Source organism: Chanodichthys erythropterus, chromosome 12 (genome assembly GCF_024489055.1).
Source record: "Chanodichthys erythropterus isolate Z2021 chromosome 12, ASM2448905v1, whole genome shotgun sequence".
Taxonomy (NCBI): domain Eukaryota; kingdom Metazoa; phylum Chordata; class Actinopteri; order Cypriniformes; family Xenocyprididae; genus Chanodichthys; species Chanodichthys erythropterus.
Window position 1 is genome coordinate 41610665 of NC_090232.1, and position 252849 is coordinate 41863513.

The window sequence follows — 252849 nt, forward strand, 5'->3', positions numbered from 1 at the left end:
GTCTGCATACAGCGTTTTTAGTCATTTTCGCGCATCCGTGTGAACGGGGAAAGTTTTGATAACGTTGTCATCTGTACAAAGAAAAAACTTTTCCGTTTTTAGTACATAGTTGTCGTGTAACGTACCCTCAAACATTTCAGAGAACAACTAAACAATGTATAAATGTTTTTTGCTAATGTTTGAGAACCTTATTAAAGACCAAATAACTTTGAATGAACTCTATTAACATTACTGGAAGAACATGTATGTTCAAAACTTTGAGAAAACCTTGCCAGAACATTAGCTAAAGTTTTCACAACATTCCCTGTTAGCTAGGTATTAGCTATTAGCTAACTATTGAAAATATAGATATTAAATATTTGGACACTTGGGTTGAGGGTCAAATATAAGTGGAAAATGGTTATAGTTTGAGGCTGCTGATTGGAAACCTGTGTGAACTGACTTCATACGTTCACTAAAATGTAAAATAAGTTCTGAGAAAAGCTTTAGCAGAAGTTATGTGCAAATGTAATGAAATTCGGCCATTTTTAAGTGTGGCTAAGTGTCCAAATACTTCTTGGGCCCATTCTGGTTTGCATAATGTTTTAGTGTATGCCATAACCATTCTATAAAAGCAAAATTATATTTTAATAAACTGATATTTTAATATGACATTTCACAAGCTTTACCACAGACTTTTTGTCTTAAAATGGATCTATGAATAGAAGAGTAAACACAGAGCAGGACTCCACACGGACATTCAAAAAGAACATTTTGTGTTCAAGCCGACCATAACTACTGTAGACGGGCAAACAATGGCCATTTCCTGGGTTTAAAAACCGCCAAATAGCTTTTAAACGGCCTAGAATAGGCCTGAAAGATACAAATCAATGTCCAGACAATAAAAGTGCTGCTTGTTTATGGACCCCTTCCATTAGGTCGGTGCCTGCCGGTGTCTAACTGAGAGACCCGTTACCCACCATCCCCCACGGCCGAGGCTTCTATAGTGTAATTAGTAAATCATTACGTAAAGCCTTTGCATCAGTGCAACAAGGGCAACATCGCATTCCTGTGACTGTTTTTGCTGTTAAGCTCCAGTCAAGCTGCTTTTCAGGGTCAATGTTCAGTCAGAGGTTTGCTGGCCGTGGGATTCCAGTGATGCATCTGAATATTTGTTATTTTATCACTATTAAGAGAGATTCTTTGCAGTCTGTGAATATCGCACACTGACCTCTATGTTTAAGGTTGCAGATAGATGTCTGTGTGTAAGGTGCAAAAATCCAATGCCGTTTTGCAATGCATGTTTTGTAAATGATGGCAAGATTCAAACTTGCAAGGCTATTTGCAACTGTACTTCAAAAACATTATTAGATAGTCTTGCCAATTATTTTTGAGCTAATATTCTTGTGTTAGAATTATCCATTAATTCCCTTGATATGGCTGGCAAACTGAAAAATCTGCGATACACTGTCCTCCAAAAGTTTGGAAACGCCCTAGAAAAATGGGAGTTTGGACAATATTGGCATGAATCCTTTTTAATTTGTGGTAATTTTGCACTGATAAGGGACAACGCAAACTAAGAAAACATATTTTATTACATAAACAGTTTATACATAGACAAAACTTAAATTTTCGATTCACCAAAATATCCACCATTAGCAACTATCTGACATAATCTGGGTTCTAATTGGTTCATTGTATTCTAAACTTAAATGGCAATTAATTGTTGAAGCTATTAAGATGCGCTGACCCAAAAATCTTTACAAACCTGGGCCAAGTTTAAACCAGTAACCTGGCATCACAGCTGGCAAAGGGGCATGTCTGACTTTGACATGTATATAATGCCATTATTATGTATTCAAAATGAAAATTATTATTGCTGGTCTTCAATAATAATGTCAAGTTACTGTAATGTATTTGCACCAAAAAATGATTTATGGTGATATCGTCCAAAACCACAGTTTGCCAGGGGTGTTTCCAATTTTTTTTTTTTTGGAAATTGCCTCAATAATTTGCTATTTTACTCAAAATAAAATATACTATTCTATAATTTATTTTTCAGAGTTTTAGCTTATATTTATATTTATAATATAATATAATATAATATAATATAATATAATATAATATAATATAATATAATATAATATACACAAATTATATTATGATATTATAATATTATGACAAATAATAGAAAATAACATAATATACTAATAACACAAAAAATACAATAAATTAAAAAAAAACATGTATATGTCAATTTGGCTCGGGACAGACGTCATTACAACGATTTAAAAAAGGTTACCAAATATTCTAAATCTTTGCATCGAGCGCCACCTGCTGGTCTTTATTCGCTCTGTCAGCATCAATAAAAAATATATGCCTACATAAAAATAAATATTTTTTTTTTGTTTAATTTTTTCTTTGCCATTAAGTAAAAAAATTGGCAGCGATTTTGCTTACAATATTGTTTGCAATGACCACCTTATCACATCAAGGCACAGCTGTATTCAATTTATTCTGTGTTTGCCCTCAACACCAGTTTTTAGGCTCTAAATGTTAACACATCCCAAATAAAATATTTTAGTAATTCTTGAGCGGGCAAAAATGAATCGCAATAGTATATAATTGATTAAATGTATAAATATAATAAAGGATGAAAAGTTAGTAGTACATACAGCTAGCTGCGAGTAGTATTTTCTTCTTCTTTCTTCTTCTTAATAATAAAAATAAATAAATAAATAATAATAATATTAATAATAATATATTTGGGGGGAAAAAAATGCTTGTTTGAATGGCGCATGCGCACTGCGCAATCCGTCAGGCGGATCCTCCGATCATGGAGGATGTTGATGTGTAAACCAGCTGCAAACTTTCCTCACTCTCTCACTAAACGTGCACCATTAATCAGCCTCTGGTAATTACGACTATTGAGTTGTTATGGGATAATGAGCGCAAGCATATCGTGATGATGTTTTAGTTTGATGTTTAGGGTTTTTTTAAGGTTTATGAGTCCGGTGGCTGTTTTTGTTTATTTCCTGTTGCTTGCATCTAAATTCAGATCAGCATCTGTTATTACTGATATCAAAGGATTTACGAAATGCATGTGCTTCTGGATCATTCAAACGCTCATTTAACAATATTTGTTGCTGTTCTGTGAATATATTGATGATTTTCGCATATTTAGCTGTGGATGCTAACTATGTTTATGCGAGTCCAGCAATGAATGTGAATTAACTTCGCTTCGTATGTGAACTGCTTCGGTTTATTAAACGAGTTTAAGACTGCATGGATGAGAAAAAATCAAATAAAATAGACTGTAATGACAGTTATGAGATCATGACAGTGAAATTGTTTTATAAAAGATTGACAATATCATAGCCTATACATCCATGTTATTAATAAGATAAGTAGATATATAATGATAATTTCAAGCATTTATATTCAAATGTTATGTTAAAAATGCTTTTTGTGTGATTTAGATTATCTGGAGTGCCTTTTGTCTTTTTTTCCTCAATCTTTCCAGTTTCTCAGGTTGCCAGATCCTCTACCATGAAATCCTCCTGATTAATTGAGTGTTGGTAAAATGGCCGCTGAGCTGTTTCCTGCCAAAAAACTGCCCACTGTCACAGCCACCGCTGTCCAGCAGTACCAACAGCAGAACGTCAGCAACAACAACACCATTCAGGGATGTAACTGGCAAGGCTTGTATCCCACGATCAGAGAGAGGTAATTCTCTGTTCCACATGCCTACCTAGACAGCATGTGATGTTGCACTGATGGCACTGGATGTAAAGGGTCTTTTCATTATTCATTTGTCCTCTGCAGAAACTCAGTCATGTTCAACAACGAGCTGATGGCCGATATTCATTTTGTGGTGGGGCCCCCTGGAGGAACCCAGAGAGTCCCGGGACACAAGGTACAGAATTATCACCGTTCAGCCGTGCAAAAACAAAATATGGGCATCGAGTCACTCCAGTTTGTTGCAGAATGGTGAATCTCATGAAAACATGTCCATACATTTACATATATGCATTTGGCATATGCTTTTATCCAAAGCAACTTAAATTGCATTCAAGCTATACATTTTTTTCCCCCTTGGGAATCGAACCATGACCTTTGCTCCACTGTTTGAGCTAATATGTATACATCTAATATATACACACACATAAGAAATTATATTTATACTTGTTCAATTTTCTTAATGCAAAATATATTTTTTTCTGACTGGACTGGGACATGTTCTTGATAGATTTCACGAGATTCACTGTTAGCAAATGCAGGAATAAATAAAACAGAAAATGAATGCTGCTCATAATCTCTGTTTGAATTCATTTTCTTTCAGTATGTCCTGGCTGTGGGCAGTTCTGTATTTCATGCCATGTTCTACGGAGAACTGGCTGAAGATAAGGATGAGATCCGGATCCCTGATGTGGAGCCTCCTTCTTTCCTTGCCATGCTAAAGTATGACATTCAGACTCTAGCATAAACATAGCCACAAAGCTAATAATCATGAATTAAAAGATGCAAATGTCACATTTTCATGTCTTGGGGTCTTAAAGAATGAATATATAATGTGGGGTCCAAAGGTCTGAGAGCATTAGAGAATTTATTTTCCTAATAAAGTAGTTATATTTTTAATATTATATAATTTTAATTTTTTTTTTTAAATATTATATGAAATTATATCATTTTTATTATATATTTAATAAAATAAATGTATTTTAAAGTCTTTAAAGAGGAAAATGTAATGTGGAGTCCAAAAGTCTGAGACCACTAGTGGAATATGTATAAATTCATATTTTATAAAATTATATACTTTTTTATATATATATATATATTATTTATATATATATATATATAATATATATACACTACCGCTCAAAAGTTTGGGATCGGTAAGATTTTTAATGTTTTTAAAAGAAGTTTCGTCTGCTCACCAAGGGTGCATTTACTTAATTAAAAATACAGAAAAAAAACGTAATATTGTGAAATATTATTACAATTAAAATGACTGTTTTCTATTTGAAAATATTTGAAAATATGTTTATTCTTGTGTTGACAAAGCTGAATTTTCAGCATCATTACTCCAGTCTTCAGTGTCACATGATCCTTCAGAAATCATTCAAATACGCTGATCTGCTGTTCAGTAAACATTTATTGTTTACAATTGTACAAAATATTTGTGTACAATATTTTTTTTCAGGATTATTTGATGAATAGAAAGTTCAAAAGAACAGTGTTTATCTGAAATCTAATCTTTTGTAACATTATAAATGTCTTTACTGCCACTTTTGATTGATTTAATGCATCCTTGCTGAATAAAAGTATTCATTTCTTTAATTTCTTTTCAAAAAAATAAAAATAAAAATTCTTACTGACCCCAAACTTCTGAACGGTAGTGTATAATGCTACAGAAGCTTTGTATTTCAGATAAATGCTGTTCTTTTGAACTTTCTATTCATCAAGGAATCCTGATGAAATATTTAAATAAATAAATGTAAATGTATTTAATGTAAAATTATATTATAAAAATAAATATATATATATATATATATATTTATTTTTATAATTTATTTTTATAATATAATTTTACATTAAATACATTTACATTTATTTATTTATTTATAAATCTAATACTGCATTTCAAATTATATTGTTATTAGCATTATATTTAGTTGAATAAATGAATTTAATTTGGTATGTTTCTCACTTGCTTCAATGACAGCAGCGTTCAGTTGAATGTAATATTATTTTTTTGCACTCTGTTGTCAGATATATCTACTGCGATGAGATCGACCTGTGTGCAGACACCGTCCTCGCCACACTGTACGCCGCCAAAAAATACATTGTTCCCCACTTGGCCCGCGCTTGCGTCAACTTCCTGGAGACCAGCCTGAGCGCTCGAAACGCCTGTGTCCTGCTCTCTCAGAGCTGCCTGTTCGAGGAGCCCGACCTCACTCAGCGCTGCTGGGAGGTCATCGACGCACAGGCCGAACTCGCCCTCCGCTCGGAGGGATTCTGCGACATCGACACTCAGACTTTGGAGAGCATCCTGCGCCGTGAGACGCTCAACGCCAAGGAGATGGTGGTGTTCGAAGCGGCTTTGAGCTGGGCAGAGGCAGAGTGTCACCGACAGGAGCTCCAGCCAACCATCGAGAATAAACGGCTTGTTTTGGGAAAGGCCATCTATCTGATACGGATCCCAGCGATGGCGCTTGACGATTTCGCTAATGGTGTTGCTCAGTCCGGCGTGTTGACGCTCACCGAGACCAACGATATTTTCCTGTGGTACACGGCGGCCAAGAAACCGGAGCTGAAGTTTGTCTGCAAACCACGGAAAGGATTGACGCCGCAGAAGTGCCACCGCTTTCAGTCGTGCGCGTACCGCAGCAATCAGTGGCGGTACCGCGGGCGCTGCGACAGCATCCAGTTCGCCGTGGACAAGCGCGTCTTCATCGCCGGGTTTGGGTTGTACGGCTCCAGCTGCGGTTCGGCGGAGTACCAGGCCAAGATCGAGCTGAAGCGCCAAGGAGTGACGCTCGGCGTCGCCATCATCAAATACTTCTCCGACGGCTCCAGCAACACCTTCCCTGTGTTCTTCGAGTACCCGGTGCAGATCGAACCGGATACCTTCTACACGGCCAGCGTGGTTCTGGACGGGAACGAGCTGAGTTATTTTGGCCAGGAGGGCATGACCGAGGTCCAGTGTGGGAAGGTGACCTTCCAGTTCCAGTGTTCGTCGGACAGCACCAACGGGACGGGTGTGCAAGGGGGGCAGATACCTGAACTCATATTTTATGCTTGAGAGAGCGTCCTGCTCACAACTGATTAATCAGAAACCAACGGTTTTGTTCCTTAATGAAGTGCTGCTCAGATTTTGCACAAAAGCTGCAAATATTATATTAGAGATTACTGACAATCCTTATAGACTATATTATAACTGTTAGTGCACCTAAAAAGGAAAATTAAGTCATTTACTCATCCTCATGTCTTTCCAAAATGTGTTCAACTTTATTTCTTTTGTAGAACATAAAAGTTCATGCTACTCTTAAACCAAGTCAATGAAGATTGGGGCTGTCAGGTAGGGAAGCCTGTTTCCACCATGAAATAAAAATGGTAATTGTGACTTTTTATCTGACGCAGTTCTGACTTTATCTCACAATTCTCACTTCATAACTCACAATTCTGACTTTAGAACTCACAATTGTGAGTTTATATCTCACAATTTTGTGAAAAAAGACGAGTTATAAAGTCAGAATTGTGAGTTATGAAGTGAGAATTGTGAGATAAAGTCAGAACTGCGTCTTATAATGTCCAATTGTTAGGAAAAAATAAATTTTTTGTCTCGGAATTGCGAGTTTATATTATATCTCGCAGTTGCATGTTATAAAGTCTGGATTGCGAGATATAAACTCACAATTCTGGGGGAAAAAAGTCAGAATTGTAAGATATAAAGTCAGAATTGCGTGATAAAAATGCAATTGCGAGAAAAAAGTCAGAATTGCGACTTTATATCACAATTCTGACTTTGTAACTCGCAATTGTGAAAAGAAAAGTCAGTATTGTAAGATGATAAGTTGCAAAATTACCAATTTTATTTTTTTTAGTTGCGGAAACAAGCTTCCATAGTCAGGCTTCAGAAAGAACAAAAAAACCCCACACCTTTAAAACATCTCAAAAGTGGTTCATATAACTTATGCGCTATAATATACACTGTGAAATATACACTGCAATATAAAATCTTGGGGTCAGTAAGTTTGTTTTTAAAAGAAATTAATACTTTTATTCAGCAAGGAAGCATTAAATTGATCAGAAGTGACCGTAAAACATTTATAATGTAATAAATGCGATTCATTTGAACTTTCTATACATCAAAGAATTCTGAAAGAAAAAAAATCCATGGTTCCCATAACGATATTAAGTAGCACAACTTTTTTCATCATTGATAATAATAAATGTTTCTTGGGCATCATATCATCATATTACAATGATTTCTGAAGGATCATGTGACACTGAAGACTGGAGTAATGATGCTGAAAATTCAGCTTTGATCACAGGAATAAATTGCACTTTGAAATATATTCACATAAAAAGCTAATTTTAAATTGCAATAATATTTCACAACATTGACTGTTTTTACTGTATTTTTGATCAAATAAATGCAGCCTTGGTGAGCAGAAGAGACTTCTTTCAAACTTTGGAACAGTTTTGAACGACTCCAAACTTTACTAAAACAGTAGTGCAAAGTTATTTGTTCATAAGTTTGTTGATCAGTTGAGGCCCTCAAGCTGTTGAAACTAATTTCCAGTCTCGCAAATGTGGTGTCAAGACGTGTCTTGCAATTTTTGACATTGTTGAAGCCGAAGGCAATTGGTTATTGCAAGGTTTGCAACTAAATGCATAAATATGCATATGCAAATGAGATTGGAAGGAATGGCTCTTAATTAAAGATGACTTGAATTTCCTCACATAAAGCTATTATACAACTTCAGATCACATGGGGAAAAATGGTGCACAAGTCAAATAGATGACATGAGCGTGAGCAAATGACCTAATTTTCATTTTTGTGTGACATTTTGTTAAGAGCAGAGATTGAGATCCTCAGATTTAGCTGGACACATCTTTGTCTCAAAGCATTCATGAAAATGACTTTAGTAGGAACAAGTCTGCTAAAAATACATAGAAATCTTAACACTTAATAACATCTTGATCACATAAATGCTAATAAATCCACATAAACACTAACCCCCGGTTTCACAGACAAGGCTTAAGTCTAGTCCCAGACTACAATGCATGTTTGAGAGAAACTTGCTCTGATACATCTTAAAATATTTCACTGCCATTGTTTTGTCTCAAGATGCACACCAGCAATGTTTTTTTTCTAGGGTACGTATAAAAGCTGATTGAACTAAGGCCTAATCCTGCCTTAGTCGAAGCCCTGTCTGTGAAACCGGGCCTAAAACCTTCTAGACACACAGGGTCTCTTTCTGTTTTACAGGTCACATGATTGATTATCTCGTGACTGACAACGTTTAAGCTGAATTGTCATTCCGTTGATGTTTACCGTCTGCTCTGACTAACAGCAGACTTGTTGTGTTTCTTGTGAGAAAGATAATAATTAGTGAAGTCACACGCTTGATTTATTCTACAGAATCATATTTGTATCACCTTGTGCATCGTATCGTAATGAAACTGTATTTTACTGAACACTAAAGTATTTGTATAATTTTTTTACACGTGAAGCACAATTTGTCCTGAAGCGTTTCGCTAAGAACTTATTTTCTCTACTTAATATTCATGTAATCCTATATTTTATAGCATTTTGGTGCAACACAACATTGTATGTTAGTGGCGTGAAGTTAAAAGGGGTTTTACAAAGACAAAGAGAGAAGACTAGGAGAGAGATAACTAGTGGTGCTGGTTAAGACAAAAATCACTATTACTATTGCTCAAACGTAGGGTTATTGGTTTTATTTTGAAGTATTAAACTTTGGTGCACAACTCAAGGTGTTTTGACACTTTTCCAAACAATCAGACTTAGAAATGGCAAACATAGACATTGCAGGAAAGTTCTGAGCCATATCTAAAGACCAGAATGTCATAGTTGGTGGGATCTTTGACTTAAGCCAGTAAGAAATCACCCTGAACACCTTAGCAACCACAGAAATGGCATGTCAGTCATTTGTAACATCATGGCAGTGAGGTGGAGCACCACTCGCATTTTCTTCAGAAACTGTAAAAATGATATTGTGGTGATAAAATATTTGTGGGAAAACAACCTGAAACATGACACTCCACTCGAGCTCTTTCAGATGGCGTACATGTCGATGTCAAACTTTAATTGCACTATTTTTTTTTAACACTGTGGCACAATCTAGATTAATTTCATTCTGTTGGTTTCACTCTTGAAATGCTCCATTGTGATCTAGACTGGAGCTCCATGTAATTTGGTCAAATCAAACTTAAAATCTGCAATTTGTGCCTTTTCTGGATTGGGTTTGATGGTGTGAACTACCCAAGTGGTTCTTACATGTACACTTTATATTCCTGGACCGTGAATTGAGGTGTTTTTACATGCTCTGAGCACTGGTCGTATTCACTGGAATTGTAAGTGTGATGAGAGGTTTTCATTCATTCATTCACAGCTGTATTTTGATATATGGCACATGTGAGCAAGCCTGTTTCTTCTGTTATGTAGAACATGAGGTGCCCGTGAAAGTGCCAACAGACTTTTTTGAATGTGTGAGCAGCGTTTGTGTCATTATGAATAAAGCTAACTTTAACTCCAGCTTTTACATGTCTTGTTTTTCAGTAAAAGTGTCACTCTGAAAAAAAGGCTCTTTGGCTTTGTTTAAAGGTGCTAAATAGGATGTTTTGTTTTAGACATTTTTTCAATATTACTTGAAACTGTCTTTACTAACTGATAAAAGACTATTTATTAGGTGCACTGAAAGGAATAATATTAATATACATCATCTGTGCATGAGGTAAGGCCTTAAAAACATCAGCCAATCGTTTACGCGATCATCGTGTAAACTATTGGCCCTCTGGCTTGTCAATCACTGCCATGACATTCCTTGTGAGAGACAAACGCGGCTGCGTGCTCCAGTAACTTTCCACACTCCACAGGCGCCGCATGCAATGTTTTTGTCAGGAGACAGGAGTAACAACTGCAGATTATGAGTTACCTGCGGTGAGTCCGACATAATGAATCCACTAACACGACACAGCGAATGCCGGTGGTAAACACTCGTGTACGAGTTTTGGGAGGCGTTCCCTCGAAATGAGCTGTGAAGGTGGAGGGTTGTTCCAAAGTCCCTTTAAGACAAGTCATTTCACTCGGCGGCCATCTTTGAAACGCCTCTTGGGCATCCTGGGCATCATGCCCTATCTCTTTGAATGGGGAAACATCAAATTCTCAAACTGTTCGCCAACCTTATGATTACATTTCATATTTGAAATCACCAATGAAATCTGACAACAGCTGTCTTATAAATGTTTTATCCAAACGCTCGAATCATGACAAAAAAACGATTTTTTAGGCTGGACCAAACTAATGCGCATGCGCAGACCTAAATGCGCGTCTCTTCTGCCATGTTTCAGAGGCGCGCGTCTGACTGTTTCTATAGAAACCGGTGATTCTAACGGCTGCTGCAGTGACGCGATGACTTTACCAGTCGGCGATTGGCTCTAATTTAGAAGGCGGGACTTATTCTGCCATATTGCGCGTTGCACTTTCTCCCATTCCAAACAATACGAGTGACACGTCTTGTGTTATTCTATAAAATTGGTTGTTCTTACGCATGCGCTCATTTCAAAAACTTAGTAACAGTCTTTGGTTTCTCATCATCAGTCGACGAAAAGATCCTCTCTATCACCTTTAAACATGCAGCAAAAATCTTTTTTATGGGGGGCGCACATCAGGTATGGTTCACACAAAAATGAAAGTTCTGTCATCATTTGGAATATATAAGATATTTGTAAAAAAAAAATATATATATATATTTCAAAACATATATACAGACACTGGCAGTCACAAGTTTGGAATAATTAAAATGTATTTTTTTTATTATTTTATTTTTTGCTCACCAAAGCTGCATTTATTTAATGAAAAGCACAGTACAAACAGTAATATTGCTAAATATTTTTAAGACATATATCATGTTGTATATTATATTAATACGTAATGTATTATGTATTGAAAATTCAGCTTTGCAATCACAGGAATAAATTAGATGAACAAACTTTGATGTTGACTTGAGAAAGCCTAACCTGAAAGTTTGAAGTAATTGTAAAGGCTTGAATTGTGAAATAGTTTAAATTAAAAAAAGAGAGTTTAAAAAGCTTGAAGCAGTTTTAAAATCTTGAAGTTTAAAGGATTTAAATTTGAAGGTTTTAGGTGTCTCAGACAAATCGTGACTTATAATAGAGACATTAAACATCGTGATTATCTCAAACATTAGACTGCCATATATATATTTAGAATTCAAAATAATAATACTGAATACCAAAAATTGTGTTCTGCAGCATAAAAATATCTCTAAAAGAAAAGATAACAATGGGAAATCTGACTTGTGTGTAATGTGAACAAACCCATGATGTTTTTGTCCAAAAATGGCAGGTCAAGCATGAATACGTCTAAATAGATGTTTTAATGATTTTGATCAAGGAGATGATTTTATAGCAGCACTAATCATACTGCATACAAAATATGAAGTTTACTATCAAACAGCTTTTCGTTTCGTCTTCTATCACAGATGAGGCAATGCAAAAAGACATCCAGAAAAGTTGCACAATCCAGCAAATAATCCACTCCACAGTCTCTCGTTCTCAGTCTACTTTGTCTTTTGTTTCTTGCGCGCTTGAAACTGTTGAGTTTTGTTCTTGATGGATTTGATAAGCAGGGATAAATTAGAGTCCATGACTTTAGTGGTGGATGAAGTCTCTGGTTCGAGCTTCTCCTGTGTGGCTTTGCTCTTCAGCGTCTCGTCCTGACTGTGGTGCTCCTCTCTGCGCCGTAGTTTCTCCTCAAAGATGATCTGCGTTGCTTTGGTCTTCTTGTAGGCCGGATCGGACGGGTCCAGGTTGTAAAGATGGGACGTGAACATAGCCTGGAAGCGTGGGTCCTGAACATCCACCTGGAGATGAATGACAGAAATTGAGTTAGAGTTGGTGAGTTATATTTATTTCACAGAATCAGTTCAGAGAATCAATCAAAACTGATTCAGTGAGTCACACACATACAAAAAACACATTTTTGCTCTCCCAAAAGTCACAAGTGAGAGTGAGAGTAAGAGTGACGGTGATGTTTCTGACCTGGAAGTCGTCGTCGTCCTCCAGTGGTGTGTTGCTCTTCAGGAGCTTCTTCCTCTTCTGCTTGCTCAGGTTCTGGTGCTCTACGATCTTGTCGTAGTTGAAATGTTTGTGCTTCCCGTCTTCATCGTCATCCATCAGCAGCTCCATCTCAGCCTAGAGATCATGACACAGTTGGTAACCATGATACATTACCCATAAACACACGTTGTCACAGAAACGTACCCTCTGTCTCTCCCGCTCTTCCTGTTCTTCTGGTGTCTTCTCCTCATCCTTCTTCCTGTTCTTCTTGTTCTTTTTGTTTTTCAGGGGTGCTACAGTAGAATTGAGACCACACAGACCTCAATGCTTAATCTCTCTCATGTTGAATTTAATAAAGCGTGAGGGGAATAATGCACCGACTAACCTGCCGCACCAAGTTCTTCTGCGAAGAAGGGGTCGTTAAGGTCAACATCAGCAGGAAGTTCATCATCACTGATCACAGGCTCCGCCTCCATCGCTTCCTGCACCAGACAAGACAGTGTTTAAGTGAGACAGAAATACAGAAATGAAGGGCAAATTGAATAATTATTCCTCAGTGACACGTTTACCTTCTTTCCTTTCCTTTTCTCTTTCTTTTTCTCCTTTTTCTTCTGCAGGTACTCCTGCCATGGAGTCAGTACATCTGTGCCCATCATTTTCTTCTTCACAAGCTTCTCGGTTGATTCCTTTAGTCCTAAAAACAATGAAGTAACAAAACAAATAATTATTAACATATATATATAATATATATATATATATATATATATACACACATACACACACACACAATTAAAAAAAAATCTAAAATTTCTGTAGTTCTGTAGTTATACATTTACATTATATATTTTATATACATGTACAGATTTATTATATTTACTTTTATATATATTGAATAAAGAATGAAATATATATTATAATATTAATAATATAATTTTTTATATATATATATATATATATATATATATATATATATATATATATATAAACAAAATAAATATGAATAAAATAAATATAAAACAAATATAATATAAAACAATATAATAAAATAAATATAAAACGAAAATTTAACAATTATAAATGTTATATATATATATATATATATATATATATATATATATAGTATATAAACACACAATGCTTATATATATATAACTAAACAATATATACAATTTTTCTGCAATCATTAAAACACACACACATATATAATATGTATTATTTTATATATTCTACATTATATTTAATTTTTTTATTATATTAATAGGTGTAATGTAAAAAAATAATATATATAATATATAATTGTTAATTTTTTGTTCTATATTTATTATGTTATTTTATTAATTATATATATATATATATATATATATACACACACACACACACACACACATATGTTCTTATAAAAATACAAATTTTTAAAAATAAAATAAGACATAATAAAAAAACTTTTTAGACGAGGAGGAGATGATCAGTACTGATACCTGGAACCCATGTGATCTCCATGTCCATGTTGTCCTCCTTCTCCTTTTCTTTGTCCTGAATGCTCTTCAGTAGATCTCTGTATTTAGCGATCTGCTCTGCGCTTTTCTTCCCTTTACTGCCCTTCTCCTCAGGAAGAGGCTGAGCCGGCTTCTCAGCTGAGAGAACATTCAAGACAACAAAACATTTCAAGGACAGCAAGACTTTCAAGTTCACCTACACAAAGACATGTTTAACAGGATGTTGATGCTGCTGCTCTTTTCCATACAATAGATGAGATTTAGTCATTACTAACCTTCTGTCTGTTTCTCTGCCTCTTCCTCCTCCTCCTCTTCTTCCTCACTGGAGGAGGCCAGGTAAGCCTTGAAGTCCATATCCAACAGCTCGTCCTTATTGAACTTCCGGCAGAGAGCCGTGACCCGGTCGTGATCCGTTTCATCCCACGTCAGGTCAACCTGATGACAGACAGCAGACAGACGTTACTGTACATCGAGTTCAGCCGCTCAGATCTTGTGTCGTGTTCAGTGTGACAGACCTTGGCTGTGGTGGTGCCCGTCGATGTGAAGAGTTTGGGCTTGTAGGAACCATAATCCACATCTGTCGCCCTGTCCTTCGGCTCATCGTCAAACGTCACGTCATCAGGGATGAACCTGCAAAACACCCACAGCCAACAACATGAACCAATGACAACTGAGATATTTTTAAACAAATATCCAAGTGCTAAGAAATGTAATCAGATTATATTGATGGTTTCAGTTTTTCAAGTGAAGTTTTGATCGAATGTCTCCGGAGATGGGAGGGACTCACCGCAGGTCGATGGTGGAGCAGCTGCTCTCGTACTCGAAGCCGTCACACTCCTCGTAAATCTTTGCAGCTGTTTCAACAGAGTCACACTCCAACACGGCATAGTAATACCTCAGACGCTTGAACTGATAGTCACGCACTTTCTCTCGGTAGATCCTGAAAGCACATGGAAAACACTGGCCTTTAATTACTGGTTAAAATGACGGTTCCTCTGATCCACTCTAAATCCAGAGTAAATATAAAAATAAAATATTATTTTATTTTTTATACTATTTTTAACTCACATTTTAATTAGACTGATTATTTTTATAGACTGGTTTTAATTATTGAATGAATTAGAAGTATGCATTAAATCAGTATCAATTTTTTTTGTCACCAAGTTTGTTTGCAATGCATTCTGGTGTTGCCCTCAGTAGAGTACTGCAAATCTTGTCCAGACAAACCCCAATAAGAGCCACTGAAAGGTCATGTAAAACCTCCAGATGATGATTGTGTCCAGTACCTCTGCTCTTCTGTGTCTGCTTCGGGGTCCTCCGGGAGGCTGGCGAGCTCCAGCGGACCCTGGGTCTGTTCTGCGCTCATCCTCTCCTTCCCGAACTCAGACGGATAGATCTGACAAATGCATGCCAACAATTCAGACTCACAGCTGCAGCAGAACGGAAATGATAATGCGATTGCGTGAGGAGTCAGAGCAGGAAGAGAAGGGATAGTTACCGTTACAGACAGCACTACTCCTCCTTTGGGCTTAAATGAATTGAAGAGAGCCAGCAGATCTTTAGCTTTCAGTCTGTCCCAGTTCATGTTACAAACTGCCAACCGCCGTGAAGTCTAAACACAGAAAATAACACACTAAAACACACCAGTCACAAACACCAATATAATATATATAAATACTTTTTAAAAGCAAATCGTTTAAACGGAGTGTCTATTTACAATAAGTGTAAATAGCATGTCTTGTTGGCAAAGGCTATTTACACTAACTCCGCCCACCAATGTCTGGTTGGTCCACACAAGATTACAAAAGATGCGTGTCTTTCAATGTCTGCAGTGGCGTATGCCGTAGGGAGTATGGCATGTGGAACAGGGTTCCCACTCTAAGCCAAATGTCAAATTCCCTGACTTTCACTGACCAAAAAGCTGAATTTCCATGACCTATAATGAACGGAAAAACTGTTGTGCTGAGCACTGAGCAGATGAAAATCAGCCTCAGGCAGTATTTTAAATCCATCCCTTTACAAGCTTTATTTACTTGTTCACAGACATTTTTAGTACAAAACTTAGTTAAACACTCATACTTTTTTTTGCACTTTTACCCATTAAATGCACTTTGATATTTTTCTGTAATTTTCTACAGAAATTAATTTATAGTTTTTATGCTTTCAGGGGTTAAACGCTTTAGAGGATTTTCTGTTTTTCATCAAGTTCATCATTCAGTCTTTTGATTTCTTCACATTTAGTTTTTGCAGACCGTCTTAGACTGTTTGACTCTAGGCTATTTCTGTAAATTGGTGGTATGATTAATTAGGGCTGCACGATTAATCGCATGAGATTGTAATGCGACAAGCTACGCAATATCGCGTTCATAATCGCAGATGAATCGCCTTCAATTATGAACGATATTTGCATAGCTTGTCCGCGAACTACGGCTCTGTATATTAAGTGCCGCTCCATTTGAAAGCAGGTGATGGACATTTACCGCTAATCACAGAACCGGCTTTACTGATGAGACACGCATGACAATCTCATGCGATTAATCGTGCAGCCCTATAATTAATTAAGTCTGAAATAAATAATTAATAATTATTAAATAATTAAGTGCCATAATATTTTTCCTTCAGAAGTAATGTTGGTAGTTTATCCAATGTACATTTATTAATTTATTCATATTTATTCATTCTACCACGGTGAATAAGCGAAGGTAAAAGCTACGCATGACCAATTTGAAAATTCTGTGCGACTGCCACTAGGAAGTGAAATGCAGCAAAGTGCAGTGAAAAGGCAGCTTACTGTGTCTTAACCAGACTTGACAAAGCTACAAGACGATAAAATCAATCATAAATCACAGCCAAATATAACCAAACGAAATTAAACTAAACAAAATTAAACCATAAAACACTATTCAAAATACATACTCAATGACTGACAATCTTTGTCATGAAATACACTTGTTTGAGCTTTGCTTAGTATTAAAATGTTTTGAACTTTGATTATCATTTTGCATAACTTTAATAGCCACTATAAGAGCAAAGGAATAAAAGGAAACAAGAACATTCAAACTGTAAGTAATAAATACTTTTCTTTGTGCATTTAAGTCCTTGTTCCCTCTGTATGACCTGAACTATTAGCTGCAAAAACCCAGAAATATAGAAACCATTTAAAACATAGAATCCTTTTTCGTGTCGCGGCTGGTTAGGACAGTCTTTGAATTGGTCATTTTGTAGCCAAAGCTCTTGAAATTTACATTTTCCCGCATGCTTGCCTTAGTTAACATGCACTGAAAAATAGCCTAACCATAACAATATGCAAAACACGTGAAACAACGCAATAAAAAAAATGCGGTACAGGAAATTTCAATTTGAAAAATGGAAACTAAAATTTAAAGTGACAAACAAAAATCCCTGATATTCCATGACTTGGACAAAGAAATATAGAATTCCCCGACTTTCAATGTCTGGAATAAACCTTTGAAATTCCATGATATTCCAGAAATTCGATGACTCGTGGGAACCCTGGTGGAAGTAGCTTTAGACGCAATTGACCCAAGTTCAAATATACCTTTTGCTGAACTCGCTCTTCTCCATTTTCCCATCAAATATCATATCAGAAAGGCCATTTATTAAAAAAATAAATAAATAAAAAATATTTGAAAAGTAGAAATAAAGTGTGTGGCAAGTGTTTAATAATTAAGTATTTATCGGGTAGGGTTAGGGGTAAGTGTAGTTGCTGAGATAAGACATCTGTCGGATGCTTAGGCTCTGTTGTGCAATGAATCCTTCACTATCGTCTTGTCAATCATCTCGTCACTCGATGTATCTGTGAACTCTTGATTCCCGCTGCACTACGTACGAAGCTGGATGGGATTGAAGCGACCATTATCCAACTGAATTAAATGTTTTGTCTTTCTATAAAAAGCAAAACGACAGTGGAGGCGTCATGTAAATGTAGCGGTGGCAAATTCTACCCTAATTTAACCCTCACATTCCGTCATAGCAATATCGCGAGACAGCTTTAAAGGATTAGTCCACTTTCAAATAAAATTTTCCTGATAATTTACTTATGTCCATGTCCTTCTTTCTTCAGTCAAAAAGAAATTAAGGTTTTTGAGGAAAATATTCCAGGATTATGATCGGACACAAATGATCGCCTTCCAAGTAGGGCTGGGCGATATATCGAATGCTTTTGTCACGCGCATGCCGTAGTTCACTGACAAGCCACGCAATATCACGTTCAATATCGATATGAATCGCCGTCGATATTGAGTGCCTTGTCAGTGATCTACGGCTCTGTCTACTATATGCCGGTCCATTTGAAAGCAGGTGATGGCGATTTAGTGGTAGTCAGGGAACCGGCTTTACTGACGAAATGCGCATGACAAAAGCATTCGATATATCGCCCAGCCCTACTTCCAAGTGGTTCCGTCATTCCGCCTTCCGTATTCCTCAAAAAGCTTACGCTTTGTGTCCTACACATTCCCTATTCAACTTACGGAACGAACGATGAGTAAAATAGGGAAGGCATAGGACATACAGCGTAAACCTTTTGAAGAATACAGAAAGCGGAATGACGGAACCACTTGCAAGGAGATCATTTGTGTTTATAAAGCATAAACGGTTGTATTTTTTTCAAAAATGGCCGATCGTTTCTCTAGATAAGACTCTTATTCCTCGTCTGGTTTCGTTTAAAGTCCTTTGAAACTGCACTGAAACTGTAATTTTGACCTTTAACCATTTGGAGTCCATTGAAGTCCACTATAAGCAGAATAATCCTGGAATGAATCAAAAACCTTAGTTTCTTTTCGACTGAAGAAAGAAAGACATGGGGGTGAGTAAATTATCAGGAAATTTTATTTGAAAGTGAACTAATTCTTTAACCTCAATGAGAAATCTCGTCACACCCCTAGTGTAAATAGAATAGAATATATCGCTATTTTCACTTAGGGCTTCTTTTAATTGCAATATGCTAAAACAAAAATTTGGTAGGGAAAAGTTTTTTTTTATTATTATTAGTTTCAATTTTAAATTGTTAAAAATATTTTATATAACACAAATAATATAAAATATATTTTGAATTTAACAAATACACTATTGTTCAAAAGTATTAGGTTAGTGTGATTTTTTTTATTTTTGAAAGAAATGAATACTATTATTTAGCAATGATGCATAAATTGATCAAAAGTGACAGTAAAGACTTTTATAATGTTACAAAAATTTCTAGTTCAAAAAGTGTTGTTCTTTTGAACTTTCTATTCACCAAAGAATCCTGAAAAAATTTATCACGTTTTCAAAAAAAAAAAAATTTAATTGTTTCTTGAGCATCAAATCATCATATTAGAATGATTTCTGAAGGATCATGTGACACTGAAGACTGGAGTAATGATGCTGACATATTAAAATAGAAACCAGTTCTTTCAAATTGTAATAATATTTCACAATATTGCCGTTTTTACTGTATTTTTGATCAAATAAATGCAGCCTTGGTGAGCAGAACAGACTAAAACATTAAAAAAATCTTACTCCAAACTTTCGAACAGTAGCGTATATGATTAATAAAGGATGAAATCTCACATTGTCACTGCGTGGAGCATCTTTCCACATCTCTCCCCAGTCATGCTCAATCTCCTCTTCCTCCAACTTAACATCATCATCATCATCTTCATCTTCATCTTCATCAGAGCTGGTCTCAATGTTACCCTTCCCTCTGGCCAGATCCGGTCCATTGTCGCTGTCTTCATCTAACTCACTATCATTTTCTTCATCATCCTCCTCCTCCTCATCATCTTCATCATCATCACCTTCAGCAGAACCATCTTCATCATCCTCTTCAACATCAGATTTCTCATCTTCATCTGATAAAACCAATAAAAATGGTATCAAGTCATCAATAACATAAACGGACACAACTCATATCATCTTCAGAAGAATATAAACACTTTAAGATGATTGATCCATAACATAAGTTATATAAATCGGATCAACAATGAAAATGAACCCAGTAAGAAAGGTTTCTGCAACAGTACCTTCTTCAAACACTCTCACTCCCTTTATCGGCAGCTCTTTAGTTTTCTTAGCTTCTTCCTCCTCTTCAGATTCATCACTCTCATCTTGAGGTTCCTCATCAGCCTCTTTCTTCTTCCTCTCAGTCTCTTCTGTCTTCTCGTCCTCCTCTTCTTCGTCTGACTGTTCGGAGTCAGAGAGCTTGTAGAAGCGTTTGAGGTCCTCTCTGGACGAGTGGTTGATGGGTCGGCCGCGTTTGTCCACGGTGTACTTCAGCTGAAAGCGTTCGTCGTGGAACATGGACTGGAAACGCTTGTCGATCTTGACTTTGCGCTCTCTGTTGGGCATCTCCCAGAAGCGAGGGTCCTTTTTAACCTTGGAGAAGCGGTCATCACCGCTCACAGTGTTTTTGGAAGTCATGGTGATTATTGAGGAGAAGCAGATGAAAGCATTAACCTGTGGAAAACACAAAAGAGCTTCACTTCTGGTTCATGTGAAACCAACTGGCTATTGTTATATGAAATACCTGTCAATGTATATCCATTTAAAGACATGTCAGAAAATATTACAGACAACCCCAAATAATGTGGTTCTTGTGTGTCAACTAATGATTTTAACAAGTGATGTTAAACCAAAACAAACTGACAAATAAGGGAAAATAGGGTAGAGCGGGGCTAGTTGTCACAGTTTTTACTGCAGTACTTCTTAGGGTAGATTTATCTTATATTTTCTATAACGGAGCATTATATTTTATAATGTATGCTTGCCATTAGGCTATATGGATATATGGTTTCTTTTTTGGTTGTGCAATTATTTGTTTACAGTGTATTTTCTTTTACATTTTGTACAGTTGTATAGCTGTATTATATGAAGAAAATAACAAGTAACTAAAACACAAGAATTCAGTACAAAACAGACTACACGATAAAAACACTTATTTAAAGGCCAATACTGACCTACTGTGTTTTCGTGCGATGTTGCACAGCTCCACACGTGTTTTCCCGTGATGCTTCTCTACTTCCGCCGTGACCTCTTTGAAACCCCGCCTTCTTTTTCCTACGGCGCGACGAAAAGCTCAAAACACATTTTCGAAACCATAAAAAAAAAAAATGCTTTTTCGTTTTTTGAAATAAAATATAAACAACTTAAACGTATTTTATTTCAGCGAATTGCCAAGGCAACATTTCTCATTTTCATTTAGTTTAAATTGATGTATTAAAATAACTAGCCTAAAAACTATGACTGAAATAAAAAAAAAAAATGAATAAAAACTTTATAGACATATTTAGAAAAAAAAACTAACTCACAAAAACACACAACAAAATTGCTAAAACTTTAAATTAAAATTTAAATAAAAACCGAAAATAAAAACTATAACTAAAAAATAAATGAAAACAAAATATAAAATACTAATAAAAACTATATTAGATAGGCTACTAAAATAACATTTTTTTTTTTAAATCGAGATTGTAGCTAAGCTGGAAATATATAAATAAATAAATGTACAAATAAGAAAATCTTCGCTCACTTCCATTATTCATCATCAGTTTAAATCAGAAAAATATGACCTCCTAAATATCACTATTTTAAATATTAATATTAATATAGTAATATAATGTTACATAATATAATATAATAGTATAATATAGTATAATATAATAATATATTAATTGTAATATTTGCAGTTTTACTATTATAATTTATTTCCATTATTATTATTATTATTATTATTATTATTTTTAACCGTTAAAGAATAAAAATTAAGTTCGAAATAAAGTCACATTTTTTTTATTTTTGTCAGTTGTTCGGTATATTTAGACGTTTTCACTCTCCTACTTAATCTATATTGCTTTTCATTTTAGAATAGAATAGTAATTTTTGGTTGAACAGTCGCTTTAAACTGACTCCAGTCCGTGTTCCAGTCCAGTGTACGGGTTTGATCCGTTCCACATTTTCCCTCATATCTCGCTGTTGTTTGACGCAAAGCTGCGCTCTGTTTAGAGGCACACGGGTGAAATGTGTTTGAAAATGTGTGTTTAAAATGAGAATCAATAAGGAAGCATGAATATCAGTGTGAGAAGCCTCCGGTGTCTGTCTCGAGGATGGAGGTGTTTCTCGTCCCGGCAGGGAGGCGCGATGAACGTGTTTGACAGGAGCATGAAGCGCAGACAGAAGGAATGGGCTTCATCTTTACTGGACAGCGACAAGTACGATTACCTTCGAGACGAGGTGAGATGACTTCCTGATATTTGTTTTTACGAGAAGTCAGAGTGTGTGCATGAACTTCTGCTGTCGTTGTGTGTGCAGGTCGGGAGCAGAGTGGCAGACAGAGTCTATGATGTCTCAAGGTCACTGTCCACATAATACATGCATGTTCAATATTATGTCATTAGTTCTTAAAGGAACAGTTCAGCACATTAAAAATTAAAAATTCAGTGTTTTTTTTTGTTTTGTTTTTTTTTTACTAAATGTCATGTCGTTCTAGCCTCGTTTGACTTTATTCTGTTTTGTGGGATAGAAAAGGACCCGGGAATAGACTTTTGTCCTCTGTAGTGGACATTATATTTTAGTGATTTTCTCTGACATCATTCATATCCTGTAAAGAGCAAATTCAGGGCCAAATTTCAGAGACACCAAATGTTTGGAGGTTTCACCGTGAGCACTCCCTCTCCTTGGTCTTTAAATATGACACATTGATTTAATGATCAAATTTAACACCCTTATGGAAATATGATCATATTTTCTTATTAACTTTTACATCTGAATAATTTTCAAACAGTTTGTCATAAATCAACATCTCAGGAAAATGTTATGGGGTTTCTAATCAGAATATGACTTTCTGTTTCAAAACAGGACATTGATTTTTCATACATGACCACTGTAGAGGACACCGGGACTTAAATCATGTTTATCAGGCATTTTGGGAGACACATCAAGTGAATAGGGAAAGAAATTATATATCAATATTCCTATTAATTATTAGATATTATTATGAAAATGTTGCCAAAAGTTGCCCTAGAATATATTAATATGCAAATTAGATACAGTTTATAGATGCATTGTATTGAATGGGAAAATCCATGGCTATTTTACCCACATATTGCATAAAATAAAATGGTATATCAATTAATTCCATTACATCTTTTATAACATAGTTGAGAATCATCTTTAGACAAAGTTTGGTTAAAAAAAATCCCGAAGCCTAAAAATTGATTGAATAAAAAACAAAAATCCCATTGTATTTGCCTATACATGTAATTTCATGTCATTTTATTTTATTAAACAACTTAGTCCTGGTGTCCACTACAGAGGACATAACATATGAATAAAATATAATTTTTCAAAAATGTTATTTTTTTCATTTTTTTCTTGTGCTCTAAACAATATAATAACGTGAAAAAATACTAAATTCAAAAAACTTTCTTTTTCTGGTCCCCAGGAGGATAAGATAGCTCTGGGCAGGTGTTGCCAGGTTTACACAACAAAACCCGTCAAATACTAGAGTTCGGGGGGGTAAAATCTGCATATTTGGTGGGGCTTCCAGGGTAAAAGTCGCAATCCAGGGGCTAAATATCATGTTATTTGGGGTCGCTTCAACCCGCGGACATGAAAAACAACCCACAGCAACAGTGTAAAAGTAGCCCACTTGGCAACACTGGCCCTGGGTAATGAACAGACAAATTAATTTTTTTATTGCATTTTGAGAGCTCTTGAACTGCAGTCCACATCCACTTTCATTGTAACGGCAGTTTTGACATTTTAAATAATATCTCATTTTGTGTTAACCAAAACAAATATAGTCATGTGGGTTTTGAATAACACGAGGTTGAGGAAAATAATAACAAAATTTAATTGCAGGACTTTCCCTCTGGCTTTGGATGTAGGATGTGGGAAGAGTCACATCGCAGAGCACTTAAGTAAGGTAGAACTGTTCTTATACAGTGAATGACATTGGAAAATTAAAATTTGCAATACCTTCATGTTTTTGTTTTTCTGAATACATAAGATAATTTGACAGATGTTCACATTACTCTTTTTCATACAAAGTTCTGTCATGAAACTCTAGATGATAGATTCCTGCTGTATCAGTAGCCAATGAGCTCCTGTGCTCAACCTTCAAATACTTAGTCGGCATTTACTGTAGCAGTGCAAACCCTCCACCTTCCCCAGCTCCACCTGTATGGATCTGCTACGGGTAATTCATGTACGCTATATTGTACAGCAGCAGCAGCATGTCTTATTTGCTCACAGCAGTGTGTTGTGTGTGTATTGGCAGTAGCAAGTAGCAGATCTATTCCAAGACCAAACATATCATCATTGTCATATCCATTACCATGCCAAACACTGAGAGTTGTCATGACCGAAATATAATGAAAGTGAATGGAAACTAGGGCTTTTTTTGAGACACTAAAGCTTGACATTCCCTCATCACTATGTATTTTTATTGTATGGAAAAGAGCAGCATGAACATTCTTTACAACATCTCCTTTTGTGTTCTTCAAAAGCAAGAAAGTCATACAGGTTTGGAACGACATGAAGGCAAGTAAATTATTCCTTTCTGTGTTTGCATCCAGTTGTGACACTGATTCTCTCTCTTCTCAGGAGGTTGTTGAACGTCTCTTCTTAACAGACATCTCTGACTCTTCCCTGGTAAGAGATTGCACATGTCTTCTTTATTTTATTGATGTGCAGTTGGGACTTACCCATGATTGTATCGTTAAAACATTTTGGGTCAGTACGATTTTTTTAAAGAAATCAATACTTTTATTCAGCAAAGACATACTAAATTAATCAAAAGTGACAGTAAATACATTTGTAATGATACAAAAGATTTCTATTTCAAATTATTTTGAACTTTCTATTCATCATATTAAGCAGCACAGCTGTTTTCAACATTGATAATAATCAGAAATGTTTCTTAAACATCAAATCAGCAGATTACAATGATTTCTGAAGGGTCACGTGACACTGAAGACTGGAGTAATGATGCTGAAAATTTAGTTACATTTTAAAATATATATAATTATTATTTTAAATTGTAAAAATATTTCACAATATTACTGTATTTTTGATCAAATAAATGAAGCCTTGATGAGCAGAAGAGACCCCAAACTTTTAAACAAACACTCACATTTACTCGAACCCTCTTTCTCCTCCTCGTTTTTCAGAGGAACAGGAGGGAATGTGAGATTCCTACTCACTGTGTTTTGGCAGATGAGGAGTTCCTGCCCTTTAAAGAAAACACATTCGACCTAGTCCTCAGCAGCCTGAGGTACTGAACCACCCCAGTGCATGATGGGAAATTTAAGGATGAGCTCTCATTTATAAACCTGTATTTCTCTCCTCAGTCTGCACTGGATCAACGACCTTCCTGGAGCTTTGAGACAGGTATGAGGATCTAAGCAAGTGTGCCGTCCTGTGGTGCATAACTAATAAATAAACCACAATACCCTCTTTTTGTCGTTCAGATCCAGCAGGTGTTGAAGCCAGATGGCGTGTTCATTGGAGCAATGGTCGGCGGTGAGACGCTCTACGAGCTGCGATGTTCTCTGCAGTTAGCTGAGCTGGAGAGGGAGGGCGGGTTTGCGCCCCATATCTCACCCTACACAGCCGTCACTGACCTGGGCAACCTGCTGGGCCAGGCCGGCTTCAACATGCTCACTGTGGTATGACAGTCAAATATATAAATGTGTTTGATTTGAAGTATGAGTGATCATATTGAGGCTCATTATTGTGTTGTAATCCAGGACATTGATGAAGTTCAGGTCCATTACCCTGCTATGCTGGAGGTCATGAGAGATTTACAAGGTAAACTCTTGAGTCTTATAAATTTGGTGATTTGTTGTAAAGTTGAAGGAGAATGTGTTTACGGTTTATTTATCCACCTTAGGTATGGGTGAGAGCAACTGTGCGTGGAACAGGAAGTCACTCCTGCAAAGAGACACTATACTGGCGGCAGCTGCCATTTATAAAGGTGAGACCGCAAACCGAGAACTGCACTCAAATGTAACTGTAGCTATGTTTACAACCACCTATTTTTATGTGAGTTTTGGGATATTGCATAAAAATGCTGGATGGAAATGGCAAGTTTTTGCATAATTTTTAAAAATGCGCATAATAAACGTATGTGCTCAATTGAGGCGGATACATTTTTTAATTCTGATGAGAAGACATGCGCATGAATTACAATGGAAATGTGTTTAGCGAATAAATCCCTCGATGCGCAACAAAAAACTCACTTGACTTTGCCTCAACAGTGAATGTGATTAAAATAATTGGACTAACCAGTGGACCAATCACATTGCACACTGCACAGCATCTCAGATGTTGGTTTGGTTGTTCTGAAATGATAACATGACAGCGTTTACTGCATTTTGTCTGTGCATTCAAAGTAAGTCATTTATGATGTATAAAAAAGAAGTAATTTTTTATATATAAGAATAAAGAGCCACAGTGGCTTCCTCGATTGCAGCAACATACAGTACAGTCCAAAAGTTTGGAACCACTAAGATTTTTAATGTTTCAAAGCTGAATTTTCAGCATCGTTTCTCCAGTCTTCAGTGTCACATGATCCTTCAGAAATCATTCTAATATGCTGATTTGCTGCTCAATAAACATTTTGATAATAAACATAATAAACATTGTAAAATGTTAAATAAACATGATAATAAACTCAATAAACATTCTGTAATCAAAGCTAAAAATTCAGCTTTGATTACAGGAATAAATTACTTTGTCAGATATATTCAAATAGTACACAGTTATTTTAAATTGTAATAATATTTCACAATATTACTGTTTTTACTGTATTTTTAATTAAATAAATGTAGCCTTGGTGAGCAGACGAAACTTCTTTTAAAAACATTAAAAATCTTAGTGGTTCCAAACTTTTGGTCTGTACTGTACATTTTTATTATAGATATTTTTCACCAATTTCCCAGTAAGTGACGATTTTGTTCTCTTGAACACATGGGATGGAAACGTTGCTTTATTCACAAATGTTTTATGCAATATTCCAATTTAATTCCAAGTTAAATTCGCAGCTTTTGATGGAAAAATAACTAATGTGCTGATATATATTTAAATATTGTTTATTTTAAATTAACATTTTAATAACAATTTAAATTTCTTAGTATTTTTTTATTATATATTTATTATTTCAACAATAATAATATTACGTGGAACTGTGGTTCTCAACACTTCCAATGTGGCAGAAAGATAGCTAACAATGTAAAACAATGTAAAAAAACAAAACCAAATAGTTAAAAATCAAGATGTAATCATGTAATTCTCATGATTTTGGACAACCTGGATATGCTATAGTATATGAGGACATTTTATTGACGTTTTTCAGCCGTTGAACAAGATATTATACATTTTGTTTCAGTAAGCTGTACTGTATCTTTCAACATACCTTCAGATGTTCATTCCTAGCTAACTAGTATTAAAGAGGAAGAGATGATCGCGTTCACTCGCCCTCCAGCCTGAAATGAGACGTGATCTGTCACATCACATTAAAGAGCGTCAAAGCGGCTTTTTTTGTAATTTCGTGATAAAAATGAACAGAATTTGAAAGATGTTTCTTATCGAAAGTAACAAAACGCGGAGCTTATTGCGATTATTAGTGGTTAGGCTACGCCGCTGTATCCATCGTGTGGATCAGGGTTGCCAAGTTTTCACATCAAAACCCGCCAAATTGCTCCTCAAAACTAGCCCAATCGTGTTTCAAGGGGATCCCCTGGTAAAAATCGCATTCCAGGGGCTAAATATCATGTTATTTGGGGTCGCTTCAACCCGCGGATATAAAAAAAACCCAGCAGCAGCAGTGTTAAAGTAGCCCAATTCTGCAGAAAAAACGCTGACTTGGCAACACTGGTGTAGATCAAATGGGGCGGGGCGCGTTCGGAACGCCATGAGTTTTTCGGTTCGGTTACACTAGTATAGTTTATATACAGCTATGGAAAAAATTAAGAGACCTTAATATATAAAGACCTATATTAAGACCTTAAATAATGATCTTAATTTTTTCCATAGCTGTATGTATGTTTATATAAATTTAGTTAAGCCCTAAACCTTTTATTTGGTAGGAAAATGCTATTTAAACAAAAGTCATGTAAATTCATTGGTAATAAAAAGTGTATGAAGAACATTAGTTATTGGAATTATGGAATTCCAAAAGGTTTATAATTAGGTTTAGTTAATTTTTTATTTATTTTTTGAAAATTTGCATTTTTGTCATTATAGCAGAAGTATCTTGGACCTTCAAATATTGTCTTTGTCTCAAGGTTGGGAACCACTGATGTGAAACGTTAAATTGTGTTTAGTTTACCTAAATGATCCTAAATATAGTGCAATTGTATTAACGTCATTTCTTTTAGAGATGTACGGCAGTGAAGACGGCTCAGTTCCAGCCACGTTTCAGATCCTCTACATGATTGGCTGGAAGCCTCATGACTCTCAGGTCTGTTACATTTTCATTGGTCAGAATGGATCAAACCACAGCCAATCGCATTCCTCCAAAAGTGGAACAGTATTCAGATACTGACTTTGCCATCTTGTGATGAATTTACAGGCGAAACCAGCAAAACGGGGTTCGGCGAACGTCTCGTTTGCCGATTTGACAAAAATAGGCAAACTTACGACCGACCACCAGAAAACCAATGACAAGTCCTAGGACAGAAAGAATAAGTTTTATCCCTCAAATCAACTTCTGTGCTTTGAAGGATCTGCTTTACTTGTACGAACATGATTACACTGAAATGTTGCATCAACAAACTGTATTTTTGCAAAAGCTTGTTTGACAAATGTACTCAAACATAAATAAACCATGAATTTAATATGGTGCTAAACAGTTACCAAATCATGTTACTCACAATTACATTCAGTTTCAGAAATAAAAAAAAAAATCAAATGAAAATATTGTTTTAAAAATGTATACATCTTTCTCTCAGTACAAGTCCAGTTCTACAGTCCAACTACCTCAAGAAAATCCTAGCGGCTAATATAGCAGTACTATCCCTTTCCACCAAACATCACGAAAACAAGCTCCTCTGTACAGATCAAGTGTACAATACATTTACATATACATTCTGCATATACATATGGCTTTTTAGTGCTGAACATTAATCTTCTTTAGAGTTCAAATGACAGCATATTTTCTACATTTAAAGCCCTTTAACTCCGTCCAGGGCAGTGAGCAGGACGATCATTCTGATTCACATGCATTAGTTTTCTTTTCTGGAAGACATTGGCTCACAGTACATGTGCCATTTTGTGAGCTTTGACTTCTTAGTAGTTATTAAAAAACATATCTGCTAAATGTTAGCATGAGTATAATGGATAATAATGAGTATATATGGATTAGAGCCAATCACAGGCCTAATTAATGGCAGTTACAAACTCTTACGTACAGAGTAAAGCAGTGACAATTCATTATATGCAGCAACTTAAACATGAACATGATTTAAAGTGAATCACAAACCTATGTAGCAGCTACAGGACATCCTGTTTATCCACAGAAACAGGCTTCATGGTCCTCGATGTAAACACAAGATGTTTGAAGCAGGTTATGATGACCATCTGTTGTCAGATTAACTCCATATTTCTGTATAGCTCTACATAGCTCAATTACTGCCAACAAGGCACTAACAAAACTATTTACATCTACTTTGGATCTTTTTTCATTCCTGCTTCACCTGATTTCCAACGTTCCTGAGTGTGTTCATGAGTACACGAGTGAAACCAGGTCATATTTCACTTCAAAACCTTGTACTGTTAGGATTGTTTCCATTATGGTATTATTTTCATGACAATACGCAAAAAAACAAAATGACAGTTTTTAAACTGATTGTAAAGTATGGTAGTGGTTTTATAATAATTTTTGGGGTAATTTTTAACTTTAATACAGAACACAAATTCTGAATCACCCCAGACGACAAAAAAAAAAAAAAAATCTCACAAATAAAAACAATGTAATTTGAAGGTAAAATGTGCTTAATTGTCATGCAAATAATGTCACAATGTTTTTTTTAAATGCAGAATATAATTTCTTATTTTAGGGTGAAATGTCTTTGTCTGTGAGTGAAAAGTTTGTATATGTGTGTGTATCAGAGAGCTGCATAAAGTGCATGTCAATGAGTGTTTATGTGGAGTGTGTGTGTGTCAGCCCGTCCCGTGACTGCTGTAGTCAAACACTCCCTTCTTAAAGAAAGGAGAGAGGTCGCACACGGCGTGTTTTGAGAGATTTAATCCAAACTCGTCCATTCTCAGTGGAGAAGAGGAGGATGATGTCATCATCACATGGAAGAAGTTCCGCAGGTATTGCTGGGAAAACACAATGGCATCATCAGCATCTTAGATTAGGAGAAACTCCTGTAAATTTCAGAAGTTTCTCATTCAAAGGTGAATGACAGTCAACATCTGATTACCTCCAACTGACTCCGGCGTTCCGCAATCATTCTTTCGTCTCTGTTTCCAAAAATCTTTTTGGGAGGGAAGTCTAAAGCTGCGAGCTAGAACAAGACATTCAGGAATTAAAATATGCCATAGTTGGGTGAATCTCACAAAAACATGTCTAGATCATATTTTACCACAAAATCAAGTGGGGAAATTTTTTTTATAAATTGATGGTCCTAAAAATTTCCTAAAATATAGAATTATTTTGGTGTGGAATATATTTAAGAGAAAATAATGATAATTTGTTTAAAAAAAAAAAAATGACAGGTTACATGAATAAATTTGATCTAAAATGAATTTAATCTTTTGCATTTATCCAGAACAGCAAGCTTACTGCATGAAAATAATGAAAAAAAATAATAATTATAATAATAATTTATGGTCCTAAAAATGTGCTTAAATTTTTGTTAAGCAAAATATTGATTTTTTTTGATGAAATATATATATATATATATATATATATATTTTATATATATTTTTATTAACAGGTTACACAAATTTGATCTAAAGTGAATTTAATATTTTGCATTTATGCATTTATCCAGAACTTATTGCATGAAAATAATGCAAAAAATAAATAAATAAATAAATTTGATGGTCCTAAAAATGATTATTAATAATTATTTTGGATTGAAATACATTTATAAAAAATAATAAAAATCATTAAAAATTGAAAAGGTACATACATGAATTTGATCTGAAATTATTTTAATCTTTTATATTTATGCATTTATCCAAAGCAACTTGCGATGCATTCCAGGTATACATTTCATCAGTATGTGCATCCTCTCGGAATCGAACCTTGCCATTGCTAGCGTCATGCTCTGCTTGTTGTGTCACATATGTTTCCATTATGTACATGTAAGTCATACCTCTGGATATTTCAGCTTCAGAGATTTGTGCATCTCCCGAAAACGACTGTATCTCCTAAACACCGACCACGTTTCGTCTAAAACAGTGATCTGAAAACAAATGCAAAACCCCATATCTTAAACATCAAGGATTTTCAGAGATTTTTCATTTACTGGAGGTCACCAGATGGTCAATTCAACTGTTCTAATGCACTGATTGAGACTGTATAAAACGCAGACAAACCTTGACTTCAAACTCGAAGTGTTCGTCTTTGCCCTGTCCGCACCGGACGTAACGCGGAATGCTGATCTTCACCGGATCCTTAAGACTCTCTGGACTCGGATCCAGAGGAATGGACACCATTCGCTGTGGAAAGACGGCAACTGATGGTCAGAAAACATGCTAATGAAATAACATTTCCTAAACCCATACCGTAAGATCATACCTCGTATTTCAGTTTGCGCAGATCGATGCGTTTTTTATCGTTGTCCTGAGAGATTGAAAGTTTATTAGGGTCACAAAATTACTAACACAACTTAAAGAAGCTGATTTCAGGGGTCAAGCAAGCACTTTTTTGTCATTTCCCATCAATAGCTAGGTTTCCATCCAAAGTTGTGAATTTAACTGGAATATTGCATGAGCTTCCATCCCATGTGTTCAAGAGAATAAATTAGTCACTTCCTGAAATTGCCGTGAAATATCTGTAATAAAAATGGAAGTTGCTGCAATCAAGGAAGCTGTGGCTCTTTATTATATATCGTAAATGACTAGCATCTCAGAGTGTGCAGAAAAAACTCTCCTGAAACAACATACCAATCAACCAATCAGATTTGAGGGACAAGTTTAGAGTTTATGTCACTGTTAAGCTTACAGCCAGGGTTAGGTGCTTCTACATCTGCGTCTTATTCATCATTTCCCTCTGATTTTAGGGAGAAGTTATGGATAGGGTTAGGACTATGTTTTTGGACAGGAATGTTATTCCAGGATCAACAAAAGATGTTGATCCAAGAGCATGTCTTACTTGGCAAAATCGCGGCGAGCGGATGGAAACATAGCTAGAGAGCAAAAACAGGTGAAAATGCATCTGTGCAAGATATCGGTGGGCAGGCTGCATGCTCCCAAAGTGGAAAACCTCAGAGGAAAGACCCAATCTACTGACATCAGAGATTGTGAGCGAGCGATATGCAAATTATTAAGGCTGGATCATGCAAATCACGGTCCACTCAGCTGGCATAGAGTCCTGTGCTTACCTCATCCGTCAATCTAACAGAGCTACCGTCACTATCCTGCTCCTCCTCCTGTAGAGTCAAACAACTGAGTTGGTGCCAAAAACAATCCTGTAGGTTTTAATCATAGACTGCATAAAACAATGGACGTAGTGTCCATGACGTCACCCGTAGGTTTCTGAAGAGCATTTTTAAAGCCCAAAGTGGGCGGAGCCGGCCATCGCCATCTTGACAGCGCATCACTCCAGGATAACCGAAAATGGGCAAAGAGGTGGGACGTGGGTGGAGCTAATAGACAGCAGACAAACGGCTAGTAGTGACAGCAGCGGCAATCCACCTGTCACTCAAGTGGCCACACCCTTAATCATGCAAAACTGTAAGGCTTAATATAATTTAAACGGATGAGTTATGAAAAAATTCAACCCCTCAAATTAGCTATATAGCCCAAAAACACTTTTTGTACCAGCCAGTAAACATTTTTTTCTGCTGTAAAGTTTGAATAATTTTATGTGCTTTTGTCATTTTTGTCTATTTATCTATTTTTATCATATCTTTTTAGCTTTATTTTTTTTTCAGTTTTAGGTTTAGTAATTTTAGTACTTCAACTTATTTCATTTCAGTTAGTTACATTTCATTTCTAATTTAAGTTGTTCATGTGATTTTATCTTATTTCATACATATATTTATTTAAATATATATTTATATTCTGATCCTCTTTATTTCCAAGCAAATTTTACCAATTCCAAACACATCAATCTTAATAATTACTATATACTATTTTGTATATAATCATCTAGAAGTGATATAAAATTGTTAATGAGGGCTGGAAATGAAAAAACACCTTATATTCAGATGTGCATAATTATTAAGCAGGTTTTTTAAACCTGGGCCAAAAAAAAAAAGAGTTTCAAATGACACTGAGAAGTCAAAAATTATTAAATGCCCATGAGAAGGATGCAATACTATAGAAATTGCAGAATTAAGGGCAAGAAATTGGAAATTGACCACTGGGGAAAAATTGCTCATTGGAGCAGCAGGGTCACCCCAAAAAAAAAAAAAAAAAAGCATGTTAACTGCAAAAGACTTTAAAGAGTTTGGACTTAATTCTTCACGTGATGAAACACGGGGCAACTTTTTGAGCAATGTTGCTGGGCTATGCCACCAAGTGATGATGCTTGGGCACGTTCCCATTGAGAATGGGAAACCAATTTCGATATAAAGTAACCAGATAGAAATTTGCTGCCCATTCTCAATGGGAAAGTGCCTAAGCATCATCGCTTGGTGACATTGCTTGGCAAAAGTTGCCCCGTGTCTCATTACCTTTAGTCTCGACTATGGTTGTTTCAGTTTAAAGGGAGCTGTAGTCACATACCTGCAGTGAGTCTGAGGACAGTGAGAGTGTGTTGTTATTCTCTCTGTTCAGCAGGTTCAGTTTCTGCAGTCTCCGCTGCACCTCTTCTTCAATATACGCATTTATCCTGAGGGATACATGAGCGATTAGGAAGGAACAGTTCAATCAAAAATCAAAGTTCTGACCAAATCACAAGCAAGCAGTGTGTGCACCTCTCATCTCCTATCGACAGTACAGAAGGGAGGGTCTGCATGGGGCTGACAGGCGACTGGTTCACATTGTTCTTATCCTCCCCGTTCACACTTAGACTCCGCACGCTTCCTTCACTCTCACTGATCCTCTGCTTCAGCTGGGCAATCTCTCGCTCCATCCTGAGAAAACTCCACAACAAAATCATATGGATAAGAGCTCTAGATTTATCACATTCATGTCTGAGACACCTAGGAGTCGCAAAGGGGTCCTAGGTTTAGAATGTTCTTAAAGGTGATAGAGAGGATTTTTTCGTCGACTGAGAATCCAAAGACTGTTACTGAGTTTTTTTTCAAAGGAACGCCTCCCAAATCCCATGCACGAGTATTGGAACACGAGTGTTTAAAACCGGCATTTGCTGTGTCATTTTTTTTGGATTCATTATGTCGGACCCACCGCAGGTAACTCATAATCTGCAGTTGTTACTCCTGTCTCCTGACAAAAACATTGCATGCGGCGCCTGTGGAGTGTGGAAAGTTACTGGAGAGCGCAGCCGCGCTTGTCTCTCACAAGGAATGTCATGGCAGTGATTGACAAGCCAGAGGGCCAATCGTTTACACGATGATCGCTGATGTTTTTAAGGCCCTACCTCGTGCACAGATGATGTATATTAATATTATTCCTTTCAGTGCACCTAATAAATAGTCTTTTATCAGTTAGTAAAGACAGTTTCAAGTAATATTGCAAAAATGTATAAAACAAAACATCCTCTTTAGCACCTTTAATGGGATTAATAAAGTTGATCATTTTCTAACAGTATAAATGGATTTTTATACATAAAAATATACAGCTCAGCTACCTTTATATTTATGAACAGGGTCCCAAAAGAGGATATTCATATTTGAGGGTCCTTAGCATCAAAAGGTTTGAAAACCCCTGTGTTAGTGTGCTCCTAAAAAAACAACTCCTCACCTCTCCTGGTCCAGGTCTTGTGTTCCTGTAAACCTGGAAGTGCTCTGTCCTAGTGCGGACTGTGACCTCCTGCGGGGCCCTTCGGTGTCCGGCTCCAGGCTGAGGCTCCTGCGGTAGGCCGTGTGTTTCCTCTCCAAACGCGCAACCGCCTGCTCCAGAGCCTCCCGCTGCTGTTTCTCCCTCCACTCCAGGATCTCCTTCTCCTTCCTGCGAACCTTCTCCTCCTGACGGGCCACGTTTGCCGTGAACTCGTACGACTGCTGCAGCTGCTGCAACTGCTCGGCGCTCGCGCTGTACTGAGACAAGCGCTCTTCCTTCTCCTCTAGCTCCTTCTCAACCTGCACACAGCAAAGAAAGATAAAGGAAAGTTTGAGATGCGACTACTAAAACAAGTTCTTAGGGTGAAAATCTTGGGTTTAAACAAGTTAAACAAGTTGTTTTTCCCATTTTATCATCCCATTTAACCAGAGTGTTACCTGATACAGAGTCTCGTCCAGCTCTTTGTCCATTTCTTCTGAACTTCTGTCCAAACTAGGAGACCCTCTTCCCCCTCTCACTCTTTCCAGGAGCTCGCTGGCTCTCTGTCGCTCCTCTGAGACGGCGGGGAGTTGTTTCTCACGGAGAGATAGGAGCTGTTTCTCTTTAAACTGCAGCCTGTGTTCGGCCTGCTGGATCAGAACCTCCTCCTGACTCAGAGAGGACACGTCCTGAACGCCACGCTCCATCATGTCACGGACCTGCAGAGAGGAGAAGAGGACGAGACACAGTGAATCACCAGATTCCATTCAATTAGATTTTAATATTAATATTTTTTATATTCATTTACTTTTGGTTATTTTTATTTTTTGGTTATTTGGTTATAAAGTTCTTTTTACTCACATTTGAAAGAAATTCTTTCTGCTAATGCTTTCAATTATTCACTTTTTTGGACTGATTTAAACTGTTGACTTTTCTTATTGAACTATTTATTATGACTCATATTAGTCAGTTGTTTCAGGATTCACAAAAAAGAACCAGCTCAAAAGAGTCATTTGTTCGTGAATTGACCTACACAGGTCGCGCTGCATCACAAGATTAAATATATATTTGAAAATAAAAATGAACAACATTACCATATTCAACAGTATGTAAGTGCATGTAAGTCTTATCACAATAGTTAAAGATAACACTGTAGAAAATACCCAAATAATAGGCCTGTTCACAAAGTTATATATCTTGGTTCAGTGTGCTTTTGAAATACGTCCAGCTTTACCGGTCTCCGTTTGTCCTTGTACGTGTGCAGCAGCAGGCCGAGAGACGTGCGTTCATTGGCCACCTCCCGTTCCAGCCGGTCCTTCTGCTGGATCAGTGTCTCCTCCAGCAAACCCAGCTCCTCCACCTGCATCTGCTTGAAATGTTCATAGCGTGCCTGTGCGCTCCTCCGGGCCTCCTCCCCGCTCTCCTCCTCTCCATCAATGCGCGCCTCCTTTGCTCGGAGCAGCTCCTCCCTGAGCTCGGTGAGCGTCCGTCTCTCCTCCTCCAGTCGACGAGCTTCATCCGGAGTGAGCAGGGAGGCCGCCTCCTCGCTGCGCTCCCTCAGCTGCTCCTCCAGACGCCCGACCAGACTCAGCTGCTCCTTCTCTCGCTCCTCCAGACGCCTGGAAGACATTAATTCCGACATGGTTTCAAAAGTAGGCACTCCATACAAATATATCAATATTAAAAGAATTGAAATGTAAATAACATAACACTTCTAATATAACTTTATAATGATTATAACTTTAACAAAAAAAAAAAAATAAATTTATATATTATATATTATATATTATATATTAAATATATATATATATATATATATATTTTTTTTTTAATGAGTAACTATTACTAATTTAATTATTTTAATTATTTGATACTAATATTATTATGTATATACATTTTAAAATAATGATTATACCTTTAACTGATAAAACTGTTACATTTACTTTTACACAAAACTACATTTAACTATATGTAATTAATTAAATTATAATATATATATAGTCATAGTAATTATTATTTTTAAATAACTACTATTGTTATTTTAATCATTTTAATTATTTAATTATATTATATTATAATTATTAAATAATTAGATATACTAATATTATGTGATACTAATATTATGTATATAAATTTTGTTAAATTAAATATGATTATACAATTTATGTTTTACATAGCACTACATTTAACAATGTATGAATACTTAGTGTATATATATATATATAGTTATTATTGTTATTAATTATTATTATTATAATTAATAATAATAATAATAATAATAATTATTATTATTATTATTATTATTATTATTATTATTATTATAACTATGTAGTTGTGATAATAATAATAATAATAATAATTAAAAATAATAATTTAATTCAATTCACTACTATTATTAATTTTATTATTCAATAATTATATTAAATAAATTAAATAATTTATACTACTAATAATAATTAATTTTATTTTTGTAGTTAAGTCACAAAAGAAAAAAATAAATGATTTGCATTTTTAAATTTGCTTTCACGCTAATATGTAATACTGAGACATATAAATACATAGATATAGATAGATAGAATATTTTCCAAATCAGGCATTAGCAACAGGTAAATGTTTTTGACTTTTTCACCTGCGTTCTAGCTGGAGTTTGACGGCCTGCACCTCCCGCTCTCTTTTGAGCCGCTCCAGCTCACGGAAGAGCTCGGTCTGTTCTGCTCGCTCTCGCTGGGCCTGAGCCTTTTCATCCTCCTCCAGATCTTCCTCCTGCACCACCTCCTCCTTCTCCTCCAGCTTCTGCTTTGGTTGAAGTCTCCTCTGCTTCTGCTGTTCCTGCTCCTTCTGATCTCTGTGTCTCTCCTCCTGAACAAAAAACAGACATGCCTTGACATTCAAAGATGGTTTATAAGAAAGCATTATTTCGATGAGATGAATTTTGCCTCTTGGTGTGGAAATTGCTGGAGATTAGACAACCCAAGTACAAACTAATGCGTTTATATAAATAACTGTTATGATTTTATCAGTGGGAAGAACAGAACAATTCCTGCATTATGGCAATGAAATATATTATCATCTTGTTAAAATTGACAACCATAAAAATGCAGTCTGACCTGGAATCGCTCTTTCTCAGCGATCAAGTCCCTTAGACGGCTCTCGATGTCCTGACTGCGTCTGCGCAGGCTCTCCTCCTGTCTGAGTATGCGCAGCTGCACCTGCTCAGACTCCTTCCTCTGAGACTCCACCTCCTGCTGCATGCGCTCAAGCTCCGCCTTCTCACACTTCTGCTTCTCCTCCATCTCTTTTATCAGCCGCCTGGACCAACAACAAAACAAAGGGAAAGATGGTGATTGGACAGGCCAGGGCCCAAAATCAACCAGTGGAGGGTGAAACTGAAAATGTAGTTAATTTCATGTTAACTAATGTAGTTAACTAATGTTAACAAAATGATCAGTAACACTTTACAATAATGTTTTTGTATATTTGCATAAGGTAATTTGGATAAAATGTTAAATGTAAATTAGTGGGCAGGACTGCTTTATGTCAATTACATGTTTCACTGAAGTGTTTTGCATATATTAATTGCTGATAAGTCACAAGACACACCTTTTAGTTTCCAGTTTTTCCAGTTCTTCTCTTTGCTGCCTCTCAAACTCCAGTCTGGGACATATAAGACATAATTAGTTTCCATCCTTTAGAACACACACACACACACACACACACACATACACACACGGCAAACTCACACCAGCACATGGGATGAGGGTCTGCATTATTATGAGCATCCAGCAGTCACATGGCATGCGCTGCAACTATAAGCACATGCTGCAGAACACACAACTAAAAAAAAAAAGAAAAAAAAAAAAAAGAGATGGACACACACGTTCAACTAAAGTGTTATGAGGATGGTGATGTGCTCCTCATAAGCATGATGAATGAGAAGTGTAGAGACTAAACCAACAAATACTGATGATTAATATACATATAAATCATGACAGTTAACATGAGAACACTAGTCGTGCTTTGGTTCTACCTGAGAAAGATGGGACCCTTTTCAGTGAAGAGACTGCCATGAAGAAGTTCAGAAAGAGCAAATGTTACCAAAAACTGCTGCACAAATCCTAACCATTAGTCTGAATTCTGAAGTCAATTCAAAAGAATAAATGATGACAGATTTTTTGGGTGAACAACAAATAATAAAATAAAATAAACACTTAGGTGTGAAAAAATGAAAGTGGTTGGCTTTCATTCATGACATGAAGTTGGTGTAGTGGGTCATCGCCCAGGTTCATGATCCGTCGTGACAACACAACTGTTAAGGGTTATCATCATGCGTGATCGCAGATCAGAACCTCACCAACAAAACCATCATAAAACTCATTTTTATATTATATACAATGCAAAAAGCCAACATGCATTTTGTTGTTTATTAGGGATGCATCAATATAAAAAAAAAAGTTTATAGCCAATAAATCTGTGGTTTAGCTTGTTTTTATTTTTATAAACGTGTTCTCACTAGAACAACCTAGTCTAACCTATAATTATACATGCTTGAAATATTAAAATATGTACAGCAAAATTGTTGCATGTGTTTAGTACTTTTTACTAATGTTTACTAATTTTTATTTTCATCCATTACTGACCAAATCAAACTACACTGGGGATTATTTAGATGAAACTCAATCATTATGGAGTAACATTTGGGACGATTCTCAAAAAATTGAAAACGTGTAAACACAATCCTTCAGAAATCATTCTAATATGATGATTTGCTGCTCAAGAAACATTTCTGATTGTCATCAATGTTGATGCTTTATTTTTTTGATCAAAAGAACTGCACTTATTTGAAATAAAAATCTTTTGTAAAATTATAAATGTCACTTAACTGTCACTTTTGATCAATTTAATGTGTTCTTGCGGAATAAAAGTATTAATTTCAATAAATAAAATCTTAATGATATCAAACTCTTATGTATAAACTACATTTTACTGGCTGTTGGTGGTCATCATTGTATACTTGTCCCAATTCATACTTCTACATATGTGCATTATCCTTCATTGGTAAATACCAATCTGGTATATATCTGGTAATATCATGCATCCCTATTGGCTGTTTTGGGGTAGGATCTCTGGTGATCTGGCAAGCGGGGTTTGAATTAGTGTTTTTTGTCAGTTGTTTTAATGAACTGGGCATCAGCAGTACCAGCAATGGCGCCGAAGAGCATGAAGAGAGAGGAGGATGGAGAGAGGAGGGAAGAGAAGGCTCCTGGGAAGGAAGAGAGGGATGAGGGCTGAGGAAGAGGAGGCGGCGTGGGGAGGAAGATACCACTCGCTCTAAGGCACATGTATATGCACACAGGCGATGGCTTACCCCGGGTTATAGAGCATGACCGTGGAGAGGTTTTCACAGGATTTGGAAAGATCAGACATGGATAAGCTCAGGGTGGTTAGGAGGCCGCTCTGGAGAACAGGGAAAAAGTCACCATGAAATCAAAATGGACAATCCTTATTTTTTTTTATGGAATATTACAGTGTTTATTATAAATGATTCATCCGTGCACGTCATCATTTTAAATTAATTTGCCCTTGTAATCTTTAACCAAAATTAAACCCTGCGGCTCGTGACGACACATTAATGTCCTAAGACACGAAACGATCGGTTTGTGCGAGAAACCGAACATTATTTATATAATTTTTACCTCTAATACACCACTATGTCCAACTTCGTTCAGCTTCCTGTTAGTGAGGTCAAAAAACGCGTTCTGGTGACGGAAGTGATGTCTCGCCCATATACTTCAATGAGCGCGAGACATCACTTCCGTTGTCAGAGCGCGATCAGACCTCACTAGCCGGAAGCTGAACGAAGTTGGACATAGTGGTGTATTAGAGGTAAAAAATTATATAAATACTGTTCGGTTTCTCGCACAAACCGATCGTTTCGTGTCTTAGGACATCAATGTGCCGTCACGAGCCGCAGGGTTTCATTTGGATTTGTCTAAGCAAGTTTTATTTACTGTTATAGTTGAAGTTCCCATCCACTGCTATTATTTGACTGACAGACGGCAGCGGTTGCAGTTAAAAATCATAATTTGCGTTCAACTGAAGAAACAAAGTCACCTACATCTTGGATGCACTGGGGGTAAGCAGATAAACATCAAATTTTCATTTTTGTGTGAACTATCCCTTTAAAGATTTTAAAATATTAAAGCTCTTGCAGCTCTTCTCTGATGATGCATTTAATGCCGAGAGGGCGGGGCAACCTGTCACTCACCCACTATTCGCAAATCACAAGCATCCAATCAATTCCCAATGGACAAAAGTCGCGCCCAACATTTGTTCTTGTTAAGTCGCCAATTCACTCAGATATACATCAAAATAGGGAAAGAAATACTATCGCACCTTTCGTTTCATGCCGACTTCAACACACGTGTGTCTGACGTTGAAGTTTCATGTGTGAATTTCTCTCACCTTTCTCTTTTCTCGTAGTTTAGCTGCCTCTTTAGGATGATTAAATCTGAACATATTGGTTCTGCCGAGGAGAATGACAGCACCTGAGAAACACAAATGCACAAATTAAACGGCTGTTTAAGGAAAGACACTAAAGCAAAACTATTGCTTTTTCATGCACTGGTCATTTTTGATATTTTGGGCTATTTTGCGTTCATAACATTTCTTTCACACTAGTGAGGGGAAAAAACATAATATACATTTAAGAGTTTATTACTCTAATATGTCACCAAATTTAACCAATAATTCTGAGCCTAGCTTTATCCAATGTTCAGAATTCTGTACTGGAAATGTATGCAAATTCGTGCATATCTAATTGGATAATGCTTCATTTGCATATTTAAACTTAATACAAAACAATTGTCTTGTACTGTGATTAAAAAAATATGCAAAGTCAGTCCCACCAGGATTTCAAGATGTGTGTCTGTGTGTGTGATTTTTGCAATCAAAATTACCAAAATGATTTTGTGGTGGTAACTTCCAGAAATTTGGGGAAAAAATTGCGATAATATATTTTATAATTAGAATGGTATATTATGTATTATGTTAGATGCACAATAGTCATACATGATACAAAGAACAAACAAAATCCATAAAGCTTGTTTATTTTGGTCTCTTACCAAATTCTGACAGCCTATGTTTGAAAACAATCTATGGAAACTTCCCAATCGTCCCAATTTTCCCACTTTTACAGTGAAATTAATTATGCAGGATCACAAAAAAAGTTACATTTTGTTGATTTTGCGTTGTACTGAGTGGTCACGGATGCAAAAAACTGGAGGGACTGTATAGAGATGCCGATTATATTCACTTGTAGTGTCTTGCCTTAATAAATGATAATCCTTATTTTATAAGATTCTAGTTTTCAATGTCAGATAGGGGTATATATATGTGACCTTGGTTGAGCTGGCAGGGCTCAGTGATCTGAACTCCATTGACCGAACACTGAGCGTCATTCAGAGGAATGAGAGTGACCGTCCCGTTCCGATTCTCAATCAGACAGTGCTCACTCTCCAGACCCAGACCATGAAGAACTGCACAGAGAGAGAGAGAGAGAGAGAGAGAGAGAGAGAGAGAAAACATTTACACAGGCTAAATTACATGATATGATCCATACGACGTTGAATTGGAATGACAGGAAAAATCATTTTCTTTTTATTTTAAATGCGAAGTAACAAGTATTGACAAAACAGTTGCATGGGTAATTTGTGAATTTATGCAATTCTGAATACTGAAAATTAAATATATTATTAAAACCTTCACAGTTTAAAAGGATAGTTCACTCTAAAATGAAAATCAAGACATCATTTACTCAACAGTAACTGAACTGAAGCAGAGAGCTCAGTCAATGAAAACACTCACTGATGTCCGGTTCATTAGTGGCATCATCACGGCCAACGTACGTCCTTCCCTCCTGTAAACAAACACAAACCAATCACATTCACTCAATGCACACTCTACTGTAAACTATAGACTGATGAATACTTTTATCTGTATTGGCAGGTAAAAATTAAGACTGACTGCACAATCTCTGTGACGTCCATTACCTTTAAATGATAGAGAATGATGCCGGTGCTGAGCAGATCGTCATCAATCCCGATAAGATGAGGCAGCTCTGAGTCCAGGATCACTCCGATTCCCTCCTTCCTCAGAGCAAGAGTTTCTTCCTGTTCAACACACACGTCACAAACACTCAGTGGATGAGGTGACAAAAACAAGACGCTCGTTTGGCAGCTGTGTGTGTTCACTGCGACAAACCTTGAGGATGTTCTGAGTTTCGTTCCATTTGTTTGTCCATTCCTTGGTCAGCTCCAACACCTGCGACAGAAAAACATCCACAAGACTGCGTGGGTTGTTTCATATCCCAAAACCTACATTTGATTTCATCATGAGGTGTACTGGGCTTCATTTTAGAATTTCACACAGCATTTACTACAGTGCTTGACAGTGCAAGAATTTCACTCATATTTAAAATAGATGTGTGTAAACTATATATTTGATTATTTAGGACTACTTGTGCGAATAAAAAGTAGGTCCCCGCGGGTCTTTAAAAAGTCTCTTTTTTTTTATTTAGAGTCATAAAAAGTCTTAAATGGTATGACAAAAGCATTAATTATCATTTTAAGAGGTCTTGCAATCTAATAAAGGAGCCAATGGGAGTGGAGAGTTGTGCGGCTGATCTACGGTTAGGACATTTTTTGGCCGGTAAATAATGGCGCAAACACCAGTAAATTGACTACCGCAATCTTAAGTAAATCACATTGCATGATTCAACTAAAATGCATATTTTATCTCCATCATATGTTTGAATGAGCAGCTAAAGACATTTCAAAATAAGAGTCCCAGCGCATTTCGGACTTGTTTATAATTAAAAGTCCCACATTATGCAGAACATATTTTTTTCTGATTATTATTGGTATTTCAATTACAAAATAAACTAACTGGAATTAATTTGATATTTAGAATATACATAATTCTATAATTATCAAATAAATACAGTTTGAAGCAGAATTATTTAAAAACCTAGTGTACTTAGTTTGTATTTAATAAATTAAATAATTTTGCTTGTAAATATCCCTTTACTAAGGAAAAGCAACCCTAAAATCCTTTATGCACTACAAAATTATTCAAATTAGGAGCACATGTTCTTCTTGGAAAGAAAGTAAGCATCAAGCCCTGTATTAGTGAAAATGTAGCCTGCTGTCCAGCACATTATGGGCTTGAGTGCATGACAATGAGTAGATTTAGAAACTGCTTATTCAGTGTGACTGCATCAGCTGAGAGGAGCTTGTACAGGAGCTGTTGCTATGTGATTATGAAGGGGCGTATGTTACCCTGGCTTCATTATGATGCAGTTCCTCCTCCATACTTAACGCTGTGGGGGAATCGAGCAGCGCTATCTGAAAATGACAAAATATAATAGCAAATGAAAAGAATTATTAAAGCTGATACTGAGGTAAGAAATTACGATTACTAGGCAGTTACAATTTAAAAGGCTCATAATCATTTAGGGTAAATAATAATTGGCAAGTTCATGTTCAGACCTGATTTCCCTGTGCGAGCAGTGCTTTCAGCCGAGCGATCTCTGCCCGGAGTTCACGGATAAGTCTCACATTGGAATCTTCATTAATCGTGGGTTTGTTGATGATGTTTTTGGCACGGTTAGCATAGCGCAGCGTGCTCAGTGTCTCGCCGTAGTTGACGTCCGCAGGCGATATAGCTGTAGAAAAATATTTGCAAATAAGGTAAGATCTCACAGTAGTGATATTCCTCAGAAATACTCTTTGTAGTCATGATATTTTTTCAAAAGTTTGGGGTCAGTAGGATTCTTTTAAAAAAATTGATCATTTTATTCACCAAAGATGCATTAAATTTATCAAAAGAGACAGTAAATACATTTATAATGTTACAAAAATCACGGTTTACACAAAACATTAATCAGCACAACTGCTTTCAACATTGATAATAATCAGAAATGTTTCTTGAGCATCAAATCATCATATTAGAATGATTTCTGAAGGATCATGTGACACTGAAGACTGGAGTAATGATGCTAAAAATTCAGCTTTGCTATTACAGGAATAAATTACTTCTTACAATATATTCAAGTAGAAAACAGTTGTTTTAATTTGTTATAATGTTTTACAATGTTACCGTTTTTGATCAAATAAATGCAGCCTTGGTTAGCAGAAGAGACTTCTTTCAAAAACAATTAAAAATCTTACTGACCCCAAACTTTTGAACAGTAGTGTATCTAAAAAGGCCAAGTAAAAAGAACTAAAACATTTTTACAAAAGATTTAGAAATGTCCATAAGAATGCATGTCACATTATTGCTCACTTACTAGCAATCATGATGGTTTTTGAGTTTCCTCCCAGACTGTCCTTCAGCAGCCATGTGAGCACTGAGTCTCTGTAAGGAACAAACACCTGCTTCTTCTTCAAATGACTGTTCCCTCCTTCCTGTGACAGATCAGCTATAAAGACAGAAGGAGCCATCAGAATACCAATTAAAAGAGACTACATTTGTGTTCAAGAAAGTTCTGGCATTTGCACCTAAATGTTCATACATAAGAAGAGCGATAGGGCACAATAGTTCCTCTCACCTAAGGCGGAGATGACATTTCCCAGAGTGACCAGTGATTTGTTGATGTTGCCGCCCTCTTTGAGTCGCACACCAGTGGCCCCGGTGGCATCGGCCCTCTCGCTTCCTGCCAGGTCCACCAGATGAATCTTACTGACCGTCTCACTCGGCATCTCAGCATCAAACTTAGCCTGAGAAGAAGAGAATAAAAACAAAAAGTATGCAAATGAACATTCTGTGGCAACAACACAAGACAGTCCAGGTGCAGTTCCATGTGTAATGCGCTACAGTCACCTGTGTGAAGTTGATGGTGAAGATGGCATGCGAGCGGCTACTGGCGTCGTTCATGCCGGTGCTGGCTGTCGTGCGGTTGATGTTTCCTGCCTCCATCAGCTCCTCCACATCACTGTAGTTCTGCACCAGGTGCTTTGACAGGTCTGAAATCAATGAGGAAGCGTCTGTATGAACTCACAGCGGCAAGAAATGTTTACTCAATGTTTACATAATATTGCAATATTTACACAGTATTTACATTTACATGTACATGATATTGCAATATTTACTCAGTATTTACTTAATGTTTACATGATATTACAGCATTTACTTGATGTTTACTTCATATTGCAATATTTACTCAGTATTTATGTTTACATAATATTGCAGCATTTACTCAATGTTTACTCAATATTGCAATATTTACTCTATATTTACATGTTTACATAATATTACATGATACTGCAATATTTACTTTACTCACTATTTACTAAATATTGCAATATTTATTCAATGTTTACTTAATATTGCAATATTTAATAAATACTTAATATTTACATGATAATGCAAAATTTACTCAATGTTTACTTAATATTGCAATATTTACTCAATGTTTACATGATAATGCAACATTTACTAAATGTTTACTTAATATTGCAATATTTACATGTTTATATAATATTGCAGTATTCACTCAGATTACTTGATTACATGATACTGCAATATTTACTTTACTCACTATTTACTAAATATTGCAATGTTTACTCAATGTTTACTTAATATTGCAATATTTCATAAATACTTACTCAATATTTACATGATAATGCAACATTTACTCAGTGTTTACTCAATATTAGTCAATGTTTACTCAATGTTTACATGATAATGCAACATTTACTCAATGTTTACTTAATATTGCAATATTTACTCAGTATTTATGTTTACGTAATATTGAAATATTCACTCAGATTACTTGATTACATAATACTGCAATATTTACTTTACTCACTATTTACTAAATATTGCAATGTTTACTCAATATTGCAATATTTAATAAATATTTACTCAGTATTTACATGATATTGTAACATTGACTCAATATTTACTCAGTGTTTACTTAATATTGCAATATTTACACATTTACATGGCACTGCAATATTTACTATTGACTTAATTTCGCACTATTTACTCAATATTTATTTAATATTTACTTAATTTTACTTAAAATGTTTTTAAAATGTTCTTAAAATTCACTTAAAATGTCAATATGTACTCATGTAATTTATATTTCAATATTTTCTCCATTTTTATTTCATATTTACTTAAACTAGTACTTGAAAAATAATTAAACAATACTAGAAGGCTACATGCCATTGTTTTGATTGTTTATATTAATGTTTAATTTTTTCTTATTAGAGGACTGTTAAATCAATGAAATCAGTATGAGAATCGTAAAACTAATACAATGTTTATGATTATGCATTGATTTGCAGAGATCTGGATAAGGTTGAAGTCATGGTCTTACCTTCTACATAGGGTCCCTCTTTAGGATGCTCTCGGACTCTGAGGTTATACGTCTTTGCCATTTTTCGTCTTAACAAGTCCCGCACCCGTTCATTGTAAATCTCCAAATAGCTGCCAACATAACCAAAACATAAGAGTAAGAACAGGTTTTCTTTTTTCAGGAACTAAACAGAGCGTTACTGACAGACTGGGAAGAGAGGTGTTGCAACAATCAGTGCGTTGACATGGACTCAAATATGTCAAATAGGTGAAAAATAATGTGTTTTTTGAACATTCAAGCATGAAAACCTATTTTAGTAGAGCCCAAAAACAAAATCAAGACTTTGTAAAAGGGCATAATATCTCCTCTTTAATCTGTGTCTGTAAAGAGTGGTTATCATTTGACTGTCATGCTTTAGCTATCGCACAGTGCAGGATTTTCACATATGACTTACCTGACTTCTGTACGGAAAGAGGCTTCATCTCTCCGAGTCATTCCTGAAATGCGGCTGAATAATCCTTCACAGATCCGTGGGATGAGCCCGACATCACCCTACGGCACAGCAAGTCATGATTCAGAGCCAACATTCAACATTCCACAAGCAGTCGAGGGTAGAAATCAACTGCCTGAGAGATTTACTAAAGCAAATTTGAAATGACAAAACCTAAAAAGAAAAACACTTGTATTATTGAAAGAGCTTAAAGGATTAGTCTACTTTCAAATAAAATTTTCCTGATAATTTACTCACCCCCATGTCATCCAAAATGTTCATGTCTTTCTTTCTTCAGTCGAAAAGAAATTAAGGTTTTTGATGAAAACATTCCAAGATTATTCTCCATATAGTGGACTTCAATGGACTCCAAACGATTGAAGGTCAAAATTACAGTTTCAGTGCAGCTTCAAAAGGCTTTAAACGATACCAGACGAGGAATAAGGGTCTTATCTAGCTAAACGATCAGTCATTTTTGAAAAAAATACAATTGTATATGCTTTATAAACACAAAATATCGCCTTGCACGTGCTTCCGCTTTCCGTATTCTTCAAAACGCTTCCGCTGTATGTCCTACGCCTTCCCTATTCAACTTACGGAACGAACGCAGCACCAGTTTAGTCCTTTTGCAAGTAGAATAGGGAAGGCGTAGGACATACAGCATAAGTGTATGCACTGAAACTGTAATTTTCACCTTCAACCGTTTGGAGTCCATTGAAGTCCACTATAAGGAGAAAAATTCTGGAATGTTTTCATCAAAAACCTTAATTTCTTTTCGACTGAAGAAAGAAGGACATGAACATCTTGGATGACATGGGTGTGAGTAAATTATCAGGAAAATTTTATTTGAAAGTGGACTAATCCTTTAAACAGGAAGAGCTTACAGGGATGCCCATCATGGTGTGTGACTTCCCCGATCCGGTCTGGCCGTAGGCAAAGATGCAGGCATTATATCCTTCAAATGCTGCCTTCAGCACATCAGTGCCTAGATCCTTAAACACCTGAAAACACACACATAACATGCCTGTGACATTACTGTATTTTTATAAGCAACAACACAAAGCTAAACCAAAAAAACACTCAAATCTAATCATAAAGTCAAGCTATGTACTGTTAAGCTCAACTATACGGTTAATAATAGCTGGGCATTTACAGTTTATTTAAGATCAGGATTTGTTTTCATCTGCCTCTGGGAAACCATACCAATATTTTAGTTTTTCCTCTACAATACAACACCCAAGACTGTGGTTACATCTCAGTGCAAGTTACAAACCTTTCTAAACACAAATGCTAAGAGGATTAATTCCTAATCGGATCTGATTCTTTTATTATGCATAAACAGGGTCAGAAAAAAAAGAAGAATATGAAGGAGAGAATGGTTGCTTGCTGATGCTCTGTTGCAGGTCTATGACTCCTCCCCCTGAACTTTCTCCTGCTTTCTCATTGGCTGTAGGTCATTGCAAACACGTCCAAATATTTAGCATTGGGCATCAGTGATGCATCAGCATTTCTCTCAGATCATGTCTTCGATAATACAGCAACAGCACCGATTTGCTTCCTAATTATGGGCATTTGTCAGCAATTTCCACAAAACTGGCGAGTGAAAATCAAGGCTAAAATCAGTTTCTTTCCTGGTTTCTGTTTTATTTATCTAATTAATTTTATTTATTAATGAACACATAAATACCTAAGCCTCGGTCATCCCTGCCTGAGCACTAACTGCTAACAGCTAATGAACAAATTACTGCAATCTTCATATAATTATACAATCTTCAGCAGACAGTCTGTTCATATTTCCTCTGACCTTCTCCTGTGAGACAAAGCTGGCGTTTTTACAGTCGGATGAGTCGTAAGAGAAATCATATGTGAACGTCTTTGCTCTCTCTCTCACAGAGTCTCCAGTCACTCCGTCTGGTATCTGATGTAAAAAACAACACAATAATGAGCCTAATAATGACAGTTTCATCTGTGGAACTCAATCATTTAGAGTCGCTGAACATACTTTTAAGTTGGTGATGGTGGTCTTGTTGCCTTCCATTTCGATGATGCATTTGGCAGACAGGTCTTTCTCCCTGTGCCAAAAATCAATAATACATTAATAAAACATATATTTATGCACTTCATTTATTATTGACGCACAGTGTATATCTGTGTAAGTCCTAAGGCATTTACTCTCTCCAGAGACGATTTAATTTAGAGCAACTGACAGATCAAACCAGGAATCTATCGTCAACTTGATGCTTTAGATGGAAAGCAGAATATATAGAGTTAAAAAATTGATTTTACTGATTAAAAATGTGTTTCATTACAAATAATCAGCATAATGATTAAGAGAAAAAACATTTGAAATGAAAAATTCACAGTATTAGTATTTTTTAGTAAATCTTTTGGACACTACTGTATAATATCTGAATGAAACACAGGAACAAAATACTAAATAAAATAAAACACATATTTCTGCTCTTCTATAATACAGTTTGCATATAGTGCCATAAATTCTCAGTCTTACTTTACAGATTATTTATAATTCTCATTAATGATTGCTTGACGTTCACATTACTTTAATACTTTAATTAATATCTATACACTGTAAATGTCAATTAAAGGCAAAACCAATAATTATAAAATAATTATAATAAGTATTATTATAATATATTATTATCATTACTATTAGACAAATATTATATTTGGTTGCAAGGCCAGGGACAGTATAAAATCAAAGAGAAATAAGAGCATTTTCCATTCAGTTCACTTTTGATCTGATGAATTTAAATAGACTTTAAATAGACTAGTAAATTACACCTAGCTAACCAGAAATTAGACAACTAAATTACATATTATAATATTTCTAAATACTTTAAAGTTTAATATTGAGACGCTTAAGTGAATTAGATATTTTTTACATCATAATAATGGACCATTATTTTTATTATTATTATGAAGAAGAAGAAGAAGAAGAAGAAGAAAAACACAAAATAATTATAACAAAATATTAGAAAATTATTATGATAATGTATATTAGATCCAGGATCCAAAAAAACAAGTCTCCCGGCAAAGTTGGTGAACCGAGACCCCATTAATGGACTAAAAAGAGATCAGAGTTCACTTTCAAGGCCAGACAGTATGAAATCAAAGAAGTGTGTCATTTTATCTGGTTCACACTCCAGTATCAAATCACACTTATCTGCATAATATTAAGGACATGCTGACTCTGAAAGTGCCTATGACGCACACAGATTTGGTCAGAGTCATGGCGCAGCGGGTAACCGTCGTGTCAGGGACAGTCGGGTTCGAATCTGCCCTGCGTCATGTCAACTTTCCAATGGATAAAAATAATCATAATAAAACAGAAATAATTCAAAGGAATACTAATAATGTATTTAATGTTAATAATGATAATAAATACAGCCCACTAGTTTTAAGATGGGTTTAATAATATTTTGCTTTACTAGTGTCATTGTGTTTCCCTCCGCAGCTGTTTCGACATTCACGCGACCATGTTTATGTGTATGTTTACTGGTGTATTTGTGTGTTTAACACGCACTCACCGTCTGTTCATGGGCCGGACCCGCACTGCCACCCGAACCGATGCCATGACACATCCCTGAGGATCAGAACCACACACTCACTTCACTCACTTCTCATGGGTGACTGACACAACTGAACCGGCTCCGGGTGATGTGACTGTATTCGCGTGAAACAGACCAATGTGTCGGTGAAAGGAGCCGATAACGCTCGTCTAGTGTTCACTCAACAGTCATCATGTAAGAAGACCAATTTGTCCGGGATGCTGATGTTCAGTTCGTATTATTTATTTTCCCGGAGTGATTCGCAACGTCCTGCTCTTTGCTGGCTGTAGGGCGGCATACAGAACACAGAGCAGGCGCGATACTGCCACCTGCCGGCCTGGAATTATCATGGATTATGCCGGGAACAACAACAGATGGGCTGAGTCCGAGAAAAATAGGCAGCTGACTTGATGCCTCGCATTGACTTAGTGGGCAGCGTTTCTGTACAAAGGTATCTCACATACTTGTGAGCCAGTGTAATGATCTACATCAAAATAAAGAGAGCTTTGGTGATAACTAAGCGAATATTTAATTACTACAATAGTAATTTCTGGCTATTAAAGTGGAAAACGTTGATCAAAAACGTACGTTTACACACAAACCGACCACCAACCGCAACTTTCGGACGCCATCTTTATTTTTTAGCTCAACTGTCACAGAAAGGAAGCACACGATTGTGGGATATCAAAGGATACATCTTATGCTGCCTTCTAAAATAGATCAGATGAGGGTATCCCAGGAGCTAACAGTGGATTAGGAAGTGCCTTGATGCCTTCCTACCTTGTTTTATTAAAGGTGCAATATGTTTTGCAGTAAAATATCCAACTAGGCCAGTGTTATATATTTTGTTCACTTGAGTACTTACAATATCCCAAATGTTTGCAACTGTAAGTCGTGAGAAAATTGCGATTTTAAACAAGGCTCCGGGACGTGTGAGGAGTCGCCTGTTAATTGCGTCATACCTGCGTTACCCTCGGTTTCCGGTTTTATTTTGTAGAAACCATGGAAACACCAAAGACGCTTTAATATATTCCATGTTTTAATAGATAAGGGAACAACTGTTTTTATGTATTTATAGACAGAAAACTAATTATTGTTATATAGCTCAATTGTTTAGTCTTATTGTTTAAATGTAATTTTTTTGCGAGTACCATGCTTTACCATGCCCCAGAGAAAAACACTATTGTGAAGTAGCTAACATAGCATAATCAGATGCAGCTTTATTTTTAGTAACAGTAATACAGCATTTTCTCCATCATACAATACATTTTAAAATGAATTACATGCCATTTATCAACACAAACCATCCAGCATTTAATGTGATAATCTAAAATGGATCTATCTTACTGCAGTGTGCAACAGTGTCTCACAGCAGCCGCCGAGCAAACACACAGAGTAACATTATTACATCATTTTCAACACACTCAAATGTATCTAATATGATAAACAGAGCTGCGTTACCTCATACTCATGACCGGAAAAGCGGAAGCGGCGCAGGCGATTGTGGCATAATAAAAGTCCCGCTGCTCATGAGGCGTGTGTTGTGTATCGCTCCAGCGAACTCGTTCTGCTCCCACAACACTCGGTGCTGCTCTGCTTCATACTATAGTGACATTAATAATCGCATCCATGAACATGATTTCTTCCCGAGTCCTATCCCTATTATTTCCATCGGCTGACCACATGTCCCAATATTCCGCTTTTAAACTTGGCGTCATCAAGCTACGCCTTTGTTTTGAATAGGCTTCTAGCGACCTCTAGCGGACAGAAAATATTACATATTGCACCTTTAATTAATATTTGTATGATGGTGAAGATCTGCTTTTGTCTATATGGTCATATGCTATTTTAATCTTCTCTGTTCTATTCTATTCTACTTTAGTCTTTACAGGTTTACATTTAATCCAATAATAACAGTGTGTTCTCTTAGTTAGGTTGTGGACCTTTCATATAATTAGACTATAATCAACCTTAACCTGCATTTCCATTCATTTGCTCTAATCTATGATTTATGCCAAGTCAGGTCACATCTTCAAGTTCAATTCTATTCTAAAACCTCTGTTAAATAAGATTAAACAGGCAGGTTTTCTTTTATCTAACTTTATTCATTGAGCGCACAATGTGAGGCATTAAATTATAGCACCTCATGATGAATAAGATATTTTAGACATTTTAAACACACAATCACTGATTAATTACATATGTATCAATGATGTTATTGTTACCTAATAGGCCTATACATTTTTTTTCTTTATTAAAACAAAGCTGAAATAAAATAAAACATAAATATTAGAAGAAAAACTTAAATAAAACTGAACATTTTGTCTTTGCAACTAACTGAAATAAAATAAGTTAAAGTTGAACTACTTAAAATACTAAAACTGTTATAAAAATAAAGGTAAATATTAAAATAAAGATGTTAAAAGAACATTAAATGACTAAAACGTAAACTAAAATTAAAATGAAAACTGAAAATATTAATAAATACAATAGTATTATTAATAAGGACAGACAAAAAATAATGACATTATTAAATGTCTTTATTATCTAACTTGCAAATTAAACATTAAATCTACAAATTGATTCTACAGTAATGGATCTCTCTAGATGTTGCATTCAGAAGAAAAATAAATTGTGACATTATTGTTGTATTATCAGCTCCCCGCTGAGCGTCCACAGGAATGATGGTTCCTCAGATGCCATCCTGAATCCATTCATGCTGTCCCGTCAACATGATGGTAATATCAGCTCTGTTCATTGTTGAGTCTTTCAGCAGCACTGACGGAGCCAGCGGACACTCTTAACATCAGCTCACGCACATGAACTGAGTTTACAGAGTTATAAGGCAATTCCATATAAGCCATAGTCCTGAAGAACTGTTCTTGCTTCAGTTTTTTAAAGTGCCCATTCGCTGATCCTGGATTTTTTTCCCACAGTTCATAGCCAGTGTCGCTACAGCGTAAGAGGAGAGGATGACAATGGTGGAGCCCACGAAATGTGAGGAGGCCCCACGAGCCGGGACCTTTAGGGCTCTCCGTGGTACGGATCCCTCTGTGCGAGGTAACATATGCGACACGGATTCCATGATTCCCGTCAGTGGAAAATTTCAGTTCACTTGGCTCTTCTTCGGGAGAGTTGAAGGTACAGAAGTTGAAGTAGCTTCACAGGATTGAGCTGAAGATAGCAGGTATTATATCAGTCAAGGTTCAGGCTCCACTGAAACACACGTCCATTCATGAAGACTGTGTCCCTTCAGTCTGTTCCTTCCTTTATAATCCTTGCCCCATCCCACCCTCATGACACGCATTAAATCCCTAAATTAGCCCAGTGTCTGTGTGCGTCAATAGGATGTGGCACAGATAGCCCAACAGAGGTCAGCTAAACCGGGATCACACAGTCAGACACGTCTGAGTTTAATTCTTTTAGAGGAGTCCAAGGGAGACTCCGTAGAAGGGATTTGAGCGACGGGAAGTCTCACACTAACAATATTAGTCTAAAAAGAATGTGACAGGAACCACCGACCAAATCTATGTTAAACAAATCCAAACTATTTTACTATTTTGTCAAGATCACAGCTCTGCACACCCTGGACATTCTCTAAGATGATTTCATGAGGTGTATTTTAAACCTTATTGAAGAATTTTGAATGTATCTGGATGCCTTTCTTTCTCTGTCTGGTCCAACTGTTTCATTTAAAAAGAAATGTAAATATTAAATGACATTTTTAACAATTAAAGTAGTATGAAGTAGTAAAAGTAAAATAAAGAAACAAATAAGGCAAAATGTATTTATTTTTAAAAAAATTTATTATGTTTTTCTGATGTGCATCACATTTTCAACAGCACTGAAGGACTTAAAAAAATAAAATAAAATTAAAAATAAATAAAAAGTATACAGTTAAAAACCAAAAGTTATTCAGACATTTTTTATATTTTCAATATATTTTTACTAGTGGGAGCAGGACACTATAGTTCATTTATGTAAGTGAGGATAGCAAAATAAAGTAAACTGTGACATATTATACCCAAAAATTATTCATACAGTGAACTACCAGTAAAATGATAAACATTTGGGACCAAAAATTATTCAGACACTTTGACCTGACCATGTTTTGTTTAAGTGTTATCTGACATAATTAAGATTATTTTTTTCTGACACAGTTGAACTCAGATCATGATCTGAGATCTTGTCATATTTTATTACAATTTTTTTAAACTATAGTGAATAAACTGTATTAAATTAATGAAACGTTCAAGGTGTCTGAATAATTTTTGTATATGTATATATATATAAATATATATATACACACAGTGGGTAAAATAGCAGAGGGCCTAAAACAGACCCTTGCAGCACTCCATAATTTACTGATGTTAACTTAGAATTTTCCGTTTAAATAAACAAAAAGTTAACGGTCTGATAGGTACAATCTAAACATATGTGTGTGTGTATACCGTGGGTACAGAAAGTATTCAGACCCCCTTAAATTTTTCACTCTTTGTTATATTGCAGCCATTTGCTAAAATCATTTAAGTTCATTTTTTTTCCTCATTAATGTACACACAGCACCCCATATTGACAGAAAAACAAAATTGTTGACATTTTTGCAGATTTAAAAAAAAAGAAAAACTGAAATATAACATTGTCCTAAGTATTCAGACCCTTTGCTCAGTTTTTAGTAGAAGCACCCTTTTGATCTAATACAGCCATGAGTCTTTTTGGGAAAGATGCAACAAGTTTTTCACACCTGGATTTGGGAATCCTCTGCCATTCCTCCTTGCAGATCCTCTCCAGTTCTGTCAGGTTGGATGGTAAACGTTGGTGGACAGCTATTTTTAGGTCTCTCCAGAGATGCTCAATTGGGTTTAAGTCAGGGTTCTGGCTGGGCCATTCAAGAAGGCCAAAAAGTTATATCTTGATCTCATCAGACCAAAGAATCTTATTTCTCACCATCTTGTTTTTTAGCAAACTCCATGCAGGCTTTCATGTGTCTTGCACTGAGGAGAGGCTTCCGTCGGGCCACTCTGCCATAAAGCCCCGACTGGTGGAGGGCTACAGTGATGGTTGACTTTCTACAACTTTCTCCCATCTCCCGACTGCATCTCTGGAGCTCAGCCACAGTGATCTTTGGGTTCTTCTTTACCTCTCTCACCAAGGCTCTTCTCCCCCGATAGCTCAGTTTGGCCGGACGGCCAGCTCTAGGAAGGGTTCTGGTCGTCCCAAACGTCTTCCATTTAAGGATTATGGAGGCCACTGTGCTCTTAGGAACCTTAAGTGCAGCAGAAATGTTTTTGTAACCTTGGCCAGATCTGTGCCTTGCCACAATTCTGTCTCTGAGCTCTTCAGGCAGTTCCTTTGACCTCATGATTCTCATTTGCTCTGACATGCACTGTGAGCTGTAAGGTCTTATATAGACAGGTGTGTGGCTTTCCTAATCATGTCCAATCAGTATAATCAAACACAGCTGGACTCAAATGAAGGTGTAGAACCATCTCAAGGATGATCAGAAGAAATGGACAGCACCTGAGTTAAATATATGAGTGTCACAGCAAAGGGTCTGAATACTTAGGATCGTGTGATATTTCAGTTTTTCTTTTTAATAAATCTGCAAAAATGTCAACAATTCTGTGTTTTTTCTGTCAATATGGGGTGCTGTGTGTACATTAATGAGGAAAAAAATGAACAAATGATTTTAGCAAATTGCTGCAATATAACAAAGAGTGAAAAATTTAAGGGGGTCTGAATACTTTCCGTACCCACTGTATACACACACATATGTTTAGATTGAACCTATCAGACGGTTAACATTTTGTTTATTTAAACGGAAAATTCTAAGTTAACATCAGTAAATTATGGAGTGCTGCAAGGGTCTGTTTTAGGCCCTCTGCTATTTTAAATATACATGCTGCCACTTGAGAAAACATTGAGTTAGTTGATATACCGATGATATTCAGTTATATATTTCATCACGACCGTATGAAATCTCTACAATATCCAAGTTGACAGAGTGTGATAAAACATTGGATGACCAGTAATTTTTTTCTATTAAATTCAGATAAGACTGAAGTATTACTTATTGGACCAAAAACTTGTACACAGAATCTCTTAGACTACAATTTACATTTAGAAGGATGTACTGTTACTTCATCCTCCATAGTTAAAGTCCTCAGGGTGTTATACTAGACAGAAACTTGTCCTTCGAAAATCATATTTCATATTTCATATTTCAAATGTTACAAAAACAACCTTCTTCCACCTCAGAAACATCACTAAGCTGTGGAACATGTTATCTGTTTCTGATGCAGAAAAGTTAATTCATGCATTCATGACATCTAGACTTCATTACTATAATGCATTACTAGCTGGTTGTCCTGCATCCTCAATGAACAAACTACAAGCTACAAAGTCCAAAATGCGTTCTTACTAGGTCAAGAAATTATGATCATATAACACCAATTTTATCATCTCTACAGGTTACCTATAAAGTTCCATATCAGTTATAAAGACTGCTACTGACCTAAAAGGCCCTAAATGGTTTAGCTCCTGTGTATTTATCCAATCTTCAATCGCCCTACAATCCAATCCTGGTTGTACCTAGGATATCTAAGTCCACTAAAGGAGGGAGAGTGTTTCGCATTTGGCTCCTAAACTCTGGAATAGCCTTCCTGTTAATGTTCGGGGTTCAGACTCAATCTCCCAGTTTAAATCTAGATTAAAAACGCATCTCTTTAGCCAAGCGTCCCCGTAATGCATCTCATATCCTTGTACTCCAGTCAAAGTATCAGTTCATTTGATAATCTTTGGTTAATGTTATGAACAGCAGCTATGCTAATTATTTTCCATTTGCATTTTATCTCGGGATGCCCAACATGAATGTTTATAAAAGAAACATTCATCAATCAATACTTTTTACTTAATTAAAAATCAAGTACTTTTGTATTTCCAATAAAGTAAAATTGAAAAGGAGTACTAAATACTTTTACTGGAGTTATATTTCTTATATGTACTTGTACTCAAGTACTTGATTTGTGTACTTCGTCCACCACTGTTGATGTGTCAAATAAATAAATAAATGTGATGTGAAATAGTGTCAAATAATACAATACTTATTAAAAATAAATAAATACATTCATGCATAGGGAAAAAAATCATGCGCAAGTAAACTATTTGCATGCATTCAATCAAGTTAATCTTTTGATTTAGTGTAGGATTAAGAATGTTAAATGTACAGTATATAAAGAATCTGACTCATCAATAGATTCTTTAAATACGTCATGTCTGATTGATCTGATTGAGGACATTAACAGGTGATGTCAGTCAAGGCCACGCTGCTGTAAATAATCAGGTGATCCTTCAGGAAACACACGAGTCCCCATTAAACCCTTAATCTTGTTTGCCGTTGATTCACTGAGACCCACTTCTCACAATCAATAGGAATAATTGGATAACTGTTTTTTCCATCGTTCTCAGCTGTGCATTATGAAAAAATAGTTTTTATTGTAGTAAATGAGAATGGGAATGTTATGGATGGATGGCTCTCTCCAGGGGTATTACTAGAGCTGCATACAATTCATGTGCATCAATTAATTTTTCTTTTACTAAACTAATTAGGTTTCATGTTGACTCCCATTGTTTATAAAGTCTTAATGAAGCAAAAACATTGTTTTAATTTAGCTATAAATTTACCTGGGACAAATCTAATGATCTATCTCAGTAAATCACACCAGCCGAGGCTGATGAGAGCAGTCTGTCCTTGGCACTGTCGGCTTTAGGCATTTTTGTACCGCCAACTCACTTCAAGAACAATTTGTCACATGACACATTAGTGATAGAAAGACACTTCTTTGCAGTCATTAGGATGACTTGTCAATTTGATAATCAGTAATTTATGGCTTTTAGTTTAGGAAGAAACAAACATACTCCAAACATTTTTTTTTTTAATTCCAACAAGTTCAATTTCATCCATAAATGCCTCTCAAAGTGCTCTCGGCTTTGTTGGGAATAGAGTACTACCATTCTACTCATTTCCTTTGTTGTCATTTGTTATATTTTGCTTTTGTTGTATTTTGTTTCGTCTTTTAAAGGGGTTTCAAGTGTCAAAACATCTTGGATATTTAATGAGACCAGAGACAGTGTCATTCCCACTGTCTACCAACAGATGTCAATGTTAATTCTTTCACCTGATGGTAAGCCAGACTTGCATGCTTGTGAAGACTCTGAAATATGTGTGCTCTTATGTTGAAGTGTCCTGTCAGTATCTTTAAAAAATAATAAAATGAATAATAATTTGATAATGATCATTTTGCTGTAAAGGTACAGTAACTTTTGGCCCTTTAGTGGTTAGAAAACAAAACTGCATGCACTTTGTGGAAGAACATTGTTTTGGTTGTGCTTCGGCTCAGCAGACTGTGCGGATGAATATGGTTATCCTACTGCTCATAAAACATTAACTAGACTTATGAGATATAACCAGTGTAGATGGAAAGATCTCAAGCTAACTAGCTGAAGACTTTACTGTATTTATACCCATTAATAGAATGCTTTTTTTTCTCCACATAAAGATGACAATTCTGCAAATATCTGCAATTGCAGGTTTCGAACAGAGATGGCGACAAAAAGGCAAAACTTCATCTTCGGAACACAAATTAAAATATTTTGGTTAAAGGTGCTAAAGAGGATGTTTTGTTTTATACATTTTTGCAATATTACTTGAAACTGTGCACGAGGTAGGGCCTTAAAAACATCAGCCAATCGTTTACGCGATCATCACGTAAACGATTGGCCCTCTGGCTTGTCAATCACTGCTGTGACATTTTTTGTGAGAGACGTGCGCAGCTGCGTGCTCCAGTAACTTTCCACACTCCACAGGTGCCGCATGCAATGTTTTTGTCAGGAGACAGGAGTAACAACTGCAGATTATGAGTTACCTGCGGTGAGTCCGAGAAAATGAATCCACGAACATGACACAGCGAATGCCGGTGCTAAACACTTGTGTTCCAATACTTGTGCACGAGTTTTGGGAGCCGTTCCCTCGAAAGGAGGGGGCGTTGTTCTTACGCATGCGCTCATTTCAAAAACTCAGTAACAGTCTTTGGTTTCTCAGTCGACGAAAAAATCCTCTTTAGCACCTTTAAATCTGATGGCTCAGTGAGGCCTGCATTCAAAGCATTGACATTTCCTCTCTCAAGATCCATAAAGGTTAGCCTGACGTGGTCATACTCAATTCTAGTCAGAATATGAGTCTGATACTGCTCCATTGGGCTTTGATTATTGGGGGCGTATTTCAACCGATCCAGGAAAGACCTCAATTGGATAGACCTACAACCAATCAGAGCTACAGAGTAAGTGACGTATGTTGAGCGACGCATAGTTGTCAACAGAACTCTTCTTAGCGACCATCGGGGCCAGCTGATAAATCAAACTTTTGCCGAATCCCGTAGGAAGGACGGCAAAGACATCTTTCCCATCGACAAATGCCTTGATTGCGGTCCTCTGTTCCTCTTTTAAAATTAATACGCTGTCGATATCTTCTATAACGGACGCGATGGCGGAATCTACACATCTCAGTTCTTCAACAGCCATCATTGTTGTAAACTAATTGACCTTTTGCAAAGACTCGTCCCCCTTAGTTACTGTTGCTTTGTCCGACAAGCCGTGGCGCTGTCACGCCACACAGAGTGGAAAATACATCGCGGAGCAAAGAAGAAACTGACAACACATCGACAGACGAGACAGAGCAGGTTACTTATGATATTAAACAAAGTCCCAGCTTTCAAACTGTGTAGTTATTAAAAAAAATCAAACAATAAAAACCATTTTGTGGCTCTTTAATGTGTTGTGACCATGATCGTGACAGATTGCTGTAGCGCCTCAGCTCAAGAGGCTCGTGAACCGATCATCTCTTCCTACTAGTCCTTTTATAGCATCAAATAAACATGAATGAACATGAGAATGAATGTTGTTTCAAACGCGGAAAGACGTCAATATGCACAATTTTTCAAGTTTAACTCCACCAATCTTCTAACTCCTGACTGCTTTGTTGGACAAAATGGCGGATGCGGCGTTCTGATTGGTTAGATCGCTTGTCAATCAAACTCCCCAAGCGCTCTTTGATGACGTGGGTGGTTACGTAACCGCAGATAGCCTGTCCATCATCGATTAAAGCCCGCCCTGGCAATTTGATTGGTTCGGCCTTCTGGGAGCCGAGCATAATTACTCCACAATGGATCGAGTCCAGACCGAACTTCCCGTCCAAAAAATGTTGTGGGCGGGGTTCGGGCTGGCACCCAGGCTACATAAAGGTACTAAAAACATATTTAAATCAGTTCATGTGAGTTCAAGTGGTTCTATCTTAATATTATAAAGCCACGAGAATACTTTTTGTGCACCAAAAAACCCCAAAATAACAACTTTTCAACAATATAGTGATGGGCCGATTTCAAAACACTGCTTCAGAGCTTTACGAATCAAATCAGTGATTCGGATCTCCTATCAAACGGCTAAACTGCTGAAATCATGTGACTTTGGCACTCCGAGTCACTGATTTGATTCGTAAAGCTCTGAAGCAGTGTTTTGAAATCGGCCCATCACTATATTGTTGAAAAGTCATTATTTTGTTTTTTCTGGCGCACCAAAAAAATTCTCGTTGCTTTATAATATTAATATTGAACCACTGTACTCACATGAACTGATTTAAATATGTTTTTAGTACCTTAATGGATCTTGAGAGAGAAAATGTCATTGCTGTGAATGCAGGCCTCACTGAGTCATCGAATTTCATCAAAAATATCTTAATTTGTGTTCTGAAGATGAATGAAGGTCTTACGGGTGTAGAACAACATGAGGGTGAGTAATTAATTACATTATTTTCATTTTTGGCTGAACTAACCCTTTAAGTATTATTTTATTATTTTCATTTAGCTTTGCTTTTCCTCCACTGTCCTTGATCAGAACAGATCTGTGGCCCATTTTTGGGTTGCAGTCCACCAGTTGAGAAGCACAGAACCGGGTGGGTTCATAAGAACTCTTTGATACTTCACTCTCCTCCTTATTTTATATAGAAAGCAGTGGCTCTGATTTAAAATCTTGAGAAAAGCATTATACTGTAAGCTGATTACTGGTGTGTTTCTCAGTGTTTGTGGAGGATTTGATGTAGTTTTCTGTGGTGTTTGTCTTTCTGTCATGTAATGGTTTCTACGGCAGCAGAGCTTTTGATTACAGATTCCTTGTGGGTGCATCTTTTCTTGTATATGGTTGATTGCATTCTGTTTGCCTACAGCTTTTGAATGTGTGTGTGTGTGCAAGTGAAAGAATATGTGTGAGAGAGTCATTGTGCCATTTAATGTTAAAAGAAACATGCAAATTAACACACTGGTTTGACACATCATTTTCAGTTAAGAATTTACATAGTCTGAGCCTGTATAGAGAGTATACACACACATACTTGTATATGTGGTTTATGGGGACTCTCCATAGACGTAATGATTTTTTTATACTGTACAAACTGTATATTCTATCCCCCTACACTAACCCTACCCCTAAACCTACCCATCACACAAAACTGTCTGCATTTTTTGAATTTCAAAAAACAATTTAGTTTTTTAAGCCATTTGATGTATGAGGACACAGGAAGTGTCCTCATAAACCATGTTTACGTTGTAATACCCATGTTATTATACACATTTGTGTCCTCATAAACCATATATACAAGAACACACACACATGTTATATATTATATCAATATAAATGTCACATTTCATAATTGTCTTAAAATGTGCATCATTTACTTTCAGCATAATGTCATTTTTTTAAATTTTGGGGTGAAATATGATGCATTCTTGACAGATTTTGTGATATTCCCACCATGATCCAGCAAAGTGCTTGTATGAAGATGCAATGTGACGTCATAATGGACTTTGCTCAGAGAGAGAATAGCAGCTGTTTTGGCTCATTTCTATGTCTGACATGTTTCTAGGATACGGCACGTTCTGCCGTCTAGTTTGACACTGTTGTCATTGTCAGGTGAACAATCCCCCCTCAACACTTAAACTGTTCAAAGGAACATATTGTCTTTCAATGAAATAGGTAACAGATTTCATCTAAACTAAACAAGGAACCCACGCTTTAGCTTGGGGGAAGTCTAATATTTCCACTCGCACACATCCACATGGACACACACAGACACAGTTGATGTCTAAAATACAGCTGATCCACACTCTTTTATCAATCACTCATATATAACTATAGGGTAGTTTACATTTGATTATTTTGCATTATTATTATATATATATCTTGATATTTAATTTATAACCTCAAACACACTACAGCCCTTTCTTGGTAAGAAAGAATCTCCTGATTACAGTTTAGCTGCATCTCTTTTGGCCACTATAGGGAAATAGATCTCTATACATGTTTGTTTCGTTGTTGTGTTTGTGGTTTTGCTGTAAAATGTGTATTGGTAATGTTTACTCAACAGCTGTATATGAAAGGGATCTGTAGAGCCAGTGAAGGGATGAATAATGCAAGATGGAATGTAACATGCTCTGTAATGTGCTTGTCCAGTTTTATTTATTAATATTATTGTATTATTGTAAAAAAAAACTATTCATAAAGCTGCTGAGACCAACTTTTACTGAGGAATATAGAGAAGTCTTAAAGGTACACTCCACTTTTTTTGAAAATAGGCTCATTTTCCAACTCCCCTAGAGTTAAACAGTTGAGTTTTACCGTTTTCGAATCCATTCAGCCGATCTCCGGTTCTGGCGGTACCACTTTTAGCATAGCTTAGCATAGTTCATTGAATCTGATTAGACCGTTAGCATCGCGCTTAAAAATGACCAAAGAGTTTTGATATTTTTCCTATTTAAAACTTGACTCTTCTGTAGTTAAATCGTGTACTAAGACCGACAGAAAATGAAAAGTTGTGATTTTCTAGGCTGATATGGCTAGGAACTATACTCTCATTCAGGCGTAATAATCAAGGAACGTTGCTGCCGTATCATGGCTGCAGCAGTGCAATGATATTACGCAGCGTCTCTCACAAACGTCTCCATGGTTGCAAGACACGCTCCCTGTGCAAGCAGGGGCTCACGGGCGCTGCGTAATATCATTGCACTGCTGCAGCCATGATACGGCAGCAAAGTTCCTTGATTATTACGCCTGAATGAGTCGGAACGTGAACTCGTGTCACTTGAGCTGCCCACAAGGCTATCGGTGCTGACTATGCTTTATTCTCCATCATTAATTACATATTATTGCCTGTACATAAATTAACCTTTATGTTATCATTACAGATTAAAATGTATAAATCAAAATATTTATTGCATTTATGAAGAAAAGGTTCAGCACCCAAGTCTCTATCACCTATTGCCTCAAAGGTGTACTGCGTCTTTGGGCGGATTGCCGAAAGCAGTTTTAGGATTGTTCGTGATTTGGTCTGAGTGACTTAAGAGTCCTCTTGACTACTTATAACTTTTCACAAATTTAGGAGCTAGTTTTAACGCTAAAATGCTTTGTGACATACTCTTAGAGCAAAAATTTAGGACTGATATGCCCATTATTTTTAAGAGTTTCTCTATCGGCAAGTTAGGAGCTACTTAAGATGTTAATGTCATGACAGAATACAGGAAGCAATAGTAAGTTAACACGTTTATTGATATATAAAAGAGCAAAGTCCCTGAACAAAGGAAGCTGGGTGGCGGAGGGACTGAGATGGTCAGCGTAGAACAAAGTGAGTTGAAGTGCCAAGTGTGCTGGTGATGATGATGGCTGAATCCAGACATAGAACGAAGTCCACGAAGACACCGAACAGGAAGCACAAGACTGGAACGCCAACAGGAACGGGATGGAGCACAGAGACATCAAACAACGATCTGACAAAGGAGATGAGAAATGAGTGAGCATATAAAGGGTGAGTGAATGAGCTGCAGCTGGTGCTGTGATGAGTGTCAGCTGGAAGCACTGATCATCCACGTGGCTTGGGCACGCACGCACGCCCACTCACACACACACACAAAACAGTGACACGAGACAAGCAGGAAACAATGCATTCAAATGCCGTGACAGTTAAAGGGTTAGTTCACCCAAAAATGAAATTTCTGTCATTTATTACTCACCCTCATGTCGTTCAACACCCGTAAGACCTTCATTAATCTTCGGAACACAAATTAAGATTTTTTAGTTGAAATCCGATGGCTTCGTGAGGCCTCCATAGGGAGCAATGACATTTCCTCTCTCAAGATCCATTAATCTACTAAAAACATATTTAAATCAGTTCATGTGAGTACAGTGGTTCTATCTTAATATTATAAGCCTGTTTGTAAATATGGCCCCTGGTCTGCAACAATGTTTAGGTAAGTGGCACGTATCGAATTTACATCCACATGAATGGCCGCACCCAGGGTTTTCTCAGCATAACATTGCCCAGAGCATCACACTTCCTCCAGCGGCTTGTCGTCGTCCCACAGTGATCCTGGTGCCATCACTTCCTCAGGTAAACGATGCTTCACAGACACTCCCATCCACGTGATGTAAAAGAAAATGGGACTCATCGGAGCAAGTGACCTTCCACTTCCACTGCAGGCGCTTTTGACGGTGGACAGAAGTCTTATATATGTATTATATATATGTATATATTAATGGATTAGTTCACTTTCAAATTAAAATTTCCTGATAATTTATTCACCCTCATGTCATCCAAGATGTTTGTTTTTCTTCAGTCAAAAAGAAATGAATTCCAGGATTATTCTCCTTATAGTGGACTTCAATGGACTCCAAACGGTTGAAGGTCAAAATTACAGTTTCAGTGCAGCTTTAAAGAGCTTTAAACAATCCCAGATGAGAAATAAGGGTCTTATCTAGCTAAACGATCTGTGATTTTCTAAAAAACAATTTTTTTAAATGATAAAATTTTAACCATAAATGCTCATCTTGAACTAGCTCTCTTCTTCTTCTCTATTAGAATTCCTGCAGTGTAGACACTGCTAAGCGTATTACTGCCCTCCACAGTTCAAAGTTTGAACTACATTGTCATATATAATATGCTAGTGCAAGTATCTAACAATTAATTCAAACTTTGACCTGTGGAGGGCAGTAATACACTTAGCAGTGTCTACACTGCAGGAATTCTAATAGAGAAGAAGAACAGAGCTAGTTCAAGATGAGCCTTTATGTTTAAAAGTATATAATTTTTTATTTTTTAGAAAATGACTGATCGTTTCGCTAGATAAGACCCTTTTTCCTCGTCTGGGATCGTTTGAAACCATTGAAGCTGCACTGAAACTGTCATTTTGACCTTCAACCGTTTGGGCTCCATTGAAGTCCACTATATGGAGAAAAATCCTGGAATGTTTTCATCAAAAAACCTTAATTTCTGAAGAAAGAAAGACATAAACATCTTTGATGACATGATGGTGAGTAAATTATCATGAAATTTTAATTTGAAAGTGAACTAATCCTTGAAGTGTCCCAAAATAGCTCTGCACTAATTTCCTGAGATTGACTTATGACGGGCGCCACCTACATGTTTACTTCAGCTCAGAGCTCAAAGGGTTAACGTGCTTCTCCTTGAGAGTGAGCAGATTCATTACACGCGCATTCTCCAGGGTAGCAGTGTGTGTATTTGGATATATCAGCAGAGGCGGCAGCTAGTGCAGATTTCACGTGCACTCATCAGTGTACCACAGGAAGGAATGATTACTGTACTTCATTCATTCAGAAGCTCAAGGCAACAATCAGAGCAGGATGCATTTCACATAAATGAAGCCATTACTGATCCAGCTGCCAGCCAGCGAATATGATATGATGGCGATGTCCTCTGGGGGACAGACCGTGGTCCATTAGTGCGGCTGGATGCCTCGTTAGTGCTCCAGATGTCCAAAAAGACCTCTCTCCGAAAGGACGCGCCTCGGTCGTGCCCGCGCGGACAGAAAAAGTGAAGATCGAGATCACTCAAGATGAATGTTTTACTCGTTTCTGACCGTAAAAACCAGGCACTTTGACCCTGGTCGCTGAGACCGGAGCGTTTAAATCATTATTATACGATATTCCGGTTTATTTTTTAACGGTTACTTTCCATCAGCGGTGTGTTTGTTGTTGATGTGTCTCGCGCATCTCTTTGCAACGCCCATGATCTTCTCTACCTGAGGGGGAAAACAAACGGAGTAAAACTTCTGAACATCAGCCTGTAGGCGTCTGTCACCACGTGGACTCAGATGTGACCGGTGGAGGGTTTTAATCAAGACAGACACGATGAGCGATGCAATGGATGACTCCGGTATTATCCGCCGGCGGAGGATGCAGGTGAGGCGTTTTTTATAAAATCGATTTATTTTTATCACCCCATATATAATGTATCTACTACATGACATGACTGAAATCGACGACGTCCTGACTGAGAAATCACAGCTGTCACTTTTGAGCCAATCAGAAGCTCCCTCTGTCAATTATTTAACGCGTTCGGGTTTGCGGACATCGGGTTGGCTGGCTTGACTTCGGAGGGCGGGGTTCTGGGGAGGGCGTGTCATTTAAATTAGCAAAACGGTTGAAAATTTGTTTTCAATGAATGGGGACTGGAGCTTTCAAGCGCCAAAATATAAGAAAACAAACAAAAACACATTAAAAGTATCATATACTTGGTCCATATGAGTTATATTCCAAGGAGTAAAATGACAGTGTGAATGTGAAGGGCGCCTAAAATACCCGAATCCATTTTCATGGCCAGGGACAGTGTGAATGCTAATAGAGTACCTCAGGGATCACGTGTTTTTGTAGGCAAAACCCGGGAGCGAGTTAGCATTTTAGGACTTCTGGTTCCAACGCCTTAAAGTCTAGGTGCGTCCCAATTCGCGTACTTATGCACTATTCTGTGACGCTTTTAAGTACAAATAGTGCGAGTAGTGCGTTCACACTGAAAATTCCAAAAAGAAAAAACTTTAATGCTGCGTCCCAATTCGCCTACTTATACTACGTCCTAAAAGTATGTACTGTTTTTGTAAAGAAAAAGTACATACTTTTGAGTGTGTAGCAGAAGAGTATGCAAGCTTTGAGACATACTACCTCGTCATAATTGCGTCATTAACGGACGTTCTGTCGCTTAGTTACGCAACCTGTAACTGTTTAAACTACACTGTCAATCATCTTGTCACAGTTAAAATCCTCCACATTTATTTAAATTTTATTTCCTACCGTTTCGGAGATAAATGTAGTCGCACGTTGATCTGCCAGTCATGGGTCTTTCATGCAATAACTCTCCTCGTCTTTGCATAATGATGCATTTAAAAATTAATGAACAAACGCATCGTTATAAAAGTTCACAATGCTGTTGCAAATGAAATATAATTTGGATAACATTTAATAAACATATTTTCGTCAGGTTAGATACTGATTATTAATCATTCAAGCCCCTTTATCTTTACCGCTCTGCTTAACCGGCGGACTCGCACATCCGTCATGTTTGTAGTTTTTTACCCCTTTTTACTCGTATTTGTAGTTCTAATCGAATCCTCGTCCACAGCGCAATGTGTTATGGGCAATATGGTGCGTTCAAGTCATGTCGGAAAGATCGTATTTACGAGCAGAACCGACATGAACGCCACCATAATGTCGTAAATACCAGTGGGAAGCTCGTAATTTTCTTTAAGCTCCGATCTGTACGAGTTGGGGGCGTGTCAGTCAGAAACATAGCGAAATACCACAATACCTGCAGGTATTTAGCAGTGACATTGTCAGGCTTTTCTATTTACAACGAAGTAAGCTGATTCCCAGCAAAAAATATGATAGCATCACAGTATAAAAATGTATTATGTAACAATAAAGTTTACAATGGCTTCATAAATGAATTAAAAAACATAAAAAAGCAACATACAACTAATGCACACAAGTGTTATTTTGTGTAATTCATTTAGAGAAGGCACACCGCCATTATACTCCGAGGAAAGTGACTTGAACGCACCTACCGTCGTACACACGACTTCCCACCTCGTAAATACGAACTTCTCTAGAGGACTTTGAACGCACCAATATTACCGGTTAGAAGTGTGCACGGATCTGCACTTCGAATTCTAACCGGAAAAAGTAGACCATCCGGGTATCTTTGGAATACTCATTTCAACATACTACGATTTGGGACATACTAATTCTTTTTTCGAATACTATTTAGGACGGATAGTATGCGAATTGGGACGCAGCAAAAGTGTGGAATGTTGGACACTTCACGCGCTCAACTGTCGCAGCTTTAATTACGTAGTGGAGGCGCAGAGGGTATCAGACTCCGATGTTAAATGACAAAATATAGACCCATTAATTGCCTACGTCACCTTGACGTCACCGCTCTAGCTGGAGGCAAAACATAAATAAGATCTCATAGTAGGCGCGCTAAAAGTTTTGACTTTAAAATGTCTTGTTGTGTTATTGGCTGCCAGAATAGAAGGAACAGGACTTTTGGTTCAAAACTAAAGTTTTACCAGATCCCGGCAGACATTCCTTCACAGAAATCAAAAAGATAATTGTGGTTGAAAGCAATACGGCGTACAGACTGGACGGAGATGATCATAAATAATACTTGTGTTTGCAGTGCACACTTCATATCAGGTAAAATAATCGATGCATGTAATGGTGTGTTGGTTTTATCTAGTACAAATCAGCAAGTTTCTGTTTTATAGGTGAAAAGTCGCCAACTTTCAGCGCACTAGCTAGCTTAAATGTTAACCAAACATACAGCGATAGATGTGTGTGCCATCCTTTGAATGGTCTCTTAAAATAATCCACATTGTTAGCCATAATCATAGTTAGCCCAGCGTTAGGTTACATTAGACAATAAGCCTTGACAAAATTCCCCGAACCACCTGAAAGTAATTCATATGTTGTCTAGGAAATATTTTTGTAGTTAATTTACAAAAATAGCTGTCACGGTCCCGCAGAGTCAGTGACTGAACATATTCGGACAGTTCTGAACCTTCTTCTGCATCTATGTTTAATAAATCCCTCCTAAAACATGCTAGAGTCCAGCGCCTCTATTTGCCTCCAGCTAAGCCCCGCCCACCAGGAAACGTTGCAATGTTTACAAACTTTTAAGGGGTCTATACAATTCACGCACTTCATGGATGAGTACATAGTGCATAAGCACATAGTGTATAAGTGCATAGTGTATAGTGCGTCATTTGGGACGCAACTTATAAATATTTTCACGTTTTGATCTATGAAATAAAACACCAGTTATAACCCGCTTTAACCCATGTCTTAAAAACAGCGGTTGCTAACAAGTTGCTAAAAGGGACTACTTCCTTTGGCGGGGATATTAGACATCATCATGACAAAAAGTGGACAAATATTCATACACAGTGCAGATCATAATCAGCATGTTTTTAAATAAAGTAGTTTTTTTAATAAAGTTTGAGGAAGCTTGGTGGTGGTGATGTTGATCCGCGACCATGGTGTGCTGTAGTCCGTTTATAGCCTACTGTTAGCTTTTTATATCTGACGACTTTATTTAGGCTTCAAAATATATGAATGTTGTGTTAACTTGAAAAGATTATCTTGATAGACCAAACATGTAAGTGTCATAACCCTTTGTTAAACACAGAGCTTATTTTTTGCGATTTTCCAAAAGTCTATGGGAAAAATGCATAGGCTTTCGATTGAGGGAACCCGTGCACCGCCGGGTTGGCCTACAAAAACACATCATCCCTGAGGTACTCTATGAAAGTAGATTTTTTTCTTTTTTTGCTTCATTTTTTTGCACTTAAAGTTGGCTAAGATTGTTCATTTATCGTAAAGAGAACTCCTGTGTGAAAACTTTGATTTTAAATGTAGTTTGCACAATGCGATCAACACTTAAACACTTTACTTAACACTAATTCTTTGCCCAACAAAAAGTAAATGTGATGTGTTATCTAAACCATAACAGGATTAGATTTGTTTTCATTGTCAGTTACTCACTAGGTTCCAGCGTACTCACAGGAGTTCATATTTGCTTTGTGGTTTGGGAGTTATTGTTTTCATGTCTCCGGTTCTTGCCCAAAGCAACTTAAATGGAAAAAAAGCATAAAAGAAGTTTTGAGCTGTCGTATTATTGTTGGTACAGCACGGAAACCATCTGCTGTTCTATGAAGTCAAAACAAAATGTGTGCGTATTAGTTTCACTTCCCCTCTTTCACTGCTGAAAATAAACAAGCCATTTTCAAGCTCCAGCTGATCTGGGTTTCAGAGGCACTCCACCCCAGACAGCTAGAGATTTCGCAAAAAGGTCACCACTTTTCAGCTCGTTAACTGGAAAATAAGAGAATTGAGTGTTTATACTTTAGCTTAAAGTGCTGGACAACAATATTAGCGGCTCAGTTTGACAGCAATTTCAGTAACTTTTTCATCACATTCTATACATATCAATTTACGTTGCACTGTTTTACTGTACATATTTGCACTGGTTACATTTGTTTAAATTGTAAATTTTCATATGTGTGTGCACTTGAATGAGACTAAATTTCATTGTACAGCTGTACAACAATATTATAAAATGAAATGAGTCATTTCAACGAGGAATAAAGCATTCCTTGATATATATATATATATATATATATATATATATATATATATATATATATTTTTTTTTGCAATAAACGAGTTCATTGTATCATTAAAAAGCGGTATTAATTCTGTACCTTTCAGTTTCAGAACTCAAAACTTCCTCCTTAGAGAAAAGTGTATATATTGAAACAAAAATGGTTTGTTCCATTGCATTCTTCTGCAAATTTTTGCCATTTGAACACAATGAACACCTATTATGTGTTCAGTAACCTGGCCTGTTTAGTCACCGTAAGGTCATATGAATAGAATCTAAACACCAAAGGTAAAATAAGGAAAACAGTATAACATTTTTTTTTGGCTTTGAGTAGCACCAGACACTCTGCAGATCCTTCTAATGTAAACCAAATTTAGGTATAAGTGGCTTTAAGTTTATGTGCAAAAATATATATAGGTTTCTTATTTCAGGCATATTTTAGTGTGGATTGTTTATAAATATGTAACAGTGTAAAAAGGTTGTTACTGAAGGACTGGGCAGTTAAAACCTGCAGCTCATGTTTAAATGCAGCATCTCATTTCACAAGAGGACATTTACATAGTGTCACTGGCAATCCTCATTTTGACTGCGTGAGATTCTCCAGCTTTGTTGTTGTTGAGCATCCAAATTGTGAGCTGTTAAAGCTCTGCCCTCTTTTGGAAAAGGGGCAGGAGCAGCAGCTTATTTGCATTTAAAGGGACACACACAAAAAAACTGCTTATGTTTTTGCTCACACCCAAATTTGACAAGCTATAATAAATGATCTGTGGGGTGTTTTGAGCTGAAATTTTACAGACACATTCTGGGGACATCAGAGACTTATATTACATCTTGTAAAAGGGGCATTATAGGTCCCCTTTAAAGGGTTAGTTCCCCAAAAAATTAAAATGATGTCATTAATGACACACCCTCATGTCATTCCAAACCCGTAAGACCTTGTTTCATCTTCAGAACACAGTTTAAGATATTTTAGATTTAGTCCGAGAGATTTCCGTCCCTCCATTGAAAATGTATGTACGGTAGACTGTCCATGTCCAGAAAGGTAATAAAAACATCATCAAAGTAGTCCATGTGACATCAGAGGGTTAGTTAGAATATGTTGAAGCATCGAAAATACATTTTGGTCCAAAAATAACAAAAACTACGACTTTATTCAGCATTGTCTTCTCTTCTGGAATCCTTTCCATTGAATTGATTCCATTGAATTGATTCCATTGAATCCTTTCAACTGTCGTCGTTGGTAATGCACTTTTGCGTCGTTGTTTTTGGCGATTAGGACATCCGTGTCATGCACACTTTCGCACCATTTTAAAAAAATATAGCAATACCAAAATACAAACAATGTAGAATAGCTTGAATACAGCGTGCGTCTCCCTCAGGCTGTAAACGAAGCTCGGGCGCACCGGATAACACGTCAGCAGCGTCTTACATCAGCAGCGTCACTGCGGAGTCGTGAACCACACTCCGGAGCAGAAGGGGGCGGTAATGCACCAATAAGCTGGATGCCAACTCAGGGATGGAAATTAACTTTTTTGTCTACTGGCCACTGTGGCTGGTGGATTTCAAAATCTACCAGCCACTCAATGTTTTTACCAGCCACTTTCTTGTTTTTAACCGACAATGTGTAACTGCATGTGAAAATTAATACTACAAGATCTACAATACTTAACCAGTTTATTTAATCTCAAGTCTCAATGAAATACTGACATTTTCTCTTTCTCTCTTATACACACACAAACCATGAACTGATATACATTTCAGTACTGTTCGTTCAAACCGCCGCCGGCAGGAGGGTCAAAGTGAATGACAAGTTGCGGCAAACAATCGGAATCCTCTCAAGCGAGGACCTGTACATTCCGATTGGTTGCCGGCGAACCGCGTCATAGCTCATTACCATAAAGTTGACCTGATTTCAACTCCCCTCGATGCTCTCAACGTCCAGGACGTGCTGCGCCGCGCCGCACCGCACTGCACTCGCCGGCTCACATTGAAAATGAATGACTTCACTTTGACGCTCTCGCCGCCGGCGGTGTGAACACAACTATGGGAAGCCAAACACACCGCGTGCGATGTAACGCCACATTTTGTTTGAAGGTGTGCCTCCTCTAAAAGTGTCCGCCGTCCAGGTGAAACCAAGCGGCAACCTCCCCCTTTCTCTCGTGAAGCCAATACGGAAGTAACTTAAACTGCGATTCATCGACTGGCCGCTAGGGACAGGCCTCAAAAGAGAGCAGAATCTCATAGAGTCCCATTTTAAATTGGCCAAGTTTATAGCAGAAAAAAACATGTTTACAAGTTGGTTCAAATTGTGGTTTTGGTCTATACTGCTATTTTTGCCCTTCATGACAACTCTGAGGGGAGTGAATTTTTTTTTATCCGTTTAAATTATATTAAGCCTTAAAGTTCTGCATAATTAAGGGCGTGGTCACTTGAGTGACAGGTAGATTGCGCTGCTGTCTGTGAGCCGTCATGTTACCTCAGCTGCCGCTGAATTTGGCATCTCAGCCATTTTTTTTCTCGATTATTTTATACAATTATAAAATATGGCTTGCTGCATAATATTCGAGACTGATGTGTGTCTGTGTAGATGTGCATGCATGCGGAAGAAACAGAACACACGTTGTTGGATCAGGGAATTGGCTGAAAGTTTTGGTTGTGAGATTTACTACAATGACAATGGCGGGAGGATATCAAAATCCGACAGCACTGCTTGGATATTATAACTAAAACTTTTGCACTATTTTGAAAAATATACTTTGGACACAGGCTCATTTGTTTGTTAGATACAGTTTTACAACATAAAGGCTGTTCAGATTGCATCCTTTCTTGAAGAACGATGACAGAGAGCAGATCATTCAGAAGAAATGTGACATATTTTTTTTGTTTTGCAATGGACACTCATATTTTACCCAAGTGCCACAGTTTGGATTCATCTCGCGATCTCTATTTCATTATAAAGGTATGAAGTCCCATTTGATTTTCCATGTTGTTATTTGCACACCCAACACTACTGGTGTTGGAGTATCTATATCTTAAAAACACCGTAGATTGACAGTAAACCTTTAGAACGTTCTGATGATAAAACTTGTCTTCATTATTATTTTAGATAGTATCTAAAATAGATAGATAGCTCCTTTGCCTGCTAACATGGTCACGCCAAGCTAGGCGGGCGTGGTTTCAGCAACCAATCACATCAGCTCAAACCATCTCCCCGCCTCTTTGCCCATTTTCAGTTATCCGGGAGTGACGTGCGGTGACGCGCAGCTAAGATGGCCGCGGCCTCATTTAGGCGTCAAAACTGCTGTTCAGAACTCTATGGGTGACGTCACGGACACTACGTCCATATTTTTTTACAGTCTATGGGTGAAACAGTATGCTATTTTTATTTACCCGCCATGGTGGCCGGTAGGTGAAGCGAGTTTACCCACCACAACACAAAATCACCCGCATTTGGCTGGTGGCGGGTGCTAATTTCCATCTCTGTGACAACCGCCGTAAAACAGGAAAGAAGAAGAAGAAGCGGAGACGTGAACGCGGATTGACAACAGACCCGGAAGAGAATACAATGCTGAATAAAGTCGTAGTTTTTGTTATTTTTGGACCAAAATGTACTTTTGATTCTTCAAAATGTCACGGATGTCCTAATCGCCAAAAACAACCATGGCGACATAAAAGTGCATTACCAACGCAGACAGATGAAAGGATTCAATGGAATCAATTCAATGGAAAGGATTCCGGAAGAGAAGACAATGCTGAATAAAGCATTTTTTGACCAAAAATTTATTTTCGATGCTTCAACATATTCTAACTGATCCTCTGATGTCACATGGACTACTTTGATGATGTTTTTATTACCTTTCTGGACATGGACAGTCTACCGTACATACATTTTCAATGGAGGGACAGAAAGCTCTCGGACTAAATCTAAAATATCTTAATTTGTGTTCCGAAGATGAACGGAGGTCATTAATGGCATAATTTTCATTTTTGGGTGAACTAACCCTTTAATAACGCTCGTAACTTGGATCATAGATCATATACAGACTGAAGTAAGCGTGTTTCAAGTTTTTATAGACATTTTTCATATAATCTATTGCTTTGAACATTAACCAGCATGGTGTATGTGCACATTTTATCATGTCTTCTTCAAATGAAATATATATTCAAATAATGACACTGATTGAGCCTTACGTCTGTTACGTAACGATGCCTTTATTGTTTCTGTGTTAAACTGACGTGTCCGTTCAGATACTGTAGTGCTCGTGTACGTGATGAAAATATTAAACCTTTTAAATGTCCTTCCGTGTTTGTCCCTCGTTTGTTGTCATTGGATTATATTTTTCAAGGTGCCCTCAACTCTGTTTATGTTAATAACCCCACCCCCCGCACTCCAACCTTTCCACAGTTTTACACACACATTTCTAGAGACTTTTTCCAGCTAAAACAAGGGGATTTCATGACACTTTAAGCTTAATAAAAAATTAAAAAACATAATTTCACTGTCATATTCAGGATCTGCACTCCGGGAAAGACACATATCCAGGTTTGCAGCTCTGCTTTCTGCCAAAAAGCCATCTGGATCTTGGAGATGCGAAGATGGAACAGCTTTCAGCCTGGAAAGCTTTATGGGTGATTAAATGTAGACCACAAATTAGTGGTTGCTTTCAGGGATGCCAGGGAGTTTTGACCAACTTAAGGCTTTGTTTTAGGGAGCACTTCTGAGAAATATGTCCACTTGGGAATTGACCTCTCAGGAATTCTAGGAAGCTTAACGATTGGATGCAGCTTTAAGGTGCATCAAAGCAGTATAAAGCCCACAGTCAGTTAGTATACGGCATGGATCAGTGTGTGTGTACATACAGGACGCATAGATTTCACTAGCGACCACTTTGATTCTTATAAATGCTTACCAAGGCATAGGCTTACAGGAAATGCTTACAGAGACACATACACACTCCTCCTCAACACACATTCAAGTCCATTCCATCAGGCTATCTGAGCCCCATGTGCTGGATAAAAGGAGGGTCTGATTTTCCTGGGACAGACACGGTCTGCTCTTTTAAGCCCCATTAGGCAGGTAATGGCAGCCTAACAGCTTATGGCCTTGCAGAATAAATATGATGGAGAGTATGTAAAGAAGCGATGGGTAATATAACAAAAAAAAAAATCCTTTTGATAATATTCAATATATCTCAGTATATTATGATGTTTATGTAAACGCAAAAGTATAATATAGTAATTAAAATAATGCATACATATTTCCAGAATCCTTTGTCACTAAATAAAAATAAATATATTTTAAATATTTTTATTTTATTTTATTTTATTTTATTTTATTTTATTTTATTTTATTTTATTTTATTTTATTTTATTTTATTTTATTTTATTTTATTTTATTTTATTTTATTTTATTTTATTTTATTTTATTTTATTTTATGCACCAATTTAAGAAAACCGTAAAAACAGCAATGCAAAAGTTTGGTGTTGGTTAGATTTTTTTTTTTTTTTTAAACTGTCTCTTATGTTCACCAAGGCTGCATTTATTTGATCAAACATACAGTACAGTAGTAATATGTAATTTATTCCTGTGATCAAAGCTGAATTTTCAGCATCATTACTCCAGTCTTCGTTGTCACATGATCCTTCAGAAATCATTAAAATATGATGATTTGTTGCTCAAGAAACATTTCATATTATCAATGTTGAAAACAGTTATGCTGCTTCATATTTTTGTGGAAAGAGTGATTAATGCATCCTTAATGATTGAAAGTATTAATTATTTTTTTTTTTTTTAAATGTTGACCCCCAAACTTTTGAACAGTAGTGTATTTTTACCAAAACACACAACAATCTCACATGGAGACTGGACCCTTATTGAATCATGATTCAAATGAAAAGAGTTTTGAATAAATTCATTGACATAATTATGCTTATACAGGTATGATATTTCAGTAAACCTGTTCACTGAAATATATCATAGGCTACCTGTATAAGCATAATTATGTATATATTCTATTACTATAAAACAGCATTATGGTAGTCTTAAAGGGTTAGTTCACCCAAAAATGAAAATCATGTCATTTATTACTCACCCTCATGCCGTTCCACACCCGTAAGACCTTCGTTCATCTTTGGAACACAAATTAAGATATTTTTGTTGAAATCCGATGGCTCCGTGAGGCCTGCATAGCCAGCGATGACACTCCCTCTCTCAAGATCCATTAATGTACTAAAAACATATTAAAATCAGTTCATGTGAGTACAGTGGGTTAATATTAATATTATAAAGCGACGAGAATATTTTTGGTGCGCCAAACAAAAAAATAACGAAAATTACTTCAGGAAGCATCGGAGCATAATGAATCAGCGTGTCGAATCATGATTCGGATCGAGTGTCAAACCGCCAAACTGCTGAAATCACGTGACTTTGGCGCTCCAAACCGCTGATTCGACACGCTGATTCATAATCCTCCATTTAACTAAGGATTAACTGCGATCCGTTGCACCCCTGATAATTAAAGAACACACTTATCATCATGATTGCTATCTTAACAGAGGTGGAGAAAAATCGTACTCCAGTAAGTAAACGTGTCCCTGTGAACTGGTCCCTAAAAACGTTGGTACTTAAAAGCGCTTCCCTCCATGTTTTCTGGTGCGCACCGTTTGTTTTTACCACGCACACGCACCAGTTATGTGATCATATTTTAAAAACGAAGCAAAAAATATTGATCAGAAAGTCTCAACTTATATCTTCATATGTAGGTATATGTAATATTTTTGTATTCTGGCTGCTAAAGACTGAATCCTGGATGATTCAGTAAACACTCACTGGTGTATATTTGTGGAGCAAATTCAGCCTGTCTGTTGAATCTCTCCAGCTGCCCTATGATTGACAGCCTGGTCTGGCAGTGTGGCGACTGCGTTATTACCCTCATCCCTCTTTTCCATCCCTCGTTTTATCTCCTGTTAGAACGAAGGGGCTTTCTCTCCTCTGGGCATTCAGCCCAGTCTGTTTCATTAGTCTCAGCTGTAGGCTGAATGTTATTCATCACCAGTCTGGAAGTTCACAGACTTAATGAGCCCAGTGTTTGTCAATATCGCCATTATGTCAAGTGCATGCTATGGATATGTTACTTTCCGTGTCTTATATTGTTTCAGTTTGTGGCCACTCCATTGGGAATGAGAGAAAAGTAGAAGGTGGCTGCATCCCAATTTACATACTTACAAGTACATACTTGAGTGTGTAGTAAGACAATATTAGGAGGGATATGCTGTCACTTCATAAAATTGCCTCCATATTGATAGCATAGCATTAGCATCTAACTAAACAAATTTGATGTTGCAGACCCAGTTGCATTCTGGGTCATTTCAAATCATCGATCATTAGCTATTCATGCTGTGACAGTCATGCAGCGGATAACCGGAAGATTCAAAGCCACTAGGGATTGGTGAACTTTAAATGACTTAGTAACCGAGATTGGGTTAAAATATATCAAGTGTCCCTTTAGCCTTCGCTAAAGACAATGAGGACAGTGGGAGAAGATGCTCTTACTGCCCTTTTCAACCCTCGCCTTTGACCTAAACATCCAAACAAAGTGCATCAAACAATGTCGTAATGAATAAATGAAGAAATGCTAGGATCAGAAGAGTAGAGAATCTCTTCTTCTCACAGTTCCAGTAGAGTTCAAAGAGGAGAACGCAACGATGAAAATGTAAATGAAGTGCTGCTGTAGAGAAAATAACAGCTTCTTTTTCCTGCTCTCTTGCTCCCTGTAGAGTGCAGACAGTCGATAGGCAGAAAAACACACTTGAAGATTTTGTCTAAGAGATAAAGCTGCGTGGAGAAATCGAAGCTCAGTTTTGTGATGTTTTCCTTATTTTTTAGCTCATAGGGTCAGGGGATGCAGCAAACCTCTAACCCTCAGTATTACCCCTCAATTAGGCTTCATACTTGCGATCCTCAGCAGTCAAAACAGACCAGATAACTGTTACTCTATCTGATTCTGTTTAGCTTTTTCATTTCACATTCATATGAAGTAAAAAATGTAAAAAATTCAAAACTTGGGCTTGGGCCAGTAAGAAACCACCTAGAACACCCTAGCAACTGCATAGCAATGCCGTGGCAACGACCCTCAACTCCCTAGTGAGTTTTGCACAGAAACCTCACACATTTCCTTCAGAAAATATAAAAAACTAGTTGAAAATGGAGGCTATTTTAAATAATACATCCATCAGTCCTTTGAAGGGATTTCTAATGTAAATCTATCTATCTATCTATCTATCTATCTATCTATCTATCTATCTATCTATCTATCTATCTATCTATCTATCTATCTATCTGTCTGTCTGTCTGTCTGTCTGTCTGTCTGTCTGTCTGTCTGTCTGTCTGTCTGTCTGTCTGTCTGTCTGTCTGTCTGTCTGTCTGTCTGTCTGTCTGTCTGTCTGTCTGTCTGTCTGTCTGTCTTTCTGTGTCATCTATCTGTCTTTCTGTGTCATCTATCTGTCTTTCTGTGTCATCTATCTATCTATCTATCTATCTATCTATCTATCTATCTATCTATCTATCTATCTATCTATCTATCTATCTATCTATCTATCTATCTATCTATCTATCTATCTATCTATCTATCTATCTATCTATCTGTCTTTCTGTGTCATCTTTCTGTCTTTCTGTGTCATCTATCTATCTATCTATCTATCTATCTATCTATCTATCTATCTATCTATCTATCTATCTATCTATCTATCTATCTATCTATCTATCTATCTATCTATCTATCTATCTATCTATCTATCTATCTATCTATCTATCTATCTGTCTTTCTGTGTCATCTTTCTGTCTTTCTGTGTCATCTATCTATCTATCTATCTATCTATCTATCTATCTATCTATCTATCTATCTATCTATCTATCTATCTATCTATCTATCTATCTATCTATCTGTGTCGTTTATCTTTATGTATGTCTTTCTGTGTCATCTATCTATCTATCTGTCTTTCTGTGTCATCTATCTATCTATATCTGTCTTTCTGTGTCATCTATCTATCTATCTGTCTTTCTGTGTCATCTATCTATCTATCTGTCTTTCTGTGTCATCTATCTGTCTTTCTGTCTTTCTGTGTCATCTATCTGTCTTTCTGTGTCATCTATCTATCTATCTATCTATCTATCTATCTATCTATCTATCTATCTATCTATCTATCTATCTATCTATCTATCTATCTATCTATCTATCTATCTATCTATCTATCTATCTGTCTGTCTGTCTGTCTGTCTGTCTGTCTGTCTGTCTGTCTGTCTGTCTGTATGTCATCTATCTGTCTGTCTGCATTAAAGCATGAGAATGTTGTGGGGGCTGTAATGAAATGGTGCTAGGTAGATATTGTATAAATCAGTGTTATTTTTTTTATAGTTATATATTTATTAATAAATTGAATTAGCTTCGGTTTATATATTTTATATATACTATTATATATTTTAGTTTAAGTTGTTGTTTATTTTTATTTTTAGGTAACATTTGTACTGTTCATTTAAGTTTTTCATCTAACATCTAGATTTTATTTATATTTCATCTCATAACAACAACACAGCTATAAACACATTCTCATTTTGTCATCTATTGCTTTTCATATCATGCTTGTTTGTTACAGCTTTTCTAAGTTCCCATTGGCAGCTGACTAACTATATTACTTACGACTTCTTATGCTGATATCTTGTTTGTCACTGAGGTTTTTTTTTACCAGTCAAGATTCAGCAACGAAAAGATGAAGAGTATTTCTGGAAGTTATTGTCCGTAAATATATTAAACAAATAGAAAAGTATTATGCTTTGTTTGAGAGAGTATTATGGTTATAAATTAAAAAATTAAAAAACGCACACAGTGGCCACAGACTATTTGTCCACTTAATCCTCCATTAGTTGCTCAGTGGCGCCAGTCATGCTGGCAGGGAAGCCCTTGTCACACACGATGTCATCAAAGTGAGTCACAGTGGGTGAAGTCATTTCCCCCCGACAGAAGCCCTTAGTGTACCATCACATGCACCAGCATGGCCTCTTTCCCACTGTCTAACATGTACTCACTCTCTCTCTCTCCAGTGACCTTGTTTGTGTAATTGGCCAGTTTAATGTTTTGGGGATTGTTCTCCCCTAAGTGCGTTCTCCCTCTCAGAGATCTGAAGAGCATTATGGGTCATAATGAATGTCAGCTGGCATAAGATTATTCCAGTTTGGATTCATCAAGATATTTATGTCCTAAAGCAAACTAGTATTGAGCAGTTATTGATGCTATCATTTTACACTGGGTAATATAATCACTCAGTCTATCATTTCTCTCTCTTTTCCAGAAGGATCTTCCCCTGCCCAGGAAGAGCAGTGGGTGAGTGTAGCAAATCTGCTTTACTTGATTTGATTCTGCATTTATTCGTCCAAATGTTATCTTTTTTTTTTTTTTGCTGGGACCTAGCATAATGTGGTACTGAGTAAAAGCACTTTTCCCAAATCCAATTCTAAACAAACAAATTCAGATTTTTCACTACACCTGTCAACATTGAAATTACTTGATGTGCTGAATGAAAGTTCAACAGACGAAAGTCAGAAACCTAAGACTGGTCTTGCATCACTGAAGGTGGTATTATGTAAACCCAGGGAAAATGGGAACATTCCCAACATTTGCATTTTTGTATGACATCAGAACAGATAATGCAGGGTCACAGTTATATCATGCTGCAATAGTGTGGCAGAATACAGTAGTTCAAGAGTGCAGGAAGTAATACACTAGTGCAGTAATGCAGCAAGGAGTGCTGTGATACATAAATGCAGCAATGCACTGCAGGATGACTGTGATACACTAATGCAGTAATGCAGGAACGTTACATCAGTTCAGGAAAGCAACAATACACCAGAGCAGTAATGAAGCAAGATATGCAGTTATACATCGTTGCAGCAGTGCAGTAATGCAGGAGCACAGCAGAGTGCAATCATGCAATAATGCAGGGATGCAATATTACTTTCACAAATTTGCCTGCCCATCCAGGTAAACGGCAGGTAAATGTGGCCCAAATCTGATTGTTTTGCCCACATGTGACTCATATCTGTTTTCCTCATGACAGTGTGAACAGTACAAACCACATGGAATTTGATCTTTTCAATTCCGATTTGTGCCAGATCACACTATAAACATGTAATCACTTACTTTAAAGGTGCCATCGAACATTTTTTCAAAAGATGTAATGTAAGTCTAAGGTGTCCCCTGAATGTGTCTGTGAAGTTTCAGCTCAAAATACCCCATAGATTTTTTTTTATAAATTTTTTTAACTGCCTATTTTGGGGCATCATTAGAAATGCGCAGATTGAGGCTGCTGCCCCTTTAATTGCTCACGCTCTCCGCCCCCTCCCGAGCTCTCGACTCTATCATTGCATAAACAAAGTTCACACAGCTAATATAACCCTCAAAATGGATCTTTACAAAGTGTTCATCATGCATGCTGCATGCATACATCGGATTATGTGAGTATAGTATAGTATTGATTCTGAATGAGTTTGAGGCTGTGATCTGTGGCTAACGGCTAATGCTACACTGTTGGAGAAATTTATAAAGAATGAAGTTGTGTTTATGAATTATACAGACTGCAAGTGTTTAAAAATGAAAATAATGACGGCTCTTGTCTCCGTGAATACGGTAAGAATGATGAAACGATGGTAACTTTAACCACATTTAACAGTACATTAGCAACATGCTAACAAAACATTTATAAAGAAAATTTACAAATATCACTAAAAATATCATGATATCATGGATCATGTCAGTTATTATTGCTCCATCTGCCATTTTTCACTCTTGTTATTTAACTATGCCAAGGTAAATTCAATTTTTGATTCTAGGGCACCTTTAATGTCCTCCGTGTTTACTTCTGTATGACAGCATGCTGTGTGTGTTGCCAAGTCTGCGATTTTTTCCTCAGAATTGGGTTACGCGGGTTGGTAACTGCGTGGGTTGAAACGACCATACTATCAAGATATTTAACCTTGTACGTGATTTTTACTGGGATACCCATGGAACGCGATTGGGCTGGTTTTGGACTGGTTTTGAGAAGCAATTGAGTGGATTTTGTGGTAAATACCTGGCAACCCCATTTGTATTTTAAAGGGGTCCTTGATTATGATTTCACTTTTTAAACTTTAGTTAGTGCATTCTATAAATTTTAACTTCTTCCTGAGTCTCTCCATCAGTGTCGACTCCGGTTTGAACAATGTAAGGCTGAACACCGTTACTGACAATCCTCATTTTAGTTGCTTGAGATTCTCCAGCTTTGTTGTTGTTGAGCATCCAAAGCGTGAGCTGTTAAAGCTTCGCCCTCTTTTGGAAAGTGGGCCAGGATCAGCAGCTCATTTGCATTCTGGGGACACCAGAGACTTATATTACACCTTGTGAAAAGGGGCAAAATCCTCCTCCCGAACCTACGTTAGGAACTTCATTTAGTACTGCAGTGCAGGAAAGCATCAATACACTAGTGCAGTAATGGAGCAATACATCAGTGCAGCAATGCAAGATTGGTGTAATGCAGGGATGCTTTAAAACTAGGCATACGGCGATACACTAGTGCAAAGATGGAGAGACATAATGCAGTAATACAATAGTGCAGCAATGCAAAAACACAGTTATGCAGTAATACTTTAGTGCAGTACTGCTAGAGTGCAACAGTATGGGGTTCAGTAATGTAGTACAGGCATGCAGTGATAAATGAGGGCATCAATGCACCAGTGTTTAAGAGTACTGTGGTGCTGCAGGACAGGAGTACTGGAGAAAAGTGGTTCTCAACTGGTTGTCGTGACCCCAAACTGCATCTGTCCTTATAGTTTTGCAGACAGCAGGGGGAAAATGCTACATGCAAATAATAAAATGCAGCCAACCATACAACTATGCATGGTTAGGATAGAAAAATGAATAGTCTGATTAACTTTTAAAACACAGGAGAAAACGATTCCCATATCTTTTACTGTTGACTTCAATCACCATGCATCCAATCACCAAATGGTGTTTTGTCATAATGTCAAAGATGCCAGTATCATTGAAAGCCATGAACAGCAATATGCAAGAAAATACAACACACACTAAATTAAATACTTGCAACTTGCACATGAGTATCCATGGTTTTCGGCAACCACAGTGTGTTCTGTGTGGTAAATTACTGGCTGCCAAGAACATGAAACTTTCAAATTAAAGAGTTAATTGTTTATCTAAAGGACTAAGTATTTATTTGAAGGACATTTTGTTAAAGGGTTAGTTCAACCAAAAATGAAAATTCTGTCATTAATTAAATGAAGTGACAAGAAGAGTTTTTGTGTGCTAAAAAACAGAATAACTTTATTCAACAATATCTGGAGATGGGCGATTTCAAAACACTGCTTCATGAAGCGTCGAAGCTTTACGAATCTTTTGTTTCGAATCAGTGGTTCGGAGCGTGTATCAAACGATCTCGAACTGCCAAAGTCACGTGAATCATTGAAATTTCAAAACATGTATGAGGTAACGAAGCCTCGTTTACTGAAATCACATGACTTTGGCAGTTTCAGATCGTTTGATACGTGCTCCGAACCACTGATTCGAAACAAACGATTCGTAAAGCTTCAAAGCTTCATGAAGCAGTGTTTTGAAATCACCCATCACTAGATATTGTTGAATAAAGTCGCTATTTTGTTTTTTGGCTTACAAAAAGTATTCTTGTCACCACTGTATTGTACTTTAAATATGTTTTTAGCAGCTTTCTGGGTGTTTGAAAGTCTAAATGAACTTGCTGGGAATGGAGGCCTCACTGAGCCATCGAATTTTATCAAAAATATCTTAATTTGTGTTCCGAAGATTAACAAAGGTCTGACAGAATGTCATGAGGGTGAGTAATTAATGACAGAATTTTCATTTTTGGGTGAACTAACCCTTTAACTTTTCATCAATATCCATAATATTTTAGCACTGTGTTGCTGTCCAATGTAAATACTTAAATTGTTTATACTGTTTTATTTGTTTGTTTTTCCTCTTTTTTTGGGACTGTGAAGAACTTTGGACAACCAACGTTGTATTAAATGGTTCTATATGAATAAATAACCATAAAATCCCATTATTATGACTCAAAACCAGTGTAGAGCCAGTGCTGTGGAGTCTGAGCCTTGCAGACAGTGAATGAGGCGCTGGCCTTGGTGCTGAACCTTCTCTGGCATGAGAGACTCCCTGTGTGTGTTTCCTTTGTGTCTCCCTGTCTGTCTATACTGAACACTTGTGTGTGTGTGTGTGTGTGTGTGAACTTCTGTCTGTTTATTCCCTATATATAGAATCACAACACCTCCTTTTCACAGATTTGGTGTTAGAGAGTGTGTGACTGTGTGGGCTTCATTATCTCCTGTGAAAGTTTTGTCTTTTTGTACGCTGATCAGATCAGAATGGCTGTTGTTTGTAATGGGCTCTGTTGTGGGCAGTGCCACCATTAGTAGCATTAAAATAACTGCTAAAGAGCCTCTCACAGTACAGGTGCTTGAATGTGTGTGTATGAATAGAGCTCTCTTGGGAGGTGTGTGAAGAGACAAGGAGATGTGGAAGGGCTTTTGTAGTTTCTTATGGCAGCTAATAACGGATGGGTCTTTTGTGCTCAGTACAGGTCATGCTGTTTAATTGGGCTGATACAGTAGATTAATCAGCAGACGATCAATATGACATTTCCAGGACTGCTGAACCTCGCTGGCTGTAATCAGGATACGATCTTAGCACTGTCTGGACCGCCATGACTTTCAGAATGTCTCATATCCACAAAACTACACAGTCACTCTAGCAACGTTTTCCATGGCCTTGGTTATCAGATGTTTTTGGTGGCTGTGGCTTTTTTGATTTTCTTTTTTTTTTTTAAATGAGATTGTAATTTTATTTTGAGAAAACATTTTAATTTAAGCATTAGATTCAAGGTGCAATTTCAGATTAATTTTCATATTTAGATGTGATTTCAACCGTTGAATGATTTTAATTAATAAAATTAATATATTTCATATTGCTGCCAGTGTTGGGGGTAATGTATTTTCAAGTAACGTGAGTTACATAACCAGATTACTAGTAACTAGCAATGTATTGCATTACTTTTAAATTTACAACTAAATATCTGAGTTACTTTTTCAAATAAATAACACAAGTTAGTTTGTTTTTCCATTTTTTGACTGACAGCTCTCCCACATCTTGAGAGAAATTGGGAGTAAGTGCAGAGGCGTGTGTAAACATGTGGTTATTGTAGTTCTAGACTAAATGTGAGCATTATTTACCCATTTACTTCTTCTCCTGTGTCCTATTCTTCAGTATTCCAGAATGGCAGCAAAGCTGAAATGTTTATTTGAGCTGTGCCCTCTACTGTTCAGGCGTGAATTTGCATTTCCTTCAGCGTGAGGCTTGTACATTTCACTTTTGGTGTGAAAGGGCCTTTACATTTGCCAAAAATCGAACTATTTTGAAAACAAACAGCCTAGCCAAGATGAGAAAAAATAATGCAAAAGTAATGTAACGCATTACTTTCCATTAAAAGTAACTAACACTATTAGTTTTTTTTTTAGAGAGTAACACAATATTGTAATGCATTACTTTTAAAAGTAACTTTGCCCAACACTGATTATTGCATTTACCACATTTTCTATTTGTTATTTTTTTAAATTAGGTGTTTAAGCGTTTAAATTTTGTGTGTGTGTGTGTATTTTATTATTTTAATAACATAATTTGGCAATTTGAGATGGATGGATGGATGGATGGATTGATGGAAGGAAGGATGGATGGATTGATGAAACAGAGGAAGGATGGATGATGGAATGAAGGATGATGGATGGATGGATGGATGGATGGATGGATGGATGGATGGATGGATGGATGGATTGATGAAACAGAGGAAGGATGGATGATGGAATGAAGGATGATGGATGGATGGATGGATGGATGGATGGATTGATGGAACGAAGGATGGATGATGGAATCAATGATGGATGGATATATGGATGGAATGAACAAACAAACAAAGGATGGATGGATGGATGGATGGATTGAAATGTTTAGTGGAAAACCTGCAGAAACATTTTTACTGTATTTTATTACCTTAATAAAATAATTTGAGATGAATGGATGGATGGAAAGATGGAACAATTGATGATGGAATGTTCATTTATTCTGTGGAACGAATTAACGTACGAATGATGATGGATGGATTGATAGAACGAAGGAAGGATGGATGATGGAACGAAGGAAGGATGGATAGATTATGGAATCAATGATGGATGGATGGATGGATGGATGGATGGAATGAACAAACGAAGGATGGATGGATGGAAGGATGATGGATGGATGGAAAGAACGATAGAAAGATTGATGGATGGAACAAACAAACGAAAGATAAATAGAGCGATGGATGGAACAAATGATGGATAGATTATGGAATGAATGAATGATGGATGGATGGATGATGGAACGAAGGAAGGATGGATAGATTATGGAATGAATGATGGATGGAACAAATGATGGATGGATGGATGATGGATGGAATGAACAAACGAAGGATGGATGGATGGAAGGATGATGGATGGATGGATGATGGAACGAAGGAAGGATGGATAGATTATGGAATGAAGGAATGATGGATGGATGGATGGATTGATGGATGATGGAACGAAGGAAGGATTGATAGATTATGGAATCAATGATGGATGGAACAAATGATGGATGGATGGATGGATGGAATGAACAAACAATGGATGGATGGATGGAAGGATGATGGATGGATGGAAAGAACGATAGAAAGATTGATGAATGGAACAAACAAACGAAAGATAAATAGAGCGATGGATGGAACAAATGATGGATAGATTATGGAATGAATGAATGATGGATGGATGGATGGATGGATGGATGGATGGATGGATGGATGGATGGATGGATGGATGGATCTGAGTGATGTTTCCATTGTCAGATTGGGGAGGTCACACGTCTTCCTTCCATCCATTATTCCTGGTCATATTTTCCCCTCTATGAATTTGACCCAGTAACTTCTAAAAGCTAATCTGCGTCTGTCTCTCATCTATATTTCATCTCTCTTTCCACCATCCAGATCATTTATTATTGAAATGAGCACCTTTTAATGTCTGTCTGGGCCTGTATGCAGCTGAGTGTGTGTGTGGTTTGGGAGACGGCCTCCCCAGTCCCAGCAGACCCTCCCGACTGTGACATGACGCGATTTGAAGGTTCAGACAAGGTTTATTGTGGTGAGCTATCTAGGGCACAGAGATGATGTCAGTTCTTATATTCCCTGGCATACAGAGAGATGGGTGGAGCTCTGTAGTCACATCACAATGAAATCGACCAATCGGATGTCAGCATCCAAGCATAAGTGCGGCAAGCTCCCAAAAAAACTCTTCTTTCTTCTTTCCACCCTTCCCATGTATCTGATTTAAACGTAGGATCTTTTTGCACTGTCTTAAAAAAACGTTTATTCATCTTTCTTATGTTTATAGTTTTATTATTATAAATTAATATTAAAAATGTATCTATCTATCTATCTATCTATCTATATATATATATATATATATATATATATATATATATATATATATATATATATATATATATATATATATATATATATATATAGATAGATTGTGTTCAAAACTATGTGCAAAACATACATTGATTATGTTTTATTCAATTTTTACGGTATTCTTGTATTAACAATTTAGATGTTTGGTCAAAATAGCCCTGCTAGAGTGACATTTGTTCAAGAGTATTTGGTAAAAATGATGGGTTCTTTGAAAAATATTAAGGTATATATTTAGATATTAAGATACATTTAATGACATCAAAAAGCTATTGAAATACTATTTAAGCTTGTGCAACAATAAAGTCAGCCAATCCATTTTGAGTATCCATGTTTAAGGGCCCAAATAACCTGTGGTGTATTTTATGAACAATATCAACATAATCTTTTTCTCTGTTTCATTTTATCCCTCCCATGTGTCATTCAGATTTCCATTAGCACTGGCACAGCCCTGAGCCCTGAGCTCTGATAGGCTTTTAATGGCCACACACACATGCTGACAGCCCTCGTATGATTCCTCCCTCCCTCTCTCTCTTTCTCTCTCTCGCTGCCTTTACTTCCTGGCTTGGCACATTACCCTTGAGAGCCACCTTCCCTCCCTCTCTTCCTCTCCCTCTCTCTCTGTATCTTCGCTCGCCCTCCATCACTCAGCCACACACACTCAGATGAACCCGGAGCATGTGTGAGGGAGGACGAGAGGTGTCATGGTGTAGTCGGCTGCTTTATGTGAATGTTGTTTAAGTGTGTGTTGACACACTAGGCTGCCGCTGTCACTCTCATCGCCGCGTGTGCGCCTGCCAACCGGCCGTCCTGGCTAGCAACATGTTCCGCCGAACCAAGAGGTAAATGAGAGAGAGAGAATTATTTGGCTTGCTCTTGCAATTATGACTCATCAGTATGTGCTGCTTGTGTTTGGTTTGATTTTTGCTGATCTGATGATGAAGATGATGATGACAATGATGATTTTGTTCTTTTTGGTGATGATGATGGTGATGATGATGCACTGTGATTGTTTACACTGATGTCATCGTCTCTCGCCTGTTTCGTGGAGGGGTGACAGCTTGTGTTTTTGCAAGTGTGTTTGCATGCGTGAACTCATGAGATCTACCTGTCTGTTTAAGTTGTGATAGACTGATATATCGGTCAGGGTGATTAATAGTCGTTCGTTATATTGCCATTTTGAGATTATTGGCATTGGACGACAACCAGGTCCAAAATTGACTTTTTGCCACACCTGCCAATGGTGGAATTTTTTTTGAACATTTATAGCACATAAATGTTTCACTGACAACTGCATTATTTACTTAATAATAATACTTAATAAATATATATATATATATATATAATTTTATGCCATGTAAAATATTTTGCTTATCATCATCTTGTTTTTTCTTGAATATGAGCAGCATCATGTACAGTTTCTCAGTCACATAGATAGATAGATAGATAGATAGACAGATCTTGAAAAAATATTCCACAAAAATACGAAGCAGCACAACTGTTTTCAACATTGATAATAATCAGAAATGTTTTTTGAGCAGCAGATCAGCATATTAGAATGATTTCTGAAGGATCATGTGACACTGAAGACTGGAGTAATGATGCTGAAAATTCAGCTTTGATCACAGGAATAAATTACATTTTAAAATATATATTCAAATAGAAAACAGTTATTGTAAAATATGAATAATATTTCACAATATTACTGCTTTACTGGATTTTTGATCAAATAAATGCAGCCTTTTTCAAATTTTACCGACATCAAACAGAAAGTATAAAATCTGTTAATCGTCGATTGGACACAGATATTGTCCGGTGCTGATAATCTCAAAATTGTGCATTATGGACATATTTAATAAGCCTCTCTGATACAGTTTATTGGCCTAAGACTAATTATATTGGCCATCAGCTTCTGTGTTCAATATTGTATTTTGGAAGCTGAAATCTCAAATATTGATTACGCACTCATTTAAAACTGCTATTGATTGAATTTATGTATCTAAACTCCTGGTAAATTGTGCATTCTGTATGCACATACGCACATGCTTTTGGTCGTGTTGGCATGAGCACTTGAGCAGCTGCTTATATGTGTGTCTATATCTTGTACATATGTTGTGGTCGTCGAGTGTGCGTCTGGTTGTGTGCTTAAATGTGTGTTGTTGTGTGTGAGAGAAGAGATTAAAGTGGCTTTGAACATGCGCGTGTGTGTGTTTGTTCACAGTGTGCCTTAATAACAGACTGTCTCTCTCTCTCTCTTTCTCTTCATCTCTGTCTGTCCCCCATGGTGCTCCATTCTGTCTGCACTGACGCTGTTGAGCTCAGATTAGTCACATTCTGCTGTGTGTGTGAGTGTGTGAGCGAGAGAGGGCTTATGAATAGTTAAAGTTCAATTATTTTCTTCTGCACTGCAAAAAGATAAATTTACGTGATATTAAAGGAGTAGTTCACCCACAAATCCCCATTGAACCTGATGTGTTATTATCCGTGTTTATAAGATTTGCTCAATGAGATTTTCTTTGAACTGTCGTGACAGACTGGTTAACTGTCTAACTGTATCATTCCGTGTCATATTTTATCATTACTGGCCATTCAAATGTGGATGCGTGTTCTGATTAAATGAATTTATGGCATACACACACTGTAAACCCGAATAAGTTGGCAAAACTCAAATTTTTTAAGTTAAGAAATTTGAAGTTTAAGTAAGCAGAACTGGCAGATATAAATTTCGTAAATTAAACTTGTAATCTTAATCTTAATTAAACTTGTAATCTTCATGTAATCTTTGGCGTGCTACCCACAAGGCTATCGGCGCCGACATCTTAAATTATATTTTTAGTAGTGGAAATTTAGCTATAACTAATTCAGCAAATGCTAATTGGTAACACAATACTTTGATAACATTAGCATAGCATAACAATTGTCGAAAGAATACGACAATATAAAACATTTATGAAATACTTGTTTCTCAAACTAAGCCCATGCTCCACTCATCACCATGATGCTAAGCCCCCCAAAAAAACCCACATAACAGAAACGCTTCTCAATTACGATAGCAAAGCATTAAACTAGGGATGCACCGATATGAAAATTTTGCCGATACCGATAATTCTTAATATTTGAAAGCCGATAACCAATATATCGGCTGATAAATTCAATTTTTTATATTATTTTTGTGAGGCTGAACCATTAAAATCCATGTCCCAAGAACACAATTATATTGTTCTCATTATAACTTTATGTAGCCTATATGACAGACTTGTGCTACATATGTTTCACCTAACTGAATTTTACTTTTTGAAGTGATTCCAATCATGTTTCAAGCATTTCAAAACCATCATGGCAAACAGTGTGCATCTGATGTGTCTCAGCTGGAGGAAATTATCCATTATTTATCGCCTTTAATATATCAACCAAATTTTCTTATCGGGCCGAAAATAACATTTAAAAATTAACATATATCGGCCGATACCAATCTGGTGGCTGATATATCGTGCATCTTTACCTTAAACACTACTAAATCCCCCACTTAACATTAATCTTGCACAAAAAAAACATTATATAAGACATAATTTTAGCATTTATTCTCCCTTTCGAGTATCATGGCAAAGCACGCTGGGAAATAGAATTCTCAGCCCAGTTTCAGGTAAATTTAAGTTGGTCTAAATTAAAAAAAACAAGTTTATAAAACTCAAAACAATGAAACTGTTCAGATTACTTAAAATGTGTCAGTTTCGTGAACTCAAAAGTAAGTTCTGAATACTCAAATTTAATTTGATTGAACCAATTTGTTTAATTTGAGTTTGCCCTACTCAAACCAATTAATTATTTTGAGCATTAAGGTTTACAGTGCAGATTTTTATAAAAATATAAATCCCAAATCTTTCATGTTTTGTTTGAAAGTGTGAAATGGACTTAAATTTTTCCCTGTTTGCTGCATTTGATACCACAGCTTGGGAGAGCCACTAGTAAAGTGCTTGGGATTGTGCATGAAATGAAATTTGTGTAGCTACTAGATGCATTTGTGTTTAGATGCTTGTGTTTAGATTATGTCTCAGGAAAGTGTGTTTTGATATTTTGTCGCTGTCTCTTTTTAGAGAGAGAAAGAGACAGAGTTTATTGCTCTATGTTCCTCTGTCATTTGGGATGGGCTGCTCTGAGCCTCAAATGCTTTTTATGATGAACACAGACGGAGAGGGAATATGAATGAGAGGGAGAGAACAGAAAGTGTAGAGCCCGAGGAGATGTCTTGGCCTATATTTGAGACGCTGGAGTGGGTTAACTGAGTTCCTCTCTAAAACACCTGCTCTTCATCCTGCACTTCACTTTCCAAGTTAGTCATTACGGAGCATTTTAACTTCTCATAAAAACTCTGCCGATATCAGAACAGGAAAAGAGAAAACAGCAATTCTTCAAGGACTAAAAAATGTTCTGGTGTGAAACTCCATAAAAAGCTGTGCAATAAACGATTTTAATGAATGACATGGAGGCAAAGAACCACTCAATGCAAAGTGCATATTGTTTAAAGCACAGCTAGCCATGGATTATCCCGCTTATACCATGGTCATTTGCCAGCACTGACAAGATAAACCTGTTATTGATGTTTGCGGCTCAATATTTGACAGGAAGGTCAGTTACGGCTCGTTAGATCTCGCATTCTGCAGCTTTGCATCAGACACAGAGAGAGTGCGGTAAGATTTTCACGTCAGGTGGATCTTTGCCTCCACATTGTGCATTAAAATTGTTTGATCCACAGTTAGATTATCGGGATTAACCCTTACTCAATGCACATTTTCCAGCCAATCAGAATCGAGTATTCAGACAGACCATGTCTATGCCTTTCCCTACTCAGTAACTTTTCCTCTTATAGGATTATGAAAATATAAAGCTGTGTAACAGTCGAGTCTTCTGTAAAAACGAAAATGATAGACTATATCAAAACTCTCATATGGCAGAACCACTGTCTGAGATGATTCAGTTCTCTTGAGATCACAAAACATTGATGTATCATTCTGCAGACGATTCCTCACGGCCTGAAATTACACACCTCTGTGACTTCACAGCAATAGGTAGCAAACGCAGATCTCAGGAAATGAAAGCGCAGCAGGAAAAATGAAAGGATGATGTACAAGCAGATGAATGGAGGAGTACAGGTTGCTTGTGGCATAATCTTGTTTGTCGATGACGCCGACTTTCAGATAATCTGTCAGATTATAGTTTGAGTCAATGTTCATCCTGTGATGCGGGAGACTTCAGGAATCGGTTAGATGACAAACTAAACATCTAAGGACACGAGTAATCCAGAACATTCATAAAGAGAGTCCCAACATGACAGCGACTGATCTGATTTGTATGGAAGGTTGTTTCCATCATGGATTAAAAATATTTTAATTTGGATTGGATTGGATTGAACTTTATTGTCCAGTCTGTTTTCACAGAGAGGAAATTTTTCTTTGACACTGTAACATACATTCACTACTTAGAAATCACATCACACATCAACAACACAATTCTATAATTAAACACTGTAAGAAAGAAAAATTAAAAATATCAACAGCCATTCTATCATTTCAATTAAAATACTGTACGATTCAAGATAATCACTGCCAATGGAAAAAAAGATCTTTTAAAGACATTTTTTCTAGCCAAGGGAATTTTTAGTCTACGTCCAGATGGGAGCAATTCAAAAGCAGAGTGAAGAGGATGTGTGTTATCTTTAAAAATCGCAATTGCCATTTTACCCATGAAATGATCGAACAAGCACTGAAGTGGCTGTTGTTTTTGTCCAGTAATCTTATTTGCTTGATTAATTATTTGTGAGAGTTTGTTCTTTTGTTTTAATGTTAGATTGCCGTACCATGAAACAATATTATATGTGAGAATACTCTCTATCATTGATCGATATAACATGGTTAGGGTCTGCTGACCGATATTAAAGCTTCTCAGTTTCCTGAGGAGACCCAAGCGTTGTCGTGCTTTTTTATGAATGTACTCCACATTACTTTCAAAATTAAGTTTCTCATCTATAATTGTACCCAAATATTTAAAATTCGAGACCTGCTCTACAGTTTTTTCCTTTATAACAACTGGTTTATATTCAGATACGGTATCTACTCTTCTCAACTGATTTCTCAAACATAGCTCCTTTGTCTTTTCAATATTAAGATATAAAAAACTACTCTCAAACCAACAAATAATACTGTCAATATACTCAAAATATGAGGTGCAGTTCATTTCTTTCTGACATGAAACCAATGCCATATCATCGGCATATTTTATAAGGGTAAGGTTATCGTCATTGCACTTCAGTTCATTTATGTATACGGAAAAAAGTATTGGAGACAGTACACATCCCTGCGGTACCCCGGTATCTAAAACCAAGCAATCCGACATAACATTATTAACACAAACTCGCTGAGGGCGACCTTTTAAAAACTCCTTAATCCATAAAATCATCCAACTACTAGCACCTGACTCATAGAGGCGCTTTAAAAGAAGATGAGGTTGGACAGTATTGAAAGCGGATGAGAAATCCATGAAGAGTATTCGAACATAGGAATTTGAATTATCTAGATGATTTTGAACCTTATTTAAAAGAGTAAGAGAGGCATCCACAGTGCTCCTATTTGCCCGATAGGCAAATTGCATGGGGTCTATGCATGTCTCGATTTGGGATAACAATTCCTTACATACTATGCGCTCCATACATTTACACAGAATAGATGTGAGTACGATTGGGCGAAAGTCTTTGAGAGATTTAGCATTAGGTATTTTCGGCACCGGGATGACAATGGAATTCTTCCAGGCTAATGGTACAAAACCATTGTTCAGGAAGATTTGAAATAACCTTGTCCACACATGTCCAAGTTGTGCTGCACATTCTTTCAGGACTTTCCCCTTCAGGCCATCTGGGCCAGATGCCTTATACGGTTTAACTTTACGAAGCACTGTGACAACCTCCCTCTCCTGTATAATCATAGGCTGTGATTGAGTCATGGTCATCATTAATTCATTACTAACAGACAAATCATCATCATTAAAATCATTATCAAATCGTGAATAAAAAATATTAAGATTATTTGCAAGACAATGAGGGTCTTCATGTTTTTGAACTCTTTTCTTTTGTCTACCCATCATTGTATTTAAACCCTTCCATGCATCTCTTACATTCCCCGTTTTTAATTTCTCTTCAACATTCTCTTTATATTCATTCTGTGCATCTTTTATCTTACGTTTTACTGCTTTGTTTAACTCTTTTACTTTCTGCTGATCATTCTGCAAGAAGGCAATTTTCTTCATGTTTAGGTAATGTTTCAGATCTTTGTTAATCCACGGCTTATTATTTGGATAGACTCTAATGTTCTTTGTTTGAACCACTGAATTTACACAGAAATTAACATAACAGGTTATTGTATCATTCAACAATTCATGATTACTACAACAGTCATCATCGTTAAAAAATAAGTCCCATTCAGTGCACTCAAAACAGCCTCTTAGCTTTTCTATTTCGTCCCTGGACCACGTTTGAACCTGCTGAACGGCAGGCTTGATCCTCTTTAAAAGCTGCCTGTATTTTGGTAACAGATGAATAACGTTGTGATCCGAACGTCCCAGAGGTGGATATAGCTTTGGCACATATGCACCTTCCACATTACCAAAGCATTTGTCCAGAGTCTTAACCAGTCTTGTCGGACAGGTTACATATTGCTCAAGATTTGGCAACAGCGTAGATACATTGCATTTATTAAAATCTCCAAGCAAGAAGACTGGGTCATCGGCAGAATTGCAAAGCGCTCTGTTGTAACTAGCAGCTATGCATTCAGCAGCAAGTGCAAAGTTTGGTCCTGGCACATAGACTAAGATAACTGTTATTTGTCCGAATTCGCGAGGCAAGTAGTATGGCCTCAAAGACACAGTCAATAGTTCATAGTGAGCAGAGCAATGTGTTTCACGTACCGTAATATTATTCGCCCACCTGCTACTAACAAACATACACAGTCCTCCTCCGATTGTTTTAGTTGACTTGGCACTGTCGCGGTCCAGACGGATTAATGAGTATCCTTCCAAGTGTATGTTGTCGATCGCCTCCGTCAGCCATGTCTCCGTAATGCAGATCAGGTTAGCTCTTTTAAAATCTCTGTTGTATTTCACCAATGCTGTAAGTTCAAGCATTTTATTTTGAAGCGAGCGAGCATTAGTTAAAGTTATTGTAGGAAGAGGAAACCGACTGCCGCGAGATTTAAGTCTGTTTCGGATTCCGCCTCTAGAGCCCCTCCGTTTTGTTTTCTTCTTTCTGTTTGTTGTGTGGATGGAACAAACTATTTCGGAAGGTTCATGAAAGAACTTTGGTGGGGTTCTAACATTGTGTCGGAATCTCAACAGATCTTCGCGGCTGTAAAACATTGTCCTCATTAATCCATTGTTCCTTAGATTTCCCAAATCCACTCCATCTTCCAACGCAGACACACAGTCTATAGCGCATTTTAGAATCCAGAACACAACGATTATCTTAAAAAGCATATTGCTTTTAAAACGTGGACTGTTTGAACAGTTTAAAACAAACAAACAAGCAAGCAAACACACGAGCACACCAGTGTCTGGGGTCAGCACTTGCGCATGCGCCCCCGATTTATAACTCACATTCTGATTATTTTTAAACTCGCAATTCCCAGTTTATAACTCACAATTCCGAGTTTATAACTTGTAATTCCCAGTTTATATCTTTCAATTCTGACTTAATTTCTCACAATTCCCAGTTTATGATTCGCAATTCCCATTTTATATTTTGAAATTTTTCCTCTGTTCCCAGTTTATGAACTGGGAATTGCAACTTAAACGATGAGAAATGCGAGCTATAGACTGGGAATTTTGGGTTATAAACTGTGAATTGGGAGTTATAAACTGGAAATTTTGAGGGAAAAAAAGTCAGAATTGCAAGTTATAAACTGGGAATTGCAAGTTATAAACTGGGAATTTTATAACTCATATAATTCCCAGTTTATAACTCATAATTCCCAGTTAATAACTCGCAATTCCCAGTTTATAATTTGAAATTCCCAGTTTATAACTTGTAATTCCTGGTTTATAACTCATAATTCTGTTTATAACTCACAATTCCCAGTTTATAACTTGCAGTTCCCATTTTATATTTTGAAATTCTGACTTTTTTCCTCTGTTCCGAGTTTATAAACTGGGAATTGCGAGTTAAAAACTGAGAAATGCAAGCTATAGACTGGGAATTGTGAGTTATAAACTGTAAATTGCGAGTTATAAACTGGAAATTTTGAGAAAAAAAGTCAGAATTGCGAGTTATAAACTGGGAATTGCAAGTTATATTTGGAGATTTGCGAGTTAAAAACTGAGAATTGAGAGTTATAAACTGGGAATTTTAAGGGGGAAAAAAGTCAGAATTCCTAGCTATAACTTGCAATTCTCAGTTTATAATTTGCAATTCCCATTTTATAACTCATAATTCCAAGTTAATAACTCACAATTCCCAGTTAATAACTCGGAATTCCCAGTTTATAACTTGTAATTACTAGTTTATAACTCGGAATTCTGTTTATAATTCACAATTCTCAGTTTATAACTCACAGTTCCCAGGTTATAACTTGTAATTCACAGTTATAACGCTATTCCCAGTTTATGACATTCTGTCCACAAACAATATCAAAAGATTCAATTGCTATTATAAAGAAATTGATGTATACAATCAAATTAACACAATCAAGATCAGGTTTATCAGCATTAGCTTTTGTTTCAGACCATTTTATGTCAAACACAAGCACTGCTGATGTTAATGTTTTTGTGGTCTCGCAGCATTAGAGGCAACTGTATTTCAGTTCAGTTTGTGCAGAGAATTATCTGGAATTAAGCTGACTTTTAAATTTTGTCCATAAATTTAATCTAACCAATAGTTGTTAGATAATAAATGCAGCCAACATGCTGAATTGAATGAATCGTATTACTTAAATCCCAGTGAAACAGACTTCAGCACTGCTCAATACACCAATACTGATTTGGAATGAAACTTTTATGTCAACCTGACATTACTGCTAAGTTGGCTGAGGTTTAAAGATTGTCTGCTTTAGTCTTTTGAAGATCACAGCATTTTATATTAAAGCAAACCCTCTCCTGGAGATTTCACTGACTGATCAAACACACTTGACCAGCTTATCAAAGTTTGAGGGTTCACTTGCACATTACAGGCAGGTCTTCAAACGCTCTCATGACTCAGTGCAACATTGGCCAATGCACTGAACTCTATGGAGAGAACTTTAACCCCATTCTGCTTAGGGCTGGGACAATATTTCGATTCTCGATCTGCGATACAAAGAATCTGGATTGATTCTGATATTTTCTGATGTATCGTGATTCTCTCTCAAATTGATCCTGAACTTAGTTTTTAACAGCAGATGACGCTATGTGAAGAAACACCTGAACTATGCTTCCTTCCAGTTCCTTTACACACACCCCTTAATCCTAAAATAATCATTTATAAAGTTCGAAAAGGTTTAAGTGAGTTACAAAGGTGTTCGCAGTGGGCTGTTTACATTAATCTCACGTCATAAAAGCATTCTGAGCTGAGGTGCAAGTATATTTAACCAAAAAAAAAAAAAAAAAAAAAAAAAAGCAAGTATATTTAACCACACATGACTCGCTCTTCTGCACTCTTCTTCGTGAGCATTTGAGTGTGTGGTTAAAAATTAGCCTAGAGCGCCATCTGCTGTTAAAACTAAGCTCAGAATCGTTTAGAGAGACAAAATATCAGAAACGATCCAGAATCATTGTTTTATTTTATTTTATTTTATTTTATTTTATTTTATTTTATTTTATTTTATTTTATTTTATTTTTAATCTTTGACCACATTCTGCTGATCTTTTCAAGCACAGCCCTTTTTATTTTATTTTATTTTATTACAAATATATATATATATATATATTACAAATTAATAATAATAATAATAATAAAATATATATATATATATATATATATATATATATATATATATATATATATATATATATAAAATTTTATATATAGATTTTTATTATTATTATTATTATTATTTTTACTTTTCTATTTAAACGGATTTTATTTGTAATGTCTTTCATTATTTTAATTTATTTACAGACTAATTGAATTAACTTTTTAAAAATTGCTCAGAATCGTTTAGAGAGAGAATATATCAGAATCAATCCAGAATCATTGTATCATTATTTTATTTTATTTTATTTTATTTTATTTTATTTTATTTTATTTTATTTTATTTTATTTTATTTTATTTTATTTTTAATCTTTGACAACATTCTGCTGATCTTTTCAAGCACAGCCCTTTTTATTTTATTTTATTACAAATTATATATATATATATATATATATATATATATATATATATATATATATATATATATATATATATATATATATATATATATATATAATATTACAAATTTAATAATATATATATATATTATTATTTTTTAATTATTATTTAAATGGATTTTACATTCATTATTTTAATTTATTTACAGACTAACTGAATTAACTTTTTTAAAAATTGCAAATCCCTAATTTGAATGCAGGGATATCTTTTCTTCTCTGCAATGTCATCCAGCTGAGAACAAACAATGATACCAGATACAGCTAGAGGACACTGGAAATATTTCATTTGAAGCCAGTGAGTCTAACGTCTGAAACAGGGCCATATTTAGATTTTTAATGAATTGTTGGGACATTGGGACCCACCTAGTAAAACCAGGACATCCGGTCACCCTTTAACAGTCCTTTTTGTCCTCATTTCCCTCCTCTTGCCATGTACAGAGACAGGAGTGAAGGTCCTTTGTGAGCTTTGCTCTCTCACACTGCCACCAGAGTCTATATTTATCCCATTCAGCTCCTCTTAGAGTATCCTCTGAGCCTCTCCTTCACCTATTCATCTATTCTTCCCTTTTGCCTTCTCTTCTCTTTCTTGAAACTGTGTGCAAACCAGTATATCCTATTGCCTAAGCATGTCATTGTCTTTGTGACTCTATTTGGTGACTCAGAAACTACACTCAGTCTTGTGGAGACACCAGCACACCTGCATCTAAACACAACATATGTTAGTGACCAGTCATGCTGGAGCAACAGATGAAATATCAGAGAGGGAGCTCTAGAGACATATGAAGATGAGAAATGTAACAGGTGTGCTGTAAGGATGATGAAGTAGTCTGCTTTAAGTGTCCCGCTGCTGAGGAGCTCTGATAGCATTAGTAAATTGACTGCTGCTCTGCAAGCAAGTGTTGTGTGTGTTGCAATAAGTGAATCTCTGTTGGGTTTATTAGTTGTTAGTCTTTTTGGTTTTACTCTGTGTAGTCTATGTACTCTTCTACTCTATGTAGTCTATTATTCATCTTTATTGGAGCTTCTCTGTGTCCTTTGAGAGGACTAAGCAGGTGTTAATTGGGGAGCTGGCTGGGTCATACTCCATGGCAACCTCCGAATTAACCCTCTCACCTTGTGATGACAGACCTCATTCAGCAGGAAAATGAGCTGGATATTAAACAAACAACACAAGCTATTTAAAAGCATCACTTATTCACATCACATACGTTTGTGTTTGCACACCAAGGCTGCATTAATGTGATCAAAAGTAGAGTAAAACAATTTAAAATAACTGTTTTCTATTTTAATATATTTTAAATGTAATTGATCAAAGCTGAATTTTCAGTATCATTACTCCAGTCTTCAATGTCACATGATCCTTCAGAAATCATTCTAATATGATTTTGATGCTCAAAAAACATTTCTGCTTATTATCAAAGATAAAAACAGTTGTTCTGCTTAAAATATTTGTTTTTTGATGAATAGAAAGTTCAAAAGAACAGCATTTATTTGAAATATTTTCATTATGACATTTTTTTTATTTGATAGGCCCATTTACCCCCAAATTCTTATTACCGCAATGCATCCATGTTTTATTTTTGTAAAATTGCATACATTTTTAACATATAACGACTGTCATGGAATTAATGCGGAAATGCAAATCAGAATTGTTTTAAAAATAGTCTTTTTTAAAAGAAAAATATCATGTATGATTTCGGTAAAACTTTATTTTAGGGTGTTTTAACTAGTTGCTTATTAGCATGCATGTTAATAGAATTTTGGCTGTTTATTAGTAATTATAAAGCACATATTAATGCCTTATTCTGCATGACCAGATTCTACATCCCATAATCCTACCCAATACCTAAACTTAACAACTACCTTACTAAGTATTAATAAGCAGGAAATTAGGAGTTTATTGAGGGAAAAGTTGTAGTTAATAGTTTATATGTGTTCCCTATACTAAAGTGTTACCATGATTTCTTTCTTTAGTTTTTTTGGGTGAAAAGTGTCCTGGTCATGTTGTTAACAGGTTTAGTGGGATTCACTCTCTAAAGGTTCTCAGGTCATGTGCCATAAGTGATGCAGACGTTTTGCTCTCAAACAAGCGCTTTACGTTTCTACTCAAGTGGTTGCTATGGTAATGGATGACATCAGCCCACCACACAGGACCAGTTGTGAATGTTGATTCTCAAGTCTTGTCGTCTCATTAAGTTTTAATAGTTCAGAGAATCTACATCCCTGTGAAAACGTGGTCTGATGTGGGTGAGGCATGTGAAATTGGTGGGATTTAACAGCTTTAAGGATTATTGGTGTGTATAAACAGATGCTTGTGCTTTTGCTAGTCCATTACAGAGACTAGAGACCTTTATCGCAAGCCACATGTCCAAATCTGATAGCTGGATAAACAAACTTCAGCCTGCGTTCTTGTTAATACACAGTCTCCAGGTTTGTCAAATTATCAACTTCACAATAAAATAAACCTCAGGATTTTAAATTATTACATAGTATCTAACAGATTTGTATTTTAAAGGGGTACTTCACCACTGGCAAAATGGGCTTTCATTAAAACTTGGCTGCCTATATAGTAGAAAGGTGATTTCTTCTCTTCTGTGCTAACTGGCTAGAGAAAACAGAGAAAAAAGGCTGTTGTATTCCCTTTTGCCAAATATGTAGGAAAACTTCAACACCCACAATGCACTGGGGGTGTTGCCATCCAAGGCCACTCCCTCCAGTCTGCTATGGATACGCTAACCAGAGTCAAATACCGCATTGCTTTAGTAGGAAATACTTCTTAGCAAACTTTTAGTCATAATGGTGTTGACTTGTATTGTTCGTTGACTTGTATCGTGCAAGAATTCAAAGAGTAAACATTTAGCGGGAGTGAGTTACTTTCGGTTTCCAGTGAAGGATCCAGTACATTGTAGGCAGTGGCTAAAGGCTGCAAAGAATCATAAATATGGAGAAAACGCTGTGACGCAAAATCTGAAAAACCTCCATGTTTGTAGTCAGCTTCAAACTGGATGACCACGAACACAGTTTTTTAGTCCAAACGGAGGGGAAAAACTGTTGTTCTATCTGTTCCGCCCAACTTTCCGAAGCAAAATCGGCTGTTGCCATAGTGTTTCCATTTTTAACATAATGCTGTTTAAAGAGTAGACAGAGTACGATTCAATTTTAGTTGATAAACCTTCCCTTACAATAACTGTTCTGTTAAAGGTGCCCTAGAACGTCTTTTTAAAAGATGTAATGTAAGTCTAAGGTGTCCCCTGAATGTGTCTGAAGTTTCAGCTCAAAATACCCCATAGATTTTTTAAAATTAATTTTTAACTGCCTATTTTGGGGCATCATTAACTATGCACAGATATATAGGTTGCGGCCCCTTTAATTCTTGCGCTCCCCCTCCCCCGGAGCTCACGCTTGCCTTGAACAGCGTAAACAAAGTTCACACAGCTAATATAACCCTCAAAATGGATCTTTACAAGATGTTCGTCATGTAACATGTCTAATCGCGTAAGTACAGTGTTTATTTGGATGTTTACATTGATTCTGAATGAGTTTGATAGTGCTCCGTGGCTAAAGCTAACATTACACACTGTTGGAGAGATTTATAAAGAATGAAGTTGTGTTTATGAATTATACAGACTGCAAGTGTTTAATAATGAAAATAGCGACGGCTCTTGTCTCCGTGAATACAGTAATAAACGATGGTAACTTTAACCACATTTAACAGTACATTAGCAACATGCTAACGAAACATTTAGAAAGACAATTTACAAATATCACTAAAAATATCATGATATCATGGATCATGTCAGTTATTATTGTTCCATCTGCCATTTTTCGCTATTGTTCTTGCTTGCTTACTTAGACTGATGATTCAGCTGTGCAGATCCAGACGTCCTGCCCTTGTCTAATGCCTCGATCATGAGCTGGCATATGCAAATATTTGGGGCGTACATATTAATGATCCCGACTGTTACGTAACAGTCAGTGTTATGTTGAGATTCGCCTGTTTTTCGGAGGTCTTTTAAACAAATGAGATTTATATAAGAAGGAGGAAACAATGGAGTTTGAAGTCTTTTCCATGTACTGAACTCTTGTTATTCAACTATGCCAAGGTAAATTCAATATTTAATTCTAGGGCACCTTTAATATAACCCTCTGTCGATCCCACTGTCTGTTGGTGGGGATGCAAAAATGTGGAAGTATAATCTGTATTTTATGAAAGCCCTGGAGTTGTCAGAAGTCTGTAGGTTTGCGTTTTGCGTCACCCGGCAGACTTCATCTGACAAATAAACATGAATTTTTCAGTCCAGGTAACACAGACAATGCTTATATAACCTATGGAAGATTGCTTTTTTCAGTAATGGCATGTCTTTTCAGTAGTTTTAAGTTTCTCATAATGAATATGTAATTTGTGACATCATGGAATGGCGAATGGTGACCTCATGAATATTAATTAGGTTATGGACACAATTTTTTATTATTTTAAAGTACTCATATCAACTTATTTTCACATATTTTGACATAATCCCTAAATCTAACGTGCCAATTCTTGGATTTTGTACATAATAATACTATCTGATTATAACTTTTTGTGTTATAATAAACCAAATTCTGTTTTAAAAAGTGATGCTTGTGTGAGAATTAAAAGTAGCCAAAGAGAATTTTCCTATTTTAATTTTACTGTTCATGCGATTGTAGTGTTTTCATTGTTTATACAGTTGCAGCTTGTTGACTCTGTTTGCGTCTGAATGCAATGGCAGACTTGCATCTCCAGCTTTATTCATTTTTCATTTTTAGAGCATACTGTAGTCAGATTCTTTGATATGCAGCTTTAGACGCCTATACAGTTCCCCTTGAAGCCATGAAATGCGTGCTTTCCTCCAGTCAAATAACATGAAAATGTTTTTTCTTTTAATTCGACATCCCTGGCAGGGCGTTTAGATTGACTTTTCCTGATGAATTGAATGTTAAAAAGCAGCAATGATTCCTCCTGATGGCCAGGCAGAGGCTATAAACAATAAATCAGATGTTTTCTCTGCTATTGAAGCAATTCGCTTCACAAACACTGAAAAAAGTCTTTTTGTTTACAGAGAAACGGCAAGGGGAGTTAATGAAAGAGAGTTTGCTAAATGGGTCAGTGCTGCTGAACGTCAGTGTTATTGTGGCAGTTGTATGTTTGTTCGTTTTATTTTTGGAGCTGTAAAATGCAAGACGTGATTGGCAGCATCAGAAAAGCATCAGAGGCTGTTGTTTTCTCCACGGGTGGCCACATGTGCGTGTCGTCTGCCTGTCAGAGGTGTTTTTGATTTATTGCCCTCTTTGGATTCAGCTAAAATCCAGCATAGATCAAGCATATGCACTCAGACACACATTGCCTCTCTCGACTATTCTATTACCTCAGAAACTGGATATAAGATCCGCCTGTCAGTCATGCTTTGTTTTTCAGAGATATGAACACATCCTGTCTATAAGACACTTCCTGTCTCCAGCTATATGAAAGCGATACCGCACCATATCCAACCAGACCTCCATCCTTCTCTTCTTGTTTACTTTCGATTATTCTTCTGCCAAAGATTGTTTTGAGCTCATATCAGTGCTATTATTAACTAAAACTATTACAAATAATTTTTAATTGAAATAAAACTGATATTAAATAGAAATATTAGATAAAAATAAACTTAAATTAAACTAATGTTAACAAATGGAACCTTATTGTAAAGTGTTACCGACACATAATAAAAATGACATATAACAAATCATCTTGTCAAACTAAAACAAAAACTTTAAAATATATATAAATAAATACTACTATTTTACTAGTCGTTGACTTTTTTTTAGATGATCTCACTCATACTGGTCAGCGCATAAATAGACTTTTCTGGAATATTTCCATTGTTATTAATGCAGAAAATGATTTAAAGTGATATTCACTGCACATGACACAGTATTTAACTAAAGAGATTGAACTGTATGGTCCAGGAGGTTCATTTCTATTTTAAAGAGCAAAATTAATTAGAAAAGTCATTTCTCAACCAGACATAATTAACAAACTCATCAAGGATCACAGTGAGAGAGAGACGGGCAAGAGACACAGACAGGCACAGAGAGAGACAAGGAATAGAGATATGGGCAAAAAGTGAGAAAGACAGGCAAAGAGAGAGAATTTGGGAATTTTACACATTTTTTAACCCTTTCACACATAGAGGTCACTACAGTGGACAGCTATTCAAAAAGCCATTTTCTTGCATATGCATGGATTTTGATGGCATAGTTACATGTAAACCTCTAGAGTGGACACTAGTGCATCATCCTATACATTGCCACCAAGTGGCAAGCTGTTGTATGTTGTTTTTTTCCCCTCCAAGCCAGAAATGCCAAGTTGCTCCTGAATATCAATTAATTCCTTCTTTCCTTGGAAACTCTTGCAGGAGAAAAATTTTGATTAAGGAAATTCTGATTAATCATCTGTCCACCAAATTGGACATTATTCATCACTAGCTGTATTTCAGCTACAATTCACACTACCACTGTGACTGTTGTTCTTGTTTCCTCAGAGGATAGCTACAGGAGAAATTTGTCCATTTTGAACATAATCACAATTATCAGCTAATAAGCGTAAATCGACGTACTCTGGTAGACTGGAGGGAGCGTCTACTTTCTACTTAATCTGATTTGGGTTTCCACAGAGTTGTACCTTCACTGGTTGAAGAGATTTTTGATGGAATCACATCCTCATGTTCTGATATCAAAGACATGCAAAGTTGTATGAAGTTCCTAGTCTGCTGGTCGAACGGGAATAAACTCAGTTGATGATGATTTTTAACTCCAACCGTTGCCGTCTGTCAGTCAAACAATGCGAGTGAATGGTAACACAATTTATAAGAAAAAAAACATGCACAGACAAATCCAAATTAAACCCTGCGGCTCGTGACGACACATTGATGTCCTAAGACACAAAACGATCGGTTTGTGTGAGAAACCGAACAGTATTTATACCTCTAAAACACCACAATGTCCAACTGCGTTCAGCACTCGGTTAGTGAGGTCTGATCGCGCTCTGACAGCAGCAGTGATGTCTCACGCATATACTTCAATGAGTGCTAGACATCATTGCTGCTGTCAGAGCGCGATCAGACCTCACTAACCGAGTGCTGAACGCAGTTGGACATTGTGGTGTTTTAGAGGTAAAAAATTATATAAATACTGTTCGGTTTCTCACACAAACCAATCGTTTCGTGTCTTAGGACATCAATGTGTTGTCACGAGCCGCAGGGTTTAATTTGGATTTGTCTGTGCATTATAAATTGTGTTACCATTCACTCCCATTATTTGACTGACAGATGGCAACGGTTGGAGTTAAAAATCATCATTTGTGTTCTGCTGAAGAAACAAAGTCACCTACAACTTGGATGCGCTGGGTGTAAGCAGATAAACATCAAATTTTCATTTTTGGGTGAACTATCCCTTTAAGTGTTAACAATGAGATTATGAGGTTTTTATAATCAATTAAAATTGTTTTTGTCATATTTTTTACAAGATGGACAAAATTTGCCACCAAAAAAGTAATTCGGCTTAACCAAAATTTCGGTTTTACCGAATGTCACTTTTGGTTATACCAAATGATATTTTCAAACAATGCTAACAGGCTGATATCTAGATAGCAAAAGGACAATCAAACATTTTATGTTCAGTACAAGTTTTTAAAATATCACAACATTTTCCATGTTTTATAGCAGTTGTACCGAATGACATGATGTTTCTGGACATGCGTATGAACAAGTGAAAAATTTTCAGATAGTTAAATGAGAGTTAGTTACTTTGCTTCATGACCATGTGGTCTTTCGCAGGTGTCTGAATGATGTCACATCCTGTCACATGATATTGACCACATGACTTGATCCAAAATGGTCCCTTTATATTGGTTACTCTGAATGACATCAATGAAATTCATTTTTCTGGACATTCATTCGCATAACAAAGCAACGACTTTTACAAATAATTTTAATACCATTTTGCACTATGTTGATAGTATTATAAAATGCATGTCAGAATAAAATATATACATTTATTTCATTTTAAGATATTTTAATCACAAATGAAATGGCTATATTGGCCTTTGAACGGTTAAACCAAATGACCTTTTGACAATTCAAAATCTTTATAATTAAAACCTTTTGGATTCAATAAAAGGGATCTAGATGTACTACCTTACATACTTTGGATGTCATATCTTTGTTTTTTATTATTATTATTAAGGCCTTTGGACAAAAAAACGAAGTCACGTCATTGACCCATATATTTTTTACTTGATTTTATATAATTTTATTCATTGGTTTGTTAAATACAAACAGTATTGATGTGTTCTTAATATATTATGTTTAATACAGTATCTCTTCAGTTAAAACCAAAAACACATACTGTCCACTCAAGTGGACATCTAAGAAAAAAGTTCAAATCTTGTTTTCCATGCCCTAAGAGCAATAAAAACGCATAAGAAAAAAAATCCTGAATGAGGTTTTCATAATTCATACATGAAAGGGTTAATTATACACATTTGGAAAAATGTGGTATAATAATTGAAATAATTAAAAAAAAAAAACAATTTAATTTAAAAATAATGAATAACTGTAAAATCAGTCAAAATTTGACTCTATATAAAGTAGGAATATTTGTATAAAAAGCACCTTGTAACATCAAATAATTCAAATTCAGAAGAAATATATTTAAAAAAACTGAAAGCAGTCATAATTTAACTATTCATTAATTTTTTTTTTTTTTTTAAATCCTTATAACTTACTAATAACTTTAATTCTCTTCATTGTTTTTTTCTTAAATTGAATGCAAGTCATTAAATTATAAGGTTATTGTTTTCCCCCAAAGGTGTATAAATGAGAGAGTGTGAAATTTCAGAAACAATTCTTCCATCTCATTGCCTCTTTGTAACATTACTTTGTGAAAGTAATCTCTTCATTTGAGAGAGAGAGACAGAGAGAGGTGAGAGGCTTAAAAATAAAGCTTGTGGCTGCAGGCAGAAGATCATAAAAATAATTTCATGAATCTTCACACACTGTCATGTTTTTGTGATCTGTGATACTGTGTGTGTGACAGTGAAATCGAGACTCAGAGAGATGCCAACCAGGAAGGTGGAGGACAATTAGACGTTTTATCTCCGCTGGGCTCCTCCTCTCTCTCTCTCTCTATTTCTCACAGGGGGTTTGGAGGAAGAACATTACTTACTACTTCCTGCAGTCTGATGCTAATGCGCTTCTGTTAAATATTTCACAATGCAGTCTGTTCTGCTACAGTGTGGTTTCTTGTCACCGAACATTAGACTCTTCATGATGAGAGCGAAGCTGAGGAGAGAATCGCATTCAGTCTGACAACTGTTTCCATTTTCATTTGTATATTTTTAGAAAGTTCTATGCCTTTATGCTTCGTCCTCCGCCTCTTTGAAGTGGATACTGAACAATTCATTTGTGGGAATTAATTTTGTGAGAATTAGACTTAGATGTAGATTTAGATTTAGACCGTTTCCTTTTTCTTTTCTAAAGTTGCTGTACATTGTGCACAATTATTGCATACTTCAGAATCAGGACAAGCAGCCGCCGGATTATACTGTATTGTGAAGGGAAAACACCAAAATCTAGAGCACTTCTATAGAGACTTCTTTACTGAGAGAAATGTAAATGTAAGATGTTATATAAGCTTCAAACACAGTATGTGAGTGTGTTTCCGAGTTTAAAGCATAAACGGACCACACTGCACAACTAGTTGCAAAGTTATATGGAGCAGTAAGAAGAGCTCATGAATACTGATCAGACCCGGTCAAACTCAAGACACGAGTGGGAGAATCTCACCAAACCTGTCGAGAACATGTCCAGGTCATATTTCACCACTAAATCACAAGAAAAAAAGGGATATTTTACATAAAAAAATATTCAAATTACTTTTTTATTAATTCTCATTTCTCAGTAGGGATTCTCATTATAATAGGTTTTTATTTCAATGCAGTAAAAGTAATGTCACTAATTACTGATACATGGGACAAAACATGTCTAAGAGTTTACCTGCCAATTTTATAATTTATAGATCATTTCGTAAATAGTAATTAACGGGTTAGTTCACCCAAAAATGAAAATTCTGTCATTCATTACTCACCCTCATGTCGTTCCACACCTGTAAGACCTTCCGTAATCTTCGGAACACAAATTAAGATATTTTTGATGAAATCTGATGGCTCTGTGAGGCCTCCACTGACAGCAGGATAATTAACACTTTCAATGCCCAGAAAGTTACTAAAGACATATTTAAAACAGTTCATGTGACTACAGTGGTTCAACCTTTATGTTTTGAAGTGACAAGAATACTTTTTGTGCACCAAAAAACAAAATAATGACTTTATTCAACAATATCTAGTGATGGGTGATTTCAAAAGACTGCTTCATTCGAAGCTTTACGAATCTTTTATTTCGAATCAGTGGTTCAGAGCGCGTATCAAACTGCCAAAGTCACGCCCCCCAGTGGTGAACCATTGAAATTTCGAAACACTTATGACGTAACGAAGCGTCGTTTACTGGAATCACATGACTTTGGCAGTTTGATATGTGCCCTGAACCACTGATTCGAAACAAAAGATTCATAAAGCTTTGAAGCTTCATAAAGCAGTGTTTTGAATTCGCCCTTCACTAGATATTGTTAAAAAAAGTCATTATTTAGTTTTTTTTGGCGCAGAAAAAGTATTCTCATTGCTTCATAACATTAAGGTTGAACCAATGTGAACCTTAATTTGTGTTCTGAAGATGAATGAAAGTCTTACGGGTGTGAAACGGCATGAGGGTGAGTAATAAATTACATTATTTTCATTTTTGGGTGAACTAACCCTTTAAAAGTGCTATATACAGTATATAGCCTCATAATAGTAAATAAAGGAAATACTGTCAGAATAAAAAAAAAGTCTGAAAAATAGAAAAATATTATTTCTTATTTATTTCCTTTTGATTCTGGAGTTATAAATGATCTGGATCAGTTCTTGACAGGTTTCATGAGATTCACAATGTGTGTTTCTGTATTTTTTAGTGTTTTCTGCTACATTTTCACACACACACACACACACACACATACACACACACATGCAGATCTAGGATGACATGCAGCCTGAGGAACTACAAGAAACAGATGAAAGCAAAGCAAGAGAACAAGAGACAGAAAAGATGATCATAAGGGAAGAGAGCAGTGGGAAAAAATAGGAGGATCACTCGAGATTTCAATCAATACTCGCAGACACTCACACAAACACACACACACACACACACACACACACACACACACACACACACACACACACACACACACACACACACACACACACACACACACACACACACACACACACACACACACACACACACACGTAGATCAGGTGTGACGAGCAAGTTCTTCATACTATGCAAATCAACTTTCTGATTATTGCATCATGCCTTTAAATGAGTCCGTCATCTCCAGCTGTGACTCAGGGAGTTTTATTGGACATGATGAAGTCTTAACCAGCCAATCGCAATGCTGTGTTGTCCTGTGGAGGCTGTCGGCATTGTTGCCGTGGCAGCATGCCTTTTCATTTTCTTGTTTGTCCCTTGTGTCCGGCTTCACCGCTGTAACTTTACTCCTGAGTCTGAGCAGTTCTCTGAGGTTAGATGTGTGTGTGTATATATATATATATCTGCTATATATATATATATATATATACGTCTGCTCACCAAGGCTACATTTATTTAATTAAAAATACATTAAAAACAGTAATATTGTTAAATATTATTACAATTTAAAATAACTGTTTTCTATTTGAATATATTTCACAAAGTAATTTATTCCTGTGATCAAAGCTGAATTTTCAGCATCATTACTCCAGTCTTCAGTGTCACATGATCCTTCAGAAATCATTCTAATATGCTGATCTGCTGCTCAAGAAACATTTAATGTGTACAATTGTACAAAATATTTGTGTACAATTTTTTTTTTTTTCAGGATTATTTGATGAATAGAAAGTTCAAAAGAACAGTGTTCATCTGAAATCTAATCTTTTGTAACATTATAAATGTCTTTACTGCCACTTTTGATTGATTTGATGCATCCTTGCTGAATAAAAGTATTCATTTCTTTAATTTCTTTTCAAAAAAATAAAAATAAAAATTCTTACTGACCCCAAACTTTTGAACGGTAGTGTATACTTTGTCAAATATATTTAAATAGTACACAGTTATTTTAAATTGTAATAATATTTCACAATATTACTGTTTTTTACTGTATTTTTAATTATATAAATGTAGCTTAGGTGAGCAGACGAAACTTACACTTATTTCATTAAAATAATAATGAAATATATATATATATATATATATATATATATATATATATATATATACATAACACATAACATACAGCAATATATCAGTAACATGATCATGTTAAGTAATTTCCATCGTTACGTTGTGAAACTTGCACTAAAAAGAAATTAACTTTTATTTTCAGTAGTTGCATATTAAATACAAGCAAATCATTGGCTATTTTCTTTAATACCTCATCCTGAACGTGTGCGATTTCCCTTGGCGAGTGTCATGATCATGTGTTGTTTGTTTGTTTTTCAGTTGTCGCACCAGTAACCGGAAGAGTCTGATCTTGACCAGTACGTCGCCCACTCTTCCTCGGCCTCACTCTCCTCTTCCGGGACACATAGGTGAGCACTCATCACTGATCACATGATCTCGAGGTACTTCAGTCTCTTCATGTGTCATTCTCATCCTCGTTGTCTCTGTCCATCTCACAGGAAGCAGTCCGCTGGACAGTCCTAGGACGTTCTCCCCCAGCGCACCGGCCCATTTCTCTTTTGCATCCTCCAGAAGGTAAATAAATAAATAAATAAACAAAAGCTGTTCTTAGTTTGAGCTGTCAGACCTTGTTCATACAGCCTGCAAAAATCTGATGTTTTTTACATGTCGTCTCAAATCAGATTAGTTTTTTGTTGTCTGATCCGTAGAGGACTGTAATACCTAGAGAAAGCTATCCGCTCTCATTCTCCTTCATCTCAGTGGCAGTTCTCTGGCTGGGACATGCATGCACCCTCTGAAGTGTGCAATTTAAAATCTCCCATCTTGAACAAGTGAATGATTTCAGAATAAAGTAATGTCTCTTATCAGTTCAGTACCATGATGGCAAGATGTCACGATGGACATCCCAGTTTTCCCAGCTCTCTTTTCTCACTGGCTGCCACTCTCTTGTGGAAGAGTCTCTTTCTGTCATGCTGATGCCAGCAACTTACACTGACAACACTGACGTCTTAACAAAAGTTGATTTCATCACTTGTGGACATCAGATTTGAAGCACACATTGGGTTTGAGTGCATTGTGAACAAGGCCTGACTGAAATTGCACATTTCGCTGCATTTATTATTATTTTTGTTTTACCTGAAGTAGAGCGGTTCTCTTCAACAACTCTCTCAGGACTCAACATGTTTAACATCCAATTTCAAAATCAATACAGACTTAGATGTTGCTAGTTATTCCTTTACATTTTGAACAAGCAATAAAAAAACTTGTAATAAGAAAGAAGAAATGACACTTAGGGGTGTACTCTCTTTTGTGGCCAGCAGTTTAGACATTAATGGCTGTGTGTTGAGTTATTTTGAGGGGACAGCAAATGTACACTGTTATACAAGCTGTACACTCACTACTTTACATTGTAGCAATTTCTTCAGTGTTGTCACTTGAAAAGATTTAAAATATTTACAAAAATGTGAGGGGTGTACTCACATTTGTGTACTCATTATATATATATATATATATATATATACATATACAATGGGTACGCAAAGTATGCAGACCCCCTTAAATTTTTCACTCTTTGTTATATTGCAGCCATTTGCTAAAATCATTTGTTCATTTTTTTCCTCATTAATGTACACACAGCACCCCATATTGACAGAAAAACACAGAGTTGTTGACGTTTTTGCAGATTTATTAAAAAAGAAAAACTGAAATATCACATGGTCCTAAGTATTCAGACCCTTTGCTGTGACACTCATATATTTAACTCAGGTGCTGTCCATTTCTTCTGATCATCCTTGAGATGGTTCTACACCTTCATTTGAGTCCAGCTGTGTTTGATTATACTTATTCGGACTTTTAGGAAAGCCACACACCTGTCTATATAAGACCTTACAGCTCACAGTGCATGTTCCTAAGTTTCCTAAGAGCACAGTGGCCTCCATAATCCTTAAATGGAAGACGTTTGGGACGACCAGAACCCTTCCTAGAGCTGGCCGTCCGGCCAAACTGAGCTATCGGGGGAGAAGAGCCTTGGTGAGAGAGGTAAAGAACAACCCAAAGATCACTGTGGCTGAGCTCCAGAGATGCAGTCAGGAGATGGGAGCAAGTTGTAGAAAGTCAACCATCACTGCAGCCCTCCACCAGTCGGGGCTTTATGGCAGAGTAGCCTGACGGACGCCTCTCCTCAGTGCAAGACACATGAGGGACAAGACACCATCTTGGAGTTCTTCAGGTGTTTTTTAGCAAACTCCATGCAGGCTTTCATGTGTCTTGCACTGAGGAGAGGCTTCCGTCGGGCCACTCTGCCATAAAGCCCTGACTGGTAGAGGGCTACAGTGATGGTTGACTTTCTACAACTTGCTCCCATCTCCCGACTGCATCTCTGGAGCTCAGCCACAGTGATCTTTGGGTTCTTCTTTACCTCTCTCACCAAGGCTCTTCTCCCCCGATAGCTCAGTTTGGCCGGACGGCCAGCTCTAGGAAGGGTTCTGGTCGTCCCAAACGTCTTCCATTTAAGGATTATGGAGGCCACTGTGCTCTTAGGAACCTTAAGTGCAGCAAAACATTTTTTGTAACCTTGGCAAGATCTGTGCCTTGCCACAATTTTGTCTCTGAGCTCTTCAGGCAGTTCCTTTGACCTCATGATTATCATTTGCTCTGACATGCACTGTGAGCTGTAAGGTCTTATATAGACAGGTGTGTGGCTTTCCTAATCAAGTCCAATCAGTATAATCAAACACAGCTGGACTCAAATGAAGGTGAAGAACCATCTCAAGGATGATCAGAAGAAATGGACAGCACCTGAGTTAAATATATGAGTGTCACAGCAAAGGGTCTGAATACTTAGGACCATGTGATATTTCAGTTTTTCTTTTTTAATAAATATGCAAAAATGTCAACAATTCTGTGTTTTTCTGTCAATATGGGGTGCTGTGTGTACATTAATGAGGAAAAAAATGAACTTAAATGATTTTAGCAAATGGCTGCAATATAACAAAGAGTGAAAAGGGGGTAAGGGGGTCTGAATACTTTCCGTACCCACTGTATATATAATATATATTTATTTATTTATTTATTTATTTTTTAAGAAATGATGGGGTAAACGTTAGAAATTTTACAAGCCCAGGTTATAATTGCTGTGGGTTTTTGCATTTACATCACGTTTTAGAAATAATAGCACAACTACATTTGAAAAATATATTTTCTGAATGAAGATGTATTTATTGTTTACTTTTATTATTTATTTATTTATTTATTTAAAAATGTATTTATTTATTCTTGTCATGAAAACAGCCTTCATTGTTGACATGCCAGAAGTTTATTTATTTTAACTTTTATTTATTTGTTTGTTTGTCATGAAAATGGTGCTGACATGGCATTAAAAATTGTATTTATTTATTCATTAATTTGTTTATTCTTGTCATGAAAATACATGCTTACATGGCATTAAAAAGTTTATTTATTTTACCTTTTTTATTTATTTATTTATTTATTTATTTATTTATTTATTTATTTATTCTTGTCAAATAAAAATAGCCTTTGGTGCTGACATGACGTTAAGCAATGCTCTACTGCTACTCCTACTAGCACAACAAATTGCCATTGAAACATTAAAGTCAATTATTTTATCCCTTAAAAAGCATCTTTGATCACCAAAATTACATATTTAAAAAAAAAAATCAAGTGAAAAAAAATTCTTCATGCCTTAATATAGCTTGAATGTAACTCTACAACCTTGCCTCATTTAATATACACGGATCAATGAAAATGCAAATTAGCCCCGCCTCCACTCACTCAAGCCAGCTCGGAGAGTCTAGTGTTGCTGTATTGACGAGCAATTTGTTGTTTGTGTTGTGGCTACATGAAATAAATGCACATCCTTGATTGAGCGCGGATTTCCAGCGTATTTACTTGAACTTATCAAGTAGGCTAATATCTATGGTTTGATCCATTCCAGAGGCGGCCAAAATCAGAATTTATAATGGACTGAATAGTTCTCTCAGAACTTGACGTGCGATTCTGCACTGACTGAATATGCACATGAATCACAGTCACACGCTCAGAGCAATATTGTTTTAGCTATTGTAACGCAGTTCGTATATATGGGAAGAAGGAGGCGGGAACCGGCGAACGTTCAACAAAACTTTTAATACCAAAATAAACAAATACAAAACGAAAGAAATGCCGGCAGACCCTCGCGGACGTCTGCCGGCCACACAAACATAATAAAACATAAAATAAAGTCCAGGCCTGGTCCTCTCTCGTCCTTCATGGTAGTCGCTCCTCCTTTTATGCTCCCGGAGCTCCTCCGTGAGGGACTCAAGGCCGGTGCGCCTCCCAGGTGAAGCTAATTAACACTCGCACCACCGGCCTCGCGCCGTTCCCTCACGGCTCTCGCCCGCCCTGCTCGTCACAGCTATGTTTTATAGTATTAAAGTATTTCGAAGGACAAAAACATGAACTTTATTGGCCTACTTCAGTTCAGCTGTCACTTTACTTTGGCGCGAGCCCCTATGTGCACGCACACTTGGCACAGCCCTTGCGACGGTCCTGTCCTTCATTAATATGAATTAATATGATTAGCCTTTTGCTTGACTACATTATCAAACAGCTAATAATGTGTTGCTAATGTTACACAAACCATGTTCCTGTTCTTCATCTCGGACAGTCAGACAGCTGCCTTCTAACAATCAGTATCCTTACAAATGCTTTGAACAACTTGTCAGTGGATAAAGGCGTATAGTTCATCATAACATTGTAATAGACTCGCTATATTGATAAATCTACACAATTTTTCATATCAACAAAAAATTTACCAGGATAACCTGGCTTCTCTCGAGACTTTCCTGCTTCAGAGCAGTCATAGTTAATGATATGCTAAAGCCTGCCAGCATGTTGTTGTGATTGGTTACAAGGTAGTCTGTGACGTCACAAACACCAGCGATTTCAAACCGCAGGTTTTTGGTTTCCTGCATTTTAAAACATCAAATACTGAGCAATGGTGTTGATTTATGAATTTGCACATATTAAAAACACTACATAGACATACAAACAACATTAAAAACTTGATTTTCACCACAGGGGGTCTTTAAGATAAAGCATGAATTATTGATGTGTTTTTTTTTTTTGTTTTTTTTATTAGGACTAATTAAAGTGAAATCATATTTTTTCAATATGTGCATAATATTTTTCTAAGTCCGATTTCTTTATTAAAGCTGTTCAGGTCAGTGAGATTCTTCATTGTAAAAATCAGGTCTTCTTTAGCTCTGATTCAGAGGTTTGGGAAAATTAAATGTGTCTTTTAGTGAGCAGCGGACGGCTAACACACATATCTCAGCATCATTCCCCAGCGAACGACAGCCCGTCACACAGCCGTTTGTCTGAAAGACGAGTGCGAAGGAGAGATTGAGGGACGAGAGACAGACGATTGATCCGCGCGTTCTTTCCTGTCTGACGCGAGGGCTAATATTGGATTTTGCCAATATAAATCTCGTGCAGCGAGATGGTTGCACAGCATGTATCATCAATTCTGTCCAAAGCACAGAGCTTCTGCTCACAGCAAATACTGGAACATGAAATATAGTGCTTGACAAAGAAGACACAAGCCAGCCCAGTGCAGCAGTACATCACAACAAAAGTTTGCAAGCCATAAAAACACATGTACATGATGAAAAATGTACGACAGGCCCTGAAACTCTTGGGCCAACCTCGTCCCTGCTGAGATACTCTTTTCATGCTTTCATTACGTGAAACTTTTGGTTCTGCTCACACTGGTTCTGCTTTTGAACATGCTCTCTTCTAATGTTGTAGGATGACAGTTTTAATGACCCCACTGGGAACGTTGCCCGCCGAAATATGCACTAAACAGTGTAGAAATGTGATGGTTGCCTAGCAACGGCACAAGAATGCCACCACATGAAATGGACTTATAAACTCTGCCCACAAAGCACTGTGATAACTGGGTCACATTTAATGTTTTACACAAGAAATATCAAACACAAACAAGTTTCAAACGCTGCCATTATTCAGCTGAGCGGGAAGCCAAGCCTCAAACTCACGCCATTGGTTGAGTTCAAATTATACTCTACCATTTAAAAGTTTGGGGTCGGTGAGAGTTTTTAATGTTTTCAAGGAAGTCAATAAACAGTAATATTGTGAAACATTATAACTTCAAATAGCTGTTTGATGAAATAGCCGTTTTGAATGGTAACGTACTTGATGCTTGCAAAGCTTTTAAAGGTGCCCAAGAATGCTTTTTCACAAGATGTAATATAAGTGTAAGGTGTCTCCTGAATGTGTCTGTGAAGTTTCAGCTCAAAATACCCCATAGATTTTTTTTAATAAATTTTTTTAACTGCCTATTTTGGGGCATCATTAACTATACACTGATTTTGGCAGCGCGCCGCCCCTTTAATTCGCCTGCTCCCTGCCACACAAGCTCTCGACTATATTACAGTGCATTTACAAAGTTCACACAGCTAATATAACCCTCAAATGGATCTTTACAAGATGTTCGTCATGCATGCTGTATGCATGCTTCGGATTATGTGAGTTTAGTATTTATTTTGATGTTTACGTTTGATTCTGAATGAGTTTGAGGCTATGCTCTGTGGCTAACAGCTAATGCTACACTGTTGGAGAGATTTATAAAGAATGAAGTTGTGTTTATGAATTATACAGACTTCAAGTGTTTAAAAATGAAAATAGCGATGGCTCTTGTCTCTGTGAACACAGTAAGAAACGATGGTAACTTTAACCACATTTAACAGTACATTAGCAACATGCTAACGAAACATTTAGAAAGACAATTTACAAATATCACTAAAAATATCATGATATCATGGATCATGTCAGTTATTATTGCTCCATCTGCCATTTTTCGCTGTTGTTCTTGCTTGCTTACCTTGTCTGTGCACAGATCCAGATGTTAATACTGCCTTTCCTTGTCTAATGCCTTGAACATGGGCTGGCATATATGCAAATATTGGGGTCGTACATATTAATGATCCCGACTGTTACGAAACAGTCGGTGTTATGTTGAGATCCGAGTTGTTTTCCAGAAGTCTTTTAAACAAATGAGATTTACATAAGAAGGAGAAAGCAATGGGGTTTGAAACTCAATGTATGTCTTTTCCATGTACTGAACTCTTGTTATTCAACTATGCCGAGGTCAATTCAAATTTTGATTCTAGGGCACCTTTAAATAGTCATGATTCATCTACATTGTCATTTCATTGTATTCGTTTTCATTGTGATGTGGGAGGGACAATGAATCATTTATCTAAACTTCAGCTTTTAAACATCCAGTTTGCTTGAAATTAACATGTTTAATGTTTAACTTGTTTGATTTTCATGTACACTCAGATAAACTATGGTTACTATGTAAAATCTGGTAGATGTTTTGTAAGGTGTATGAAGGTTGACTTTGTCTCTGTCCGCAGGGCTGATGGCAGACGCTGGTCTCTGGCCTCTCTTCCCTCCTCTGGATATGGGACCAACACACCCAGCTCAACGGTATGTAAGATCCATAGAATGCTGTTGCATTTTTATTTTTGGCTAAATAGTCACCTAAAGGTGCTGTAAGCTGAAAACACTGTATTACACCACTGCCATACGTGGATAAAGTCAAAACAGGATTAATCAAATGGGTGAGAATGATGAATGCAGAGTTACAAAGAATCATAATGGTTGGAATTATATGGAAAAACGTAAAACAAATAGATCCATTGCAAGAATTCTAAATGTTATATTTTATAAAAAGATGACATTAACAGATATTTACTGTAAATTTATAGAAATTATGGGCCACGCACTGAAGATGCTTTGGCACCTATTGTATCTATAATTTTCCTATTCTTCTTCTTCTTTGGCTCTTGAGTCTATGGCAGCCCATAGAACCATATGGTAAAAAGTTGTGAAATTTGGCACACAGGTAGAGTACCGTCCAAACATTCACCACAGCAAATTTGAGGTCTCTAACTCGATCCCTCTAGTTCCACCAACTGTCCAAAGTTTCACATTTATGCTAATAACTTTTGAACCGATTTGAATGCACACTATGACCTTATTTTCCGTGAAATGAAAATTTTTACGCCATTATGAATTTTCCAAAAAACCTACTTTTTCAAACTACTCCAAGACGGTTTGTCCAATGTTCATGCAAATTGAATCATATCATCTTCAGACCTTGCTTGCCAAAAGTTATCAAAAGCATTTTCTTGTTCTCGAATAACGCACAAACTAATTTGACGAAGAGCACGTCAAATTGGATGCGAGGTTTTATCTCTGCAACACTTTAAGGTTTAGAGTACCTCAGGGATGACGTGTTTTTGTAGGCCAACCGGGAAGTTAGCGGCGCACGGGTTCCCTCGATCGAAAGCCTATGCATTTTTCCCATAGACTTTTGGAAAATTGCAAAAAATAAGCTCTGTGTTTAACAAAGGGTTATGACACTTACACGTTTTGTCTATCAAAATAATCTTTACAAGTTAACACAACATTTATAGATTTTGTAGCCTAAATAAAGTCATAAAAAGCTAACAGTAGGCTATAAACGGACTACAGCACACCAAGGTCGCGGATCAACATCACCACCAGCAAGCTTCCTCAAACTGTATTAAAAAAACAACTTTATTTAAAAACATGTTCGCCGATTATGATCTGCGCTGTGTATGAATACTTATCCACTTTTTCATGAGAAACGCTGTCCAAATGTCCTGTTTGTCATGATGACGTCTAAAGTCCCCGCCAAAGGAAGTAGTCCCTTTTAGCAACTTTTAACGTTTGACACATTAACATTGATTTAACATTATTTCGATCATTGCTTGCTATCTGGGACATCATCCCTGAGGTACTCTATTGAGACCAAACTTGGTACATGTCATCACAAGCATGACCAGAGGCTGCATGCAGTGTTTCGGCACAGCACCGCCTACTGGTCAGGAGATATGAAAAATGGCTCTCTTTGATTGTTAATTTTTGTGCTTGGCCCCTATAATTGCTGCTTGCAGGCAGCTATATTCATATCTATATTTATTAATTTATATATATATATATATATATGTATATTTATTTTGAATGTGGGTTTCATTATAGGAGCTTGCCATCTTTTTCTAAGATCAAAGATGTTACATAAAAATTCTAAAACTGAAAAAGCTAAAAAAAAAAAATAATAATTTTATTTTCTCAAACTTCAGAAAATTATAAGCTCAACCTCACATTCCTCTCATGTATATGGATATCTGAGTGAAGTTACATTAGCATATACAACGTGTTCCAAAGTGTGAAGCCACTAGTAAAAATGCATTATATATAATTATATAATATTATTGTATAAGTAAATATTAAAATGATTTTTTAATTATAATTAAAATTATATACAATTAATTATAATTATAACATCATTGTGTGTGTATATATATATATATATATATATATATATATATATATATATATATATATATATATATATATATATATATATATATATATTAGTAGCTGATTGACTGAAGCAGCACCTGTCAGAGAAACACAATGATGTTAAGTAAAGTTGAGGAGGAGATTCAGTCCACAGTTGATAGAATGTAGCCAAGAAAATCCAGTAAACAACAGAAGCCGCCTAAACATATTAACTCTTTCATTTATTGTTCTTTTATATTTTTTAATGAGACAATGAGTTCATGAATTCACAACTGGTGTCCACTCAGGAAAGCAGTTTATTCATTTATTTCATTGCTGTTTGAACTGCTCAGTTGTTGTTTGTCATTAAATAATAATTTCTAGCCATGATAGTGTATTTGAGTATTCAATGATGAAATGCTTTTCAGAGGATGCGGACTGTGGAAATGATGGTTTAATTGGTGAATGTGTTGTGCTGTGTGATCTTGGGAGGAGAAAGGATTCATCTGGTTTCTCTCATAAACTTAAGTTGATTTCGTATTGACTCTTCAGTGACATATTTGTTGTTAAAACCAAAGTCATTCCCTCACTAACACAGGGGAATGTCCAGTGGTAATGAAAATCATTAGGCCTGTGTTACCTTTACAATTCACTCCACTCGTTTGGGTCGGTAATGTTCTTCCTGGATTTACTGCACACAGAGGAGAACATACACTAATAACAGCATTGTGTCAGCCCTTAAACCTTATAAAATGCCATGGCTGTGTTTCTTATTTATATGTATAATTGTTGCTATTTTCAAACCTAATGGCAGGTAACATTGTGAGACGTGCTTTGTTCCATGTCTTGAGCGTCAGTGGAAGATTATAAATGTGTTGTCACTCGGTTGTGTTGTTTGTTTAGTCTTCCAGCTCGTCTCAGGAGCGGCTCCATCAGTTGCCGTTCCAGCCCACACTGGACGAGCTGCACTTCCTGTCCAAACACTTTGGCAGCACAGAGAGCATCACTGATGATGACGGACGCAGATCGCCACATGTGCGGCCACGCTCGCGGAGTCTTAGGTACACATACTCACATAAATGTCATCTTAAGCACATTAAAACCAGTATATGCCAAAATCACTTACTCGTCTTCTTTCTTCTGCTTTCTTCTCATCCTCTCTGTTTCTCTCGATAGTCCAGGGCGATCACCTTCCTGCTACGACAATGAGATTGTTATGATGAACCATGTTTATAAGGAGCGGTTCCCTAAGGTAAAGCAAAACACAAACACAAACTACACTAATATAAGTTTATTAAGACACTTCTGTGTTTTTAAAATCATATCATTTGTGATTCCATGCACTTGCAGCACATATTGTATTTGTTAAACGTTACTTGAGCATTGCACATAGGTTTTTGTCACACTAGTCAAAGGGCGAACTTCATAAAACATATTAAAAAAATGCTTCACTCTAAAATCAAAAGGGGAAAAAAATGAAATCATATTTTGAATAGAGTTTGCATTGTGATTGCACTGTATTATTTCCCAGAAATATTGTCGAGTGTTAATTTTGCCCCCTAGTTTGTCTCTGCAACTGCATTTCACAATTTATTCCCTATTAAAAATGTTATTTAAACGTTGTCTATCCGTTACATTCAGGCCACAGCTCAGATGGAGGAGCGTTTGGCTGATTTCATCGAGTCGTACTCACCTGAGAACGTGTTGCCACTGGCCGACGGGGTCCTCAGCTTCATCCACCACCAGATCGCAGAGCTGTCCCGAAACTGCCTGACCAAATCTCGTGAAGGCCTCATCACCACCGTCTACTTCTATGAGCTGCAGGAAAACCTTGAGAAACTACTGCATGAAGTGAGCATGAATCTAAATGTGTGGGCTGGATATGAGTATGTTTCTTTCAGCTGATATGAATTAACATATCACTTCATTTAACTGGATTATTAAACCGTTCCTTAGTACCATAACATTTCATTAGCTCAATGTTTGTGTATTATTTTATTGCATCTCTAATTAGTTCAATTCAATTCAATTCAATTGTTTTAAAATTTCAGAATTTGCCTAAAATTTTTTAAAAATATTTTTCAATTAAAATACTGTTCACTTCTTCTTAAGAACATAAAAAATATAATATTTAAAAAATAAATTTAAAATACTAAAAAATGAATTTGAAAAAAATGAACCCATTATAGTAAATTAAATATTTCGATTTTTAAAATTTTGTTGAGTGATGTGGTGACAACCATAACCTTGCAAATGAAAATGAAACATCACAAGCTCATGCTTCAATGAAAAATTAATTTAAAGATAATGATAAAAATTAATAATTGAAATGTTAGATTCTGTTAAAATTAAATACAAAGGATATTTATTCATTTGTTTGGTGATTTAATAATTAATTAAATCATTCATTTAATTATTATAATACTTTTATTAAGCATTTAATTATGTTTTTAATTATTTGTTTAAATATTTAAAATATATATTTAATTATTTAATTTTGATTAATTTGGTCTTGCATTCACTACAGCCATAAGCAAATCTTTTCTTTGTGCTTCAGAATTTTGTAAAGAAATTATATACAAAATTAATATTATAAAATTATATACGAAATTAGGTTTGTCTACAAAACCTAAATTCAAGAGTCCTGGAGAAAAATATAAATTCACTCAAGTGTGTCCAAACTGTTGACTGGCCATGTAGATGAAATCGCCTGAAGAAGTTTAATTTTCCAATTAACATTTTAAGTAGTTAAAAGTGGTCCTAATTGAAGAATCACCCATATATGCTCATTTTTATTTAATGCTCTTCTGTTATCTGTCAGGCCTATGAGCGATCAGAGAGCTCGGAGCTGACCTTCATCACAGAGCTGGTGAAGAAACTCTTCATCATCATCTCCCGCCCTGCCCGACTGCTTGAATGTCTGGTGAGAGTCCACACACACACACACACACACACACACACACACACACACACGCGTGCGCGACTTGATCTGCCTGTCACTGGGCTTGGTTGCTTCTTCAAGCCTGTTGTGCAGTTGCCATAGCAACTGGCTGATGGGGTCACCAAGGGTCAGGAGAAGAAAGTACAGTGTGCTGAAAGGCTTCCGTGTAACAAAACCCTCGACTGGTATTATCAAACACAAAAGGCTCCTAGTAGTGCGACCACTGGAAATATGGATTACTGGATTAATAAATAATATGGATCACCAGATAAATACATATGTAGACATGAAATGCTGAGTTGGGTTGAGAATAATTTTATCTGTTTATTATTTTAAAGTTTCCACTGAAGAAAAAATAGTCCATTACAGTCACAAAACAAAACAACAAAAATCAGCAAACAATCAGAAACAAATATTCAAGATAGCTGCTATATATACCTAATGATATATTAGTAGAAATATTAGAATGTTGTTTTTTTTTTTCACATTAAGGAAATTTAATTTTCATAAAATGTTCTTTTTCAAATAAATGCTGTTCTTTTGAACTTTCTTCATCAACAAATCCTGAAAAAAGTAACATTGTTTCCACAGAAATGTGAAGCAGCATAACTGTTTTCAACATTGAGCAGCAGATCATCATATTAGAATGATTTCTGAAGGATCATGTGACACTGAAGACTGGAGTAATGATGCTGAAAATTCAGCTTTGATCACAGGAATAAATTACATTTTAAAATATATTCAAATAGAAAACAGTTCTTTTAAATTGTAATAATATTTCACAATTTTACTGTATTTTTGATCAAATAAATGCAGCTTTGGTGAGCAGAAGAGACTTCTTTCAGAAACATTTTACAAACCCCAAACTTTAGAACTGTAGTTTGACTACAGATGTGAAATGTCATTTCCCTGTGTTTCCTCAGGAGTTTAACCCTGAAGAGTTCTACCACCTGCTTGAGGCAGCAGAAGATCACGCTAAAGAGGGCCAGCTAATGAAAGCAGACATCCCACGATACATCATCAGCCAGCTCGGCCTGACCAGAGACCCTCTGGAAGGTGAGAAAGACGACTGAAAATCTTCACAAAGAGCGTGTTAGCCTCTAGATGGAAGGAGAGTAGAAGAAGCAGTGAGAGGAGAGGAAATGTAGATCACACTGAGAGACATTATGGAACAGGTTAAGGTGACGCACAGGTGGTGGGAAGTTTGTATTCCTGCCAAGAACGCAGGGAAATATGTAAGCACTGCTGTGAACCTGGCAAACAGCAGCCGGCTCGGAGTAACGGGGCTTTTGATAAAAACACACACTTACTCACTCTCTCTCTCGCTGCACAACTACACACAACAAAACACTTCTCTAGCAATAAATCCGCTCTGATTTTTTTGAATGCTGCTTGGTCTATTCAGTCAAAGCTTAAGAGTGAATGTTAAAATACTTCCTTCTATCCCAGCTTTATTTACAGAAATATGTAAGCCATTTGTACGTTGATTTCCACTGTGACTCAATGCTCTCGCTGCATCTGAAATTGAATACATCCCTTCTGTGTAGTCAGTGCTAGGAAGTAACTGGTTACATGTAATCTGAATCTGAACAGATTCTCAAATTAAGTAATTGAAATTAGATTATATTACGCTTTAAAATACTACAGTTACTTTTTTATTGATTTACATGATTACGTTATACATACAATGGTAGTAAATCATTCATAATTTATTGATTCTCCCTGATGGTTCTTTTTCATGTTATATATTTTCCTTTCCAAAAAAGCATATTGTTTATATACATTAAGAAAGTCTTTTGCACACTCAGACTAGCCACTGGTCAGGTGGCAATAATTACATGGAAAATTGAGAGTCCACAAAGCATTTGATGGCTGGAATTACAAAAATAATTTCACTTTTAATCAGCAACAGCATATCAGATTAACCCCTGACAAACACATTCATTATTATTTAAATTATCACTCATTAAATCATTTAACCATATATTGCTATGACTTTGGAATGCTTTTTTCTTTGAAACATTTTTATATAAATTTTTATTATTTTAAAATTATTTTAATGTTGCATTTTTAACTAATAGCTTTTCATGAAACATTCACATAACCCCTGCTGTTCCTTCATAAACCCCATCTGGGAAACCCTGACATTATGTTATGTTTAATGCACTTCATTTTGTTGATAACAAAGATTGGAATATATTTACTTTTTCTTTTATTTTAATATCAGTATGGTACAAAATTATTCTATTCAATTAAATGTGATAAATGAGTTAGGTCAAAAGTAATCTAAAAGTAATCAGAAAGTAGTCTGATTATATTACCTAAAATGTGTAATGTAGTATATCTGAATTTCATTCATACAACACACATTCATACTATATAGAACATACTTTTTAACGATCTTGAAGTTTCAAACAAAATGTGATACCAGCTATTCAATATGCGAGTTTTTTTCAGCATCCCACCAGCCCTAATGATTAGCATTGGCTCAACCAATGGTGTAAGTTTAGGGCGGTATTATCTGTTTGTCTAACCAATGGCAGAAAGATGTTGCATTTGAAAAACATTTTGTCGTTATTTTTGCAATTTAGTTTAGTGCCACTGTTGGCACAGATATTGCACAATTTAATTTGATTTAATTTCGTTTTTTAGATTTCAATTGTTTTTATTTAACTTATTCAACTTAAAGGTGCAATATGTCATATTTTTGCAGTAAAATATCCAAAAACCACTAGGCCAGTGTTAAATATTTTGTTCACTTGAGTACTTACAATGTCCCAAATGTTTGCAACTATTTGTAAATTGTGAGAAAATTGCAATTTTACCCAAGGCTCCGGGACGTGTGAGGAGTCGCCTGTAAATTGTTACCCTCGGTTTCCGGTTTTATTTTGTAGAAACCATGGAAACACCAAAGACGCTTTAATATATTACATGTTTTAATAGACAAGAGAACAACTGTTTTGATATATTTATAGACAGAAAACTAATTATTGTTATATAGCTCAATTGTTTAGTCTCATTGTTTAAATGTAATTTTTTTGCGAGTACCGTGCTTTACCATGCCTCAGAGAAAAACACTGTTTTGTCAAGTTGCTAACATAGCATAATCAGATGCAGCTTTATTTTTAGTAACAGTAATACAGAATTTTCTCCATCATACAATACATGTTAAAATTAATTACATGCCATTTATCAACACAAACCATCCAGCATTTAATATGATATTCTAAAATCGATCTATCTTACTGCAGTGTGCAACAGTGTCTCACAGCAGCCACCAAGCGAACGCACAGAGTAACGTTATAACATCATTTTCAACACAGTCAAATGTATCTAATACGATAAACAGAGCTGTGTTACCTCATACTCATGACCGGAAAAGCGGAAGCATCACCGGCGACTGTGTCATAATAAAAGTTCTGCTGCTCATGAGGCATGTGTTGCAATCGCTCCAGCGAACTCGTTCAGCTCCACAACACTCGGTCCTGCTCTGCTTCATACTACAGTAACGTTAATAATCGCATCCATGAACATGATTTCTTCCCAAGTCCTATCCCAATTCTTTTCCACCGGCCGTTGAGGTGAAGACCACAGATTCCACACTCAAACTTGCCGTTATCAAGCTACGCCTTTGTTTTGAATAGGCCTCTAGCAACTTCTAGCGGACAGAAAATATTACATATTGCACCTTTGATTTTATTGCATGCAATGAGTATAAAATGTTTACCTAATCCATTTCTGTTGGGACTGTATTAATCATTTTCATTGGCGTTTTTATCGATTGAGATTAGAGTGACTAAGAGGAACTATTCTGAAAAGCTGAGAAACCAGTTTTCAGCCTGCGACCCTGCATCAGTGTGGAAAGGCCTGAAATTCATTCCCCCCCCCCCCCGTCTCACATGACACACCTGTTCTGATCTTCTCTCCAGATACCCATCAACACCTCCAGCAACCCCAATCTCCCCCCTCCTGCGCTGTGAAAAGGGACACAGAGTAATGCAGTCTCATTTGGCCTTGTGTTTATTGTTATTCTGCCAGTGTTCCATCTCAGAGTCCAGCACATCATTTATCCGGATGCAGATTTAAATCCTGCCACTCTGCATTTCATCCAGCTTGAGTTGGACACTGTGAAACTGTATCCCTGCAAGGTTTAACTCAGGTCACTCAAATCTAGTGTGAAATTGCAAAGACTCGTTTCAGTCACCTCGCTTAATTTTCCGGCTGCACAAGATGCCAGAGAAAATGAAGTTTAAAATCCCAGATGGGTTGAAGATGTTCTTTTCCAAAGGCTGAACTCGGCTAGAGGCTGACAAAGAAAGTGCTGTTTTAATTGCTGTTCTAGTGCTTGTTTGTGTTTTTCAGTGTTTTCTTGAGTTTTTGTTATTGTTTATTTATATCATAGTCTTTATTTAGATCAGTGGCGCTTCATTTTTCTCTCTAGAATGGATGGTTGCTGTGGTGACTGGAGGTGTTGTTTTTAGACGTGATTAGGCAATATGCTGCTGAATTGCTCATGGAAAGGCAGATGGCTAATTATTTATTAAATTTAGAAAACTCTTCATTTGTTGAGAATGATAAATTGTGCATGCTGCCCAAGTACACAATTTTGGACATATATCATAGAATCACAATGCAAATGTAGTGTATATATAAACCATACCATTTTTGGCCATTCAAAAGTTTGGGGTCAGTAAGATTTGTTTTTATAAAATAAATACTTTTATTCAGCAAGGACACATTAAATTGATCAAAAGTGACAGGAAAGAAGAGTTCATTTGCAAAAACCGATAAACGCCTTTTTTTTTTTTTTGTGCTGTGCATTATTCTCCATATATAGCACGTTCTGTACCCTAAATCCATTTTGTCAGAAAAGCCGGTATTGTCCACTGTCAGGCATCGCAAGTTCATGTTTTACAGCAGAAGCCGACAAGCGCCCTAATTGTTTGTGTACAGAAACCGATAAGTCCGTTTTAGCCAATCAGCGCACAGTATTCAGGTCAGGTGACAAGGCTTCTAGTCACTTCGGTCACTTCAAAAAGACGCGCTAGCTGAGAGAAGTTCTGTCAAAGCTGACTAAAGTGATCGAGGATTTATAATTTCGACTCCTGTAAGTCCTGGAACACCATACACGACATGCTGAAACCTTGGTTGTTATTTTTCGTGTGCGTGGATGTATGTGTGTGTGCGCGCGCACAGTGAGTGGATTGGTGTGTGTGTGTGTGTGTGTGCGCGCGCGCGCGTTTGTGTGCACACGTGTGTTTGAGTGTGTTTTAAATGTAATCTCAAAGCAATTACATGGGTTTTGTTTAACTCTGAAACATGAAATGTGGAGTTATCTGCTTTTGCTAAAAAACAAACTTTTAATATATATAAAAAAAATACTTTCAATGAAATTTAATTTTTTAAAGTTATTATTACTTAATCAAAATAACCAACCTGCAATTTGATTGATATTACTTGGAATGCACAATTAAAAAAAACATGATTTGTGAGAATAAATAAAAATGGAGTTAACTGTTTTTGCAAATGAACTCTTCTGTTCTTTTCATCAAAGAATCCTGAATAAATGCATCACGGTTTCCACAAAAATATGAACGGTTTTTAAACATTTATGTTAAAGGAATAGTTCACTTTCAAATTAAATTTTCCTGATAATTTACTCACCCCCATGTCATCCAAGATGTCCATGTCCTTCTCTCTTCAGTCGAAAAGAAATTAAGGTTTTTGATGAAAACATTCCAGGATTATTCTCCTTATAGTCGACTTCAATGGAGCCCAAACAGTTGAAGGTCAAAATTACAGTTTCATTGCAGCTTCAAAACGTTCTACACGATCCCAGATGAGGAATAAGGGTCTTATCTAGAGAAACTATCACGCATTTTCTAAAATAAAATTACATTTTTATACATTTTAACAATAAATGCTCATCTTGAACTAGCTCTCTTCTTCTTCTTCTCTATTTGAATTCCTGCAGTGTAGACACTGCTAAGTGTATTACTGCCCTCCACAGGTCAAAGTTTGAACCAATTGTTATATACTTGCACTAGCATATTGTATATGACAATTAGTATTATTAATATATTCATGCATTATATATTCATTTATTTAATTTAGTTTCATTTGACAAGGAACTTAGGCCATTAATTGGACTAAAACTTGTTTGTATAAAATAGTTTGTTAATTTTAATTCCTCAAATGTAGTACATATTTATTGCATAGAAAAACATAAAAATAAAATTAACCAAAATCATCCTCCCATACAGAAATGGTGAATTTGGAGAGTTACGACAGTGAGGGCCCACACACGCCGGAGACGGACGACTCGGCTGAAGTGAGTGTATTGGTGTGTCATGTATATTTTGTTTTGCTCATAGCTTTTACCTATTAGAGTAAAGTGTGTGATTCAAGCAAAGAGGGGAAAAACAGGACAAGATATGTTATATAAGCCTGCCATTTTCTAATTCTTCAACATGGAAACATATTTTTAATTAAGGACTCCGCTAACTCTTGAAGCACAACTGCAGCGGCAGGGATTCAGGATGAAAGTGGTAGAAATGAAACGGCATAGGGAGTGAAATTATGCATCAGTGAGTCTACTTATTTCCCCTGCATTGAATTACACTTTTATCTCTCAGGGGAAGCTCAAAGCCATCAAACCGCCCTGTGAATCAGACTTCCAGACTATCAAACTCATCAGCAACGGGGCGTACGGGTGAGAATACACTAACACCGTTATTCAGTCTAAAATTACTCTGAAATTACGCAAAGCTAATGTGTAAATATGGATCTCTCCCTCTTGTTTGAATCATAGAGCTGTGTATTTGGTCAGACACAGAGAGACGCGGCAACGCTTTGCAATGAAGAAGATCAACAAACAAAACCTGCTCCTGCGGAACCAGATCCAGCAGGCGTTCGTGGAGCGGGACATCCTGACCTTTGCTGAGAACCCCTTTGTGGTCAGCATGTTCTGCTCTTTTGAGACACGCCGCCACCTGTGTATGGTAATGGAGTATGTAGAGGGTAAGAAGACATCACACACACTGAGCAATTGGTTCTGAACATATACAGATGTTATTCAGCCATTTTAAAATCCCCATAATTTTTCCCTTTAGGCGGCGACTGTGCAACCCTTCTGAAGAATATCGGAGCACTTCCTGTGGAGATGGCTCGGATGTACTTTGCTGAGACTGTTTTGGCGCTGGAGTACATTCATAATTATGGCATCGTACACCGAGACCTGAAACCAGACAAGTAAGTCAGCGCCCCCTGCTGGAGTGGAGGTCATCTGTTTAGGAAAACAGTGAAAGTGCAGTCAGTAAAAAGATGTTTTACTTATTATAATGCCTACAGACAAGTGCATGTATCCCACAAATATGTTCAAAAGTTCCCCTCCACATTTTTTCAGAAGCCTTGGTTCTGGAAGTATTTTTCTTATAGGAATTTGTTTTTTTTTAAATCCTCATGATAGAATTATAAGTCAAACCAACCAGCTACGAGGTGAATCACAACACTACAAACTTTGAGTTTAACCCTCTTGTGCTGTTGGGTCATTTTTGACCACAAATATTTACGTTTTGTTTTTTGGAGTTTTTTACTTCATTGGAATGGTACAAAACTTGGTAAAGGACATGGTTCGAAAAGGTAAATGGTCCTAAAAAAATACTAACTTGTTTTTGTCTGCATTGGAAATGAATGGGAGACGAATCTATTGGAAACGTTTGGTACGGCGCCCAAACAATATCTTACTGAAAGCTAATTTTTTTGTGATATCAACCTCAAATTTGGAGCACAGCTTGTTTAGATGTATGGCTTTGAGTTTTACAGTTTTACTGTAAAATGTGTTTTGGAAAATATATATTTCATCTAAAAAAATATATTTGTGCATTTTTCATAACAAAATCATTTAAAATGTTATAACTTTTTTCAAGTTAAAGGGATAGTTCACCCCAAAATGAAATTTCTGTCATTATTTACTCACCCTCCAGTTGTTCCAAACCTGTATTAATTTCTTTGTTCTGCTGAACACAAAGGAAGATATTTTGAAGAATGTGGAAAACAGTGGAACAGTTCTGGGGCACCATTGACTTCGATAGTATTTTTTTCCTATATGGAAGTCAATGGTGCTCCAAAGCAGCCTGGTTGCAAACTTTCTTCGTGTTCAACAGAACAAAAAAAATTATACAGGTTTGGAACAACTTGAGGGTGAGAAAATGATGACAGAATTTTCATTTTTGGGATGAACTATCCTTATTTTTTAAACTTTAGCAATAGTCTGCCATATGTCATCTTAAAAAAAGAGACCAAACTTCAGTCTGCGCTCCAAAGCATTCAATATTTATGACAGTGTGGAAAGTGGGAAATTTCATTTAGATTATAACTACTGTATAAATATAATTTAATACCATAAAATCCCTTAAAAATACAAAATATTAAATAAAAAACATTATCAAACTAAGTATAGTACAATCATTTCATGGAAATAAACAAATTCAGTAATTTTAAAACTATGCAGAAATATAAAACTATGAATTTAAAGTTGTTGACTGAATGTAGAAACAACACATTTTACGTTTTTTTTGTAAAATATCTCTACTTTGCATGGTAAATACTATTTCTCATTTGCAGTTCTTCATTGGAGTGGATGGTTCTTTTGGCACAATTTGCTTGTTTCACTTCTGATAGGTGGAGATTTCTCTGCAGAATTATGGTTAAAGTAGTTTTTCACAAGGAATTTTGCTGTCAGACATGATTATTTAAAAAATAAGCTGAAATAATATGGACTGATGGCTCACAGTAGGTCTGTGTTTAAAGGTTAATAAATTGTCGTTTAAAATCAGTTCCCCTATGGAGAAAATGAAATGGATTTTTACTTCCAGAAACGACAGTTGCGCTCTATTACAAGCTGTAAAACAGATGCCACCCGACTTGTATAAGGCTCATCATTTTGAAGTGAACGCTCACGGCCGGTTGTTTTTCACAGTCTCTTGATCACGTCGATGGGTCACATTAAGCTGACTGATTTTGGCCTGTCAAAGATGGGGCTCATGAATCTCACCACTAACCTGTACGAAGGACACGTCGAGAAGGACGCCAGGGAGTTCCTGGACAAACAGGTAAGGAAGCTTGTCCTATTGGGAAGGGATTACATATCAGGTGCAAACACAGCCGTGATGTCTTGGTCTCTGTCTCAGGTGTGCGGCACACCGGAGTATATCGCCCCAGAGGTCATTCTCAGACAAGGCTATGGGAAACCAGTGGACTGGTGGGCCATGGGTATCATCCTCTACGAATTTCTAGTTGGCTGTGTGCCGTTCTTCGGAGACACGCCTGAAGAGCTCTTTGGTCAGGTGATCACAGGTGATTCTGAATGTTGTGTCTCACACAGAAGTAATTCCTAATGCTTAATCACACATTGTGTTCGGACACGTCTCTTCCGCTAATCTGGCTTCAAAAGCAACATCTGTGCTAATATTAGCATCAGCGGTGTTGATTAGTGCAAAAGTAAACCCTTTTTCTCCTCCAGAGACTTCTTCCAAAGAGCTGTTTTTCTTGCAATTCCATAAACTGAAATGGGATAAAGAGCTTCAGTGCTGCCAACAGATTTCTGTGTGTTTGTTTGTGCAGATGATATTGAGTGGCCTGAGGGAGACGAGGCGTTGCCTAGTGAAGCTCAGAGCCTGATTTCTGCCTTGCTGCAGACCAACCCACTGGTTCGACTGGGCACAGGTACACATTACCATGCTTTCACAAATTTATGTGATCTGTCATAACTTCAACAAGTGAACATGAAAACAAATTGGACCATTTTTAATTTATTACATGTTCTTGGTCATATTGTGAGCAATTCATCTGTGCATATTATTATTTCTTTTTTTTTTTTTGTTACATTTCTACTTTTTTGTAGGATTTGTTTCACAACCATTTAAAAGTTTCAGCTTGCACTTCACCATGATTCTTAAATTTCATTTGTGTTTGTGTATATAAGTTTGCCGTGATTCCATCTTGATGCATCATATTTGAATCAATGCAAAACTTTGTATGTAATTAGAAGACTTGGACTTGAGCGACCAAGTCACATGTTACAGTCCCAGTCACTAGTAATTTTCACTGAATGGAAAACGATTACTTGGACGTTCTGATAAATTTCTGAAAATTAAAAGGACAGCAAGTCAGACAGTTTGAGTGATTTGCATCACAATCCATCACCAAAACATCTAATATCTTACCAAGATTGCATGTTTTTCTGTTTACATTGTCTTTTTACCCTTGTGAACAGGTGGAGCTGTTGAACTGAAGCAGCACTCATTTTTCTCGGGATTGGACTGGAACGGTTTACTCCGACAGAAGGCCGAGTTCATCCCTCATCTAGAGTCTGAGGAGGACACCAGCTATTTTGACAGTGAGGACACTCACATTTGTTTTTGAGTCTGCCCTTGTTCGGCGTCTCTATCTCTCACCATCATCTCACTCTCCCTCTGTCTCAGCGCGGTCCGAGCGCTATCGGCACATCAACTCCTACGACGAGGACGACACCAATGACGATGAGCCAGTGGAGATAAGACAGTTCTCTTCCTGCTCGCCGCGCTTCAGCAAGGTCAGTAACACATGGCTGCATCCATATTTCATGTGTTCTTTCTCAGAAACACTCTCGCATGCGTAAACACACTCATTAACACTGGAACATTTGAAACCTGCATTTTCTTTGAAGCTGCTTTTGTATTGTAAAAAAGCGCCATACAAGAAAATGTGAATTGAATTGAATAACGCCAAAGTCCCTTTAAGACAAGTCATTTCACTCGGCGGCCATCTTTGTAACGCCTTTTGGGCATGCAAGTGCAGCTTCTATCTCTTTGAATGGGGAAACATCAAACTCTCCAAAGCTGTTTACCAAGCTTTTGATAAAATTTTATATTTGAAATCATCAATGAAATCTAACATCTGTCTCATAAATTTTGTTTCTTAAAGCTCAAATCATTTTCAGGCTGGATCAAGCTAATGTGCAGTGTGCGTCTCTATAGGAAGCACGCGTCTGACTTTCTATAGGAACCGGAGCTTCTAACTGCAGCTGCAGTTATACGATGACTTTACCAATCTGTGATTGGCTCGTATTTAGAAGGCAGGATGTATTCTGCCATATTGCGCATTGAACAGTCTCCCATTCATAAAAATGCGAGTGCACCGTCTTTCTATATATAAAGTCTTTAATAACACTCATCCTTTTTATGTCTTCAATTTATATTTTCAGGGTCACATTACGCTCTTTAGCAGAGACCAATGACCTAGACAACTAATCCCACCTGTCCTACATGTATCCATTTAAAAAGGCGTTAAGCAAACAATTTTCAAAAAAATCTCCTCTTCCAGTTAATATACTTTGCATAGACCTTCTTTTCCCAAGAATGGCAGGAATTATAATGGGTTTTGAACGCAGGTGAATGATAAAAACACTTGTGTGAAACGGTGGCCTTCAGATAAGCAAACACAATCGCACACTTACATAATAAACCTCTTCTGATCTTCTTTATGCTGTGGGTTCTTCTCAAGATGTGCGACCCTCTTAAGGAGCACTTGCTGAACAAAGACCTTGGATTATATAAACAACAAGACAAACACAATTATGCAAACAGCAAAATGACTGGATGATGAACAACATCAGTGATTTCAAGCATCATAGTAGCAAAAAAGCACCATATATTTTTTTGCAATTGTACATTACTATTCAAATGTTTGGGGTCAGTAAGATTTTTTTTAGTCTTATGCTCACCAAAGCTGCATTTATTTGATCAAAAATACAGCAAAAACAGTAATATTGTGAAATATTATTACAATTTAAAAGAACTGTTTTTTATTTGAATATATTTTAGAATGTAATTTATTCCTTTGATCAAAGCTATATTTTCAGCATCATTATCCAGTCTTCAGTATTACATGATCCTACAGAAATCATTATAATATGATGATTCGTTTCTCAAGAAACATTGAGGAAACTGATTTTTTTAAATAGAAAGTTCAAAAGAACCGCATTTATTTGAAATAGAAATCTTTTGTAACAAGTCTTTACTGTCACTTTTGATAATTGAATGTGTACTTGCTGAATAAAAGTATTATTCCCTTAAAAACAAATAAAAAAAAATAAAAAAAACTTACTGACCCCAAACTTTTGAATAGCACTGACCAGTGTTGGGGAAAGTTACTTTTAAAAGTAATGTATTACAATATTGCGTTACTCCCTAAAAAAAGTAACTAATTGCGTTACTTTTTCTCACCGGGGCTGGGCTTGCTTGTTTGTTTTTTAGTAACAAAAAAGTTCTATTTTTGGCAAAAAGGCCCTTTCACACCAAAAGTGAAATCAATAAGCCTTAGGCTGAAGGAAAAGCATATTTACACCTGTACAGTAGAGGGCGCAGCTCAAACAAACCTTTCAGATGTTCTGGATTTAAGAAGAATAGGATACAAGAGAAGGAAGTTCTAGTTCTTATTTCTAAATCTAATCTAAAGTATTTTTTGCTTATTAATATGGTTGAATTGAAGGTCAGCAGCAAAGACATTGGTTAATAATTGAGTTTAAATACATAAAGTATATTTGTGTAATTTACAGGGGTGCAAACACATGTATGGTCAAAAAAGAGAAGTAATCGAAGCCCCCGCCCAGCGGCAAATATCCAGATACTTACATTGCCACCAACCCCTGCCATCCCCAGCCCACCCCGCATTTACAGCCTCTATCCATCTGTTGCACAAGAAGTGCCTCACTTTCCTCAATTTCCCCTCATTCTGCAAATGAATACAGAGTTATTTTTGCAAAACTGTATCATAACGGAGTTCAAATAGTTCACTCTGCTCCTTTCCACAATGTCTTGTTTATATGCTGCAATATTTCTCGCCCACTCTGGGGTTGCCATAAAATGTAGAATGTTATGGGTCCATCTTCAGCAGTCCATTTGTGTCAATATTACCTGATAAAAAAGGACCTCCTTAAAAATAGCAAAACCAGCTAGTGATCACCTAAGCCCACTCAACAGTTCCTTGAAATTGGAACTAGAATTAAATTGTATAGTTTGTATATAAACACTAATGTCTACAGAAGCAATCAAAAGAGAAAAGCACCTTTTGAAAGTAACATGGAGCATGAAAGAACAATTATATCGATTGCATTGTTACACCGCTAGGTGGCGACAAGTGACTTAAATGTATTTGTTATTGAATCATTCAAGAGATTCGTTCAAAAAACAGTGATTCATCCATTAATGAAACAAGCAAAGTACCGGTATTTATTATATTAATATATCACTATATAATACTAAATAAGATATACATATTTTCGGCTTTTCAATAGCAGCCGCAACAGGAAATCATTAAAACGAGGAAAAAAAAGTGCTGCGTTAAATGCAGGTTTTTTTAACGCATTAAACATTTCAAATTAATCGCAAAGATTAACGCGTTAATTCCCCCAGCCCTAATTAATATTAATAAAACATCCTAACTATCAGCATTGGCGTGTTCTACCTCTTTTAATGACGGCTTACAAAATGAAACAGGTAACGTTAGCACCACAACCATTATTTGCACTCGCACAAATTAGCAGTAACTTACTCCTGAATATATTTTTAGGTTACCGTATATATCGACGGATTACATTTTTCACGAGCACATGCGACCAAAATGGTTGTAATTTCGAGCCTAACAACTTTTTCTATGTAGCCAGGGAACTACACTGCGATCAAAATGATCGCATATGCGACCTTTTGAAATGCCATTGCGACCCTAATTTCTATGGGGTCGCAAATGTATCACTGATTATTTTTGTACCTACCTTATGTTTTAGGCAATATGCTATGATTTACTATAAGCATTTATTAAAACAAAAATGTGTATTTTAAGAATACGTTTTATAACGTGCTCTGAGCATTCAACACATCAAGTTGGCTTCAAAACCGCGACCCCCCGCCCCCTCCCGGAATGTTGTAGGCGAGGCGTAGCCTAACGTTGATTTAAAAAAAATATACCTCTCATTAAGACACACGCAGCAATCGGATATATTTATCAACATAGCCTTCAATCTGTGCGTGTTGAAATGAAGCAGACAATTGACTCCTATTTTAAGAAGGGAAGTTCAAGTGTAACAGAACCATCACTTGATGTCGATGCGACATATCAAACGGAGCCTGTGAGTGGAATGATAAGGCTGAGAAGGATTCGTCAGGGAAAGCATACGCGGGAAAAACGATACGGACATATGAATTTCGACACCAGTGGCTCGAAGAATACCAGTGGTTAAGGTACCAAGACGGAGCAATGCACTGTGTGTACTGTAAAGTCTGTGGGCCTTCAATTGCTGGACTGTCCAAATTTGTAACTGCGTCAAAACAATTCAAACACGAATCATTGAAGCTTCATGAGAGTATGAAGCACGCGAAGTGTAGAGACAGGTACATATCCCGTGACTTAGCAGCACACCCCACTGCATTTCGGCGTCAAGATTTAGCAAACCGAGCAAGTGAGGAATCTCTGAATTTATAATTAAGTTCAATGTAGCTTATAATATAGCCAAAGAATAAATGCATTTCACCAAATTTAAAATCGCAAATTATTCTTTTGAAGAAGAACGGGGTGGCCATTAATCCGACATACGCTAACCACAAATCATGTGCTGAATTTATTGGAGTAAAAGACCTGTGCCAAAATTTCTTTTTTTGTATCTTTAATACAGAAAAGTCAATAGCTGCTGAAAATCTATTATTATATTATTTTATGGATTATATTTATTTTATTTTTCCTTAAGAATTCAGGAGTCTGCCCATCTGCATAGCATGTTGAAATCCAAATGAAATTCATTTTGCATTTTGTGTACTGTATTTTTTTATTGCAGTAAATCTATCCCAACCAATGTTAAAGAAAACAAGAATGTGGTTTAAAAGATTGCAAGTAAAATAAAAAGCACATCTGTATGCTTTTATATACAGTTTCATTATTGTTCATTATTATCCAGAGTGGCTTACTATAAATAATTTGTGCGACCAAATCATGTTTTGCGCCAGTAACTGAAAAAGTTAGTAGCGCAAGTGCCACCACTGGAAAAGGTTAGTGTAGTTCCCTGGTAGCTACAGTCATCCATAATTTGATCTGCTAGCTAGCGCTAACGTTAGGTCTTTACATGTGAACTTGATGTAGCTAAATCATACTGATAGCAGGTTACACACAGACACACAACATATTACCTCGGCCTAGTTAAAATGTTTAATAAATTACATGACTAGTAGATTACATAACATTATAAACCAAAAATATCCTTACCTCCAGTCAGGGGCGATTCTAGGGTCAGAGCTTTAGGGGTGCTGAGCACCCAATGAGCCCCACTGCCACCACCCACCCTCTTTTCACACAAAAACCAAAAATATGTCTATTGAAAAATAACTTTATCATTTTAACATTGATTCAACAAAATCCAGATTTTTTTTTTTTTTTTTTTTTGGCCTAGTTATTAATTGAATAACGAGACACAAATTAAATCGTGTTTGGTCCCATTTATTGTTGATCACAGTGCATACACACAAACTTTTAGTCCGAAAGTGCGCACTTTTGGAGAAATGCACGTTTACCTCAGATTTCATTAGATGGAATAAGCCGGGCCGCACGCCGGGGTTTAATTACCGAGGTCAGAAAATGTAGTATGCTAGGGGGGTTGGGGGGCATGCTCCCCCGATAAAATTTAGATTTCCCTGGTGTACATATGTGCATTTTAAGACGTTTTAAGGCCAACAAATTGGATAACAATAGCTTTAAAACCATGTCAACAAATACATGCATGCCTGCACAGTTTTGAGGCAGCTTTAATCGAATTTCATGACTTAACTTACAACAGAACGACGGTCATTGCTCGCAGTTTCTTTTGTGCTTTATTTAAGCTGTAATAAAGTAATTATGCAGCGCGCGCCGGCGCATTTGCGCAGCAATTCTTGAGTGCGCGCCACGAGCACAGTATAACGGCTGATTGGACAGTCATGTTAATTTTTATGAGTTTTACCGACATAGTCTGACAACATCTCATCTAACCGCAGTTCACTGTTGTTCAACTGAAGCTCCCTCGTCGTCACCTGCACCTTTTCTGCTCGTTTGACTTGCACCTGGCGCTGAGGCGAAGTCGGAACGCGCCTCTGAAAAGTGTCCCGTTTGTTGTGGTCGTAAAGAGACAGTTCTATATAAACTCAGCGTTTTACTTGGTTTAAAAAAAGATTTATATTTTTGGTATTTTATATGCTCTGTTGGTGGTCACCCAGGGGGGATATTTTTTTTTTTATACTGACTCCAGTAGGCTACTCACCGATATGGTTTCGGAATCGGAACAACTCTATGTAAAAGGAAAGAAGTGTGAGACACAGCTTTGGAGCAACTTAGTTGATTCACAACACTGCATAACGGGTTCTCACTCTGCGTGTGTTTCGCGCTGCATGACAGTCGTGCCGAGCGGTGCAGGTACAGAGGAGAAGTAGAAGAAGAGAAGAGGATGACACCATTAGCTAAGGGGGATGTTTTCATTTTCATCCTTAACACATAGGCCTACATTTTAAACCACAAACTACGGAGTATGTTTTGGACATTATTTAACCTTGTAAAAGACGAACAAAAATTGTAGAATGACATTTCTTACTCCAAGTTTTAGGGGTGCTGGGGTGCTGAAGCACCCCTAAAAAGGGGCTAGCCTCGCCCATGCCTCCAGTCATTGATGATCACACCAGTTTCCAGTAAAACGGGAAGGCACGGCGCCGAACTCGGGTCTCAGGGAGAAATAATGCTGCAGTGGCAGATATACCGCAGCGAGAAGAAACATAGTGGTTCACACCAGCGCGCATACCGGTGCTGTTTTGGCGCGCAGTGTTCTGATTTGCTCATTTACTTTTTTGGTGGAGGCAATGCTGAATTACTGATGGTGAAATTATAATCCGACACTCTCAGACTCTCAGACAAATTGAGAAAGTAATGCGTTACTTTACTAGTTACTTGAAAAAGTAATCTGATTACGTAACTCAAGTTACTTGTAATGCGTTACCCCCAACACTGGTACTGACCATGTGACTTGTGCTCTAAATTCCAAGACAAAGCTATTGTATGGCTTCAGAAGACTTGTAAAATACCACAAAAGTCATTATGGGCATTTTGTAGCTTGACAGCCCCAATCCCCATTCCTTTTCATTCTATAGAAAACTGCATCCATGATATTCTTAAAAAAAAAAAAAAAAAAAAATCAGACTTCTTGTTTACATCTACACCACATGTGAGATGTAAACAAAGCAGTCTTTGGCACTGTTCTCTGTCTTTCAGGTATACAGCAGCATGGAGCACCTGTCCCAGCTGGAGCAGAAGTCCCCTGTAGTCACCCGTCGAGAGCACAAAGGTCGCCGCGATGACAAGATGGCCAAGCGGGAGAGTCTGGGAAGCTTTAGCATGAGGGACAAGAGCTGGAGGACAAGCTCACCTGAGATGTATGTCAAAGTTTGATTCAATCCAGCCTGACAAACCATGTCTGTTAGATATGACTATAATACGGCACATAAAGATGCTTTTTTAATTAGGTGGCAATTATGTGGCACATTCCGATATTTTTCACAGGAAACGTCTGTCGTGCTCTGAATCTCTGTATATGGAGGGAGACTTCAGTCCTCCGATGGGTGCCCGGCGCCGCTTTTCAGCCCTAATGGACACACACCGGTTTGCCGCTCCTCAAGAAGGCGATGGAGAGCTCTTCGCAAGACAGGGGGCCGGTAAAGCCCCTGGATCATCAGTAGAGGGAGCCACTGCTCCATCACCCAGTGCTAACGAACAGAGGAGTGCTGGGAAGGAAGTGATGTCAACCAGTGCCAGTAAAGGGGCAGGTGAGGGAAGGAAACTTGAATGAAAAAAGATGTGTAAATTTGAATATAGATAGAATATAGAGTTTTGCTTACAAGTTTTTTCTATGAATGTAAATCTGGCAGACAAGCCATCAAGGCCAGGTGAGGTATCCGCACCACAGGCCATACCTTCTACAGGGGCCATAGCAGCAGCCGCTAGGGACGTGGTCGCCATCAGTGATCCCATTGGTCAGCGGGCAACCAAGGATCTGGTACTCCGGCGAGCCCGTCATCAGCAGCTGTCTAGCGATGGGGAGAAACGCACTTCACGTCCCAGCAACAAGGTCATCAAATCTGCATCTGCCACCGCGCTGTCTGTCATCATACCCGGAGGTAAAGTTCAGCCTCCAATCACAAGGGGGAGCTATCCATTCCTAGTGAGCGCTGTTAAGAGATTTTACATTGTGACATTATTTTCATAAATTTTTCCTCCAGTTCTCATTACAGTATACCGAAATTCTGTGCTTAGTTGTTACGAACAACAACAAAAAAAATATTATAAAATAATGAAAATTCTAAAAATCTTAGCTTTTCACTTTCGGTATTTTTACATTATATCTAGTTGAGCAGCACGGTAGCTCTCCACTGGCCAGTCCTATGTCTCCACGGTCTCTCTCGTCCAACCCCTCATCGCGAGACTCCTCTCCCAGCCGTGATTACAGCCCTACAGTCATGGTGCTCCGTTCACCAATCACCATCCACCGCTCTGGCAAAAAGTATGGGTTCACACTCCGTGCCATTCGGGTCTACATTGGAGACACTGACGTCTACAGTGTGCACCACATAGTCTGGGTGAGAAAGCAACAGACCATGGGATAAAGTTGGATGAGTATAGAACAGAAATGCAGCAATAGTTTTATTGACGCAATAATTATTAATTCTATCCAATCACAGCATGTGGAAGACGGAGGCCCTGCCCAGGAGGCAGGACTATGTGCTGGTGACCTTATCACTCATGTCAATGGTGAATCTGTGCATGGATTGGTCCATACCGAGGTGGTAGAGCTTATACTTAAGGTGGGACATGAGATTGCATGAGATGTTCTCATCAGCAAGGCAAAAATCACAAGTTAGACCACTTGGAAAAGTAATAACACATCTGGTCTCAAGAATCCACATGATTTGAGAAAGATTCAATGATAGAGAATCAAACAGGTGAACATGTTTCTTTGCTTTATCTTCGTTCAGAGTGGAAACAAGGTGACCTTGACCACCACGCCCTTTGAGAACACATCCATTAAAGTGGGACCAGCACGCAAGTCTAGTTACAAGTCCAAGATGGCTAGACGCAGTAAGAGGACAGTGAAAGAGGGACAAGAGAGGTATAATGTACCTCCATTTATTAAGATCGTCAATATAAAAATAATCTTTTTTCTTACCTCTGTCTTTTTCCTTCCATGATCATTCACAGTAAAAGGCGTGGATCTTTGTTCCGCAAAATAACTAAGCAGTCCAACCTGCTGCATACAAGCCGTAGTTTGTCTTCTCTGAACCGATCCCTGTCATCCAGCGATAGTCTTCCTGGCTCTCCAACACACAGTCTGTCCGGTCACTCCCCCACCCAGAGCTACCGCTCAACCCCTGAGTCGTCCCACCTTGGTGAGTAGATCAAAGCATATTTTATGATATAAAAGGGAAAAATAACAATGAAAATGTTTAATGGACACAATTTTGATTGTCTACCCTGGCTTTTGATCTTCTTGATCCAGGTGCCTCCTCCCAGAGCAGCTCACCTGCCACCAGTACCCCAAATTCCCCCGCAACAACCCAGCATATGAGGCCCAGCTCTCTGCACGGACTTTCCCCCAAACTACACCGCCAATATCGTTCAGCTCGCTGCAAGTCTGCTGGCAACATTCCTTTGTCTCCGCTGGCTCATACACCATCCCCAACTCAATCCTCGCCACCTCCTTTGCCTGGCCACACAGTGGGAAGCTCCAACACCACCCAAACCTTTCCTGCCAAACTACACTCATCCCCACCGATCATAAGGCCTAGACCCAAGAGCGCAGAGCCACCCAGATCACCGCTACTCAAAAGAGTGCAGTCAGCAGAGAAACTTGGGTCACCGCTTTCATCTTCGTCTGAAAAGAAAGGTGGGATTGGGGTGATGAGGAAGCACAGTTTGGAGGTTGGACATTCAGATTATAGAAAGGATGGTTTCCACTGTGAGCTTGGCCTGCAGAGTTTGGTGGAAATTGAGGGTGAGAATCTGGCATATGCCCCAACAACTTCTCCTTCACCCACACAACCGACCCTGTCACCACCTGAAACAGGCGTTCTGAAGCCGGTCAGGAAACTGGGCAGGCAGGAGTCACCTTTGAGTAGAGATGCTTTGCTTGCTGGGAGAGAAAGGGATAGAGACAAGGAGAGGATTGGAGAACCAAGTCAAGCTAGTGAAGCTAAACCAGGGGTGGTCAAAGAGACACTCCCTCCTGGTGGCATTACTCCACCGGGTAGCAAAAAATCTCCAAGTGTTGAAGCATCTCAGCGGCCCCCTTTTACTCTACAGGAAAGTTGCCTAGCCAAACCCCAAACTTGGCAGCCTCCATTGACCAAATCTTCTCCAGTAGCATCAGAGTCAAAGTATAGTGTAGTTACCTCCATTCCATCTCCTCTGACCACAGCGTCTTCCCCGTCTGCCAAAACAACAGATCCAAGTTTTATCCGGGAAGCAGGAATTGATGACAAAGGAAGCCTTACAAAGATTCCCCAAAGCCAGGCACAAGGAACTAAGCCTTCATGTTCAGTGAGTACATCAGGTGTTATCAGCAAAAACATGTTGGAACAAGAAGGGGGAAAGGATACTGGGAAGAAAGAAGTGAAACCAGAAGTGGGAAAGACTTCAACTTTAGTTAAGCCAAGTATACCATGTAGTGCTCCTGGGAAGACCACAAGCACAGAGGTAACCAAAGCAAATAAGGGATCAGGTGACGGAGAGGGTCTCAAAAAGGGCGTATTAGATCCCCATACCAGAACTTCAGATGTCAGGGTGAGAACTGCTGTAGCTCCATCCAAAGGGGTTGTCCCATCCCACCCACCCCAGACGCAGTGCACTGTTTTGGGAAAACTTCGGCAGGACAAGGGCCTGGCTCCGGTCAGCTGCTACCGTGGAACATTTGATTGGGAGGACAAATGTCTCTTGGAGGTTGTTGAGGAACACTCTCCATCTCCTACTCCTTCTCCAACTGGAGTGCCTCCTGATCTTCCCAGATCTCAACCTCAGTCTCCTGGTGAAAGACCTGGTATGGTTACACAGTTGACAAGCACAGGGAAATCTATAGGGCTTGGTAAAGGTGGAACTCAGGAGGGGCCCAAGGCCAAAGATAACAACAAATTGTTGGAGGTCACCCAGGCTTCTGCACCAGGAAGACTTGAGCCTACTTCTGGGAGTAAGCCAAGCTCCAAAGGATCCAGTCAGAGTCCTACTAGCACTTCTCCCCAGGTGAAAACTGCCATTACACCTAAGAATGGCTCTTGAGCTAGTTGGAAAGATAAATGCCTTTAATGGGGGTTTAGCAGAATTTGATGTTTCTGAGCACTTAGACAGTGGACATTCCAGCCAGTGAAAACAAGTGACTAAATCATATTACGCTAAACAAAGAACAAGAACTCCAAGGTTATTTTAAAGGCTGTTATTTATCGTACATGCAGAGCTGTGTCAGAAAATTATGATATATGTATTATACAAGAATGTTTGTTGGGTGTTTGTGAGAAGGTGAATGGGTGCATGTTTTGTGGTGCTTATGCAAAAAGGTAAAATAATGACAAGCGCAAAGTGCTTTAACAGATCAAACAATGCTGAATACTGTGAACACCAAAACATTGTTCCTACAATTTTCTAAGGTGACCAACCACATAGTTTCCTTAAAACACAAAAACTGAAAAGAGTTGTTCAAGGTAATGACAAGTATTTGGCATAGACAGAAATTCATCAAGGACACTTCCGTAGCTGTTTTTTGGCTTGTACCTTATTCAGGAGTGTCTAATCAGGTTTAGCATATCCATTAGCAGCTAACGCATACTACTGAAGCCATGTAGGGGATGTTGGCTAAACTGTAGATTCATTCCCTTATATAATTCCCTCTAAAGGCCTGTTCGCAATAAGAATGATAACTATAAAGATAACGATAAAGATTCTAAAAATCATTCTAAATACAAAAGAATAGCAGAGTTTACACTACATCTATAACAATAACGGCACAGAGAAATTATATCGTTGGAATCACTTTCAAAACAAGTTTTTCCAGTAGATGAATGATAAAAATATTGACAGCCAATCAGAATCTAATTGCAACTTTAAAGAGCTCGAGCTTTTAAAGCGGCAGGCAACGTGCTTAGAATAAACAACAATATCGTCCGCTGGTGTGGACGTTAATATGGTTATCGTTATAGTTATTGTTCTTGGTGTGAACGGGCCTTTGACCAATTCTCTCATTATACAGATTCTCTCATTAATTACAAAAGCTAAATGTTAAAATTGCTGACATTTTGTTTTTGACATTTAATTTCCAAACAAGGTTTGCATAAGCATTCAGTCTTCAATTTAATGTTTGCTTAACCATCTTTTTCTGCAATGATAGCTTGATGCCTTCAGAGGTACATATCAAAGGCCCTTTAAGGCAAGTTGGTGCATTCAGCAGCCATGCAAGTACAGCTTTTATCTAGTTGAATATCATACATGTCACTTCTTTAGCAAAACGTATCCATTTTTGTCAAATCAAACAAAAATATATTCTATCTGGCCCAGCTAAAAAGAAAAGGTTGCAATGTGACAGTAGTTAAAATAGTTTAGTCACTATAGCGTATCCTGCAGCAACAAAGAGTGCAATGCATATTTGTGCAGCATTATGAATTGTAATCACATTTAATTAAGAACACAATGCACAAATAAAGCTTGCAGGATGTTCTTAATGTTCAGCAGGATCTCTCTTGCAATGCACTATCAAGCATCTCTATGTTTGCATACTTTCCTAGAGTATGTTTCAAGCCTCACAGTTTCTCTGTAAATATCCAGCAGCTGTTAAAAGACAGATTTGACTCTTTCTCGCATGTAGGTCAGTGTTATGCACAGCTCTTGACTCTATTCTGTGCTACTGAATTCTCCTTGTTGACCTCACTCTGACTCTATCGCTCAAGTGTCATATGCACTACCTGAATAATAATTCTTGAGCTGCAGGGTTCCTTATCTGTTTAAAGCAAGAGGACATGGTTTGGCCGGTTAGCATGGAGCAGTCAGCTTCTACTGATACATGTCATAACTACACCATCTGGCTGCAAAGAGAGCAGCTTTCTCCCTTGACAGCAATTCAAAAATAGCTGTGTATTGAAATTAATGCTAATACGTTTTGTAAATCAGTAAAATGAGAGAATTTGGTTAAGTGCCTGAACATCTGTGCAAGGCACTGGATATGTTTAAAGTGCAGTGACTATTCAAAACAAGACCATAAATTAAGAACCTTAAGTTTTGAAGTGATAATGCATACCACAATTTTAGATGACATCCTTCATGAGTCATAACAGGTCCTGATTACAGACATTGTTGGATCAGCACATTTATGATGGTTGTAGAGACTGTATGGTAAATATATTCTATAGTTAGTCAAGCATCAGTAAATGTCACTGTTGTCATGGCAACCTGGTGTAGCCTGCCATCTGTTGGCGTTTCTTTGTGATCTGAATGTTGTTCACTACCATGCAAAGAAAATATCAGTGAACATTTTTTTTTCACCTTAGCGTATGCAACACATAAATGTTTGTAGGGATGTGACTGATGTTTGTTTTTTTTGCTGCATTCGTTTTTTTTTCCAATTTGTAAAGCCTCTGAAACATCACTTGAACGTAAAGATGAATGGTTTTACTACAGTAACCATAGTGTATCTATGGTATTAGTAGTAAAACATGGTAAAGAAATGGTATAAAATAATAACTAAACGGTATAAACTGCATTTGTCTCAGTATTATCAAGTAAATCTAATTTGTAAACAAATTTAGAAGACAAAAATGTTAGTGTACTCAAAGGAATCAACTGCTTTTAAGCATTTTCAGTCAATTATCAGATTTTGACACTTTAGTCAAATTATAAAACATAAGACATTATTGCCCTGCAAAAAAAATGCTTTTCTTTTTGTCTTGTTTCTAGTCTAAATATCTAAAACTTATGAAATCAAGAAGCAATTTCTAAACTAGTAAAAATTATGGTCTTGTTTTCAGAAAAAAAGTCAAAATTAAGTGAGTTTTTGCTTTAAACAAGCAAAATAATCTGCCAATGTGGTAAGCAAAAAAATCTTATTTCAAACCAAAAACAAGATTATTTTGATTTTATTAAGCAAAAACTTTTCTTTTTCTGAAAACAAGGCCATTTTTACTAGTGTAGAAAATTAGATATTTAAGACAAGACAAAAAAATCTAAGTAAGAATGTCATTTTTTGTTGCAGTGTGTTTTTGGTTCATGCTTTTAAAATCATTCATTTATTAATGCTGTGTGTATAAATGAGCATTATAACTAAATATATCACAAATGTATCATGATGAGGACGAATTTAGGTGTGGCAGGAATAGACCTTATTCAGAACAGCGCCATGTTAGGTGTGAAAACGTGGCTGTGAGGGGCAGATTTACTGCGTTTTCAATGGCGCCAACTGTAAAAAGCAGTATTAAGCTCCTAAATTACTTACGATTTTCCACAGCTCGTGTTGTCTGGAGTTTTTGTCAACTGAAATTTCTTGGAAAGATATGTTTGCAGCGTTTCGTCAGCAGAACAATCCAAAAACACATTTAATAACAGTACAACCCTCTGAGGAGATGTAGGCCTCTGTCTCCCTCATAGCCTCGCGTTCATTTCCGTTAAAAATCAAAGATGGCGCTGGTGTGTAAAGAAGGTCTACAAATGGGGTCATACTGACATCTGATGGCTAACAGTGATACTGTCGCTATTTTACACCTTACATTAACATGGTGGTATTAGTCAGTAGGAGTGACGAGACCAAGAGTGCTTTATTTACTTGTATTTCATACCGTAGCATGATAATGCCTTTGGATAGACAGTCAGATATCTATTAATCCTTCCGTAAATGTATTCTGATGCTGTTTATCTCTCAAGCAGCACTTTCATCTCAGATAGCCTATCTTTTGCTGTTTCATATCTGGTTTTGGTGTTAGTAAAGATTTCTTTATATCTATTAAAAGCATATGTTTATTTATTGTATTATACAGAAACTCAACACAGAGAGTTATTTGGATATATCAGTGACACGGATAAGTGATAATGACATATGCACAAAATAATGTAAAGATTTATGAAAATAATGTAAAGTTTGTAACAATCCCCCCACCCACCCACCAAAAAAAGTTGTTTTTTTGTACCGTTTCATAGTTCTTGTCATATTCAGCCCTTTCCCATGCATGACTTCTCAGTTGTGGTTAAAGACGACCAACACTTCACTGGCCTGAATGTTTCCACTTTATACCATGTGACTGTTATAGTTGATCGAATGCGAGAGGAACTAATGTTCTGTTAATCTGTACTCTTAACCCCTGTGTCTTACTCGCTTTTGAATGATTTGATTTCCTCTGCAGAAAGGATTCACAGAGTGAACTGAAAAACAAGAATCCACACATATTAAAAGTATGTTGTCCACTCATATGTCAAAATATATTCCTAAGTGTTTGTGTTTGTTTGAGAAGTTTCTGTTTTTTAATGTAATTTCCTAAGATGTGATCTTTTGAGAATGCACTTTATTTCATGTCAGATGTAGTTATTTTATATGTTCTTATAGTTGCTTTAACAAACTGTCCAAAATTCTGTACAATACTGTACATAGAGGTAAATAAAGAGACTCTGTTGTAATGTGAATGTCCTGAAATGAGGAGAATCTTGTATCACAGGTGTGGCATTTTGGACAGGTTGCGTTGAAATGAATGAATCTATTTATTTGGTTCTGTACATCACTTTTACTTACTGCAAATGTCAATGATCCATTAACTGAGGTGCAGTGTGTGTAGTCAATTAATAAAGAGGTATTGTATAAAATTACATGCTTCTTTTATTTGCTCTAGAGAATTACCTGCTAAACTCAAACAGGAAAGCTCATCAAGATTTTTTTGTCAAGTCAACATAGACCTTTGATCAATGAGCTTTTGTCCTCCCTTATCACAGTATGAGTTACAAATTATTAGTTAACAGTACTAAAACTGACCTTTTACAAATACAAAAACTGTTATCATACTGAGTGATGTACACAATGATGATGCTATTAGTGCTCTGCAAGCAGAATTTACTCAAATGAAATCAAAGCATAACACTACCATGACCCTTTACTGATTTATACTAGTTGAGAATGCCTGACCGCTTTCTTTCTTGTCAGAGGAAAGCTTACTTAATCCTTCACAGTACAACAAAATTATACATTATATATAACAAAATTAAATATATTAGTATGCATCAGAATTCAGAGTATGTTATTTTTTAACATTCAAGAGGATTTGCATGGAAAAGTCTGGAACTTAAAGGATTAGTTCACTTTCAAATGAAAAAGACTTACTCACCCTCAAGCCACCCTATAGGTGTATATGAATTTCTTCTTTCTGACGAACACAATCGTTGAAATATTAATAAATATCCTGAGGCATCTGAGCTTTATAATGGCAGTATGCATTACCAAACGAGTATGAGCTGAAGAAAGTGTCTCCATCCAACATAAACATATTCCACATGGCTCCGGAGGGTTAATAAAGGCCTTATGAAGTGAAGTGACGTGTTTGTGTAAAAAAAAATTAAAAATCCATATTTAAAGGGTTAGTTCACACAAAAATGAAAATTCTGTAATTTATTACTCACCCTCATACCGTTCCACACCCGTAAGAAACTTCGTTCATCTTCAGAACACAAATTAAGATATTTTAGTTGAAATCCGATGGCTCCGTGAGGCCTCCATAGCAATGACATTTCCTCTCAAGATCCATAAAGGTACTAAAAACATATTTAAATCAGTTTATGTGAGTACAGTGGTTCAATATTAATATTATAAAGTGACGAGAATATTTTTGGAGCGCCAAAAAAAACCAAAATAACGACTTATTTAGTGATGGCCGATTTCAAAACACTGCTTCATGAAGCTTCGGAGCGTTATGAATCAGCGTATCGAATCATGATTTGGATCACGTGTCAAACTGCCAGCGGCTGAAATCACGTGAAATCACTTTGGTGTTCCGAACAGCAGATTCGATACACTGATTCATTTATGCTCCGAAGCTTCCTGAAGCAGTGTTTTGAAATCGGCCATCACTATATAAGTTGTTATTTTGTTTTTTTTTGGTGCACCAAAAATATTCTCATTGCTTTATAATATTAATATTGAACCACTGTACTCACATGAACTGATTTAAATATGTTTTTAGTACCTTTATGGATCTTGAGAGAGGAAATGTCATTGCTCCCTATGGAGGCTTCACGGAGCCATCGGATTTCAACTATATCTTAATTTGTGTTCTGAAGATCAATGAAAGTCTTACTGGTGTGGAACGGCATGAGGGCAAGTAATAAATGACAGAAATTACATTTTTGGGTGAACTAACCCTTTAACAAGTTATGAAGTAATATATCTAGCTTCCGCTAGACCGCCTTCCATATTCAAATTATGGGAAAAAACAGAACTGGCGTCATGTCAATTCCAAAAGTTGAGTAGGGAAGGAGTAGAACGTACAGCGTAAGTTTTTGAAAAATACAGAAGGCGGTTTGGTTTTACAGCTACACTGTAAAAATTTACCGTGATTTTAACGGTAAAAGCCCTTAAAAATGCTACGATGAAAAATAGTTAATTGGTTTACAGAAATTTTCCGTATATGCGGTGAATAACTGTAATAGATCTAACAGTACATATCATGTAATTTTACACTAAAATACCATTACATTTACAGTTTTTGGAAGTGAAAAATAACATCATTGTATAATTTACAGTGTAAAAAATGTAAATTGATATTCCCACAATTCCCTGCGTGACACTTCACATTTGATGTATTTTCGTTGAAATAATTCTGTTTCTTCCTAGTTTTTCTTATTTTTTTAATAACTCTTGTACATTAGGCTTTTATGTTATGTCTACTGTAGTTAAATTAATGTTTATTGCGTTTTTAAAATTTCATGTGTGTTTCCATGATGGTGTTTAGTGTTTGTGTAAATCACACTGTGAACCATATAATAATATTGTCTTTCTCATCTTGAGAAAAAACTGCTTGTGATGAGCTTTGATTCATCATGTGACTCTCATCGCCACTGTGATTGGTGGTTGTCAGTGTATTATAAAGGTACAAAACAGATATTAGCACTTCAATAGGTTGGTTAACAATTAAACAGTATATCAGTTAATGAAATGGTTTTTTTTTTTACTGTAAATTTAACAGAATTTTTTTTTTTACATTGCTACCGTATTTTTATGGTAAAGTTCTGGCAACCACAGCTGCCAGTTTTTTACTGTTAATTTCACGAGGATTTATTTTTACAGTGAGATTAATTCATAACTTGTTAAAAATTTATATTTTTTTTACACAATCGCTTCACTTCAGAAGGCCTTTATTAAGATGGCATCTAAGATAGAGAGCTCCTTCTCCCCCCAACACCCCTCACCCCCCGTTTTTTTTTTTTTTTTTGCTCATAAACAAAATTTGTCTAACCTAATAAAAAGGTTAACAATACTTATGTATCATAACAAACCAAAATTTAATTTATGCATTAAATATTTTTCAAAATTACTTTAAAACTGTAAAATAGTGAAAAATTGTAAATTGCTCTGATTAATTTATTATAATTAATTCAAATTAATAATTAAATTAGCTAACTGCATAATTGCTTTCCTTTTGATACTCCAAACTTTTAACTGTTTAAATTTTGTACTAATTTATTCGTACATATTTTTGTTTTAAATAAATACAAATTAAATAAAATTAATTGACTACAGTTTCTCGTACGTGTCGATCGTCCAATCATCAAACGGCAACTGTCAAACCTGGCCAATCACGTCGCTTGGTGGGCGAATCGAGGGTGTGTATCCGCAATGACAACAGGAAGTGGTTGCATACTGCTGTAATCGCTTGCTGTTTTATACACTATTCGTCTCAGCTGACAGTTCGACAGCCGCGTAAGATTGTATAGAAGTAGAAACTCATGACTACAGCTTTAATCGATCCTCGCCGAGATGACGGCGCCTGAGGAGGCCTGAGCTCGGTCTCGCACAGCGCTTGTCCTTGCCAGACATCCAGACAAGCGTTCGTGCAGCTGGACGCCGTTGACTATTTATAGGAAAAGTCGGAAAATATCCGGAACATCAAACATGCCGGGTCTAACGTGAAGGTAAAGCGGCCAAGCTTTCAAATGTTTAGTCTAGATGGCTAAAATGACTTTTGGAGTGCAGTAGATACATTTCCAGATACGTGATATCTCTCTTCATATTTCATTTCTGTGGTGTTTAAAGCAGCATCGTGAAAGGTTTTCGGCGATTACTCAAAAAAAAAGAAAAAAAAAAAAAGACTTATTTCCAACGAAATTATTGCACATTCATCTACAGAAAAACTGTATTTTCCTCTTAGGATGTGTTCGAAATGAAATACTACCGTACTTCTTACTGCATAATGTGCATTATATACTATACACTGCCTACTTCTTTCTACAATGCTACGTGAAACATCAAGCAGCACGTGACACAGAACGTTTCAAATATTAGTACGCTAAATGCATGTAATGTGACTTCAATATTGCATGGTGAATTCAGTGAGTCCAGTCCAGTTTGTGTAAACCATTTGGCAGTCAAAAAAAATGGTTAATATTCATAGTAGGTCAGGACAGATTAGAGCATTGCATTGTGGGAAAGAGTGTAATCAGTTACATACTGCACATTTTGACAAATGTAATAGATTATGCAAGTATTCTAATTTTTGCATACAGAAAATTCACATACTGTACGCTGTATACATACTGCAGGAATAGTCTTATTTAATTAATGTGGGATAGTAGTATGCTAAAGGGATTGAGATGGCCTTTTTCTGCTGAGCACTCAGTGGTCACATGGCTTACAATTCACATGTATCCACTTTCCCCAAGCAGTCTAGTGTTCTAGGATGGTGGAAATTTTTTAGAATTGCATTATTGTGAAATGACGTCGTCTCTCATTCTAAACTGATGGCATTGCCTCATTTCCCTCTGTTATACGGTAAGCTCAAACTTCCTTGATAAAACAAGGAAAAGGGAAGTCAGAATATTTCTTATTTGTAATATGTGCTTCAACTGTTGTGGCCGTCATTCGCCACACCTGTCCTCAGTCAGGGCTCATGTGACAGACTCGTTTCCCACACAGCTTGTTTGTTTGTGTAACACACAGGTGGAATGTTTTCTCGTTTGAATGTGATGTCACAATTAATGTTGCGTGACTTCTTGATTGTTTGATTTGTATGTTCCATGGTATTTACATGCAGCTTTCCCACAGTCTTAGACAACAGATATATATTTATATCAAATGTGATTTCCAGGTTTGGAAAATTGATTTACAAATAAATAAAAAAAAACACACACATATATATATATATATATATATATATATATATATATATATATATATATATATATATATATATATATATATATATATACATATCACACACTAGCATTCAAAAGTTTGGGTTCAGTAACGTTTTTTTTTTCTTTTTTTTCAACAAGGATGCATTAAATTGTTCAAAAGTGACAGTAAAAACATTTGTAATGTAGCCAAAGTATAAAAACAAATAAATGCTGATATTCATCAAAGAATCCTGTAAAATAATCATGTGTTCCACAAAAATATGAAGCAGGTCAACTGTTTTCATCATTGATAATAATAAGAAATATTTCTTGAGCATCAAATCATCACAATAAAATGGCTTCTGAAGGGTCATGTGACACTGAAGACTGGATTCAGCTATGATCACAGGAATAAATTACATTTTAAAATATAGTCAAATAGAAAACAGTTATTTTTCAATTATACTGTTTTACTGTATTTTCATCAAATAAATGCAGCTTTGGTGAGCAGAAGAGACTTCTTTCAAAAACATTAAAAAATCAACCCCAAACTTTTGAACAGTGGTGTATATGTAATTTTTTCTATTTGCGATCACCTCTAAAATAGGTTTGTGTGAATGCAATCTCTAACAAGTGTCCTTATCAATGTCCAGTACACGGTGCTTCATGTTTCTTTAAAATACCATTGTATTACCATGTTATACATGCAATCTCCACGATACAATTTCCTTGAAACCCCAGTACGCTTTCATTTCTTTTTTCTTTTTTCTTTGTTTGTTTTATTTTGTTTTTATTAACTAGTGTTAATTTGTGTTCTAAATGATCAAGTAAGCACGCACAATTAAATATCTATTATCGGCTGATATCAATAAATTAAAACATTTCTGGAAACTGATATATCTTGCATTCCTAGTATTTAAAGGCACAATATGTAATATTTTTGGACTAATATATCGAAAAACCACTAGAACATTGTTATATATTTTGTTGACTTGTGTACTTACACTATCCCAATGTTTCCAAGAACGTTTAAATCCAGAGAAATAGGCAATTTTAACCAGGACACAGAGCGTGTCCGTGAGTCGTGACATTATATCTGCGTTACTTTGCGTTTTATTTTGTAGAAACCATGGAAACACCAAATACGCTTTAATATTTACAGGTTTTAATAGACAAGGGAGCAACTGTTTTGATATATTTATAGACAGAAAACTAATTATTGTTATATAGCTCAACACGTTTAGTCTTATTGTTTAAAGGTCAAGTCAAGTCAAATTTATTTATATAGCGCTTTTACAATTGGTAATTGTTTCAAAGCAGCTTTACATATTAGAAGCACAGAAAAAAAGGGAAGTGGTTAAAACTGTACAAACAAGCGTGGTAATATGTAACATATACAAGATGGTGCTACATTAAGCCAATGTCGGCTGACTTCCAGGGGTGGAAAAAAACCCCTAGGAGAAAAACCCAGCGTGCTAGCACTGGGAAAAAAGTCCTAGGAGGGAAAAAACCCCTTGGAAGATATATATATGTAAATGTATATGGAGATCAAAATCTGAATTGTACATTTTTATTATAGAGATTAAAAATCGATTATATATAAATATATGTAAGCGGATACGGGGATCCTGGGCTACGTTGTAGTCAGGTCCAGACGCAGGTTCTCCATCTGACCTGGATACGGCCTGGATCCAGCACCGGCAAACCTCAGGATAAGCAGAGAGACAGATATTAGCGTAGATGCCATTCTTGTTCTGATGTACAGGTATATCTAGTGTTATAGGAAATGTTCTCGGTTCCGGCCGACCTAATTATTGCAGCGTAACAATCCTTTAACGGATTTGAAAAATGTTAATGTATTGATAATGTGTTATGTGTATGCAAGAGCAAAGAGATGTGTTTTTAGTCTAGATTTAAACTGACAGAGTGTGTCTGCTTCCCGAACAATGCTAGGAAGATTGTTCCAGAGTTTAGGTGCTAAATAGGAAAATGATCTGCCGCCTTCAGTTGATTTTGATATTCTGGGTATTATCAACTGGCCTAAATTCTGAGATCGCAATAAACGTGAAGGACTATAATGCATTAAGAGCTCACTTAGGTACTGGGGAGCTAAACCATTTAGAGCTTTATAAGTAAGTAGCAAGATTTTAAAATCTATACGATGTTTAATAGGGAGCCAATGTAATGTTGACAGAACTGGGCTAATATGGTCATACTTTCTGGTTCTAGTAAGAACTCTAGCTGCCGCATTTTGAACCAACTGTAGTTTGTTTAAAAGCCGAGCAGAACAACCACCCAGTAGAGCGTTACAATAATCTAGTCTTGAGGTCATGAATGCATGAACCAACTGTTCCGCATTTGTCATTGAGAGCATATGTCGTAATTTAGATATATTTTTTAGATGGAAGAAGGCGGTTTTACAGATACTAGAAACATGACTTTCAAATGAAAGATTGGTATCAAAGAGCACACCCAGGTTCCTAACTGAGGACGAAGGTTTAATGGAGCACCCGTCAAGTGTTAGAGAGTATTCAAGGTTTTTTCGTGAGGAAGTTTTTGGTCCAAAGATTAGGAAATCAGTTTTTTCTGAATTTAATAATAAGAAATTTCTTGTCATCCAGTTTTTAATGTCAGCTATGCATTCTGTTAGTTTTGTGAATTTGTAGGTTTCGTCAGGGCGCGAGGAAATATAGAGCTGAGTATCGTCAGCGTAGCAGTGAAAACTAACACCATGCTTCCTAATTATCTCTCCTAAGGGCAGCATGTACAGAGTGAAAAGCAACGGTCCTAATACTGAGCCTTGTGGTACCCCATATTTAACCTGTGATCGATACGACATCTCTTCATTAACTACTACAGACTGATAACGGTCAGATAAGTATGATTTGAACCATGCCAAAGCAATTCCACTAATGCCAATATAGTTTTCAAGTCTTTTAAAAGAATGTTATGATCGATAGTGTCAAAAGCAGCACTGAGATCTAATAACACTAATAGAGAAATACAGCCACGATCGGATGATAGGAGTAGATCGTTTGTAACTCTAACGAGAGCAGTCTCAGTACTATGGTATGGTCTAAATCCTGACTGGAAATCCTCACAGATTCCATTTCTTTCTAAAAAGGAACACAGTTGTGTTGAAACTGCCTTTTCTAGTATCTTTGACAGAAAAGGTAGATTCGAGATTGGCCTGTAATTTACTAAATCTCTCGGATCTAGTTGAGGTTTTTTAATAAGAGGTTTGATAATAGCCTGCTTAAAGGTTTTTGGCACGTGTCCTAGTGTTAAAGATGAATTAATTATATCAAGAAGTGGACCTACGACCTCTGGAAGCATTTCTTTCAGTAGTTTAGTCGGCATTGGGTCTAACATACATGTCGTTGATTTTGATGATTTGATAAGTTTAGATAATTCTTCCTCTCCTATAGCGGTGCCGTAGAACGTCTTTTTAAAAGATGTAATATAAGTCTAAGGTGTCCCCTGAATGTGTCTGTGAAGTTTCAGCTCACATTGAAGTTTCAGCATCATTAAATATTCAGCCGATTTAGGCTGCGGCCCCTTTAAATGCTCACGCTCCCCGCCCACAGAGCTTACGCTTGCCATAAACAGTGCATAAACAAAGTTCACACAGCTAATATAACCCTCAAAATGGATCTTTACAAAGTGTAATATGATATGTAATATTCTAAAATCGATCTATCTTACTGCAGTGTGTAACAGAGTCTCACAGCAGCCGCCGAGCGAACGCACAGAGTAATGTTATAACATCATTGTCAACACACTCAAATGTATCTAATATGATAAACAGAGCTGCGTTATATGCTTGACCGGAAGAAGCGCCGAAAAGTCTCTCTGCTCTTGATCTGTGTGTCGCGCTCGTCTCTCATTAGCAATCGCTCCAGTGGCTTTGTTCAGCTCCGCCCCCTGCTCTGCTTCATACTACAGTAATGTTAATAAGAGCAGGATTTCTGCCCAAGTCCTATCCGATTGTTTTCTACTGGCTGAGGTGAAGACGACATCTCCCATGATTCCGCGCTCAATCTCAGCATCATCAAGCTACGCCTTTGCTTTGAATAGGTGACCTCTAGCAGGCGAAAAACTACATATTGTGTCTTTAACCTTTTTTTTTTTTCATATTACATATACTTAGCATCAATAGGCATCACTGATTGTGTGATTGTGAGCGTCACATGTTAATGTTTCTGTCAGAAATCAGATCTCAAAGTGAGACATTTCTCAGTAAATGCTTTTTTGGACTATTGGTTTTGAGTTCTGAAGAAAATCACAGATTAATGTCATAGCACAGCTGTTCTGTTTCAGAAAATTCAAGGAACTATTGATTCGCATGATATCAAAAATATCCCAAGAATTTAAGGAACCTCTCATATCAAGGTTTCTCTTTCTGTCTCTGTCTTTCAGGCTGACGTTCTTCTGTAATGCTGCTGTATCCAGCCTGAACCATGAACTCCGTGTCTCCCAGTGCCGTTCAGTACATGGTGAGCGGTGGAGCTCATGATGACAAGCCCTCAGCGCAGTCCAGACACCACAACGGCCACGGGCCAGTGCCCGACGGCATCAGACAAGGCTCTGGAGAGCCCGATGAAGTGGATCGCCTGAAAGCCAAGTTCATGTCGGCCTGGAACAATGTCAAATATGGTTGGTTTTCATGCACATGATAAAGATTGTTGAGAACTGGTTTATATGACTGACACAAAATAATGACACAAACGGTTGTTCCTTTTTTCCCGAGCTATTTATGAAGTCAGATGTAGAAGCACATGTTTAAAACTGGCCACATCAAATATCATTGACTGTATCTCTGTCTAAGTTCCTGTCTTCTTTTTTTTTTTACTCAGGCTGGACTGTGAAATCTAAAACTACCTTCAACAAGACCTCCCCTCTGTTCCTCCTGGGTCAGTCCTATGTGTTCAATACTGAAGGTGAGTCATGTGATCTGCCTGAGAAAGTATCTTAAAGGGGTCCTTGATTATGATTTCACTTTCTTTTAACTTTAGTTAGTGTGTAATATTGATGTTAGAGCATAAACAACATCTGCAAAGTTTTGAAAGAAATTGCTTTTTAAGGACTACAACAAACGGCTGGTAGGGACTACAGTGAGCTTCTTCCCAGGTTGGTGACATCACTAACCCTAAAATTTACATAAACCCCGCCCCCGAGAACAAACAACAAAGGGGCGCTTCACAAACAATAGTCAATTCAATGCTGGAGTTGCACAAAAGATTAACATGACGGCACATGCTAGTCGATGAGTTGAATCAACTCCACATCAACAACATAAATGTATCCACTAGACATTCAGAATCGTCCAGTTTCATTCTAAAAGTTGTAACTTCTTCCTGAGTCTCTCCATCAGTGTCTGACTCCGGTTTGAACAATGTAAGGCTGAACACTGTTACTGACAATCCTCATTTTGGCTGCGTGAGATTCTCCAGTTTTGTTGTTGTTGAGCAACCGAAGCGTTAAAGCTGTTAAAGCTCCGCACTCTTCTGGAAAGGGGGCCGGGAGCAGCTCATTTGCATTTAAAGGGACACAAAAACAGTGTGTTTTTGCTCACACCCAATAGGGGCAAAATTACAAGCTATAATAAATGATCTGTGGGGTATTTTGAGCTGAAACTTCACAGACACATTCTGGGGACACCAGAGACTTGTATTAATTCAAGCTGAAGTATGTAATACCACAATATTTATAAAAATGTGATGCTGTTGTATTGAGATTGTATTGTTTTCTCCCCGCGTCTCGTTCTCAGATGAGGTGGAGCGTTTCCGGCAGGTGTTTGTGTCGTGTGTGTGGCTCACCTACAGGAAGGAGTTTCCTCAGCTGGAGGGATCCAGCCTGACCACAGACTGCGGCTGGGGCTGCATGCTGCGCAGTGGACAAATGCTGTTGGCACAGGGGTTACTGCAGCACCTCCTGCCACCAGGTCTCACCTACTTTCACATTTGTTTGCATGTAAATATAAAGCAGTAGCACTTTATTATACCGTCCAGTTTTGCATGAACATACTTTGTAGTAATTACAATAACAGGGTTATAACTAATTAATACCCCTGAACCTACCCCTAAACTTAATGAACCCATGTAGTTACCTTATTACTGTATTAAGTACACTGTAAGTGCATTGAAAGTGCACTTACTGTAAAGTGCAACCAATGAAGCAATACATTAATGATGCAAAGAGTGTCTAAAACCTCCTTACTGTGCTTAAATGTATATAATTAGTTTTATTAACCATAAATAATCACATTAAACAGCTGTAGTTAAGTAATATAGTCTGTTCATTCAAGTGTATTAATATATACACTACTGTTCAAAAGTTTGGGATCAGTACGTTTGTGAAAGAAGTCTCTTAAGCTCACTAAGATTGTATTTTTTATTTGATCATAAATACAGTAATGTTTTGAAATATTATTACAATTTAAAGGGATAGCATGTTGTTCCAAACCTGTTTGAGTTACTTTCTTCTGCTGAACACAAAAGAACATAATACATTATTATAAAAAGGTGAACTATCCCAAAATAACTTTGATTTGAATATATTTTAAAATATAATTTATTCCTGTGATCAAAGCTGAATTTTCAGCATCATTACTCCAGTTTTCAGTGTCACATGATCCTTCAGAAATCATTCTAATATGATGATTTGATGCTCAAGAAACATTTCTGATTATTATCAGTGTTGAAAACAGTTGTGCTGCTTCATATTTTTGTGGAAATGGTGATAAATTATTATTTCAGGAATCTTTGATGAATACACAGTTCAAAATAACAGCATTTATTTGAAATAGAAATCTTTAGTAACATTATAAATGTCTTTACTGTCATTTTTGATCAGTTTAATGCATCCTTACCGAATAAAAGTATAAAAAAAAAAAAAAAAAATTTTTTTGAAAGGCAATATAATTGCTTACATGCTGCTCTCTGTGTCCCAGACTGGAGGTGGTCGGACTGTCATCTGCTGTCAGACGTTGATTTCGAGGTGCTGAAGCCCCGCTCCCCTTCCCGCCCGGCTGGCATGTCCCTGCCTTCCTTTAGTTCTTCCTGGACCAGCCCCATTCCCCAGAGGGACCTCAGCTCTGGCAGTGGTGAGAGTCATAGACGGACCCCGGAGCAATGCTCTGCAGCCAGCCATGACCCTCAGGTGGAGGCTTTACACAGGAAGGTAGTGTCTTTGTTTGGGGACCATCCCTCGGCTCCGTTCGGCGTCCACCAGCTGGTGGAGCTGGGAAAGGAGTCTGGGAAGAGGGCAGGGGACTGGTACGGCCCGTCCGTAGTGGCACATATGCTGAGGTGAGAGGAAAACAAATGAACATCAGTGTATATTGAACTGAACTGTGTAACTGATGACTGTTATTTAATGTCTTTTTTTCTACCAGAAAAGCAGTGGCTAGAACCGCTGAGTTTCACAACCTTGCTGTATACGTGGCACAGGACTGCACTGGTGAGTTTTCACCTTCAGTCATGTGTATCATGTGATCATTTTACAAAGTCAGTTAGTGAAACTGAAACTTACAGGTCCCGTACCTGACTTTAAATGATGCTTATCTCATACTTCTGCTTATGTGTGTTTTGCAGTATATAAAGGAGATGTCATGCGGCTGTGTGAGTTGCCCCTGACAGAGCGGTCCGAGTCCGGTGGCACAGGCTGGAAATCAGTCATCATTCTAGTGCCAGTACGGCTCGGAGGAGAATCACTAAACCCATCCTACATTGAGTGTGTTAAGGTACATGTACTGCACATGAGTTCACTAATACAAAAAATATGAATACGTGAATACAGAGTAAAAAATTTAAAAAGTAATTGCAACAATTGAAAAAGAAGTCAGAATTGTAAGATATAAACTCACAATTACCTTTTCTATTCATTTTTATTATTTTTATTATTCTATGGTGGATATAATTAAAATAATATTCCATAATTAAATCACTTTACAAACTGGCCAAAAGAAATTGTATTGTATTTTATTTTATTTTATTTATTTATTTTATTTTGGAAACAAGCTTCCATAATAATTAAATAACTCTGCAAACTGGTCAAAATAATTTTTATTTTATTTTATTTTATTTTATTTTATTTTATTTTATTTTATTTTATTTTATTTTATTTTATTTTATTTTATTTTATTTTATTTTATTTTATTTTATTTTATTTTATTTTATTTTATTTTATTTTATTTTATTTTATTTTATTTTATTTTATTTTATTTTATTTTGGAAACAAGCTTCCATAATAATTAAATCACTCTGCAAACTGGCCAAAATAATTTTTATTTTATTTTATTTTATTTTAAATAGCTATATAACACATATAGCTAAGTATTTAGAATAATACTTAGAATAATATAACTTCAATTACCTAAATAAATTGCCTTATGTTGACATTGTTTTATTTTATTTTATTTTATTTTATTGTGGAAACAAGCTTCCATAATAATTAAATCACTCTGCAAACTGGCCAAAATAATTTTTATTTTATTTTATTTTAAATAGCTATATAACACATATAGCTAGGTATTACTTAGAATAATACTTAGAATAATATAACTTAAATTACCTAAATAAATTGCCTTATGTTGGCATTATTTTATTTTTTATTTATTTTTTATTTTATTTTATTGTGGAAACAAGCTTCCATAATAATTAAATCACTCTGCAAACTGGCCAAAATAATTTTTATTTTATTTTATTTTATTTTATTTTATTTTATTTTATTTTATTTTATTTTATTTTATTTTATTTAAATTTATTTTATTTTATTTTATTTTATTTTATTTTATTTTATTTTATTTTATTTTATTTTAAATAGCTATATAACATATATAGCTAAGTATTACTTAAATTACCTAAATAAATTGCCTTATTTTTATTTTATTTATTTTATTGTGGAAACAAGCTTCCATAATAATTAAATCACTCTGCAAACTGGCCAAAATAATTTTTATTTTAATTTTATTTTAAATAGCTATATAACACATAGAGATAAGTATTACTTTAGAATAATATAACTTTTTTTAATGACTTAAATAAATGGCCTTATGTTGTAATTTGTTTTAAATGAACAATCTCTCCTTTTCTAGAACATTCTCAAGTTAAAATGCTGTATAGGAATTATTGGAGGAAAACCCAAGCATTCTCTGTTTTTTATTGGCTTTCAAGGTATGTGTCTCTTAATAACTATGTTTTGATTGGTTATTGTGTTCCTGTTTGCTCTCTGATTGGCTGCTCTCTGTCTTCCAGATGAGCAGCTATTGTATCTAGACCCACACTACTGTCAGCCGGTGGTGGACGTCACCCAAGGCAACTTCTCTCTGGAGGTGAGACCGAAAGCAACCCTCTTAATTCATACAGAAAAAAACAAAACATTATATTTGCATCAGAGGACATTTTAATTTCATTGTTTGGAGAAATTGAAGTGCCATTGTTCTTCTCTCTCGTAGTCTTTTCACTGTAACTCACCCAGGAAGATGAACTTCAGTCGTATGGATCCCAGCTGTACCATCGGGTTCTATGCACAGACCAAGAAAGACTTTGAGTCGTTGTGCTCCGCGGTCAGTGAAGTGAGTCTCTTGTTTGAATCAGTAACACTAGGAGAAATTATTGCACTCCAAATAGGTAAAAATACTTTGCTTTTGGTGTGTAGAGCCAAAAAAGTCAGTGCAGACAAACAAAGGAGTTGCTAACCTCACACTGAATAAGAGCCAGTCTATTAAAAATATTTTATTTTATAAATTGCACAGAAAGTGAAGGTGGGCACTGAAAAATGCAACATGCTTTTAGTTTATTTGCACTTTTTTGTACTATACATTTTATGAAATAAAATATTTTTGCTAGACTTTCTGGATCTAATTCAGTATGCAGTTAGCAACTATTTTGTTTTTCTACACTTGTTTGAATCAGTAAGAAAATGTTTCATAAACGAATAATAATGCCAGAATATTCCTAACAGTGTGAGCATTTTTGTTTATTTTCATAGTTTTTTTTTTTCACTTTTTTTTTTTTTCACTGAATATACTGTTAATTATTTAGTGAAACTATTCCTCCAAAAAATGTACAATATATAGTTAAATTAAATTTAACTATATATTGTTGCACTAGTCAGATTATTGTAGAAGTACGGAAGAGGATTAGGGCCAAGCAATAATAAAAAAATAAAACCATCTCTAGATGGTTTTCGTTAAATTACGAATTTGTTCTCATAATTTAACTTTTTTCTCATAATTTAACGAGTTTATTCTCAACATTTTATCTCGCCTTTTTTCTCGAAATTTAACGACATTTTTCTCATAATTTAACTATTTTTTTTTCTCAAAATTTAACGAGTTTTTTCTCATAATTTAATGACTTTATTCTCAACATTTTATCTCGACTTTTTAGTTTGTTTAATCACAAGATGGTTTTATTTTTTTATTATTGCTTGGCCCTAATCCTCTTCCATATAGAAGTGAAATAAATTCTGAAAGTGAAATAAAAAAAAGTTTAAGTTTATGAAAATGTAAAAATATAATTGTTTATATTTTATAATAATGTATTACAAAGCATGTTTTACTCTTAAGAAGAAAATAAAAGCCAAAAAAGTAAACATTCCAAATTTTAGGTTGAAATATTTAAAAAATGAGCTTTCAGTAAGATTTTGTTTGGGCGCAGTACCAAACTTTTTCACTAGATGACACCCAAGCTCCATATCTGACCATTTAAGGGTGCTTCCATTTATTTGATTTGAACCATATATTTGCATATTTTCACACATTTTATGAAGTAGACATCCTATTCAGAAGTAGTATGGGCAGTTTGGCAGTATTTGATTTGAATTCAACCTCTAATAAACATAATTACAACATGTATGTTCATTATAGCTCTGTGTATTATATTATATATACAACAACAAACAGCATTAAATCAACAGCCCTCATATATATATATATATATATATCTATATATATATATATATATATATATATATATATATATATATATATATATATATATATATAATGATTATATTATGAGTGCTGTTGATTTATGATGTTAAGTAAGTTAATTAATTAGTTATGGGAAAAAATAACATGTTAATTATTAAAGCTACTTTTTGTAATGTCTACTTGATGCTTTCCTCATTTAACACAATAATGTCTTTAAATTATTTAAATTATTTTTTTGGACGAATTTCTCAGCCAAATTTGATGTGCGATTAGTTCGATTAATTAATCTCCACATCGTATAATTAATTAGATTTAAGAATTTTAATCTCTTGATAGCCCTAATGATTATATAGATAATTATTTTTTGTTCTTTTCCAGGCTTTATCGTCCTCTAAAGAGAAGTATCCCATCTTTACATTCGTCGAGGGCAGGGGACAGAACTATGGACTGGAGGGGCAGAGCGGGGGCTCCATGGACGGTCCTGCAAACATTTTCTCATGCAAAAGAATGAGCAGGAACAATAAGAGAGGAAGCACAGATGAGTTTGTGCTCCTGTGAGGAGCGTATGGCATGAAACACAGACCCCACACCAGTGGTGCTGCACCCAACTTCATCAAGCTGCTGTTCTTCACGTCTGTACACTGCAAAATATAATGCACACCCTACATCGAGAATCTCTAGAAAAACTGTCTGGTTCATATTTCAAAACTAAGAAATTAGGTTGTGCATTTTTTATTTTTTTTTATTTTTAAGAATTATTTTCATGACAGTTAAGCACATTTTCCTCCAATTTATCATTACCATAATGCCAAAAAAATCTCGTTCTCAATAATGTGATGTAAAAAGCTACATTATTTAAACTGTATAGTGTTTTTGCACTGCCTTTATGCTAAGTTTTAGTTTAAAATGTATGATTTTAATTCACTGCATTACAGTACAAGCATGCTTTGCATTATGGTAATGACAATTTTAAGAGGGAAATGCTTAATTAGTCTAAAAATGTAATAATTCTAATCATAAGATTTATTTTCTTTATGCATAATATAATTTTGGGGTGACACCTACATTTCTTTGGTAAATGATCTCATAAATTATTAATTTTCTCAATTTTCAACTGATTTGGCCACATACACACTAACGTTTTACCTCCTCCTGTTTGTCTCACACACTGAACACATGATCCTGATGTCGTGTTGCTGTCTTTATGAAGGTAAACGGGTACTTTAAGTGTTTTTCTCTATAAAAGGATAGAATTGGAGGGGTTGTGGGTAATTTTGACATTGAGTAAACCTCCTGGTTGCTGTATGCCTGGTTTTCTAAGTTGTGTAAAGTGTAAATTGTAAATCTCTCTCAGCTGCGCGTTTGAACTGAGTGTGCTTTTGTTTTAAATCGTTGTGCTGCGTTTGTCATAAGTTTACGGCTTTCTGTTATTTAAATGTATATTTTATGGGGAATCACAGCTGTAGTACCTCCTCAAGCTCTGGGAGACAGTGTGGCATTTGAGTTCAAAGCTGTCTGAATATTTGATGTCTGATTTGCTTTTGCTTATTCAGGTCAACAAAATTAGCTGTTACTGTTCAATCTTATTTAAGCTGTTAATTGTATTTTTACAACTTGTATATTTGATCATTGTTCTGTCTGAGGATGCACTGGATGAAGCTGAACTGCTGTCACTGTTTGAACAATCTTTTTTGAATAATCATAGATATTTGGTTGTTTTTTTTTTTCTTTTTTACATTTTGGATTCTCTCTCCTGAACATGCCCAATGGGACCAGTGGATGAGAGGATGATTTGCCTGTTTGTGTGGACTTTTTTTTTTTTTTTTTTTTGAGAATTGGAAGATGGAAAATATAAATTAAATGTAAGATAGAAGTAAATTGCTTATAAATCCATAATAGTCCCACTGAGTATCTGCCCTTCAAAATAACTTAACAGGTATTTTTAAACTACAGTGTTTGAAATGAGTTGTCTATTTTTATCAATAATTTAGCATTTTTATCTATTTTTGTGCATCCATTGAACAGGAGAGCTACTGCCCTGCTTGCTTTTGAGTTTTCGGTATAATTTTAACAAAAGTCCTTCAAAATTACAACAAAGAAAATGATGAAAAGAGTGATAAAATAGTTCTTTTTTTATCCTATATATCCTATAATTGTAGGATAATATAATATATAAAAATATTATATTTTGAAACCTTTTCAGAACGAATACATAAATATCAAGTATTTCAATCTATTATTTATATATATATATAACATTCATTATATGTTACATTGAAACCATGGGCAAAACTACCATATAGATATTTTTGATATTATCTCATAATTTGGCAGCAGGTATATTATGCTGCTGTCACTTTAAGACCTGACATGGATCCATTTTACTGTTACATGTGCGTTTTCTTTCTCAACTGTCCTTCAAAATTAGAAAAATGTGTGATAATTTTATTTATTTATTTATTTTTACCTGACATCCACAAGCTTGTTTCCCAGTAGTCTGTTCTAAACATGTCATGGACAGGAAAAACGATGCTAAATGCAAATAATAAAATGCAACAGACCACATTATCATGTTTAGTTAGAATAGAAACAAAATATTATTAATCATTTTTGCATGTTGCCTACAATACAGTTCATGGGGGTATTAATTAATCCCAATTTTTGATTTTAAGGACATTTTGTAAAAAATACAATCTGGGTTCTAAGATAAAACCATTTGAGGACCACTGATCCAGCTTATCTGTGAAAGGTATGTGCTATTTTAAGTAACTTTTATTTATAAATAGTACAAAAAAAAAAACGTTTATTTTGTAGCGTCGTGGCGGACTTTTACTTTGAAGGGACTTGAAGGGCAGGGCGCTGACTTGCTGACTTCCGCCTGGCCGAAGACAGCAGCAGCAGCAGAGGCGGCGGTGGTGCTGAGATCAGGGCGGATTCACCGAGTCTGTAGAAACATGGACAGTCAAGGCAGGAAAGTGGTGGTGTGTGACAACGGGACCGGGGTGAGTGTGAGAGCGGACCTCATACTGCTCGGTCCGGTCTGAATGATGCGTTATTTCGCGCTCGTGTGTGTTTTAATGACGGCTGGCAGGAAAAAGATGCAGCGGAACAGGAAGTGAACTGATGGCACCTTATTTTACACTGTGATTATCTGTGATTTACACTCGACCTGTAATGTGGGAAACACTCTGAGCAGATGCACTGCAATCATAGATCACGATAGATTATAAATGGCTCTTCATGTGGATGTTTTGCTGGAGCTGTGTGTATGTATTGACATGATGGACATTTACACATATTTTGATTTAGATTTTAATGGGGTCGCAGTGTGAGCATGCGTTATTGATGAAATTACATGTTAATGCACATTTATATCAATGATGCATGTGTGTTTGTGTCTATAAAAGGAAAGATAAAGATGATCTCAAACTCACTTCCGAGTTTGCAATCTCACATCTGGCCGAGAGAGGAAGTGACATACGAGACAAGCCATAGAAACACATTCCATCATCATTCTCTCGCTGTCTGATAACAAATGATAGTGCTATGATAGGCAAATGATACTTTAAATTACATTATGATGCATATCCTGCAATACTATAGTATTGTGTGTCGAGATAAACGTGATATTATCACCATATTAAATGTCTAAACAACATATTTTCATGGTAACGATCCAAAAGGCATGATCATCATACATGTTCATATTCTGTGGTAAATATTAACCAAACATGCCATTACTGTAGTACATGTCCAAAAAACATGGTATTATTACAATAGTATATATACAAAACATAAACGCATCGTTTTGTTGTTTGTCATGAAGTGCGCTTTGAATTTCTCTCTTTTGTTCAGTATTATTAATATTTTGAATTAACATAAAATGAAACACATTTTTAGTTTTAGTCATTTTATGTGTCGAAAGATTTTGTTCACATCAGTGTTAATTTTGACAGCAAATTTTGATTTAGTTTTAGTCAGTCTTTTGACTAAAATGCCATTTAGTTTTATATTTTAGTCATCGAAAATTGTTCTAGTATCATAAGATTTTAATATCATAAGATTTTAGTTCTATAGTAGATTTAGTCGACTAAAATCTAAATTGTTTAGTTAAATTGTAAAGCATTAAGTAAGCATTTCTCTTAACAATACACAGATCCAATACACTGATACACATCTGATATTCTCCAAACTGTTTATGTTCACTTAAGACAACCAACTGTACTTTACTTGCCAAAGTGGACGGTTTTTGACTGTTCAAGTGCAACAACACACGAAAGAGAGCTCAATTCAGTGCTTGTCAGGGATTGACACTTATCATTGAGGTACTACTAAAGTTTTTGTTTTAAATTTTAATTAGATTTGATTTTTTGTTTTTATGCTTTCATTGTAATTTTAGTTAAAAATTAAAAAGTTTTTTTTTTTTTTTTTTTTTTTTTGTCTATGTCTTTTAGTTTTTGTTTTTAAATGTCTATATACACTTCCCTTCCAAAAGTTTGGAAACACCCCTTGCAAAGTGTGGTTTTGGACGATATCAGCATAAATCCTTATTATTTTTTTTGGTGCAAATACATTAAAGTAACTTGAAATTATCATTGAAGACCAGCAAGAATAATTTTCATTTTGATTGCATAATAATGGCAATACATATACATGCCCCTTTGCCAGCTGTGATGCCTGGTTACTGGTTTAAACTTGGCCCAGGTTTGTAAAAGATTTTTGGGTCAGCACACCTTAATAGCTTCAACAATTAATTGCCAATTAAGATAATGAACCAATCAGAACCCAGTTTAGGTCAGATAGCTGCTAATGGTGGATATTTTGAGAAATCGAATATTAAATTTTTTTCTATGTATAAACTGTTTATGTAATCAAATGTTTTTCTTAGTTTGTTGTCCCTTGTCAGTGTGAAATTACCACAAATTAAAAAGGATTCATGCCAGTATTGTCCAAAACCCCACTTTTCTAGGGTGTTTCCAAACTTTTGGAAGGCAGTGTAGTTTTTTATTTCTGTTTTAGTTATTTTAGTACATCAGGTTAAGCTAAAGCTTGGAAACCAGATGAAATAAAATGTTTAAATTTTTTTAAATGTATTTTTTATTTCAGTTAACGTTTAAATCAAAGTAATGAAGTTTTTTTATGGTTTAGTTAAATATAATAACACTAGTCTTTCCTTCATGTGACAGAAGATACAGTAGTTTACTCTGAATTAAATAGAAATTAAATTAAATACAGTTTATTGTGTAAAAAATGTAACAATAGTGACCATGGAAAAACTGTGACTCTTATTCTGAAATGTCTGCAGTCTGCACTGTAGCAGGCTGCTCATTTTAGTTCAGATGAGGGAGATAAAATATGCATTCTTACAAGCGTCTAAAACATATTACCATATAAGCATCATATATTAAACATTGTCATGATTCATCAACATTAGCTCATAAGCAATTGCTTGGCGTAAATGTGTGCTATTCATTAATTGTGAAGCAGTCTGAAGTCCTGCTGGGTGAGCCTGTAGAGGGCGCAACAGTGCCGCGTTTCCTACGGTTAGATCAGCACGTTACACTTGTGACTGGACTGTCCCTCTCTATCATTGTCGTCTCGTTTTTATTCGTTGACGAAAATTAGAGTAGATTTTATTCATAGTTTTAGTCATTCAAAGCGCTTTTTTATTTAGTCGTCTCGTTTTCATCCGTGCAAAAAATGTTGTTGACAAATTATGACAAATTATTCATCAACTAAATTAACACTGGTTCACGCTTCCCAAAAAATAAGCGTGTTGAATTTTTGCATGCATGTTCATGACCCTAAATGAGGAAAAAGTCACAAAATTGTGGGTTAGATAGTATTTCAGATAGATTGAAAAATGAAATAGCTCATTTTTATCATATTTGGCTGGCAAAATATTTTTTTGTATTGAAATAAGTGAGGAAAAGCTCCTTTTTTAGCTTCATAGGGTAGTAAAAAACGAATATAACAGAAAAAATAACCAAGACATGATGTTATTTGGGTCTGTACAGTTGCCTTAGAACATTAAAATATGCGGGTCAAATTGACCCGCGAACATCACCAACGTAACCAAAATTTAGTGTGTAAATGTCAAAACACATCAGCGTGTTGAAACTTTGCATGCATGTTCATGAATGAGAAAAAGTCACAAAATTTCAAGAGAAGAAAGTTTAACTGATGTTTCCAACAACTCGAAAAACAAAAATGGTCAAATTGACCAGCTACAGTACACGAGGGTTAATGTTGTAACTCTCGGTCTGTCTGTTTTTCAGTTTGTGAAGTGTGGATATGCCGGCTCTAATTTCCCAGAGCACATCTTTCCGGCTCTGGTTGGGAGACCGATCATCCGCTCCACGGCCAAAGTGGGAAACATCGAGATCAAGGTAAAGTTTTTCTCTACAACCTAAACTACAACCTAAATCTTTCCCTACACTGACAACATGACTATGGCTCTGTTCCACTCAATAAGCTGCTTTGCTGTATACACCCTACATAGGTATCGGTCTCTGAAAATTATTATATACACAGTGGCTTCTCCTACTGCAGCAACTTCCATTTTTCTGAGTGATATTTAGCATCAGTTTATCAGGAATGACAATTTTCTTCTCTTCAGCTCACTGGATAGAAACGGTGCTTTATTCGCAAATGCTTTCAAGTGCTGCCTATGTAGGTCACGCTCTAGATTTTGAATCAGAGATTGGAAATTGTCATCATGGTCTTATTTTGTAAGCGACGTAAACAGCAACTTGTAACTTCCTGCTTCCAACTTCTCTATGGCTGGAGCCCACATGAGCTGTGAGAGGGGTTTATGGGTTACTCTGACTGAAAATAATCATACTCTTTTAGGCAAATATAGAAATATTGAGATGTATATTTATTATTGTCAAAAGACTGAAAAAATATTAAGAGATTGTTTTTGGCATATCACCTAAGTTTAGTGTTGGTCATGGACCCTTTTTAGCCATAAACACGTTATGATGTTTGAGATGTGACAAGTTTTATTTTTAACATATATTAGTTTTTAGTTTTTAATACCACACTACAGTATTAGAAGTTAATATGTCTTATTTTTTTTAATTTAGCTTATTAATTTTTTTTTTTGATAATTATATTTCTAGGCAAATGTCTCAGCTTAATCATGTAGGGGAACAGGTTGTGAAAATGATTTTTTTCCAAAAAAATAAAAGAAAAAATACAGCAAAAAAAAAAAAAAAAAAAAATTAATAATGTAATGTGTATGTTTAATTTTGGTTTCGTTTTTATTCTGTTCCTGTTTGTCTGAGTTCCTAGTTGGTTTCCCTGGCTGTTAAAGGGGTCCTTGATAAATATGATTTCACTTTTTCAACTTTAGTTGGTGTGTTATGTTGCTGTTTGAGCATAAACAACATCTGCAAAGTTACAACCGGTCCTGCTGAAATACACAAGGCCTTCCCTGAAATGGATGTCACCTGGAGGGGAGCATATGTTGCTCTAAAACCTTTATATACCTTTGAGCATTCATAGTGCCCTCCAAAACATGCAAGCTGCCCATACCTTATGCACTTATGCACCCCATACCATCAAAGATGCTGACTTTTGAACTGAACGCTGATAACATGATGGAAAGTCTCCCTCCTCTTTAGCCAGGAGGACAGGGCATCCGTGATTTCCAACAAAAATGTCAAATTTGGACTCGTCTGACCATAGGACACTTTTCTACTTTGAAACTATTGTCTATTTTTAATGTGCCTTGGCCCACAGGACATGACAGCACTTCTGGACCATGTTCACATATGGCTTCCTTTTTGCATGATAGAGCTTTAGTTGGCATCTGCAGATGGCACGGCGGATTGTGTTAACCGACAGTGGTTTCTGGAAGTATTCCTGGGCCCATTTAAGTAATGTCATTGACACAATCATGCCGATGAGTGATGCAGTGTTGTCTGAGAGCCCGAAGACCACAGGCATCCAATAAAGGTCTTCGGTCTTGTCCCTTATGCAGAGATTTCTTCAGTTTCTCTGAATCTTTTTTGAATCTGATGATATGTAATGTACTGTAGATGATGAGATTTGAAAAGCCTTTGCAATTCGACGTTGAGGAACATTGTTTTTAAAGTATTCCACAATCTTTTTACACACTTTTTCACAGATTAGAGAGACTCTGCCTCTCTAAGACATCCCTTTTAAAGATAATTATGTTACAGACCTGATATCAATTAACTTAATTAGTTGCTAGATGTTCTCCCAGCTGAATCTTTTCAAAATTTCTTGCTTTTTCAGCCATTTGTTATCCCCGTGCCAACTTATCTATGTTCTATTGTGAATTAAATATTGGCTCATGTGATTTGAAAGTCTTTTAGTTTTCATTTTATTCAAATATAAAAAACATCTCAACATTTTCGGAATTCGGCTTGTATTAAAAATGACAAAAACAACTAAATTAGCAAATTATAATGAAATGTAACATAAATTAACGTAACATAAAAATAAAAACTGATTTTAAACATTATTTAAAAAACTATAAAAGTATCTCAATGATACTAAAATAACACTGCAATGAATGCCATGAGTATAAAGATTTCCTTTATTTTTTATGAATTTCTTATTTTTTTAACATAAAGAGGACTTTTTGTAAGTAAGGCATGTTTTGGCTCTTATATGAAGAATGAGTGTGATAAGAACGCTGATCCTGCATCAGTTTTTACTCTCCTGTTCTCTCTATATTGTGTTTGTGTCCTCTGTTCCTGTAGGACTGTAGAAGGATGGTGAGTGTTTGTATGGCTGCGAGTTTGACCTGTAGTGATTCTCTCTCCAAACCCTCTCAGCCCATGCAGAGCTGGTATCAGTTTTATCAAAACTAATAATAAATCTTGTCCTCTCACTAACCCTGATGAAATGATCTTGCTTGTATGTGAGCAATGTCTGACACTACCCAAAATGCACTTGTCTGTACTGAATGGCATGAGTGTGCTGTGTCTAAAGAGGATATACAGGGTTCATGCAAACCTGGAAATATCAGGTTAAAAGTGGTTTCCAGACCTGGAAAATAAAATATTTTTTTATAATATTTATTTATGGTTAATTAAAATATAATGGATTCAGTGTTGTTTTAGTAGTATTTATATACTAATTGTAGTAGTATTAATATTTTGAGTGTGTTTTTCTATTTCCGTTTACTCACTTTTAATGACTGTATTGCAATACTTTTGATGTTTTTGCTGTCAGAAGAGATTCATTAGTCAACTCATGAGTGCATTTCATAAAATATGCTGATGGAATGAAATCACTTGAGTTTATTTTCCCATCTAACACTTCTCTTTCAACATAGACCGCTTCCGTTCAGCCCAAAATGAAGGATACCATGACATTGAGTCTACCGACCTTTGACCTCTCCTCTGTGACCTGTAGGACCTAATGGTGGGCGACGAGGCGAGCGAGCTGCGCTCCATGTTGGAGGTGAATTACCCGATGGAGAACGGGATCGTGAGGAACTGGGACGATATGAAGCACCTGTGGGACTACACCTTTGGCCCCGAGAAGCTCAACATCGACTCTCGAAACTGCAAGATCCTGCTCACGGAGCCGCCCATGAACCCCACCAAGAACCGAGAGAAGATCATTGAGGTTTGAGCGGCTGTTTGTTGTATTATACCTCTGATGAACCTCAATGAGATCTATGTTTGTTTGATTTTTGACCCTCTTGTCTCCCTGTAGGTGATGTTTGAGACCTATCAGTTCTCAGGGGTTTATATCGCCATCCAGGCCGTGCTCACGCTTTACGCTCAAGGTAATGGACCTGCCGGTGGGGTTTAGCCAGAGGCGAGAACTGATGATGGATTATGAAACATTTATTTCTTCAGAATAACATGCACTGATGAAATGAGCATTATAGGGACAGAAAAAGGACAGTAAGGAAGTTAATAGAGCCATTTTTTTATTTCATGTTTATTCTAACAGTTAGAATCAAAGAATAATTAAAAAAAGTAATAAATATAATAAATAGTAAATCTAATATACAAATGTATTAAAAATATAATAAATAATGTATAATATATAAAACAAAATAACAAGAAAAATATTAAATATAATATACAAATATCATAAATATTAAATATCTAATAGTTAAATAAAATACTAAATATTAAATATATGTAAATATATATAAAAAACATTAAGTATTAAATATATAATATCTAAAAATAATTAAAACAAAATATATATATATATATATATATATATATATATATATATATATATATATATATATATATATAATCATTTTGTTTTAATTATTTTTAGATATTTTATTATATATATATATATATATATATATATTAAAAGTAAGAAATATAATATTAAACAATATATAAATATAAATAAATATAAGTAAAATATTTATAAAGATATATATAAATATTTCACCAACTCAACTTTTCACCAAGTTCATAATTGTGAATGAATGTTCTCTGCAGGTCTGCTGACGGGTGTGGTGGTGGACTCTGGTGACGGTGTCACTCATATTTGTCCTGTGTACGAAGGCTTTTCTCTTCCTCATCTCACGCGCCGTCTGGACATCGCTGGAAGAGACATCACGCGCTACCTCATCAAGGTACGGCTCCACACAGATTCTCTGTCGCCTGTTTTCCTCCATCTGAATCAGTCCAGTCCTAATGTAATGTTTATACATCCAGTGTAAATACCATATCAGCGAGAAGCTTGTGAGTTCTGTCAGAGAAAGCGAACTAGTCAGCTCAGCATGTCAGGGTAGTGTGTGTAATCACCATGTTTGTCTTTTAAACGTATATCAATATTAATCATTTTTTCGCACATTTCTAACTTTACTTAAAGATGAAGTGTGCCTTTTTTCTGTATTAAAACGTTCTTCTATCAGTCAACCAGTGTTATTTTAGTATTATTAGTATACTATTAAACTTTTTTAAATAAGATTTTAATATAATAATAATATTTTATCTTATTTCTGCTTTATTTAAATTAACAAAAAATGACTGTTTTTAATGGTTCTGTTTTTATTTAATGATAGCAACACTTTAAACAAGCTTTCATAGGTGGACAAATGTCCAGACTGAAACTTAACTCTCTGTGTGTCTCCAGCTGTTGTTGTTGAGGGGTTATGCCTTCAACCATTCAGCGGACTTCGAGACGGTGAGGATGATGAAGGAGAAGCTGTGTTACGTGGGCTATAACATTGAGCAGGAGCAGAAGCTTGCGCTGGAGACCACTGTGCTGGTGGAGTCTTACACTGTGAGTTCGGCCTGATAGAGGGAGTTTCAATGTTTAAATCCATAAGCTCTGTTTCATAATCTAGTGAGCATTTTACTAGATCTGAATGGTGGACTGGAACCTTAATGCCGTAGCTTGACTGTAGTTCTAGACAGCAGTCTTGTCATTGCCACTAGAGGGCAGCAGCGTGTCGAGTGAATTCCACTCTTTTAAAACAGTTTCACTCTCATCCGTGTTATAGTAGGAGAATTCACACTAGTTTCTCACTGGGTTTGTAGCTGCCGGACGGTAGAGTGATTAAAGTGGGCGGCGAGCGGTTCGAGGCTCCTGAAGCTCTGTTCCAGCCTCACCTCATTAACGTGGAAGGAGTGGGTGTGGCAGAACTGCTCTTCAACACCATCCAGGCAGCTGACATTGATACCAGGTCAGTTCAGATAAACATATTTCATATTTAATATTCTATATAGGATATTATATAATATAAAATAATATGTATCTTTATCTGTGTCAAATATTATCATATTTGTATACATTTTACAAACACATCATGTAATAAAAAAAAAATAGAAAATAGATTTAAAAGATTACGTTTTAAAGTAATACACATAAAATATATAATTATTGTGTACTTTTATAATTGTAATATTTAATAATGTTGATAATATTTTAGAATTATAATATTGTCATTGTTAGGTCGTGTGTGTATAATATATATATATATATATATATATATATATATATATATATATATATATATATATATATATATATATATATATATATATATATATATATATATATATATATATATATATATATATATATATATATATATATATATATAATTAGTCAAATATTTTATTTTTATTCATCTTTTTATCTTGGGATGTGTTTTACCAACACATCATGTAATATCTTAAAAATAGATAAATACTTATAGTTTTTAAATATTTTAAATTAGTTCTAAAATACTACACATAAAATATATAATTATATAATATTCAATTTTTATATTTGTAATATTTAATCATTTTAATAATATTTTATAATTATAATATTGTCATTAAGTCATTATTATCTTTAAATGATATTTATATCTTTTTCTGTTACAATGTATTTTATATTTATATATAATATAACATGTATTACATAAAATATATTTATCTGTTATATATATATATATATATATATATATGTCAAATATTATCTTTATTTTTATACTTTTTTTGTCTAAAGCTGCGTTTTACCGACACATCTTGTAATATCTTTGAAAAATAGATAAAGTAAAAGTTATTTTTTAATTAAATATTCATTTAAATAAATTAATTTTTTAATTATTAAAAATGAATAATTTTAGGTATTATATATCTATATAATATAATATAACATATTATGTATTACATATTATAATTTTTGTTATATTATCTTATTTTTATACTTTTTTTTGTCTCAGGCTGCATTTTACCAACACAAATAATCAATATTTGATTTTTTAAATTATTAAAAATTAATATTGTCTGTTAAATAAATTCTAAAATACTAAACAAAATATATCATTCTATAATATTAAATTTTTATAATTGTGATATTTAATAATGTTAATAATATTTTATAATTATAATAATATATCATATATAATTTTTTGTGTACATACATAGTCATATTTGTCTCTGTCTTTATTTCAGGGCTGAGTTTTACAAACACATCGTTTTGTCGGGCGGTTCTACGATGTATCCAGGTCTGCCGTCTCGTCTGGAGCGAGAGCTCAAGCAGCTTTACCTGGAGAGAGTGCTGAAGGGAGACGTCGACAAGCTTTCGGTATGAAAAACACATCTTGAACAACAACTAACATGTAATGCAGACTCCATTGGACCGTGTCTAGAATGCACTGCAGGTGTCATAAAAACCTCCTTTGTCCACAATGTTCTGACACTAGCAATTTGCTATTTCGTCTGCAGCATTTGAGATTATCAATGGACTATGATGTCAGAAATTAACTTCCTTTTTTAAGGGGAACTCCCTCTGAATCCTTTATTTTTTTAACTTCTTTTTTTTTCCTAACCATGAGAAAGGTCACAGATGCACTAAACCAAAAACATTATATGTATAATCGCATGTCAAATATTAGTCATAATGCCTCTGTTATAAATATCTAGATCAATTTCTAACCCTTTTGAGTTTTGTTTCACACATCTAGCCTACATAATTGCTGTTTTACTGAATCTGCCGCCTCTTGTTTTTCTGTAGAAGTTTAAGATCCGCATCGAGGATCCTCCACGCCGTAAACACATGGTGTTTTTGGGCGGAGCGGTGCTAGCTGACATCATGAAGGACAAAGACAACTTCTGGATGACCCGAGAGGAGTACCAGGAGAAGGGAATGCGTGTTCTGGAGAAGCTAGGCGTCACCGTTAGATAAATCTCACACATGCACACAAAACATCACACACTTGCACTCACACTCCCAGTCACAGGGTGACATTTTGGCAGCGTAAACACACAGAGGTTTCCAGCAGTTTTTGAGGATATACTTGAGAGCAATGATCAAATACTTGAACTTCCTTTGCAATCCAAAAAAGTGCTCAATGTTTGTAAGACATTCCAAATGTAAAGGTTCATATCACTGCTGCGCAACACGAGACGAAAATTGAATGAAATCGAGTTATTTGCTCACAAAACGACCCGTTTATGCTGCCAAAATGAATCCTCAAATGTATTACCATATCATTTCCTTCTGTTTGTTTTGAGTCCTGTCTGTCTCATGAATTCACATTGACCCTAATGAAGAGAAATATCACTCTAAAAAGAGTAAGAAACAGGAGGATGTTGTGCAAGTAGAGGGACAAAACAATAAAAAGATGTATTTTTAAGAAGTTTTGTAATAAGGATAAAAATCCAACCAATTTGCTAATAAAAAATTAAACAATATAATAATTGTGGCCGATGGTATCAAACACAGATGTTCTTCTGAAGGCAGATTGCTTTTGCTGAAACGTCTACTTTCTATCTTACTGTCTCTGTCTTTAATCTCAGTGTTTGTGCGCTCCATTATTGGCTGTGCACTTCAACTCATGCCCTGAAAATAGCGAGAGACAAAATGCTGTAGCGACCGGGACCGACTTCCCCAAATAACATTTAACAGAACATTTGAAGAACGTTCTTTTGTCATATATCATCGCTGAGGACGCTTTAAATGCAGCGTTAGTCTGCCTTATTTTAGTAATGAAAATTTGGAAGTCTTTAAATATAGACTCTCTGTTCATGTCATTCCACTTGCGGTTCCAGGATCAGTTCTTCCTTTCAGTCTAAAGGACCTTCATAAACAATAGTATCAATTTCAGACTCCATTTGAAAGGGAAGTGATAATGTTCTGACGCATGTTTAGCGTACAGTTATAGCTGCAATCTAGAACCTCATTTGCGCATTTGGCAGGGTGAATCTCATGAAACGTGTCTGGGTCACATTTCTCTCCAAAATCTAAAGAAAGAAAGAAGAAGTTTTCATTTTCTTAAAGGAGTTTTAGGGAGACTTTTTTTTGCATTGTGCCATTATTTTCATGACAGTTAAGCAAAAAAAAAAAAAAAAATCTCATTACTGTAATGCTAAAACATTTATATCATTACCATTTCATTACCGCAATGCCATTTTATAGCAACTTTTTTGCATTGCGCCATTATTTTCTTTAAGCAGCACCCTCCAAAATTCTCATTACCGTTATGCTAAAAATATATATCATTGCCATAATGCAAAAAACTAAACATTTTCATTACCAAAATGCAAAAAAAAAAGAAAAAAAAGTGTTGTCATTACCGTAATGCAATTTGAGGGAGACTTTTTTGCATTATGCCATTATTTTCATGACAATTAAGCACTCCCCCTTCCAAAATTCTCATTACCATAATGCTAAAAAAAATCCAAATTTTTGTTACCATAATGCAAAAAACTAAAAATTTTCATTACAGTAATGCAATTTTTTTTGTAGCATTAAATGTGGTTTGGTTTTGTTGTACTGCCTTTTATGCTGATCTAAATCTAAAAACAATTATATTGCACTATTTGTTCTGTAATACAGTAAAAATGACAGAAATGAGAATATAATATGAATCACCATCTTGTAGAATAATGGGAATTGCAAAATGTCTTGAATGTTTGTGTATGCTATGGTAATGAGTATGGGAGGTGTGTAATTGTGTAATTGTCAAAAAAAATAATGTCTCAATGCAAAAAAAAAAAAAAAAAAAGACTCTAAAAGAGGATAATCGCATGTAATTGTGATTGCTTTTCTTTTTGATTCTGGGAGTTTTGTGAGATTCACACATGGAGAATTGGCTGTAAAACTACGAGAGCAGCTGCAGCAGTGCATTTAGTCGCAGCTCATGCATGTATCACACATGTGCGGCTTCAGTCAGCGTGTCGCTCATTCTATTGCAATAACCCTGCATCCTTTTCATCAACTCATTTATTTAGTGTTTTAACAAGTCTCAATTGTGTTTCGCTCCCCAGAGGAAATTCACGGTTGTTGACACTCTTTTTTTTTTTTTCTCATCATTTTGTGTTTTTGCGTTCGTGTTTTTTTTTCTTTACTGTTGGTTGTTGGGTAATTTTCATGTCTTAGCTGCATTATAAAGGTCTGGGAACGAAGGGTCTCGCTGACGCCCGATGGGCGTTTATGGGTCAGACGCTTCACTCCCAGACCAAAGGCAGCCATGATGTAACGGTTTATGAATGACATAATGACGGTATTGGTAATGATGATAATAATTTTAGTGTTTGTACTCGTGACAGCTGTTTGGAAGTTGGATCAGTGTTGTTTCTGTGTTTGGCTTCGGGTTTGTACATATTCAGACTCTTCACACATGGAACAAACTATGTGACGACTCCATTGATTTCACTCACGCATTCTTCCAGTGCCAAGTTTGGGTATTGTCATTTTGTTTGTTTGTTTTTTCTGCTTTTTTGTTTGGTTTGTAGCGTACTGCCAGACCACTGATTTAAAATAAAGAAAATTGATTTATAACTCGGTGCTTAAAGTGAGTCTTTTAAACAGACTGAATCCAGTGATGTTTAGTGTGTGTGTGTGTGTGTGTGTGTGTGTGTGCGCGTGTTTTTGTGACATATCAGGACACAAATTTGTATAATGACATGGGTATTACAAGGAGAGGGTGACTTACGCCATTACGCCTATGGAATGTCCCCACAATTCACAAACGTGTGTGTGTGTGTAAGAGAGACAGTCGTTTTTCTTCATATGTGACATGTAACCATGGAAGTGCACAAGGAATGGCCGCCCATCTCGGATGCCATGGAGATGTGTTGTACACAAGCTTTCCTCTGTTCATCTCTTAAAGTGGTGATTTAAAGATCCAGTCTTAGAAACACATGCTCAATATTTATTCATACTTTCATTAATATATAGCCAAAAATATTGGGACACCCCTCCAAATCATTGAATTCAGGTGTTCCAATCACTTCCATGGCCACAAGTGTATAAAATCAAGCATCTAGGCATGCAGACTGCTTCTACAAACATTTGTGAAAGAAGGGGTCGCTCTCAGGAGCTCAGTGAATTCAAGCGTGGTACCGTGATAGGTTGCCACCTGCACAATAAGTCCATTTGTGAAATTTCCTCACTACTAAATATTCCACAGTCAACTGTTAGTGATATCATAACAAAGTGGAAGCAATTGGGAACAACAGCAACTCAGCCACGAAGTGATAGTCCACGTAAAATCACAGAGCGGGGTCAGTGCATGCTGAGGCGTACAGTGCGCAGAAGTCGCCAACTTTCTCCAGAGTCAATAGCTACAGACCTCCAAACTTCATGTGGCCTTCAGATTAGCTCAAGAACAGTGCGTAGAGAGCTTCATGGAATGGGTTTCCATGGCCGAGCAGCTCCATCCAAGACTTACATCACCAAGTGCAAAGTGTCGGATGCAGTGGTGTAAAGCACGCCAACACTGGACTCTAGAGCAGTGGAGACGTGTTTTCTGGATTGACGAATCACACTTCTCTGTCTGGAATGCAATGGATGAGTCTGGGTTTGGTGGTTGCCAGGAGAACGGTACTTGCCTGACTGCATTGTGCCAAGTGTAAAGTTTGGTGGAGGGGGATTATGGTGTGGGGTTGTTTTTCAGGGGTTGGGCTTGACCCTTAGTTCCAGTGAAAGGAACTCTTAATGCTTCAGCATACCAAGACATTTTGGACAATTCCATGCTCCCGACTTTGTGGGAACAGTTTGGGGATGGACCCTTCCTGTTCCAACATGACTGCGCACTAGTGCACAAAGCAAGGTCCATAGAGTCATGGATGAGCGAGTTTGGTGTGGAAGAACTTGACTGGCCAACATCAGTGCCTGACCTCACAAATGCACTTCTAGAGGAATGGTCAAAAATTCCCATAAACACACTCCTGAACCTTGATTAAGCTGTTATAGCTGCAAAGGGTGGGCCAACTCCATATTAAACCCTACGGATTAAGAATGGGATGTCATTAAAGTTCATGTGCACGTAAAGGCAGGCATATATATATATATATAATGTATATGTGTGTGTTTGCTGTCAAAGTGATTAATCGCATCTAACATAAAAGTATGTAAATATGTGTGTATATGTATGTTTATACACATTTATTTGTGCTGTCAAATCGATTAATCGCCTCTACATAAGTTTATATATTTATATGTGATATGATATAATCGATTTGACAGCACTATATATATATAATATATGTATATAATACAATAATGCCATGTTGACTGTACATTATCCCTAAATATTTAAAATATATGAATGCATGCATATGTGCTTTTATTTTTCAGCCTCTCAATGTCTCTTGGGTTTTGGCTGGATGAATATATAAACTGCTTTAGGAGGAATTATTTCTTGTTTGCAACTTTAGTTTGTGGACAATACAAAGTGTTTTTCTTTTACTTTTCTCAAGAAGGCGTCAGGTTTTTGGAGGTCTGAGAGATCATCCTGCATAGTAATACAGAGCAGTATGAGTGTGTGTGTAGGAGGGGGTGATTGTGTTCACATTTGTTTCCGATTTTATTCATGTAAACAGGGGGGCTGTCAGACTCAGTGGGGCCTGTTTAAATTAAGGCCAGGCTGCTCCGCACACAGCAGCTCACTCGCTGTATGTCACACACAACTGAGAGACTAGAGATATATTTGCATAAATGACACAGAAATGCAAGTTTGGACCCACTTTGGGGTGACCACGAATAAGTTCACCCAAAAATGAACATTTTGTCATTTATTTACCCACATGTCGTTCCAAACCCACTTTTTTCTTTCATGGAAATACAAGGCACCAAAAAGAAAGTACTATAAAAGATGTCCATATGGCTTGTGCACTATATTCCATGTCTTCTTTAGTCAATACCTTTGTGTGAGGAACAGATCAAAATATGTCATTATTTACTTAAAAAAAAAAAATATATATATATATATATATATATATATATATATATATATATATATATATATATATATATATATATATATATATATATATATATATATATATATATATATCTCCCCTCCATTATATTTATATTCATACATATCCAAATTTGAAGATGCATTGAACAAGATTTGATGTTGATGGCAAGCGCCATTGCTCTCATATGTCTTGTCAGTGATTTAGATGCCATGCAAGTGTAAATACGAATTTGTGTGTTCCTTTTTAGAGCTTTACAGCAAATATTGACAATATTTTTTATTTTTACATGAACTATCTCATTAAAATACGCCCTGATGGAGTCCAGGCCAGGTTTCTCCATGCAGACCTTCATTGTGGTTTGTGCCATTAGTCATTTCTCTGCTTAATGACAAGTAACATGGTACAGGCTACAGAAAACAGTGTTATCCACATAATATATATCCCACAATTCCACTCTGCACTGTACACATGACTGAACTGCCCTCTGGGGAAGAGAATAGTTATTCTGTTCAGTTGAACACACCACATGCCACATCCAGCGCACAACAAGCCGATTCATTGGTGTATGAAATGAACCACAGACATGTTTACTATCAATATCATTATGCAACCGGACTGTGAGGGCAAAAATCTGGTGTAAATGCTCATTTCTAGTAGTTTTCAAAGGGTTATTTGCTGGAACAGTCAGCACAAGGGCATTATTGAGTTTGGAGAGCAAGGCTATATTGCAGCATTTAAATATCTTTCTCTCTTACATGCACATAAGAAGAAAGCTGTAGAAGTCTGTATGAAAGCATTTACAAACTCATTTTACTTTGATTTTATGACATGTTTTATGTGAAACAGGCGAAAACAAGGGGAAAAATGTAGAGTGGGTTATCAGATGCAGATAACCTAAAGAGATATTTTGGACTTGGTTAACCTTAATGACATAAAAAAAAATACTAATAATAAAAAAAAAATGTCAGAATTCAGAGATAAAAAGTCATTGTTATATGATAATAATGACTTTTTATGTCATTATTTTGACTCGACTTGAAAGTTGGATTTCTATATCATAATGACTAATGAATATGAATCTAAATTTGTATTTTTTATTCAATAATTATGATTATAATAATTATGAATATATTTTCTCATGTGGCGGAAATGAGTTTCAATACATTAAAACGTCTTGCATAGCTGTAGCTAACGTACTATATGAACGAGTAACCAACGTCAAATATAGTGGTGGTGACTAAAGTAAATCTCAAAGATGGTTTTGTTCACTGTTATAAGTTCGGTTATAAAATGACTCGTAAGTAAAAACGAATTGTATGAAGCATCGGAGCATAAATTAATCGGTGTGTCGAACATAGACAGTAAAAGAAAGGTGTCGAATCATGATTCAGATCGCGTGTCAAACTGCCAACGGCTGAAATCACGTGACTTTGGCGTTCCGAACAGCAGATTCGACACACTGATTCATCTGTACTCCGAATCTTCCTGAAGTAACGTTAGTGTTTTGAAATCGGCCATCACTAAATAAGTCGTTATTTAGTTTTTTTGGCGCTCCAAAATATTCTCGTCGCTTTATAATATTACTATTGAACCACTGTACTCACATGAACTGATTTAAATATGTTTTTAGTACCTTTATGGATCTTGAGAGAGGAAATGTCATTGCTGGCTATGAAGGCCTCACGGAGCCATCGGATTTCAACTAAAATATCTTAATTTGTGTTCTGAAGATGAATGGAGGTCTTACGGGTGTGGAACGGCATGAGGGTGAGTAATAAATAACATTATTTTGGGTGAACTAACCCTTTAAGTGCTCGAATAAAGTACTACCAACCTTATTCTGGTAGCTTGCAGACGTTGTCTTTGAAGCCAATTTTTTTAAAGGTACAACATGCAAAACCAGGAACATGTGTTAGTTCACCCAAAAATGAAAACTATCCCATGATTTACATACCTTCAAGCCATCCAAGGTGTATCTTTTAGACTAACACAATCGGATATTATAAAAATCCCAGCTCCTGATTTCTGAAGTCCAAAAAAAGTGCATCCATCCATCATAAAAGATATCCACACGGCTCCAGGGGGTTAATAAAGGCCTTCTGAAGTGAAGGGTTCTTTTGTTGGAAAAATATCCTATTAACTAAAATAACTAGCTTCCGGCAGATGGCCTATGCAAATAGGCCGTCGATTTACACCAAAAGAGTAACCCCTGACCCGACACATGACGAATGTGGAAGTGCAGAGAATAGACCAAAAGAAAACCCTGGTCATGAATTAGAAGATTAAAATGAGAATTTTTAAAGAGAAATTTTGTAGGATTTCGATATAAGAGAAGAGGAGCTTGAGTTTGTTGCCCAGCCCTATTTGTTTAAACCACAAGAGGTGTCTAAGCTGATGCTTCTCCTACATCATACGTCGGGTCAGAGGTCACTCTTCGGCCAGAAAACTCGACTCGCAAACAGCCGTCTGCTGGAAGTTAGTTATTTTAGATTGTGAAGTTTTAAATATGGATATTTTTCTTTAAAAAAACCTATTGCTTTGCTTCAGAAGGCCTTTATTTATGGAGGTGTATGGATTACTTTTACGATGGATGCACTTTTTTTAGACTTCAAAATTTTAAGCTCCATTCACTACCATTATAAAGCTAGGAAGAGCCAGGATATTTTTTAATATAACTCTGATTGTGTTCATCAGAAAGAAGATAGTCATATACACCTAGGATGGCTTGAGGGTGAGTAAATCATGGGATCATTTTCATTTTTCATTGAACTATCCCTTTAAGATTTCATGTTGCCTAGCACGATTTAGGGAAAAATTGAATTGTAATTTTTCTGATGCATTTAAATTGCTTTAAATTGTGCAGCCTTCCAAACAAGCACAGCAAACCTGGAGCATTTTTTAGCTCAAAATGTTATTATTTTATCAATATGATTATAAAATAATAATAATAACAGCAACAAAAAAAATCATTTTTATTACTAAATAAAATATTATATAATGAGTATAATTGAGTATGTACGGAAGAGGATTAGGGCCAAGCAATAATAAAAAAAAAAACCATCTCGAGATTAAAGTTGTGAAATTTCGAGAAAAAAAGTCGTAAAATTTCGAGAAAAAAGTCCAAATAAAATGTTGAGAATAAACTCGTTAAATTACGAGAAAAAACACGTTAAATTTAGAGAAAAAAGTCAAAATAAAATGTTGAGAATAAACTCGTTCAATTTCGAGAAAAAGGTCGAGATAAAATGTTGAGAGTAAAATAATTTTTTCTCATAATTTAATGAGTTTATTCTCAACATTTTATCTCGAATATTTTTCTCAAAATTTAATGACATTTTTCCTCATAATTTAACGAATTTGTTCTTTTTTTAACAACTTTATTCTCAACATTTTATCTCGACTCTTTTCTCGTGATTTAATGAGTTTATTCTCAACATTTTATTTTGACTTTTTTTTCTCTAAATTTAACAACTGTAATGTCGAGATGGTTTTATTTTTTTATTATTGCTTGGCCCTAATCCTCTTCCGTAAGTATATAATAAAAATTCTATAATAATAAAAATAATAATAATAATAGTAATTTTATTTTACATTACAACTGAAATGTTTTCATTTTCACACTATCAAACCTTTATTTTGGCGGAAAACTGCAAGACGACCCTAAAGCTTCTGTTTTGTTGACAACAGCCGGTTTATAAGTGCTTCTCATAAAATGTTTGGGAAGATGGTTGGCACATTTTGCATTCCCAAATACATGCTATAAGCGACCCAAACTCAGAGCACATGCAGAGCTGTGAATCAAGCTGCTCTGAGAAGCTGAAAACACTGGATCATATGATCATAAATGCTCACAGTGCCGCACTTCACTCTGAAACACAGAACATATAGTCATTTAATCAATATATATAATATACAGCTATGGAAAAAATTAAGAGACCACTTAACATTGATTTCTGCACTTGGAGTGGTCTCTTAATTTTTTCCATAGCTGTATATATATATATAATTTGATAATCACATTGACCCATATCGTGATTTGTTTTTTTTTTTCAATTACTCATGCAGCCCTAATGTTGACTTTATATTTGAACTTTTAAGAGTGTAAAGGTAACGTCAAATGTGTTTATCCGCTTCCTCCAAGTTGCTCAGATCCGGGTCTGTTTCCCATCTTGCTGTCTGCTCATAAGAAACTGCTCCCATGGCTCTGTTGAGACCATTTTTACAGTGTCTCTCTTAATACTTTAGTCTCAAGGATCCAGACGCAACCAAAAACTCCAGACTTGGACTCTTAAAATTTGACAAGATTTGAAGCAATGTATTGCTCCACAGAGCCTTGTAAGGTCCAAAAGGCTTCCAGCTGACCTCGGACTAATGCAGTAAATTCACCATGACCTCTCCGGCCCTGCGGACAGGTTGCCAGATAACTGCTGCTGAAAGTAAACAAACAAGGGTGTACACGGGGAAAGAGACAATGCTGGCCCGGCCCTCTCTTTTCCTGCAAATACACACAACGCACGCACGCATGCATGGCTCCTTCCGAGGTCCCTGTTCAGTGTGGGAAGACTCCTCTGGAGAACGCAGACGGCTCGTTCACTCCCCTCTTGCTCTCTGAACATCTCTATTTCCTCCCTCTTCCTTGTTCTTTTGTGTAAAGCTACACTTGTTGATATCAATGTCCATTTAATCTTTGTTGACCTTCATCATTCTCACACACTTCAAACTCTTTAGTTGTGTGTCACGCACAATAACATCCTGGTGTGTGTATCTGTGTGTTCCCAACTGGGAGGAAACTGTGTTGCACAAACACTATATAGCACGACAGTGCTGAATGAGATGGAGGAGCGTCATCACGGCGCCTCCTGCAGCCTGGGAGCAGGGTCGGGGTGACGGGGTTCAGCTGCGCGCAATCAGGAAGATGGGCCGTTCGGAGAGTAATGCATATAAATGAGCATGTTTTAAGGTTAAATATGCCTACTGAGTGGCAAAAGGTTAACGCCATGTTTTACACTCCAAACAAGCAATATGACACATCTACTATGAAAAACCATCAGTGAAGCTGGCAAAACTGTACACTATCATTAAAATGAACAAAGATGTCAGTGGATGAAACAACTACACTAGACAAAAGTAGAATGACATAACTCTCTCGTTATAATAATCACCAAAGTTGTTGCTAGATGAAATGAGAAAACTAGACAAAAATACAATGATAAAACTATTATGCTGACATTATCAACAAAGCTGTCAGCAGATAAAATGGAAAATTACACAACATAACTAGTAGTGAAGGCAACAAAGCAGTCAGTGATGAAATGAAAAATTAAACAAGTTAAATGACAAAACTAGTATGTTTGAAACTGAAATAAAAAATTAAAATTAAATAAAAATACGAAAATTACTAAAACTAAAAAAAAATGACAAAGGCACATAATAAATTAAATCGAAGACTAGGAAAATGACTAAAGAAGTACGTTCTTAATATTATTTAAAAAAAAAATCTCATTATCAGCAGACAAAATTATTACATTAGAACAAATCATTATCAACAAAGATGTCAGCAGATCAAGCAAAAAAAAAAAAAAAAACTAATATGCATGAGTTTTAACCAATGTTGTTGTTGTTGACAATTATATATACACTGCTCAAAAGAAAATAAAGGAACACTTTTTAATCAGAGAATAGCATTAAGTTAGCTAAACTCCTGAGATATTGATCTGGTCAGTTAAGTAGCAGAGGGGGTTGTTAATCAGTTTCAGCTGCTTTGGTGTTAATAAAATTAACAACAAGTGTACTGGACGGGCAACAATGAGACGACCCCCAAAACAGAAATGGCTTTACAGGTGGAGGCCACTGACATTTTTCCCTGCTCATCTTTTCTGACTGTTTTTCACTAGTTTTGCATTTGGCCAGGTTCAGTGTCTCTACTGGTAGCATGAGGCGATACCTGGACACTTCGGGGGTTGCACAGGCAGTCCAGCTCCTCTAGGATGGCACATCCATACGTGCCATCTCCAGAAGGTTTGCTGTGTCTCCCAGCACAGTCTCAAGAGCATGGAGGAGATTCCAGGAGACAGGCAGTTACTCTAGGAGAGCTGGACTGGACCGCAGAAGGTCCTTAACCCATCTGCAGGACCAGTGTCTGCTCCTTTGTGCAAGGAGGAACAGGAGGAACACTGCCAGAGCCTTAAAAAATGACCTCCAGCAGGCCACTGGTGTAAATGTCTCTGACCAAACAATCAGAAACATACTTCATGAGGGTGGCCCGAGGGCCAGACGTCCTCTAGTGGTCCCTGTTCTCACTGCCCGGCACCGTGGAGCTCGACTGGCATTTGCCATTGAACACCAGAATTGGCAGGTCCGCCACTGGCGCCTTGTGCTTTTCACAGATGAGAGCAGGTTCACCCTGAGCATGTGACAAATGTGAAAGGGTCTGGAGAAGCCTTGAAGAACATTATGCTGCCTGTACAATCGTTCAGCGTGACCGGTTTGGTGGTGGGTCAGTGATGATCTGAGGAGGTGTATCCATGGAGGGACACACAGATCTCTACAGGCTAGACCAGGGGTAGGCAAGTTTGGTCCTAGAGAGCTGCTGCCCTGCTGAGTTTAGCTCCAACCTTAATCAAACACACCTGAACAAGCAAATTAAGCTCTTCAGGATTACTAAGGCTATAGGCAGCTGAAGGTTTTTTTTTCAGGGTTGGAGCTAAACTCTGAAGGACAGCGGCTCTCTAGGACCGAACTTGCCTACCCCTGGGCTAGACAATGGCACCCTGACTGCCATTAGGTATCGGGATGAAATCCTTGGACCCATTGTCAGAACCTACACTGGTGCAGTGGGTCCTGGGTTCCCTTCTGGTGCATGACAATGTGGCGAGAGTATGCAGGCAGTTCCTGGAGGATGAAGGAATTGATACCATTGAATGGCCCCCATGCTCGCCTGACCTAAATCCAATAGAACACCTCTGGGACATTATGTTTCGGTCCATCTGATGCTGCCAGGTTGCACCTCAGACTATCCAGGAGCTCAGTGATGCCTGGTCTAGATCTGGAAGGAAATACCCCAGGACACCATCCATCGTCTCATTAGGAGCGTGTCCCGATGTTATCAGGCATGCATACAAGCACATGGGGGCCATACAAACTACTGAGTACCATTTTGAGTTGCAATGAAAGTTCAGCAAAATGGACTAGCCTGCTGCATCATTTTTCCACTTTGACTTTCAGGGTGTCTTTGAATTCAGTCCTCTGTAGGTTGATAATTTTCATTTCCATCAAATGACGTGGCATCCTTTCATTTCTAACACATTACCCAGTCCATATCAGTATAGATATCCAGCATGATATTTTTCCCCATTGAGATCTGATGTGTTTTCAAAGTGTTCCCTTAATTTTTTTTTTGAGCAGTGTAGTTATATATATATATATATATATATATATATATATGATGAATTATATATGTTCTATATATGTTTTATATATATAGATAAAATAAAATGTCAAGATAAAATGTTGAGAATAAAGTCATTAAATTATGAGAAAAAAGTCGTTAAATTACGAATTTGTTCTCATAATTTAATGACTTTTTTTTCGTAATTTAATGACTTTATTCTCCACATTTTATCTCGACTTTTTTTCTCGAAATTTCACGACATTTTTCTCGTAATTTAATGACTTTATTCTCAACATTTTATCTCGACTTTTTTCTTTAAATTTAACGACATTTTTCTCATAATTTAACAAATTTTTTCTCGTAATTTAACGACTTTTTTCTCGTAATTTAATGACTTTTTTCTCGTAATTTAATGAGTTATTCTCAACATTTTATCTCGACTTTTTTCTCGAAATTTAACAACATTTTTCTCAATTTAACGAATTTGTTCTCGTAATTTAACAACATTTTTCTCGTAATTTAATGAGTTTATTCTCAACATTTTATCTCGACTTTTTTCTTGAAATTTAACGACATTTTTCTCATAATTTAGCGAATTTTGTTCTCGTAATTTAATGACTTTTTTCTCGTAATTTAATGACTTTATTCTCAACATTTTATCTCGACTTTTTTCTCATAATTTAACGAATTTGTTCTTGTAATGTAACGACTTTTTTCTCGAAATTTAACAACATTTTTCTCATAATTTAAAGAATTTGTTCTCATAATGTAACAACTTTTTTCTTGTAAATTAATGACTTTATTCTCAACATTTGATCTCGACTTTTTTCTCGAAATTTTATGAGTTTTTTCTCGAAATTTAACAACTTCAATCTCGAGATGGTTTTATTTTTTTATTATTGCTTGGCCCTAATCCTCTTCCGTAGTGTCTAGTTTATAAATAATAGACAAAACAAAACTAGACAACAGTAAAATGACAAAACTGGAACTCTCATTATAATCAACAAAGTTGTTGGTAGATGAAATGAGAAAACGAGACAAAATTACAAAGATAAAACTAAAGTATGCTGACATTATCAACAAAGCATTCGAATGCTTGAGTTTTAATTAATGAAAACAAAACTGGATACATTAGAGCGACACATCAATGAAGATGTCAGTGGATGAAAAAACTAATTAAATTCTCATTACAAACAGCAAAAGTACAACACCAAAGCTAGTACACTCTTGTTATTATCCAAAATGACCAACAGAGCTGGCAGCAGGCAGAATGACGAGACAAAGGTCAAATGGCAAAACTAGCACGCTCCCATTTTTATCAACAAATCAGTCAGCAGACGAACTGACAAAACCAGACGCTGGCTTGTTGATTACAACAGGATCATTCTAGTTTCGTCATGTTGGTGTAGACATGCTGTAAGGTGTTTTGGTCATCCCTACTGTGGTATATGCATTAGTGTGCTGTTACCGGATTCCTCAGCTTTAACAGTGGGAAGAGGACAAAGAAAGACTCCTGTTGAGTCCAGCGTGGTCTAAATGTCTGCACATGCTGGAATTTGATGCTATTTGTAGTTACAGGTCCAAAGCTGGACAAGGCCTTTGGGACACCCGCCCTCTCCCCATCTGTCTCACTCAAGTTTTTTATTCACTCATTCAGCAGCTCACCATTAATATGTTTTTGACTTTGCATTACAATGGCTGCTCATTCATGAGATCTGTTAGATAATGCACAGGAAGACAGTGTTACTGGTGGTGTAAAATGGGACATGCTGTCATACCAGCACGTGCCCGGCTTTCTACGCGCACACACACACATACATACTATCACATGTAATTCATGCACATTCACACACACACCACAACCTCCGCTTCTGAGAACCCCAGAAATGCGAAAGTGTCCGTATAGAGTTTTAATGGGTGCTTCTCATTTCTTATTTGTGCATTCCCGTTTCCTTTCCTTGCGTCTTAGCCCCACCCCATAGGATGTGAGGGAAAGATACACCTGTGTATCCTCGCTCATGACTCCTCGGGAAGCTTCCTCGCTCCTCACAGTGAAATTAGAGAATTGAGATGCCCTTCAAGATGGCTGAGTTCGATCGGTTTCCGGGTCAAGGGCTGGAGGAGCGAGGAAGCATCAATTTGAGTATTGAGAAGCACTCAATGTCTGTGCACATATATGTGTGAGATATACAAAACATGTCATTTTATATAAGAACAAATATATTTATATTCAATATATTTTTATTGATATATTTGTTACAAAATATTCAAATATATACAAATATATAAATAGTTTGAGTGTTGGGAACAGTTTTTTAAACAGTTGAAATGACACTGACTTGTGACTTTTATATTAGTATACCAACATTTAACAATCTCTGAGCTTGTGAAGCATGTATGTTGTTGCTAAAAAATAAATTTTCTCTATGGAGAAAATGAATAAGATTTTACTTCTGAAACCCTACTGTTTTGCTCTATAGAGCAATCAACAAATGATCTTGATGTGCGTAGCATGTTGTGGTTGTAACCGGTCAAGGGGGGAAAAAAGGACTGATTGTGACAATTTTACCTCTTGTAATTGAAGCAATCATGTCCCAAAGATGTCAAAAGGAAGAAATAACAGCCACGTAACATTAATGATTTGGAGCTGGACAGAAGGGGTGAGACGGCACTGGCTGATTCAGGCACTTTCTTTTAATCTCAGAATGTTCAGGAGCATCAGACAGACAGAGAACTCACTCTCCTGGACACCGATAAAAAAATAAAACTGCTCCTCTTTTGTCACGCATCAGATAGTACTACTGCAAAAGCTTTTCACAGGAAGAGGGGGGAAAGAGAGATGATAGACACGAGAAAGAGAAAGACAAATAGGACATAAAACATCAGCTGACAAACATGATCACAGTCGTCATGACAACGCTGTCACAGTCCACTGATTGGCTGGATGTCGTTTTGAAGGATGATGCTGATAGGCCAGCACCTGGAAATATATTTTGAAAACTTCACAACAACTTGCACAGTGTTTAGATGGTTGTTTTTTCTTGTTTGTTAGTTTTACTAGTTTGTGTTGTGCTTAAGACAAAGGCAGAGAAAAAGACATCTTGATTTTCGCCCTGTAGGAGGGGTACATCGATTTTTGAGGCTGGTTTTCATAACATCAATAACAGGCAGGCACATACGCCTCACAAAACCTTATAAAGAACACGTCCAACTCCTATCTCACCCCGAAAGCAACCAATAAATGTACTTTTTGAAAATACAACTTTCATGACAATCAAGCACGTCATTTCATTACAGCAGTGCAACAACAATCTTACTCTCATTCCTGGAATATGAAAAAAATGTGAAGTATTTATACATAATAGTAGTATTTGGTGTACTCTTCCCTCTTTTCTTGTAATAAAAAACACAATTATAATAATGGAAAATAGAAAAACATTATGGTAATGAAATTTTTTGCATTACGGTAATGACACTTTGGTTGGCAAACATGCTTAATTGTCATGAAAGTAATGCTAAAAGGTCCTAAAATAGGCAAAATAAAGCCCATTTTCTTTTTATTTTGGGGTCAAATATGACCTGCACATGTTTTCATGAGATTCACCCGCACACCTGCTTTACATTTGGGCAGCAATGTGTTTGCCATCAGTTTGCACGCAGCAAATTAATATTGGCAATTTGGCAAAATGTCATTTCCCACATCCACACACACACACATACACACAAGATCTACCGTCCTACAGGTCAGCTATTTTGGATTCCTCTGGGTTTGTCTTATGTAGACGGAGTGGATCACAGTAGAAGAGAAGCCTCTGACTGGAGAGACCTAACAAAAGGCTGACGCCGGGAGAGTAAAATCAAATCAAACCAACATATTAAAACAAAGATGAGACGGAAGGAAGATAATTCAAACCTTCAAAGCAGATGAGCATAAAAATATAAAGTACCTGGATTTATATATTTATATCTACATATATTTATATATACTTTTCATATATAAATGAATATTTATCGTGTAGTCTTTTAAATGGAAGCTGAAGGTTACTCTTTTAAAAACAAAGAAAAATACAAACCAGGACAGCTGTCCAGTACAATAAAATTGAGAAAACAAAACAAAAATGGGGGAGCAAAACTCAAATGCAGCCACAAGTTCATTCTTCCACTTTTCATTTGCATTTCACGCTGTAGTTTTTCCCAGCTGCTGGTGTGCTCGCATGTTTCCCGCTCACCCCGCGGCTTTGTGCTTGCCGCCGCAGCAGTGGCACGCGACGCCACAGTGGTAGCACGCTCGCAACGGCGCGTAACAGCACATGCAGGGCGCTAGCAGCGACAGTCCCAGGAGTGCTAGCCAGCGCAGGCAGAATCGCTCTTCGCTGGCATCGCAGGAACAGGGGTCCGAATAGTCGCCCTCGGGGTCCGACATGCAATGGTAGAGCAGGCTGTCCGCGCACCACATGAAGCTCACCCGACGAATGCACGTCTGCACGGGGTCCGGAGCTTCCTGACAGCGTCCGCGTCCGTTTTCGGCCGGACTGAACATGTTCTGACAGTACACGCACCGTAAGCGCTCTCTGCTGTCCTCCACACGCCGCGGCAGCCATTTGGCAGTCAGCGGCCGTGGCTGACCAGTGACCACGCCACCGCCAATGCCCGTTTTGCTGTCGCGGGTTGTGTGTCCGTCCCCACTGAGTGGGTAAGAGTAAGTGTAGTCGTGTTTGGGAGGTTCGATCTTAGCGAGGTGAACGTAAGCGTCCGTGGGGTCTGGCCGCAGAGGTTTGCCCCGTGTGGCTGTGGTGGCGTGGCGATAGTCCTCGTAGCCCGTTAACCAAGAGCGCTCGCGTGGGTTAATCCGTACGATTTCCTCGTCCTCTTCGTGAAACCTTACGTGACGTGAACATGGGAACATGGGCACCGTCTGAATGGCAGAGACATAGAGAATGTTTAGAGTTAAACACAAGCGGGATATACACTACTATTCACTATCTGCTCACCAAGGCTGCATTTATTTAATTAGAAATGCAGTAAAAACAGTAATATTGTGAAATATTATTACAATTTCAAACAACTTTTTCCTGTGATGGCAAAGCTGAATTTTCAGCATAATTACTCCAGTTTTCAGTGTCACATGATCCTTCAGAAATCATTCTAATATGATGATTTGATGCTCAAGAAACATTTCTTATTATTATCAATGTTGAAAAAACGTTTTTTGCAGGATTCCTTGATGAATAGAAAGTTCAAAAGAACAGCATTTACCTGAAATACAAAGCTTATGTAACATTTTACACTACTGTTCAAAGGTTTGGGGTCAGTAAAAATTTTTATTTTTATTTTTTACAAAAGAAAATTTTAAAGAAATGAATACTTGTATTAAGCAAGGATGCATTAAATCGATCAAAAGTGACAGTGATGACATTTATAATGTTACAAAAGATTATATTTCAAATAAACGGTTCTATCCATTTCTATTCATCAAAGAATCCTGAAAAAAAAAAAAATATTGTACACAAATATTTCTTGAGCATCAAATCATATTAGAATGATTTCTGAAGGATCATGTGACACTGAAGACTGGAGTAATGATGCTGAAAATTCAGCTTTGATCACAGGAATAAATTACATTTTAAAATATTTTCAAATAGAAAACAGTCATTTTAAATTGTTATAATAGTTCACAATATTACTGTTTTTACTGTATTTTTAATTAAATAAATGCAGCCTTGGTGAGCAGACGACATTTCTTTTAAAAACATTAAAAATCTTACAGATCTCAAACTTCTGAACGGTAGTGTAGATGTAAGAAGAATGAAATGGTACTGGATATCTTGAACAAATATCTCAGTATTTTATGATAAAAAATGTAATATCACTTATTGCCACCACTTATCTTTAAAACCTAAAGAGGCATAAAAAGAATGCAACTACACTAAAACAAAAGATGCAAAGTGATACCTTTTCAGACTAAATTAATCATTAATCTTTAAAGGGGACCTATTATACCCCTTTTCACAAGATGTAATAGAAGTCTCTGGTGTCCCCAGGATGTCTGTGAAGTTTCAGCTCAAAATACCCCACAGATCATTTATTATAGCATGCCCCATTTGGGTTTAAGCAAAAACATGCTGTTTTTGTGTGTCCCTTTAAATGCAAATTAGCTGCTGCTCCCTGCCCAAAAAGAGGCGGAGCTTTAACAGCTCACGCTTCGGTTGCTCAACAACAACAACGCTGGAGAATCTCACGCAGCCAAAATGAGGATTGTCAGTAACGGTGTTCAGCCTTACATTGTTCGACACTGATGGAGAGACTCAGGAAAACAACTTTTAGAATGAAACTGGATGTTTCTGAATGGTTAGTGGATAAATTTATGCAGTTGCTGTGGAGTTGTTTCAACTCATCGACTAGCATGTGCCGTCATGTTAATCTTTTGGGCAAAACCCGTTTGGACGCCCACTATGCATAGCGTACCTGTTTGCCAAACAGAGCCTTACACACCAGGCTAACGTTATCGATTGCTATCAAGTGCTGTGAATGGTCTAATATTTTTTCCAAAATATCACTCAGATGAAAATGCTCCTTTTTTAGCAATCGAGCTTGCCAGGGTCAACTTGCAGGCTATCCAAGCCAACGAGACTCTAAACAGTGTTCAGTGCTCGTCTGTGCAGCCAATGACAGAACAGTTAGCTTGCTTTGCTCAAACTTTACCCTGGCATTAGAACTGGTACACCATTTTCACTTGTGAAAACAAAATGACGACGCCATGGGTGGAAACATGCAGATTAAGGGGCGGTAATATTATAATAAGATCCCCTTCCTAAGTCACAAGAAGAGCGAAATCTGAGCGGCTCATTTTTTCACATTTTTGCAGAGAAAGGATATGATATTCTTTAAAAGAATCAAACTTAGTCATTTTTCTTCAGAAAAAAAGCAGTTTGCAAGAACATAATTATAAAAAAAAAAAAGTCTGGCTGAACAGTATACTGCCTCTAGTGTCTAAATAATAGTCTGCAAGTAAGGACTCAAAGTGCAGTAAAAACAGTACACTGTGATGACAAATAACTTGAGTAAATGTTGCACGAACAGATCATTTATACAAACTCACCTGTTCCAGGTAGTAACGGTCAGAGTGCCTGTGCTGGTCGTAGAGATGTCCCAGAATGCAATGGTGGGGCTCAGAGAAGCTGATGGGTGCGAGCGTCTGCATGGACGGCTCTCTCTTCTGAGAAGAGTTAGACGAGCTGTCTGTGGCATTCTGACGGACAGACAGAGAGAGCAAGAATAGAAATTGTTTCCCAATTTGAGCATGTTGGCAGGATCATGGTGACTTGGCACAAACCAAATGACTCCCCGCCCTTGAACGAGGGTCACACCGAGCTGTATTTCTCGTTGAATTTCCAGCAAAAATAACTGTGTTGTGATTTATAACGTTACCATGATATAAGATTAATTATAGCCGGGCTTCAGAGAGGAAAAATAAAACATTTAAATGCATCAAATCATTGAGAACTTCAAATTTAACTTTCACCATGTCAGAGAAAATGCAGAAAGTGTCTGTATATAAAAGCTTTTAAAACGTTCAACAACAACTCTGCACGGGTCATTCTGCTTGACCTTTGGCCCTGTGTCTGGGTGTGCAAGGTTTGTGTAAATGAAGTGCTTGAGAACTATCATCAGCACTATTATCTCTGACCTTCAACCCCTGAAATCCACACTGTCTCCTTCCTGTGGCTCTTCCTGAAGCCTGGAGCCTGAGTTTAGAGCCAGCAGTGTGTGTGTATGTGTGAGTGTGTGTATGTGTGAGTGTGTATGTATGTGTGAGTGTGTATGTGTGTGCGAGTGTGTATGTGTGTGCGAGTGTGTATGTGTGTGCGAGCATCTGCTTTAAGAGTTGACAGAGAGCCACAGGGCCATCAATAACTCGAGAGAGAGAAAGAGAGTGCGTGTGTTTGTGTGTGTGTGTGAGCTTGAGATGATTACAAACACAGCTCGCCTCTCTTAAGTCATCTGGCTCCTTTCTTCTGCAAGGACTGAAATCTACACTACACTGTAAAACACTTTTGTTAAATTTACAGCAAAAATCTGGCAGCTGCAGCATCAGGGTAACATGTGACACTAAAATAATGCAATCAACATTAACTACACAACATAATGTAACAAACTCCCCAGTATACATAACTGGCAACATAAGAAAATAATAAGAAAAAAAACGTAACTATTTAAAAAAATATATTTTTTTACTGTAAATGTTAATTTACAATTTTACTGTAAAAAAAGGGTCGTTTGTTAAATGTAAATGTTCACCATAAATAATAAGGTTATAGACATATTTACAAAAACATAAAAGCATATGTGATCTTGTTAAATTAAAATAAATTATACTTTTCACTTATAAATATGTTTGTTTTTAATTTGTAAAGTGCATATATTGCCTTAATTATAATACACAATGTAATTAATATTTATATTATATAATTCATATATAGTTAATTATAATGCATAAAAAATATAGTAATTATAATTTCCACCAATTTAGATAGATAGATAGATAGATAGATAGATAGATAGATAGATAGATAGATAGATAGATAGATAGAGAGATAGAGAGATAGATAGATAGATAGATAGATAGATAGATAGATAGATAGATAGATAGATAGATAGATAGATAGATAGATAGATAGATAGAGTCTTGAGTGTGAATCTACAGACATACTAAGTACATACAGAGTTGTTTGCATAATGTCTGGATGGAAATGTATTTGTGGCTGTGCTAATTATCACTTTAGACTTTACCTCAGAGGGAATTAGACATCCAACAGCTGCTGCCCATTCTAAACCTACAGCACACATCCCATCTCTCTCTCTCTCTCTAAACTTAGGAGCGACTGACTACTCTGATTAGTAATAATCAGTGTCTGGCTGGGCTTGTATGAATAGCTGTGAGTCATAAACTTCTAAAGTTAGCGATTAGAGGAACACCACTGCAGAGCGACCGTGGCAAACGCTGATCACTGAACACCTAAAGCCTGAAGTCAAGCAAATGAAACACACATTCACATTTCTACTCTGTATAACCTTGGGCTTTTGAATGTGTGCGTGCTTGTTAAATAGACTCTTGTATCCGAAGGCTTTGTTGTGGCATTCTTGTGTTGAATTAGGGGCAATAGGAGGACAAAGGGAGCAAAGGTCACTTCCTGAGCACAGCTCTCACACACACACACACAAAATCATCCATCAGAAAAATGATGGCAAGTGACCCATTAATAGCATATTCTCAGAGGTTGGGTAGATAAATGAATAGAAAAAAGGAAGAAGATAATAATACCCTGCTGATATGTTGAATATTCATGATTAGTCACAATGATTTTGCTGGTCATATAAAGTTAAGCAATGCCAAGATGTTTTAAAAGCTTTTTGATAATTTCTATGAATCATTTTGAAACTCTGATTCAACAATTTCCCTCAAAATCGTCCACAGAAGTGTGACATTTGTCATATTAAAACAACATGAATAAATCTTGCCATTTATTACTATGGATTGCCAAAGTGATGTATATAAATGAAATGACTGAAATTATCAGCTGATTAATAAATAAAAAATAACAATTAACCCTTTCATGCCATTCAAGGGCAAATACATAAATATAGAGACTCTTGTCAGACTGTAGGGAGACTCACCGTGAAAACATCATCATCACCCAGTTCGGCTTCATTCTGCAGGGTGGAGGAAGAAGTAGTGGAGCCTGAAGAAAAAGCAAGATTCGTGTTATAATCTTAGTCAGCGTGCTACGTATTGAACACAATGCCTTTCTCATCTCCCTCTCGGATCCACTCACCCTCCGTGAGGTCCTCGATTGCTTTCCTCACACCGCGATCAAACGCTCTGGCATCGGCTGGGCTCTGAAACGACAGGCCGCACTTCCTGTTGTCCACTCGCCAGTGATGGAAAGTGGGCGTGGCTTTAGTGTAGACCAGATCTTTCTTCAGAAAGCACTGCAGGATCACCTGCTCAGCACAGAGAAAGAGGAAGGTATCAGGCTTGAAGAATCTGATTTTTGAACCATACAATGAAGCCTCGCACGCATCAGCTCTCTAACCTGCTTGTCTTTGAGTCTCTCGCCAAAGATGAGAAAGCCGTTGCGTCCCAGGAGCTCCAGGTCAGCTGGGACCACCTTACAGACGCCCACTCGACTGAGACCGCCGCCCTCCTGAGCCAGCCAACCCCCACTAGACTCATCCCTCGTCATTACCACAGCTTTCACTCGCACTATGTAACTGTCACTGCAGGGAGAGCCAGAAGGATGTGGTTCAATGACAAATAAGAATGTCAGAGATGATTCAAAGAAGAAATGTACTCTTTGCATTCATGTTGTTTACACACATTTATTTCATTTTCAATAAGATTTAACGACTACAAATGCCAAGTGGTGTAACCATCAAGCAAGAAATAAAAACATTTTCCTTACACCTTGAAAGTGTACACATCTTAATCATTATACACTGCCCAGCCCAATAAAAAGTTTAAATAGGATTTAAAATAGACAAATGCATCAAGCGGTGCATCAGTTTTTGGTCAAATCTTGTATTGACAATGCAAGAGTCAAGCACTCTGTAAAGTCTCCTCCAGCACATCCCAAAGACTTTCAATGAATTTAAAGGGGACCTATTATGCCCCTTTTACAAGATGTAATATAAGTCTCTGGTGTCTCCAGATTGTGTCTGTGAAGTTTCAGCTCAAAATACCCCACAGAAACACACAGTTTTTGTGTGTGTCTCTTTAAATGCTGCTACCAGCCGACTTTTCAGAAGAGGGCGGAGCTTTAACGGCTCGCGCTCGCTGCTGAAGCGGTCCGGTGTAAATTGACGGTGTGGTAACAACACTCTACTACAACAACTCTTCCTCTTCTCTAAAGCAGCCTAACATGGCCTCGCCCCCTTTGTTGCGTGTTCCTGGGGGTAGGGTTTATGTAAATTTTAGGGTTAGTGATGTCACCAACCCAGGAAGAAGCTTGTTGTAGTCCCTACCAGCCATTTGTTGTAGTCCTTAAAAAGTGATTTTTGTCAAAGAAAATAGCTCCCTTTGCACTGAATTTTGAGCGTCGTAACTTTGCAGATGTTATGTTCAAACTGCAACATTACACACTAACTCAAGTTAAAAAAAGTGAAATCATAATCAAAGACCCCTTTAAATCGAAAACACTACTTTTTTTTTTGGCCAGTGTACATTTTAACTTTTGACATGAACATTTTTCTTGGGGTTATTTGCATTTGTCATATATATTTCAAGGTGCAACATAATTATATATAAACAGCCACAATTATATAAAATATATTTATAAATATAAATATTTATGCTAACTTGAGTGTCAAACAAGCCTTTGGTGCTTCTTGTTTCAATAATGTCAAAGCTTATGCTAATATAGCAGCATTTAACCTAAGCAGTCTGATATGAGCCTCGACTCATAATGATGACGTCATACTCCATTCTGGAAGATATCTGAGCTAACAAATGACAGCACTGCATTGCAAATAAGGTTTACTAAAATCTTAAAGAGGATGATGTTCGTTATGCTAATGAGATTTTCTGTCGTTGTTTAAAGACAGTGATACGCCTTATGCAGAGATATGATAATGCCATCCGAAATGCTTAACCTATTTTTATGAGCAACCATGTGCAAAATATGACAGACGGTTTAACAAATGCAAAACTTAGGATCAGGATTTCTCAGAATGTAATTTACATACTGACTGCGGCAGAGCATGGGAACTTCGATTGCGGTCTCATTTACCTTGTATTAATGGTGGAATTAACTTGCCAGTCAACATTAGAACAGCTGGTATATACTACCTCAACTTTCAAACAGAATTCATTCACAGCCCATGTGTCAAAATTCATTTTAAGGTGTAGCACAAGTGTCCAAATACCAATACATCATGCTCATATTATTTATTTTAGCTCCTTTGGTAATAAAAAAAGCTTATGTAAAGAATGGAAATTACATTAATGCTTGATCAAGAAAACATATAAATTGACATTGCTTTTGGCGATTTGGAACGTACCAGATTGGTTAAAGGAATTTTCTCCAGCACTAAACAAAGTCAGGCAGGAGCAGTAATCATGGTGTGGAGAACCTTTAAAGGCCGTTTACACAGAAACTTGCATTAAAAACAGCACATGGTCAAGGAACGTTTGTTGAGAAATAAATGTAAACGTCAAGAACACAAGTTCATTTCCTCCTTATCTCAGCCTGAGGTTTTGCGGGAGTCTGTAAAATTACTTTCAAACTTATCATGCACTTGTTATTAACAATCTGATCTTTTGGTTTGTGACCAAACAGGATGTGAAAAAGATAAATGACTATATTGTGGAATATACTGTTACCATGATATAAAATTGCTCATAGCATGATATAAGATTTTGATCATAAATAGCTAATCTTGTACTAAGTTGTTTCGGATAAAATCTGCTAAATGATTAAATGTAAACCTGAAAGTGACTAATTCACAGTGTACACTAGGGGTGTGAGAAAATATTTATACACGTGTATATCGCGATATTGTGTTTGTCGATACTGTATTGATTCTCAAAAATACTGTATCGATATTTATTTATTTACACCCAAGATTTGTGTTAGTTGCTTCTTGTTTGGTTTAAACCCGACCGCTTGATGGCATTGTTATCTCAGAACGTAAACGGTGACGCGAAGAAGCGCAAGGATGTCACGACAAATCAGGTCCTCCCTCGAAATCCCTCGAGTCCCTATCAACTATCAGTTAATGATTATACATATAGTACATATGAACAATATATAATTTAAAATATGTATAACTTATATAGTGCATAAAACAAATTGAATGTAATTTCTTTCACTTGATAAACTGTTAATTATTAATAATAGCCTATTAAGTGAATAATTGTACATTATTACATTCTTTTTGTAACTGAAATATTTGGACATTTAACAAGTAATTACATTAAAGATGATTGTAGTGCAAATGCACGTATAAAATTATCAGGCTATGCTAGCACCTAAGATTATACAGACCAGATTATACAGTTGCCAGGTTTTCACAACAATACCCGCTCAATTGCTACTCGAAACTAGCCCAATCACATTTCAGGAGGGGTCCACCAGTAAAAATCATGTTCCGGGGGGTAAAATCCACTTTTTGGCAAGGTTCCCCTGGTAAAATTCACAGGGGATAAATATCATGTTATTTGGGGTCGCTTCAACCCACAGACAATTTTTCAGGTTTTTTGCATATGGTGGTATGTTTTTCTCAAATTAGATCCTTCTTCCTAAAAAAAAAGAAAATTCACAATATATCGCCATTCACATACAGTATCACAATGTATCATCTCGTATCGTAACTCCTATATTGTGATACATGTCGTATTGCCAGAATCTTGGCTATACACAGCACTAGTGTACACAATGCAGTGACATATGCAGCTGCCATTGTCTTCTCCCACACACTGAACAAAAAACAAAGGAAAAAGTTTTATTCTGATCTTCTTCCACTCTTCAGAACTCAATTCCCATCACAGCATTGCAGTCCCTTCGTTCCGTATTTTACTACCCTAACACTTCCAGTGAGTGGCTGGCTCGGAAATCAATCCTTATCCTAACCGTAAATCCATCAGAACAGTTCATCTGGACTGACTTTACCTCAATGTCACTCTCTCTTTCCCTCTCAGATAATATTGACCCATAATGGTGCTGCATATAGGTCATGCTGGTTTGATCAATATAGATTGCATTCCTCCCCTCCCAAACGGCCCATAGGGCATCCGGGTCTGAGGTCTGGGCGCCAGCCAGTTCACGTGAGCACGTTCACACACCTTCAGGCTACAGTCATTACCAATGGGGAGCCACTGGTTTGCTCAGCACGTTTTTGAGGAACTCGCATTCCACACCAGCATTCTAGAGTTTCCAAAAAACTCTAGAATGTTTAACATTTTAAAGGAATAGTTCAACCAAAACAAAAATCTTGTCATCATTTACTTACCCCTGAAGAAGGTTGTTACAATGTTACAAGGTTGTAATGACATGAGTAAATGATGACAAAATTTTCATTTTTTAGTCCTTTAAAGCTCCCCTTGATATTTATACATTTTCAGTCACAATGAACCCCAATTATACAGTTAATTTTGAAAAATGGAACTTATGTGACAGCGAGAGCAGATATGCATTGTGGTGATACAAGGCCTAATGGCCAAGATGTCAACTGCAATAACACACAGGAAGTAGCGAGAACAGCACAGGACAGTGACCCATTTAGGCAACATCAGTCAAGCAAACCCAAAATACATAAAGCAGGCAAAGGCCACCAATGGTTTGGAGTAAAAATTTAGCACAGTGTAGCTTATTAAAGTAAAACTTCTTAAAAGGCCAATCCAAAATACTAAAACAACACTTTAAGCAAATAAGAATTTAAAATAAACTGGCAGACAATTTTCCTTCACTCCAGTTCTTGTAACAAATGTTTTGACAAAGTGGCCCAAAAAAGACACAATTTAGACCCTTAAAGGGGATAGTTCACCCAAAAATGAAAATTATCCCTCAAACCATCCTAGGTGTATATGACTATCTCCTTTCAGACAAACACAATCAGAGATATATTCAAAAATATCCTTTGTCCTATAAGGTTTATTATGTTTATGAATGGGAGCCCAGATTCTGGAGTAGACGATATTCAGTAATACGATATGTCACGATAATGAATATACACGATATTGTTACTATGGGCACCTCAAAATAACGTGAATAATTATTTATTATGAATTATTCTAATTTTTACATTACATTTTAAGATTACCTATCAGCCGTATGAAATCCACAACACTGCTGTATGCGGCGTCAAAGAGGCACGCACACTATGAAATCAAACCCAACGTGCACGAGAAGCACATGGCAGAACGAGTGAAAGAGACGCACTGAATGAAAGTGCACGTTCACTCTCTGACAGTAGAGGGAGCTGATGGAACAGCAGAAATGCAGCGGTTACCCCGGAAACCACGTTAACAAAGCAGATACAGCACTACAGTATTTAAAATGCTTCAAACAGCCATTCATTTTTTTTGTATTCGCAATGTTGTTTATCACACTTAATACTTAAAGACTTAATAGGCTATTTATTTTCGAATTTTCAATTTATTTTTTATATTTTAATATGGACTACAACATGCCCTATAATAAAAAAAAAAATGCATCCATCCATAAAAAATGAATCCATATGACTCCAGGGGGTTAATAAAGGCGATGCGTGTGTGTAAGACAAATATCCTTATTTAAGATGTTCTAAAGTAAAATAATGAGCTTTCTGCGAGACAGCCATACGCATTTGACGTACGTCCAAAAAGCATTAACTTCCGCAACGTAGTACACAATGCCATGATGTTCTACACAATGACATAACGAACAACACTCATAGCAAAGGACTTACAACACTTAGAATTATAGCAAAGGACATAGCGTTATACGTCATGGCGTAGTGTACTACGCCGTGGAAGTTAACACTTTTTGGACGTACATCGAATGCGTATGGCTGTCGTGCCGGAAGCTCGTTATTTTACTTTAAATGAAGGATATTTGTAAGGATATATTTTAAAATATGGATATTTGTCTTACACAAACGCATCAATTTCCTTCCTTCAGAAGGCCTTTAATAACACCCTGGAGTCATATGGATTCATTTTTTTAAGGATTTTTTTTGTCTTCAGAATTTGGGCCCCCATTCACAACCGTTATAAACCTTGGAGGACTAAGGATATAAATATATCTCCGATTGTGTTCATCTGAAAGAAGATAGTCATATACACCTAGGATGGCTTGAGGGTGAGTAAATCATGGGATAATTTTCATTTTTGTGTGAAGAACCCCTTTAAGCCTTTTAAACAATGCATGAGATGACAAAATCAAACCAAATGAGAAAAAATAAGCAACACATTTCACAAACAAAAGTATGTTTTAAAAATTAAATAAAAAGCATTGGACACTTTATGGAGGCAGTTAAGTCAGTGAAGTAACAAAAAGCATAGCATTCTGTTTGCAACTGCTTTCCAATTGCTTTCAGACTTTTTTTTTTTTTTTTTTTTTAGTCACAGATATATGTTTCATGACATGGATCTCCAATCTGTGATACCTGGGGCCATAACGGTTCAAAAGGAGAGATATGCCTATTAAGTAAAGGAGAAAGATTTCCTTGCAGTGAAGTGAACTGTGCAGAGTAATCCATTCATGTTTGGCACGACATTGAGAATCAAACAATCGAGGGGCGTGACAGCAAAGTTACGCTTCACCGCTTCACCCACCTCTTTCACTTCCGCCGGATCTTTCTTTAATCCTCTCACCATTGTTTCCCTTCACAATCATTCCGGGAGCGCCTTCTCAGAAACCTCCTCCCATTTTTGGAGTAGCCCATAGCCCTCCCCTCCGCCGATAAAAGTCAACATTTCCCAACCTCGGGCTATTATATGGGCCTTTACATCTCAGTGTGACACACGTATTTACTCAAACGGGTGTGCCATAAATTAAAGTAAGAGAAATTGCCCGCCAGCTTCGGGGTTACGCTCTTGCGATACATCTCTAGTTGAGGAAATATAAGTTGAGTTCAAGCAATTAAAATGATAAATGTAACTTTTGGACAACAAGCAATTCCTACTAAGTTTAGGCTGGTCCTTGTTTATGAATTTATGTATTTTAATGACGTTTCAGTAATCAAAAAGTATAAATCACAAGGTCAGTCAGATTTAAGTTTGCAAACAAAAACAGCCGTTGAGCGAGATGTTAACCATAGCAACACGTGACCGTCGGGTATCTGTATCTGTCATGATTCATTATCAAAAATATATAACAGTTTAAAACGTCTAAGATATTTGACGGTTAGCTACAGTGTGAAGGCAAATAAAAAGTAAACATTTTTAACGTATTTAAACACACATACGTTATAATCGTTTGTCTGTTTTGTGTTTTCCTAGTTGTCTATTTGATTATGATAATTAATTCAAAAAAAAAAATGTAATGTCCATGTTTTCAATTGGCGTTAACCACCAGGAGTATAGGGAAGACTCTTTGTAGGCTAAGTTTTAGTAGTTGTTTTTTTTTTACTAGTTTTAGTAATCAAAAAGTTATTACAAGTACAGTCAAAAATATAATAGTATATTACAAGTTCAGTCAAAAATCGCCGTTGCGCGAGACGGTAACCATAGCAACACGTCTGTTGGGTATCTATCTGTCATGATTCATTATCAAAAAATATATAACAGTTTAAAACGTCTAAGATATTTGACTGTTAGCTACTGTATGAAGGCAAAGAAAAATTAACGTGTTTAAAGACACATACGTTATAATTGTTTGTCTGATTTGTGTTTTTCTAGTTGTCTATTTGATTATCATAATTAATTCAAAAACAAAAAAAGTAATGTCCGTGTTTTCAATTGGCGTAACCACCACGAATAGGGAAAATTATAGCACTCTTTGTAGGCTACTTGACGTTAATTTTCACGGGTTAAGGAAAAGTAGCAAATAGATTTCTAAAATACTTTAATTTCTAGTAGACATTTTTAGATGCTAAAACACGAGTTACAGACGTTGAAAAAATGTTACAACACAGTTTCCTCTAAATAATAATCTCCAGAATAGGCTATTAAAGCTCTCATTACACATAATCGTTTGATCAAAACGGACTGCGGCATAAAAGACAGTCCAAATAAACATTGCCTTGTTAATACAGATTGAGTGTATGTTACAGAAGTTGATTTTAAGCCCCTAAAGAGCTCACGGAGTTAACGAGCCATTTAAAACGGCCCTAATGCTATTAACGAGACTTTGATCGTCCGAGTCAAATACCGTGAAGAAAGAAGTGTTTGTTATGCAGAAGAATGTAGCAAAAAAACAGTAACTAAACTACTTGCTAAACAGTAGGACAGGCTACTGTTATGACAACCAACAGATACTACGCGCTACATTCATGTAACTTGTTTACACTCGCGTTTTTGCGAATGCAATTATTAAATTCAACATTTAAAACGCACATATAGGCCTATATATGCCATATAGGGCCTGCTTTAACATCAGGACAGCTCTGAGGCGCTCTCTCTGCTGTGCGCGCCCCCGCCTGTATTTTTATGAATGAAGGACAGTATGCAAATGAGAGCGATTCACGAAAAAGAAATGGCGGATATAGCATGTCAGACCACCACAAAGAAAGACACCAAGAACGGCCGCTCTGAGAGCCTACACAAGCACATTGTTCCAGCATTGCATGTTTATAAACTTAGCAGTCGTCTAGTTGCTTTCTCGGAGCGGTAATTCATCTTTAGGGTCGAGGTGATATAAGGAATTCGGTAAAGGATCTCTCCACAAAATGTTTCCGCTCGAGCCCCTCCTCCTCCCCCCGTTCTCGGTTTGAGACCAGAGCCCTGCAGCAGGGGCCCAGCACTCAAATCTCTTTGACACTGCATTGTTTCTTAGTATTAACATCTCCAACGTCCCTCTCAGAAGCGCATGCACGAATTCCCTGCATTTGACTGACCCCTCGTATAGCTCGGGAACGCATTCTTGGACAAGGGATAAGATTTCCATTCGTGTCCACATGCTTCGTTTTCTTAAAAAGTGAATACTCACTCGTCTGGGTGCGATTCCTCAGTCATTTTCCCCCTCGTTTCACCTACAATAAAAATAATATCCCACCGCGGGCGCGCAGCGTTCGGGCTTCATGTTGTCTCGATTTTCCACCTCGCCTTTTTTTTAAAGTCCAGTGCATCAACGAGTTTCCCCCAAATCCGTTTCAGCGTTCCTTATTTTCGTTCTTCCTCCGCGCAATGCACTTTATCCGTCACGGTTTGCAATGCATCTGCTTAAAGAGCCAGGAATCCTCGCGTTATGCAACATCCCGATGGCTGTATCGCTGATTTTTCGCCTCGCGTCGCCTGCCGTGGCTGAAGCCTGCGCGCTGGTCTCGAAGAGGAGCCCCCATCTCTCACTACTCCATGTTGGATTGTGTAGTCAGCAGCAGGCGAGCGCCGCCGACACTGGGGGGGTGGGGGAGGGGGGGGGGGTGCTTGCGGAAGCAATGACGTCACATTGGAAGGACTGCAGCCCGTTTTGGACTGAGGGATCTCCAGCGTGACGGGCTGTGCCAACGTCCTGCCATAGTGCCTCCTCTCACTCACCTTAATCCCGTCAGTTATTATGTACGTCCCAGGTATAATTCTAAAAAAAATAAAGTTCTTGAACACATTTGTGTGGTCTGTCACTGCTGGAAGTCCAGTTTAAGCATGACAGCTGCTGGTCTACACTATTAAAAATAAAGGTTCCAAAAGGGGGCTTTGCAGTGACGCAATAGAACCATTTTTTCGGTTCCCCAAAGTAACTTTCAATAAACAGTTGTTCTAAAAGAATTGTGTGAGGAACCTTTTGTCTGTTGACAATGTTCTTCATGGAACCGTGCTAATAAAGAACCTTTAGTTTAAGAGTGTAAGATGCAGACCGTCTTGGACTTGCAACAAAGCGCCTGAAATTTAGTTTTGTAGCCAAATATAAAAGGTGTCTATCTTGACATTTCTTGAGTAAATATATAGGCGGCTGTAATATAATTTGGAGCCTACAGCTATACTCTCGATAACAAACAAAGCGTTGGGAAAATGTGATGGTTGTTGAACTTGAATCAGAAGAGTTTCCAGTTTTACAGACTCTCAGCACAGTCTGAAAAAGGCAGTTATTAAAATGTCATCAAGAGTTTTTCCAGAAAAATGTTTTCTGAAACAAAACATAGGTTTTGTAGACTTGAAGAAGGCACAGAGTAGGCTACTATTGCATACCAGAGGGAAAGAGTCTTCAAAACGAACTAAAACCCAGAGAAATCTCTAGAAACGTAAATGAAACGATGGGGGGAATTGAGAGGCCGTTGTGCCAGACCCAAATTCGGTCCATTCGCTACGCGTAGCGTCAAATTCGATCATATGCTGCCACCTCGTGGTAAAAGGAGGCGGTTGCATCAGTATTTAAAAATTTTTTTTTAGAAAGTCTTGATAAAACAGCTTACATAGAAAAACTACAGTAATTGTCAGTTAACATTATAGGTTAAACAGTAAAAGGTAAGAGTTAAAAAAAAAGGCATTTAGTCTTTACCTTTAAAGGATTAGTTCACTTTCAAATGAAAATTACCCCAATCTTTACTCACCCTCAAGCCATCCTAGGTGTATATGACTTTCTTCTTTCTGATGAACACAAAGTTATTTTAATAAATGTCCTGACGCAGCCGAGTTTTATAATGCCATTTTTAAATTTTATAGAGCTCCAGGCGGCTAATAAAGTCCTTCTGAAATGAATCGATGCGTTTGTGTAAAAAAAAAATCCATATTTAACAAGTTATAAAATAAAATATTTAGCTTCTGCCAGACCGCTTTCTGTATTGAAGTTGCGATCAATTAAGTTACGATCGCATCAATTAAGCTTTTTCCGTAAGTTGAAGGGAAGGCGTAGGACGAAGCGTAAGCATTTTGAACTGTAAGAGGCGGAATATGAATACAGAAGCTAGATATTTGACTTCATAAGTTGTTAAATATGGATATTTTTTTACACAAATGCATCGCTTCGCTTCAGAAGGCCTTTATTAAGGCCCCAGTATACTTCAAACGAAATCGAAGAAAGAACTGATGTGATGTCATTTCGAACAAAAAAAGGCCAAAACGAAGTTTGTTTTGTGTTCTTTTTGGAAGTTCGAAAAGGCTTGCCAAAGCGAACTTTAAAGAAAAAACCTTCCAGCACCAAAACACCGATAACAGTCTTACGATAACGTAACAGGAGGTGTGCGCTGAGGCTCCGCCTTCACTCTCTGACTCATTTGATCTGTAGAGTTCGCAGAGGTAAGATCTCCGCGGGTGAAAACATGAACAGACTAGATAGCCGCTTTATAGTACAAAATGAAGTTGTGCTTGTAAAAAAATGAGGTTTGATATGTTTGATACTGTAAAGCTGCTTGATTTTAAGCAATATGTTGAATAAAGTGCTATATGAAGACGTGACGTGACTGCAGTGCTACTTTGCAGAGCTAGTGCTAACATTCCCATGCTGTTATGAACAAATGCTTTTCTTATGCTTTCTATAATAAATGCTTACTGTTTTCTAATTTTTGTTGTGTTTATTTTGTTACTGAGAAGAAAGTGCACGGCACATATTTACATATTCATCTAAACGTCGCTCTCAGCAGTGTGGGCGGCGTCAGATGTTCGTTTACAGTATATCGCTGGTCACGCATTTCGAACTTTGTTTTACCCCTAAACGAAGAACGAAAAAGAAGTTCGTTTGAAGTATACCGGAGCCGTGTGGAGTATGTTTATGATGGATCAATGTGGATGGAAGCACTTTCTTCAGCTCATACTTGTTGATCCCGCTCACTGCCATTATAAATCTCGGATGCGTCAGGATATTTATTAATATAACTCTGATTGTGTTCATCAGAAAGAGGGTGAGCTTGGGGTAATTTTAATTTGAAAGTGAACTAATCCTTCAAATCAAGCAGGAAATGCAATCATGTCGGTGATGTAGGCTTGAGGGAATCCTTTCAACATAAATAATGCCAGTAGAGGGCGCCAAGAGGATGGTTAAAAATACAGTCCACACTCGATCACTGCTGCTCCATTTCCGTTTTTCCCTTCCTTGACTTACATCAGAAGATGCATTTAGTAAATAAAACAGTATTAAATCCATTCATGTTTGTATTTTTAGGAATTCACATAGTACAATCAAATTACACAAAATAACTTTGTATTCATTTATTGATATGTGGCATATTATAGGCCTATTGTAAATTTCATATGATATTAATATTCAGTTTCTTTCTAAATAAAATCACATGTTAAACTTGTTAATAAATAAAACCACATGTTAAACTGTCCGTTGTAAATGTCAATGACTTAAAAACAATCTAATTCAATAAAACACAAGCAATGCGGCGACTGGCAAATCTAAAGCTCATCAGCCGAATGACCAGTTACAGTGCAACTTCAATTGTTGGCTAGCTTATTGCTGCTAAAATATTATTATTTACATTGTAATTGATATAATGTATTGATTTATTGACTAGTTGTCACTTTTCTTGTCTGGTATGAAAAATGACACCTTCATTTGCTCTCTAAAAGGCATTTTCCAGTGGCCTGCTCCGAGTACAGTTGTGCGTTCTTTACGCACGGGTTCGCTTTGGTCTCCCTTTTACGTCTCCTTTAAGAAGTCCAATTGCCCTCTTCTACTCCTCCTCCTCCTCCCTCTCCGCGCTCCACACATCTCATAGAGGTGTTATTGCATTAAGAATAAACCAGCCAAACGATCAAAGACCCGAATGGAGTTTGTTTTTTCACCTTTTGGCTACAAATCTTCGACTGGAAATAGAAAAACAAGGCAGACGTCAGAAGCGCACTTTGGTTGTTTCGGCGCGTCGAGAACTGGAATTCTAACTTACTGATATCCAGCTTTGCGTTTGTTGCGAAAGCTGACCAGGAGTGTTTGGGTGGATTACAATGTTATTGTTCAGCACGGGCACTTGAGTTGGGTGTTCGGGAGAGTTTTGAATGCGGTGTGGGGCTCCCCGGGCTCGCAGCACTGAGATCTGGACGCGTTGAGAACAGGGAGTCGGTGACACGGAGTCCTCATGGCGCAAAGGGTGCGTAAAAACCTCAGCAAAAAAAAAAAAAAAACCCTCAAACGTGGCCGTCAGGACTAATTCTACTCAGACGCCGATAAAACTTTGGACATAATTACAGTCAGATGTCCTTTAATTCCTTGAATGAATCGTGTGTGTGTGTTTATACACCAAAGTTGAATACGCAGCAACAAGTGAAACCACCAAAAAAACGAACCCTTTTATTTCTTTTCCTTTTTTGTGCCATGAGATTTTTTTCATGTAGCTTGCTTTTAAAAACCATTCTTTATTTTATTTTTTGATAAAATTCTTTTTTTTTTATTTTGCAAGTATTATCCTAAAATTACATATTTAGCTGACAGCCAAAAGAGTAACTTGATGCTTACAGTCTGTTCATAACTCATATTTCTGTCTGTCAATACTTGCGCAAGACCGATTTAATGCAACAAAACATCGATATTAATTTCAGTCATTATTTTTATACACAGTTAAAACATTACACCTACTAATTTGTATATTTCTGTGCATTTCTGAAATTCAGCTATCGTAAACAAGAAAACTGAGTATAAATAATAGTAATATAAATAAAATTATGTCGTTTTTTAGCCTAATTTCTATTTTCCATGATACTGTAATTTAAGATAAAATGTTTAAATTTGACATCAGATGTGAATTAAAACTTTCCACGAGTTTAAAATGTAAAAACAGGTCCAAAAATAAGTAATGGCAATGGATTAAAAATTTTCGCTGTACGTTTAAGTCACAAAGGGCCTGAAAATTAAAGCTAATCTCACCTAACTAAATTCATTTGTTTAAGTATGAAACTACTGACGTGTAATTATAGTTAATTGGGCTTTGGTGCTCAAATTAAACAAATAAGACTTTCTTCAAAAGGCTATGCTGTTACACTCTTTTAAAAAATAGGCTAAAGGTTCTTTATTGGTGTCGATAGTTCCATAAAGAACCCTTAAAATACATGGAATCTTTCCACTGCACAAAAGGTTCTATAGTGGAAAAGGGTTCTTTAGATTAATTAAAACGTTCTTCACAGCTCTGTTCTTTGGTTCTAAACCTTTTGGAACCTTTATTTTTATTAGCCTAGTCTATTATATCAACATGTGTGTGCAACAAAGTCCCAATCTGATTTTTAACTTCCACATTTTGACTTTCCTCAGTACGAGGATCTGGTCCATTACGGCATGGATGCGGTCGGGATCCCTTCTCCGATGTACGGGGATCCTCACGCGGCCAGAGCGATGCAGGCGGTTCATGTGAGTCACGGCCCGCCGCTTCACCAGTACCCGCACCCGCACCCGCACCCCGCAGCTCCCGGGGTCCCGTCGCCCGTTAACGACGCACTAAAACGGGACAAAGACGCCATTTACGGGTAGGCTATGTGTGATTAACAGCCTGTGTATTTTATTATGAAGATGATTAAGGCTGTAGGGCAGAATTTCTAAGTAAAAAATATTTTTCGATGTAGTTGCTTGGTATTTTGTATTTTTCTGAAATATTGCCTACGTGTCTGACAGAAAAAAATAGACTACTAATTCACTTTTATTTCGTGTTTTTCAACGATATGACAATGCCAGAATTAATATTGTTGGCCTGCTGTCAAAACATACATTTTGAATAAAATCTGAAATAAAAAGTAGCCTAGGCTACTTAATTTTTTCACATAAAAGGTTGTGGAGAGGGCCTTGAGCCCGAATGTATTGTGCTTGAGGCAAAACAGATAGGCTATAAACTCCAGTGAATGTGTTTTGTTTTTCAGGCACCCCCTCTTCCCTCTGCTTGCACTAGTTTTCGAAAAATGTGAATTAGCGACTTGTACGCCGAGAGAGAGCGGGGTGACCGGCGACGTCTGCTCGTCCGAGTCATTTGACGAAGATATTACAGTATTTTCAAAACAGGTCAGGCCCTCGTTTTACTTTCAACCAACGGTTTATTATGTATATATATATATATATATATATATATATATATATATATATATATATATATATATATATAAACAACCAGCAGCACATCCCAGTTTAATTTTGTGTGACAATTGCATCGATATTCCGGACTAACGATACGATCGCCATTTTTTAATTTCAGATAAGGGCGGAAAAGCCTTTCTTCTCGTCGAATCCAGACTTGGATAATTTGGTAGGTCGCCCAGTCGTTTGAGACAATTGCCAATAATATTTACTTTACACTATTAAATTACTTTTTTATCACTGGATAAAATGAAACAATAACCAAAAAGCAATTTTGTGACTTGATGTGTTGTTTCTTTTTAGATGATTCAAGCCATACAAGTGTTACGATTTCATCTGCTCGAATTAGAGAAGGTTGGACTTCCAGTTATTAATATTTCGTTATATTAGTGACATGCATCAACATGTAAATAACACGTAGGCCTATCATTAACGTTACATGTCTTTTCTAATCGAAGGTGCATGAGCTGTGTGACAATTTCTGTCACCGCTACATCAGCTGTCTGAAGGGAAAGATGCCCATTGATCTGGTGGTGGATGATAAAGAGGGGGGATCCAGATCTGACGGGGAGGAATTTACACGCACCCCGGGAGGGACAGACCAGGCAAGCCTTCAACTGAAACCCTTCTGCATTTCTATGCTTTTAAACGGGCAGTGCTGAATATTTGAGCTTTGTACACAGAGCTTTTTTATGAAGCTAAGACTTTATCAAGAAAAAGGGATCTATTAAAAGTTTAGTAATGATATGGAGCTGATAACCGAGGTGAAAAGAACAGAAAAGATTTTAAAAGATTATTATGATTTCTCTGGGCTTGATTTCTTTTTGGTAACACTTAAAGCCTTTAAGAATAATGCATTATAAAGATATTCATAATGTACGTTATAATGCATTATCTTTTCATAAAAAATTAGTTAAATCAGCAGATTCCGAATCTGAAACTGGTTGTTTGTCAAGCTTTTAATGTGTTATGCATCCTAAAGATAATTTGTTATAACTGTGGTTACAATTATTCATGAGATCATACAATGCATAATAATGGGCATTACGAGGCACAATTAATGCATAAAAATACTTTTAATAATGCATTATACAGAACAGTGTTACCCTTTTTTTCAGCAAATGGACGGTTGACATGAAACTTGTTTAGATATTTGGTAACACTTTATTTTACAGTGTCATTGTTACATATGTTACATGCAGTTACTATAGTAAAAACTATAAATTATGGATAATTATATGCAAATAACCCTAAACCAAACCAAACACTAGTCCTAACCCTATAGTAAGTACATTTAGTTGCTTAATGATACGCAATACTTAAAAATATAATTACAGTGTAACAAAGACACCTTAAAATAAAATGTAACCAAATGTTTTTGTAATTCTTCTAGATTAATTATGCATGTGACCTCACAATGATTGAGACATTACTTGGAATATTTGTACTTTTAAAAATACATTTGTGAACTACAAACAACAACAATAACAACCCCCCCCGAAAAACAATAAAACCGCAAACTTAAAATTTACTCTTTCCATAATACATTATATTTTTAATGTATAATTTCAGTGTTATCAGTGTGCTCAAGTACAGTAGTGAAGGGAAGCTGAAACACTAGCCGGAGAGACTGTTTTTGTGGGGAGGCCTGAAACTCCTGTTTCATGTGATACAATACGGCCACAGACTATCCGTCCCCGTCGTCTATATTAAATAACAGCAGAGAATCACTCTTCTGTCATTTTATAATGAATAATTTTTGAGGTTAAATGAAACCTAACACTTCACATTACGGTGTCCATGTTATGCATAATTAAATAAAGTCCCACAAAATGATTACAGATCATATGATAATACAAATTACAAGTTGTCTATTCGAATACTGACACAGTAACACGAACACAAATTGAAAGTGACCAAATGTTTTAAAGAGCACAAAGACATTTTTAATATTATAAAGAAAATTATTCAAAGTAAATTTCTAATTGTATTTGGATCCTGGGGGAGAAGAGTAATCTAAGTGTTTTAGATAACAGTCTTCCCGACTGTTGGTGTCAAACCACAAAATGACAGGTCGCTACATGAGTTTAGACCAAGGAGTTGAAATGCCTCCTACAATAAAAAATAAATAAATAATATGTTGTTATTTCAGAATATATATACATAAACACACACACAAAGCAAACGTGTTAATTATTTAGTGTAAATAATCCATAAGAGTTCATTTGTTCTGTGTATCCTGTTTTGAATACTGTTTACCATTGTTGTCTGTCTTTACTGTTTACTACATTATTTGCACAGATGCTTGTGAGTTTTGTGTCATGTGACAGTGTATTTCTCTTAATGATTTCTCAAATTCATCGTTGAATTTGGAATGTTAAGGATTATGTTTGCCTGGTTGAAAATCTTAATTTATTATATGTGTCGTAAGATATCGTCTCCTTATTCCACACAGATGCTTATTTTAAAACAGCTTCTGTTCTGAAAAATAGACCAAACTACATTACTATTACTATACACTTACTTTTGTGACAGTAGAGCAGTTTTGTCCCATTTTTTAATCATTATTTTCCCCCAAAAAAATCATAACTAAATAAAATAAATAATGAGATACTTAAATAATTCTAAATATTGGCATATAATAGCATATAGGGGAGACCGGGGCAAATTGTCACATGGGGAAATGTAAGGTTAATCCAATTACACAAATGCATTTTTTTCTCTAGCAATGCTTTTGAATGTTTGTTTCAAACACCTAATTCAAAATCCTCTTACATTAGGTAAAATTTTGTATATTTATATAAATATCATCATGGTTTTGTAATAGCATTTGTGTAAAAAATGTGAAAACAATAAAACACACTATATGATAAGAATGAATAAATTAATTAATTTATCGTCTTTACTAATATATATATATATATATAATAAAGTCAAACCAAAATTTATTCAGACACCTTGAACATTTCATTCATTGATACACTTTATTTACTATAGTTTAAAAAAATACTAATAAAATATGACAAGTTCTCAGAGTTAAACTGTGTCAGACAAAATGAATCTTAATTATATCAGATAACACTTAAGCAAAACATGGTCAGGTCAAAGTGTCTGAATAATTTTTGGTTCCAAATTTTTATCAGTTTTACTGGTATGAAGAATATTTGGGTATAATATGTCACAATTTACTTTATTTTGCTATTCTCACTTACATAAATGAACTATAGTGTCCTGCACCCACTAGTAAAAATATATAAAAAATATAAAAAATGTCTGAATAATTTTTGGTTTGACTGTATATTATATATATATATTTATATTTATATATATATATATATATATATATATATATATATATATATATATATATATATATATATATATATATTATATAAAATTCACTATACATATATAACTTAAATCTGTGCTGACACTTAATCACAAATAAACCCACTATTAGAAATATGGAGTAAATAATGTGACAACTAGCCCCGGTCCCTCCTAATGTAATCCTTCTCACACTTTTCGCTTGTGTGTGAATGGTTGCTGACGGCGGTTAAGACATTTCTCTCTAGGCGTAGTGTCAGTTAAATGCAACACACTGATCTGATTGCATCTTTAAAACAATAAAAAAAACATTTAGTAGTTACTGACATGTAAACGGTCACAGTTGGGTGCAGTGATATACACACTGGCCAGATGAACAGGTGTTTCACGTCATAGCCGTTATTATATTATGTATTTTAGCCCAGTTCGAACGCTTAGTTGACCAATCAGCATCCTGGATCGCTTCATTCGGACGGCGAAAGCCAACGAGATGGGTCCTGTGCGTGTATGTTTGTTTGTCTTATCATTTACGTGCAGATGTTTGTGCGTGTGTTTATATACAGCAGTCTGTGGCGTTTTTAAACTGTTTGCTCTTGCAGCATGTGTTCTATATTACTCCTTACAGCACGCCTCTGGTATGCGCCGCTATACTGTACTTAACCAATAATATATTACGCTTATTACTCTGTCTACCTGTCTCTCTCTCCGTCTGTCTCTCTCTAGGTGTTCTGGAGGGAGGACGACGCGGCATCTGTTCATTCTTCTGAAGCTCCAGCGGCCAGCAGCAGACGGCCCGGCTCACACAATGGAGACAACAGCAGCGAGCACGGTAACACACTTGCACGCTATGCTACAGATACACACGCGAGAGCTCGCTGTGTGCCAAGTGAAACAGATCTGCTGCAGGTTTGTCATCTCTAGCATACATTTACACTTTAGCACCACCACGGGGGTCTCGGACTGCACACGCACACACACACGTACACGCAAGTACACACATCGGTAGACTGCTCCTAAATAACTGCAGTCGCTCGATGTGTGTGTGTTTGTGTGTGGATGTGTGTTGGACAGGAAATGGTGCATGATGGATATAAAGACTCTTCTCTGGGCTCCTCTGCTCTGAGCACCAACCATGGCCAATAAAAACCAGAGTACATACTTCCCCGAGCACCGCATCTGCGTCTGTGTGTGTGTGTGTGTTTTGTCCGCTCTGCCTCAGCGCAGCAGCTGTGAGTCTGGCTCGGGCAGAATATCTTACTACCTGAAAAAGAGAAACAACAAACAGACAAACACGCGGATAAATGATCACGATGAAGCACAGTGTCTGTCCTAGAGCATTATTTATACTGTAAACATTTGCCTTTTCAGCTTTTAGCTTAAATTTAAAGGGGCCATGTTATATGTTTTTACTTTTTTATGGAAAGTTTGTTGGCATGACATTTTGTACCCTATAAAACTAGTATGCTGTTAATACTTCTATCATGTAAATGCCTTCTTTGCATGTAAAATGAGCTATACTATGGAAAAAAGTGTAACATCTAAATTAAAGGGATAGTTCACCCAAAAATGAAAATTTTCCCATGATTTACTCACCCTCAAGCCATCTTAGGTGTATAGGGCTTTCTTCTTTCAGACAAACATATTTAAAAAATATCCTGGCTCTTCCAAGCTTTATATTGGTACTGAACGGGGGGCGTGTTTTGAAGATCTTTTCAAAAGATGTAATATAAGTCTAAGGTGTCCCCTGAATGTGTCTGTGAAGTTTCAGCTCAAAATACCCCATAGATTTTTTTTTAATTAATTTTTTTAGCTGCCTATTTTGGGGCATCATTAACTATGCACCGATTTACGCTGCGGCCCCTTTAAATGCTCACGCTCCCCGCCCACGGAGCTCGCGCTTGCCTTTAACAGTATAAACAAAGCTAATATAACCCTCAAAATGGATCTTTACAAAGTGTTCATCATGCAGCATGTCTAATCGTGTAAGTATGGTATTTATTTGGATGTTTACATTTGATTCTGAATGAGTTTGATAGTATGCTCCGTTGCTAAAGCTAACATTACACACTGTTGGAGAGATTTATAAAGAATGAAGTTGTGTTTATGAATTATACAGAATGCAAGTGTTTAATAATAAAGATAGCAACATCTCTTGTCTCTGTGAATACAGTAGAAACGATGGTAACTTTAACCACATTTAACAGTACATTAGCAACATGCTAACGAAACATTTAGAAAGACAATTTACAAATATCACTGAAAATATCATGTTATGGATATGGATCATGTCAGTTATTATTGCTCCATCTGCCATTTTTCGCTGTTGTTCTTGTTTGCTTACCTAGTCTGATGATTCAGCTGTGCACATCCAGATGTCCTGCCCTTGTCTAATGCTTGAACATGGGCTGGCATATGTATGACATATTCTAGGGCACCTTTAAATGTGAGCTTACTTTACTCCCACATCCTCCGTCATACATCGTGTCAGGGGTCACTCTTGTGGTAACTCAGTATGTGTACGGTTGTGTGCCGGAAGCTAGTTATTTTAGATTATAAAGTTTTAAATATGGATATTTTTCTTACAAAAACCCATCGCTTCGCTTCAGAAGGCTTTTATTAACCCCCTGGAGCCGTATGGATTACTTTTATGATGGATGGATGCATTTTTTGGGCTTCAAATCACACCCCCTGTTCACTACCATTATAAAGCTTTGAAGAGCCAGGATATTTTTAAATATATCTCTAATTGTGTTCGTCTGAAAGAAGAAAGTCATTTACACCTAGGTGGCTTGAGGGTGAGTAAGTAATTTTCATTTTTGGGTGAACTATCCCCTTTAACTAGTTTTATTCAAGTCAAAATATTATTTAACATAATTGAATCATCCTACATACTTTAATTCATACCAACAAAACAAATAAACAGGTTTAACCCATAACATGTGCTTTGCAAGGTGTTTTTGCTGATTTTCTTTTCAATAAATATTAATAAATATTCATTTTTCAAAGTTTGTAGCTTTGAAAGTTGTTGTTTTTACAGTACAAAAGGAAATGCTGGCTCCTAATGAGTCATGATATTACCCTTTTAATAAATCTAACTGCTAACCAAACAGGGACCGAACATGTTGGTACCATATCAAACAGATGTTAAACAATTAGTTGTAATGATGTATTTTGATTATAATAAAAAATTATGTGATCATGTTGTTATGATGAAAGAAGAACTCAATCATGCTCAAATGATGTTTTTGAAAATGTACGTTTGATGCACTTTAATGCTGGAAATACATCAAACTAAATATTCATTTGCATTTATTCATTTTTGAAAGTCTTGTTCTAAAAAATGAATGCAGCCAATGCAAACCCAAAAAAATACTTCAGTTCTCTGTCACTATCTCAAACCTGTTAATATTGGTTTCTTTTTCTCAGGCGACTTCCTGGATCAGAATGCCGCCTCTCCGAGCACAGGAGAAGAGGAAGACCCCGATAAAGAGAGGAAGAACAACAAGAAAAGAGGCATTTTCCCCAAAGTGGCAACCAACATCATGAGGGCTTGGCTGTTCCAGCACCTCACGGTAAAACATCGCTCTGCTTTCCCAATAATACTGCAAATCATGCTCTTAAGATCTTAATCTACATTGTATGTTGTTTTGTAACAAAAACACCGAGCCAGCATGTGAATGACATAATTATGGCTTTCAGAAACAATAATGCTCAACTACATTGAGATTAATGAAAGGAGCTCAAGATGAATGCGTGTAATGTGGATCATTATAAGGTGCTCTGTAGTAATCATGTAACCTAAAGTTCTGCTTCTTTATTTGGAAACTTAATCTGAAGGTCATCAATACACACATATAGGCATATAAAACAGCTTACAAATGCACAGAACAAGATGAGAAACTCATGCCAACATGTCTGCACCTGCACGCCTACATTATTTCAAGCTCAGTGACGCTCCCACATTTGCCTAGAGGCTAGTTAGTGAACACACACACACACACACACACACACACACACACAGTGATGCGGTAATGACCGGTGTAACAATATATTGGGATGAAACACAGGCAGGGTTTTCTTACTGTTGTCATGTGTACAGTGTGATAACGGTTTCCATGGTAAAGTGGGCGGGCACAGCTCTGAGCCCCACCCCCTCCCTCTAGCCTTGAATATATAATCAGTGTTATTGCTTTCAGAGCACCAAACAGACATTAAGCCTTTGTTTCTGCATCCTTATTTTCCTCCTCTCTTATTCGGAAACTTGTTGAATCTCTTTCCAAACAAATAAGCGCTCACACTACCTCATAAACACTAGCTCATATGCGTCCCACATAAAGGTTGTGATTTGGATTGGGTAATTAGTGGGTAGTTTGTTCCCTTCTTGACAGCAGATGTGAAGCAGCAGAACACAGGCTGCCTGAGCAACCAATATTATGGAAGGGTTTTTTTTTGCTTTCAGATTTTTAATTTTTTTCTTTGTATTTCTTTGTATTATTTATGTAGGAGTCACGAGAGGACAAGAAAGAGCTGAATACGCACTAACCGCTAGTGACTGCGACTAAGATTTTTAATTGAAACATACAAATAACATTGTCAGCAAATCAGCTCCTTTCAAACATAATGGCTGTGATTCAAAGCTTAGTGAGCTCCCTATGTAGGCAACATTTTAAGATACACTAAACCTAATCTGTTAAAAAGTTTGGGCTTAATAAGATTTTTTTAAATACTTTTATTCAGCGAGGATGCATTAAATTGATCAAAAGCGACATTAAAGACATTTATAATGTTACAAAAAATTTCTATTTCAAATAATGCTGTTCTACTGAACTTTCTATTCATCAAAGAATCATGAAAAAAAAGTTTTCAACATAATAATAATCAAATGTTTCTTGATCATATATATACATTTAAACCAAAAATTATTCAGACACTAGATATAATTTTTGATATATTTTTACTAGTGGATGCAGGACACTATAGTTCATTTATGTAAGTGAGGATAGCAAAATAAAGTAAACTGTGACATATTATAACTATTTTTTAACTAAAACGTAAAAAAAAATGAAAAATTAGGAGAATCAATGAATTGTGAACAACTTACTGCCAGTAGTAATCATGTAATCCATAAAAAAGCAACTGTAGTCTGATTACAAGTATTTTAAAAAGTAGTTTACTCAATATACTCAATTACAAATACTTGATTTTTGGAATCTGATTACGTAATCCAGATTACATGTAATCCGTTACTACCCAGCTCTGTATATATATATATATATATACTTTCACCCTGTGATTGCTAATTAACTTGACAATCACAGGGTGAAAATATTGTTTCGAAATTGTACAGATATGAGTAGACAAACACCTGAACACGTCACTGTGATTTGGAGCCGAACACTGAGACAGAATGTGGATTCTAGACGCGAGGGTTTTCCTTCAGGCGCCGATTAAGGTGGTAAGCATGCAGATAGATGACATTACAACATTCCCTGAGATCATTAGGGGGGTCAAAGGTCGTGGACGTAAAAGAACGCGCCCCCCCCAACCTTTATTCCAGTACAGTTCCCTGATCCATTGATCTCCAGCAACCACACAAACACCATGCAGCGCCACCTCAGACATTACTGCATCCTTCTGTTTGAAGTTTAGAAATATGAGAAGCGCATGCAAAACATATTTCATATGTTTTCCACCCAGTCTGTTCCCAGGCTCTGATCATTTTGAATCTCCATACTCATGTTTGTCAGTTGTAAATGTGATTTTTTAGACCTCCGCTCGCTGATTACCCTTTAATTCGCCTGCAGAGCAGGCATTGGGTTTAAAGAAATAGTTCACTCAGTCATTATTTTTTCACTCTTATTGTTGTTCAAAACCATATGCTGTTATATTTCATGATGCATGAGTCATTTTGACTACTTTTATGGTGCTCTTTTTGAAACTTGATAGTTTTCCTTGCATGAAAAAGAACTGCATGAAGTTTTGTTTCGCAAAAAAACATGCATGTTTGGAACAATGAGCAGTCAGTTAAAGTTAACTGTATTTCACTTATTTAACACCCACCTGTGATAGTCCCAACCAAAAGGGAACGTTATGAACAAATGTTTTTGTTTTTTTCAGTAACGTTAATAGAACTTTTGCTCAAAGTTATCTGGTCCTTAATAATGTTCTCAAAATATTAGCACAAAAGCATTAATGGAACATTTGTTTTTCTGAAACATTTTTGTTTTACATTCATCTTTTGATTCATCTTGTTTCAGAACGTTCAGAGAACATTTAAAAGTAACATTCCCATAATGTTTGCAAATGGAATGTTCAATGTAATTCAAACATTCTAAAAACTGTACTTTTTGAACGTTCAGAGAACATTCAGAATTGGAATGTTACCAAAACGCTCTTAGAACATATTTTTCTTAGCTGGTGTGCCTTTTGTTTAGGGTTTTATTTATACTTTCTAGGCTTTTCATGCTACTGTTTTAGCCGGTTTCTCCACAGGCATACTTTTCCTTTGAAGCACCGGAGCATTTGGTTGTAATGAGGGAGCCGCAATTAGCGTCAGTCTCAAAAAATGAGGAGCGGAGGGCTTTGTTGGGGGCGGGGTGGGCGCGATGGAGTTCATTTAGCCTAACTGCACGGGCATGTTGTGTGAGGATGGATCTGCTGGGGTTCCTTCCCCCCCCAGGGTCTCTCCAGGGTCGAACTCGCTGTTATCAAAACACCATCCATTACGGCTCTGACAGTTCCTCCTGGGGACCTGGGTTCTGCTAGACCTACAGGGAATTTCCGTCCTTGCCCATGAAAAGAAAGGGATGCGGAAAAGAAAAATGTTGGAGAGAATGAAAGAAAGGAGAGGTGATTCATCACGGCCAGACTTTTTTTGTAAACGCAGGGGGGGGCGGGCGACGAGGAGACACAGAGATGAAACGGAGAACCGTCGGACAGAGAAGTCATGCCTCACTTTGGGATGCACTCAAGACTATAGCTGCAAAGTTAATGAAAATCACAGTCGGCCTGCTGGGTCTGTGCGGGAACATCTTTTTAAAAATGAAAATCTGTTTTATGCAGTGTTGGAGAAGCTACTTTAAAACTAGCGTGCCAAGTAACAATCTACTCATAATTCAAAGTACACTTAAAATACTGTAAGGCTACTCGTTTGAGAAAATAGTTAGCTACATTACAAGTCATGAAGCAAAATAGCTACTAGCTAACTACTTAAAATCTATGAAGTTATATTTGTTTACCCAAAAAATTAGGAATATATATATATATATATATATATATATATATATATATATATATATATATATATATGTGCAATATTAAATGAACTAAAAATGTATAAATAACATTAATAATAATAGCATTATATACACACATATATGCATACTTTATCTCACATATATATATATATATATATATATATATATATAGTATGTATAATATATATTACCATGAACTTTATATGCCTAAAATATGTCAAAGTATTAACATATTTGAGAAAAATGTACATTATATAATATTAAATAAAAATTAATAAAATACATAATTAATAAATACATTATAAATAAAATATATTCTTTTTTATTATAATACTTGTATTTGTAATGTCTTTATTATAATGCTTTATGTATATATACACATACACGTTTAAAATATTTATATTTAACATATTTGAGAAAAACAAAAATGTATATATTAATATTTATTCAGAAATTGTAAAAATAAAATAAATATTTTTTACAGATATAATTTTATTTTAGTTTAAAATCAATATAATATTTTCATATTATTTTAAATATATAAATTATATTGTAATTTAATATTATAATATATTAATATTTAATATTATATTTTTAATTTATTTTAATATCTTTATCATAATGCTTTATTATAATACTTATATATGTATGTATCAAATCAATCTAATATTTTCATATTATTTTAAATATAAAATATATTGTAATTTAATATTATATTAAATTATTATTTTATTTTCATATCTTTATTATAATACTATAGTTTAATACTTATACATGTATGTATCAAATCAATCCAATATTGTCATATTATTTCAAATATATAAATTATACTGTCATTTAATATTACCATTAACTCTACCAAAAATATGCAAAAGTATTGTCACGACATAAGCCAGTTTTTCCTCCTAGTTTTTAGCATTTGGCTCTAGCGTTGTTTTTCTTCCCTGCTGTCTGTGATTTTTGGGTCATGACCCACCAGTTGAAAACCGCTGGTATAGTAGAGTTTAAGCAAAGTAGTCTAAAGTCTAGACTCAGTGTTCGAGTACAATACAAGGACCATCACACACACACAGCTGCAGCGGCGGGTGAGGCTGGGTGTGTTTTAGAATCTTTTTAAGTACCGTTCACCCTGAATTACCGATCATTAGAGCCCTAACAGTTTTACTGCCTCTGTAAACAGGATAATGACCCCACACACACCTTTAACTCTTCATTGAGTTTCACAGGACACACACACACACACACATTGATCGCAGGCTCACACACACCTCCAGCCAGCATGGCTCACTCGGTCGTAAAGTTACCCACCATTTGCTACCAGAGCTCTCGCCATGCAACAGGTGTTAAGAGAGAGTCATTCATGGGTGAGGTGTTTATAGTCGCTGCTGTAAAACTCCTGCTCCAGGATCAGTTTAATGCGCTCACCTCTTTATTTATAGATCTCGTTGAGGTTTAGACGGCTGACCCGGGATCAGTTGTTGTCTAATTACAGGTTGAGACCTCCCCTGTCACTGTGTGCATATCCTCTGGGTTTAGAGAAAGGCTTTGGCGCTTGCTGGAGCCGTCACCCTTGGTTACAGGATAGCAATTTGTAATGACTTTGTGGCTTGGCGTCTAAATCCCAGCTGGCAACTCTCCGATTAGCGCATGGGGTTTCCTTTAGAGTTTAGGGCTTTATTTGCCAAGATATACAAGGAATTTGTTTGGCTGCATATGCAAACACCCTACAGACACATAACACAGTTCAGCAGAAGAACACATGACATTGAAACCCGATTCTTTGTGTCCTGTTTTTTGTCTGTTGCAATTCTACTATCTCTGAATTGAAGAGATCATTCATGTGTGTAAATATAGTGAGATTTTGCTTTTGTCTTACATTTTCAAACATAAATATATATATTTTTTTGGAGGTTTTTCATGGTAATACCTCTTTGATTAAAGGGTTAGTTCACCCAAAAATGAAATTTCTGTCATCATTTACTCACCCTCATGTCGTTCTACACCCGTAAGACCTTCGTTCTTCTTCAGAACACAAATTAAGATATTTTTGATGAAATCTGAGAGGTTTCTGAACCACACACAGGCAGAAATGTCATTGCACCTTTTGAGGTCCAGAAAAGTAGTAAAAACATGGTTAAAATAAACAACGTGACTACAGTGGTTCAATGTTATGAAGTGACGAGAATACTTTTGTGCGCAAACAAAACAAAAATAACAACTTTATTCAACAATTTGGATCGTTGTCATACGTAGTGAACTCCATGTTTACGTCCGAACGTCAACTCATTATCAAAAATATCTTAATTTGTGTTCTGAAGATGAACGAAGGTCTTACTGGTGTAGAACGACATGAGGGTGAGTAATTAATGACAGAAATTTCATTTTTGGGTGAACTAACCCTTTCATTTCGATTTATTTGTAATCTAAGCATAAAATGCTTAAACATCCACATGAAATAAAAACTAATCTTATTTTGATTTTTATGCACATTCCTGGTTTTATTGTGGATCAGTGCATGTTATTCAAATGAAAAAAAAGCCTTCATAATCTTACACAAAAAGATTTCTGTTTCTTTCAGAAATCAGAAGTTAAGATTTTACATAAGTTTGCTAGTGTTGTAATCTCTGATGTTTGTGCCTCGCAGCACCCGTACCCCTCTGAGGAGCAGAAGAGGCAGCTGTCCCAGGACACTGGACTGACCATCCTGCAGGTCAACAACTGGTAAGTGCTATTTGCATCAGACTAACACAGCATCAACTTGAAGAATACAGTTCTGTCATGACAACTCTCGGAGAGATTGGCATGTCATGGATATGGCAATGTAATGTATTTGGTCTTGGCGGAATAGATCTGCTACGCTGCTGCTGCTGCAGAGCAATACATTCACAGACATTGCTGTGAGCATGTAAGACATGCTGCTGCTGATGTACATATAACATACATGAAATAGCAGATCTATACAGGTGGAGCTGGGGAAGGAGGAGGGCTCTGAAAGCGCGCAGCAGACTGCTAACAGCAAACAATGCCAAGTATTTGAATGATTGAGCAGCAAGCTCATTGGCCGCTGATAGTAAAGCAACCAATCAGCTGCGCAATGTAGATAATGATGTGATTGCTACCAAATGAGTTAAAAACACTGAATTATTTTGCTGTTACAATGAAGATGTCCATACAAATCTACAAACTAAAATGAAATGCATGCAATATATATATATAAAAAAATACAACTCTAACATCAAACCATCCTATATTATAACCATCCCAAGAATAATTTCATAACATCCACCATCATTAAAAATTGTAAACATAGTATAAAAATGTATCCTAAAATCCTTTTAAATCCATTTAAAAGTCTGCACATATAAGGCAGTGGTGATCTCCAGTATCTCTCTGTTCGTCATCTTTGAATTTTCAGCTTATTTGAATACCTCATCTGGCGATCTGTAAGATCACCCCTAAGGGGGCCAGTCTAGACTTACTGTATATAACTTTCTAGCAAAATCAAGACACAATTGAGTTCATCTTTCCATAAGGGTACACAGCCCAAGGTGGCCAAGAGCATCAGAATACCCCAGATACCTTCGACCGGGTATAATTTTACAGACCTGTTTCTGCACACTTTCCAGTCTTTTGGCTTGATCTGCGGTCAAGGAACTATGGCAGACTGGAACCGCATACTCCAGCACAGGGCGCACAAACCCTTTATAGATGGTAACCAAATCAGGATCACACACACCAAATTTCTTTAACTGACGGAGGGCGAAAAGCACAACATGTGGTCCACTTGACAATCCCATTTTAAATCACTCTGAATAATGTGATTTGAAATGGGATTGGCAAGTGGACCACATGTTGTCCTTATCCTTGTATATTTTAAAATGTAATTTATTCCTGTGACCAAAGCTGAATTTTCAGCATCATTACTCCAGTCATCAGTGTCACATGATCCTTCGGAAATCATTCTAATATGATGATTTGATGCTCAAAAAAAAAAAAACATTTATTATTATCAATGTTGAAAACAGCTGTGTTGCTTCATATTTTTGTGGAAACTGCAGATAGATAGATAGAACCTTTAAAGAAACTCAACAGGCTTGTTTTTATAGTCTGAGTGTTTGGTTTCTAAATGTCTCTTGTATCTCTATGGCTTCATGCTCTCGGCAGGCAGTAATTCACCACATTGTGGTCGGCACTAACAATGCTTTGCTTGCAGCAACTGAACCCTTAGTTAATGTAGTCTGGATCGTATTTTTAAAGCTTGCGTAGCTCTGTCCATGTTTTTTAAGGCATGACAGGGAACTTTGCATCTAATTTGGCTAGCATTACAGATTATTTTGTGCTTTTGATTGAACCTGCAGCTTTGGATGTCAACAGCAATAGATACGAGAAGATTTTTCTCCTCACTATCAGCTTTTACGCTGATAAGCATATCTGTTTTGCTATCCTAACTGTGCATGATTACATGGTTAGTTTAAGCATTTTTTCCATGCAGAAATTCCTTTAACATTTTGCACACTCCTTGTGACCCTCTAGTTGCAAACCGCTAGTCGACTCAAGGACCCTATAGAGTGAAAAATGGCTCTTGATAACCATGTGCTGCAAAGGAGAGTCTTATTTTTAAGAGTGTACGTTTTGATCCGGCTTAATGTGGAAGGAAATGACCTGTGGTCGCTGCATAAGCCGTGATTCATGAGAAACATTTCTACATGGACGTAAACTGACTGCTTCTGCCATAGTAACAAGTAGAGTTACACAATGTTAGGAACTTTTCCTAAAACTACTATTGGGGTGGAGGTATTTTATTCACTGAACAACATATGTAGAATATTCCTCAAGTCATCAAAACAATTTTTTTTTTTGAGACGGGTATTCATCTTGTGCTGTTTTTGCAAGAAAAAAATGTCTGTGACTAATCAAAGTAGATTTTATTACACGAAGTACAATTTAATTGGCAGAACATTTTCTCATCTTTGGCTTTTGCTCATCACTGTAAACAATATTTAGACCTCAAGAGCCCTTCATAATCAAAATGACAACTAATTAGTGTTTTAATCACCGGAGTGAAAATACATTAGGTGCTCTTCAAAGCCCAACACAAACAAGAGCGCAGAAATTGCCGTGTGTATGTCTGCAGCTCCGGCGCGCAGAGGAAACAGGTGAGGGAACGCGAGGGGCGAAAACGAGCTGCTGTCAAATTAAACAGAAATTATCACAGGGAACAGCTGGACTGGTTTATTTAAACATGGAGACACACAGACACACACTCATAAAGAGGAACACTGTCCTCCGAATGACCTCACAATACAGTGGGACTGAAAGAACACTGTATGTCTTTGGTTTCCAGACAGGAACATTTGTTGTAGAGTTGTAGGTTCAATAGGCTACAAATATCATAGGGTGAATTAATATATACTGAGAGGCCTAGGAATGTACGAAAGTCTGAGACCACATTGAAAATCTTGAGATTTTTTGGAAATTAAGAGAATGTTTTGAGATAAAACAAAGTAAAGTGATGACATAAAATAAAGAAATGTGCAAATTTACATTTGAAATGTATTTGATTCTGACAATGACCATGAAAAATTAAGCATTAACTGAAATTCTTGTTAATTTTTATTTAAATTTTTTCACCTAGATTATGTTGGGGGGTTATTGGGTAGTTTGTCATTAAAAGGAATTAAATAATTAAGGAAATAACTAAAAAAAAATAAGAAGTTCCAGGTCTACTGTAGTTATTAAGTAATATATTTGCAAATAATATTTAAAAATATATATATATATTCACTCTTATTAATATGTCAAAAACGCAAAACATTTCTTGTCTCGCCACATTCATATCATATTAATCAAATAATAGCATGTTTTCAATTTAAAATGGTGATATTTCATAAAAAATGTTGAGTAGTTTGTATATTACTGTCGGACGCTGAATACTTCAATCATAAAACAGTCGTCAAATATTACAAATATTAATCGTTCAGCTACTTACTCGCCACATACACTTTCACTGCTAAAATTCACACTCATCTTCTGTGAACGTTAAGCCCCGCCTTCTTTGATTTGATTGGCTGGCTCAGTCATTCTGACAGTGATGAGCGCTGTTAGATCGTTGAGGCAGACCAGCCTAAAAATATAACTTTTAAAACTTGCTTCGTCATCCTAACAACAAACAGAGCAGTGCAATATGGAGTGCAGCAAAGCAGCATCAATAATATCAAAAAATATTTGGGGGGACAAATGAGGGGACTTGTCCCACTCAAAATCTATGGTGGTTATGGCCCTGATATATATTACATTTGCAATATAATTTGCAAATAAATATTTTGTATTCAAAGTCAGAATAGAAGGATTCTGGATTCGTTATATAGTAAACGTATGCATTTAAAACCCTCATATACCAGCTCTTCCTTACACTATAAGCGTATAAGGCACAACAGGTTTGTTCTGCGTTGGATTGTGGAGTAAAGGTACAATGTGTTTCTTTGCTCCCTTGTGCACGAGAAAGGGCCCCCAAATATTTCACTTGCTGCGTAGTGTTGTTATGTGTTTGGTGTGCGTGTTGGGCCGTGTACGAGTGTGTGTGTGTGTTTGGAGTGAACAGGCAGAGGCATGAAGCTCGTAAACTTGGTCTCGTGGTGAGAAGAGGGGTTCAGTGAGGGGTCAGCTTTTAACCCCCTTAAAGAGTGGGACGGGCTCGTCCCCGCTGGGGAAACGACTCTTATCTCTGATTGGTCACCTAACGGGCGGAGTTGAGAGAGATGCTAGCCCTCGACAACCTCAAAAAAGCGTTTATCATACCTGCTCTGAATGTTGGACTCGTCACGCTGCTCTTCCTGTTTATCTCTGCTTTTACTCTTTCTTAATGTTAATCAGTACCAGCGCTTCTCAAGCTGGGGTACGCAACACTAAATGTATTATAAGATCTTATCAAATATAGACATTTTAATTGATATTTTTTATTTTTCAGTGTCTCTCTAAGCCCCTAATGCATAACTTACAGGGCATTCTCACTTCTGCAATGTGAATACTAATGTACTTGGATGGATTTATCTGATCAAATATACAGTGAAATCAGTAAAAATTGTGAAATATTATTACAATTTTAAAATGTAATTTATTTCTGTGATGGAAAAGCTGAATTTTCAGCATCATTACTCCAGTCTTCAGTCACATGATCTTCAGAAATCATTCTAACATGCTGATTTGATGCTCAGGAAACATTTATTATTATTATCATCAATGATGAAAACGGATATGCTGCTAAATATTTTGTGGAAACCGTGATACATTTTTTTTTTTAGGATTCTTTGATGAATAAAAAGTTCAAAAGAACAGCATTTATTTGAAATAGAAATATTTTGCATCATTAAAAAATGTCTTTACTGTCACTTTTGATCAATTTAATGCATATTTGCTGAATAAAATTATTAATTTAGTTCAAAACAGGCATATATATATATATATATATATATATAATATATATAATATAGCTATGGAAAAAATTAAGAGACCACTTAACATTGATTTCTGAACTTGGAGTGGTCTCTTAATTTTTTCCATAGCTGTATATATGTGTATATATATATATATATATATATATATATATATATATAGATATAGATAAAATCTAAATCTGTATTTGTCTAGTTTTCCCATATGAATTTCATATTTAAGAAAAGATAAATATACTTGAGATTGTGTAAGAGTTTAATTAATTCAATGAATTATCAATTAATTTTAAAATTATCAATAATAATAAATTATCAATTAATACCCCATTTTGTTTTAAGTATAAACTTTGTTAGATTTATTCTTACAACAAGAGTGCAATAAGAAAAATAATACAGTTCATCTACTCTCTGAAATTGAGTCTTTATTTCTTATGCAGTTTTTGCTTCTCAATAAATGCATCTTTTTTTGCAATAAGGGAATATTGTTGTGAATGTTTAGATTTGGTCAAAGTTGGCTTTGAGGAAGCAAAACTTTGAGAAGCACTGATGTAAAGGCAGGCATGACTCTAATGGAATGAACGGTCACATGGTGTTTAACATTTCAGATCTTGTCACTTCTCACAGTGTGTGTAATTCACTTCCTATGAATTAAAAGTAGAACTTCCCCTCCTTTGTGAAGGTTAAAATGGAGGCGAAGCACCTGGGGTGGCGCAGAGGAGTCATTAATCATGTGTGGACTTGTGCCCTGGCACTCTGCGGTCAGAGGTCAGGGGGAATTTTTCAGGCTGAGAAAGAGCAGAGCTGGGCTGCTGCCCGGGGTGTGAGGTCACTGAGTCAGGAGGTCATAGGTCAAGCATAGCATGGGAATAAATGCGGAAAGCATTGAAGTCCTGTGCTAATTTATGTTCTGTGTTAAAATAAACTAGATTTTTTTAGGTTTCTGCAGTAAATGTCAGCCGTGTTTGCCTATGCAGAATTCGCCGCCATGACGATACCATGCCGTGGGTGGTTGCTAGGGTGATTTTGGTGGTTTCTATGGAGTTGCTAGGTGGTTTCTTACTGGCACAAGTTTCTCCTCTCTGTGGTCTCCAGATTGGCTTTGGTTCCTCCTTCAGCCTAAGTCTATTGGATTTTTTCATCCATTTTATGACCAACCTGGCAAAATCCTGAATTTGTTCATTTCATAATCAATAAGCTGCATGATTTGAGGAATCATTCATGTCTGCAGCACAAACAGAGCTGGATGAGCTTCACACCAACATTTAATACTCTGGGTTTGTTCAAATCCATAACCATAACTATGCAATAATTTTATTGATGCTTGCCTATGAAAGAAGCCAGCACGTTAATAAAAAATAAATGTGCTTTTATGCTCATTTCAACTGTTCTTTGCTTTGCTCCATCAGGTTTATCAATGCCAGGAGAAGGATCGTCCAACCGATGATCGACCAGTCCAACCGCGCAGGCAAGTGCCTTGTAAACTGATTCAAATCATTTTTGTTTCATTTCTCAGAGCTCTGTTGTATAAAATATTCTTCATCCAGGACATCTGCATTGTATTATTGGTCTATCCAAACATGTGACAGATGATTGACTTTAGCTGTTGCATTGTGTTTTTCTGTTTATTTCAGTGTCTTGCGCCACAAGTATCCTGCTTTTAAGGGGTCAGATTAACAAGTTAAATGTGCTGCAGTTTTAAAACAATGGAAAGAATCATTTGTCTCCAGACATGCTGAAAATTCAGCTTTGATCACAGGAATAAATTAGTATTTAAAATATATTTATTTATTTATTTATTTACTAGTTTATTTGACAGGGACAACGCAGTCAAACATAGTACAAAACAAAGTTTGCAGCCGATGTGATGCACATAGAGTTTATAGCAAGTGCTAATTTTCAACTCCCGTCCCTGGATGGGCCTTTTTACTATAATAATATAATATTCAATGCAATTTTACGAAAATAGAAAATAGTTATTTTAAACTGTATTATAATATTTCACAATATTACTATATTTACTGTGTATTTTTGATCAAATAAATGCAGCCTTTGTGAGCAGAAGAGACTTCTTTCTTATATATATATATATATATATTTGACTATTTTTTTATATATTTTTACTAGTGGGTGCAGGACACTATAGTTCATTTATGTAAGTGAGGATAGCAAAATAAAGTAAACTGTGACATATTATACCCAAAAATTCTTCATACAGTGGACTACCAGTAAAACTGATAAAAATTTGGGACCAAAAATTATTCAGACACTTTGACCTGACCATGTTTTGCTTAAGTGTTATCTGACATAATTAAGATTCATATTATTTTAACTCTGAGATAAACTATAGTGAATAAACTGTATTAATGAATGAAATGTTCATGGTGTCTGAATACATTTTGGTTTTAACTGTGTATATATATATATATATATATATATATATATATATATATATATATATATATATATATATATATATATATATATATATATATATATATATATATTTAAAACAATGGACCAATCATGTGTGTCTTAACACTCTTTCTGTTCAATTCTGCTATTTTTAAACGCAAGAACATGTCCTTTATGAACTGCCCCTAAAATGGTTTTCAGGATGAATTAGTTGAACTCAGCCTTATCCATCTCTCTCTCTCTCTCTCTCTCTCTCTCTCTCTCTCTCTCTCTCTCTCTCTCTCTCTCTCACACACACACACACACACACACACACACATGTTTGTTTTGCTATCAAAATGGGGACATTTCATGGGCATAATGTTTTTTTATTCTGTACAAACTGTACATTCTGTCCCCCTACACTAGCCCTACCCCTAAATCTACCCATCACAGGAAACATTCTGCATTTTTACATTTTTAATAAAACATTTTTTAGTATGTTTTTAAAGCTATTTTAAATATGAGGACTCATGACATGTCCTCATAAAACATGTTGACAATGTAATACAAGTGTAATACCCATGTCATTATACAAATTTGTGTCCCCATAAATCATGAAAACAAGCACACACACATCATGCACACACACACACACACACACACAGCCTCTGAGCTCAGGATGAAGTGTGAGGCGTTTTGGTCTGGTGAGGATTAAGGCTTGATATTTGCAATGGGCCTCAAAGACATTGATCACGAAATAATGTTTTGGAACTTTTCTGGCCCATTTGTTTAGCTCGGTTTCAGTAAATGTCTGGGTGGACTGGAAAAGGAGTGTTGTTAGCACTGCAACTGTTTACACATTTCCTTTGGGAAGCTGTTATGTGTGTCTGACCTTCTTAACTGTCTCTTGTGTAATGTATGTGTGTGTGTGTGTGCAGTAGGTCACGGTGGCCCATACACTCCTGATGGTCAGCCAATGGGAGGTTTCGTAATGGACGGACAGTCGCACATGGGCATCAGACCACCAGGTACATCAACCCTCTGTCTGAATGTTCAGATGTTTGAGGATGAAAATCAATATCCAAACTGCTTGATTTATATGATGCTCCATAAAAGGATGATTCACACCATAAACAATATATAAGAAATTATATTTTGCTTAAAGAAAATTAAGCCATCATTGCTTTGCTGTGAACTTTGATGTGTTTATGACATTTAAGATAACTTTCCCTCCCATTTCTCATTACTATAACACAAAAAAAACTTTATATATTATGTATATACAAATATATTATGTGTTCATTCATTATGTAGTAATAATATATTATATATTACTACCATTAAAAAGTTTGGGTTAAGTAAGTTAAAGACTTGTTAAAAAGAACATTTTAGAAAAAACTAACCAGAAGTAAGAATTCATCAAAGAATCTTGAAAAAATGGTTTCCAATCTAATATTAAGCAACTGTTTTCAACATTGATAATAATCAGAAATGTTTCTCGAGCATCAAATCATCATATTAGAATGATTTCTGAAGGATCATGTGACACTGAAGACTGCAGTAATGATGCTGAAAATTCAGCTTTGCATCACAGGAATAAATTACAGTTTAAAATGTAATTCTATTAAGTATTTAGAACACTTTAGAACACTTAATAGTAGAAATATATATAAATATTGACGTATCATACAGGAAATGTATCACATAGGACATGTTCTTGCATGTTTTTACTGTATTTTTGTACATTAAAAAAAAACAACTATTGAAAATAATGGGAATTACAAAATACAAAAGTAAAAAGAAATTTGCTTAATTGTCATAAAAATGTCAGTCCACCTGCAATATATGGTTTATATATGTATAAATGCGAAGATATATATTTATTTTAGCAAATAAGATGTATGCAGAATTACTGAAATTAAATAATAAGATGTGAATGATCCATTATCAAGGCTGTCAGTAGATGTGTTTGTGGTTTCATCAAAGTCTCTGTCTCTCTCAGCGGCTCTGGGTGGTCTTGGGGGAGTGAATATGGGGCTGGAGAGTCAGTGGCACTACATGTAAACAAAGCCCTGCCATCCCGCTGAACACAGCAGACAAGAGGTACGCTTCTGCACGAGGGATTCCCCTCTATGAAAACAACCCAGCTAATAGCCGTAATTCTCTAAATATCTCTTTAAATATTCTTCATGCTCTCTTAAAAACTAAGGTTCTTGTCATCAAAGGTTCCATGAAGATCCTTTAAAATCCATGGAACCTTTACGTTCCACAAAAGGTTCTTTATTGTGTTCAAAAATGGTTCTTCTATGCTATTTCTATTTCACTGCGAAAACCCCCTTTTGGAACCCTCATTTTTAAGTGTGTGTGTTTAATTTGCAAGAGTAGTTCTCATTTATACAAATCACCACTGAACAGCAAAATCACCATCCCATATTTCCACTGTCACGTGGTATAAACCACAGAGCCCAATTAATTAGTCACTCAATTACTCAGTGGAGACAGTTTATGACATTGGAATCAGTTAATGTCTCAACCCACAGGAAAAGATAAAGATGAAAGCGGGTGTTTTGATAGAAATGTCAGCTGAATTGATTTGTGATCGTACTGTCGCCAGTAGTGTTTCCTCATAAATGATTTCAACTTTTTCATTACACACTCAGGCTTTTTGGCGAGAGGATTGATCCTTTGCTCACATACTCTGAGTTTTCGGATGGATTCAGAAATTGGATTTTGACTTGGACCTCAATAAACAGCCTTTATACAACGGTACAGATACCCTAAAGAAACCCCTACAGCTTTACTCTCGGAACGAGGCGCCGTCCTCGCGACACAGACGGATTCAAGATGGCCGCCGATACTCGTGTTCCCTGTGATTGCCAGATCAACTGTATCAGTAAAGAGAGAAAACAATACTGAAAAAAGAAATGCCTCAACACCTGGATCTACTCGCTCTGGGCCGGGAGATTCTTTCACGTGACCTCTCACCTGGAACCAGGTGAATCTTCAAGTGGCCTGAAAGGTTAAAACAAAGTCTCGTGTTTCAACTCAAGTGCCACCTGAAATGAAGAGTCATTATTCTGCAGACAAAAGTCCGGGAGCAAAAGACATCTACGTCACGCCACCAGATGGCTACGTCACACTTTGCAGGCGTCTATTACGGAAGTTTGCGATCTAATCTGTGCAAAGCGATACAATACAAAGCTCATAAGTGTATATAATGCTGCTGGATGTGTCAAACGTGACACAGAAAAGGTTCATAAACGCAGATGAATGCAACTGAAGGTTTCTCATACACCATTTACTGCAGTATAAATGCGCTCGGATGCATCTGGACAGTCGATGAGATTTTGAAAGGTACTAATGATTGTTCTGGATTTGACTGACGTGAGCTGAGCTGTATATTCACACTATGTGTGTGTGTTTGTTTGTGTGTGTGTGTGTGTTTGGTTGGTTTTCAGTGAGTGTGGGTTTATTCACATAAAAATTCATACCTCAACACGTGCGTTATATCATTATTATTGCACATGGGTGATTCTGTGAACATCTGCTTTGATTCCTTGGCTGTGTTTGGAATGGAACTACTGGTGTACTGCTTTCTGCATATTATATACAGTACATAGTACATACTAGTTTTAAAAAAGTACATTGACGTTCAAAAGTTTGGGGTCAGTAAGATTTTTTTTTTAAAGAAATTAATACTTTTATTTAGCAAGAGTGCAAAAAACTGATCAAAAGTGATGTTAAAGACATTTAAAATGTTACAAAAGGATTCTATTTCAAATAAATTCTGTTCTTTTGAACTTTCTATTAATCAAAGAATCTTGAAAAAAATATGTATCATGGTTTCCACAAAAATATGAAGTACCGCACAACTGTTTTCTACGGAACGCCGCACATGACATGTAGGCTAAATTGTGCGCACGATCTAGCAAATCTAGGGAATTAAATAGTAAATTTTGCACACGATTTAGCAAATCGAGGGAATGAAATAGTAAATCGTGCACACGATTTAGCAAATCGAGGGAACGAAATAGTAAATTGTGCACACAATTTAGCAAATCGAGGGAACGAAATAGTAAATCGTGCACACAATTTAACAAATCGAGGGAACGAAATAGTAAATCGTGCACACGATTTAGCAAATCGAGGGAACGAAATAGTAAATTGTGCACACGATTTAACAAATCGAGGGAACGAAATAGTAAATCGTGCACACAATTTAGCAAATCGAGGGAACAAAATAGTAAATCGTGCACACGATTTAACAAATCGAGGGAACGAAATAGTAAATCGTGCACACGATTTAGCAAATTGAGGGAACGAAATAGTAAATCGTGAACACACAATTTAGCAAATTGAGGGAATGAAATAGTAAATCATGCACACAATTTAGCAAATCGAGGGAACGAAATAGTAAATCGTGCACACAATTTAGCAAATCAAGGGAACGAAATAGTAAATTGTGCACACGATTTAACAAATTGAGGGAACAAAATAGTAAATTGTGCACACGATTTAACAAATCGAGGGAACGAAATAGTAAATCGTGCACACGATTTAGAAAATTGAGGGAACGAAATAGTAAATCGTGCACACAATTTAGCAAATCGAGGGAACGAAATAGTAAATCGTGCACACGATTTAACAAATCGAGGGAACGAAATAGTAAATCGTGCACACGATTTAGCAAATAGAGGGAACGAAATAGTAAATCGTGAACACACAATTTAGCAAATTGAGGGAATTAAATAGTAAATAGTGCACACAATTTAGCAAATCGAGGGAACGAAATAGTAAATCGTGCACACGATTTAACAAATCGAGGGAACGAAATAGTAAATCGTGCACACGATTTAGCAAATTGAGGGAACGAAATAGTAAATCGTGAACACAATTTAGCAAATTGAGGGAATGAAATAGTAAATAGTGCACACAATTTAGCAAATCGAGGGAACGAAATAGTAAATCGTGCACACAATTTAGCAAATCGAGGGAACGAAATAGTAAATCGTGCACACGATTTAACAAATCGAGGGAACGAAATAGTAAATCGTGCACACGATTTAGCAAATAGAGGGAACGAAATAGTAAATCGTGAACACACAATTTAGCAAATTGAGGGAATTAAATAGTAAATAGTGCACACAATTTAGCAAATCGAGGGAACGAAATAGTAAATCGTGCACACGATTTAACAAATCGAGGGAACGAAATAGTAAATCGTGCACACGATTTAGCAAATTGAGGGAACGAAATAGTAAATCGTGAACACAATTTAGCAAATTGAGGGAATGAAATAGTAAATAGTGCACACAATTTAGCAAATCGAGGGAACGAAATAGTAAATTGTGCACACGATTTAACAAATCGAGGGAACGAAATAGTAAATTGTGCACACGATTTAGCAAATTGAGGGAACGAAATAGTAAATCGTGCACACAATTTAGCAAATCGAGGGAACGAAATAGTAAATCGTGCACACAATTTAGCAAATCGAGGGAACGAAATAGTAAATTGTGCACACGATTTAGCAAATTGAGGGAACGAAATAGTAAATCGTGCACACAATTTAGCAAATCGAGGGAACGAAATAGTAAATCGTGCACACGATTTAGCAAATTGAGGGAACGAAATAGTAAATCGTGCACACAATTTAGCAAATCGAGGGAACGAAATAGTAAATCGTGCACACGATTTAGCAAATTGAGGGAACGAAATAGTAAATCGTGCACACAATTTAGCAAATCGAGGGAACGAAATAGTAAATTGTGCACACAATTTAGCAAATCGAGGGAACGAAATAGTAAATCGTGCACACAATTTAGCAAATCGAGGGAACGAAATAGTAAATCGTGCACACGATTTAGCAAATTGAGGGAACGAAATAGTAAATCGTGCACAATTTAGCAAATCGAGGGAACGAAATAGTAAATCGTGCACACAATTTAGCAAATTGAGGGAATTAAATAGTAAATAGTGCACACAATTTAGCAAATTGAGGGAACGAAATAGTAAATCGTGCACACAATTTAACAAATCGAGGGAACGAAATAGTAAATCGTGCACACGATTTAGCAAATTGAGGGAACGAAATAGTAAATTGTGAACACACAATTTAGCAAATTGAGGGAACGAAATAGTAAATCGTGAACACACAATTTAGCAAATCGAGGGAACGAAATAGTAAATCGTGCACACGATTTAACAAATCGAGGGAACGAAATAGTAAATCGTGCACACACAATTTAGCAAATCGAGGGAACGAAATAGTAAATCGTGAACACACAATTTAGCAAATCGAGGGAACGAAATAGTAAATCGTGCACACGATTTAACAAATCGAGGGAACGAAATAGTAAATCGTGCACACGATTTAGCAAATTGAGGGAATGAAATAGTAAATCGTGAACACACAATTTAGCAAATCGAGGGAACGAAATAGTAAATCGTGAACACACAATTTAGCAAATCGAGGGAACGAAATAGTAAATCGTGAACACACAATTTAGCAAATCGAGGGAACGAAATAGTAAATCGTGAACACACAATTTAGCAAATCGAGGGAACGAAATAGTAAATCGTGAACACACAATTTAGCAAATCGAGGGAACGAAATAGTAAATCGTGCACACACAATTTAGCAAATCGAGGGAACGAAATAGTAAATCGTGCACACGATTTAACAAATCGAGGGAACGAAATAGTAAATCGTGAACACACAATTTAGCAAATCGAGGGAACGAAATAGTAAATCGTGCACACGATTTAACAAATCGAGGGAACGAAATAGTAAATCGTGCACACGATTTAGCAAATTGAGGGAATGAAATAGTAAATCGTGAACACACAATTTAGCAAATCGAGGGAACGAAATAGTAAATCGTGAACACACAATTTAGCAAATCGAGGGAACGAAATAGTAAATCGTGCACACGATTTAACAAATCGAGGGAACGAAATAGTAAATCGTGCACACGATTTAGCAAATTGAGGGAATGAAATAGTAAATCGTGAACACACAATTTAGCAAATTGAGGGAACGAAATAGTAAATCGTGAACACACAATTTAGCAAATCGAGGGAACGAAATAGTAAATCGTGCACACACAATTTAGCAAATCGAGGGAACGAAATAGTAAATCGTGCACACACAATTTAGCAAATCGAGGGAACGAAATAGTAAATCGTGCACACGATTTAACAAATCGAGGGAACGAAATAGTAAATCGTGCACACGATTTAGCAAATTGAGGGAATGAAATAGTAAATCGTGAACACACAATTTAGCAAATTGAGGGAACGAAATAGTAAATCGTGAACACACAATTTAGCAAATCGAGGGAACGAAATAGTAAATCGTGCACACGATTTAACAAATCGAGGGAACGAAATAGTAAATCGTGAACACACAATTTAGCAAATCGAGGGAACGAAATAGTAAATCGTGCACACGATTTAGCAAATCATGGGAACAAAATAGTATAAAAATAGTAAATATAATTTTCCTGCTCTGTTGTTTCAACATTGATAATAATAAAAAAAAATGTTTCTTGAGCATTAAATCATCATATCAGAATGATTTCTGAAGGGTCATGTGACACTGAAGACTGGAGTAATGATCACAGGAATAAATTACAGTTTACAATATATTCAAATAGAAAACACCTATTTTAAATTATAATAATATTTCACAATATTACTGTTTTTACTGTTTTTTTGATCAAATAAATACAGCCTTGGTGAGCAGAAGACTTCTTTCAAAAACATTAAACTGACCCCAGACTTGAACAGTAGTGAATGTAAAACAATAAGCAATGATGAATGTTTCAAACAGCTACACTGACCTCAGTATGTTGAATGTTTCTTTCTCAACATTTTGCATTTCTAATCCAGTTAGATGTAAAATTGTCTTTTGTTCAAAGACTGACCAAATTCTGTCAAATAATGCTAAAAAAAAGTCTTACCATAATGAGATAAGAAGGCAATATGTCTGGTTTATTCGTCACACTGAATATGGAAGATGAATTTGAGCACAATGCACTGTGGGATACAGTAATCCATAAAAAGTGCTCTGTGAAACACTACACATTTTGGCACACATAGTAGCTGATGTATTCTATGCATACAGTGCACACTTCACATATACTGCAGAAATAGTAGTATGCTAGAGTGCGATTGTGAACGCAGCCTTTGCTGTTGGTAAGCGGAGTGCACTACGGAGGTGGTATGTATTGCCCCCTGTAGGGCATGAGAGGTACTGCTTTCTCCTGTGGTTTGTTTTCCAGTCAAATTACTTAAACTGGGAATTTCATCAAAAGCTGGGGTAAATGGGGTAATGTCTAGTCCTGTTCCTGGAGATCTCTAACACACCTGTCTGTAATTATCAAGATCTTAATTAGCTGCTTCAGTTGTGTTTGATTAGGGTTGGAGCTGAACTTTGCAGAAAGGTAGATCTCCAGGAACAGGATTCGGCACCCCGGTCTAGTCCATGTTCCAAAAAATTATATACACATTCTTGCCTGAAATTAACTCTAAAAACAATCTCACAACTGACTTCTATAGAAAAGGAAGGAGGATTGACCAAGAGAAAGTGGCTTGCGAACATGGGTTGCGGTTGTAACAAAACCATCTGTGGTATGAAGGTGAGTGATAGTCAGCGTAATTAAAATGTCTGGGTTGGATTTTAATGCTTGATCTCTCTCTTCTTCCACTTTCCTGTTTAAACTCACTACCAAAACAAACCCGGCATCATCTCAACAGAGGAGAATCTTGACGCCAATCCAAAACCATGTTTACAGTTCTGGCAAACTGTTTTACGTTGACATATTTTACTCTGAAGCAGCTTTCCTGTTTGCATTATGAGTGTATGTTTCAGATCAGTTATTCTGGACGGTTGTACAGTTCCTACAGACCTTCAGCTCTCTCTTTTTTTTTTTAAGTATTACAGTATTTTAGGATAATACAGATTGTTTTTTGGGGGGGGGGTTTGCATTATAAAATTGCCATTACCACAATGCATCCAGAAGTTATACTTGTTAAAACAATCACTGATTTTTTTTAAAATATATATAAATATATCTAAAACTTGTAAAATAATAAGTATATATTATTTTATAACATTTTATTATTTCCTTTTTTCGTTTATTGAATTTATATTTATAAAAAAGTTACATATATAATATTATGTGTATAGATAGATAGACAGAATCTTATTTTTTACATGTCAGTAATGAGAATAAGATTACATTATGGCAATGAGAATTTAGGTTGGGAGATGTGAAAAGTCATAATCAAGATATTTATGTTCTTTAATACAGGCTTAATTTTATTTTTATTTAAGCAAAATATAATTTATTATTTGGGGCATAATAATTTATTATTAAAGCAGCTATGCCTGATTGACACATACATGCAGTTTTAACCATTTAAATCACGCACATAAGAAGGGGTGCCCACAATCGACAGGAAACAAGGGGATTGAATATCTCTTTGGATCTGTTTCAGTTCAAGGGCAAAAAAAGAAACGAAGAGAGCAAGAGAGAGAGACAAATAGATGGGTGTCAGGTTGTCCTGTGAAAGCTTGTACCGGGACAGGAAGTTGACCTCGTTTGAAGAAGCAACTGGCTTCATTTAACAAAGACATAGACTTACAGTGGTCTGTCTATTTGATCCAGTGTACACTATTCCAAACATTTATTTATCAATCTTAATCTGAAGTTTAAGTGTTGATATTACTTTCACTGATAATTCTTCTCTTAAAAATAAAGGTTCAACGATGGTTCCATGAAGAACCTTTAACATCCATGGAATCTTTCCATTCCACAAAAGGTTCTTTAGTAAAATGTTAGAACAAATGGTTCTTTTTAGAACTGATCACTAAAAGGTTCTTTGCGGAATCATGGTTCTTCATGGCATCATTTTGAAAAATCAATCATTTTGAAAATTGGAACGTTTATTTTTAAGAGTGTAGTTACAGCTAGACAAAAAAGTTTGTTGAGACAAACTTTGAAGTTGGCTTGAGAAAGCCTAACCAGAACATTTGAATAAGTTTTAAAAGCTTTGATTTTTTTTAATGGTTTTCAGTTTGAAATAGTTTTAAAGCTTAAAGTTTGAAGGCTAGATGGGTAGACTGTCGATAGATAGATAGATAGATAGATAGATAGATAGATAGATAGATAGATAGATAGATAGATAGATAGATAGATAGATAGATAGATAGATAGATAGATAGATAGATAGATAGATTTATTTTAGAATGTTGCTAGCATGAATTAACATGTTTAAACACATTGCTAGCATGAATTATCACATTGTTAGCATGTTTTAACACATGCGTTGCATCTGAAATCGAATACTTCTCTACAATATAGTATGTGAAAAACAGTATGCCAAAAGAGTAGTATATCCGAATACATAGTATTCGAAAAACAGTAGGCGAAAAGTCCCCGGATGACCTACTACTTCGGGCGAGAATCTGAAGTGCGCGTCCGATGGACACTTTACTATCCCATGTGGCCACGGTGGAGGATTTGTGTACGCAAGTGAAACAAAGCAACTGATGCTGGTAGGTCACATGATAATGACATCATGGCATATGTAGCACATCTAGATTACATTCATACTACACACATTCATACTATAAATAAAAATACATTTTAAAGGTCGCAAGTAAGTTCAAATTCAAATGTGTTATCTATTCAGTACGCAATTTCGGACGCACCGTCCATTACCATAATTTAACATCTCGCTAACAAGATTTAACACACTGCTAGCATGTTTTAGCATGATAAATAGAAAAAAGGTAAGTTGGATCAGTTAGAAAAGATATCGCACACTTAGTCAGAACAGTCTGAAGGTCTGACCCGAGTTTAGTGATCGTATAGAGTTAAAGCTCTAGGAGGAGTTAGAAAAAACATTTTTTTTTAGTTTAAATAGCATTTCAGTAAGTTGGCTTTCTCAAGCCACAGCAGTGGTGTACCCGAAGGGTACTGATAGGTCAGTGTACATACAGTTACCATCCAACCTCTGTGCGACCCTCACCCAAACCACACCAAAGACTGGCCTGTGAGTGATTACGCAGTTTCACACACACATATACACACATTCAATCAGCTCCTCTAATCAGGATCTAACCACAAAAAGGCCAACCAGGGGTCGTTAGGTACCTTTTCTGATGACATCATCAGACTGCCGTGGGTAACCGGAGCTGGACCGGCACTGGCGGCAATACAGGGCCGTATATCACGGAGTTTCCCAATAACCGACTGTTGGTGGAACAGCCATTTATCAAATGAAAGGCCTAGCAGTGCAGTGTGTGTGTGTGTGTGTGTGTGTGTGTGTGTGTGTGGACTCAGATATAAACATAAGTAATCTGTTGAGGTAGCTTTAGCAGTGACAGGGCAGTCAATCAGGCCTCCGTCTACATGTCAGCCTGACAGTTTAACAGTTCACGGGAGATTTATTAGCCATGGGTCAGATCAAATAATATATCCCCAGTCTGCTCTTGTTTAGAATGACTTAGCTCTATTGATTAGAGTTCGCCTGACATGGGCAGAGCTCACAGGAAACTGAGCTAAATTGCCAAACCGCAACATATCATGCTTTGATAATTCAATGAGATGTTCTTCATCTATCATACAGTGAACAGCTACATTGATTCTGGAAAGCTAGATCTTAAAGATGTGTTAAAGGGATAGTTTAGCAAAAAAACTAAATTGCTATTATTTTTACTCTCATGACCTTCCAAAGCAGTATGTGATCAAACAGCTCATTTGCATACAAAAAAATTTAAGCCAGTCGAGCTCCAGAAAGGAATACATTTTTTTGATATTTCCATTTCTTTAATTTTTTTACAGTTCAAAAATGAAAATAAACATGAAAAAGAACGACATGAGGATGAGTAAATGCTGACAGAACGTTTTTTTGGGTGAACGAGGAAGTTGACCTCGTGAAAAAGAAATGAATAAATAAAAACAAAACAAATAAATAAATAGATTAAAATATTCAACAATATAAATACATAAATTAAAATAAATGAGAAAACAATAAAACGAGTTAGGATAGATTAGGATAAGTAAATGAATTAACGAATTAATTAAAAATAAATAATATCAATTAATAAATAAAATTAATTAATAAAAATAAAACTAAAATAAATAGATAAAAAAGTTTAAATTAATTAATTAATTAATAAAATGAAATTATTAAAATATAATTTCATTTCATTGTTTACTTATTTATTTTTTAAATAAAAAATTAAAAAAAGTAAACAATAAAATGAGATAGGATAGATTAGGATAAGTAAATTAATTAATTGAAATAAATGAATAAATAATAATTTAGTACAATAAATACATGATACTTGAGTAGAAAAAAAACTTAATAGCCTATAAAAATTAAATATTTTCCAAATAATAATATTTTAAATCAGTATAGTGCATAGTATACCAGTTTAAATTAGCATAAATTCAGTCTTAATGCATGAAAATATATAGTTGCCTTTAAAATTTGGGGATTGCGGTCCCTTGCATGAGGATGATAATATTTGGGGTCTAAAAGATTGAAAATCCCTTTAAGGTGCAAATAATTTTGACTAACAGTAATGAATCGTCCAACTTTCTGTTAAAGAAATAGCTTGGTATGACATCAAACGGATGTTCATTTCCACTTAACCTCTGCGAGGTCGATCACGTGAGCCTTTAAATTTATGTTGAGCTCCTGCAGCCATTTCCTGTGTTACATTACCCTGAAATAACACTGATCCTTTGCAGTGGTGCCGTCTACAAGCAAAATCATTGCAAGGAACCTAAACATTAACATTTAAATACATTTCTGAGTTGACACATTCTGTATTATGACATTTAGACAATGTAATCACTCCATAAGTACAATAGGAAAACAGATCTGACAAGCTAAGATCACTATCAACCATTATTTGGACACAGTTCATTTCAGAAAGCACACACACACATACATAATGTGTGTTATGACAGACACTTTTCTACAGTTACTGACCTGCACTGACAGACAGAGACAGTGAAAGCCATGCAGTCTCCAGTCTGACAACATGAGATCAGATAATAGACTATGGTACTAATAGTCACTGGTGTAAAATCATATCAATAATAAATGAATAGCCTATAGGATCTCCCTCAAGCAAGTTTTTGGATTCTTTCTGTCATATTTTTGATGACAGTGGTTTCCTGCACATTGTTAAAGCAGCTTTATTGTAGTAAAACTGTGTGTAAGTGTGTGTAACTATAATATTTTGACATAAGCTATAGTTTAGTTGAGTCATTCCACGAAACCGGTACAATTTGGACTTACACATTTTTAGATTTTTTACCAAAATGTATTACTTTTCTGAACACCCCACAACATTAATGACATATTTAACTTTCAGAAAAACATTCCCATCTCAGGCATCAAATCCCTATTATTATTGGTTATTATTTTAAGTTATGGACACTATGGGAGATCTCTGAATATTATTACAAAATGCATTTGTGATAAAATCAACATTTTCCTATTAATCAGACGTCCCTCACACTAATTCATTAATTGCAAACATAAAAGTTACATTTTTTGCTGTACTAAAGCCTGCAATGGGCACTTTTTGTGACAGCAACCTCATCATTTCTGAATAAAGGCTTCAGAATTTGAACTAAAATCAGTATTCTAAAACTTTAACTTTAAATTACTTTTTCATAAACTTAGCAAAAAAATAATAATAATAAATGTAGGTGTGACAGGGTTGTGATTTTTTTGCCCAAGAGAGCACATGGCATGCATGATATTAAGAAATCATGAATAATGTTGAAATAACAAAGATAATTTTCACAAGTAATAGTTTTCTATCTTTAATTGATGTAACGGGGTTGAGTCGTTAAGCTTGACCAACACAATTTCACAACATAATTTAGTTATAATTATTAAAGTATAGGTGGTGATTTGCCTGTGTCTGCTCACAATGAAGACATCTATGATGTCACTTCCTATTAATGATGTCACAAAAGTGTCAGTTCATTATTTCTATAGGGGGAGAATGGATTGAGTAACGGGGTTGAGGGGTTACTGAGGTACGGAAATTAATATAATATTCAATTTTAATGAATAATCATGAATTTACTTTATATAATAATAATCATTACCAGCAAAAAAGCACAGATGGATATTTATGGGAATGGCAAAATGTATGGCCTTTTTCTCATTTTATTATTCATATCCCAAGTACACTTTCATAGAAAGCCTTAAAGGGACATGACAAAATAGGTGGTGTCAACTGAAAAAAAAAAAATCTAATATGAAGAAGTCATGTTTTAAAACAATATTAAAGGAGACATTTCAATTAATATATAAAGCATTTTTGGTGACCCAATAGATAAAATACAC

At 36.3% G+C, this 252849-nt stretch overlaps 9 protein-coding genes and 1 long non-coding RNA gene across 18 annotated transcripts; 6 read left to right on the forward strand and 4 right to left on the reverse strand.

Annotated features, from left to right (window-relative positions):
* Positions 1–2784: 2784 nt before the first annotated feature.
* On the forward strand, positions 2785–11421 carry btbd3a (BTB (POZ) domain containing 3a). The gene is made up of 5 exons (XM_067402900.1): positions 2785–2893; positions 3503–3705; positions 3805–3895; positions 4322–4440; positions 5752–11421. The coding sequence occupies exons 2-5, from the start codon at positions 3563–3565 to the stop codon at positions 6782–6784; spliced, it is 1386 nt and encodes a 461-aa protein (XP_067259001.1). The 5' UTR covers positions 2785–2893; positions 3503–3562; the 3' UTR covers positions 6785–11421.
* A 340-nt stretch (positions 11422–11761) lies between these two features.
* Positions 11762–21362, reverse strand: esf1 (ESF1, nucleolar pre-rRNA processing protein, homolog (S. cerevisiae)). Its single transcript, XM_067402899.1, has 14 exons — positions 21263–21362; positions 20330–20762; positions 19878–20158; positions 15808–15921; positions 15596–15705; positions 15097–15249; positions 14825–14939; positions 14585–14744; positions 14292–14447; positions 13383–13507; positions 13199–13295; positions 13018–13106; positions 12796–12948; positions 11762–12617 (listed from the first exon to the last, which is right to left on the reverse strand). Exons 2-14 carry the CDS (start codon positions 20724–20726, stop codon positions 12315–12317), a joined length of 2253 nt encoding a protein of 750 aa, XP_067259000.1. The 5' UTR covers positions 20727–20762; positions 21263–21362; the 3' UTR covers positions 11762–12314.
* Positions 21363–22262: 900 nt separating this feature from the next.
* Positions 22263–29015, forward strand: ndufaf5 (NADH:ubiquinone oxidoreductase complex assembly factor 5). Of its 2 annotated transcripts, XM_067402640.1 has the most exons (11): positions 22263–22535; positions 22614–22654; positions 24165–24228; positions 24909–24956; positions 25475–25578; positions 25655–25694; positions 25775–25972; positions 26054–26114; positions 26197–26280; positions 28685–28767; positions 28879–29015. In XM_067402640.1, the coding sequence occupies exons 1-11, from the start codon at positions 22368–22370 to the stop codon at positions 28978–28980; spliced, it is 993 nt and encodes a 330-aa protein (XP_067258741.1). In that variant the 5' UTR covers positions 22263–22367; the 3' UTR covers positions 28981–29015. The 2 variants fall into 2 exon arrangements, with proteins under 2 accessions (XP_067258741.1, XP_067258742.1); XM_067402641.1 differs by lacking the exons at positions 22263–22535; positions 24165–24228 and having other exon boundaries at positions 22619–22654.
* Positions 29016–29022: 7 nt separating this feature from the next.
* On the reverse strand, positions 29023–52078 carry kif16ba (kinesin family member 16Ba). Of its 6 annotated transcripts, none has more exons than XM_067402634.1 (33): positions 51769–52078; positions 50223–50292; positions 50025–50138; positions 49105–49221; positions 48185–48282; positions 47752–47861; positions 46248–46390; positions 45976–46144; positions 45715–45846; positions 44915–45090; positions 44705–44770; positions 43629–43688; positions 43418–43537; positions 43233–43284; positions 42767–42904; positions 41832–41914; positions 40735–40823; positions 40567–40629; positions 39397–39429; positions 38970–39023; positions 38477–38678; positions 37999–38228; positions 36604–36988; positions 35828–36088; positions 35352–35689; positions 34403–34561; positions 34212–34317; positions 32864–32911; positions 32059–32103; positions 31857–31979; positions 31634–31723; positions 30734–30817; positions 29023–30629 (listed from the first exon to the last, which is right to left on the reverse strand). In XM_067402634.1, exons 1-33 carry the CDS (start codon positions 51813–51815, stop codon positions 30468–30470), a joined length of 4167 nt encoding a protein of 1388 aa, XP_067258735.1. In that variant the 5' UTR covers positions 51816–52078; the 3' UTR covers positions 29023–30467. The 6 variants fall into 6 exon arrangements, with proteins under 6 accessions (XP_067258735.1, XP_067258738.1, XP_067258737.1 ...); XM_067402633.1 differs by having other exon boundaries at positions 29025–30629; positions 34403–34570; XM_067402636.1 differs by lacking the exon at positions 40567–40629 and having other exon boundaries at positions 29024–30629.
* A 15164-nt stretch (positions 52079–67242) lies between these two features.
* On the forward strand, positions 67243–150553 carry mast1a (microtubule associated serine/threonine kinase 1a). Its single transcript, XM_067405175.1, has 27 exons — positions 67243–68085; positions 82685–82716; positions 113957–114045; positions 114136–114211; positions 121075–121147; positions 123935–124092; positions 124208–124283; positions 124673–124882; positions 125853–125954; positions 126896–127028; positions 132236–132303; positions 132608–132684; positions 132784–132992; positions 133085–133223; positions 134953–135085; positions 135164–135329; positions 135597–135698; positions 136249–136371; positions 136457–136566; positions 143292–143452; positions 143580–143842; positions 143945–144193; positions 144423–144652; positions 144755–144877; positions 145049–145182; positions 145272–145459; positions 145570–150553. The coding sequence occupies exons 1-27, from the start codon at positions 68035–68037 to the stop codon at positions 147339–147341; spliced, it is 5247 nt and encodes a 1748-aa protein (XP_067261276.1). The 5' UTR covers positions 67243–68034; the 3' UTR covers positions 147342–150553.
* Positions 133124–150660, reverse strand: LOC137033086 (uncharacterized). Its single transcript, XR_010896810.1, has 3 exons — positions 150538–150660; positions 137470–137555; positions 133124–133257 (listed from the first exon to the last, which is right to left on the reverse strand). It is a non-coding gene; the product is annotated as an uncharacterized lncRNA (long non-coding RNA).
* A 4267-nt stretch (positions 150661–154927) lies between these two features.
* Positions 154928–169410, forward strand: atg4da (autophagy related 4D, cysteine peptidase a). 2 transcript variants are annotated; one of them, XM_067405177.1, is made up of 11 exons: positions 154928–155207; positions 160827–161063; positions 161264–161347; positions 162178–162351; positions 163360–163717; positions 163804–163868; positions 164003–164151; positions 165505–165583; positions 165665–165741; positions 165865–165975; positions 167725–169410. In XM_067405177.1, exons 2-11 carry the CDS (start codon positions 160868–160870, stop codon positions 167902–167904), a joined length of 1473 nt encoding a protein of 490 aa, XP_067261278.1. In that variant the 5' UTR covers positions 154928–155207; positions 160827–160867; the 3' UTR covers positions 167905–169410. The 2 variants fall into 2 exon arrangements, with proteins under 2 accessions (XP_067261278.1, XP_067261277.1); XM_067405176.1 differs by having other exon boundaries at positions 165865–165984; positions 167725–169405.
* An 814-nt stretch (positions 169411–170224) lies between these two features.
* Positions 170225–182782, forward strand: actr2a (actin related protein 2a). 2 transcript variants are annotated; one of them, XM_067403848.1, is made up of 10 exons: positions 170237–170348; positions 171558–171671; positions 173625–173735; positions 176740–176955; positions 177046–177118; positions 177804–177940; positions 178444–178593; positions 178851–178996; positions 180258–180390; positions 180820–182782. In XM_067403848.1, the coding sequence occupies exons 4-10, from the start codon at positions 176746–176748 to the stop codon at positions 180988–180990; spliced, it is 1020 nt and encodes a 339-aa protein (XP_067259949.1). In that variant the 5' UTR covers positions 170237–170348; positions 171558–171671; positions 173625–173735; positions 176740–176745; the 3' UTR covers positions 180991–182782. The 2 variants fall into 2 exon arrangements, with proteins under 2 accessions (XP_067259947.1, XP_067259949.1); XM_067403846.1 differs by lacking the exon at positions 171558–171671 and having other exon boundaries at positions 170225–170348.
* A 12928-nt stretch (positions 182783–195710) lies between these two features.
* spred2a (sprouty related EVH1 domain containing 2a) lies at positions 195711–212415 on the reverse strand. The gene is made up of 6 exons (XM_067404912.1): positions 212031–212415; positions 203499–203682; positions 203238–203406; positions 203080–203144; positions 200504–200653; positions 195711–198319 (listed from the first exon to the last, which is right to left on the reverse strand). Exons 1-6 carry the CDS (start codon positions 212054–212056, stop codon positions 197630–197632), a joined length of 1284 nt encoding a protein of 427 aa, XP_067261013.1. The 5' UTR covers positions 212057–212415; the 3' UTR covers positions 195711–197629.
* Positions 212416–215691: 3276 nt separating this feature from the next.
* On the forward strand, positions 215692–241940 carry meis1a (Meis homeobox 1 a). Its single transcript, XM_067404468.1, has 13 exons — positions 215692–216066; positions 217221–217432; positions 217820–217958; positions 218149–218199; positions 218334–218384; positions 218489–218635; positions 222081–222186; positions 224784–224929; positions 231258–231334; positions 237471–237529; positions 239397–239486; positions 240461–240561; positions 241119–241940. Exons 1-12 carry the CDS (start codon positions 216055–216057, stop codon positions 240520–240522), a joined length of 1152 nt encoding a protein of 383 aa, XP_067260569.1. The 5' UTR covers positions 215692–216054; the 3' UTR covers positions 240523–240561; positions 241119–241940.
* The last annotated feature ends 10909 nt before the right edge of the window (positions 241941–252849 follow it).

What these genes read in the sequence shown, in the direction of transcription:
- spred2a (XM_067404912.1), bottom strand. Translation starts at nt 212,056, where the DNA reads ATGACTGAGGAATCGCACCCAGACGA. An exon ending in GTGATGATGATGTTTTCACG is followed by an intron (nt 200,654 to 203,079) that starts GTGAGTCTCCCT and finishes TCTGTCCGTCAG; the next exon opens with AATGCCACAGACAGCTCGTC. An exon ending in ACCGTTACTACCTGGAACAG is followed by an intron (nt 198,320 to 200,503) that starts GTGAGTTTGTAT and finishes TCTGCCATTCAG; the next exon opens with ACGGTGCCCATGTTCCCATG.
- actr2a (XM_067403846.1), top strand. Translation starts at nt 170,301, where the DNA reads ATGGACAGTCAAGGCAGGAAAGTGGTGGTGTGTGACAACGGGACCGGG. An exon ending in TGGGAAACATCGAGATCAAG is followed by an intron (nt 173,736 to 176,739) that starts GTAAAGTTTTTC and finishes TGTGACCTGTAG; the next exon opens with GACCTAATGGTGGGCGACGA. An exon ending in ACCGAGAGAAGATCATTGAG is followed by an intron (nt 176,956 to 177,045) that starts GTTTGAGCGGCT and finishes GTCTCCCTGTAG; the next exon opens with GTGATGTTTGAGACCTATCA.
- atg4da (XM_067405176.1), top strand. Translation starts at nt 160,868, where the DNA reads ATGAACTCCGTGTCTCCCAGTGCCGTTCAGTACATGGTGAGCGGTGGA. An exon ending in GTTTTTTATTGGCTTTCAAG is followed by an intron (nt 165,584 to 165,664) that starts GTATGTGTCTCT and finishes TCTGTCTTCCAG; the next exon opens with ATGAGCAGCTATTGTATCTA. An exon ending in AAGGCAACTTCTCTCTGGAG is followed by an intron (nt 165,742 to 165,864) that starts GTGAGACCGAAA and finishes TCTCTCTCGTAG; the next exon opens with TCTTTTCACTGTAACTCACC.
- btbd3a (XM_067402900.1), top strand. Translation starts at nt 3,563, where the DNA reads ATGGCCGCTGAGCTGTTTCCTGCCAAAAAACTGCCCACTGTCACAGCC. An exon ending in TATCCCACGATCAGAGAGAG is followed by an intron (nt 3,706 to 3,804) that starts GTAATTCTCTGT and finishes TGTCCTCTGCAG; the next exon opens with AAACTCAGTCATGTTCAACA. An exon ending in TCTTTCCTTGCCATGCTAAA is followed by an intron (nt 4,441 to 5,751) that starts GTATGACATTCA and finishes CTCTGTTGTCAG; the next exon opens with ATATATCTACTGCGATGAGA.
- mast1a (XM_067405175.1), top strand. Translation starts at nt 68,035, where the DNA reads ATGAGCGATGCAATGGATGACTCCGGTATTATCCGCCGGCGGAGGATG. An exon ending in TCTTTTGCATCCTCCAGAAG is followed by an intron (nt 114,212 to 121,074) that starts GTAAATAAATAA and finishes CTCTGTCCGCAG; the next exon opens with GGCTGATGGCAGACGCTGGT. An exon ending in AGACGGACGACTCGGCTGAA is followed by an intron (nt 132,304 to 132,607) that starts GTGAGTGTATTG and finishes TTTATCTCTCAG; the next exon opens with GGGAAGCTCAAAGCCATCAA.
- esf1 (XM_067402899.1), bottom strand. Translation starts at nt 20,726, where the DNA reads ATGACTTCCAAAAACACTGTGAGCGGTGATGACCGCTTCTCCAAGGTT. An exon ending in AGTGAGAGTGTTTGAAGAAG is followed by an intron (nt 20,159 to 20,329) that starts GTACTGTTGCAG and finishes TGGTTTTATCAG; the next exon opens with ATGAAGATGAGAAATCTGAT. An exon ending in CGGGCACCACCACAGCCAAG is followed by an intron (nt 14,745 to 14,824) that starts GTCTGTCACACT and finishes GTCTGTCATCAG; the next exon opens with GTTGACCTGACGTGGGATGA.
- ndufaf5 (XM_067402640.1), top strand. Translation starts at nt 22,368, where the DNA reads ATGAATATCAGTGTGAGAAGCCTCCGGTGTCTGTCTCGAGGATGGAGG. An exon ending in TCGCAGAGCACTTAAGTAAG is followed by an intron (nt 24,229 to 24,908) that starts GTAGAACTGTTC and finishes CTCTCTTCTCAG; the next exon opens with GAGGTTGTTGAACGTCTCTT. An exon ending in GGTCATGAGAGATTTACAAG is followed by an intron (nt 26,115 to 26,196) that starts GTAAACTCTTGA and finishes TATCCACCTTAG; the next exon opens with GTATGGGTGAGAGCAACTGT.
- meis1a (XM_067404468.1), top strand. An exon ending in GACAAAGACGCCATTTACGG is followed by an intron (nt 217,433 to 217,819) that starts GTAGGCTATGTG and finishes TTTGTTTTTCAG; the next exon opens with GCACCCCCTCTTCCCTCTGC. An exon ending in CGACCAGTCCAACCGCGCAG is followed by an intron (nt 237,530 to 239,396) that starts GCAAGTGCCTTG and finishes GTGTGTGTGCAG; the next exon opens with TAGGTCACGGTGGCCCATAC.
- kif16ba (XM_067402633.1), bottom strand. Translation starts at nt 51,815, where the DNA reads ATGGCATCGGTTCGGGTGGCAGTGCGGGTCCGGCCCATGAACAGACG. An exon ending in GAAAAACTGGAAACTAAAAG is followed by an intron (nt 38,679 to 38,969) that starts GTGTGTCTTGTG and finishes TTGTTGGTCCAG; the next exon opens with GCGGCTGATAAAAGAGATGG. An exon ending in ACTTCGAGTTTGAAGTCAAG is followed by an intron (nt 31,724 to 31,856) that starts GTTTGTCTGCGT and finishes ATTTGTTTTCAG; the next exon opens with ATCACTGTTTTAGACGAAAC.